The sequence below is a fragment of the Danio rerio genome, chromosome 14, assembly GCF_052040795.2.
Source record: "Danio rerio strain M-AB ecotype USA chromosome 14, GRCz13ab, whole genome shotgun sequence".
Classification (NCBI taxonomy): Eukaryota; Metazoa; Chordata; class Actinopteri; order Cypriniformes; family Danionidae; genus Danio; species Danio rerio.
In genome coordinates this window covers 17,135,142-17,423,499 of record NC_141034.1, presented here as the reverse complement: position 1 = coordinate 17,423,499, position 288,358 = coordinate 17,135,142, and the positions used below count along the sequence as shown (strand labels likewise).

At 35.2% G+C, this 288,358-nt stretch overlaps 9 protein-coding genes and 5 long non-coding RNA genes across 28 annotated transcripts in view; 8 read left to right on the top strand and 6 right to left on the bottom strand.

Moving 5' to 3' along the window:
- The window catches only part of immt (inner membrane protein, mitochondrial (mitofilin)), a 905,839-nt gene extending 824,099 nt beyond the window's left edge, over nucleotides 1–81,740 (bottom strand). Inside the window, exon 1 of the mRNA XM_087280198.1 lies at nucleotides 81,450–81,740. The gene's annotated coding sequence lies outside the window, so the exon portion shown is untranslated. The remainder of the gene's footprint in view (nucleotides 1–81,449) is intronic.
- Nucleotides 14,121–15,952, top strand: LOC147840803 (uncharacterized). The gene is made up of 5 exons (XR_015507316.1): nucleotides 14,121–14,173; nucleotides 14,890–15,006; nucleotides 15,100–15,141; nucleotides 15,462–15,548; nucleotides 15,933–15,952. It is a non-coding gene; the product is annotated as an uncharacterized LOC147840803 (long non-coding RNA).
- LOC147840802 (uncharacterized) lies at nucleotides 18,818–20,656 on the top strand. The gene is made up of 2 exons (XR_015507353.1): nucleotides 18,818–19,579; nucleotides 19,660–20,656. It is a non-coding gene; the product is annotated as an uncharacterized LOC147840802 (long non-coding RNA).
- spink2.3 (serine peptidase inhibitor, Kazal type 2, tandem duplicate 3) lies at nucleotides 21,699–22,442 on the bottom strand. The gene is made up of 4 exons (XM_087281380.1): nucleotides 22,362–22,442; nucleotides 22,168–22,202; nucleotides 21,974–22,083; nucleotides 21,699–21,884 (listed from the first exon to the last, which is right to left on the bottom strand). The coding sequence occupies exons 1-4, from the start codon at nucleotides 22,396–22,398 to the stop codon at nucleotides 21,836–21,838; spliced, it is 231 nt and encodes a 76-aa protein (XP_087137506.1). The 5' UTR covers nucleotides 22,399–22,442; the 3' UTR covers nucleotides 21,699–21,835.
- LOC101882685 (uncharacterized) lies at nucleotides 29,470–33,491 on the top strand. 12 transcript variants are annotated; one of them, XR_015507290.1, is made up of 9 exons: nucleotides 29,470–29,727; nucleotides 30,053–30,112; nucleotides 30,899–31,050; nucleotides 31,464–32,187; nucleotides 32,331–32,515; nucleotides 32,610–32,707; nucleotides 32,784–32,843; nucleotides 32,935–33,109; nucleotides 33,197–33,491. It is a non-coding gene; the product is annotated as an uncharacterized LOC101882685 (long non-coding RNA). The 12 variants fall into 12 exon arrangements; XR_015507293.1 differs by having other exon boundaries at nucleotides 32,600–32,707; nucleotides 32,787–32,843; XR_015507286.1 differs by having other exon boundaries at nucleotides 29,725–29,765; nucleotides 32,600–32,707.
- On the top strand, nucleotides 43,848–46,955 carry LOC147840801 (uncharacterized). Its single transcript, XM_087282147.1, has 2 exons — nucleotides 43,848–45,446; nucleotides 45,982–46,955. The coding sequence occupies exon 2, from the start codon at nucleotides 45,991–45,993 to the stop codon at nucleotides 46,846–46,848; it is 858 nt and encodes a 285-aa protein (XP_087138273.1). The 5' UTR covers nucleotides 43,848–45,446; nucleotides 45,982–45,990; the 3' UTR covers nucleotides 46,849–46,955.
- On the bottom strand, nucleotides 52,483–53,297 carry spink2.7 (serine peptidase inhibitor, Kazal type 2, tandem duplicate 7). Its single transcript, NM_001386620.1, is given in 4 exon segments — nucleotides 52,483–52,738; nucleotides 52,828–52,943; nucleotides 53,027–53,061; nucleotides 53,220–53,297. Coding segments are annotated over 4 exon segments (237 nt in total). The 5' UTR covers nucleotides 53,257–53,297; the 3' UTR covers nucleotides 52,483–52,689.
- A 4,126-nt stretch (nucleotides 81,741–85,866) lies between the features above and the next one.
- Nucleotides 85,867–86,676, top strand: spink2.2 (serine peptidase inhibitor, Kazal type 2, tandem duplicate 2). The gene is given in 4 exon segments (NM_001386507.1): nucleotides 85,867–85,945; nucleotides 86,126–86,160; nucleotides 86,304–86,410; nucleotides 86,494–86,676. Coding segments are annotated over 4 exon segments (228 nt in total). The 5' UTR covers nucleotides 85,867–85,905; the 3' UTR covers nucleotides 86,540–86,676.
- Nucleotides 86,677–100,658: 13,982 nt separating this feature from the next.
- On the bottom strand, nucleotides 100,659–101,702 carry spink2.1 (serine peptidase inhibitor, Kazal type 2, tandem duplicate 1). Its single transcript, NM_001198751.1, is given in 4 exon segments — nucleotides 100,659–100,940; nucleotides 101,029–101,138; nucleotides 101,232–101,272; nucleotides 101,427–101,702. Coding segments are annotated over 4 exon segments (234 nt in total). The 5' UTR covers nucleotides 101,464–101,702; the 3' UTR covers nucleotides 100,659–100,894.
- A 304-nt stretch (nucleotides 101,703–102,006) lies between these two features.
- uvssa (UV-stimulated scaffold protein A) lies at nucleotides 102,007–179,030 on the top strand. 4 transcript variants are annotated; one of them, XM_087280327.1, is made up of 15 exons: nucleotides 102,018–102,137; nucleotides 102,707–102,816; nucleotides 108,593–108,677; nucleotides 121,912–122,242; nucleotides 122,774–122,894; nucleotides 133,082–133,408; nucleotides 133,522–133,631; nucleotides 136,867–136,995; nucleotides 152,186–152,291; nucleotides 162,946–163,147; nucleotides 167,186–167,338; nucleotides 167,760–167,943; nucleotides 168,109–168,220; nucleotides 177,887–178,076; nucleotides 178,605–179,030. In XM_087280327.1, exons 4-15 carry the CDS (start codon nucleotides 121,952–121,954, stop codon nucleotides 178,696–178,698), a joined length of 2,019 nt encoding a protein of 672 aa, XP_087136453.1. In that variant the 5' UTR covers nucleotides 102,018–102,137; nucleotides 102,707–102,816; nucleotides 108,593–108,677; nucleotides 121,912–121,951; the 3' UTR covers nucleotides 178,699–179,030.
- LOC147840800 (uncharacterized) lies at nucleotides 105,449–110,870 on the top strand. Its single transcript, XR_015507329.1, has 3 exons — nucleotides 105,449–106,342; nucleotides 108,301–109,179; nucleotides 110,040–110,870. It is a non-coding gene; the product is annotated as an uncharacterized LOC147840800 (long non-coding RNA).
- On the bottom strand, nucleotides 112,424–113,243 carry LOC147840799 (trypsin inhibitor ClTI-1-like). The gene is made up of 4 exons (XM_087281379.1): nucleotides 113,088–113,243; nucleotides 112,848–112,894; nucleotides 112,668–112,774; nucleotides 112,424–112,580 (listed from the first exon to the last, which is right to left on the bottom strand). The coding sequence occupies exons 1-4, from the start codon at nucleotides 113,122–113,124 to the stop codon at nucleotides 112,535–112,537; spliced, it is 237 nt and encodes a 78-aa protein (XP_087137505.1). The 5' UTR covers nucleotides 113,125–113,243; the 3' UTR covers nucleotides 112,424–112,534.
- A 1,935-nt stretch (nucleotides 179,031–180,965) lies between the features above and the next one.
- Nucleotides 180,966–184,646, bottom strand: nkx1-2b (NK1 homeobox 2b). Its single transcript, NM_213548.1, is given in 2 exon segments — nucleotides 180,966–182,187; nucleotides 184,070–184,646. Coding segments are annotated over 2 exon segments (1,122 nt in total). The 5' UTR covers nucleotides 184,479–184,646; the 3' UTR covers nucleotides 180,966–181,474.
- A 40,920-nt stretch (nucleotides 184,647–225,566) lies between these two features.
- On the top strand, nucleotides 225,567–232,268 carry LOC147840798 (uncharacterized). Its single transcript, XR_015508116.1, has 3 exons — nucleotides 225,567–227,345; nucleotides 228,200–228,377; nucleotides 228,415–232,268. It is a non-coding gene; the product is annotated as an uncharacterized LOC147840798 (long non-coding RNA).
- The last annotated feature ends 56,090 nt before the right edge of the window (nucleotides 232,269–288,358 follow it).

Sequence of the window (288,358 nt, the reverse complement as noted above, 5' to 3'; positions counted from 1 at the left end):
ATCTCGACTCTGTATTGCCTGCCGCCCGCCCTGTGACTAACTACAACTGTGTTTTATGTGAGTTTGCACACGCTTAACATCTGTGTGCTGTTTGTTATTAAACTCTGTTTAATAAATGTACTGCAAATGGAACCCTCTGTGTCAGACCCTCCGTTACAGAAGATTTCGCCCAACATGGATCCTGCAGCCATGAAAATCTTGTCCACAGAACTCACAGCCAAGCCCAGGTACTAGCGACACATCAACAACAGCTTTCCCATCTAACCCAACTGACGGAGGAACTAGTAAGAACATTGCAGGGTTTGAATGTGACTTCCACAGCACAACTCACCGCCAGTTACTCTCCTAGTCAAACTCCGGTAACCATTACACCACATCACTCCAGCCCTCACCTGGTGTTCCCTGACAAGTTTTATGGTAACCCCAGTAGATGTAAAGGTTTCCTCCTACAATTTAAGCTGTTTGTCGCTCAACAACCCCACAGGTTTTCTGATGAGAACAGTAAAATCGCCTTTGTCTGTTCGTTGCTATCTGGAAAAGCCCTGGATTGGGCTACTGCGGTTTGGCCCGAGAGCACGCCCACTTTCCCCACGTTTAAGGATTTTCTTCAGCGTTTCTGCATTGTGTTTGATCACCCAGAAGGAGGATGAAACGCAGGTGAAGAATTGCTTTCTATACAGCAGAACAATCAACCAGCGGTGGAGTTTGCCTTGCACTTTCGCACACTAGCAGCGCAAACTGGCTGGGCTGACGACCCCCTAAAGACCCTCTATCGCAAAGCACTGAACCCCGAATTACAAACTGAGCTAGCGTGTAGAGATGATGGGAAGTCTCTCGATCAGCTCATTGATATATCCATCAGGCTGGATAATCTGCTTTGTTCTCGCAGACCCCCTCATGTTCCTCTCTCTTGTCCCAGTCAAGAATCCTCTCCAGTTACCTCATGCCCTGCCAAGCCTGTGCAACTAGGTCAAGCCCAACTAACCAGTGAAGAGCGAGACAGACGTATAAAAAATAATTTGTGCCTATATTGCGGATTTTGTGGTCATACCAAGGTCAAATGTCCCAATAAGCCAAGCTCCAAGACACTATCAGTGAGTGCAACCTCTATTCTCTCTAAAAACAGTAATGCTCTTATTGTACAAATTTCAGTGTGTTTCGGGAACACCACTATTCACATTGTCGCACTGGTTGACTCAGGAGCTGCTGGTAATTACATGGATATGGCAATTGCCTGTAACAAAGCCGTTCCTCTAACTTCTTGTGATTCCCCTCTAGCAATCACGGCAGTAGACGGACGCCCCCTAGGGAATGGAAATGTCACTTTCCGCACTGACCAACTGTCAGTTCAAACAGGCTCGCCTCATAAGGAGTAGATGTAGCTTCTCATCACCACATCTCCTCAACACGCCATTATCCTTGGTTGGCCCTGGTTACAAACCCACAATCCACTCATCTCCTAGAAAACGGGTGAGATTTATAAATGGAGTGAATCTTGTCTACAGAATTGTCTGTGTTCTGTTGTTCCCATCCAGCTCAATACCATTGTTGCCGGTTCTGAGACTCCCGAAAAATCCCTGATTCCCGATGAATACAAGGATCTTGCTGAGGCATTCAGTAAGAAAAAAGCGCCAATGAATTACTGCCTGGCACCACGCCCCTTCGTAGGAGAATCTTTCCTCTTTCTCAAACAGAAACAAAAGCTATGAACGCTTACATAAAGGAGGAGTTGGAAAAAGGACATCACCGGCTTCTGCAGGCTTCTTCTTTGTGGAGAAAAAAGATGGAAGTTTACGCCCCTGCATTGATAATCGAGGCCTGAACGAGATCAATGTTAAGTACCGTTATCCATTACCTCTGGTCCCAGCCGCTTTGAAACAACTACGTTCTGCCAGGTACTTTACCAAACTTGATCTCCGCAGTGCCTACAACCTTATCCGCATAAAACAGGGTGATGAATGGAAAACCGGGTTCTCTACCACTACTGACCACTATGAATACCGGGTGATGCCCTTTGGCCTGGCAAACAGTCTCTCTGTCTTTCAAACATTCATAAACAAGGTATTTCGAGACATGTTGAACCAGTGGATCATTGTATACAGTGATGATATCCTTGTCTATTCAGATTTCCTAGAGGAACATATTCGCCATGTCAGAGACGTATTCCAGAGACTTTCCCGTTGACAACTTTGGACTGTATCTCGACTATTTATTGCCTGCCGCCTGCCCTGAACTCTAGCCTGCATCTTGACTTTGATCCTCGCCGTCTGCCTTTGAGCTATGCCTGAATACTCACCTTGTGTTTGCCAGCCGCCAGCCCTTCAACTACCTACAACTGTGTTTTATGTGAGTTTTCACACGCTTAACATCTGTGTGCTGTTTGTTATTAAACTCTGTTTACTAAATATACTGCAAATGGATCCCTCTGTGTCAGACCCTCCATTACACATATAACTTAAATACAATGAACAATATAACTGCATTTATTTAATTAGGCAGGGACATTCTCCACATTTCTGCATGGGTTACCTCAGGGGGCTTCGGTTTCCTCCATTGTCCAAAGTTTTGTTAGTTAATGGAGAAATATCTAGGCAAGTGTTTTATTTAAAAAAAAACTATAAATTATATATATATATATATATATATATATATATATATATATATATATATATATATATATATATATATATATATATCTCAAAATTAAGTGAGTTCTTACTTAAAACAAGCAAAATAATCTGTCAGTGCACTAAGTAAAATAATCTTCTTTTTGGTTTGAAATAAATGTTTTACTTTAACTTTGATTGATAAGCTTATCTAAAACTCTAAGTAACAAAAGCTTTTTTTTAGTGTACATATTGGTGCAGATTTAACAGAAAGTACTACTTAAGCAATGTGCTCTTGCTACACACACTCACATAGAGGGCTGAGCTCTGCTAGGATGAAATGGCAAAAATGAGTTGTTTCTACATGATTTTTATCAGAATGGTTTCATAAATTTCAATTGCACTAATCTTTTATCTTCACAAACACAGTTTTTCCTCCTCATAGTGCATTGGAAATAGGAATTTCTGTTCGCTGGTTGCCCAGCATACTCAATAAACTTCAGCTAGTAAAAAATGCAGCTGTAAGAGAATATATGATTATATCACCTCAATTTTATCCTATCTACACTGGTTGCCTGTTAAGTTCCTTATTGATTATAAAATATTCCTTTCTACCTATAAAGCTTTGAATATCCTAGCTTCTGTTTATCTAACCAAACTTCTGTCTTGCTACAATCCAAACCCACTCCTAAGGATCTCAAAACTCAGGGCTTCTGGTAGTACCTATAATTAATAGTATCTGTATGCAGCCTTTATGATGCAAGCTGAGATTAGGGGTGGGGTTAGGTAAGCGCATTAAAAAGCATTAGATGCAGCTTAGATTGCACTGCACCAGGGGCCTCATGTATCAATGCTGCGTTCAGTACGCACAAAAACTTTGTGTACGCCAGATTTAACGCTTGCTTTTGGATTTACTAACGATGAAATGAACGTGAGAATGTGCTTTGGTCCACGCCAACTTCATGCCTGCCGTACGTGCATTTCTTGTATGTGCTTGTTTTATTTCCATTGGCGACTCCTAGAGGCAATTGTGTTAAATTGCACACTACAAAGTATCTTTGAGCCTTGCAATGGCAGCTGTATGAGACGGGTTCATCCACATGTCTAGCAGGTATAAAAGGTTTCTATACCATGCAGTTGACCAGCCAAACATTAAAGCGCAACTTGCAACAATCGCCAGTTTTTCTAATGTAATCGGAGCGAACGACTGCAAACACACATATAAAGGCGCCATCTGAAGATGAATTTGCATAGGCTACGTGAATCTGAAACATTTTCATTCAACATATGTGACACTCAAATGTGCTTAACATAATACACACACTTATTAATGATTCCTACTTGCCTTCCTTGTAATAAAGAGTAGTCAAATCTCATATGTAATGGGGAAAAAAGAAGAATGAGTTAATCAGACGCTGGATTCGAACCGGGTTCATGAATGAATGTGTCAAAACATGTTGCCACGCGCTTTCAGACTACGCCACTCGTGATGCTGATGTCATTTCTCTTTAGTTTTGTTGTCTCTGTCGATCAAACGGGTGGAAATCACTCAACTAGCTCATTCCAACGAGGTGTGCTATTTGCACTTAGCCTAAATAGACACTACAAAATTTTACACCTTTACATCAGACTATTTCTTTTTTAATTCAGTCACAGTGCAGAGTGCAATGTTCAGACCCCACAGTGTTAACCGCATCTGCTAAACTCTCCCGCTCTATTTTTTTCTTGTGGTATTAATTCCGGAGGAAAAACTTGCAAATAACACCTAGCAGGGGCGTAGATTTAGGGTGGACGGTGGGGACGTGTCCCCACCAATATCCACAAACTACCGAAATGTCCCCACCAATAACTTAATTCACTTAAAAACATCGCGCTGTCAGTATAAACCTAGACATGCCGAAAGGGTTAAATCACATTATCTCCCCGAGTCGCACCGCCCCCAAACACATATGAACATTGTGATTGGCTGTGCCTTTCCCTGCTGTCATGTGAGTAGCTGCTTTCAGATCATAGTTTCAGATACAAACAGCGCCAAAACAACTGCGCGCCGTGCGCGGGGGAATTTCCCGATGTGTAAAAACGTGTGTGCCTCGCACAAGTGAGGATGGAGGTAGCAAGAAGAGGTGGACACAAAGAGCTTTTTCCAACGAAAAGTGTAAGTTACATAAACTCAAGTTCGCTACTGAATGAGTCCATCATTATAATGTCCTTATGCTAGTGTTACGTTCAGTCTAACGTTAAAGCAGACTGATATAGTCTGTAAACAATATTCCCTGAAAACTAACTGCAGAATAAACACCTACATGTAAACGTATGACCCTGCCAGGTCTCCTAAAAAATCTCCAATTTTGGTTGAAACAATTTGTCAGAAAAACTACAGCCTGTGCTCCATCTTTTAATAATACTATGAGACATGTTTAATTTGTACGAAAAATGAACGAAAGTCTTTATTAAACTCTCTCTTTATCAGTTAATAAACATTATTTTAACATTACACTTTCAGGCCTGTAGCCAGCTTATTGAAAGGGGTTATTTGTTTTCTGAAAAACTGAACCTTTTTGCAGTTATTCACCTGATTTTCTGTTTAATTGAGGTATAAATACTTATTTTAGTGACATATTAAGAACTAATTTTTTCTGATTAATCTTGTTGGATAGTTATTACAACTAAACTTTTTAATGTACCAAAACTATTTCCTACCATTTTGTCAAATTGCTTAATTTACACATTTAAACTGTAAGTTTTATTACAGTTTTATAAATAATAGAATACTAGAAATTAGGACTTTAAATTCTTAGAATAAAGAAATGAAGTACAGTACAGATGCCAAAACCTAAATGCCATGTAAAATGAGCATTTTTCTCAGCTTCGTATATTTATGTTCAGTTATTTCACTTTAAAGGCAATGAAAAGAACGTATTTGTCACTATAAAAGTAAAATCACTGAGTCCACACACAGGAGAAAAATGCTTATTTTAGAAGAAAATATTAAATGGCATTTAGAGGTTTTTGCATCTAAAAACTCTTCAAATATGTAAATATACTTATTTTTAAAATCCATTTTTTTAATCATAATTTTCTTTGGGAAATCTGTTAAAACTTGATTTAAATTAAAAACTGAAGCCCATAGGCAAATAACCAACTGACCGGCGCAATCAACCTTCCTCAGTGAAAATTTGTCCATTTGAATAATAAGATAAATTCAAACATAATAATAATAATCCAACTTTTGGTCTTTCAAACCTACTGATCCCCCTGTGCTACACGCATGATTATTTATTTTAACTTAATAAATTGTAAGAAGAGAGGATTAATTAATAATACATTTTAATAGCAGTTAAATAATAAATAGCAATATATATATATATATATATATATATATTAGGGATGTGCGGAGCAGCCGATATTTGTATTTGTATTTGTTGAGGGGGGAAAAGTATTTGTATTTGTATTTGTATTCGAGTAAAATTCAAAATGGCGCAAATATATATATTTTTTCTATTACACTTCTAATTTACGTTATAGTGAAAGTATTGTTTAATTATACCCATTATATAAATTATAGATATGCAATATTGGCTGTTGTTTTTGAACATGTGATAAGAAATGTCATTGAAAAGAAAATAACATAGAAGGCATTATCTCATCCATGGTTAAACCAACAACTAATAAAATACCATTGTGAATATTATGAACCCCACCACCACCACCGTTCGTGTTGAAGGATACTGAAAAGACAATAAAAACAAATAATACTTCAAAAAACTGTTCTTTTTCTGAAAGAACTTCTTCCCAATGCACAGAATTCCAAAAACTAATATTAACTAAATAAATCTAAATAAAACCCTGCTCGGGAGATCTGGCAGAACAAAAGTATTCTATATAATACTAAAAGATACAGCCCTGCTATTGTCATCTGCCAGCCACAAAAAAAGACACAAAGTTTTTTTTTTTTTTTTTTTATGTTTGAAACTGACTTGCTGGGGCAGAATGTGGCTGTGTTGATGCTTTTAGGATGCTTTTAGTGCATGTGATAATACATTACATAGAAGGTTGCGCGGTGCTCTGTTCGAGAAGCGCTCTCTATGGCAAGCCTTTTTAGCATTTAAATCTTTGTTCTGACTCCATAAATATATTAGAGATATCTCTAATTATATTTTGTTTAGTCATAATTATAATTCCACTACTCAGAATGACAATTAGACATATCTGCAATTACAATTGTACTAGTACGAAATCAGATGAATTTTGACTAGTAAAAATTGTAATTGATATCTCTGAGTTTTTACTAGTCATAATACATTTAGAGATATCTTTAATTCATCATATTTAGAGATATTTACAAATATAATTAAAGATATCTCTAATTATTTACTAAAAGTCTAATTACAGTTGTAGATATCTTGAATTGGATTTTTGAGTAGTCAAAATTCATTTGGAGATATCTCTAATTACAATTGTGACTAGTCAAAACTTATTTAGAGATATCTGCAAATATTTTTCAATGGAAGTCAATGGAGGAATATGACTAGTCTATCATAATATATTTGCAGATATTTCCAATCTGACTAGTCGAATTATAATTATGACAAGTCAAAATATAATTAAAGATATCTCTAAATATATTTATGGATAGTCTGAACAAGGTTTAAATGCTAAAACGGCTTGCCACACGCTCTCATCCAGTAGCACAGTGGAGAGTTCTCTAGTTATATCCTTTCAGTCGTTTGTTATGCAGTGACATGCAGTCAAATATTTCGCCAAACAGTCCTTAGGGATGCGGTGACACGCAGTCAGATATTTTACCGGACAGATCCGCCACTTTTGGCGCGCATAAACAATCATAAAGCTCTCGTGCTGAAGGAATGAGGAGGTCTGCTGAAGGCGCGCAGCTGACGTGCAGTGAGGAGTTTGCGTCTTTAATAAACTACGGCAGTTTGCGATCACTGAACAGTAAGAATGATTAATAAATCCATATGAAACAGCCCCTTAAAGTCACGTCTCGCTTTCAGTTTCGGGCTTTGGCGCGTTTTGCCTCTCTCTCTCTCTCTCTCTCTCTCTCTCTCTCTCTCTCTCTCTCTCTCTCTCTCACTCACTCTCTCTCTCTCTCTCTCACGCGGGCATGCACTGTGGTCTCATGAGGAAACGCTGCTTTTTGATATAGTGCTTTTCTTGCTCCCGAATACAAATAATTTTTCAAGTATTTGTTCGAATCAAGTATTCGTAAAAACACGCTATTCGTGCCTTTCCGAATACCGTATTCGGGTTCGGCTCCACCCTTAATATATATATATATATATATATATATATATATATAAACAATATTCATTCTTGGCGGGGTGACTCGTCCCCAGTCCCCACCAATGTCAAGCGCAAACCTACGCCCTTGACACCGAGCACCTCCAATTCACATTCTGTGAAGTTTCTCTTCTTGCTTACGTTTGCCATTGCTTTTTCATGTGGTTTTGCCAAAGTAGAGTCATTACCATATTTATTTGGGGGAGGAGGCAGGGAGGGGTTTTGCGTTCATGCACGTGCGCTCAGATTTACGTTAATTTAAATGTACAAAGAGAATATGCGTGGGATTCCACATACGCAGTGTTACATCTGAATTTTTAGTGCGTACGCACATTTACAGCTTTGTGCATACGCAATGTTTTAGTATATATTCAACACAAATCTTCATACATGAGGCCCCAGGTCTGCATCCAGACCCCTCTCAAAGAATCAGCAGTTCTTGGATTTCTACCTTGCTTTAAAACTTTGTTTTCAGTGTGCATGATTAGGCCCTGCTTAACTTTGTATAACAAATTCTTTAATTCTTTATTATTATTTAATATCATTATTATTATTATTAATAATAATAATAATAGTAATAATAATAATAATAATAAATAATATTAATATTATCTTGATATGTGCATCTAATTCTGAGAACATGCATACTAATAAAGCAGTGTAATGCATACATATACAATATGTGTACAATTAGTAAACATAAGACCAAGGTAAATCACTTCATCAGATTTTTAAAAATGTAATACCAGTGAACATTCAAAAAGCCTAATTTTAATACAATTAGACACATTTGAGTTTTATTAGTACATTTTTATATAAGTTAGGATACTGTAGAAGAAACAAATAACAAGCACAGTTTTAAAAACTGAAAAAGTAATAAGTGTTTAATTTGTGAATATTTACATACTCCCCCCATTAGAACATATTTTCACAAGAACTAAATATTACACAATATCGGTCTGTGGGTGGGAAATAAATTGCAATAAAAGAAACCTATCGCATGTGAAAGTGATTAATTACATTGTGTACTTATAACTGTAAAACGAATAACAAAAAAATGATGCTGGCGCAGATTGTTCTTGTGATTTGTTTAGCTTGCAAGTTTAAACTAATTTTGAAAGTCACTGAACATCAAAGTTTGATGTTTCCAGCATGATGTTCATTACTTGAAAGATGTTCATTACTTGAAAGTTGAAACTACAACAATTGTGTAAGAATATACTGCACTTTAACAATTGTTTTTTCACCTATGTTGTTATGAACAGTAATGGCAATACAACCTTAGATTAGCTTTTTTTTCTCTTTTACCAACTATAATGTATTTATTTATTTATATTATTTATTTAGAACATTTTACATGTAATTTGTTCATGTATATAAACTACAATGCATTAAATGTGTTTTGTGTGCTTTTACTTACAGCCAGGTTGCTCTAAGCACCATGTTTTGTGCCCCAAGAACTTGTATGACCCTGTGTGTGGTACTGATGGAAAAACATATAAATCTAAGTGTGTTTTGTACGAAAATTTTGTAAGTACACCTAATTCAAGTGTGTAATGTATAGTTTTTATCTTGTTTGAATATTCTTTTAAACATGTTGCAGTAGGAAAAAGGACATCATATTAATCTCCAAATGGGGTAAATGCTGAGCCAGACCCACTTGTTTTATTGAGGATGGGACATAAAGGCTGGAACCACATTTTGCTCTTTAATGGTTTTAGTCATAAATATATATATATATATATATATATATATATATATATATATATATATATATATATATATATATATATTTTTTTTTTTTTTTTTTTTTTTCCTTTAAATAAAGCATTGATAAACAAGTCAGTTTTAGTAGAAGTAATCTGGCAGTATAAGGCATCTGGCATCTAAGTTTTTATCATGACTCTGGAACTGCTTATGTTTTTAAACCTGTTGGGGAGATAAAAAGGGCCAGTGCACGGTAGAGTTTAGCTCCAACCCTAATCAAACACCCCTGAACCAGCTAATCAAGCTCTTATATAATAGCAAGCAGAGATGTATAGTAACGAAGTAGAACTACTTTACTACTATACTTAAGTACTAAAATTCTGTATTTGTACTCTACTGGAGTTTTTTTTTTTCTCCTACTTCCACTTTTACTTTAGTACATATTTTCGATGAGTTTAATACTTTGACTCTGATAGATTTTTTATGTGCTGCATCGTTACACGTTACTAGGGGTGTCAAAATTATTAATATCTGTTCAGTAATAGATCATAACTGGTTATTACATACTGACGTCATTTATCTCCATGCGTGATGTTGCAGTAGAATACTATGGTGGAGGAGGCGAGGGCAAGTAAATAACTTGTTACTACAATGAAGGTGGCACAGTACACGAGTTGCTATTTTACTACTATGGAGAAATGCGGTTACATTAGCTTATTTGCTATAAATGCTCATGCTTTCTTCTGTGCATGTATTGGAGTTTTGTTGAATGCATTCAAAAAGAGTGTTTTCTTTGAGCAGGTCAAATTAAGGGAACAGTTCATATATCTTACTGCTGTATTAAAGAACAAAATTGTATTACAAATATTATATAAATATACATATATTTATAGATTTTAATAAAAAAAAAGCTTGTGTTGTGAAGAAAAAATCTAATTATGTATGGAAAGCATTGTCAATGCACCGAGATATTGAATTGAACCGAAACGATGGCATGATAATCAGAACCATACAAAACCGTGAGACCAGTGTAGATTCACACTCGTTACAATAAAGACCATTTTCTTGGCTACTGCATGGAGGGTGCCATAGTGACCAGCGTCCTCCTGTAGAATGTTTTGAACTTTCCCTTACAGCGTTTATAACCAGTAATTTGCGATCCAAAAATGGCTTTCAATAGCGTTTTGAGTGGATTACAGAATGTTTTTGTTACACACAACTTTAAAAGGTGTGTGTTAAAGCTGGTATAATCTGTCAGATCTTTGGTTCAAGCTTGAGAGAAAAACAATATTGTAAGCCATGTTTCTTTTCATTCTGCTTAATCACGTGCCCCAAAAAGATATTTAAAATAAACAAAACAATATGATGTCTTTTGACTGCTTTCTTTAATAACTACATTAAACAGTACTTGTACTTTTACTTTCAGTAATTGAGTAGTACATTTTGAAATAAACTACTTGCAATACTTAAGTACAAAAAAATGTAGAATACTTTAGTACTTCCACTTAATTATGGTACTTAAAGAGCAACTTCTACTTCTACTGAAGTCACTTTTTAATAGAGCACATATACTTTTAGTTAGGTCTGGGTCTCTAGTACTTTATACATCTCTGCAGCAAGAAACTTCCTGGCAGGTGTGTGAAAGCAAGTTGAAGCTGAACTTTCCAGGAAGCTGGCCCTCCAGGGTCGAGTTTGGACATCCCTGGTCTAGATAATGTCTTTACCAGTCTCTCATTTTCTTGAGCTGTTGCAAGTATACAACTTGATATGTTTTAAATAATCTGACAAATCTGAAAGGACATATTCTGAAAATGCATTTTTGTGTTTAATTAAATAAATTAACACTTAATAAACATTGGTGGCGTTAATCATAAATTAAGTTATTATTTCTGTTATTATTTTAAGTATACCTGTCTTTAAGATTTTGCTAAAAACAAAAGCATGAAATTAAATCATCACGGCTCACAACATGTATTCTCTTTCTGTGTGTGTGTGTGTGTGTGTGTGTGTGTGTGTGTGTGTGTGTGTGTGTGTGTGTGTGTGTGTGTGTGTGTGCGTGTGTGTGCGTGTGTGTGTGTGTGTGTGTGTGTGAGAGCGTAAGAGAGTGTGTGCATTTGTTTGCACTAGGGAGTTAAGTTGTAAGGTGAGATGGACCTTAATTTTAAGTGAGTTTACAAAAAAATAAATAAATAATAATAATAATTAATAATTACAAAATAATTAACATTGAATTAAGATAAACAACTTACATTTAAATTGCTGAAGTTATGTTCTAATAATTTAAATGACAGGCTGCAGCAGATTTAATAGGAAGTTTTCTTTTTCAATGTGCAGTAATAGTTACTACATTTCTGCCAGACGCCCCTTGTCTTGTCAGATGAAACCACACTAAAATAAGAGACAATGACAAAACAGTCAGTTTAAAGTCATGGTTTCCATTTTCATTTTGTGTATGTTTGGGTAAATTGTGTAGATTGTAATTTTCACGCAATGTTATTCCATTAAAGTGAATCCAATAAAAAACACATACATACATACATACATACATACATACATACATACATACATACATACATACATACATACATACAGTACATACTGTACAAAGGCAATCAGACTATTTTGCCATTATGCCTCATCTTTGTGTGGTTTAGTTTGAGAAGTGAAAGGGGGTCTGGCAAAAATGCATTACACAAAACACATGCATGTACAGTTGAAGTCAGAATTATTAGCCCCCCTGTTTATTTTTTCCCCAAATTCTGTTAAACAGAGCGAAGTTTTTTTTCTTACATTTCTGAATTTTTAATAACTCATTTCTAAAAACTGATTTATTTTTTTCTTTGCTATAATGACAGTGAATAATATTTTACTAGATTTTTTCCAGACACTTCTATATAGCTTAAGGGGACATTTAAAGGCTTAACTAAGTTAATTAGATTAATTAAACAGGTTAGGGTAATCAGGCAAGTTATGTGTATAACGATGTTTTTTTCTGTAAACTATCGAAAAAATGTATAGCTTAAAGGGGCTAATAATTTTTTACCTTTAAATGTTTTTTAAAAAAATAATAAAACAGCTTTTATTCTAGCTGAAATAAAACAAATAAGACTTTTTCTAGAGATGAAAAAATATCAGAAATAATTTGAACATTTACTTACTCTGCTAAATATCATTTGGGAAATAATTAAAAAGAAAAATAAATTCAATGGGAGGCTAATAATTCTGACTTCAACTGTATGTGATATCCAAAGTTATGTTTAACAGACCAAGGATATTTTCACAGAATTTCCTATAATAGTTTTTATTCTGAAGAAAGTCTTATTTATTTTAGTTTGGCTAGAGTAAAAACTGTTAATATAATATAATAAATATGTCATTATAATTAGTCCTTTAATAATCTTAGTCTACAGAACAAACCACGATGGCTTTCTTACGTTTTCTTTAACATAATAACCTAGTTTAGTCTTTAAATTGCACTTTAGGCTGAATATATTATCTTGCTAAATAACTAGTAAAATAATGTGTAAGTGATATAATATAATATAATAAAATACGACCATCATCAAAAGATATCATTATGGCAAAAACTACAGAAAAAAATGTCATTGGAAATTAGATCTTAAAAATATGCTTAAAATTGTGTTGAAAACAAATCTCTGTTAAATAACACTTGAAACTTGAAAACTTTAGAAAGAGGGCTAATTATTTTGACTTCAACTGAATGTCCCTATATAACCTCTCACACCCTCTAAAAAGTCTGAAATGACTATAGAAATGAACTATTATTTCAATAAGATGCCAAATTCCAGAGACATTATAGCAAAAAAACAAAAACAAATCCTTGTTATGATCTGCACTGTTAGACATTTCTGTAAATTACACAGTTATTTACTGTATTTCACCCAGTGTAATACTGCAAATTCCTTTTACGGTAAATAACTGTATTTACCGTTGCATTATGGGAATTTAGTGTGACGTCGAACAACATATACAGCGATGTACTGTATTTGTAAAAATTCGTGTATTATACTGTATTTTCCACAACTGCTTCAACGCCACCTTGCGGCGATTCGACTACTCTGCACCACATTTTGTCTGAGGACCCTGGAGCAATTCTGGAGGACAATTTATTAGTGTGCCTGAAGAACATACTGGATTTAACAAACTTTACTCTGGTAAGCTGAGGCAGTGTTTCATTTTACAGAATGTTTTGTGGACGAGAATAGAACAAAGTAAAGCATAAAGTTGGCTATTATTATTTTCTCTGGCTTGGCGTTATTTCGCCCATTTGAGAAATATATCATCTATTAAGATGTTACCTTTATTTAATTTATTACATTAACACTACTATTACTTTAAATATGACTGTTTATGACTATTAGCCATTGTTCTCGTCATCTTTTTATTTATTTACATAGGAACCGGTGTTGCAGCGGGTTTTGGTTTAGGAGGGAACCAGAGGTATGCAGACAGTTTTGGAGGACAATTAGCACGAGACAACGGTCCGGCAGAGAGTGTTTTCCCCCACAAGAATATGAATGAAAGACCAACAAATAATCCAGGTAAAAGCGCGTCTGTATGTGCTGACAACACTCGACATTGATTTGAGCACCTCTATTAGCATTTGTTTGCTCGGCAACATTGGCTGAAGCGATCTTAAAATGGTAATGTTAACTGTTAGCTAAACTGAGCTAAGTTTATACTGAATTGGACTCAAACTCATTTTAACGTGCAACGTTTAACTTATATTGATTTATACTATATATATTAGATGTTGTGAACTTATTTTTCTCTGGTTTAGAGTAACTTATAACGTTAGCTTGAGAAAATAACATCGCGACGTAACCTATAAGAACGTTAACGTAAATCTATAACGTTACAATATGCATAGAGGTAAAGTTGGTTTTATGTTCGCACATTCGTTCATTTAGAAGACTCTATACTGTTTACCATGTTACTTTGAATATTCGATCAGAATTAGCATGCCAGTATGACTTGAAATCAACATTAACACTGTTTATTTGACCGTGAGCATGTTGTACTTTGATAGTCATTAGCTGCTAAAATGATTTCGCTATTTAGAGTTTGCAAATAATACTTTTATGAAATTAAATTATTCAGGGGGAAGTCTGAATCTGCTAATATAAAACCAATTTTACCTCTATGCATTATGCTAATAACCACCTTTTTGCTATTTATTGTTTGCTAATTATTTTTTATCACAACTCTTGACATTTGGTTTAACATAATTGTTACCATTATATTTTTTTCTGTTTAGATATGGCACTGGCACAGCAGCAGGTTTTGTCTAAAGAAACAAACAGCATTTCAGAGGAACATCTTGATCAGCACAGCCTTATGCTTAAAAAATAAGCAAGACCAGTAAGCAACCAAGGTAAACAAATAAAAAAAAAAGTTGTGTGGAGGTTGTGGATTGTAGCATGGTATTCTTATCTGTATTTTTGGCTTTTTTATGGTCTCAATATAGAATACTGGGAGCCTGCCTGTGCAAACTGGACCTCATACAACAGTAAGTACTGTACATCTATTTGTTTCTCAATATATTAACGTTACTTTTAATACAAAATGTGTCACATGTTTAGTTGCTAGCTAAATAAAAAAATTGTTTTCCCTTTTTTATTAAACCATTTAGTAGGTTTTTTTTCATCTTTGTTTATAATATTTTTGAGCAGATTGAGGTCTGTCATGGGTCAGACATTTCAAAATACAATAATTAGTATTGGGATACATGCATTTGTCTATGTATTAAATGTCTTTTTCCCCATTTCATGTTGCCTAAATATTTTGTAATAAATAAAATAATAAAAATTTTTGTATAAATAATTCCAGAGGATGAAACAAAATGCACAGCAACAACCAGAGTGAGCCAGAAGATAGCAGGAGAAGTAGTGAAGAGAATGACAACCATGAACAACAGTGAGTTATCCTTCTTTCACCAGCTAACTGAGAACTTGGATTAGGTGAGACACTCTCAATAGTTGTATCAGTATTCAGTCAGTTTTAGTTTATTAGGAATACATAAAACAAATAGTCTAATCTGTCCTGCAGTGAATCAACCCATCACAAATGCTACAATGTTTTTGTAAAACCTTGTTAGGGAAAAAAATAAACAGGACATTCTGGTTAGTTCTCTTTTAAACATGGTAGTGAGCAGGTTATGAGCAGGAGCCAGTTGCTCAGTACCAGCTGAAAACTACCCCAACCTAGCTGCCATGCTTCAAAATAATTAACCAGTATATGATTTATTTTTTTTAAACAAGCTTCTTCTATGCTTATGTTAGTCTGTTTGTCCTTATCCAGAGTTCTTCATAATCCTGCACTGTTAGACATTTCAAAGGGTTTTTACAGTAACTTACTGGCAACACTGTTGCCAGTAAGTTACTGTATTTTAGATTTACAGTATACAACTGTAAATCCGTTTACAGCATGTTACCGTAGTGTCTGAAAATGGTTAACTACTGTAAAAACCTAAGTTAACAGTTAGCTACTGTAAACCTTTTAATTTTGTCCTAAATATTTTATAATATAATTTTATTAATATTATTTTAATACTATAGACCTAAAAAAGACACAATTACAAAATATTAACAAAATAAACACTCTTTATTTAAAACATTGGAGATGCTTAAAACAAGCTTAAAAATGTGTAAAAACATTACATTTCAATCATTCAAAATATTCTATTTTAAGAAAAAAAAACATTGAAAACGACAAAGCACATTAACATACATGTACAAAACTAATTTAAGTGTCTGACCTGCATATTGTTGAGAAAAAAAAAAACAATTGTACTAAGTACTACTGACATTAAACCAGACACAATTACAAAATATTCCATTCTTTAAAACATTAATAATGCTTATAGCATTTAAGGAAAATGTGTGAAAATTACATTAAGCAATAAAATCAACACATTAAAAATAAATAAATTACACAAAGCACTAGAACATACATGTACATTAATAATTTAAATGTCTGAATTGCATATTGTTGGAAAAATAAATATTTGTAACTATTAGCCGACTCAGAAACAACCCAACTTTAAAATATTACTAGTTCTGGTGTCAAATGCTCAACAAGGTCTGAATTCACATGTTCAAATGCAATTCATCTTTATTTCTATTGCACTTTTACAATGTAGATCAATGATGTCAAAGCAGCTTAACATAGAAGTTCTTGTAAATTGAAGCTGCTTCAGTCCAGTTTTCAGAATTGAAGCAGTAAATGTCACTGCTGAAAGTCCAAACACTGAAGAGCAAATCCACCGATCCACCAATTGTAGCCAAGTGATCCAGTGGCATGGAACAAACTTCACCAACTGACGAAAGTGTAGAATAAAATCCCTTGAGAGATACCAGGCTCAGTTGGGCACGACCAGTTCTCCTCTAGCCAAACTTGTGCAAGGCCGCAGTCTAGGCACCAGAGGCTTGAAAGTTCACCAGCGGGTGGTCAGGCTGGCCCATTGGATCAATGCGGAAACTCATTGATCACGTGTGTCTTTTAGGATTCACTCCTCCATGACCACCACAGCATCTGGTCAGGATTTGGCCCAGTCCAGGATTATGAAGAACTCTGGATAAGGACAAACAGACTAACATAAGCATAGAAGAAGCTTGTTTAAAAAAAATAAATCATATACTGGTTAATTATTTTGAAGCATGGCAGCTAGGTTGGGGTAGTTTTCAGCTGGTACTGAGCAACTGGCTCCTGCTCATAACCTGCTCACTACCATGTTTAAAAGAGAACTAACCAGAATGTCCTGTTTATTTTTTTCCCTAACAAGGTTTTACAAAAACATTGTAGCATTTGTGATGGGTTGATTCACTGCAGGACAGATTAGACTATTTGTTTTATGTATTCCTAATAAACTAAAACTGACTGAATACTGATAAAACTATTGAGAGTGTCTCACCTAATCCAAGTTCTCAGTTAGCTGGTGAAAGAAGGATAACTCACTGTTGTTCATGGTTGTCATTCTCTTCACTACTTCTCCTGCTATCTTCTGGCTCACTCTGGTTGTTGCTGTGCATTTTGTTTCATCCTCTGGAATTATTTATACAAAAAATTGTATTATTTTATTTATTACAAAATATTTAGGCAACATGAAATGGGGAAAAAGACATTTAATACATAGACAAATGCATGTATCCCAATACTAATTATTGTATTTTGAAATGTCTGACCCATGACAGACCTCAATCTGCTCAAAAATATTATAAACAAAGATGAAAAAAAACCTACTAAATGGTTTAATAAAAAAGGGAAAACAATTTTTTTATTTAGCTAGCAACTAAACATGTGACACATTTTGTATTAAAAGTAACGTTAATATATTGAGAAACAAATAGATGTACAGTACTTACTGTTGTATGAGGTCCAGTTTGCACAGGCAGGCTCCCAGTATTCTATATTGAGACCATAAAAAAGCCAAAAATACAGATAAGAATACCATGCTACAATCCACAACCTCCACACAACTTTTTTTTTTATTTGTTTACCTTGGTTGCTTACTGGTCTTGCTTATTTTTTAAGCATAAGGCTGTGCTGATCAAGATGTTCCTCTGAAATGCTGTTTGTTTCTTTAGACAAAACCTGCTGCTGTGCCAGTGCCATATCTAAACAGAAAAAAATATAATGGTAACAATTATGTTAAACCAAATGTCAAGAGTTGTGATAAAAAAATAATTAGCAAACAATAAATAGCAAAAAGGTGGTTATTAGCATAATGCATAGAGGTAAAATTGGTTTTATATTAGCAGATTCAGACTTCCCCCTGAATAATTTAATTTAATAAAAGTATTATTTGCAAACTCTAAATAGCGAAATCATTTTAGCAGCTAATGACTATCAAAGTACAACATGCTCACGGTCAAATAAACAGTGTTAATGTTGATTTCAAGTCATACTGGCATGCTAATTCTGATCGAATATTCAAAGTAACATGGTAAACAGTATAGAGTCTTCTAAATGAACGAATGTGCGAATATAAAACCAACTTTACCTCTATGCATATTGTAACGTTATAGATTTACGTTAACGTTCTTATAGGTTACGTCGCGATGTTATTTTCTCAAGCTAACGTTATAAGTTACTCTAAACCAGAGAAAAATAAGTTCACAACATCTAATATATATAGTATAAATCAATATAAGTTAAACGTTGCACGTTAAAATGAGTTTGAGTCCAATTCAGTATAAACTTAGCTCAGTTTAGCTAACAGTTAACATTACCATTTTAAGATCGCTTCAGCCAATGTTGCCGAGCAAACAAATGCTAATAGAGGTGCTCAAATCAATGTCGAGTGTTGTCAGCACAGACAGACGCGCTTTTACCTGGATTATTTGTTGGTCTTTCATTCATATTCTTCTGGGGGAAAACACTCTCTGCCGGACCGTTGTCTCGTGCTAAGTGTCCTCCAAAACTGTCTGCATACCTCTGGTTCCCTCCTAAACCAAAACCCGCTGCAACACCGGTTCCTATGTAAATAAATAAAAAGATATGACGAGAACAATGGCTAATAGTCATAAACAGTCTTATTTAAAGTAATAGTAGTGTTAATGTAATAAATTAAATAAAGGTAACATCTTAATAGATGATATATTTCTCAAATGGGTGAAATAACGCCAAGCCAGAGAAAATAATAATAGCCAACTTTATACTTTACTTTGTTCTATTCTCGTCCACAAAACATTCTGTAAAATGAAACACTGCCTCAGCTTACCAGAGTAAAGTTTGTTAAATCCAGTATGTTCTTCAGGCACACTAATAAATTGTCCTCCAGAATTGCTCCAGGGTCCTCAGGCAAAATGTGGTGCAGAGTAGTCGAATCGCCGCAAGGTGGCGTTGAAGCAGTTGTGGAAAATACAGTATAATACACGAATTTTTACAAATACAGTACATCGCTGTATATGTTGTTCGACGTCACACTAAATTCCCATAATGCAACGGTAAATACAGTTATTTACCGTAAAAGGAATTTGCAGTATTACACTGGGTGAAATACAGTAAATAACTGTGTAATTTACAGAAATGTCTAACAGTGTGGACTGGGCCAAATCCTGACCAGATGCTGTGGTGGTCATGGAGGAGTGAATCCTAAAAGACACACGTGATCAATGAGTTTCCGCATTGATCCAATGGGCCAGCCTGACCACCCGCTGGTGAACTTTCAAGCCTCTGGTGCCTAGACTGCGGCCTTGCACAAGTTTGGCTAGAGGAGAACTGGTCGTGCCCAACTGAGCCTGGTATCTCTCAAGGGATTTTATTCTACACTTTCGTCAGTTGGTGAAGTTTGTTCCATGCCACTGTCGCCACTGGATCGCTTGGCTACGATTGGTGGATCGGTGGATTTGCTTTTCAGTGTTTGGACTTTCAGCAGTGACATTTACTGCTTCAATTCTGAAAACTGGACTGAAGCAGCTTCAATTTACAAGAACTTCTATGTTAAGCTGCTTTGATATCATTGATCTACATTGTAAAAGTGCAATAGAAATAAAGATGAATTGCATTTGAACATGTGAATTCAGACCTTGTTGAGCATTTGACACCAGAATTAGTAATATTTTAAAGTTGGGTTGTTTCTGAGTCGGCTAATAGTTACAAATATTTATTTTTCCAACAATATGCAATTCAGACATTTAAATTATTAATGTACATGTATGTTCTAGTGCTTTGTGTAATTTATTTATTTTTAATCTGTTGATTTTAATGCTTAATGTAATTTTCACACATTTTCCTTAAATGCTTTAAGCATTATTAATGTTTTAAAGAATGGCATATTTTGTAATTGTGTCTGGTTTAATGTCAGTAGTACTTAGTACAATTGGGTTTTTTTTTCTCAACAATATGCAGGTCAGACACTTAAATTAGTTTTGTACATGTATGTTAATGTGCTTTGTCATTTTCAATGTTTTTTTTTCTTAAAATAGAATATTTTGAATGATTGAAATGTAATGTTTTTACACATTTTTAAGCTTGTTTTAAGCATCTCCAATGTTTTAAATAAAGAGTGTTTATTTTGTTAATATTTTGTAATTGTGTCTTTTTTAGGTCTATAGTATTAAAATAATATTAATAAAATTATATTATAAAATATTTAGGACAAAATTAAAAGGTTTACAGTAGCTAACTGTTAACTTAGGTTTTTACAGTAGTTAACCATTTTCAGACACTACAGTAACATGCTGTAAACGGATTTACAGTTGTATACTGTAAATCTAAAATACAGTAACTTACTGGCAACAGTGTTGCCAGTAAGTTACTGTAAAAACCCTTTGAAATGTCTAACAGTGTGTGTCACTGAAAAACAACTTGCTATTTAGCTACTTAATTTATAATATACCCTTCTTGCTGTATAAGCTGTTTATTTTAACATTAGTTTAACATTTTACACTGTTGAACATACACATTTATATTTATATCAAATGTTAAAGAAAAATACAGGATTGTTTACTCATAGATGTAATAGACCAAAATTCGTATTTTACTATATTTCTTATATTTCTATATATAGGGATTTATGTTTATATATAAACAAGTAGCTTCTCTCGCATGAATGACGTTCACTCTATTCTTTCAAACAACTTTGTAAAAAAAAGTGAAACTGTTCCACAAACATTTAATTTAACTACACTAAGGGCTTTATAGACATATCCTCTTTATTTGATCAAGACAACATTTTATTGGTAACATTTTACAATAAGGTTTCTTAGATAATGCATTTACTAACATGAACTAATCATGAACAACACATGTACAGCATTATTAATCATAATTTAACCTTTACTAATGCATTATTAACATTCAAGTCCATGCTTGTTGACATTAGTTTATGCACCATGAGTTAACTTGAACTAACAATGAACAACTGTATTTTCATTAACTAATGTTAACTAACATGAACAAATACAGTAGTAAATGTATTGGTTATGGTTTGTTCATGTTAGTAAATGCATTAATTAACATTAACTAATGAACCTTATTGTAAAGTGTGACCATTTTATTAGAACTCATAGTTTAATTTTTCCAGAGGCTCCACTATCAGAATTCAAATAACAAAACACTGACTTGTATATCAAGAGTTTATTTAAAGATTTGAATATTTTAAAAAGGAACAAATTCTTCATTTTGTGACGAACACCCAGTAAAAAGCAACACTTAGTTCCAGCCTTCACGTCATCCCAAATAAGCTGAGTGGATCTGGTTCAACATTCACCCTTTTTGGAGATTAATATGATGTTGAGCTTTTCCTTACTGCAACAAAAATGCCAGTTTAAAGAGAACATTAAAACAAGCAGATAAACCAAACATTGCAAACTTGAATTACATGTAGGTTTCCTTACAAAATATTCCCACACAGCACGCATTCATTTCCATATGTATTCCCATCTGTACCACACACAGGCCTATAATCCATGGTGCAGGCGGGCAGGTGGTATTTACCGCAGTTTGGCTGTAAATAAATGCACATACAAATAGCTGGTTAAAGATGAATAAAAAAAAGATAGAGAGCATAAGGATATATTGCTCAACTTACCACTGAAGGACAATCATCAGCTGCTGTTGCCATGGCTGTTTATAACAACATAGATGCAAAAAAACAAGTATTAAAGTGTTTTCTACACAACTATTAGTAATGACTAAACATAAAAACATTATTTTGATACAAAACATGCTGGAAACATCCAAATTTGATGTTCCTTAATTGTCAAAAATAGTTTCCAAACTCACCAGCCAAAGAAAGTAGAAGAACAATCTGCGCCAGCATAGTTGTTTGTTTACAGCGACGTGTTGACAAACTAATTAATCACTTTCAGAGGTGGTGAGTTCCTTTTATTGAACTTTATTTCCCACCCACTGAGCGGAGTTGTGTAATATTCAGTTCTTGTGAAAAACTGTTCCAATGGGTGGAGTTATGTGAATGTTCACAAATTTGAGAATATAAATATATATATATATATATATATATATATATATATATATATATATATATATATATATATATATATATATATATATATATTTCTTATATTTAAAGGATTTAAATCCTTTAAAATTAGTTGTTGTTTACTTTATCCAAACTTTTACAAAAATGACTGATGTATGAAATGTATCTAATTATGTTCAAATAAATCTTTTTAGATGTTCGCTGGTGTTACAATGCATTTTTTCAGTTTCTGTTTTAACCACTCTTGAACTTAAGTTGAGAACTATTGAATGTTGTGACAGGCCACCGTGAACATTAAGCTAAATAATTTGACATGGTTTTATAAAAGCAAGAATTTAATGTACAAAGGCTTTGTCTTAATGTCTGCCTGCATTGAACAAATGAGCTCCTGTGTATTAAAATCAAAATGGGTGAAACAAGAAAACAACAAGAAGAACAAAAGTACACTTTTGAATTTTCAGACACGGCGAGTGTTTTTTCTCTTAACCATTTGTAAAGTTTATTTATAAACTAATTTCGAGAGGATCACGTGCTTATGATTGCTTGCAGCCGGCCCTGTCATGATACGTTGAAAGACGATACAAAAAGGTTGGATCCAAGTGCATTTAATGAATAAATAATTGTGTAGACAACAGAAAAACAACAGGACATCCAAAAAATCAAAGTATCAAAAAAAAGATACTAACAAAGTATCAAAACAAGAAACTAAGGCAAGGTACGAGAACACAGCACATGAACAACATACCATACAAAAACAAACGACTCTGTAACAACAAACGGGTGCAGGGTGAATAATTTGTCCAAACAATCAATAGGTGACAGGATTCAGCTGCATGTGTGATCAGTGGAAGTGAAACCTGGTGTATGTATAGCGGAATGTAGGGATTTGTAGTTCTTGACTAAATTGTAGTTCACCAGCAGTACTTGATTGTGGTGAACATGACAAGCCCTGCATTATTCAATTAATTATTACACAATAAATGATTACACAATAAATACCCTAAGTTCCATATAACAGCCATCTTCGTTTTGAAGAGTGCCCCCTTCCACCCCTACTCCTCCTTTCCTAGATGGGTGGCATGCTGGCCCTGTGGTTAGCACTGTTGCCTCACAGCAAGAAAATCACTGATTCTAGACCTTAACAAGCCAGCCAACGTTTCTGTGCAGAGTTTACCCATTCTCTCCATGCTCACGTGGGGTTCCCCTGAGTTTCCCGGTTACCTCCCACCATCCAAAAACATACAACTTAGGTTAATTGACTAATTCAAATCGGCACCATAGACATGCTCTCTTAAGAGCAATCACTATCTGTTCATTAACTACTACAGCAGGGGAGTTCTCGAGATCTACCTGAGCTTAAACTCCCCTCTCGCCTTGCAAACGGGAGGGAGCCCTGGGCTCAAGGATCTTATGAGCTCAGGGCTCTCTCCCGGGACAACATGCCAAACAAGCTTTATAATCAATTATCAGCGAAGTGTGAAGTCTTGAAAAAAATGTTTTGATTTAGCTTTGTTTTCTGTTTGTTCATTGTGCATGTACTGTATTGTCAATCTCAATTCAAGTAAAAGAATCAAGATGACACTTATGATATTGGTGAAATTAATGTGTCAGTTTGTCATTCTACAAAACATTCCATTTGTCTTTCCCTACAAATAACAGAAATATTTTACAAATTATTTATATTTCATATTGTGACAAAATGTTACTTGAACAATGACACCTTTTGAGTCATGAATGTGGCAATATTTGTTGTTTAATTACTTTTGTAAAATTTCAAACACCATAAAACTGCTTGTCCCCACACCCATATACTGAAGGAAAGTGCTTTAACTTGAGGGAAACAAAAAAAGAGATTTTTACTGTCATTCAAAATACAACTTATGTATTCATAACAATCATTGTGAATGATATAAAAAGTAATAGTAGTCTCCTGGAGTGCTACCTATTAACAAAAAAATTGATTTAGAAGCATACACTATATATAACAAAGCTTGACATTTTTATTTTCATTTCCTGCTGCTTTTGACATCCCTGGTGTGATCTCCTTTATTGGGAACTGTAAAAATGATAAATGAATATAAATGGATTAATACTTCACTATAAAAGTCTGAAAAATGGTGAAAAACCAGCAGCTGTTGTTGCCAGAACTTAACCATCAAATATCCGCTAACACTAATTTTCTAAATGTTAAGGTAAACTACCGTATTTCTGTAATTTATAGTATTATACATCAGTGTTTTGAAGTATGAAAGTCTACACATCATACATTTATTTATTAAAAAACAATAATGTCAACAAAAACGCATAAAAACAAGTGCCATGCTGGAAATTCTGGGGATGTCAGTTTACAATTATTACCCACACTTATCAGGGAAACATGCTTTACATTTTTTTCTGTAACAGGGTTTTTTACAGTTAAAATTGCAGTCATTTTTATAGTGTATATCATGATCACCAACATGTGGTTTGATACCTCACAGCAGATATTCTGTAAAAAATGCATTTTTTTTTCCTGAAAATTGTCACTAGTGTTATTTTTCTTATGGGTAACCCCACTGAGCGTCATTATGGTGCTTCATTTTGTCACTGGTGTTACTGTGTTTTTAAGTCTTATATGCTGTTAGGAATGTTTTTATACATTATGGAGAGATTTTGAGTTTTAGTTTGGCCATAACATTTTCTGTTTCAGCTAGCAAAATGATTTTTGGTGACATATTTATTAAACATGTTAAACATATTTTTGGGTTAAATGCTTTGAAAAAAGAAACAAATTAAAAAAAAACATATAATTATTATTAAATAATTAAATAATAATAATAATTAATTATATTATTATTTTAAATTCATGAAATTTTGCATTCTTGATGAAACATTATATATATATATATATATATATATATATATATATATATATATATATATATATATATATATATATATATATATATATTATGGTAGGGTAGGTTATCTTTGTTGTCTTGTTTTAATTGATTGATGTTGTTTAAGTTTAAATGTTGGAAAAAGAAAGGGATTGTAGACATTTTGCCATATCAAAAGAGAACATTTATGTAGAATGACTCTTCCATGTGCTGATGAATAACACATAGATAACACTACATATAGCCTATAATAAGCCTATACAATTTTTCATTAAATAAACAGTTTAAAAAAAGGGAATAAACTATCATATATTTGACAACCTTTAAATTACAGATTATCATATACATTACAGCCTTTATTATTTCAAGGTCTTGCCCACTATATGTTAAAAAAAATGACAAGAAAAATCATACCAAGGAGCACTGAAAAAATATCTTTGAACACAATTAGCTATGTTTAATTCTTTTTAAGATACTGCAGAATAAACAGTTTGAGACTGATTCAGCATTCATAAGCAAGAAGTAATGTGCTAATTCCATTGTGCTCGTAGCTGATTAGAAAAACACTGTTCTGAAAATATGTATATACTCTAAACAAATCATTATTTTATGCATGTAATACAAACAATTGCACATCTAAATCAAGTGTATTTTCTCAATGCTTAAATGAACATTTCCTTGCAGTAAAGCAAAATGTTGATTCAGTGATGTTCTTTTAATTAGTTGTCTTGAAACAAACACACATTCACAGACACACACACATATCTACACTTTATAATTATGAATTTAATCAATAACAGCAAACATTAAAAGAGAAACAATCATAATGAATTCAGTTAAACAAAAACAATTAAAACGTCAGATTTACAAATAATGAAATGATATATCCTATGAATAAAATATACAAAAATGTAATAATACATTTCAATAATAACTGCTAATAATTTTAAAATAATAGTAAAAAGTATAAACAAATATAATTTAACTAAATTTAAGTTAACATAACACAACGTATTATAGGGCGATGCAGTGGGTCGCACATTCGCTTCACAGTGAGAAAGTTGCTGGTTCGAGCCTCAGCTGCATCAGTTTGCATTTCCGTGTGGAGTTTGCATGTTCTCCCCATGTTCGTGTGGGTTTCCTCAGGGTGCTCTGGTTTCCTCCACAAGTTCAAAGAAATGTTGTACTGGTGAATTAGGTATGCTAAAATTGACCATAGTGTATGGGTGTGTATGTGAATGAGTGTGTATGTTTTTTTCCCAGTGATGGGTTGCAGCTGGAAGGGCCTCTGCTGCGTAAAACATAAGCTGAAAAAGTTAGCAGTTTACTCCCATGTGGCGACACTTGTTTAATAAAGGGACTAAGCTGACAAGAAAATAAATGAATGAATAATATAATATATGAACAAAATATAATTTCTCTCTTGAAGCAGCACTAACAGCCATGGAATTACCACAGTAGACAAAATGTTTCATAAACACTGGCCAGTATTGTTAACAAAACTCCTGCTGACTTTTCTTACATATTTCAGCTTCTACACTCTGGTATTTGGTTTGCAGTCCCTATATGAAGAAAGAAAATTAGAATACTTTTATATCTGCAGCAGTAGAATAACTAAATAAAAATGGTAATAGATGAGTGAGACCACACTCTCTGCAAGCTATATCAGTTTGTTCCTGGGTGTATGTGTGTGTAGGTTTTTATCATGATTGTCTTGTTTTTAGATTTATACATTTTGTATTTTGGTTGAGTGTTGATGAACATGTGGAATCAATTTTAGTGATAGACTGTTGAATTTCCTCTACTTAACTTATATTTGTAAAATAAATGTATGTTAATTAGGACACCTTGACCTTGAAATAGTGATCTTAAAGGCCAGTCAAAAAAAATAAAAAAAATAAAAAAAGAGGAAGTGCCTTGCCCGTTGTTTTTATCACTGTTGTCAGTTTATCAGTCATGATGATTATCAAAGTTTGTTTCATAATTTGTTGAATTACATTTACACACTATTATGCAAGTGACAACAGTAGACGTTTAGTAATGTTTTGCTCAAGAACATGATGACCTTGTGAGTGGAAAATATATTTAATCCCCTTCTTCTACAACTGCATTTTTGGCCTAAATTTAGAATGGTCATTTGCTATTTTAATTTTAGGTGCCATATGGCATTGATTCAATAAGTTAAATTGTTTTCTGATATCAGGTTAAAAATGACCCAGAAATGGATTTATATCTTATTTATTGCCCCTTAAAGTAGCCATAGAACCAGAAGCTCCTTAATGTCCATATTTGGAATGATTGTGAATATTAATGAGCTCTGCTGATGTACTCTGAAAAAAAAAGTGCAAAATAATCTTCATTTACTTCACTAATATTTTATTTGTCAAAAAAATGTTTTGCATATAAATGTAAAAAATAAATAAATAAAATAAAGTGTTGTAGTGGTTTGTTAAAGAAAGGAGTAAATAAGCCTAATAAAACCACAAGAGAGAATTGCCTATTTTTCTCCAGACAGCAGTGTTTTGAGTAAAAATTCAGGCAAAATTATAATTAAACTCAGTAAAAGATACAGAGATTTATTGTGATCTTTTTGAAGCTGTAATGTAAATGTAAACACTACCAGGAATTAATACCAACCACCTGCATGAACAGGTGACATTTAATAAAATGTGTTTTTTCCATTCTTTCACTTTAGGAAAATTGCAATCAGAGCTCAGTGATAAGTCACAATGCTTAAAAGTGTGTTAAACACAAGACTCAGCAGTATACATATGTTTGTTATAAATATATCTGGCAAATTTCACAATCAATAAACACAAGTTACAATTACACAACCTCACAACTCTTCGGGATGGCGCTGAATAAGTGTATAATCTGTATATCCAACACATTCTCACTCCCAACTCGTCATATACTGACGCTTGGTCAGGAACCCTCGGCGTAAGTTATTGACGCACAGGGTACCCCTTTAGCGTCATATTTAGACGTGCAGGGATTCCCTATAGAATATAGGTGCGTTCGACATGAAGCTCAGCTGCAGCCGGTGATCAACGAGATTAGTCGAGCGCAGGCGGGGGCGGAGTTGAAAACGGAGCGGTCAAGACGGACAGCTGGACACTTCGGGACTCAAAGTTGCTGCAGTCATGATGACCGATCACATGGCGTCATCATATTTTTTTGTTATTTTTATTTATAACAACAAAACATTTACAAATAAAACAGAACACAGTCTCTACAAACTGTAGTTCCTTTTTAAACAATAAGAGAGAATTATGAATTAAATATATAACAAATGCATGAGAGAAATAAGAGGAAATGAGAGGTTAATATAAACATAAAAACGAACAGGTCTATTAAATACAAAACAATAAGCATAAATTCTAGGAGTTAAACATCAATCTTTGGGCTAATACTTCTTGTTTGAATATGCTAAAAAAGGGTTTACATATATGTACATTTATAGATAGAAGACTTATTTAGGTTATTCACTAAAATATACACTAAATATATCATTTAAATCGTTCATGAATGCAGTAAATAGTCTGTATAAAAAGTTAAAATTAAAAATAAACCTGTGCAAACAAGCTAACCTTTATAACCAGACTATTTAACAAAACATGATTACTGCAGTAAAATATTTGTAGTCTTTTAATAAGCAAGATGTGTACAGGATAGAGAGGGTGTGAAAAGTGAATTGTTTGTTTTGAAACTTTTGAATCGGAATTTATCCAATTATAAACCCGAAATACACGTGTTTGTTGTCATGCGGTGAACTCGGCCAATCGTGTAATATCGGTGTCGTCATCAAAGCTCCTGCAGTCGCTCTTCAGAAGCTGCACGGTTTGAGTCTGCCGTCTGATCTCGGAGCGCTGTCGCGGTACTTTGATGCCACATGTGACAGTCACGTGGCATCGGCGCAGCATCAATCCGGACAAGATTTCTAACCAGAATGCACCGCTTTAAGACAGATTTCGATCGATCTGCGCAGCGCTGCATGAAGTCGAACGCACCTTATGTATGTGAGCCTGAGGCGTCATAGGGAGACGCTGGAGGCTCGTATAATTACCAAAAGATGTCAACGCACTTTTTAAAACCTGATTTACGCCTATTATCGCAGTTTTCTTATTTTAAAAATATGTAATTTTTATTTTGTTCATGAAAAGCGTCTGTAAACTGGGTCGAAACTACTGTATGAATAAACTTCGGTCCACGTGACATCCCTTCGCGGTGAGTTTAACGCCGCTCTGCTATTGGTCAAACTGCATCAGCAGTGAGTTCTCAGATGAGTTCAACTGTCAACATGAAATAGTATGTTAATGCTGCATAATGTATTTTTATTGGAGATTAGTTGGTGTTTATAAATATGTTATCATTTACTTTATATTTAATGAGTGAAATTATATTCGGTTGCCCAGTTTAGGATATCTATGCCTAATAAAACTTTGATTCATTCATATTATTTATTGTTTTTTTTACTTTAAAAAATATTACATTTCAAGTAATAAAATGTTTAAAAATGTTTTTGGCTGATCTTTTTCATTTGTAATTATTCATTGAAGTTGGGGTCATTGTATGTGGCGATCTATTTTTTACAGTCTATGCTCGCTATCCCAAGGTTCATTGCGATCCCAAGGTTCACTGCGGTTTTCCACAAGGTAAGTAAAAAGTAAACAAATAAAGACGATTGGTTGATAAAGCATGTACTGTAAACTAGCGACGTTATCTAATTACATCAAGTTCATTTATTAAAAACATATTTTTCTCAAATATAACGTTGGTCATGCATAGCTCAGAACAATATATACATTTTAAGATGAGGAAAAGTGTTACCAGATTGTTGTTTTCCACAATAGAATTCGTGCAAAATCTATATATAATATGCAATATGCAACTCTAATAATACAAATGTATTCGTAATTGTTTCAATATTAAAGAACATCAAGTGTTTCCAAAGGTTTATTGTAAAAACAATTATTTTCCATGCCTTTAAAGGAAAAAAGGCAGAACTTTTGCCCGTCTGAGCACATTTTTAATTTTTAATTTAATTTTATTTTTATTTTAATCTACCACACACACACACACACACACACACACACACACACATATATATATATATATATATATATATATATATATATATATATATATATATATTTATATATATATATATATATATATATATATATATATATATATATATATATATATATATATATATATATATACAGGTGTAAATTATAAGGTGTTCACTGTTCAGATATGAATATTTTTTCTTTGCTCTTTTCAGGTTCTTTAGATTTCTTTAAAAATCCAATTTTGTTTTCTAATAAGCAAAAAGTAAAGTCACTTTACCCATGTCTATATTGTTAAATTGCACTTGTCTCTCTCTCTTTCTCTGTTAACACATTTATATTTGTTTGATTAATTCTTGTGTCTTTCAGCCTGTTTCTGCCTATCACCATGAGTGAGTCCTTGATACTCAGATTTATCATCAAGATCTTAATTATAAGCTTAAGTGTTGATGACAACTTGATGATCTGCAGGAAGCACCACCATGTAAAGAAGGCCAAGACCACTCTGGAATCAGTCAAGGGTTAGTGAAGTTTTTCATTCCATGTATATGAAATATCTACATTGTTTAGGCATATGTGATTGTATGAGATAAAATGCATTTATTCTTTCACTACTATTGTAGTAACAGAAAGAGACATATTAGTTTTACTATTACTATTGTTTATGAAAAACATTAAAAAACTACAGCATAAGCTCACAAAATATTGTGGCATAACTGTTTAAAACTATTTGTTCTGGGTGTTGATAGTGGCCAACCATTTTTTTTTTTCAGAAAGTATTTTGTTTTGTCTGATTTTATGACACCTTATAGGCCATCAACTGTCCACATTGGGGTTTAGGAAATTAGAACTGCTTATGCTGCTTGTCAACTAGTCTTAGGATAAGTTGGAAATGTTATAAATGTACATTTTTTGTTGTTTTTATCTGGTACAGCTCATAGGAACTCCAATCTTCCCAACTGTGAGGGAGCCTTGCTCCAGTGACTGTCAGTGTGTACTTCATTGTTTCCATTAGTCTCTGTATCTGTAGACCTAGGTGACAGTGGACTAGAGTCAAATTTTGTTTTTATTTAAACTAAGGCATACTGATGGCCTTTTTTTCTCTCAGATTTGGTCATGCAAGTATTAATATATCCTAAAATATTTTTATATTCTTTTCATTGGTGGAAAAGATGTTGGTATAATTATTTTTAATGGACTGCTAAGATCTCAGCAGACATTTTTCTGAGATATTCTTCAGTGGGAGTCTGTGCAATACAAGGTGGATAGTATTTGCAAGGAAGAGCCCTTCATCTGTCTTGCTTCCACACTAGATATACTGCCAATTTAAGTAGATATGAACCATAAGCATAACCATTCCAAGAATGCACAAGGTACTTTAAACTGTATGTATTAATTAAACAATGTATAAATTAACAAGAAAACAGCTCTTTGATGTTCACCTAGTAAAATTAGATTAGAAGATATAAACTGTTATGCACTTGTTCTGTACTGTTTCATTCCTTTTTCAAACACTGGCATTTTTGAAGGTTTATTTACAGCTAAGGATTAAGGATTGACAGGAAGATTTGTGGACTACATCAACTAATGACACTACCTCCAAAGAGTTGCAAAAAGCTGTCCAAAGTTTCAGCACCATCTTTAAGCCTATGATTTTAGTATGTTTCATGCCTAAGCACATGAGTTTAAATCTGAGATAGATGAACTATATGATAATCTTAAACTGATCTACAGGTAAATCCCAAAACTTATTGGTTTACTTATTTGTTTGTTTGTTTGTTTTTTTGTATATGTTAACCAGGTGAAATGGAGTGAGGCATACCAGGATATGCCTGGTTTTACTCTTGGGAAGGAGGTTGAACAGTGCAATATTTCTTCTATAGGATTGCAGTGACCAGACATGCTACTGTAACTCTCATGGTCATGTGCTGGAATTAGCAGATATTCAACAATTTGGCCATCTCGCCGACCTATTGATATCAGAAGGTAACGATATCCAGTAGAATTTGTTTTAGTTGTTCTGTAACCTATTTAAATAGTATTGTGATTTTTGATTGCTTATCAATGTAGACCGCAACAGTTCTGCAAAGCAAGTTGCAAAACAGAATCCATGAAACTGGCAGTGACCGGAAACCAATTGGAAGACTTTGGTCTGTGATGTAGAGGAGTGGGCAGAGGGTGAGGAAATTCTTATTAATATTACATGTAGTCATGAAAAATTGTAAGTGTTACTATTACTGTCATTTTTTTTCAGTAGCAGAAGCAAAGACAACAAAAAACAGAAGTGATATGGATGTCTTCGTCATATTGCATGGTATGTACACTTGACTTCTGTCAGTGTTGATTCTTTAAAAGTTGACGTATAATCCTTGTTATACAACTTTCCTTTTATGAATATATTTCAGACTCTGCTGACCCAGCAACAAAGAGGAGGGTGTTCAACATCATCCTGCTAGTCAGGCTTCTTCAGGAGAAGCAGTGGATTCTTGTGGCAGAGATGGCCAACCACTATAAATACCTTTCAACTTATCCTGGTTCCTTCAAAGAACTTTCCTGCTTGTTTGCTTCTGAAATGTACTGGTATGTATTTGGCACAGACATAAGCATAAGGTTACCCAGTCCAAAGGATATTAATATATTTTTATGTTGTTGCGTTCTTATTTTAAGATTCGACATGTGGCCTAAACGAAGAGGGGTTAAAAGGTCTATGGATCATCATTCTCAGAAAGCAACAAAATAACTGAGAAATAAACAACAATACGATGGTGCAAGCTAGAGACCTGCAGGGTACCTGCAAGTTTTGGCTGGAGCAGAGAACATAGATTTTTTAAATGAAGCTCCAGCTGATGAGTATGACATTGACTGTGGATTTTCTTTTACTGTAATCCAGAAGAGGATGACCTTAACCCTGAATCTAAAGCATGTAATAAAATCTGTAAAAAATAAAATAAAATTTTCATCATCTATAACCAAATTGTTGTCTCTTTTTAAAATACATAGATATGTACGGTATGTAAGCATTCCTCTAAAATCAATCAGTGTTGTAAATTAAGAGCATTATTGTATGCCCAACTGCTTACAACATATAACGATTTAAGGAACTCTATATTAAAATAAAATTATTACATTAAATGACATTAAGAGCTTTTAAAATATTAATTTTATGATACATTTTATGATAAATTAAATTTTTGCATATACTTGGCCAAAAAATGTACATTATTATGGTCAACTGCTCAGATACCTCCAGTCAATATGTGGAGTCAGGCAACCAGACTTCTACCACTGGAAAAAATAACCTATGATTTACATCAAAGATCTGATGGATCTATTTGGTCCTCATGGATTTTTCTAAAAAAAAAAAAAAAATTGATCTTTTATTTTTGTCTTTACTTTGAAACATTTGTATTCATTTGTTAGAATGTCTAACAAAAAACTGCTGTACTTGTTGTGAGATAACAGTGCCACTGTTGTTATGCTGAAAATAAAAATTAACTTTGTATAATGTTTTATTGAATGCAAGATAAAAAATAAAATATTTTCCAAGAGATGGATTGCGGCTGGAAGAGCATCTTCTGCATAAAAACATGCTGGAAAAGTTGGCGGTTCATAGAGCTGTGGCGACCCCTGGTTAATAAAGGGACTAAGCCAAAAAGTAAAATAAAATATGTATTTTTTGTAGACATAGAACTTCACAGTAACTTATAAGTACAGCACAGAACTATTTTACTTCAAGTTTAGATAATTTAAAGGTTTGCATTTTTATTTTGTTGGTTAATGGCTATGTATTTTTAATCATTTGGAGGTTTGAACTATTCACAGCATTTAAAAGGATATCTTCGTCATTGTTACCACGTTTCTCACTATTTTCATGATTCTTACAATGCAGCAAATCTTACAATCATTTGATCATAAAGAAAAGATCATCCATTGTCTTCAAAACATACTGTTACACAAACAGTTGAAGATTTAGAAAGTAAAAATAATCAGATAAAGAGTGGTTTTCAAACAAATACATGTCTTTAAAAAGGTTATATTTATAAACATTTACATATTTTAAAAGAGCTTTTATCCAAATTTCAAATAAAGTGAAAACAATTAAACATCACATGATATACATTAATGAAACACACTTACAGAATTACATCCACACATATTATTCTGAACTCATAATATTTGTGATGAACCTAGATCAGTATTGCTAATAACTTGTGATTAAAGAGGATACTACTGTTTAGCTTATTTTTACAGCTTTTTAAAAATTTTTTTTTTTTACCACAACTGTACATGTGACAATACAATTTCTTATCCATGTTGAATATAATACATCTACATAGGTTAACTGCCCTTTTACTCAAAGGGGATGAGTAGAGCCCTGTAGAAAAGGAAAAAGTATTCACATTTCAAACGAGAAATGAGTGAGAGAACATCAGCAAGACTATTACCTATGCTATGTTCAATAAATAATGTTGGATATAATAGTCTGGTATATACTGATCAAGTCAATAAAAGCTGTTTTAAAAAAAAATATTCATTGTAAAATAACAAATTTATGCCTGGCTTTCATATATGTCATAAATATATGCACAATGACCTTATTCAGATAGTCTTTAGTTCATAAAAAATTGTATTTGTTCCATTTTATTACAAAAAGGCTTTAAACTACATTACCCACAATCGCTGTATAGATAAGACGGGAAAGACATGGCGCTACAAATTGTAGTTCATTGAAAGGTGTAGGTAGGGTTAAGTTTAGGGTTACGATCTTGGTTAATCGGTAACTATTTGAAACACAGCGATAACTCATTGATAAAGGACACTGTTAGTAAAGTGTCAAAGTTAGCAATACATAGTTAGCAACACGAAGGATCTTTTAATTTGGCTTTGAAGTTATAGTCCAATCACAACGTCGCAATCTACGTCACACTTTGTCTCTATTTGGTAATCTTCCGGCTGAAGGTAGATTAATATAACCTTATAATATAACCTAAATATCAAAATGTGTATTAATATTACATGTTATTTATTGTCTTATTAAAAATACAAATGTATATTTAACGTGAGATTCCTTTGTGGGGGTAACCTGATGTGCAAAATAATCATAGTAAAACCAGATCATATGCAGTATACTAAATTTGAAACGAATATTAAAATAATAAAAAAGCTTCATGTTTGAAAACATTTCCAGCATTTCCTGTAACTAAACCATGCATCCTGTAGGTATACAAATATAAATATGTCAAACTTAGATGACAAATATAGTGCCCATTAAATAGTATAAATAGTAGTTCATTGTAAATGAGTATGCAAATAAACACAATACATTTTTAATGAAACATTTATCATTTATTTATAATGCCACAAAAAAAAAAAATCACGCAAACATGCAAAAACCAAAAACATATATTTTATAACAGTTTTTAATGCAATAATATATTACCATACATGTATAAATGATTAAAAACAATTATAATTGAAGGAAATGTATATTTTTTATTATTATTATTATATTTATTTTGTGATATTTATTCATGTCATACATCTGGTATGTCAAGCTCAAGTAAAACTGCACTGCAATAAATCTTTTCAAATGATGCCTTTGGAAATGCATTATAATAAACAGCTTTCACAACAACAAGAAGTCAAGTTCATGACAAATGCAAATTATGTTTATAATAACAACTTTCTGAACTTAAACATCAAAAGTAGAATAAGTTCAAAACATATTCAAGTATTTACTGAAGAATAGCAAAAACTATTTTTACAAAACACTGAGAACCAAAGTGTGCTTGGTGAGTCCAGGTGTTTATGCTGACTAGACTGTCATATTGCAATCCGGTTAGCATGAGGAGACTTGGGCGTAAAGTGTCAGGAATTCCTGGAGGGCTCCCATGTGTTATTCCAGGTTTTGCCACTGTAAAGTATTAGAAGTGCACAATATCATTACTGAACAAAGAATTAGTTTTAGGTTTCATTTAGAAAGTTCAGTGATATTTATTTATATATGTAAAGTGTCATTAAACCTGGCACTCTTGAATTAACTGTATAATAGGTTAAACATTTCCAGCATGTTTCCATGTATTCCAAGCAGATCTGTCAGTTCTACAAACTTAGAGATCAGGATAGTGACTGCACTTCTCATTATGAACACCCTTATCCTTCTCATACATTTTTATCACCACTGATGTCCACTGCTGTAGTTTTCATTGAAGGGAATGCTGACACAAATTCCAGCATACTTTTTTAAATAGCAGAATATGGGTATTATTGGGCAAAACCTTAAAAAATATAAGATGCAAGATTTGAATCTTGATAAACATGTTAATTCACTTCTTGCAATTTAAAACACACATCTTATGTTTGACTCATCAATTATATGAAAACTACAACAGCATACTGTGCTCCACCCTAAAAATATATCTAAATTATAACAAGCTTATTGCTTTACAAGGCTAAACATTTATTTTATGCCTGCATGATTCACTGCTATTACTGTAACCCATTACACTCTTAACCCAAACTAGTTGACTTTATTAGAAAACTGCATAGAAACCTGTTGCCTTAAACCCTTTATGTTTTTACACAAGGTGAAACTAAACAGCCCTCTTTAAATTAACCTAGAACCTTTACAATCTTCTTGGACTTACAGTAATATTTTAATTCAAGTATGGCTGTTAAGTTGTTCCCTGTATTAAATGTAAGGGGTTCAAGCCACTGGGTTTCAATACAATTTTCTAGTAAAGTCAACTAGATTGGGTTAAAGGAATAGTTCACTATTTACTCTCCCTCAAGTGGTTGTAAACCTTTTTTAAAAACTTCCAAGTTACTTTGTGTTGAACATGAAGGAAGTTTTTTGAAGAAAGCTGAAAACATTGACATACATAGTAGGAAAAAACTAATACTATGGAAGTTAATGTTTGCAGGTTTTCATCTTTCTTTAAAATATAAATTTTTGTGTTTAACTGAAGAAAGTAACTCAGACATATTTGGAACAAGTGAAGTATGAGTCATTAATGACAGAATTTTTCTTTTTGGGTGAATCTCTTTAAGAGTATACTGAAAGAAATGTCCTACTCAATGAAGCTGAACTTCAGCTGCATGTGTAGCCCCATAAGTACTTATCTAGAAATCAAAACAATGATCACATCAGTCCCATTTTAGGCCTTTTATATCATATTGGCCACAGAATGGACTACTTAGTGTTGCAATAAAATAAAAAAAATAATAAAACTATGACTTACCACACAATACAAGACAAACAGTGAATTTTCAGCTCTGCCTTTGCTGTACACAAGATGAGGTTCCAGCTTCAACACTGATCTGAGTGGGGCAGTTGTGCAGCTCTGTGAGGTTGTGACTGTTCAGATGCAGTGCTGTGAAGAGTTCTTTATTAAAAGAAAGTACATTCTTTTAAAATCTGTACATAATAACAAAGAAAATACAATGATTTTAAATAATGATTAATTCTGAACAAAAACCTTACCCTTAGTCAAGAGGAATTCATGTGTCAAAAGTTTCTGCATCTGAAATAAATAAAAACAGATGTAACATTAGTTAAACCCACTAAACTACTAGATACATCAGTACCGCATTAAGCAGTTGTAAAGTAATATAAGTGTAGTCCAAAATGAGCCTTAATCTCTTTAAGATAATGATTTAAAAAAACGTTGCTTGTGTTAAAAACAATCCAGCCACTTGTAATACATTTGATCAATGGTAAATTTCTGAGAAGGTGCAAGGTAATCCTTGTGTTTTACCATTACCATCATGACTGACATAATATTTGACAAAGAAGACAGCTTGTTGTGCCTCTACCACAATTTAGAGATGATAGATTCTTTCTTTTATTAAATAAATTGGTAAAGGCCAAATTATACTGGTAATAGTGTATGATATTCATTGTGTGACATACATCAGCTTAAGTTATAACTGAGCTTTTGTTATGCTTCAAATGCTTTTACTTGAAATGTGTGAATTTACTACTGAAATAAGGGCATAATCAATAACATGCCCTGCAGTTTTACTTTTCTCAACAGACTTATACCATAATATATAAAAAAAATAAAAATTAATAAAAATATATACAGTATATATATATATATATATATATATATATATATATATATATATATATATATATATATATATATATACAGTATATATATATATATATATATATATATATATATATATATATATATATATATATATATATATATATATATATATATATATATATGTGTGTGTGTGTGTATGTATGTATGTATGTGTGTGTATGTGTGTTTTAAGGCATGGAAAATAATTGTTTTTACAATGTAGCCTTTAAACCTTTGGAAACACTTGATGTTCTTTAATATTGAAACAATTACGAATACATTTGTATTATTAGAGTTGCATATTGCATATTATATATAGATTTTGCACGAATTCTATTGTGGAAAACAACAATCTGGTAACACTTTTCCTCATCTTAAAATGTATATATTGTTCTGAGCTATGCATGACCAACGTTATATTTGAGAAAAATATGTTTTTAATAAATGAACTTGATGTAATTAGATAACGTCGCTAGTTTACAGTACATGCTTTATCAACCAATCGTCTTTATTTGTTTACTTTTTACTTACCTTGTGGAAAACCGCAGTGAACCTTGGGATCGCAATGAACCTTGGGATAGCGAGCATAGACTGTAAAAAATAGATCGCCACATACAATGACCCCAACTTCAATGAATAATTACAAATGAAAAAGATCAGCCAAAAACATTTTTAAACATTTTATTACTTGAAATGTAATATTTTTAAAGTAAAAAAAACAATAAATAATATGAATGAATCAAAGTTTTATTAGGCATAGATATCCTAAACTGGGCAACCGAATATAATTTCACTCATTAAATATAAAGTAAATGATAACATATTTATAAACACCAACTAATCTCCAATAAAAATACATTATGCAGCATTAACATACTATTTCATGTTGACAGTTGAACTCATCTGAGAACTCACCGCTGATGCAGTTTGACCAATAGCAGAGCGGCGTTAAACTCACCGCGAAGGGATGTCACGTGGACAGAAGTTTATTCATACAGTAGTTTCGACCCAGTTTACAGACGCTTTTCATGAACAAAATAAAAATTACATATTTTTAAAATAAGAAAACTGCGATAATAAGCATAAATCAGGTTTTAAAAAGTGCGTTGACATCTGTTGGTAATTATACGAGCCTCCAGCGTCTCCCTATGACGCCTCAGGCTCACATACATATTCTATAGGGAATCCCTGCACGTCTAAATATGACGCTAAAGGGGTACCCTGTGCGTCAATAACTTACGCCGAGGGTTCCTGACCAAGCGTCAGAATATGACGAGTTGGGAGTGAGAATGTGTTGTTATATCCTGCATTTTGCATTCTGACAAGCTTTAAATTGATGGTTGGTCATTGTTGCTTAATAACGCATAGGAAAAGAAAATGCTGTGCTGCCTTTTACATTGGCCCTATTCACACATTGTATTCAGATATTGTTTTCATTGATCTGATCACAACAGGACAATGCTAAGTACAGGTGTGAACTAGGTGTGAAACGTTTTGAGCTTGTCCACTTTGGACCACATCCAGAGGTGGTTGAAAATGTATTCAAATGGATTGCCCTATATAGTAAACACACATGTGGTTGAATCCATTGGAATAGTCCTGAAATACAGCCTTTCTCCATCTATTGAGCTTATTCATACCCAATGGCTAGAGAGGCCGATTTAAACTGCCATTGGTAATCTTAGGTTTTGTATTTGAGGTTTTCTCAACAGTCCCATTATGTTTCATATATTTTTTTTTTGCAAAATAATTAGGATTTTTAAAATATGGCTGTTTCCATTCTTTAAACATGCAGCAGACATCATGCAGTGCACGTAAAGTATTTTTGATGAGGTACATGTTTGTGAAAGTTTTATTTCATGTGTAAAGTTTTTAATGTCCTTTTAATTATTTTAGTCTATTCTAAGCAGCATTCATAAACTAGTTAAAGCCTCCACACCTTAAGATAATGCATGTTTTGGAATATGTTTCTTTTTGCACAATGATTTCCTTTTATTTTTGCATGACGTTTGTTATTCACCTAATTTTCAATGTTCTAAATTATTTAAACAAACATATATATAAATATATAATAATATAATAAAATATATTATATTTTATAGATATTTATTTATATTATTTTTTTTTTTAGCTCAGAATTTAATCTGACTTCAACTTTAAGTGACCGTCAAATTTAGACTGTGTTTCTAATTGTATGAACGTATCACGCTTATCATTTATGACTCAATTTAGAGTTTTGATCTATATCTTTTCCCATACTCTTCAGTTTGGACCAAATGCCAATGAGTTTAATGCCCCAGGTTTGCGTGTCTTCTCACGAACAGTATGTCGACAATGAAGTTAGTCAGAGGATGTAGGGTTAGCTAATACTTAAATTGTCTGGTTGCCAACTGCTCACTCATCCTAAAAAGTAGTAGATTTACAATCCTCCATACAACTTGCTAATTTCAACAATTAGATGATTAAAGATCGTGTCAAAACGGCTCTGTACAGTCAAATGTGTCTTGGAATCAAATCTAATTATGTCAAATCATTAAGGTAGCGCAGACTCCACTTAATCTACTGGATATAAAAGATTTCAGGAGAATTTAGATTGAATCAATTCTTAACATTTTATTTGTCAGGTAAAACTGTATTATGCCAATTACATAATAAAACTATCAGAAAGCCAATTCAGAGATGATCCTGTAAAAATACAACATCCAATTCTCAAAGATGAATCAAAGAGTTAGAAATTAGGGTTGGGTCGATAGACGATGCATCGCCGATGGCCAATAGACAACACGATGCTGAGCCGGCATCGCTGATCCTCCGCCCCGCCCCAATCGCAAACATGCTCGCGAAAAATACTCTCAGGCTCCATCTACACTAATATGTCTTAGTGAAAAAATGTGATTTTAGAACGAAAATGATAAAACACTCACACACCGTGTTTTAACTAGCATTTGTGAAAAGCCCTCCATCCGCTGAAAACACCCATCACGTGACCACACACAGAAACAGCCACACACACACACACACACACAACCACACACTGTCATGCGCTCCTCTGGGCTCCAGAGAGCAGTGCACTTCGGACAGTTTATCAGTTTATCAGTTGATCGCATCTCACTATAGTTGTTAAACGTGATATTCAGACATCCCAAGTCTCCCGGAAGTTCAGGGAGTCTCTATGAATTTGTGGGACTCATAATGTCCACAAACGAATGATAATCGCCCGGAAATCGTGAGTCTTTATCCAAGTTCACAAATAAGTCGCACACCCTTTTCACCCCCAGAGACCTCCTTGCTCTTCAGACACATCGCACGCTCTCTATCGAACCACCCCCGTATTCACGTAATGACCATCGCGATGTTTCACATCAGACATCGTACGATGCCTAATTGGTCAACATCAGCCAACCCAATTAGAGATGCATAACTGACCAGAGAAGTATGTTGCACCGTAAGTCTTAGAGATGCTGCAATGGGCTGTCTTGGCAACAAGATCCAAATGATATTTGTCAACATTTTCTTTAAATACTCAACTTAAAACAAACAGCCATAAATTCAAGACAACAAAGCGTCACCGAGACCAAATCAACATATATTACAGTAAAATTAATATCATTTTACCAATCACAGAGAGACATTTAAAATGTTACCAAACATGAATACAAGGCTACAAGATACACTATATTAAAACCTTGGACATTTTATGTGAAATGTGCTCTGAACTTAAAGGTCAAGAAGGGGGGCTTGAGGTGAAAGGAGAAGGGTGAACTTTCTCACATTTCACCCTGGTGAGGTGTAGCTCTGTGTTTCCAGCCAATTATTGACTGTCTCAGGTTGATTTGAATAGAACAGTTGAACAGCTGATTTCTCAGATCAGAAAGTTTATTGTTTCATTGCAACTCATGAAATTCCATAACAGTTCTCGGTGTCTGATATTATGGTGAGATTTAGTTGTCCACCTTTGAGAAGGGAGGTTAATGAAGCTGAGAGGATACAGTAATTCTTGATAAACCGTCTGTTAAAGTTGGCGAATCCCAGAAACCTCTGCAGCTTCTTTAGGGTATTTGGTTCTTCCTACTAGGACATGGCGTCCACCTTACCTCTCTCCATGCTGACCCCCTCAGCGGTGATCATGTACCCTAGAAAGGAGATCGAGGATTGGTGGAATTAACATCAAACATTAAAGCTGTTGCAAGTGGTTAATATGTGAACAATTGATTGTCTTTTAAGGTGAACATGCAAAGTGATTGTGAATAATAAGTGCTTTTGAAGATTGAAACTTACGGCTCTGGCAATACGATGGAGAACTTTTAGTCACTTAGTGCTTCACATAGAGGCAAACTCAGGGCTTGTACAAGGAAAATGAATGAATTAAGAGCTTTGATGATTCACAGAAGCAATGTTGACAAAGTGAATGAACTTCACATTGAATTTCAAAAGGCTCTAGATCAGGGGTTCTCAACCTTTTTCATTTCGGGGCCCACTTCTTTGTCTGATCAATTTTTGAAGGCCCACCTGTCTGACATTTTCTCTAAAATGTTTGCATGAAATGTTCCTTTAAACCTTTATTTATTAACAAATAAATAATACCTGTATGTAATACTTTATATATAGACAGGGCTTTACATTAACACCCGCCAACCCACCAAATAAGGGTAGATTTGAGCTGTGGCGGGTTAGACAGACACCTCCACTAGTCACTTTGGCTGGTTGAAGATTATTTTAAATGATACTTTTCTTAAAAGCAGGGTTCAACTATAAAGATGGCTCAATATTTGTTCAAAATGTCATCTTAGAATCGAGAAGTAGCACGAGAAACAAAAATAGTATTCGCACAAGCAAAAGAAAGCAGGTAAATACAATATGAGAGGATGATTACTCCTGCGCATAGGTAATTTGATGCGTGCGACTGTTAAAAAAGCATGCGCGCCCCCGTTTTCTGGCACGAAGAAACCGCGAAGCAAGCCTGGAAACGCAACTGCTGCGATCAGTTCTCTTTAAAATAGACTGGACAAAAAGTGATACTCATGCACCCACAATTTTGCTGCTTCCAAAAGCTCCGGATTTTTTTAAAACAAGTCTTTGTATGCAGCAGCAATTGCGGGTTTTGTTTGAACTTTTTTGAACAGAACAGATTATGGGCCTAACGTTACCCGTGTGCACCTGATCATCCTTCCATTATTACACACAATATGTTTTTCTCCTGCTTTTTTTTTTTTTTTTTTTTTGCTTAAGGTTATTTTTGTTAAGATGGTTTAATTATCATTTTTACAACAACATTCCTTTAATATAGGAGATTAACTCCCCATGTATGTGTAGTTAACTGTTGATCTGAGAGACCTTTAGCCTGGACAGAGACTACTGTGCATAGTTGTAGATACATGGCAATAATTAATTTTTTAAATGTATTTTTTTTCAAGAAAGGTTTTGAATAAAAAGAAAATACACATCTATATTTTATATGTTTTGACATATTATTTAACATTTGTGGATAAGAAATAATGTATGTTCCCCTTCGCTTGGGGAACTTCAGTGCTATACAGTGGATTTGATTTGAAAATCCACATATGGGAGGTTTCGGTTCAGAAGCCGCTTGTCTGAAAGAGTATTGAACGGGCCAATGAATGAAATAAATTGGCAGCGTAAGCTTGCACAGCATATAAGCACACCTGGAGCGAGCAAACGCCATCCTTTTCGCTTGAGAGACTTTCTGATCGAGTCGATGAGGGTTCCTCCTGCTGTGATCCAGCGATTCCGGGCGAACAAGAGCATTCTCCCGGTCCAGAGGGTGTACACGCAGCGGCAGACGTTCGAGCTGGGGTTCTCCCTTGCCTGGCGTTCTTCGGGTCCGGTCCTCCAGAGCGGTGCGTATAAAGTTGCAAACTTCACAGAAAGAGCAACAGAGTCGTGCAGCACGTCCTTTTCAGGACGGCGTTCCGACTGTGCGTTTCTGGATGCGGTGGTTTCCTGTCCTCGGATAATGGGCACGGGCACTGCGTTGTATGCCTGGGGGGTCCTGCATGTTAATGCGCTGCGCGCGGGCAGTTCATGTCCTCCCGCTGGACCTCCCGCTCCTCTAAGTGCTCCATCTAAGCTTCGGGCGGGGGAAGCGATCCGTCTAACAGATGGTAGCCCTTACGCCCGATGACACCAGAGAGAGCAGTCTGATGAGTGATGTCTTATCGGCGGTCCGTAAGCCCGCTCCGCCCGCCGTGCCATTCATACCTGCTTCTTGCCGAAGGCGACCACCTACGAGAGCTGCACCGCCCCCGCACACGCCTCTGGCGAAGCGAGCACGTCGAGCACCTCGAAAGCAGGCAGCCTCCCCTGCCCAGAACGCCGCTAAGTCCGGCAACGGTCCCTGGGACAGGCCATCTGGAGAAGAGGGAACTTGCTCTTTCCCCACTAGAGGCAGGGGCCCCAATGCCAACGACACTTTTTACTGCCATGAAAACATCAATAAAAGAGCACTTTTTCCCTTCCCCGGATGTGACAGCACGAACCTTGCCAGTTCGGGACACGCTGCCGCAGGTTCTACGTGCTTCGCCAGTGGCTCACGAGCGCTGGGGGGACGGTCTCCTTTCCCTCAGCCCTCTAGCCCCCTCTCCGGAGTCAGGGTGGGGAGCCAGAGTGAATCGCTCTCCTCCAGCTCTTCCGCGAGACCCTCACGCTTCCCTGATCAGCACACCCACTCCACGCTGCCCCACCGCTGGTACGTCAGCGATTGTAGCGATGACTCCATTAGCTAGGGCTCTGCCTGCCTGGATAGCGCGGGCCAGCCCCTCGCGGTGGCTAATACGCACAATCAGACTCGGTTACGCGATTCAGTTCACGAAGCGGCCCCCCAAGTTCACGGGCGTGTATTTCACCAGGGTCAACTCCCTGTCCGCCCCTGTCTTGTGAGAGGAGATTGCTGCCCCCCTGGCGAAGGGTGCAATCGAGCCAATTCCTCCAGCCGAGATGGAGAGTGGGTTTTTCAGCCCATACTTCATCGTACCCAGAAAGAGCGGTGGGTCACGACCAATCCTTCTGCGCGTTTTGAAACGCTGTCTGCACAAGCTGCCGTTCAGAATGCTCACGCAGAGGCGCATTCTCAAATGCGTTCGTCCTCGGGATTGGTTTGCAGCCATAGACCTGAAGGACGTATATTTCCATGTCTCCATTCTTCCACGCCACTGCAAGTTTCTGCGGTTTGCGTTCGAAGGTCGAGCGTGGCAATACAAGGTCCTCCCCTTCGGGCTTTCCCTGTCTCCACGGGTCTTCACCAAACTCGCGGAGGGTGCCTTAGCGCCCCTTCGGCTTGTGGGCATCCGCAGACTCAATTATCTTGATGACTGGCTGATTTTAGCCCTCTCTTGGGAGCAATTGATTATGCACAGGGACAAGGTGCTTCGGCATCTCCGCCTACTGGGGCTTAAGGTTAACCGAGAAAAGAGCAAACTCGCCCCTGTGCAGAGGATCTCTTTTCTCGGGATGGAGCTGGACTCGGTCACCATGGTAGCGCACCTCTCAGAGGAACGCGCTCGCCTGTTGCTGGGCTGTCTAAGAGAGCTCGACAGCAAACTAGTGGTCCCACTGAAGTTGTTTCAGAGGCTCCTGGGGCATATGGCATCCGCAGCCGCAGTTACACCGCTCGGATTACTCCATATGAGACCACTCCAGCACTGGCTTCACAATCGGGTCCCAAGACGCGCATGGCACGCAGGCACACACCGAGTCTCTGTTACTGCGCTGTGTCGCCGCGCCCTCAGCCCTTGGAATGACCCCTCGTTTCTACAGGACGGTGTGCTTCTAGGACAGGCGTCCAGCCATGTTGTTGTTTCAACAGATGCTTCCAACACGGGTTGGGGGGCCGTGTGTCGCGGGCATGCAGCTGCGGGCCTGTGGAAGGGTGCCCAGTTGCATTGGCATATCAATCGCCTAGAGCTGTTGGCAGTGTTCCTCGCTCTCTGCCGCTTTTTACCGGTGCTGGAGCGGCAACACGTGCTGGTCAGGTCGGACAGTATGGCGGCGGCGGCGTATATCAACTACACGGGGGGTATGCGCTCTCGCCGCATGTCTCAGCTCGCCCGCCGTCTGTTCCTCTGGAGTCACCCGTGGCTGAAATCGCTGCGCGCCATTCACGTCCCAGGCACGCTCAACCGTGCAGCCGATGCACTCTCACGGCAGCTGTTACGCCCCGGAGAATGGAGACTCCACCCCGAGTCTGTCCAGCTGTTATGGGCATGATTTGGGGAGGCCCAGATCGATCTGTTTGCTTCCCCTGAGAACGCTCATTGCCAGTTGTTTTTTTCCCTGACCGAGGGCTCTCTCGGCACGGATGCACTGGCCCACAGCTGGCCTCGGGGCATGCGCAAATATGCGTTTCCCCCAGTGAGCCTGCTCGCGCAGTTTCTGTGCAAGGTCAGGGAGGACGAGGAACAGGCTCTCTGGCCCTACCGGACCTGGATATCAGAGCTCTCCCTCCTCGCGACGGCCCTTCCCTGGCAGATCCCCTTGAGAGAGGACCTACTTTCTCAGGGACAGGGCACCATCTGGCACCCTCGCCCCGATCTTTGGAACCTCCACATGTGGTCCCTAGACTCGAGGAAGACTTAGGTAACATACTGAGTGTGGTGGTTAATACCATCACTCAGGCTAGAGCCCCCTCCACGAGGCGCGACTACACCCTGAAGTGGAGTCTAATCACTGAAAGGTGCGTCTCTCGCAGAGAAGACCCCCGGAACTGCCAGATCAGTATTGTGCTCTCTTTCCTCGAAGAGAAGCTGGACAGCAGGCTGTCGCCCTCCACTCTCAAGGTTTACGTGGCCACCATCTCCGCTTATCATAACGCGGTAGCTGGCGGCACCGTGGGAAAGCACAACCTCATCATCCGGTTCCTCAGGGGTGCTTGGCGAATTAATCCATCCCGCCCACCTCTCATGCCCTCTTGGGATCTTGCCCTCGTTCTCACGAGTTACGGGCAGATCCCTTTGAGCCACTCGATTCAGTATCTTTAAGATTTCTGTCCCTGAAGACAGCTCTGCTGGTCGCGTTGGCCTCCATCAAGAGGGTCGGGGACATGGAGGCAGTTTCGGTCAGTGATTCGTGCCTGGAATTCGGGCCGGACTACTCTCACGTTATCCCAAGACCCCGCCTGTGTTATGTGCCCAAGGTTTCTACCACCCCCTTTAGAGATCAGGTAGTGAATCTGCAATCGCCGCCCCGGGAGGAGGCAGACCCAGCCCTTTCCTTACTTGTCCAGTTCGCGCCCTGCGCATTATGTGGACCGTACTCAGAACTTTAGATCATCTGAGCAGCTCTTGTCTGTTATGGCGGTCGGCAGGGAAGTGCCGTATCAAAACAAAGATTTTCCCACTGGATTGTGGATGCCATTTCACTCGCTTATTCGAGCAGAGGTGCGTGTCCCCCGGGAGTGCGTGCACACTCCACTCGGAGTATTGCATCCTCTTGGGCGCGTGCACGCGGCGCCTCTCTAACAGACATTTGTAGAGCTGCGGGCTGGGCGACACACAACTCATTTGCAAGGTTTTACAATCTGCGAGTGGAGCCGGTTTCCTCAAGGGTATTAGGTAACCCTTGGTGATTGAGGAAACAACTCGGTAGGGTGTTGAAACATGCTTGCTGCGCCATTCTCCCTAACACGGAGGTACGTGCACCTTTTTATCTGTCAGTAAAGTTCCCCGTCAGGTGAGCCCTGCAGATTCCTCTGTGGCCCCCAGCACTGACTCAACGGAGGAGTCACCTGCTGGCCCACTACGTTGTGGGTCTGCTCGATGGTCAGCCCGCGTTTTGGGTATAGGTGCCTGCTATGCGTGATCCCCAAAAGGCGATCCCATATGCTTATTCCGCCACGGATAAGTCCCCCCCGGGTGGACCCGTGTCTTCCCTCTTCGCTAACCACTTTTTCCTATGCGTACTCCCCCTTCTTAGGGCTAGTCCATATATAATTCTGCCGTCTATCCCCCCTTGGGTAGCGGATGGCCTCCGCAGCGTCCTCCCTATCGGGATTGCACGCTTCCCAACGTACTGTCGTATTTTCCTAGAAATATCTAGATGCTCACGACTTCCCAAAAAATATATCTAAATCCGTAAAACGTCTGTTGAAGTAGGATAAATTAGGGCCAGGGACACGTTGGAGGACCGCGCCTCCCATGATGTGGGTGCGTCACGCTTGCTTGACTATCCCCTCATCGGGGGCGTTGGTAAGGTGCAGTCATTTTGGCGCTTTCCATAGTTCTCCCATACATGGATTTTAACATCAAATCCACTGTATAGCACTGAAGTTCCCCAACCGAAGGGGAACGTTCGAGGTTACAGAAGTAACCCTTCGTTCCCAGAGGAGGGGAACGGAAGTGCTATACTCCGTCGCCATAATGACTGTCCCTTAGCTGTTTGAAAGTCTCTTCAGCTTAAAAGGATGGCGTTTGCTCGCTCCATGTGTGCTTATATGCTGGGATAAATGGCAATGAAGCCCACCTGTGCAAGCTTACGCTGCCAAATCATTTCATTTATTGGCCCGTTCAATAATCTTTCAGACAAGCGGCTTCTGAACCGAAACCTCCCATACGTGGATTTTCAAATCGAATCCACTGTATAGCACTTACATTCCCCTCCTCGGAGAACGAAGGGTGACTTCTGTAACCTCGAACGTTCTTATTTTTGGTGTGGTTAGAGATACATTTGGTAAATCCTTCATTTTGAGCCCTGAAAAGTCCTGTGAAATAAAAATGAATTGCAATGCGACACCATGAAACCACAACCCATTTGCTCATGCAAATTAAGCAAGTTCATACACAAAAAAAGTTAAATTATTGAGGTGTGTGGACATAACACAAAGTCTAAATCAAGTAATTTTAGCATGTCAAAGTCATATGTATGTGTATAAAATATATTTTGCCAACAACAAAATTGTGGCTAGTGAAAATGGTTAATAGCTAGTAACGTTGGAAATCTACTAGCCACAGTGGCTGGTGATTAAAAAAGTTAATGTCAAGCCCTATATATATATATATATATTCATTCATTCATTTTCTTGTCGGCTTAGTCCCTTTATTAATCCCACCACAGCAGAATGAACCGCCAATTTATCCAGCACATTTTTACACAGCGGATGCCCTTACAGCCACAACCCATCTCTGGGAAACATCCACACACACTCATTCACACACATACTCATACACTACGGACAATTTAGCCTACCCATTTCATCTGTACCGCATGTCTCTGGACTGTGGGTGAAAACGGAGCACCCGGAGGAAATATTTTGCTAATATATGAATGAAAAATAGATTTATATATATATTTATATATCATATATATATAAATATATATATATATATATATATATATATATATATATATATATATATATATATATATATATATATATATATTTTTTTTTTTTTTAATCACAAAATGCAAAACAATTTAAATGTTTTTTACCTGTATTGAACTTGCTTCGATTTTTTATGTATGCAATTTCCATAATTATTCCCATAATTTTACGTATGCAATAGTTTTATATTAGTTTATATTGAATTCTATGCAATGAAAATGCAAACACTGCAAAATATTTGTTAATATATAAATGGAAAATAGGAAACTCTACTGACTGGCTTTTCCCCCGTAGAATTTCAAAGTATTCACATTGCAGATCTTGATGGTCAATTTCGGATTTTGTGGCATTATCCGATTTTTTTTTTTTTGATGACCTGCTTACATTTATCATATTTTAAAGGTGACTCGTATATGATTGTTCGCATTTACACACGGCAAAAGGCGCAATGGCCAGGAAAAAACAGAGCGGGCGCTGACTAACTGCTAACAAAAGAGCGCTCTTTTCTCCATACCTGTGTTTATTGTGTTCGCATGGTTTAATTTTTTTATTTTCTTTTTTACAAGTTGTTTTCCTATAGTTTATGACAGAAATGCTCTCATTTGGCCATATTCTTTTTATCTAGGCCTTTTTAAGCCAGTAGGCATCTTGATGTAATGGTGGTGAGTGTTGCGCTCTCGTTCTCTCTCGTTAACATACAAAAAATACTTACCAGGTGTATGCAAAGCACTTGATTTGCAGTTCAAATTCAATCCTGCTTCCAATCTTCAATGCTAATTTTACCCTCACGCTCCATCATGCCAACATTTCAATTCACAAGACAACTTTTTACCTCAATGAGAAATCTCGTTGCGTTTTAATCTCGCGAGATCTCGTGACACCCTTAAAATCAAGAGTTAATTTTAAGGTATCTCGCGGCCCACCTGCAGGATTGCTGAGGCCCACTAGTGGGCAGCGGCCCACCGGTTGAAAATCCCTGCACTAGAGTGTTAAGTTGTGAGGTGAGATGGAGCTTAATTTTAAGTGAATTTACAAAAAAAATTATAATAAAGTACAGCAAATTATTATTTTATAATAATTATTAATTAAAAATAATTAAAATTGAATTAAGATAAACAACTTACATTTAAACTGCTGAAGTAATGTTTTAATATTTTTAATGACAGGCTGCAGCAGATTTAATAGGAAGCTTTCATTTTAAATGTGCAGGAATAGTTACTGCATTTCTGCCAGACGCCCTTTATCTTCTCAGATGAAACCACACTAAAATAAGGCACAATGGCAAAACAGTCAATTTAAAGTCCTGTTGGTTTAAATTTTCACTTTGTGTTCGTGAAAATTTTGTAGATTGTAATGTTCATGCAACGTTATTCCATTAAAGTCAATCCGATAAAAGATACATACATACATGGAAACATACTGTACAAAGGCAATCAGACTGTTTTGCCATTATGCCTCATCTATGTGTGGTTTAATTTGAAAAGTGAAAGGGGGTCTGGCAGAAATGATTAAACAAAACACACATATACAGTTGAAGTCAGAATTATTAGCCCCCGTTTATTTTTTCCCCAAATTCTGTTTAACAGAGCGAAGATTTTTTCAACACATTTCTAAACATAATAGTTTTAATAATTCATTTCTATTAACTGATTTATTTAATCTTTGCATGATAAAAGTAAATAATATTTGACTAGATATTTTTCAAGACACTTCTATACAGCTTAAAGTAATATTTAAAGGCTTAACTAAGTTAATTAGATTAATTAAGTTGGTTAGGGTAATCAGGCAAGTTATTGTATAACGATGGTTTGTTCTATAGACAATTGAAAAATAAAATGATTAAAGGGGCTAATAATTTTTACCTTGAGATATTTTTTTTTATTTTTTTTTAATAAAACAGCTTTTATTCTAACTCTCTCTAGAAGAAAAAATATTATCAGAAATAATGTAAAAATTTACTTGCTCTGCTAAACATAATTTAGAAATTATTTAAAAAAAGAAAAAATAATTTAATGGGGGGCTAATAATTCTGACTTTAACTGCATATGTACATGAATTCTAAAGTTATGTTTAAAAGACCAAGGATATTTTCACAGTATTTCCTATAATTGTATTTATTCTGAAGAAAGTCTTCTTTATTTTAGTTTGGCTGGAGTAAAAACAGTTTATATAATATAATATAATAAATATGTCAATATAATTAGTCCTTTAGGAATTTTAGTCTACAGTCTACAGAAGAAACCACGATGGCTTTCCTACGTTTTCTTTAACATAACCTAGCTTAGTCTTTAAATTGCGCTTTAGGCTGAATACTATTATCTTGCTAAATAACTAGTAAAATAATGTGTTAGTGATTTAATATAATATAATATAATATAATATAATATAATATAATATAATATAATATAATATAATATAATATAAAATAATATAATATAATATAATATAATCAAAAGATATCATTATGGCAAAAACTAGAGAAAACATGTCATTGTCATGATCAAAACTAAATACTCAAGACAACATTTTATTAGACCTCATAGTTTAATTATTCCAGAGGTTCCACTATCAGAATTCAAATAACAAAACACTGACTTGTACATCAAGGGTTTATTTAAAGATTTGAATATTTTAAAAAAGAACAAATTCTTCATTTTGAGATGAACACCCAGTAAAAAGCCACACATAGTTCCAGCCTTCACGTCATCCCAAATAAACTGAGTGGATCTGGCTCAGCATTCACCCTTTTTGGAGATTAATATGATGTTGAGCTTTTCCTTACTGCAACAAGATGATCAATTTAAAGAGAACATTAAAACAAGCAGATAAACCAAACATTACAAACTTGAATTACATGTAGGTCTACTTACAAAATAGTCGCACACAGCACGCACTCGTTTGGGTACGTAATTCCATCTGTACCACACACAGGCCTATATTCCCTGTTGCAGATGGGCAGTTGCTGGGGGTATTGACTGCAGTTTGGCTGTAAATAAATGGCCATACAAATAGCTGGTAAAAGATGGATAAAAAAAGATAGAGAGCATAAAGATATATTGCTCAACTTACCACTGAAGGACAATCATCAGCTGCTGTTGCCATGGCTGTTTATAACAACATAGATGCACAAATCAATTATTAAAGTGTTTTCTACACAACTATTAGTAATGAATAAACATAAAAACATTATTTTGATACAAAACATCCTGGAAACATCCAAATTTGATGTTCCTTAATTGTCAAAATTAGTTTCCAAACTCACCAGCCAAAGAAAGTAGAAGAACAATCTGCGCCAGCATAGTTGTTTGTTAACAGCGACGTGTTGACAAAGTAATTAATCACTTTCAGAGGTGGTGAGTTCCTTTTATTGAACTTTATTTCCAACCCACTGAGCGGAGTTGTGTAATATTCAGTTCTTGTGAAAAACTGTTCCAATGGGTGGAGTTATGTGAATGTTCACAAATTTGAGAATACATATATTTTCATATATTTTAATGGATTTTAATCCTTTCAAATTAATTGTTGGTTACTATATCCAAACTTTTACAAAAAATGACTGATGTATAAAATGTATCTAATTATGTTCAAATAAATCTTTTTAGATGTTCGCTGGTGTTACAATGCATTTTTTCAATTTCAGTTTTAATCACTCTTAAACTTTAGTTGAGAACTATTGAATGTTGTAACAGGCCATCGTGAACATTAAGCTGAATATTTTGACATGGTTTTATAAAAGCAAGAATTTAATGTACAAAGGCTTTATCTTACTGTCTGCCTGCATTGAACAAATCAGCTCCTGTGTATTCAATTAAAAATAGGTGAAACAAGAAAACAACAAGAAGAACAAAAGTACACTTTTGAATTTTCAGTCATGATGAGCGTTTTTTCTCTTAACCATTTGTGAAGTTTATTAATAAACTAATTTCGAGAGGATCACGTGCTTATGATTGCTTGCAGCCGGCCCCGGGTTATTCAATTTATGATTCACCAATCAGACGATTCCTAAGCCACATTAAATACCCTAAGTTCCACATAACAGCCATCTTCATTTTGAAGAATCTCCCTTCCACCCCTACTCCTCCTTTCCTAGATGGGTGGGACAGTGGCCCAGTGGTTAGCATTGTTGCCTCACAGCAAGAACGTCCCTTGTTCTAGACCTTACCAAGCCAGCCAACGTTTCTGTGCGGAGTTTACCCGTTCTCTTCATGCTCACATGGGTTCCCCCGGGTTTCCCGGTTACCTCCCTCCATTCAAAAACATGCAACTTAAGTTAATTGACTAATTCAAATTGGCACTATAGACATGCTCTCTTAAGAGCAATCACTATCTGTTCATTAACTACTACAGCAGGGGAGTTCTCGAGATCTACCTGAGCTAAAACTTCCCTCTCGACTTGCAAACGGGAGGGAGCCCTGGGCTCAAGGATCTTATGAGCTCAGGGCTCTCTCCCGGGACAACAAGCCAAACAAGCTTTATAATCAATCATCAGTGAAGTGTGAAGTCTTGAAAAAAATGTTTTGATTTAGCTTTGTTTTCTGTTTGTTCATTGTGCATGTACTGTATTGTCAATCTCAACTTAAGTAAAAGAATCAAGGTGACAATCACATTAATGTATTGGTGAAAATGTGTCAGTTTGTCATTCTACAAAACATTCCATTTGTCTTTCTCTAGACATAACAGAAATATTATCAAATTCTTTATATTTCGAATTGTGACAAGATGTTACTTAAACAATGACACCTTTTGAGTCATGAATGTGGCAATATTTGTTGTTTAATTACTTTTGTAAAATTTCAAACACCATAAAACTGCTTGTCCCCACAGCCATATACTGAAGGAAAGTGCTTTAACTTGAGGGAAACAAAAAAAGAGATTTTTCTGTCATTCAAAATACAACTTATGTATTCATAACAATCATTGTGAATGATATAAAAAGTAATAGTAGTCTCCTGGAGTGCTACCTATTAACAAAAAAATCTATTTTGAAACATACACTACATATGACAAAACTTGACATTTTTCATTCCATTTCCTGCTGCTTTTGACATCCATGGTGTGATCTCCTTTATTGGGAACAGTAAAAAAATGGATATAAATGAACTAATACTTTACTATAAAAAAATCTGTAAAATGGTGAAAAACCAGCTGCTCTTGTTGCCAGAACTTAACCTTTAAATATCCACTAATACTTAAACTAATTTTCTAAATGTTGAGGTAAAATACCGTATTTCTATAATTTATAGTATTATATCAGTGTTTTGAAGTATGAAAGTCTACACATCACACATTTATTTATTAAAAAACATATTAATGTCAACAAAAAGGCATAAAAACAAGTGTCATGCTGGGAATTCTGGGAAAGTCAGTTTACAATTATTACTCGCACTTATCAGGGAAACATGCTTTTAACCAAGTAACAATATTTACTGTAGCATGGTTTTTTTGCAGTTAAAATTGCAGTCATTTTTATAGTGTATATCATGAACGCCAACATGTGGTTTGATACCTTGCAACAGACATTCTGTAAAATTTTTTCTAAAATTGTCACTGGTGTTCCTTTTCCTTATTTTCCTTAGGGGTAACACCACTGAGCATCATTATGTTACTCACTGTTGCTCCATTTTGTCACTGGTGTTACTGTGCTATTAACCCTTTTGTGCTGTTGGGGATGTTTTTTCATCCATTCTGGAGAGATTTTGAGTCTTAGTTTGGCCATAACATTTTCTGTGTTTCAGCTAGCGAAATGATTTTTGGTGACATATTTATTAAACATGTTAAACATATTTTGGGAAAATTCTTTGAAATAAATAAAAAAATAAAACTCAACAAAACACTTTGGACAAATTCACTACCTTTTCGTTATGTTCCAAATGAAAACATGTTGTAAAATGCATCAGATAAATATTTATAACTTGTTTTTGGCATAAATTTGTCAGTCCTGATCAAAACAATATATATTTTTTGAAATGGCAGGATTTTAACTGTTTAATTCATAAATGAGGTCACTGATTTGGTGGTGGTGGGGGGGGGGGGGGGGGGGGACTAACAAAATGACTTATCTTCAATATAAAAAGTATTGTAGACTGAATTGTGCTGCCAACTGATGATCAACAGAAAATGAATGAATGAATGAATCTTGAATAAAAATTACTAATTTTAGGTACAATTTTCAATTTTCATTCAAGATTCATTCATTCATTTTCTTTTTGGCTTAGTTACTTTATTAATCTGGGGTCACCACAGCGGAATCACTCAATTTATCCAGCATATGTTTTATGCAGTGGATGACCCTCCATCTGCAACAAATCACTGGGAAACATCCATACACACCCATTCACACATATACTGTACTCACTGTGCCACCGGGATGCCCTCCTCAAAATAAAAAAAAATAAAAATTGTTTTTTTTTTTATCAAGAGTGCAAAATTTTATGGTGTCATGGTTTTGCAATTAAAAAATGTGGTTATAATGGAAGTCGATTGGGCAAAAACAGCCACAAAAAGTAAATTTGAGATTTTTTTTTTTAATCTTATGTTGCCCAAAAACTAACAATGCATCAAAGGCAATATTGTTACTAATCTTTTACATGTCAAAGACTGTGATAAAAGGTGAAAAAAAATCCAGTCCACAATTACCTTTTACATTGAAAAGTTTTATACTGCATTTTGACATCAGTTTATTTTAGTGGATGTTTTCATCTCAAACACAATGAAAGGGTAGTAAATTTGAACACTCTACAAGGGTTATATATATATATATATATATATATATATATATATATATATATATATATATATATATATATATATATATATATATATATAACGGTAAAATTGCCAGAAAGTAGGGAAGGTTATCTTTGTTCTCTTGTTTTCAGAAGTCAAAGGGTAATTTAATGACGTTGTCTAAATTTAAATGTTGGAAAAATGTTGCCATATCAAACGAGAACCTTTATGTAGAATCACTCTTCCATATGCTGATAGAAGATAATATTACATAAAGCCTATAATATGCCTGCTGGTTCGAGCCTCAGCTGGGTCAGTTGGCATTTCTATGTGGAGTTTGCATGTTCTCCCTGCGTTCGCGTGGGATCCTCTGGGTGCTCCGGTTTCCCCCACAGAACAAATACATGTGGTACAGGTAAATTGGGTAGGCTAAATTGTTCGTAGTGTATGAGTGTGTGTGGATGTTTTCCAGAGATAGGTTGCAGCTGGAAGGGCATCCGCTACGTAAAAACGTGCTGGATAAGTTGAATAAAATGCCTACACAAATTCTCATTAAATAAACAATTTAAAAAAGGGGAATGAACTATCATATATTTGACAATCTTTAAATTACAGATTATCATATACATTACAGCCTTTATTTTTTAAACCAGCAGGCATATTATAGGCTTTATGTAATATTATCTTCTAGGAAAAGCATTTTAGCAAAGAGACCAGCCGTGTGTATTACATTTAGATTTGCTTTCAGTATCTTTGTATGGTTCTAGCTGTATTGTAGCTGTTTTTCAGCTGTTTGTGACAATTTCGCGCTCTCCGAGGACATTTTGACTTGTTTTCAGCTGCTTGTGGATGGTTCTAGCTGTTTGCTAACTGTCCTCAGCTGTTTGGGACTGTTTTGCGCCCCCTGAGGACATTTAGACCTGTTTTCAGTGTTAGTGGGTGGTTCTAGGACACTTAAACTTGTTCTCAGTGTCTGTGTGTACGTGTAGAAAGTTTACCTACTGTTTCCTTGGTTACTGCATTAGCTTGCGTTTCAATCACAGACGGCTTCGTAGCCGCAGTTTCGGGGGTTTTTACTCTCGAGACGTGTAGAGCTGAATTCAATCAGCTAGTGCTCTGAGTGTCCAGCTGAACCCAATCAGCTAGTGCTCTGGGGAGTATATAAGCAGCTAATCTCACCGTGGCAGCGGTCACGGCAGCCTCGTGTGAACACCAACGAGTGTAAAGACCATCGACTCTACCTGTGCGACTTCACCAAGCAAAGATACCGACAAAGCACTTGAGTACTTTACTTTTTTATTTCATTTTACTTTGTCTTTACACTTATTATTGTTTTCATTTTGCACTTTTATTATGTGTTTACTAATTTCTGTTTTTAGTAACACTCGCAAAACACGTGAGGTACGCTCTATGCGTAATCCTCACAACCTTCATTCAGTATCTGCTATTTCACAATTCTCTCTCTTCGTGGGCCTCTGGAATTTTCAATCTGCTGTGAGCAAGGCAGATCTTACTACCTCCATAGCTACACATTCTAACTATAATCTCATGGCTCTAACTGAGACCTGGTTGAGACCGGAGGACACTGCTACACATGCAGCTCTCTCTGCTAATTTCTCTTTTTCCCACACTCCTCGCCAGACAGAGAGAAGGGGTGGGACTGGACTACTAATTTCCAGAGCATGGACATTTACTCAGAGACCGTCCCTGACAAAGATCAGCTCCTTTGAATTCCATGCAGTCACCATTATCCACCCCTTCTACATAAATGTGGTTGTCATCTACCGCCCACCTGGTACATTAGGTCACTTCTTAGATGAACTGAATGTTCTTCTCTCATCTTTTTCTGTTTATGACACTCCCTTGTTGGTGCTAGGTGACTTTAACATCCACATTGAAAGACCAGTAGCTAATGACTTCCTGACTATGCTTGCCTGACCAAACACTAGTAACTCCACTACACAAATCGGATCATTTCCTTCTGTCTCTCAACATCCACATTACTCCTGAGCCGCCACACACTCCAACACTAGTTGCCTTTCGCAGAAACCTACGCTTTCTCTCACCCAATAGACTATCCACCATTGTTTCAGACTCTCTTCCTCCACCTTGCAAAATCTCTACACAGGATACTAACTGTGCAACTGATACACTCTGCTCCACACTAGCATCATGTCTAGACAGACTATGTCCTCTTACATCCAGGCCAGCCCGTGCCAGTTCTCCTGCACCCTGGCTCTCTGATGTTCTCCGTGAGCATCGCTTAAAACTTCGGGCTGCAGAGAGAATTTGGCGGAAAACTAAAAATCCTTTACACCTCATAACATACCAAACTCTTCTGTCTTCTTTCTCAGCTGAGGTTACTTCTGCAAAGCAGACATACTTCCATCAAAAAATCAACAATGCCACCAATCCTCGCCTACTTTTTAAAACATTTTCCTCCCTCCTCTATCCTAAACCTCCACCTGCATCCTCCACTCTAACTACTGATGACTTTGCTACATTCTTTTACACCAAAACGGCAAAAATCAGTGCTCAATTTGCTGCACCTTTAACAAACAGGCAAGATACACCACCATCACCACCCACGCTCACCTCTTTTTCTCAGCTCTCTGAGTCTGAGGTGACTAAACTCATGCAATCCAGCCATGCAACCACCTGTCCGCTTGATCCCATTCCCACGCATTTATTGCAATCCATTTCCCCTGCAGTCATACCAACACTGACTCACATAATCAACACATCTCTTGACTCTGGTTTATTCCCCACTTCATTTAAACAGGCTAGGGTAACCCCACTGCTAAAGAAACCCAACCTGGATCAAACGCTACCGTGGCAGACACTGGTAATGAGTTATGTGAGTACTCAACCCACGAGAGCTGCTGGAAGCCAACACAAAATCCTTTATGTCACGAGCCATAACCGGCCACCAGAATCATTGTTTGATTAGAGACAAGGTGCGACTCACCCCTGAATGACAGGTCAACTTGCAAGAGTGACAATGGATGGCATCAGATCATAATTCCTCTGGCACAAATAAACGACCTGGTGGGCATCCAGGCGGAGGCGTTACCCCTTCTAAGGCCATGCGGACCCTTGACTCGATCACCCAGGTGAGAGCAGAGATAAAAAGTCTGCGTGGCACAATGTCTTCAGGAGATGATGCATGCTCGGACTGATCAGAAATTCGAGACAGAGAGCATCAGGTTTAACATTCTTAGAACCTGGTCGGTACGAGATGGAAAACTCGAAAGATCCAAAAAATAAAGCCCACCGTGCCTGCCTAGAGTTCAATCTTTTGCCGGATTGGATGTACTCCAGATTTTTATGACTATGTGTATTGTTTAGACTATGTGAAAAATACGCGCAGGGATGCATCTTGCCATCCGAGGAAGAGCGCTGGGACAGGATAGCACCGACCCCCACCTCTGATGCATCAACCTTCATCACGAACTGCCGTGATGGATCAGGGGCAATAAGAATGGGTGCTAAAACAAAGCAGCTTTTCATACGGTCAAACGCAACTTGCACTGTATAAGCAGTCAGAGGCACGGCAAGCTGGCTGTAGTTGGGAATGAAACGCTGGTAAAAATTAGCAAAACCAAGAAACCTCTGCAGAGCCTTGCGGTAGTCTGGGATTGGCCAATCTACCACAGCCTGAACTTTCTCTGGATCCATGCGCATCCCCTCGACTGACACAATATGTCCCAGGAAAGAAACAGACATGAAATACACATTTCTCTGCCTAGACCTCATTCTCTTGCAGCAACTGAAGCACTCGACTAACATGTTGAATATGTTCTTGGAGAGAATGGGAAAATATCAGTATGTCATTCAGCTAAACATAAATGAACTGGTCTAGCATATCTCTCAACACATCATTCACAAGTGCTTGGAAGACTGCAGGGGCATTGGACAGACCACCTGAAAGGAAGAACACAATATTCCTTGTTCAAGCTCTTGTTCTCTCCAGACTGGACTATTGCAACTCTCTACTAGCCGGGCTCCCAGCTAACTTTATCAAACCTCTTCAGATGCTTCAGAATGCAGCAGCACGAGTGGTGTCACTCCGCTTGCACTGGCTGCCAGTTGCTGCTCGCATCAAATTCAAAGCTCTGATGTTTGCTTACAAAGCGATTTCTGGCTGCGCCCTCTTCTTATCTGCTCTCACTTCTGCAGATTTATAGGCCCTCCAAAACACTTTCCCGAACGCACGCACTCAATCTGCCCAGTAGCTGGAATGAACTCCCTAACTGCATCAGAACGGCAGAGTCACTCGCTGTCTTCAAAAAGCGACTGAAAACTCAACTATTTAGTCTCCACTTTCCTTACCAATATGCAATTCCCTCTCTGACTCCTCCACTAACTACAAAAAAAAAAAAAAAATTACTAATGTTTTGTTTCTTATACTGTCCTTACACACCTGAAACTTGCCTACAGCACTTATTCATTGTTGCTCTTATAGTTGTGTAAATTGCTTCCTTATCCTTATTTGTAAGTCGCTTTGGATAAAAGCGTCTGCTAAATAACTAAATATAAATATAAATGTAAGGTCTTGCCCACTAAGATGAATAAAAACCAACAAGAAAAATCTTACTAAAAAGCACTGAAAAAAAATATTTGAACACACAATTGCTAAGAATAACTATTTTAAAGATACTGCAGAATAAACAGTTTGAGACTGATTCAGCATTCATAAGCAAGAAGTAATGTGCTAATTCCATTGTGCTCGTAGCTGATTAGAAAAACACTGTTCTGAAAATATGTATATACTCTAAACAAATCATTATTTTATGCATGTAATACAAACAACTGCACATCTATATCAAGTGTATTGTCTCAATGCTTAAATGAACATTTTCTTGCAGTAAAGCAAAACGTTGATTCAGTGATGTTCTTTTAATTAGTTGTCTTGAAACAAACACACACTCATAGACAAACACACATGCACACATAGATAAATCTCCACATTAAACATTAAAAGAGAAACAATCATGATGAAATTCAGTTATACAAAAACAATTGAAAAGTCAGATAACAAATAATGAAATGATACATGGTATAAATAAAATATACAAAAATGTAATGATAAATTTCACAAATTGCTAATAATTTTAAACGAATAAGAAAAAGTATAAACAAAAAAAAAGTTAACTAAATATAAGTTAAATTGGCACAGGGGGTAGGTTCGCCTCACACCAAAAAGGTCACTGGTTCGAGCCTCAGCTGTGTCAGCATGTCTATGTGGAGTTTGCATATACTCCCCGTGTTTGCGTGGGTTTCAAAAGATCAAGTCCAAAAATATGTGGTACAGGTGAATTGGGTGCGCTAAAATTGATCGTAGTGTATGAGTGTGTATGTGAATCAGTGTGTATGGATGTTTCACAGTGATGGGTTGCGGCTGGAAAGGCATCCGCTGCGTAAAACATATGCTAGATAAGTTGGCAGTTTATTCCACTGTGGCGACCCCAGATGGGGAGCTAACAGACACTTAGAATACGTAATATAATACTTTCATATCTGCAGCCGTAGAATTACTAAATAAAATGGTAATAGATGAGAGAGACCACATTCTCTGCTAGCGATGGCAATTTGTTCCTGGATGTATGTGTGTATAGGTTTTCATCATGATTTTGTATTTTGGTTCAGTGTACTGAAGTACATATGGAATCAATTTTAGTGATGGACTGCTGAATTTCCTGTCTGTAAAACTAACTTCTATTTGTAAAATTTATTTATATTAATAAAGACACATTGACTTTAAAATAGTGATCTTATAGTTCAGTCACAGGATAAGGAAGTGCCTTGCCCATTGTTTTTATCAGTGTTGTCAGTTTATCAGTCATGATGATTATCAAAGTCTGTTTCATAATTTGTTGAATTACATTTACACACTATTATGCAAGTGACAGCAGTAGAAGTTTGGTAATATTTTGCTCAAGAACATGATGACCTTGTGAGTGGAAAATATAGGCAAATATATTTAATCCCTTCTTCTTCAACTGCATTTTTGACCTAAATTGAAAATGGTTATTGCCAGTTATTTGCCTTTTCAATTACAAGTGTCATACGGCATTGATTCAATAAGTTAAATTGTTTTCTGATATCAGGTTATAAAATGACCCTGAAATGGATTTATGTGCTCATTTATTGCCTCTTAAAATAGCCATAGAACCAGAAGCTCCCTGTCATGACACTTAGACAGAAAGGATCTAAATACAAGTATTTAATTAACAGATGAAAAAATGTATCAAAGGATACGACTGGGGCGTTACCCCTTCTAAGGCCATGCGGACCCTTGACTCGATCACCTAGGTGACAGCAGAGATAAAAAGTCTGCGTGGCACAATGTCTTCAGGAGATGATGCATGCTCGGAGTGATAAAAAATTCGAGACAGAGAGCATCAGGTTTAACGTTCTTAGAACCTGGTCAATACGAGATGGAAAACTCGAAAAATAAAGCCCACCACGCCTGCCTAGAGTTTAATCTTTTGCCAGATTGGATGTACTCCAGACTTTTATGATCGGTCCAAACGATAAAGGGAACTCCAAAACCCTCTGGCCATTGATGCACTCTTCCAATGCAAGCTTGACAGCCTGCAGTTCTCGATTACCAATATCATAATTTCGTTCTGCATTGTTTAGACTCTGTGAAAAATACGTGCAGGGATGCATCTTGCCATCCGAGGAAGAGCGCTGGGACAGGATAGCACCGACCCCCACATCTGATGCATCAACCTTCACCACGAACTGCCGTGATGGATCAGGGGCAATAAGAATGGGTGCTGAAACAAAGCAGCTTTTCATACTGTCAAACGCAACTTGCGCTGTATTAAACCACCAGAACAGAGTCTTGATGGAGGTTAAGGCAGTCAGAGGCATGGCAAGCTGGCTGTAGTTGGGAATGAAACGCTGGTAAAAATTTGCAAACCCAAGTAACCTTTGCAGAGCCTTGCGGTAGTCTGGGATTGGCCAATCTACCACAGCCTGAACGTTCTCTGGATCCATGCGCATCCCCTCGACTGACACAATATGTCCCAGAAAAGAAACAGACATGAAATACGCATTTCTCCGCTTAGACATAAAGCTCATTCTCTTACAGCCTCTGAAGCACTCGCCTAACATGTTGTATATGTTCTTGGAGAGAATGGGAAAATATCAGTATGTCATCCAGCTAAACATAAATTAACTGGTCTAGCATATCTCTCAACTGATCATTCACGAGTGCTTGGAAGACTGCAGGGGCATTGGACAGACCACCTGAACGGAAGAACACAATATTCAAAGTGCACCCTGGGGGTATTAAAAGCAATCTTCCATTCATTGCCTTCTCAAATGCGAATCAAATGGTAAGGGTTATGGAGGTCTAATTTTGTGAAAAAGGACGCCCCCTGCAGAAGTTCGAAGGCAAAAGACATCAGCGGCAAAGCATAAGTATTCTTTACCATGATAGCGTTCCGCCCTCGGTAGTCTATACAAGGACAGAGGGAGCCATCTTTCTTTTTCATGAAAAAACCCCTACTGGGGATTAAGAAAGACTGATGATCCTAGCTGCTAGAGCATGGGTGGCCAATCCTGTTCCTGGAAAGCCACCTTCCTGCAGATTTCAGTTGCTACCCATATTAAACACACCTGAACCAATTAATTTGGACCTGAACACCACATGATAATTACAGGCAGGTGTGTTTAATGTTGGTACCAGGGGTGATCAGTCTTATAGGACCAGTGGAATGAGTAATGGAAGGAAGAGAAAAACCATTGAATGCATGAATAGATATAGGTTGGGAGAGAGAAATCACAGTAAGTCTAAGTCTTTGATTTAAAGCAGAGTCAATAAAATTTCCCTTCGCACCAGAGTCAATAAGTGCTTGAGTACTAAAATTCCCAGATGATCACTCCAACTTAATATTCAAAAGAGTAGCCGCAAGAGACGATTTGTTCAAAGATACTCCAACCATCAGTAATCTCTTTTCCACTGACAGGCTCTGGCTTGTATCCTGAATCGCAATGTAATCAGCACCACTGCTGTGCAACACCAGGCCCTCACTGTGGCGTCTGCACTTTTCCTCCAGCGACAGCCTAGAGCGGCCCATCTGCATGCTTTCGGGTTCCGAGAGGGGCGTATCCTTCAGCCCCAAAACTACATTGACAGTCGAAAGAGGTGATCTCCTCAGAGCATGCGTGCATTGCGTGTTTATCTCCCTGAGCTGAAGACGAGAAAATCCACATGAATGGTCAGATCAATGAGTTCGTCCAGTGTCTTAGGAAGATCCAGAGCAAATATTTTATCCTTTATGTGGTCTGCCAGCCAGTGGAGAAAGACGTCCCACTGCACCTGCATGTTCCATTTGCTCTCTGCCGCCAGGGTGTGGAACTCAATGGAGTAGTCAGCGACACTCCGATGCCCCTGCTGCAACTCCGTAAGCACCCGAGCCGCCTCTCTGCCCGCCAAGGCTCGATCAAAAACCTTTTTAAGCCCTGTCGAAAGGGTGTCAAACGAACAGCAACATAAGAGTTCCCTCTCAGCAGTTCCCCACTGCGCTAATCTCCCAGTGAGAAGCAGGATGATAAATGCCACTTTCGGTTCCTCCTTGGAAAACCAGGAAGGCTGGAGTAGAATGCTGAAGGTGGAAGACGAGGCTCAGAAAATCTGGCTGTTTGCTCAGGAACCGGTATAAAAGGAGGAATAATGTTAGTTGTAACAGTCTGCTGAAGACCTACAGCATGAAGACATTACAGCCGTGTGGTGATATCAGAGATCTGAGTGACAAGTGCCTGGACAGCGCGATCGATGGTGACCATCTGATCATCATGTCTGTTCATGCGTGTGGTAGCATGTGAAACAGATTCAGCCAGACCGGAGATAATTGCTGGATCCATGTTTGATCAGTCCGTTCAGTCACGACACTTAGATAGAAAGGATCCAAATGCAAGTATTTAATAAACAGATGAAAAAATGTATCAAAGGATACCACTGGACACACGAATGTTCAATACAAAAGATAGCCACAGACCACAACGAAGACATTAAACATACAGCGAAGGATACTGGGGAACAACAGACAGGAACAATGACAAACAAAGGACTGATAACCAGAACATACCACAGGCGGAATATATAGCCAGTCAAATAAGGTTCAGCTGGAGGATGATAAAGTCAGCAGATGACATCAGCTGATTCTATAGCATGCTGTCAACAAAAAAAGGTAAACAAACACACACCCTCACACACAACAACACACATGGCATGACACACAACATACAGGTGGAACACACAGATCCATAAATCGGGCCACTCCCTAACAACCATATTAGGAATGATTGTTAATATTAATGATCTCTGCTTATATACTCTAAAAAAAAGTGGAAAATAATCTTTATTTACTTCAATATAATATTATTTGTCAAAAAATATTTTACATATAAATGTAAAGATAATAATAATAATAATAATAATAATAACTAGATTCTTAAAGTTTGAGAACAAACTTTGAGGCTGGCTTGTGAAAGCCTGACGGTAATAGTTAATTTAGTTTAAACAGTTTTTAAAAGTATGAAAAGATAGATAGATAGATAGATAGATAGATAGATAGATAGATAGATAGATAGATAGATAGATAGATAGATAGATAGATAGATAGATAGATAGATAGATAGATTACCATGGTATTAGCATGATTCTAACGTGAATTAGCATGTTGTTAGCATGATTCTAGCGTGAATTACCATGTTGTTAGCATGTTTTTAGCATGAATTAGCATGTTGTTAGCATGATTCTAGCATAAATTAGCATGTTGCTAGCATAATTCTAGCATGAATTAGCATGTTACTAGCATGATTTTAGCATGAATTAGAATGTTGTTAGCATGATTTTAGCATGAATTAGCATGTTGTTAGCATGATTCTAGCATGAATTGGCATGTTACTAGCATGATTCTAGCATGAATTAGCATGTTACTAGCACGTTTCTAGCATGAATTAGCATGTTGTTAGCACGATTCTAGCATGAATTAGCATGTTGTTAGCACGATTCTAGCATGAATTAGCATGTGACTAGCACGATTCTAGCATGAATTAGCATGTTACTAGCATGATTCTAGCATGATATAGCATGTTGTTAGCACGATTCTAGCATGAATTAGTATGTTACTAGCATGATTCTAGCATGAATTAGCATGTTACTAGCATGATTCTAGCATGAATTAGCATGTTACAAGCATAATTTTAGCATTAATTAGCATGATTCTAGCATGAATTAGCATGTTGTTAGCATGATTCTAGCATGATTTAGCATGTTACTAGCATGATTCTAGCATGAATTAGCATGTTACTAGCATGATTCAAGCATGAATTAGCATGTAACTAGCATGATTCTAGCATAAATTAGCATGGTGTTAGCACGATTCTAGCATGAATTAGCATGTTACTAGCATGATTCTAGCATGAATTAGCATGTTACTAGCACGATTCTATCATGAATTAGCATGTTGTTAGCATGATTCTAGCATGAATTAGCATGTAAATAGCATGATTCTAGCATGAATTAGCATGTTGTTAGCATGATTCTAGCATGAATTAGCATGTGACTAGCATGATTCTAGCATGAATTAGCATGTGACTAGCATGATTCTAGCCTGAATTAGCATGTTGTTAGCATGATTCTAGTATAAATAGCATGTGACTAGCATGATTCTAGCATGAATTAGCATGTGACTAGCATGATTTTAGCATGAATTAGCATGTTACTAGCATGATTCTAGCATAAATTAGCATGTTTTTAGCATGATTCTAGCATGAATTAGCATGCTACTAGCATGATTCTAGCATAAATTAGCATGTTACTAGCATGATTCTAGCACAAATTAGCATGTTACTAGCATGATTCTAGCATGAATTAGCATGTTGTTAGCATGATTCTAGCATGAATTAGCATGTTACTAGCATGATTCTAGCATGAATTAGCATGTTGTTAGCATGATTCTAGCATGAATTAGCATGTTACTAGCATGATTCTAGCATGAATTAGCATGTTGTTAGCATGATTCTAACATCAATTAGCATGTTACTAGCATGATTCTAGCATGAATTAGCATGTGAATAGCATGATTCTAGCATGAATTAGCATGTTGTTAGCATGATTCTAGTATAAATTAGCATGTGACTAGCATGATTCTAGCATGAATTAGCATGTGACTAGCATGATTCTAGCCTGAATTAGCATGTTGTTAGCATGATTCTAGTATAAATTAGCATGTGACTAGCATGATTCTAGCATGAATTAGCATGTGACTAGCATGATTCTAGCATGAATTAGCATGTAACTAGCATGTTTCTAGCATGAATTAGCATATTGTTAGCATGATAGATAGATAGATAGATAGATAGATAGATAGATAGATAGATAGATAGATAGATAGATAGATAGATAGATAGATAGATAGAGACAGACAGACAGACAGACAGACAGACAGACAGATAGATAGATAGATAGAGGTAGATAGATAGATAGATAGATAGATAGATAGATAGATAGATAGATAGATAGATAGATAGATAGATAGATAGAGACAGACAGACAGACAGACAGACAGACAGACAGACAGATAGACAGATAGATAGATAGATGTAGATAGATAGATAGATAGATAGATAGATAGATAGATAGATAGATAGATAGATAGAAAGATGTAGATAGATAGATAGATAGATAGATAGATAGATAGATAGATAGATAGATAGATAGATAGATAGATAGATAGTGTGCGAGCATGAGTCAAACAAGCCAACCCCCGCCTCTCTACGATGTTCTGATGCTGAGATATAGCTGGTGTCATATCGTTGCTAGGTTAGTCTGTTTTGTTGCTATGGAGTTGATTGACAGCTTAGACTGATGATGTATACAAGCTTCTTGCCAGTATGAACAGTTAAAAACAATCCCCATGTCTCTATCACAATGCAGCATGACAATATCAGTCTGAACCTATTTAATGGCAGTCTATGGGACAGTTGCTAGGGTGCAGTATCTGGTTGTTAGGGTGTGGCTAGAAAGTTAAAAGGCCATCAGTGATTGGCTGCTGGCTAGACTGAGTTAAATGAGCCTAGCCATTAGTCTGTAGGACAGTCTGATGCAGAGTTATGAGCTCACAAAGTTTGATCCCATGTAAAGTCAATGAGAGTATTTTGCAATGGAAGTCTATGGGACGGTTTCTAGGGTCCAAAAGTGGTTGCTAGGGCGTGGCCAGAAAGTTTAAAGGTGGTCAGTCATTGGCAGTTTGATAGTCTGAGTTAAATGAGCCCAGTTAGAAGTCTGTGTGACATTCTGATGCGGAGTTATGAGGTCACAAAGTTTGATCCAATGTTACGTCTATGGGATTTTTCCGACGGTCCCGGGACGTTTTTCGGAAAACCGAAAGTCGGATCAGTCGGAAAAGATATAGCAACTCGAGTCAGAATAGTTCGGAGGTCTGACCCGAGTTTGATGGTCATAGCTTGAAAGGCCTAGGACGAGATAGAGTTTAATTTTTAGTCTCAGAAGAAGAATAATAAAATTAACTAGATTCTTAAAGTTTGAGAACAAACTTTGAGGCTGGCTTGTGAAAGCCTGACGGTAATAGTTTATTTAGTTTAAACAGTTTTAAAAAGTATGAAAAGATAGATAGATAGATAGATAGATAGATAGATAGATAGATAGATAGATAGATAGATAGATAGATAGATAGATAGATAGATAGATAGATAGATAGATTAGCATGTTATTAGCATGATTTTAACGTGAAATAGCATGTTGTTAGCATGATTCTAGCATGAATTAGCATGTTACTAGCATGATTTTAGCATGAATTAGCATGTTACTAGCATGATTCTAGCATGAATTAGCATGTTGTTAGCATGATTCTAGCATGAATTAGCATGTTGTTAGCATGATTCTAGCATGAATTAGCATGTTGTTAGCACGATTCTAGCATGAATTAGCATGTTACTAGCATGATTCTAGCATGAATTAGCATGTACCTAGCATGATTTTAACATGAATTAGCATGTTACTAGCATGATTCTAGCATGAATTAGCATGTTGTTAGCATGATTCTAGCATAAATTAGCATGTTGTTAGCATGATTTTAGCATGAATTGGCATGTTACTAGCATGATTTAGCATGTTGTTAGCATGATTCTAACATGAATTAGCATGTTACTAGCATGAATTAACATGTTGTTAGCATGATTCTAGCATGAATTAGCATGTTACTAGCATGATTCTAGCATGAATTAACATGTTGTTAGCATGGTTCTAGCATGAATTAGCATGATTCTAGCATGAATTAGCATGTTGTTAGCATGATTCTAACATGAATTAGCATGTTACTAGCATGATTCTAGCATGAATTAGCATGTTGTTAGCATGATTCTAGCATGAATTAGCATGTGACTAGCATGATTCTAGCATGGATTAGCATGTTGTTAGCATGATTCTAGTATAAATTAGCATGTGACTAGCATGATTCTAGCATGAATTAGCATGTGACTAGCATGATTCTAGCATGAATTAGCATGTAACTAGCATGTTTTAGCATGAATTAGCATATTGGTAGCATGATAGATAGATATATAGATAGATAGATAGATAGATAGATGATAGATAGATAGATGTAGATAGATAGATAGATAGATAGATAGATAGATAGATAGATAGATAGATAGATAGATAGATAGATAGATAGATGTAGATAGATAGATAGAGAGAGAGAGAGAGAGAGAGAGAGAGACAGACAGACAGGTAGATAGATAGATAGATAGATAGATAGATAGATAGATAGATAGATAGATAGATAGATAGATAGATAGATAGATAGATAGATAGATAGATAGATAGATGGTGTGCGAGCATGAGTCAAACAAGCCAACCCCCGCCTCTCTATGATGTTCTGATGCTGAGATATAGCTGCTGTTATATCGTTGCTAGGTTAGTCTGTTTTGTTGCTATGGAGTTGATTGACAGCTTAGACTGATGATGTATCAAAGCTTCTTGCCAGTATGAACAGTTAAAAACAACCCCCATGTCTCTATCACACTGCAGCATGACAATATCAGTCTGAACCTCTTTAATGGCAGTCTATGGGACAGTTGCCAGGGTGCATTATCTGGTTGTTAGGGTGTGGCTAGAAAGTTAAAAGGCCATCAGTGATTGGCTGCTGGCTAGACTGAGTTAAATGAGCTCAGCCATTAGTCTGTAGGACAGTTTGATGCAGAGTTATGAGCTCACAAAGTTTGATCCAATGTAAAGTCAATGAGAGTCTTTTGCAATGGAAGTCTATGGGACGGTTTCTAGGGTCCAAAAGTGGTTGCTAGGGCGTGGCCAGAAAGTTTAAAGGTGATCAGTCATTGGCAGATTGATAGTCTGAGTTAAATGAGCCCAGTTAGAAGTCTGTGTGACATTCTGACGAGGAGTTATGAGGTCGCAAAGTTTGATCCAATGTTACGTCTATGGGATTTTTCCGACAGTCCCGGGACGTTTTTCGGAAAACCGAAAGTCGGATCAGTCGCAAAGGATATAGCAACTCGAGTCAGAATAGTTCGGAGGTCTGACCCGAGTTTGATGGTCATAGCTTGAAAGGCCTAGGAGGAGATAGAGTTTAATTTTTAGTCTCAGAAGAAGAAAATATAACTAGATTCTTAAAGTTTGAGAACAAACTTTGAGGCTGGCTTGTGAAAGCCTGACGGTAATAGTTTATTTAAACAGTTTTAAAAAGTATGAAAAGATAGATAGATAGATAGATAGATAGATAGATAGATAGATAGATAGATAGATAGATAGATAGATAGATAGATAGATAGATAGATAGATAGATAGATAGATGTTGTTAGCATGATTCTAGCATGATTTAGCATGTTGTTAGCATGATTCTAGCATGATTTAGCATGTTACTAGCATGATTCTAGCATGAATTAGCATGTTACTAGCATGATTCTAGCATGAATTAGCATGTTGTTAGCATAATTCTAGCATGAATCAGCATGTTACTAGCATGATTCTAGTATGAATTAGCATGTTACTAGCACGATTCTAGCATGAATTAGCATGTTACTAGCATGATTCTAGCATGAATTAGCATGTACCTAGCATGATATTAACATGAATTAGCATGTTACTAGCATGATTTTAGCATGAATTAACACGATTCTAGCATCAATTAGCATGTTGTTAGCATGATTCTAGCATGAATTAGCATGTTACTAGCATGATTCTAGCATGAATTATCATGTTGTTAGCATGATTCTAGCATGAATTAGTATGTTACTAGCATGAATCTAGCATGTTACTAGCATGATTCTAGCATGAATTAGCATGTTGTTAGCATGATTCTAGCATGAATTAGCATTTGACTAGCATGATTCTAGCATAAATTAGCATGTTGTTAGCATGATTCTAGCATGAATTAGCATGTTACTAGCATGATTCTAGCATGAATTAGCATGTTGTTAGCATGATTCTAACATGAATTAGCATGCTACTAGCATGATTCTAGCACGAATCAGCATGTTGTTAGCATGATTCTAACATGAATTAGCATGTTGCTAGCATGATTCTAGCATGAATTAGCATGTTGTTAGCATGATTCTAGCATGAATTAGCATGTGACTAGCATGATTCTAGCATGAATTAGCATGTTGTTAGCATGATTCTATTATGAATTAGCATGTGACTGGCATGATTCTAGCATAAATTAGCATGTGACTAGCATGATTCTAGCAGGAATTAGCATGTAACTAGCATGATTCTAGCATGAATTAGCATGTGACTAGCATGATTCTAGCATGAATTAGCATGTAACTAGCATGATTCTAGCATGAATTAGCATGTTGTTAGCATGATGGATAGATAGAGGTAGATAGATAGATAGATAGATAGATAGATAGATAGATAGATAGATAGATAGATAGATAGATAGTTAGAGATAGATAGATAGATAGATAGATAGATAGATAGATAGATAGATAGATAGAGATAGATAGATAGATAGATAGATAGATAGAGATAGATAGATAGATAGATAGATAGATAGATAGATAGAGATAGATAGATAGATAGATAGATAGATAGATAGATAGATAGATAGATAGATAGATAGATAGATAGTTAGAGATAGATAGATAGATAGATAGATAGATAGATAGATAGATAGATAGAGATAGATAGATAGATAGATAGATAGATAGATAGATAGATAGATAGATAGATAGATAGTTAGAGATAGATAGATAGATAGATAGATAGATAGATAGATAGATAGTTAGAGATAGATAGATAGATAGATAGATAGATAGATAGATAGATAGATAGATAGATAGATAGATAGATAGATAGATAGATAGATAGATAGATAGAGATAAATAAATATATAGATAGATAGATAGATAGAGATAGATAGATAGATAGATAGATAGATAGATAGATAGATAGATAGATAGATAGATAGATAGATAAATAGTTATAGATATATAGATAGATAGATAGATAGATAGATAGTTATAGATAGATAGATAGATAGATAGATAGATAGATAGATAGATAGATAGATAGATAGATAGATAGATAGATGGTGTGTGAGCCTGATTCAAACAAGCCAACCCCCGTCTCTCTACGATGTTCTGATGCTGAGATATAGCTGCTGTTATATCGTTGCTAGGTTAGTCTGTTTTGTTGCTATGGAGTTGATTGACAGCTTAGACTGATGATGTATCAAAGCTTCTTGCCAGTATGAACAGTTAAAAACAACCCCCATGTCTCTATCACACTGCAGCATGACAATATCAGTCTGAACCTCTTTAATGGCAGTCTATGGGACAGTTGCTAGGGTGCAGTATCTGGTTGTTAGGGTGTGGCTGGAAGGTTAAAAGGCCATCAGTGATTGGCTGCTGGCTAGACTGAGTTAAATGAGCTCAATCATTAGTCTGTAGGACAGTCTGATGCAGAGTTATGAGCTCACAAAGTTTGATCCCATGTAAAGTCAATGAGAGTCTTTTGCAATGGAAGTCTATGGGACGGTTTCTAGGGTCCAAAAGTGGTTGCTAGGGCGTGGCCAGAAAGTTTAAAGGTGGTCAGCCATTGGCAGTTTGATAGTCTGAGTTAAATGAGCCCAGTTAGAAGTCTGTGTGACATTCTGATGCGGAGTTATGAGGTCACAAAGTTTGATCCAATGTTACGTCTATGGGATTTTTCCGACAGTCCCGGGACGTTTTTCGGAAAACCGAAAGTCGGATCAGTCGGAAAGGATATAGCAACTCGAGTCAGAATAGTTCGGAGGTCTGACCCGAGTTTGATGGTCATAGCTTGAAAGGCCTAGGACGAGATAGAGTTTAATTTTTAGTCTCAGAAGAAGAATAATATAGAAAAATAATAATAAGTTTAATAGGATAACAGTAGTCTGGCTTGCTACACAAGCCAGCCTAATAAGTTTAATAGGATAACAGTAGTCTGGCTTGCTACACAAGCCAGCCTAACTAGATTCTTAAAGTTTGAGAACAAACTTTGAGGCTGGCTTGTGAAAGCCTGACAGTAATAGTTTATTTAGTTTAAACAGTTTTAAAAAGTATGAAAAGATAGATAGATAGATAGATAGATAGATAGATAGATAGATAGATAGATAGATAGATTAGCATGTTATTAGCATGATTTTAACGTGAAAAAGCATGTTGTTAGCATGATTCTAGCATGAATTAGCATGTTGTTAGCATGATTTTAGTATGAATTAGCATGTTGTTAGCATGAATTAGCATGTTGTTAGCATGATTCTAGCATGAATTAGCATGTTGTTAGCACGATTCTAGCATGAATTAGCATGTTACTAGCATGATTCTAGCATGAATTAGCATGTACCTAGCATGATTTTAACATGAATTAGCATGTTACTAACATGATTTTAGCATGAATTAACACGATTCTAGCATGAAGTAGCATGTTGTTAGCATGATTTTAGCATGAATTAGCATGTTCTTAGCATGATTCTAGCATGAATTAGCATGTTACTAGCATGATTCTAGCCAGAATTAGCATGTTCCTAGCATGATTCTAGCATGAATTAGCATGTTACTAGCATGATTCTAGGATGAATTAGCATGTTGTTAGCATGATTCTAACATGAATTAGCATGTACCTAGCATGATTTTAACATGAATTAGCATGTTACTAGCATGATTTTAGCATGAATTAACACGATTCTAGCATGAATTAGCATGTTGTTAGCATGATTCTAGCATGAATTAGCATGTTGTTAGCATGATTCTAGCATGAATTAGCATGTTATTAGCATGATTTTAGCATGAATTAACACTATTCTAGCATGAATTAGCATGTTGTTAGCATGATTCTAACAAGAATTAGCATGTTACTAGCATGATTCTAGCATGAATTAGCATGTTGTTAGCATGATTCTAGCATGAATTAGCATGTGACTAGCATGATTCTAGCATAAATTAGCATGTGACTAGCATGATTCTAGCATGAATTAGCATGTTGTTAGCATGATTCTAACATGAATTAGCATGTTACTAGCATGATTCTAGCATGAATTAGCATGTTGTTAGCATGATTCTAGTATGAATTAGCATGTGACTAGCATGATTCTAGCATAAATTAGCATGTGACTAGCATGATTCTAGCTTGAATTAGCATGTAACTAGCATGATTCTAGCATGAATTATAATAGATAGATAGATCGATAGATAGATAGATAGATAGATAGATAGATAGATAGATAGATAGATAGATAGATAGATAGATAGATAGATAGATAGATAGATAGATAGGGGTAGATAGATAGGTAGAGATAGATAGATAGATAGATAGATAGATAGATAGATAGATAGATAGATAGATAGATAGATAGATAGATAGATAGATAGATAGATAGATAGATAGATAGATAGATAGATAGAGACAGACAGACAGACAGACAGACAGACAGACAGACAGATAGATACATAGATAGATAGATAGATAGATAGATAGGTAGAGGTAGATAGATAAAGGTAGATAGATAGATAGATAGATAGATGGATAGATAGATGTAGATAGATAGATAGATAGATAGATAGATAGATAGATAGATAGATAGATAGATAGATAGATAGATAGATAGAGGTAGGTAGATAGATAGATAGATAGATAGATAGATAGATAGATAGATAGATAGATAGATAGATAGATAGATAGATAGATAGATAGATGTAGGTAGATAGATAGATAGATAGATAGATAGATAGATAGATAGATAGATAGATAGATAGATAGATAGATAGATAGATAGATAGATAGATAGATAGATAGATAGATAGATAGATAGATGGATGGTGTTCGAGCATAAGTCAAACAAGCCAACCCTCGCCTCTCTACGATGTTCTGATGCTGAGATATAGCTGGTGCCATATCGTTGCTAGGTTACTCTGTTTTGTTGCTATGGAGTTGATTGACAGCTTAGACTGATGATATATCAAAGCTTCTTGCCAGTATGAACAGTTAAAAACAACCCCCATGTCTCTATCACACTGCAGCATGACAATATCAGTCTGAACCTCTTTAATGGCAGTCTATGGGACAGTTGCTAGGGTGCAGTATCTGGTTGTTAGGGTGTGGCTAAAAAGTTAAAAGGCCATCAGTGATTGGCTGCTGGCTAGACTGAGTTAAATGAGCTCAATCATTAGTCTGTAGGACAGTCTGATGCAGAGTTATGAGCTCACAAAGTTTGATCCCATGTAAAGTCAATGAGAGTCTTTTGCAATGGAAGTCTATGGGACGGTTTCTAGGGTCCAAAAGTGGTTGCTAGGGCGTGGCCAGAAAGTTTAAAGGTGATCAGTCATTGGCAGTTTGATAGTCTGAGTTAAATGAGCCCAGTTAGAAGTCTGTGTGACATTCTGATGCGGAGTTATTAGGTCACAAAGTTTGATCCAATGTTACGTCTATGGGATTTTTCCGACGGTCCCGGGACGTTTTTCGGGAAACCGAAAGTCGGATCAGTCGGAAAGGATATAGCAACTCGAGTCAGAATAGTTCGGAGGTCTGACCCGAGTTTGATGGTCATAGCTTGAAAGGCCTAGGACGAGATAGAGTTTAATTTTTAGTCTCAGAAGAAGAATAACTAGATTCTTAAAGTTTGAGAACAAACTTTGAGGCTGGCTTGTGAAAGCCTGACGGTAAAAGTTTATTTAAACAGTTTTAAAAAGTATGAAAAGATAGATAGATAGATAGATAGATAGATAGATAGATAGATAGATAGATAGATAGATAGATAGATAGATGTTGTAAGCATGATTCTAGCATGAATTAGCATAATGTTAGCATGATTCTAGCATGAATTAGCATGTTGTTAGCATGATTCTAGCATGATTCTAGCATGAATTAGCATGTTGTTAGCATGATTCTAGCATGAATTAGCATGTTACTAGCATGATTCTAGTATGAATTAGCATGTTACTAGCACGATTCTAGCATGAATTAGCATGTTACTAGCATGATTCTAGCATAAATTAGCATGTACCTAGCATGATTTTAACATGAATTAGCATGTTACTAGCATGATTTTAGCATGAATTAGCATGATTCTAGCATGAATTAGCATGTTGTTAGCATGATTCTAGCATGAATTAGCATGTTACTAGCATGATTCTAGCATGAATTATCATGTTGTTAGCATGATTCTAGCATGAATTAGTATGTTACTAGCATGATTCTAGCATGAATTAGCATGTTACTAGCATGATTCTAGCATGAATTAGCATGTTGTTAGCACGATTCTAGCATGAATTAGCATTTGACTTGCATGATTCTAGCATGAATTAGCATGTGACTAGCATGATTCTAGCATGAATTAGCATGTTGTTAGCATGATTCTAGCATGAATTAGCATGTTACTAGCATGATTCTAGCATGAATTAGCATGTTGTTAGCATGATTCTAACATGAATTAGCATGCTACTAGCATGATTCTAGCACGAATTAGCATGTTGTTAGCATGATTCTAACATGAATTAGCATGTTACTTGCATGATTCTAGCATGAATTAGCATGTTGTTAGCATGATTCTAGCATGAATTAGCATGTGACTAGCATGATTCTAGCATAAATTAGCATGTTGTTAGCATGATTCTAGTATGAATTAGCATGTGACTGGCATGATTCTAGCATGAATTAGCATGTGACTAGCATGATTCTAGCATGAATTAGCATGTAACTAGCATGATTCTAGCATGAATTAGCATGTGACTAGCATGATTCTAGCATGAATTAGCATGTAACTAGCATGATTCTAGCATGAATTAGCATGTTGTTAGCATGATGGATAGATAGATAGATAGATAGATAGATAGATAGATTAGCATGTTATTAGCATGATTCTAGCATGAATTAGCATGTTTTTAACATGATTCTAGCATGAATTAGCATGTTACTAGCATGATTTTAGCGTAAATTAGCATGTTACTAGCATGATTTTAGCATGAATTAGCATGATTCTAGCATGAATTAGCATGTTGTTAGCATGATTCTAGCATGAATTAGCATGTTGTTAGCACGATTCTAGCATTAATTAGCATGTTACTAGCATGATTCTAGCATGAATTAGCATGTTGTTAGCATGATTCTAGCATGAATTAGCATGCTACTAGCATGATTCTAGCATGAATTAGCATCTTGTTAGCATGATTCTAGCATGAATTAGCAAGTTGTTAGAATGATTCTAGCATGAATTAGCATGTTACTAGCATGATTTTAGCATGAATTAGCATGTTACTAGCATGATTCTAGCATAAATTAGCATGTTACTAGCATTATTCTAGCATGAATTAGCATGTTACTAGCATGATTCTAGCATGAATTAGCATGTTGTTAGCATGATTCTAGCATGAATTAGCATGTTACTAGCATGATTCTAGCATGAATTAGCATGTTGTTAGCATGATTCTAGCATGAATTAGCATGCTACTAGCATGATTCTAGCATGAATTAGCATGTTGCTAGCATGATTCTAGCATGAATTAGCATGTTACTAGCATGATTTTAGCATGAATTAGCATGTTACTAGCATGATTCTAGCATAAATTAGCATGTTGTTAGCATGATTCTAGCATGAATTAGCATGCTACTAGCATGATTCTAGCATGAATTAGCATGTTGTTAGCATGATTCTAGCATGAATTAGCATGTTACTAGCATGATTTTAGCATGAATTAGCATGTTACTAGCATGATTCTAGCATAAATTAGCATGTTACTAGCATTATTCTAGCATGAATTAGCATGTTACTAGCATGATTCTAGCATGAATTAGCATGTTGTTAGCATGATTCTAGCATGAATTAGCATGTTACTAGCATGATTCTAGCATGAATTAGCATGTTGTTAGCATGATTCTAGCATGAATTAGCATGTTACTAGCATGATTCTAGTATAAATTAGCATGTAACTAGCATGTTTCTAGCATGAATTAGCATATTGTTAGCATGATAGATAGATAGATAGATAGATAGATAGATAGATAGATAGATAGATAGATAGATAGATAGATAGATAGATAGATAGATAGATAGGTAGATAGATAGAAAGAGGTAGATAGATAGAAAGAGGTAGATAGATAGATAGATAGATAGATAGATAGATAGATAGATAGATAGATAGATAGATAGATAGATAGATAGATAGATAGATAGATAGATAGATAGATAAATAGATAGATAGATGGATACAGACAGACAGACAGACAGACAGACAGACAGACAGACAGACAGACAGACAGACAGACAGATAGATAGATAGATAGATAGATAGATAGATAGATAGAAAGATGTAGATAGATAGATAGATAGATAGATAGATAGATAGATAGATAGATAGATAGATAGATAGATAGATAGATAGATAGATGGTGTATGAGCATGAGTCAAACAAGCCAACCCCCGCCTCTCTACGATGTTCTGATGCTGAGATATAGCTAGTGTCATATCGTTGCTAGGTTAGTCTGTTTTGTTGCTATGGAGTTGATTGACAGCTTAGACTGATGATGTATCAAAGCTTCTTGCCAGTATGAACAGTTAAAAACAACCCCCATGTCTCTATCACACTGCAGCATGACAATATCAGTCTGAACCTCTTTAATGGCAGTCTATGGGACAGTTGCTAGGGTGCAGTATCTGGTTGTTAGGGTGTGGCTAGAAAGTTAAAAGGCCATCGGTGATTGGCTGCTGGCTAGACTGAGTTAAATGAGCTCAGCCATTAGTCTGTAGGACAGTTTGATGCAGAGTTATGAGCTCACAAAGTTTGATCCAATGTAAAGTCAATGAGAGTCTTTTGCAATGGAAGTCTATGGGACGGTTTCTAGGGTCCAAAAGTGGTTGCTAGGGCGGGGCCAGAAAGTTTAAAGGTGATCAGTCATTGGCAGATTGATGGTCTGAGTTAAATGAGCCTAGTTAGAAGTCTGTGTGACATTCTGACGCGGAGTTATGAGGTCGCAAAGTTTGATCCAATGTTACGTCTATGGGATTTTTCCGACGGTCCCGGGACGTTTTTCGGAAAACCGAAAGTCGGATCAGTCGGAAAAGATATAGCAACTCGAGTCAGAATAGTTCGGAGGTCTGACCCAAGTTTGATGGTCATAGCTTGAAAGGCCTAGGACGAGATAGAGTTTAATTTTTAGTCTCAGAAGAAGAATAATAATATAGAATAATAATAATAAGTTTAATAGGATAACAGTAGTCTGGCTTGCTACACAAGCCAGCCTAATAAATATAACTAGATTCTTAAAGTTTGAGAACAAACTTTGAGGCTGGCTTGTGAAAGCCTGACGGTAATAGTTTATTTAGCTTAAACAGTTTTAAAAAGTAAGAAAAGATAGATAGATAGATAGATAGATAGATAGATAGATAGATAGATAGATAGATAGATAGATAGATCTAGCGTGTAATAGCATGTTGTTAGCATGATTCTAGCATGAATTAACATGTTACTAGCATGATTTTAGCATGAATTAGCATGTTGTTAGCATGATTTTAGCATGAATTAGCATGTTACTAGCATTATTATAGCATGAGTTAGCATGTTGTTAGCATGATTCTAGCATGATTTAGCACGATTCTATCATGATTTAGCATGTTACTAGCATGATTCTAGCATGAATTAGCATGTAACTAGCATGATTCTAGCATGAATTAGCATGTTGTTAGCATGATTCTAGCATGAATTAGCATGTTTCTAGCATTATTCTAGCATGAATTAGCATGTTGTTAGCTGGATTCTAGCATGAATTAGCATGTTACTAGCACGATTCTAGCATGAATTAGCATGTTGTTAGCACGATTCTAGCATTAATTAGCATGTTACTAGCATGATTCTAGCATGAAATAGCATGTTGTTAGCATGATTCTAGCATGAATTAGCATGTTACTAGCATGATTTTAGCATGAATTAGCATGTTACTAGCTAGATTCTAGCATGAATTAGCATGTTGTTATCATGATTCTAGCATGAATTAGCATGTTACTAGCATGATTCTAGCATAAATTAGCATGTTACTAGCATGATTCTAGCATGAATTAGCACGTTACTAGCATGATTCTAGCATGAATTAGCATGTTGTTAGCATGATTCTAGCATGAATTAGCATGTTACTAGCATGATTCTAGCATGAATTAGCATGTTAGCATGATTCTAGCATGTAACTAGCATGATTCTAGAATGAATTAGCATGTTGTTAGCATGATTCTAACATCAATTAGCATGTTACTAGCATGATTCTAGCATGAATTAGCATGTTGTTAGCATGATTCTAGCATGAATTAGCATGCTACTAGGATAATTCTAGCATGAATTAGCATGTTAGTAGCAGGATTCTTACATGAATTAGCATGTTGTTAGCATGATTCTAGCATGAATTAGCATGTGACTAGCATGATTCTAGCATGAATTAGCATGTAACTAGCATGTTTCTAGCATGAATTAGCATGTGTTTAGCATGATTCTAGTATAAATTAGCATGTGACTAGCATGATTCTAGCATGAATTAGCATGTGACTAGCATGATTCTAGCATAAATTAGCATGTTGTTAGCATGATTCTAGCATGAATTAGCATGCTACTAGCATGATTCTGGCGTAAATTAGCATGTTACTAGCAGGATTCTAGCATGAATTAGCATGTTACTAGCATGATTCTAGCATGAATTAGCATGTTGTTAGCATGATCCTAGCATGAATTAGCATGTTACTAGCATGATTCTAGCATGAATTAGCATGTTGTTAGCATGATTCTAGCATGAATTAGCATGTTACTAGCATGATTTTAGCATGAATTAGCATGTTGTTAGCATGATTCTAACATCAATTAGCATGTTACTAGCATGATTCTAGCATGATTTAGCATGTGAATAGCATGATTCTAGCATGAATTAGCATGTTGTTAGCATGATTCTAGTAAAAATTAGCATGTGACTAGCATGATTCTAGCATGAATTAGCATGTGACTAGCATGATTCTAGCATGAATTAGCATGTAACTAGCATGTTTCTAGCATGAATTAGCATATTGTTAGCATGATGGATAGATAGATAGATAGATAGATAGATAGATAGATAGATAGATAGATAGATAGATAGATAGATAGATAGATAGATAGATAGGAAGAGGTAGATAGATAGATAGATAGATAGATAGATAGATAGATAGATAGATAGATAGATAGATAGATAGATAGAGGTAGATAGATAGATAGATAGATAGATAGATAGATAGATAGATAGATAGATAGATAGATAGATAGATAGATAGATAGATAGTGTGCAAGCATAAGTCAAACAAGCCAACCCTCGCCTCTCTACGATGTTCTGATGCTGAGATATAGCTGGTGTCATATCGTTGCTAGGTTAGCCTGATTTGTTGCTATGGAGTTGATTGACAGCTAAGACTGATGATGTAACAAAGCTTCTTGCCAGTATGAACAGTTGAAAACAATCCCCATGTCTCTATCACACTGCAGCATGACAATATCAGTCTGAACCTCTTTAATGGCAGTCTATGGGACAGTTGCTAGGGTGCAGTATCTGGTTGTTAGGGTGTGGCTAGAAAGTTAAAAGGCCATCAGCTATTGGCTGCTGGCTAGACTGAGTTAAATGAGCTCAGCCATTAGTCTTAAGGAAAGTTTGATGCAGAGTTATGAGCTCACAAAGTTTGATCCCATGTAAAGTCAATGAGAGTCTTTTGCAATGGAAGTCTATGGGACGGTTTCTAGGGTCCAAAAGTGGTTGCTAGGGCGTGGCCAGAAAGTTTAAAGGTGATCAGTCATTGGCAGTTTGATAGTCTGAGTTAAATGAGCCCAGTTAGAAGTCTGTGTGACATTCTGATGCGGAGTTATGAGGTCACAAAGTTTGATCCAATGTTACGTCTATGGGATTTTTCCGACGGTCCCGGGACGTTTTTCGGAAAACCGAAAGTTGGATCAGTCGGAAAGGATATAGCAACTCGAGTCAGAATAGTTCGGAGGTCTGACCCGAGTTTGATGGTCATAGCTTCAAAGGCCTAGGACGAGATAGAGTTTAATTTTTAGTCTCAGAAGAAGAAAATATAATAATAATATTAAGTTTAATAGGATAACAGTAGTCTGGCTTGCTACACAAGCCAGCCTAATAATAATATTAAGTTTAATAGGATAACAGTAGTCTGGCTTGCTACACAAGCCAGCCTAATAATAAGTTTAATAGGATAACAGTAGTCTGGCTTGCTACACAAGCCAGCCTAATAATAATAAATACATAAAATAAAATTGGCATAGTGATTTGTTATAAGACAGAGTAAATGAGCCTAATATCAAAAATTTTTTGGCAAAATTATAATTAAACTTAATAAAAGATACAGACAGAAATGCATTGTGATCTTTTTGAAGCTATAATGTAAATGTAAACCCAACTAGAAATTAATACCAACCACCTGCATGAACAGGTGACATTTAATAAAGTGTTTTTGCTATTCTTTCATTTCAGAAAAATTGCAGTCAGACCTCAGTGATAAGACACAATGCTTAAAAGTGTGTTAAACACAATACTCAGCAGTCTACATATGTTTGTTATAAATATATCTGGCAAATTTCACAATCAATAAACACAAGGTACATTTAAACAACTTTACACCTCTTTGGGATGGCTAAATAAGTGTATAATCTGTATATTCTGCATTCTGACAAGCTTTAAATTGATGGTTGGTCGTTGTTGCTTAGTAAAAAATGGTGTACTGCCTTTTACATTGGCCCTATTAACACATCGCATTCAGATATTTTTTTCATTGATCTGATCACAACTGGACAGCGCTAAGTACAGGTGCAAACTAGGCAGGCACATCACACATTGGGCTAAACCTATGCAGTGCATATGCCCTTTTTAGTCTTGGATAGAAAGTGCCCTTCCAAAATTATCTGAAGTGCCCCAGCGATACCGCCCAACCATCCCAAACTGCCCCCAAGCACCACCACCCCCCACCCAAGTGTCTTGAGTCGATCTGAAAATAAATGATGAGTGTGTTAGAATTAGATTAAATGATAACTCATCACTCAACATTTGTTTAATCCCTGATTTCAGGGGTCGCCGCAGCAGATTGACCTACCAATTATTGTGGCAAATGTTTTATGTGCATAGCAGATGACCTTCAAGCCCCCAGTGCTGGCGAACACCCCCTCTAATTCAGACACACATTCATTCAATATGACCAATTTATTTTACCCAATTCATTTGCACCACATATCCTACTATAGCCTATATGATAAAACTGTAATACAGAACAGGCCTAGGCCTAATAGGAGTTGATTGGAAATAAAACAGCCTGATTCAGTTATCTATAATTTCATTGGTAATATAGCTTTCCAATTATGTATACTCGATTTCCAAACATTGCCCCTTATGACTTGTTTTGTAGTCCAGGGTTACATTTGAATTTTGAATTAAACTGTTCAGTATTAGTTTTTAATTTTACTTTAAATTGGAAGTTACAAATGAGAAATAAGACAGGTCTCTAAAATGTTGGTACAAGGCTGCATATAACTTAAATACAATATAACTGCACTATAACTGCATTTTTTTACATAGGCAGGGATATTGTTTTCCTGGATTTCTCCACGTGTCTGCATGAGTTTTTCAGGGTGCTCCAATTTCCCACCACAGTCTAATGGTTTGTTAGTTAATGGAAAAATGTCAAGACGAGTGTTTTAATAGAGAAATAAAGAATCAAAATTAAGTGAGTTTTTCCTTAAAACAAGCAAACTGCAGTGTGGATGATAAATTAATCTTATCTTTGAAATAAAAGTATTTTACTTTAATTTAGCTTGATAAACGCTCTTAATATGACTTAATATTTATGATTTTTTTTTTACTTATCTAGAAAATGCTTCTTGTTCTAAAGATTTTTTATACATTTTCACTAAAAACAAGACAAAAACTTTTAACAAAAGCAGTAACAAAAGTAACAAAAGCTCTTTGCAGTGCACATGATATATTGGTGCCGATTTAATAGGAAGTACCACTTAGGCAATGGTCTCTTACGACACACTATCATGAGCTGAGCCCCGCTAGGATGAAATGGCAAATAGTTTTTGTTTCCACATGATTTTTATCAGAAAGATTTCATAAATTTCACGTTGCAAAGATCTTTTATCGGCAGAAACACATTTCTTCCTCCTCATACTGCATTGGAAATATGAATGTCTAAACAATGAGAACCACTTTAAGTAGCTTTTCAGGGTTATGCTAAAACGATGGTTTTACATGTGCAAGTCCCAGTTATGAACAGCTGTGAAGTGATGCAGCACATTAGGTTAATAATGGTAATGGTAACATTCAATATTTAAATTTAGTATCTGTCATTTCAGAAATGCAATTAATGCCTAATACATTTTCAGTTCCAGGCACACACATTTGACACTTTTACTTGTCATTTTTTGTAAAAGTTAGGATACTGTAGAATAAACAATTAATAAGAGGCACACTTATAAACACATTTAAAATATAGAAAAAAAACAGAATGAAAAGTAATAAAAATATGTGTTGAATTTATGAACATTTACATAAACTCCTATTAGAACATATTTTCACAAGAATATTTCACAACACCGGTCTGTGGGTGGGAAATAAAGTGCAATAAAAGGAGGCCATCGCATGTGAAAGTGTTAAATTACATTGTCTACTCATCACTGTAAACAAAAAAATGATGCTGGCGCAGATTGTGCTTGTACTTTGTTTGGCTGGTGAGTTTAAACTAATTTTGACAATCAAGGAACATCAAAGGGAACATCAAAGTTTGATGTTTCCAGCATGTTTTGTGGCAATAATAATGATGTTAGTCATTACTTAAAAGTTTAAACTACAATAGTTGTGTAGGAATACACTTAAATAGTTGTTTTTCACTTCTGTGTTGTTGTGAACAGCCATGGCAAGTGCAGCTGATGATTGTCCTACAGTGGTATGTTGAGCAATATGCTCTCTTTCTTTCTTTTTTCCCTTTCACTAACTATAATGTATTTATTTGCATATGTTATTACACATTATTTTAAATGTATATTAACTTTCATACATTTAATGTTTTTTGTATGTTTTTATTTAAAGCCAAATTGCGCTGAATACGAAGTCATGTGCCCCCGGAACTATGACCCTGTGTGTGGTACCGATGGAAAAACATACCCAAATGAGTGCATGCTGTGTATGGGAATTTTGTAAGTAGCCCTAAATCAAGTTTGGTATGTCTAGTCTTTATACTTGTTTAAATGTTCCTTTTAAACTAACCATCTTTTTGCAGAGAGAAAAGAGACATCATATTAATTTCCAAATTGGGCAAATGCTGAGCCAGATCCACTCGTTTTATTCTGGATGGGACATGAAGGCTGGAACCACATGTTGATCTTCAATGGTTTTAGTCACAAACTAAAAAAATGTTCCTTTTTAAAATATTGTGATCTTTAAATAAAGTATTGATATACAAGTGAGTGTTTTGTTATTTAAACTTTGGTAGAGCGTCGGAAAAAATACTATTAAAACAAAAGTCAATTTCCAACTTTGGAATGATAGAAAAGTGAGAAATGTTTTTGACATAAAGTAATATTAGAACACTGAATATAAATAATAATAATCTTTGTCTATTTGGGTTTAAATAATATATAGAAAACAAATGTTGTTAAAAGCACACCTTGTTCAAGACATCTATCTGAAAAGCTCTTTTGATTGACTATATTACAATTTTGTTGTGTTTTCTTTATTATAAAAAATTGATCCACGTGTCATTCGGTGTTAGCACGCTAAAAACAAAAGTATATTTTCAAATCAAGGTTCAAACTAGCGAGCCAGGCAATTGTGGCAAAAGTGAAGCAAAAACTTTTTTGAACAAAATTTCCAAAATAAACAGTTTGCACTCTTCAGCTCTGTTTAAAATTTGTTTTTAAAATTGGATTATTAACAGTCATGTAAAGTTATTTTTATTTTGATGGATTTTTCTCATTACTGAAATGCCTTACACAATTTACAAAAAATAATAATAATAATATAAACTAATATATTTTCAAAATAATGTGACAAACCTGAAAGAACATAAATAGATTCTACAAATGCATTGATTTTTATTTAATGGCCCATTTCCACTGAGTGGTATGGTACGGTACGGTTCAGTAGCGTACCGTACAACTTATTCAGCACCCTTTCGAAAGGGTACCAAACATGAGAAAGGTGGAGCTACACGCACAGCTGCGCGCTAATTGGTTACAAAGATACATTACAAGCTTGTGTGGAGCTAGCCAGAATGAAAACCAAGGAACGGCTATGTTTTAAATACTCACCCGAGACATTACACCAAAATACTATATGCATATAATAACAAGCCATGGATGACCCAAGCTCAAACAAACCTTGTCGTTGTCTTGATGTACAGACACAAAGAAAGAAAGAACTAAAGTTGCCGTGTCCTGACATGTTTTACAAGGCTGTCTAAAAGTGCGAGTGGTGAAGTGTCTTCGTCATCTGATCCTATTAGAAAGAAAAGGACAAACGCGAGAGTGAATCACAAACAAACAAAGGAGAAGCCCACCAAAACACAGGAGCAAATTGTTTTAGCAACCTGAATCATCAACAAGCTGCCATGTTTATCGTCGCCTTTTGGACTATTATGTACTCGGAATGACAGAGTTACTCTCTAAAAAAGTTTACATGCGCTGGTGAAGATTACAGACACAGATGAGGTTTGCACTGACTGTGGGCTATGTTGTTTTGGAACCGAAACCCAGGAAAGATTCAAACCCAGGAAAAATATTAAAAGGTCACACAGATTAGTCTCTTTTCAGTTTAAGGAGCAGACAGGAGACATGAGTAAATACAAAAGTTTATTTACAATTCTTTAAAAAGGTTCACACTAAAATAGGTCCTGATGACCAGCCAGCTATGAAGGGCTTACTAACATAAGGCACTGAAAGTGGTTAACATTCAACCCACACACAGAAAATACTCAATATCATACTCTCCAAATCAATGTTCCCAAATAGAGCCATTCACTCACAGGACTGGGGCTACCCACAGGAGTGATCACCCGTGACAAAGTTATACGCCATACACTTTCACCACAACACACTCCTGTCACACACCCTGATGCATCAGAAGAGTCCCACAACACACACTGGCACAGCAGCACCACCACCAAAAAGGTTCCTTCACCTGTGGGCCCACAGCTCCTGCAAGAAACAGAAAGAAAATAATACCAAGAGCCACCAATGGGAAAAGGGCTTCTCGCAACCAGGTTAAATTTTACACAAAGCACAGACACAAAAGTCAGTCATTCAGAACTCAATACAGAGTAATAATGAGGGTCTTTTGAAATGGATTAATGAACTAGACAGTCACAGGAAAGGAAGATTCACAGAATACCCTTTGGTGCATTTGAACATGGACAAAAGTTTATCACATTGATTACAGATTGTTCAATGTTGACGGCCCCGTATCTGCGAACGCAACTGAACCTTCTATTTTCTTTCAAATACAATAAAAAGAGGTTTTGACAGAGTTCAGTCAGTACTCAGACAGTAGCATCACCTAGAAGATAGCATTAAATGCTTCTGGATTGTAGCATAAATGTTCTTTAACAGCAGCGACAAATGTGGGCACATTTATGATCTGAACGAGAAGGAGAGTCCTATAACAAACAAACACACATCCACACACTGTTACAAATAATTGCATTGGATAACACTCCTACTTACAATCACATGCAAACACTTACCAACCATGAATGAGGTGCTCTTATATCAAATTCACCGGTTGATATAAAAAGTCTTCAACCACACAAACTGACAGTGGGGCAGTCAGTCATCCAATCAGTCAAAACACTGATGGAAACACACATACACCAGGCAGGCTGGAATGCAACACAGGGTCAGCATTAACCCCCAGCCACTAAACAATTAGCAAACCGCTAAGCTAACTGCACCTTACCTGGAAGCCATAGCCCTAGCCATCACTCTCACTCACACACACACACACACACACACACACACACACACACACACACACACACACACAGGGGCGTACTCTGCACTGATTGGTCATTGCAGACGTCAATCACCATCACTTACCTCATGCACCCTGTAACACGTGCATGACTGTCTGGGGAAAATCAAACCTAAAACCAACTTTACCGAGTTGATGTAGCTGTCTTTCAAAGATTTTAGTACTAACAAGTTGTTAACGTCACAAGACCTAATACAGTATAGGCCTACTATACGACTTCATCACAAGGCCTACCGCACTTATGCTGCAGTTTCTCTGCCCACCGAGGAAGCCTGTGTCTCCTGCTGCGGGACGGAAGTTTAACGTTTGGTTCTCCTGTGTCCCCTGTTCCTCTTGCTGTACCAATGCAGCAGCTGCTTCACGTAAAAGCTGACTAACAGATTTTGCCATTTTACTTCTGTTATACTGTATTTATACTAGTAACTCACGCTGTCCCATCCATCAAAACAGTGCTTCTGCCCTCAGGCTCTGTGTGTGAAAGCACTCGACGTCACTTGAATACACCCCTCCCACTGATTAGCATAGGCTTTGCATACAGCTTGAAGTTAAAAATGAAATCGACAATGAAAACTGAAATGAAAAAAAAAAGTGTCAATAAAAGGAATGCTTAAATTTACATTTTAATTTGAATTGTGTCACTATTATAGCGTGAACATTAATAACACGCTTTTTAAAAATGGTGTTTGCAATTTATTTTTCAGTTTGGCTTTTTATTTTAATATTGGCAGTCTTGACCTGGAATTGCAGTGAAAATTAAATGTTAAATTGGCAACTTTATTTTAATTATCAATTTGACAGGGACAATGTGTTGTCAAAGAGAAAATAAAAATTAAATAATTTCATTTCGTTTTCAATTTTGGCAGATATTTTGCGAACAATGTTTTAAAATGAAATTGTTAATCTGATTTTTATTTTCAATTTTTATTTGATTTATTTAAAATTGGCAGGATTTACCTTCCATAGTACTTTACCAGTCAGTGAAAAAGGGCCATAATAAATGGATTAAAGTGCACCTATGGTGAAAATCAACTTTTGTAAGCTGTTTGGACAGAACTGTCTGTATAGTGTGTCCACTGTCATATGTGAGTTATAGAAATCCCACAGATATTGAGGCTCACCCCAATGATACATACAAGTGCGGTTTTCTCTGCCCATCGAATTAATTGCCTGGGAAATGTTTCTATAATAACATGTATACACGTCCACAGAAGATTGTCTTTGCAAATAAACTGGGATTCAAATATTTGCTCCATCTCTCTGTGATTTTTATAAGTTTTATAGTTTTAAAACTTTTTTAAAAACAGCATGTTTGTAATAAAGAGTAAAATCACTGTGTATTTCTTAACCGCTATAATCACCAGGGCCTCATAGTGTCAGTAAATGTTAATGTGTGTGTCGCGAACGGTATTTTTGTAAAGCTACGTTCACACTGTGAGGCTTAGGGCTCTATTTTGACGGTCCATGCGCAAAGCGCAAAACGCAGGGAGCAAATGCTTTCGGGGCGTGTCAGGACGCGTTTTTGCTAATTTAAGGACGGGAAATCTGCCTTGCGCTTCAGCGCATGGTCTAAAAGGGTTGAGTTTATTTTCTTAATGTGTTATAGGTGTGTTTTGAGAATAAACCAATTAGAGTCTCATCTCCCATTCCCTTTAAGAGTCAGCTGCGTCACACCAAGAGCGCATTCGCTATTTACAGGGCGCAAAGTAAGTCTAAGGGCTCTATTTTGATGGTCCATGCGCAGAGCGCAAAACGCAGGGCGCAAGCTTTCAGGGCGTGTCAGGACGCGTCTTTGCTAATTTAAGGACGGGAAATCTGCCTTGCGCCGCGGCGCATGTTCTAAAAGGGTTGAGTTTATTTTCTTAATGAGTTATAGGTGTGTTTTGAGAATAAACCAATTAGAATTTTATTTCCCATTACCTTTAAGACCCAGCTGCGTCGCGCCAAGAGCGCATTCGCCATTTACAGGATGCAAAGTAAGTCTAAGTGGAAAAAATGAGCATTTTACAAGCAAACCGTTAACAGTTTTTTAACAGAAAACTGTTAAACAGAGCATCTACTGCGTGAGAATGAGAGATAATGGATCACTTTCACTTTCGCTCTTGGATAGGGAAACCTTTACGCACAGACATCAATTAGTCTATAAATAAATACTTTTGTTTGTTAAGCGCAAATATTAGTTTCAAAACTATTTCTAAATTCAGTTCTAATTTCCAGCAAACGAATAAATGAATAATAATAGCAAAATGTGCTCTAAAACCTGAGTTATATCCTAAAACACATGCTGCGCCCCATATGGTCTAAAACCTGACAGGTGGGCAAATCTAAGCTTGTTTTTAATAAAACAAATATAAATATGGATATAATAAATAATACTGCTAATAATATTAACATTATACAAAAGCAAATTGTTATGAATGAACTGAAAAAGCCTCCCGAGATGAAGAAGATATAAAAGCAGTGGTTTTTCATATTTCTGTAGGCTAGAAAATAATATGTTTTGTAATATTTTAATCCTTTATATTTATATTCTATATCCATTCTTATTATATACTATATATATCCTTAATATTTAAATTTTTTCATATGTAAAGATATTTGCCTATTGCTCTCTTGTGCATATTAAGCAGTGCGTAAGCGAGGCACAACTTTGCACCAGAGTTTACACCGGGTTAGGTTTGGTCTAATGAAAAATCTATTATAGATTCTCAAAATAGCAACGCGCCACCGGTCCGCCTCAGAACGCCTTCCTTTTTAGACCAGAACGCCTATGAACGCAAAAATTAGCGCTAATGCATTTGCTATTTAAAGAGCGTAGCGCAACGCCTCAAAACGACTCCTGTGCCAAGCTGAAACTACCAAAAGACTACTGCTCCACGCCTTGCGCCACTCTGCGCCGGGTGTATGATAGGGCCCTAAGTGGAAAAAATAAGCATTTCACAAGCAAACAGTTTACAGTTAAAAGTTTTTTTAACAGAAAACTGTTAAACAGAGCATCTACTGCGTGAGAATGAGAGATAATGGATCACTTTCACTTTTGCTCTTGGATAGGGAAACCTTACACACAGACATCAATTAGTCTATAAATAAATACTTATGTTTCTTAAGCGCAAATATTCATTTCAAAACTATTTCTAAATTCAGTTCAAATTGCCAGCAAACGAATAAATGAATAATAATAGCAAAATGTGCTCAAAAACCTGAGTTATATCCTAAAACACATGCTTTGCCCCATATGGTCTAAAACCTGACAGGTGGGCAAATCTAAGCTTGTTTTTTAATAAAACAAATATATATATGGATATAATAAACATTACTGCTAATAATAATAACATTATACAAAAGCAAATTGTTATGAATGAACTGAAAAAGCCTCCCAAGATGAAGAAGACATAAAAGCAGTGGTTTTTCATATTTGTAGGCTAGAAAATAATATGTTTTGTAAAATTTTAATCCTTTATATTTTCCTTTATATCCTATATCTATTCTTATTATATCCTATATGTATTCTTAATATTAAAATTTTTTCTTATGTAAAGATATTTGCCTATTGCTCTCTTGTGCGTATTAAGCAGTGTGTAAGCGAGGCGTAACTCTGCGCCGGAGTTTAGATTGGGTTAGTTTTGGTCTAATGAAAAATCTATTATAGTTTCTCAAAATAGCAACGCGCCAGCGGTCCGCCTCAGAACGCCTTCCTTTTTAGACCAGAACGCCTATGGGCGCAAAAATGAGCGCTAATGCATTTGCTATTTAAACAGCGTAGCGCAACGCCTCAAAACGACTCTTGCACCAAGCTTAAACTTCCAAAAGACTACTGCGTCACGCCTTGTGCCACTCTGCGCCAGGTGTATGATAGGGCCCATTATGTTTAACAGACCAAGAACATTTTCACACTGTTTCATATAATAGTTTTTATTCTGGAGAAAGTCTTATTCATTTTACTTTGCAGTTTATATAACAAATGTATTAATATTATTTGCCCCCTTTGTGGAAAACTGGTTTATTATGTTAACCAATCATATTGTACCTGTTTGGTGCAACCCACCCCATGGGGGTCAAAGGGGTTAACCCGGAAAGGGAATTAGAGAGTTCATAGGAAGTGCGTTGTTCATGTGTGTCTGTTTAATAAAAGTAATCTGTGAAACGAATGAAGAGTTTCCTCTCATGACATGGTGTCAGAATCGTACGTTATACCCACGAGCAAGCTCGCACAGTTTAGGAACTGACAATGTCTCAACCCACCAGAAGCCTTTGATTTCGCTCAGCCTGCAACCTGGCCCGCGTAGATCCAGCGGTTCTCCTGGTTCCGCATCGTGACGAAACTGAACAAGGAAGATGGTGAAGTACAAGTTAACTTTCTGTTGTATATGTAATGGGCAGGGATGCCGAACAATATTCGAATCCTTCACATCTGCCGAAGCTTCAGCAAAAATAATTACGAGACTGTAGTCGTCAAATTTGATGAATACTTTGTGCCAAGGAGGAATGTTATTCATGAGAGAGCCTGTTTTTATCAGTGCACACAGAGATCGGGAGAGACTGTTGAAGCTTTTGTCAGGTGTCTTTATGAACTGGCTAATTACTGTTGTCATAGGAATTGCAGATCGTGACGTTTCTCAGAAGTTACAAATGGAACCCAAACTAACGTTGGATAAAGCGGTCCAGATCGCCAGGCAGTCGGAGCTTATTAAGACGCAAAATGCGAGCGGTGGAGTAGCCGCTAATGTGAGCGCTGTACAACACGGACGTTATAAAAGCTCAAAGCATTTTTCGGGGCCACCGAAAAAGGAAAAAGGTGGAGAGAGAAAACAGATTGTGGACTGCACACGTTGTAATCACACACACAATGACAATAATTGCCCTGCACGAAACAATAGGTGCAGAAGATGCAATAAGCTGGGACATTTTGCAATTGCATGTAAAACTAAAAATGTTAGCGACGCAGTGGCGGAGTGGATAGCACGTTCGCTCACAGCAAGAAGGTCGCTGGGTCACTGGTTCGAGCCTCGGCTCAGTTGGCGTTTCTGTGTGGACTTTCCATGTTCTCCCTGCGTTCATGTGGGTTTCCTCCAGGTGCTCTGGTTTCCCCCACAGTGCAAAGACTTGCGGTACAGGTGAATTGAGTAGGCTTAATTGTCCATAGTGTACGAGTGTGTGTGTGAATGTCTCCCAGAGATGGGTTGTGGCTGGAAGGGCATCTGCTGTGTAAAAACTTGTTGGCAGTTCATTCCGCTGTGGTGACCCCGGATTAATAAAGGGACTAAGCCAACAAGAATGAATGAAATGAATGAAAGAATGAATGAATGAACTAAAAATGTCAAAGAGATTGTAATGTGTGATAGTGAAATTGACAATTAATTTTTCCTGGGCTCTGTAATGAATGAGTCAGCTGCAGAAGACAGGTGGTGTGCCTATCTGCGTATTCAAGGAGCCGACATCAGCATCATGTCACGCTCAGTGTTTGAAAGTTTACGAGAGTGCCCCCCGCTGGTTAAAACAAGTATAAATGTTAGAAGCCCAGGGGGAAAAGTGAATTGCATGGGGAAATTTCTGGCAAACACTGAAAGAAAAGGGAAAATTTTTGAATTTTGGGTTTTTGTAATTGATGGGCCATGTGCCAACAATTTGCTAGCACTGCCTGTAAGATGGATCTAGTACAGAGAGTGGATAAAATTACAAATCACAGTGATGTCTATGGAGACATTGGCTTGCTTAATTGTGAACCAGTAATAATTCAGCTAAAGTCAGATGTTACTCCCTATAGTCTGTCCACCCCTCGAAGAATTCCCTTTCCTCTATTGCCTAAAATGGAAAAAGAGCTCGAACGGATGCAGTCCTAGTGGATAATTTTGAATGGTGTGCCCCAATGGTGCCCGTAGTGAAAAAGAATGGTTCAGTTAGGATTTGTGTAGACCTGAAACGGCTCAATCAGGCTGTAAATCGTTAGTGTTACATTCTCCCAACGTTGGAGGATATAGCCCCCAAGCTCTCAGACGCGTGTGTCTTTTCCACACTCCTAAGGCAAATTTTAGGAATGATCAATTATTTAGGCAAATTTGTGCCAGGGCTTTCAACAGTGCTGCAACCAGTTACAGCTCTGCTGAAGAAAGATGCAGTCTGGATTTGGTCCGAGGTCCAGGAGCAGGCTCTGAGTAAAGTTAAAACCATGTTGGCCACAGCTACTACTCTGGCATATTATGACCCTGAGGAACTCACAATGGTTACTGCTGATGCGAGCAGTTTTGATGCAAGTTCATGGTAACGTGACACGAGCAGTCGCATTCTGCTCTAGAACTTTGACTGAAGCAGAGCGCAGGTACTCACAAATTGAAAAGGAGTGCTTGGCAGGAGTGTGGGCCTGCAAGCGATTGCTCGTTACCTTCAAAAATTGGAAGAATTTTGCCTGCAGACAGATCATAAACCGCTAGTGATTGTGTTCTGTTAAGATGTCAGTGTTTGCTAATGCGACTAATGCACTTCAATGCAAAGGCAGTCCATTTTCCAGGTAAATGTTTGGTGGTGGCGGACACGTTTTCTCGGAAACCTTTGAGTGAACACTTCCACTCAGAGATGGAAGATAAGGTGAAGGCATATGTTAAAGCGGTTGTTGCATCTAAAGAGGTGTCACAATCCAAGCTCGATTCCATTAGGAAGGCTACAGAGTTAGATGCAGATCTCCAGGCAGTGATAGGTTTTCTCATCATGGGTTGGCTGAAGCACATACCCTTCCCCTTGAGTCATTATCATACAGCCAGGGCTTCATTGTCTTTTGCCAATGGGTTAGTCTTGTATGAGGACAGAATAGTCATTCCTGTGTCGATGAGGGAGGAAGTGTTAAGCCTAATTAATGAAGGACATCAAGGGCTCGCAAAGTGTCGTCAGAGGGCAAAGATGTCAGTTTGTTGGCCAGGACTTGGCAATGACATCAACAGGATTGTTTCAGGGTGCACATTTTGTAGGGCTCATAAACCCACACAAATAAAAGAACCCCTGATCACTACACCCCTGCCTACTAGTCCCTGGTGTAAGATTGCTGCAGAGTTATGCAGGTTAAATGGGAAAAATTACTTAGTAGTTGTAGACTATCACTCACGTGACATTGAAATAGCTCACCTGCAAACACCATCCAGCTTCAATGTTATCAGCAGACTGAAGTGCATGTTTGTGAGATGGGGTATTCCCAGGGAGCTTGTATCTGACAATGGCCCACAGTTTGCCTCAGCTGAATTTAGACAGTTTTGTACAGATTATGATTTCCATCATACAACTTTAAGTCCTCATTTTCCCCAAGCCAATGGGGCTGCAGAGAGAGCAGTTCAAACTGCAAAACGGATTCTCTGCCAACCTGATCCTCACCTGGCATTGATGTGTTACCGTGCGACTCCGGTCGTTGCAACTGGACTTAGCCCTGCACATTTAATGACTGGACGGCAGATTAGAACCAAACTGCCAATGCTTGAGGAAAAATATCAACCTCAACCCAATGATCTTAAAGCAGTGGAGAAGAAGGATAAAGCAACAAACCAAACTTGTCTTTAAATTGCACTTTAGGTTGAATACTATTCTTTCCCTAATTTAGTTAATTTAATTTAAGACTTAGTCCTTTATTTACCAGGGGTCGCCAACTATTCCAGCATATGTTTCACACAGCTGATGCCTTTTTAGCCATAACCCAGTACTGGGAAACACTTATACACTCTCACAGTTACACACACTCATACACTACTACTGTTACACCCCATCTAGGGGTAAGGAATACATAAAAGGGAAGACCACACACACATAACACTGCTTAAAAAAATATGGAGACTTCATTTGCATAATGATTTTTCAAACAAAATTTATCCTCCAACTTCAAGAGCTGACTAGGGGCCTGTTTCAGTAAGGAGTTTACTGAAACCAACCAGGAGTTTAAACTTGAACTCTGAGTTGACATACTGAAAGATTAAAAAGCAATCGGGTGCTCTCTGTTTACGCAACGTTAGCTCTGTTAGCGTGGTAATTTAGACAATAGACTGTTGACAGAGTAACGTTAACGTTCGTTTATGAAGGTTAAAACGATGCTTGTGCAGTTGTGTCGAATAGTATGCACTTATGGGAGTTATATGGTACGTCTACATTACTGTCTTTTGCAGACAGCAAGATATATGCTATAGGCTAGTTAACCTTAGCATAGCTTCCCGTCACTTTTATTAACTTAATACTCCTCAAATACATTTGGGCACCCAGAAAAAGAGTGAAAAAGAGTGAGACTGCTGCTGAGCCATTTCTTGGTCCTCCACCAGTCAAAAAAAAAACAAAAAAAAAACTTCATGTTCTTTGTGGAAGAATTTTACAGTCAGTGGTGCTGCAGATAAAACAAACTGATACTGTATAATGTTTACAAATGTGAAATCAGCAGAGGCAGAGATATTAAACATCTGTCAACATCTTCTATCCATAATCATTCATTCATTTCTTTTCGGCTAAATCCCTTTATCAATCTGGGGTTGCCACAGTGGAATGAACCACCAATTTATCCAGCATATGTTTTACGAAGTGGCTGCCCTTCCAGCTGCTACCCAGCACTGGGAAACATCCATACACTCTCTTTCACACACATACAATAGGGACAATTCAGCTTACCCAATTCACCTGTATTGCATGTGTTTGGACTGTGGGGGAAACCGGAGCACCCGGAGGAAACCCACACCAACATGGGGAGAACCCAGTCGGGGCTCGAACCAACAACATTCTTGCTGTGAGGCGACAGTGCTACTCACTGTGCCACCGCGCAACCTTCTATGTAATGTATTATCACATGCACTAAAAGCATCCTCTCCTGATACTGTCTGTGAACCCCCCACAAGCATCAATCCCCTCAATCAGCACAGCTATGTTCTGCTAAATCCTCCACAAGCACCAAACCATCAACACAGCCACATTCTGCCCCAGCAAGTCAGTTTAAAACATAAAAAAAAAAAAAAACAACTTTGTGTCTGTTTTGTGGCAGGCAGATGACAATAGCAGGGCTGTATCTTTTAGTATTATATAGAATACTTTTGTTCTGCCTAATCTCCCAGGCAGGGTTTTATTTAGGCAGGGTTTTATTTAGCTAATTTTAGTGTTTGGAATTCTGTGCATTGGAAAGAAGTTCTTTCAGAAGAAGAACAGTTTTTTGAAGTATTATTTGTTTTTATTCTGTCTATTCAGTGTCCTTGAACAAGACCGGTGGTGGTGGGGTTCATAATATTCACAATGGTATTTTATTAGTTGTTGATTTAACCATGGATGAGAAAATGGCTTCTATGTTATTTTCTTTTCAATGACATTTCTTGTCACATGTTCAAAAACAACAACCAATATTGCATGTCTATAATTTATATAATGGGTATAATTAAACAATACTTTCACTATAACTTAAATTAGAAGTGTCATAGAAAAAATATATATTTTTGCGCCATTTTGAATTTTACTCGAATACAAATACAAATACTTTTCCCCCCTCAACAAATACAGATACAAATACCGGCTGCTCCGCACATCCCTAATATATATATATTATATATATATATATATATATATATATATATATATATATATATATATATATATATATATATATATATATATGAAATTTATGGCAATATTATAGGGCCTATTGAACCATACTATAACGAGTATTTAAATTCTGTAGATGCTATTGTATAACAAGTAGAAAAATATAACATAATACTTAAAAAATATGTTCAAAAACAATATAATATTTACTATAAATTACTATAAGCTAATATTTTGTGGTCAGTTGTTTGCGATAAAAAAAAAAAAAAAACACAAATGCCATCTCTGTCATTTGCTGACATTTGCCCTCCTCTTACTGCCGGTACCTATCTAATTTACATTGCAGGCAAGGTGAGGACCATCTCAAACGAACCCAATATGACAGTTGAGATCTTATAGCAGGGGTGTCAAACTCTGGAGGGCGCATCCCTGCAGTTTATTTCAGCTTATTTTCAACCCTGCTCCTATAGACTTACCTGTAGGTTTCAAACAAACCTAAAGGACAATTAATTTGATCAGGTAGCCTATGTTTAATTAGGGTTAAAGCGAAACCCTCCAGAAACTGAGTTTGACACCTGTGTCTTATAGTGTATCATGGCTTGTGCAGTCTGACATGCTACAATCATTCAGGATTAATAAAAATGCCACGTTGTGAGTCGGCCTTAATGTCTTCCTGCATTGAGCAAGTGTATTTCTAAGCATTTAAATAAAAAAAGAGAAACTTGTGAAAAGACATTAATTAGTCAAATAGCTGAAGCTCTGCAGCCATCTAGTGGTTAAAGTTATATATTCATTCATTCATTTTCTTGTCAGTTTAGTCTCTTTTTTTAAACTGATGTCACCACAGCAGAATGAACCGCCAATTTATCCAGCATATGTTTTTACCCAGCGGATGCCATTCTGATTTTGGGGCAAATCGGTGGTGCAGTGGGTAGCACAATCGCCTCACAGCAAGGTCGCTGGATCGAGCCTAGGCTGGGTCAGTTGTCATTTCTGTATGGAGTTTGCATATTCTCCCCATGCTTGCGTGGGTTTCCGGTTTTCTCCACAAGTCCAAAGACATGCAGTATAGGTGAATTGGGTAAGCTAAGTTGTCCATAGTGTATGTTTGTGAATGGGTGTGTATGGATGTTTCCCAGAGATGGGTTGCAGCTGATAGGGCATCTGCTGCGTAAAAAATATTCTGGATAAATTAATGATCCACTCTGCTGTGGCAACCCCAGATTAATAAAGGGACTAAGCTCAAAAAAAATAATCAATGAATGAATCTTTACATATAACATCCAAATGATTTTCGATAGAATGGGAAAAAATCTATAATTTTGACTCATACAATGTATTTTTGGCTATTGCCACAAATAAACATAAGCAACTTAAAACTGGTTTTGTGGTCCAGGGCATTTTATTATTATTTATTTTTAAATGGACACTTAATTTTTTATTGTAAAAATATGTACAGAAAATTTGAAATTGAGAATACACTGTGTGGACAGCCAAATTGACTATGGTCATTTTTTTCAACTTGCTTTTCTTCATCATATCTTGCTCTGCTCAGAGATATTAAACCACTATAAAAGAAAATGACTGGTCCAGAAAATAATTAATATCATGTTTGACAAATATAAATCTGGATTATTGACAATGTAGTCTATTTTAAGAGTATCATGATGTTTTTTTGTTTTGTTTTTTTTGGAGTTGAAAAACACTTTTCAGAATTCAATTGTTATTCATGTCTAAATCAGTACCATAGCTTCTTTAGTAATTTTAGATTCACATAAAAGCATTTTCTGTCACGTGACTGATTTCATCCCTTTTTAACAAAACTTTCCTTGGTCTTAGAGAGTGAAGGCTTTACATACACCGTTTACCTCTGATTATATTCCTATTTTTATCAATAGCCCAACAGGTAGGAGCCATCAAAAGGTGCTACAATCATGGAGAAGGGAAAAACTGGAAAAAAAATCCCACACATAGACTTGTATCAAAGTTTTATTTAAAGATTAGAATATATAAAAAATATAGAACAAAATCTTCATTCTAAAACTAAAAAAAAATTAAAAAGCAACACGTGGTTCCAGCCTTCATGTCACAGTCCAAATAAAACGAGTGGATCTGGCTCAGCATGTATCCATTTTGGAGATTAATAGGTTGACATTTGTCTCACTGCAACAAAATGGTCAGATTAAAAAGATCATTTAAACAAGTGGATGAGGACTAAAAATATCAAACTTAAGTTAGGCCTACTACTTACAAAATTTCCATACACAGCATGCACTCATTGGAGTATGTTATTCCATCTGTGCCACACACAGGGCTATAATCCCGTTGACATATAGGCAAGGAGTATTGAGAGCAGTTTGGCTGTAAATAAAAAAAGCACACAAAAACACATTAAATAGATAAAGTAAAGTTAGATCAATAAAAGCACATGCAGGGCTATATTGCTCAACTTACTACTATCGAGCCATCAGGGATAGCAGCCGCTCTTACCAAGGCTGTTCAGGGAAGTGAAAAACAATTATTAAAGTGTTTCTTGCTCAAATAAAGGACTTTCTTGTAATGACTAAACATAAAAACAACTTTATATTTTTACAACATACTAGAAACATTAAACTGATATTCAAAGTCAAAATTAGTTTAAAAACTCACCTGCCAAACAAAGTACAAGAACAAACCGGGCTAGCATAGTTGTTTGTTTACAGCGACGTGTTGATAATGTAATTAATCACTCGCAGGTGCAGTGTGTTCCTTTTATCGCACTTTTTTCCCACCCACGGACCGTTCACAAACATGCAAAGTGCGTCACTCGAATTCTACTAGGCCAAAGGCTTGTAATTGAATATTCATTTATGTGCTGCACGAGAAGAAATTATACTTCACCGATTGGCTGACAACCAGTCATATGTGCGTGGGCGGTTGTCAGCCTGGCGAATGAAAAAAAAGGTAGCTAATGAATATTGATCATGTTAACTTACGTTCCAACGCTTACTAATCAACGTCAGCAGCGTGTAATTGTGAGCTTGTCAGAATTGCAACATACGTACAACATAAAAGTTAATTCAACCGATCTGTAAAGAGAACAGTGGTAAATACGCACAGATTCATCGAACATAAAGTTGTAATAACGATTGTGTTTCGGTTGAAGTTAACGTTGTACATTTTTTGCAGACTTTTACACTAGCGACTCTTATTTTGAAAATTACTGATTCTCCACTAGATTTCCTTATTGTTTCTTTGTTTACATTCACTATTGGGTCACACTAAAGGCGATGAGTGGTCTTCATTACAATAGGAAAACATATTTTTTGTATTCTTGCAGTGATTAATAAAACATTTTTGTTACAACAAGTGGACAAGGAGGTACGTGTTGTGTCATATTCAAAGACAAATAAATCTTAGACAGTCAAAACAGATGTAAGTTAGTCAGTCAGTCAGCAGAAAGAATAACGCTAAGTTATCTATCTATCTATCTATCTATCTATCTATCTATCTATCTATCTATCTATCTATCTATCTATCTATCTATCTATCTATCTATGTTGAACAAATTTATTTGATGTGGAGGTGGTAAGTTACATACTTGAAACAAACACATGTAACGTTTGCATTTTCTTCTAATCTTATCAAGTAAAACAGTATCTTACTTAAAGAGACTAACATTATAATGTAATTAATTACATGACCAGTGCTTAAGCCTAATTTGAGGGTCTGAGAGTATGACAGCCAGCCTGACTTTTGTCAAAGTTGTATGTAAAAATTTGATGGAGGTGACCACCTTATAATTATCTATAACGTTACAGGAAAAAAAAACTGTAAAACTGAGAATTCCAAATCTTTTTTAGTAATAAATTTGTTTACCCATAATTTTATTCTTTACGTATAGTTATATTATGTATAAAATGTATATTCTGTTTTAGTCTTATATCAAGATGGACCAAACAATGCGAGATAAGCTATCTCAACTGGTTGAGGAATTAACTACCTCTGGAGAACCACAGCTGAATCAAGACAAAATGAAAGAAGTGAAGAAAATTTGCAGGTATGTTTGGGAGTTTTTTTTTTTTTGGGGGGGGGGGGAGATAAAATTGTTGCTTTGTTCATTTATCAGATAAAATGAATATGTGACAGAGTCATTTCACAATTCATCAAAGTATGTGCCAATGTTCTGAAAAATTCAACTTTATCTTGGCTGATATTGCAACATTTTGCCCCACCGTGGGTTCCACATTAGTTAAAAAGCCTTTATGTGGCATCAATCTTGAAGTGAAGTAAAAACATGATTCAGTGATGTTCTTTTAGTTGTCATGAAGCACACACACTGAAACATTGAAGGAGAAAAGATAATAATGAGTCCTGCTATGTAAAAACAATAGAAACATCAATCAAATAACACAATTATATTAGAGTAAGGGTGTAGCCCCAGTGTCTTGGCTAAATTTCCTTCATCGGCCCTTAACCATTATGGCCTCCCAGTCATCCCCATCCATCGAATTAGCTGTATCACTGTCTCTCCACTTTACCTATAGCTGTTGTGCGGTGAGCGTACTGGCGCCGTAATACGTAATACAATAAATGCACTATATAAAAAAGAATATATATAGAGGGTGACACAGTGGTGCTGTAGGTAGTGCTGTCGCCTCACAGCAAGAAGGTTGCTGGTTCGAGCCTCGGCTGGGTCAGTTGGCCCATGTTAGTGTATGATTGTGTATGGATGTATCCTAGAGTTGGGTTACAGCTGGAAGGGCATCCTCTGCGTAAAACATATGCTGGATAAGTTGGCGGTTCATTCCGCTAAGGTGACCCCAGACTAATAAAGGGACTAAGCCGAAAATGAATGAATGAATATATATATATATATATATATATAGAATATACATTACTTACTTATTCTTGTGCTCCTAATAAGTATATTGTTAAACCATTATTTTATTAAAAGGCTAATAATAATGTAAATGTAATGTAATTAAAAAGATGACTAGTGCTTGAACATCACTTCTGTTGGTAGTCATGATTGTGGCCACCTCATAATTCTTCATGCAGGAAAACCCTGCACACACAAACAGCCATGACATTATCAGTAGATAAAATTCACAATAACTGGCCTTGTCCAATGTTTTTTATTATTGCTGTATGTTTATCAAATGTATGAAGCTTATCACAGGGATATCTTAAGCTTATCAGGTTTTATGATTTGTCAAATGATTAGGGGTGTAATGTAAACAGAAGTCATTTTTCGTTACGTACCTTGGCTTTGGGGTTTTTTATACGAGTTTGGTTCAACAAGAATAATCAACAAATCCCCAGTGCTTGCTTTTTTCTGTTTCTTTCAAACAGGCAGAAGTGTTTTGTTACAATCAGCTACAGTACTAACTGGGCATCCCACATTTCCTTCGGAGTTTCATGTAATTTCAGGTGTTTCATTTGTAATTTGTCGATTTCAACTGCAGTTTGACACCTTCACTTTCATTCAGGAACATTTTCATCCATGGCCCCAAGATATTAGATGCGAGTATGAACTGCTGAAAGAGTGTTATTTTAGTGGAATTTGATACCACACGTTGTAGGGGGGAAAAATATGTGTATTTCGTGATGCAGGTGGCTGTGGTCCTTCACTGACTGGGTAGGTGCAGAGAATAGTGACAAAGATCTCTGTGTGTGTGTAGACTATCCTGTTGCAAATTACAGCGAAAATCCTACACGACGGTAATAGTTTGAGTATGGTGTTTACATGTCTGTACTGCACTTTAATAATGCAACTAAAATCGGCATACTCCATATGTCTTAATTTGATTTCTGTTTAGTTAGATTATGACATTAGTCAGATTAAATTAATCAAAAATCGCTGTTTACATGGAAGACTCTTAATCCTAGTATTGTCTTAATAATATTAAAATCGAATTATGGGTGTCCATGTAAAATCTCATTGACTATGTTTACATGGATATCAGTAATCAAATTATTTGTCTTAATCTGAATAAGACTATATGATCAAGGTGTTTACATGAGTTGCGTTTTAAATGTTCCTTTCCTGATCCCATTTTACATGTTATGTTGATTAACGAAATTGTGTCACAACGCTATACAACGTTTTCTTTGGATTTTCATGTAATTTCGTATGTTTCTTTCTTTTTTTTTTTTTTGCACTTTAACTGCAGTTTGACCTCCTATTCAGGAGCATTTCATTCATGCCCCTGTGACAAACTGAGATATTGGATCAGAGAATGAAGTAAGGACTGGGTGGAAGAGTGTTGTTTTTATGCAATTTGATACCACATATCGAATGGAAAGAAAAAAATCTCCACATTTTGCAATGCGGGTGTCCTTTACTAACTCGGTAGGTGCAGAAAATAGTGTCAAACAGCCATTTGTGTATGGAATATAAGTCACAAAATGCGGTGAAAAGTCCTACATGATGGTAATAGTTTGATTAAAGAGTTTACTTGTCCATACTGCACTTCAAGAATCTGATTACAATAGGAAGACTCCAGGTATTTAATTTGATTTCTGTTTAGTTTGATTATGACTTTATTCGGATTAAGGTCATCGAAAATCGCTGTTTACATGGTAGACTTTTAATCGTAATAAAATCAGAGTATTGATATCCATGTAAATGTAACATGCTTAATAAACACTGGTTAGACTAACAGTGTTGATCATCAAAGCTCCTGCCGGCTCTTCTTACAGTCTGTTTAGCAAATAGCGATCTCATTGTCCAGTCACAGGATGAGGAACTGGCCTTGCCTAATGTTTTTATCAGCATTGTCATAATATCAAAGTCATAAAGCTTATCAAAGTTCATATCATAATTTGTCAAATTATATTGACACAGTGTTTCCACATTATTATGGAAGTGTCATAGCAGTAGGAATTTTGTAATATTCTGCTCAAGAAAGTCATGAACTTTGAGTCTTGTACAACTGCATTTTTGGCCTATATTCAGCAGGGTTAATTGTGGTTTTAAATTATTTATTTTATTATTATTTTATTTTGATTATTGTCTTTATATGTTAATTTCAATGTATTATAATTTCTACTTACAGTGTTACAGAATTATTTGAAAAATAGAAATGAACACTTAAGCAGATCAGTAAATTTCTCCAAATTCACATCAGAGTCCAAAAACATGCATTAGTTTTGCTTTTCTTTTGCATGTCCTGATGACACACTACGTTATTTTGAACTTTCACTTTTAATTGAAATATGCTTTTCAATGCCATTTTCATTTCCAAGGCTGATAAATGACAAACTTTTTATAGGCCAATTTACACTGCACTGCTGAATGGGAACAAACTTGTTTGTTGGGTCAGTGTGTTACCCCTGCAACTGTTGCCGATGGTCAGAGTTTGCTTTCACGTGACTGAACATGTTCAAGCTACATTTTGTTGGATAGTGGAATGTTTAAGCAGTGTGCAATGATATCTGATCAGGGCAAGACAGACTTCACATTGTTTTTATTTCTGAGTTGACAGAGACTATTACCTGAATGTCATAATAGATTCATTAAACAACTACATACCCTTTTGAGTATTAAGTAAACTTAATATTAAATGAAGTATTACTTTAGAGCAATGACTGTAAAAAATATGGACGACGCGACAGCCCTTTTTCCCATTGAACGCCTTGAGGGCAAAACGCCTGCTTGACGGGCACAAACTGTCGCAAAAGACTGCTGAAATTGGAGCCAGACATGCGCAGAAGGATTGTCTGATGGAGCCAGAGGAGGAGCCGCGAAAATGAGCAGAGTCGAGCTTCCAATCAAACGCTTTATGTAAAATCAACTACGCCCCCCGAACTTCTCAGCATGCGTTTGCTGTCATATCAACACAAATGGATGTAATAACGTTAACAAATATGAGGGTTTTATATATTCAATCGCGCCAGCTCCAGGCCGCAGCGCATAACTTACTCGCGGCGTCGCGGGCTGATTCCGGCTCGCATGCGGCAGCGCCTGCTCGCTCGGCCGCCGCATCTGGCTCGATTGACTCGGGCTGGAATTGGGTAGTGAGTCCAGGCATCCGAAGTAGGTCCAGCAGAGGTAACATTAGTCAGTCTGAGCTCTAAGAGATAAGTCTCCGGCAGGCGAGAATCTAGCCGGAACTGTGTTTTGCTATCTGGGTGGCTAGGCGTGTATCAGCAAACTAATAAAGCCCGAAAAAAGCCCTGAACTTAGCGAATAAACAGTGTTCCACCAGAATCATGTATGTCAGAAACTATAGTTTACTGCTGAACTCATTTTGTCATGGTAAAATAACACAGAAATCGAATAATAACATTTCAGTCTACTTCAGTCTCCTGCCGAAGCGCAGACGCCGCGCTTTGAGAAACTGTCAATCACAGCTGTCAATCACGATGACACGCCCAGCATTAAATTACTGCTAAAAACAAACTGTTTACAAAAATGAAGATCTGCACCTATTTCAGCACAATAACCAGTGCCTTAATCGACCAGGGCTGCGTTTCCCGATAACGATTGATCTTAGCACTTAAGAGCGTTTTCTACGAGTCATTTTGCGAACGTTCGTTATTGTTTCACGTGCGTTTCCCAAAAATGCACTTAACACAATTGCACGTAGCCCAGCTTTAAGTGCAACTTAGGAGTCGCTATCCGTTTGTTAAGTGCTGAAATGTCACGCTATAGAATGGCTCGTTATTGTTGCACATGTTATAGCAATCCATATAATTCTTCTTCTACTTGTGTGAATGTATATTCAACTCGAATAACATTAAAAAAAAAATATTTTTGAGCCAGTTTAAAAACATAAATTAACTGGAAATGTCGTACTGTAAAAACACTGTCTTGCTCCAATCTCGCATAAAACTAATTCTAACAGTCCTTGCCGGAAATGACATCAGCATCATTTTCGATATTTATATGAAACCTTAATTAAGTAGAATTATTTATCAATTTCTTTATCAAAAATTGCTTATCTCACATCAAAATAAATAAATAAGTAAATAAATAAATAAATAAATAAGCTCTTACATTTATTTTTGAAAAGTTTAGCCTAATTATTAATTATTATTATTTGTATATTGAATTGTGTAATGTGTAGAAAATATAAATGAATAGAGATATACGTACAAATAAAATGAATAATGACTTTGAAGAGAAGTAAATTGTAGGTGCAATTTGCCGGTTGTCCAGCAGGTGCCCTCATAACTCTGTCTCCTTACGATGCACTTAAGGCTTTACGATTACTCCAGAGCACTCGTAGATCCACGAAGATTTTCAAGTGCTACTTAAGTTACGATGCTTTTGGGAAACAGACCGTAATATTAAGATCAGTCGTACGATCATTTCTACGAACTTCTTAGGCTTACGATGCTTTTGGGAAACGCAGCCCAGAACTATCTTTCGGGACATTTTATTGCAAGTGTAATATTTTTTTTTATTTGGGCTCAAGTCTCCTTCATTAACACGGAGGAGGCGGGCTTAATGACTTGTACTGCAGCCAGCCCCCAGGGGGCGATCTAACGGCCGAGACCTTCACTCAAACATAGGCTTGCGGCACACTTGCTTTAGAGCAATAAAAATGTGTGAAAAATTAAGCAGTGTGCGTTTGAGACCTTTAATTTAGTATTTCTAAGCCATATAAAATGCACTAGTTTAACTGGCTTTTAAATGAGGCAACCATATGTGGAAATGTGGGGTGAAAAATTAAATGTTTAATATTTCTGTAGGTATTACATTAATATGTCATAAATGAGCTGTAAAAAATTAATAATAACAACTACTACAACAACAATAATAAACATTCTAGACCATCGTAACACAATTCAGCACTTGTAATCTTTGTTTTATCATATTGTTTCAGCCCCAATTCGAAGGCAAACTGCTTCTTGCAGCTGCATATTATTGTGGTGGTTCATGACCTGATCACATTAAAGCCACTGTTTGAGGTGAGAGGCATATTTTTAAAGTCATTTTGGGAGCTGTTTATGTGCCCTGGGTGCCTCACGTTTTTGCAGGAGCACTGAATGCCTGCAGTTCAAAGTATGTGTGAATTCAAAATTTTGAATGTTTTTTTTTTTTATCAACAGTAAATCCTCCTTTTATTCAAATTCACAATTCATTTCTGCAGTGTGTGGTCAAAAAACTGAGTTACTGTATATCCAAACACACGTCCTATACTTATGCCCCATATGTCATGCATACATCTAAAATCTAAACTAGTTTTTATTTAAACAAATATAAATATGCAGATAATAATTAATAATCATAATAATAACAATAACATTATACAAATACAAATTGTCATGAATAAACTGAAAAAGCCCCCCAGGATGAGACATGGAAGTAGTGGTTTTTATATTTATGTAGAAAATAATCATTTTTGTATAATTTTAATCCTTTAATTTTTTCATATGTCAAGATATTTGTGTAATGCTATACATCCTGTGTGTATTAAGTAGGGGTGTCAAAATTAATTGTTTCTTCGGTGCACCGCGATGCAGACGCGGACAATTCGGTATCGATTCAGTAATAACCATAACCGGTTATTATGTTGTGACGTCATTTATCTCCTATGCGCTCTGTCGCGAGGGAGGTGAACGCAGGTATTTACAACACTCAGCCAACTCAGGGCCGGCCCGTGGCATAGGCACCATAGGCAAATGGTTAGGGCGCTGTATATCCATTGGGGCGCCAGAAATGAGCGCGGTTCAGTTGGTTTTGTTTTCGATATTCCTGACACACATTCAGTTATAGACGGCAATAACTCAAAAAACGCTTACCCTAAAAAGATCTAAAGTGTGTTTCCTACAGAAAGACAAAGCTGGTTATGTTTCACAGCTGTCTTTCTTTTTTTCGCTCGACATTACGAGCACTGCTCCGTTTAAGCCCTCGCAGTCTGCGTTTACTTTAGCCAGCAGAGCTCGCGCTGAGAGGAGCTCTCTGTAAGGGACCGTCGGAAAAGTGCTTATTTTCTTCGTTTTTTTCGTTTTTCTGCTCCGCTCAGCACGAGTTCTACCTGTTGCAAGGGCTTAAGTGTGTTTGTTTGTGTGTGTGTGTGCGTGTGTGTGTTTGTTTGTTTGATGCTGTCTATGTTTGTGAATGTGTTTCAATGAGAGACAGTGTGTTGCTGTGTGTCTGTGTGTTTATACAGACAGCATGTTATAGCCTCCCCCCTAAAATATAACACTATATATGAAAAGCATCGTCAATGCACCGTGATGCACCGAGATATCGAATTGAACCGAATCAATGGCATGATAATCGTAACCGAACCGAACCGTGAGACCAGTATAGGTTCACACCTCTAGTATTAAGCAATGTGTAAGCATTTGAATCCACATGGCACGTAACTAATGCACTCTGTGCTGGCCTTTAGACCTGCTTTCAGTTGGTCAATGGTGTGGTCTATTTCAGTTCTTCAAAATAGCAATGCATCAACAATGCGCCTTAACACACCTCTATTTTAGACCAACACGCCCATGAGTCCACAAAATCGCACAAATGGATTTGCTATGCAAACAACATGGTGCAAAAGCATAAAAATTAGGGTTGTGCTGGTCTGAAATTGCAACAAATTGCACCAAACTCGTCTTGCACCTTATATGATGTAGGGTGTATGATAGGGCCCATAACGTTAGTTCATCCAAAACTGAAAATTTGCTTTAAAACCACTTGCTCTCAGTCCATCAAAGATGTACAGTAGGTGACACATGGAGATCTTTAGCTGAAACTGTTGTATTTGCTGTTAATTTTTAAGTTATTTTTAAGTTAACAGCTATACCATTACTTTTAGAGTGCAAAAAACATAAGCTGAAGAACCCTAAAGGTGTGTTACTTGTCATTTCATTCTTTATTTTTATATTTAAACAGATATACACTGTAAAAAATGCAGAGTTCCACACAATTTATTCATGGTGTCTCAGCACAAATTGATTAAGTTAACCTAACACTTTCAACAAATTAATGTGGATTGAACATAAAAAATTAGGTTGTCCCAATGAAATCTCAAGAAATGTGTTCTTCCAGCTCATTTTAAGTTTAAACGAGCAAAAAAAAACCCAAAACAAAACATTTTTTTTGAGTGTACAAATTACAGGTGACAAAACAAATAAAAAAAAACAATTTTATATTTACCAAAACAATGAATTCACATATTATTTCTTTACATTTGACATTTCTTGATGCAACTGTGAAATTTGCAAGTGGAACTTGTTCTTACACCAACTTCCAGTAAATTTGATTAAACTAATAAAAACAATCAATAATGTTGTCACCATGAACTAAATTCTGTAAAGTGTAGCAGATTTGCACAAAAAAACTTGGAATTGTTTGTATTGATTGACAAAGACTGTCTGAGGTCTCTTTTGCTATGTTCAAACCATTTTGCCCTATTTTAACCTATTATGATAAAATGAACACTAATGCAAACATTTTTCATTCCTGACACTTGCTTTCCTTTATCATATCTTGCATTAGCACTCATTTTTGCGCCTATAGGCATTCTGGTCTAAAAAGGAAGGCGTTCTGAGGCGGACCGCTGGCGCGTTGCTATTTTGAGAAACTATAATAGATTTTTCATTAGACCAAAACTAACCCGGTCTAAACTCCGGCGCAGTTGCGCCTCGCTTACGCACTGCTTAATACGCACAAGAGAGCAATAGGCAAATATCTTTACATATGAAAAAATGTAAATATTAAGGATATATATAGGATATAATTTGAATAGATATAGAATATAAATATAAAGGATTAAAATATTACAAAACATATTATTTTCTAGCCTACATAAATATGAAAAACCACTGCTTTTATGTCTTCTTCATCTCGCGAGGCTTTTTCAGTTCATTCATAACAATTTGCTTTTGTATAATGTTATTATTATTAGCAGTATTATTTATTATATCCATATTTATATTTGTTTTATTAAAAACAAGCTTAGATTTGCCCACCTGTCAGGTTTTAGACCATATGGGGCAAAGCATGTGTTTTAGGATATAACTCAGGTTTTTGAGCACATTTTGCTATTATTATTCATTTATTCGTTTGCTGGCAATTAGAACTGAATTTAGAAATAGTTTTGAAATGAATATTTGCGCTTAAGAAACATAAGTATTTATTTATAGACTAATTGATGTCTGTGCGTAAAGGTTTCCCTATCCAAGAGCGAAAGTGAAAGTGATCCATTATCTCTCATTCTCACGCAGTAGATGCTCTGTTTAACAGTTTTCTGTTAAAAAAACTGTTAACGGTTTGCTTGTGAAATGCTCATTTTTTCCACTTAGACTTACTTTGCGTCCTGTAAATAGCGAATTCGCTCTTGGCGCGATGCAGCTGACTCTTAAAGAGAATGGGAGATGAGACTCTAATTGGTTTATTTTTAAAACACACCTATTAACTCATTACGAAAATAAACTCAACCCTTTTAGAACATTCGCCACTGCACAAGGCAGATTTCACGTCCTTAAATTAGCAAAAACGCGTCCTGACACGCCCTGAAAGCATTTGCGCCCTGCGTTTTGCGCTCTGCGCATGGACCGTCAAAATAGAGCCCATTGTGTTTAACAAGTGTAAATCTGACTTACTGACAATGTGCTCTATTTTAAGAGCATTGGTTTTAATTTGACTTTAATTATCTCTTAGTTTCAATTTTCCACAGGCTCTAATATCAGAATGCAAATAACAAAACACTGACTTGCATATTTATGTTTTATTTAAAGATTAGAATGCTTTAAAAAAGACCACATTTAAAGCATTACGTTTCCAGCCTTCATGTCAGATCCCAAATAAAATGAGTGGATCTGGCTCAGCATTCACCCATTTTGGAAATTGATATGTTGGTCTTGTCCTCCCTGCAACAAGACGAACAGTTTAAAAAGAACCTTTCAACAAGTCGATAAAGACTTAACAATAAAAAATCTTGAGTAAGGGCTACTTACTTATTTTTCAAACACAGCATGCACTCATTTCCGTATGTGACTCCATCTGTACCACACACAGGCTCATAGTTCCGGGGACACATTACATTGTATTTAAAGCATTGTGGCTGTAAAAAAACACACAAACCACATTAAATACATACAGTTGGTAAAAATGTATGGTAATATTGCTCAACTTACATTTATATTGTTGAAAACAAAAGGGAAAGCAGCCGATCTTGCCAAGGCTGTTCACAACAATGTAAAAACAAAATACAATTATTAAAATCTTTCCTACACAAATATTGTAGTTTAAACCTTAAAGGAATATCTAAACATAAAAACAATGATAAAATGAAAACATAATAAAAGCAATAATTTGATATACAATGTGCTAAAATCTTTAAACTTTGTTGTTTCTTAATTTGTTTTAAAACTCACCTGCCAAACAAAGTACAAGAACAATCCGTGCCAGCATAGTTGTTTGTTTACAGCAATGTGTTGAAAATGTAATTAATCACTTTCATGTGTGGTGAGCTCCTTTTATTGCACTTTATTTCCCACCCACAGACAAATTTACAAAGTGACTACAACGAAGTCTTGTATTTGAATATTCATTAAGGTGCTGAACATTTGGAAAGTATACTTCACTGATTGGCTGACAAATAAATATGTGTGCGAGGGCAGTCAGAGAATTAAAATGAAGGGAGTAACAGCTGATAAATATTGATCATGTTATGTACCAATGCTCACTAATCAACATCAGCAGCATTTATTTAATAATCATAAGCTAGTCAGAATTGAAATGACTTTGAGTATTGCTTTGTAATAGGTAGAGAAGGTCAAATCTGAGAGAGTGATAATTGCATCAGACTGAAGTTATAAAATCTTGCAATTCCAGGCATATAGTGGACTTTTGTTTGAAATACTGCAATCATTGTTCAGAATTGACCAAATGAAGTTGTCTTTTAGGTTTGTTTGGGTCCCTGGACATGTTGAAATTGATGGAAATTAAAATCAAGACAAAATGACGGAAGTGAAGAAAATTAGCAACCATGTTGTGAGTTTTTGAGAAAACTTGTGATTTTGTTTATATGGACAGATAAAGCAGGTAATGCAGTTAGCAGATAATATTTGTGACTCTAAAGCTAAGGGCTCTATTTTATTGATCTAGGCACAAAGTCTAAAGCGCGTGGCGCAAAAACATTAAGGGCATGTCCCAATACACTTTTTTTATTTTGAGGATGAAAAAATATGATTTGGTGCCAACACACGGTCTAACAGGGTTGTGCTTATTCTCTTAAAGAATTATAGGTTTGTTTTGAGAATAACATGCATTAAACCAATCAGAGTCTCATCTCCCATTCCCTTTAAAAGTCAGTTGCTGATGTACGTGGTGGACTTTGTAACTAGAAAAACTGAAACTGATCCGTTCATTAGCGAGGAAAAAGTTAAACAGACCATCTGCAGCGGAGGATAAAGAATGAGTCTCCTCCATTCTGCCTCTTTACTTTCTTTTTTTTTACTCTTTACTCCTTTTGTGGATAAGGAAACAGGAGTTATACGCACTCCACTGAAGACATCCATTAGCCTACTTATTTAATTTTATTTGATAAGCGCAAACATTTGTTTTAAAACTGTTTCTAATTTCCAGCAAACTAATAAATTAACAAAAATAATGAAGTATGGTCAAAAATCTAAGTAATATCCAAACACAAGTCCCATGCCCCATATGGTCTAAACCCTGACAGGTGGAGAAATCTAAACTTTTTTTTATTAAAACAAATAGAAATATGCAAATAATAAATAATGCTACTACTAATAATAGCATTATACAAAAGCAAATTGTCATGAATAAACTGAAAAAAGTCCCCCAAGATGATGAAGGCATAGAGGTAGTGGTTATTATAATAATGTAGAAAATAATATTTTTGTAAAATTTTATTCCTTTAATTATTTTTCATTTGTAAAGATATTTGCATATTGCTGTACAGCCTGTGTGTATTATGCAATGTGTACATGTTTTTTGCGCACAATAACGCGTTCTGTGCTGGACTTTAGACCAGCTTTCTTTTCTTTTTTTGCACTGGGTGGATGATAGGGCCCTAGATCTAGATTCAAAGACTTGCACAATAGTTTAATGGCTATTACTATGGCCATCAGCTGAACTTTTCAGTCACAGGATGAGGAACTGGCCTTGCCCAATGTTTTTATTAGTGTTGTCAGTTTATCAAAGTCATGAAGCTTATCAAGTCCATATCATGGCAGTTAGTTACTTCTGAACCATAAAAAGTTTTTTAAAAAAATGTAAGCCCAAGTTCCCTTACCTCTGCCCTGTTCACAAGATCTACCTATAAAATATTGACAGAAAAATAAAGCAAACCTATAATTTAGCATTTCTAAACTATGTAAAATGCACTAGTTTAATTCACTTGTAAATGATGCAACCATCTGTTGCAACGCAACATTAACCTGCTTGTAAGCTACTAGACTAGCATTTTATAAATGAACTGTAATATAAATCTGCAAATAATAATAATAATATTTATAACTACGTCAGCGATAATAAAACTAAACATGCATAAACATTTTAATACAATTGAGCATTTGTGCCATATTTTCCATCATCAATTCACAATGTTAAAAGAAGGCAAACTGCTGCTTGTTGCTGGATTTTATTGTGGGAGCTTAGAGCCCAATCACACTGAATCGCATGGGTACGTTTACATGGACAACAATGATTCAGTTTTAAAATGACTAAGACAATACTCTAATTAAGAGTCTTCAATGTAAACAGGGACTTTTGATTTCCTTAATCTTACTAAATTCATGATCGAACTAAGCAGAAATTGAGTTAAACGTGGAGTTTGCCTATTTTAGTCGCATTATTGAAGTGCAGTACAAACATGCATACACCTTAATCAAACTATTACCATTATGTAGGACTTTTCACAGCCTTTTGCGACAGGATATTCCATACACACAATGAAAATAAAATAGCAGTTGGATCAAGAAAAATAATGATTAATCATGATGCATTTTTTGCACTTGTTTTTCTGTCATGTTCGGGATCGGCGAATTTATATAAGTGTGTGTGTGTGTTTGTGTGTGTGTGTGTGTGTGTGTGTGTGTGTGTGTGTGTGTGTGTGTGTGTGTGTGTGTGTGTGTGCATATATATATATATATATATATATATATATATATATATATATATATATATATATATTATCTTAGATAATTAAATGCTGCATCACTTCACTGATGTTCATAAATTCCCTGGGGCCTCATGGAATGTGCACTTTAAGACAAAATAATAGATTTTTAAAATTCTTTCTTATTATTGGTCCTTGTATGAGTACTGTGAATTTTGGCTGCTTATTTTTTCACATTCTGTTTTTTGTCTGTGTATTTCTGTCTGTGCTAAATCAAGCTTCCTGTGTATTGTCCCACAGCATAGCAAATGTTTTCTGTTATCTCTATAGTTGTTGACTACAATTGAATATTTTATTGTATACAGTAAAATGTATATTATATTAGAAACAAATTAGCGTAATAGGTTTAGCAAGAACCCAAAAAGCTACTCAAAGAATTTCATCATTTAGCAATTCACATTTTCTATGCAGTATGAGAAGGAAGAAAGGTGTTTCTGAAGATAAAAGAACAGTGCAATGGGAAATAGTGACAATTCAAAAGTTATGAAATTGTTCTGATAAAAAATAACAAGAACTAATATGTGCAGCCTCATTCTAGCGGGGTTCAGACCTCTGTGTGAGAGTGTGTTGCAAAAGAGCATTGCTTCATGGTCCCTCTTTTTACATCCAAAATACATATTTTTACATCCAAAAATATATCCTTACTATAGTATAAACTTACAGATCTGAGCATATATAAGTACACCCCACACAAATCTATCTTTTAAATGAATATTTTTTATAGGATGCTTTACAATATTATATTTGTGCATATACATTAGATAAGTAAGTATACTGAAGCCAAATCTGGAGCTTATATGTTAGAGATAAATATAAAATACAAATTTATAATGAGAAAAAAAATCAAGAGAAGCAAAACATTTGAAAAATGTTGTTAAAATTTAGTGGGTTTTATATATATACCCATACAACATACCCATCAAACATATTTAAAAATATTAGGATAATATGATTAAATTCAAGCAAAATATTGTACTATATATATATATATATATATATATAGCACAATATTTTGCTTGAATTTAATCATATTATCTTTCAATTTTTAAATATGTTTGATGACTAAAATATTATTTTAATAAATATACCTGTTTAATCTGTTTTGTTTAAATGGACCAAAATACATTGCCTATATTCACTGAGAAATGGATACAAATATTTATTTTCAAAATGGGGTGTACTCAATTATGCTAAGCACTGTATATACTTATAGTACACCAAAACAGCATGCCAGGTACCAAATCAATACAAAGTTAATACAAAAATAAAGCTATAAACAAGTATTACAAATTGCATAATTCTGAATCAGGGCTTAATAACATGGATTTTTACTTACTGTATGGCCTGATCAGATTAGATTTTTATTTGCCTGCCAAGCATTCACTGGCCCTGCCTAATTAACTAAATAAATGTCGTTATAGCTTTCATTGTAACTGACTTATCTAGCCTTATAATACCAACATTTTAGATACATGTCTATTTTCACAATTGTCAATTCTAATTTAGTAACTTAAAACAAAACATCAAAAAAGAACATGACAACATATAAGCACACGGCCAATACAAGAGCAAAAGTTTTGTGCAACACAAGCAAGACAAAACAAAAGTCCACAATAATTAATGCTCATCCTTAGATTTTTTTTTCTTTTCCTATAAATATGGATTTAAAACCTCAATGGCGTGACCTCTGTGTCTTCCTTTTTTTTGTTGAACCTCATCACTGAACAAAATGATCCATAATCCAAAATGAGCCACAGAGGGACAACACAATAAACCAGTGTCAGGCCTCTGACAAAACTAAGGGCCCTATCATACACCCGGCACAATGTGGTGCAAGGCGCGGCGCAATAGTCGTTTGCTAGTTTCAGCTTGGCGCAAGAGTCATTTTGAGGCGTTTAAATAGCAAATGCATTACCGCTCATATGTGCGTCCATAGGCGTTCTGGTCTAAAAAGGAAGGCGTTCTGTGGTTCACTGCTGGCGCGTTGCTATTTTGAGAATCTAAAATAGATTTTTCACGAGACCAAAACAAACCCGGTCTAAACTCCAGCACAGAGTTGCACCTCGCTTACACACTGCTTAATACGCACAAGAGAGCAATACGCAAATATCTTCACATATGAAAAAATTTAAATATTAAGGATATATATAGGATATAATAAGAATAGATATAGGATATAAATATAAAAAATTTAAATATTACAAAAACATATTATTTTCTAGTCTACAAAAATATGAAAAACCACAGCTTTTATGTCTTCTTAATCTCGGGAGGCTTTTTCAGTTCATTCATAACAATTTGCTTTTGTATAATGTTATTAATATTAGCAGTATTATTTATTATATCCATATATATATATATATATATTTGTTTTTATTAAAAACAAGCTTAGATTTGCCCACCTGCAGGTTTTAGACCATATGGGGCACAGCATGTGTTTTAGGATATAACTCAGGTTTTTGAGCACACTTCGTTAATATTGTTCATTTATTCGTTTGCTGGAAATTAGAACTAAATCTAGAAATAGTTTTGAAATGAATATTTGTGCTTAACAAACGCAATTAATTATTTATAGACTAATTGATGTCTGTGCGTAAAGGTTTCCCTATCCAAGAGAGAAAGTGAAAGTAGATCCATGATCTCTCATTCTCACACAGTAGATGCTCTGTTTAACAGTTTTCTGTTTAAAAAAAAAAAAAAAAACTCTTAACTGTTTGCTAGTGAAATGCTCAGTTTTTCCACTTAGACTTACTTTACGTCCTGTAAATAGCAAATGCGCCATAAACTCAACCCTTTTAGACCGTGCGCCACGGCGCAAAGCGGATTTTCCCGTCCTTAAATTAGCAAAAATGCATTCTGACATGCCCTAAAAGGGTTTGCGCCCTGCACTTTGCGCTCTGCGTATAGACCGTCAAAATAGAGCCCTAAGAATACTCAAGTGGCAGAACCATGCCAATAACAAAAGGTTTACAGTTACGATCTGCATATAACTTGCAGACCTTCATATAGCCCAGATCATCACGTCATCGCTTCTTCTAATTGACAATGTTGTTGGATCAAAGGTTAATTTAATAAATGAAAACTAAAACCAAGACTGAAACTATTGGTCAAAAAAACTTAGTTATCTGAAATAAAATAAGTTAACAAAAAATTAAAAACTAAAACGGACACTAATAACAGTCAATAAAAAAGTGACTGAAGTAAAATAATCATTATTAAAAATAATAGTGGTTTTCAGAATTATTAAGCACTGGTTCTGTGGAGAATCTAACCTGCTGCTTTTAGGAGAAGCACTTTTACAGACAAACACATTTTCTTCATTAGTCAAAAAAAAAAAAAGTTAACTAGGTATGTTTAGCTGCATATATCGTCACCTTAGAATTTTAAGGCTCTATCTGACATTTTTGTCAAAATTGAGTTATTCACATATTCTTATAAAAAAAAGACAGCTTATTTACGTTATGGGATGTGTTTTTATAAATCATTTACATTTTAAGACTTTCTGGATAAAACCATTTTGTTTTGTTTTTTTTAAATAAAAAGTCGAAGTCTGGCTTGGCTCTATAAGGTTCTTTCTGTGTACCAATCAGCATTTCAAATGCACACACAAGGATCAATCAGAAACAGCTTTCTTTGTTATTTCACTAGACTGCTCTTTTGACAGCAGGAGAGACCAGATAGAAACACAAAATGAGACTTGACTAAACAATGCCGCACCACACAAAATTGAGAAGAAACCTGAAACTGCAAATAAGTGTGTAAATGTGATGATTTAGAATAATTTATTGACATTGAGATGAAATGTTACATTTTACAATGTTGGGAAAAAAAACTGTTATTGAAAAAATTTATATATTTAATGTGACATTTTTTATCGGTGTATATATTTTCAGTGGAACATTTTCAGTATTTAGTCAACTCATTTGCTCATTGTTTGTTTTCTTTTAAAGTTTTTCTCTTTCTTTTAAAGTTTTGAAGGGCAAATCATTTAATTGATGGGGCATATAATTCAATAAATATAATTCAATAATTCATATAAAGCATATAATTCAATAAATATTACCATATTAGTTACATAAAATAACATCTGCACTGGACCAAATATTTAGCACAGCCTTGTATGCTTAATTTGAGCAAGAAAAAAAAATTTATTCATTAAATAAATATTATAGAAAGCAAAAATGTAACTTTCTTGAACATCAACATATTGTTACAACATACAATTTTTTTATTTAATTAATAAGCAAACTGTATTTCCTGAAAAGTAATGCTTCAATTAATGATCTGCCAGATAAAACCTTATAATTGCAAGCGGAAAATTACTTTTTTCGAAGCAGAAGGTTTTATCTGCATTTGACCTGTTTTGTTTTTTTTTTATACTCCAATTTGCACATTTAGGAGAATTTGAATAATTTACATTTTGAGTACATTTAGAGTCTCCGTTACACACGTATTGTATTCTATATGGAATGCAAAAGCTTAATATCTCAAAATCATTTAGGTCACAAAATGATGAAGTTTATCTTAAATTTATTCATTTAAGTTGCATTTGTGTGGCTTTTGGTTCAGTGTCAAACTATTATTCTACTTTTATTACTAATAGGTTTGCACAAGAGTTAAGATAATCTGTGCAAACCCAGCATTTTGCTTTGATTGACATAGGACGTGTCGATCAACAATTAATCCCTCACTGTTTACTCCCCCTTAAGTGGTTGAGAGTTTTTTTTTCTTTTAACACTAACAATATTTTGAGGAAAACTGAAAACCTGTAACCACTGACTTCCATAGTAGCAATAACAAACAGAATAGAATAAAATGCCTTATATTGTCACTGTACACATATACAATGTACATTATATACATGTGCGATGAGATCTCACTACTCAATGGAAACATGTAAATATATCCTTTCAATACAATCACACTAAATAACTAGTTACATTAGAAATAGCTGTAGGCGATAAACAGTAATGCAAAAATAGGAGATGAGATGGGGGCAGGGTGAGGTGGAGTAAACAGTTCTGAGGTGAAACAATATCTATCTCTCTCTCTCTCTCTCTCTCTCTCTCTCTCTCTCTCTCTCTCTCTCTCTCTCTATATATATATATATATATATATATATATATATATATATATATATATATATATATATATATATATAAGCTGTACTATGGAAATGTAAGATGATGATAATAATCGTGCAAAATGGGGTATGTGAGGTAGGGTGAAGTGAGTAAACAATTCTGAGGTAGATCAGGAGGCATATACCATATGTAAATATAGGATGATAATAATAGTGCAAAAATAGGGGGTGGGGGTAACAGTTCTGAGGCTGAACGAGAGATACTGTATATACAAGATGACGTATATAATTAGATGTGTTTTGCATAAAGTGCAGTCCATGTGTGGGATCAGTGTATGTGTGAGCTCAGGATGGTAATGGCTTTTGAGAAAAAGCTGTTTTCAGTCTGGTTGTCCTTGTTCTGATGCACCTCTAGCATCTTCTTGAGGGCAACAGGTCGAACAGTTCAGAAGCTAGATGAGAGCTGTCCTTGATGTTCTCAGCTATTCTCAAATACTATGGAAGTCAATGGTTACAAGTTTCAAGCTTTCTCCACAATATCCCCTTTGTGTTCAACAAAAACTAACACCATTAACTAAACAAATTACAACTAAAGTGCACATTTTAAAGTAGTAAATAAGAATTAATTGCTAATCTACTGTATAATAACCTTGGTTGGAACAGGGTGGCTGTTCTGTAAGCATCCAGAACTCCACCTGTTTTGACTATCCATTGTAGCACAGTATCTGTCAGTGAGCAACAATTAATCAATGTGTTTATGTACCGTATACACCCACTGTAAATGTTTCCCATTGTGAGCTGTGGCTAGGAGTGACCAAAATGCAGCTTTAAACGCTAGCCTGAATATTAAAAGAGAGATATGTGTTTATAAAGTGTTGTATTGTTTTTTTTTTTTTTTTTTTTTTGTGGCCAGAGATCAGCACTAGACATACATGCTCCTTAATAAATCATTCTTTTCTTTTCTGTCTAGAGTTTCCGATAGCTACATTGATCACTTCTATCACTTAATCATGACCCAGCTGAACCAGGAACATGCCGAGATCCGTCTTTCTGCCTTTCAGATGGTCAATGAGGTTTTCAGCCGGTCGCATCACTTCAGAGTTCTTCTCATCACAAACTTTCAGGAGTTTCTGGAGCTTACAGTAGAAACTGATGCTGAGCAGCCTTTGCCTCCACCCAAAGAGGTGGCAAGAAAACTCAGGACACTTGCCATTCAGACTGTGCAGTCATGGCACGCCACGTATGGAGAGGCGTATAAGAAACTGTCTCTGGGATATCACTTTCTTAAGCAGATTAAAAAGGTATTTATCAGGCTGTACCTGTTCTGTTATTAAAGTGTTTAAGTGACATCGGTTTGCACCCTGTGACGCACCTTTGTTGTTATGTAATATGTAATTAAAAGGATCATTAAAAAAAATAAAATCACCCAAAAATAAAATTTACTCACCATTTACTCATCCTTTGTTTCCTTTTACTGTTGAACACAAAAGACAATTTTTAAAGAATGTTAGAAACTTGTAACAACTGACTTGCATAATAGGAAAAACAAGTACTAGTACTATGGAAGTCAATGGTTACAGGTCTCCAACATTTTTCAAAAGATCATAGGTGTAAAAGCTCTAATAGGTTTTTGACAGGTTTAGAAAATGGTAACAGAATTTTAATTTTGGGTATATGCTAAAAATAAAATAAAAATACTATTATTTTAAAGAAGCATAGTTTGGTAAACAGCTAAAATAATAATGTCTTAATTGCACCGTATTCCTTCATTAAAGTGTAGTGAAATGTTTATTCTAAAATATTAGTGAAAATTGCATTGCATTTTTTTCCAGGTGGATTTTCAGGATGTTGAAGCTAGAACACTGGCTGAGAGAAAGAGACAAGAGGAGAAACAGAAGAGATTGGAAAGAATTTACAAAGAGAAGCTTGACAAGGCCAAACAAGAGATGGAAGGTAAACTGTTATGTTCACAAATAGCAGCTTTCTTGAAAATAGTGGTTCAAAAAGTTGCAGCTAAAGTTCCCTAAAATGTTCACAAAAATGGTATCATTTTGTGAGCCCTACATAGACTACCTGTCCACTTCCGGATTGAGTTATAATTTTATTATTAGTGTTGAAATGTTTACATAATCAGACATGCCTTCTATTTAATAAAAGTAGATCAAGTATTGTAGGATTGTTTCATTTTCGCACATTGTCACACATTGTCCTATTCTGAATCTGAATTCTGAATGTGTCTCATTTATTTCACCCCTATAACCTTCCTAGAAGTTTACGATATCAAAATCTTAATTTATTGATTATTACTTTGAGACTGAAATGCAGAGGGAAGTGGGGACCAAGCCTTTTTTGTTTGTGTCCTCAATGGGCTATATGCACAGCTAGTGTTTTTCAGCCAATGATGAACTTCATGTAAAAGCTTTATGTGAAGCTCATTTCGGTTTATTTTGCTAACTGACAACGGCAGATTATTAATCGAATATTAATGGTCAACTGGTCAGATTAATATTAAATTATTATTGAATAAAAAATGACGTGTCTATTTTGCATCTGACACATTAAATATTGCATTTTAAAATACTGATTTATTTTAACATGCAAAAACATATAAATAACAGAACATAACAACAGAACATCTTCACGCAACTGTAGAGTTTTTAACAGCATAGAAAAACAGAACAAACTAAATAAAATAAATAGGCCTGCCATAAAAATAAATTCATTTAAATGATTACTTAGGATTACATAACGAAAACACTGATTGAATCCTTTTTAAGAACGGGCATAGGCCTATTTTTTTGTTCAATCATATGTTTTTGTTGTTCATCAAATAAAGATACCAGACTACCTCAAATCGCTCGCTCCACGGAAAATATGCATTTATTTAATGCCCCGCTGTTATTATTATATCACAAAACCTTTTTACATTTTTAATAGAAATCATTATTTTAAAGATTATGTCTTGATATACGGTTTCCTCTGTCACTCACGGTTCAAGTGCGCATTTTGTGTTATGAGAAAACAAAGACAACGCACGCATATGTTTACTTTTTGTAAACAGTTTTGTTGTTTAAATATGATATTGCATTAATTTGCGTACATGCTTTATATTTCAATTCAATTAACCTTTATTTGTAAAGCACTTTTACAATGTAGATTGTTTTAAAGCAGCTTCACATAAGAGGTCAATTGTAAATTGGTAAATTGGAACAGTGTAGTTCAGTTTTTTAGTGTTTAAGTTCAGTTCAGTTTAGCTCAGTTCAGTGTGGTTTAAAATCACTACTTAGAGTCCATACACTGAAGAGCAAATCCATCGGTGCATAGCTCTACCAATCCCAAACCATGCAAGCTAGTGGTGACAGCGGAGAGGGGAAAAAACTTCACCAATTGGCGAAAGTGAAGAAAAAAAACCTTGAGAGAAATCAGACTCAGTTGAGCACGATCATTTTAATTTCTCCGCTGGAAAAACGTCTTGTGCAGAGCTGCAGTCTCAGCGGCGGAGGCTGGAAGCTGTCCTCAACGAAGACTTGTCTGTCCCTGGGGTGTCACAGGAATCAGTCTCATGTTCTCTACTCCTCCATGACCACCACAGCAGCTGCTCAGGATACGGCCTGATCTAGGATATGGAAACCTTAGGATCATCTCTTCGCTGGTCTTGTATAGAATCAGTGGCACTGCATGGTCTAAGGATCTCGGGATGAGTATCCCCAGATGGAAATAGAGCATAAAGAGAATAATTAGCATAGCTGCTGTTCATAGTGTATATAAACAGGATGCAGAAACCTGCTAAGTGATGCACTGAGTGTATGCTTTACTAAACAGATAGGTCTTAATCTAGTTTTAAATTGGGAGAGTGTGTCTGAGCCTCGGACGTTATAAGGAAGGCTATTCCAGAGTTTAGGAGCCATAAATGAGAAGGCTTGACCTCCTTTACTAGACTTTGCTATTCTAGATACTACCAGAAGCACTGCGTTTTGAGATCTTAAAGAGAGAGTTGGATTGTAGCGAGACAGAAGGTTGGTTAGATAAACAGGAGCTAAATTATTTAAAGCTTTATATGTAAGAAGCAGTATCTTAAGTTCAATATGAAACTTAACAGGCAGCCAGTGTAAGGATGATAAAATTGGGGTGATGTGATTATATTTTCTAGACCTGGTAAGAACTCTGGCAGCTGCATTTTGTACTAATTGAAGTTTGTTAATAGAGGATGCTGGGCAGCCAGCAAACAGAGCTTTACAGTAATCCAGCCTTGAAGTCATAAAAGCATGGACTAGCTTTTCTGTATCTGAGATGAATAGCATACTTTGTAACTTAGCGATATTTCTCAGATGAAAGAAGGCAGTTTTTGTGACATGGGATATATGATTTTCAAATTGCTGTCTAATATGACACAGATCTTTTATAGTAGAGCTAACGCTAACTTTGTATCCCTTTAATTGTTGATTGAGTTGCAAGATCTACTGTTTACAGGATTTAGGCCCAATAAGTAATAATTATGTTTTGTCTGAGTTTAAGAGAAGAAAATTGTTGGTCGTCCAGTCTTTAACATCTTTTATACACTCAGTTAGCTTAGACCATTCAGACATCTCATCAGGTTTAGTTGAAATATATAAGATGTAAAATGAAAGCTAAAGCCTATTTGTTGCATTTATGACGCAGATCCAGAAGGCGATCAGCATCAGCGCTGGTTTGGCATCAACTCGTCTGTATTAAACAGCAATATTCTTCTTCCATTTTGCTTCTTTGGCAAATATGTCTGTAGGCATGTGTGGTTACACGTTACCGTGCCGTTAGTTAACAAATATGTTTTGCAGTTGCACATTAAGGGGCCGATAACAGCAAACGTGCTTTTCCGTTCCAAAAACGTGAGGTGCACCACATTTTCTTTTTTATTGAATAGGAAAAAAGAAGCGCGGTACTCTTTTTTTTTTTTATGTCACTAGAAAACGACTGAATCAGCTGGGTATTGATTGTGCAAGAATGTTGCTGTCTATGTTGTTACAATTGTAATAATTAATAATATTGAGATATTCAAGATTTGTAAATTCATACAGCTCTAGATAGCTTAAAACAGCGAACACTATTCTCTCCTCTGTCTTTAAATGTTTTTTTTAGTTGTCTTGATAACACAAACACTGCTGCTCTGGGACAAAGAGCTTAGAATGAACTAGAGGCGACACTCAATAGAACGTCCAATTGCAACAGCAGCGCTCAGCAACAGCCCTGGATTCTGCCATTTTGGAGTAAAAGTGATCGGCCATCCATTAGATCTCATTACTGTCGCGATGGCAAGCAGCTGCTTTTTTTTTTTTTTTTTTTTTTTTTTTTTTAAAGCACAATAAAGCTGAGATACAACCTCAAAGACGACAAAACAACACTTATTATCACAATCATCAGCACTTTTAATAGTTTATTTTACAGACTTAAAATATGCTGTTGTTCTACTGGAGTTTTCATTCCAAAATGGCCGCCGCAAATTACACTAGAGTGTTGCCTGTTGGTCATTCTAAGCTCTTTGTCTGGGATGAGCCATGCACAAAACATTTGTGGCCGTTAGTAAACCATTCAAAAGATGCACCTCTTAATGCAAAAAAGCGCATTCGATCGGCCTCTTGTGCAGCCACACTCTAAAAATATTTAAAATAAATATTTTAATCATTTAACTGATACCATTAATCGGTTACAAACGCACCCTTTCGGTTAAAGGTTAATCGATTATTTTGAGCACCCCTAGACTGTTTTAAATTTTTATAAGGTTCTTTTTACAGCATCGATGTTGTATTGTAATTCAAATTTCAATTGTTTAATTAACTTAAGCATCCATTTGCTTGTTAAAGCATAAAAAGAAATGATGTTTAAATGCAGGCGCGTCATAAGCAACAGGTGAGCGCAAAAACTCCATTGAAAATACTGGGGTACAATTAAATTCCATATTTTAAAGACATTGCATGTAAAAACAGAATTTAATGCAGTGATTCTTCTTTGATCTGATACCCACTTTATATCGTATCTCAGCCATGCAGTTAAGATCGCTGTTTTTAAAGGAATCAGATTTTAAAGGGCACCTAGGTTACCCATTTTTCAGATTTAGTCTTTTGTGTACCCAGAATTTGTCTTTAAAGTTTCAGCTCAAAACACCCATCAGTTTATTTATTATAGCTGTCTGAAATGTCTGTATTATAGCTGGTAAAACCTGGTTGCGTTTTTTTTGTTCTGGGCCTTTAAGGCTAGTCCTTCCCGCCCACCGTTCCCACATGCCTGTCAGCAACATGCCTCAATCTCCGCCCTTGGCTGCCTCAGGAACATTTGTGAGAAATACTACAGTAAGAACTTTACCAATCAGTATTTGATGCATTTTTTTGTGGAGTTGCAACAATGAGTCACACACAATATCATTACAAAGTTCACACACACACATAGCGCAGACACACGCATATAGTGCAGACACACACACACATAGCGCAGAGATACACACACAGAGAGAGACAGCTGGCGTTTAGCTTTGCACTCTTTTTGCATGCATATGTGATAGGATACAGGTTAATATACACTGCTGTATGGATATCTGTTATATTAATGTACAAAATAAACCTAATTTAATGTCCACAAACCGGGATTGAAGCATCTTCATTTATAATTGTTCTGACACGCTACTGTGCTGATTAAATGATTCGCTGTAATTCATTACACACATGCACTGTTTTAAAACATTTTAAACTTGTAAAACTCATTCTTGATCACGTTTGATGATGATTGATGATCCCAGCAAACTGAACAGACCTTTTATTTCCGGTTGCTTTGTGCATGTCCTGTCATGTTGATATGATTATATGCGTTACTACGGAGACATGTTAATGCGCGCAGCTGTCAATCAATATTGGTGGGCGGGGGGAACGCACTCCTACATTAAGTTGTGGTCGATCTGAAAACTGCTCCAATTGATCCACCGTTTTTATGTTGTTAAATTTGAAAAAAAAAAAAGGACTAGTTGTGTTTATATCACCCCTATATGGCAGTATATACACTGTACCTACACATGTTTGTCCAAACAGCTTTAAAAGTTGATTTTTTTTTTACTTTTTACTAGGGATGTAACGGTATCAGAATTTCACGGTACGGTAATACCTCGGTATGAATGTCACGGTACGGTATTTATTGAATCATTTACAGGAAAAAAAAAACTTTTGAAAATACTCCAAAAAAGTGCCAAAAGTGTCAATGACATACAAATTAGCCATCTATCTGTTAGCTTTGAAACAGGAACTTCAATTTTAATAACAAAAAAATTATTAAACCATGTAAAAAAATAAAGTTTCAATTTAGTATTGTTGAAAACTCATCACATTTAACATTTAATCACTCACTTAGATAGAGATGGGTTTAAAGAAAAATTATCATATAATTATAATCTGGTAAAAGCTGGTATCTCTGGGTATTTACAATGTCCCCTGCAACAGAAAAAACCCCTCTCATTTGGGACTGAGGTTTCTGGGACAAGAGAGATATGACTTGGCCCATGTTGACAGCAGTGGGGTAACGTTGTGCATTGTCTTTCCCCCACTTGAGAAGACAAACCATGAGTGAGATAGAGGTCTCTTTGCGGTACAAGTCAATGTCTGCATCAATCTGAACAGTGTGCTGTGTTTCTGCAGTCCCCATGACTGTTATTAGTCGTATTCCCCAACTTGCAGGCACGTGCACACATAGGGCTCAACCTGTGCAGTGCACATGCCCTTTTTAGTCTTGGATAGAAAATGCCCTTCCAAAACGATCAAAAGTGCCCCCGCGACGCGACACAACCTCCGTCCAGTCCAGCCCTTCAGTAGGCGCGCGACAACACCTCTCTTGAGTATGCGCGCTCAACCCCCCCTCGGCGCTTTACAATACGCGCGCCACAACACAGCTGATCAGAACGTGCGCGGCGACAACACTGCTTTAGGTTCGATCATTTCCATCTTTTTTTCATCTCCGCTACTAGCAGCACACTCCATTTCCGCATTACTGGATCTGTAGCGACAACAGACCGCAAAGGATTATGGCCACGCCGGGGCTGATGGGAAATGAAGTTTCAGCTACCTCCCGTTCGCTTCATTCGCCTGAGCAAATTTTCTCTGAAGACCTATAGTTTTACCGAGTCATGCGACTTCGGTAATATCGAAAAAATTTAATATTGCGGTATGACGGTATTTACAATACCGTTACATCCCTACTTTTTACCATAGGTGCCCTTTAAATGCTGCAATTTTGTATTGGATGACAATTCATTGGAAGCCTTTTGGATGGCTGACTAAAATTAAAAGTTTAATACTTTGCTTTTAACGACTGTTAATTTGTTGGTTTTCATATGTCCACCAATGATATTTTGAACAGTCTATTTTAATTTAGGATTTTATATTGATCTTAATTTTTAACACTTTTGTCAGCCCTTCAGCTGTTTTGAAAGTGATTTAAATATTAAAAGTAAACTAAACTTAAACAGAACCTATTTAGTTTAGTGGCTGCATTGTTTAAAAAAATATTTTCATGCCAGCAGTAGGATAGGAGTACTAGTTGTGTGATAAGAGAACATACAGTTCACTTAACAGTCTATAGAGGACGTGCAGTACTTCTGATAAGCGGCCCAGAGTGTTTGTTTCAGTATTATGAAGTCTGTGAAATGAAAGAAAAACGATTTTTAAAAACAGTTGACATTGCTGGATTCATTTTGAAAATTAAATAAATTAATAAAATAAACAAAAAAAATCACAATTTATAAATGAACAATGAATATGCTAACAAGTAAAACAAATAGAGAAATTGCCTACACTAATGTATAGTAATGTATTGTTCATCGTTTGTTTATGTTGTAAATACAATAAATAACATTAACTCATTGAACCTGATTGTGAAGTCTTATCTTACTTTGATTAGTAATTAATTTGATTAAAAATGAAACAATTTCAATATATTACCAATGTTATTTTATTGCTTTTATTTAACTTCTGTTCTAAAATGTTAAGGCTTACAACACTGGCAAGTAAACCAGCAATTCCACATCACAGTGCACAGTTTGAAGCATCTTTACAGTCACAGAGCCAATCCGTGCAAGTGCACTTTTGAATTGTCCAAAATTATGATGCACTTTGTAATTAATTTCAGATTACTGGAAGTGGTTCTATTGTGTTAATAGGAATTAATCTGCTTATTTGACAAAAATGCCCAAAAAAAAAAAAAAAATGCCTGTTTGTTTTTTTCGTCCATTTGTTTCGTTTATTATTTTTATTAAATTATTTTAAAGTCGGTTCTCCTCCTCATTGTTTCTGGTGGCCAGGTAGCCATTAACTTTATTACAATGTCAACAGTAGCAATCATTTAGTTTTGGTCCTGAAAAGGAAAACACACAATGTCCTCAGTTAGCCTTTGATGACCTCTTGTGGTTGGTTGGTCTTACTAGCATGCTAATGCTAACGTGTTGTATATTTTTACTTTCTGTGGTTTACACTTCCACACCAATTCTCAGCTGCTCAGCTTCTGTGATTAAAATGCATAGACATAAGATATTAAAATAATGCTGAAGTAAACCTTATGTAGCTTTAAATATCTGTGAATGTGGGGATACAATAATGTATTTCAGTTTTATGCCACGTGCTTCCACAGCTCCACCAAGAATCAATATTTCCTGTTAAGCTGTGTTAAACAAATCATTTTTATGATGGTTAAACATCAAGGGACAGTTCAAAGGACACATTGTTAAATGAATGAACAATATCCTGAAAAGATAATCTCAAAAATAATATTGTAAAAAAATTTACCTAAATATTTACCTTAATAAATCAGTACCTTTAACTAATAACTATTTGACTACAATGGCCTTGTCAGAAGTGTTTAATAATTACAAAAGGAGCTCAAAATATTATTACATCTTGGGCAAAGTAAAATGTATAGGCAAATGCTATATAGACTGTGTTTAACACTTTATATCACTTTATTTAAAGAAATGCGTAGGGTCAGACAGAATCTGCAGACACTTTTTTTTTTTTTTACTTTTATTTGATGTTTACAATGCAAATCCGATTAGATCCACTTTTTTGGTAAACAAAGCAAGTCTCTCATATAACAATCTCTACTAAAAGACAAAGCATTTTACTTTACAAACTGTATTGTAAATAAATTATATGACATTTTTTTATATTATTATTATTATATCACAATAATATTAGTGCAGTTAATTAAACTGAAAAAATATAAATTTACACACATTTACACAAGTAAATACATAGGGCTCTATTTTGACGGGCGCAAACGCTTTCAGGGCGTGTCAGGACGCGTTTTTGCTAATTTAAGGACAGGAAATCTGCCTTGCGCAGTGGCGCATGGTCTAAAAGGGCTGAGTTTATTTTCTTAATGTGTTATAGGTGTGTTTTGAGAATAAACCAATTAGAGTCTCATCTCTCATTCCCTTTAAGACCCAGCTGCGTCGTGCCAAGAGCGCATTCGCTATTTATAGGACGTAAAGTAAGTCTAAGTGGGAAAAAATGAGCATTTCACAAGCAAACAGTTAACAGTTTTTTAACAGAAAACTGTTAAACAGAGCATCTACTGCGTGAGAATGAGACATAATGGAACTACTTTCACATTCGCTCTTGGATAGGGAAACCTTTACGCACAGACATCAATTAGTCTATAAATAAATAATTTTGTTTGTTAAGCGCAAATATTCATTTTAAAACTATTTCTAAATTCAGTTCTAATTTCTAGCAAACGAATAAATGAACAATAATGACCAAGTGTGGTCAAAATACTGAGTTATTTCCAAATACACCTGCCATGCCCCATATGGTCTAAAACCTGACAGGTGGGCAAATCTAAGCTTGTTTTTAATAAAACAAATATAAATATGGATATAATAAATAATACTGCTAATAATATTAACATTATAAAAAAGCAAAAAGCAGTGGTTTTTCATATTTATGTAGGCTAGAAAATAATATGTTTTGTAATATTTTAATCCTTTATATTTATATTCTATATCTATTCTTATTATATCCTATATATATCCTTAATATTACATTTTTTTCATATATAAAGATATTTGCCTATTGCTCTCTTGTGGGTATTAAGCAGTGCGTAAGCGAGGCGCAACTCTGTGCCGGAGTCTAGACCGGGTTAATTTTGGTCTAATGAAAAATCTATTATAGTTTCTCAAAATAGCGACGCGCAAGTGGTCCGCCTCAGAACGGCTTCCTTTTTAGACCAGAACGCCTATGGCCGCACAAATGAGCGCTAATGCATTTGCTATTTAAACAGTGTAGCGCAACGCCTCAAAACGACTCTTGCGCCAAGCTGAAATTAACAAAAGACTATTGCGCTGCGTCTTGCGCCACACTGCACCGGGTGTATGATAGGGCCCATATGACTCAATGATGGGCTAAAAATCTGCGCAGAGATTCCGTGTGGACCTTAGTACCTTCTCACTGGCCTGATACTAACTATACCACTTACTGTATGAACTATGATTTTATTTCACATCCCCAATCTTACTTAATACTGTACAGTAAACCTAAATACTACCTTACTAACTATTAATAGGCCACTAATTAGTAGTTTATTGACTCCATACTATACTTGAATCCACCAGGAATTTTTTTTAATTTAATTAATTTAATTTAATTATTTTAATCATGTATTAAAATAAAGGATAGAACTTTTAGTGAAAAGAAGTCTTAATTTTTTTTTTTGTAATTTTACATAATAATATTTCTAATATGATTTAAAAAAGCATACAAATCAAACAGTAAAAACTAATGTTATTTATTAATAAATCATTTCAATCTGTTTGTCTGTAAGTGCAAGGTGTCTTGAAATAAATTTTTTTGATATGAAGATATGACTACACACACATTGAATGGCCTGTTACATTTTTCTTGTTGTGTATGTAGAGTTTTGAAAATATTACCTAAAATATTTTGAAATAAGTGAAAAAGCGATTATTGAGAGGCAAACACAAGGAGCTTTTAAAAATAAAAACAATGAGAATCAAGTTTAAAACACTTATCCTAAGTATAAAATGACCTTAGTCAGTATAAAAAAAAATATTGTGTCATTATTAACAATAATTCAAGGTTAGCTAAAATGTTTGCTTTGATTTCTCTTTCATTAAGAAATGACATCTGGGATTGAGGAGACCTTGACTGAGATGAACAACTGCATAAGACTGCTGGCAACCGATGACTTTAACCTGTTTGATGAAGACTCGGCAGTCGCCAGTATCTCCACCACAGCCGAAGACCAATCTGACCAGCCCTGCTGCAGTAAAGACCTGAGTAATGAGCACAATGGAAAGATGATGGAGAAGAAAACTGACAAAGAACAAACAGATGAGTCTAGTGATGAGAGTGACATGGAGGAAGTTCCTGATGAGGATGCATTTCTCCGCAGCACCGGCCTGATGTCTTACAGATATCAGCTAGAGTTGGATGTGTCCGCAGGTGCATCTGTTCATAGCCGTTTTCATGACATGTGTTCTCCATCAGTTTAAAGCACACAGAGCTGGAGTTCAGAATGGGAATTGTGTGAATAACCATTTAAATTTTGTCTGCAGATTTAAAAGTGAGAGAGACAGAAGAGAATGAGGCATTAGTAAACACGGTGAGGGATCTTCATAGACTCGTCACAACCAGACATCTGCCTTTGGTGCAGTCCTGGGTCCAGGTAACTCCTAAAAGAATAGTTCATTCCCAAATGAAAAATCTGTGATTGATTCAGAGGGAGATGTTTAGCTTAATTCCCAGATATTCTTTTCCTCAACTTTTTGGTGCATGTTCAATATATCGTCAATGCAAAAAAATGTTTGTTGATGATCTTTAAAAGGAGAAATTTCTGCTAAATTTCTGTAATTTAATGTCTGTTTTTTACAGTAAATTTCTGTTATTTAATTGCTGTTATATTACCAGGGTTTTTTTCCCAGAAACCAAAAACAGATTTTTTTTTTAAAAGTGTGGATATCATTAGACACAAACAGTTACTTCATCAGTATGCAATATTGCTGATGAATGAGAAGGCTAAAATGTAGTCAGGAAGATAAAAATCAAACTACATTAATTTTAGCTAAATTAACACTGATACATGATTTGAATCTAATATTTTGCTATTGATCTTAAATTATTTATCTTTTCTGAAGAAGTGTTAAGCTGTGTGGGAAAGGGAATCCATTTGCATAAGATGAAAGAAAATCATCATGAAATAAGATCTAATAATTCATATTTTTATGTAATATTGCAGTATCTAGTTTATTTTTTATTTTTTTATTGATTCATTTCTGATTACATGTTTATCAGTGTTAGGGCAAGGGAATCTATCATTAACCAAATATAACCACCCTAATGTAAAAATTGTGCATTGATCGTACTTTATTCGTAAAGTTGAAAATGAAAGGTTGAAATAAGCACAGTCTCTGATGGAGTTTATTCTGCCTAATACATTCTGGCCAGTGACTATTTTCGGATTGCAAACATGTTTTAAGAAAAGTGTGTTTCACCCCAAAATAAAAATTTTAAACATGTTTAATTTTTGTTTGTTTTTTTAACAAAAAAGCTCACCAAGGCTGCATTTATTTCATCAAAAATCCAGTAAAAAATGTTTAATTAATAACTGATTAATACAATTAATTAATAATAAAAATAACTGTTCAAAAGAATTTAATTTAATAATTTATTCCTGTGATTCCAAGTCTTCAGAGTCACAGGATCCTTCAGAAATCACTCTAATATTAATTATTATTATTATTATTATTATCATTATTATTATTATTATTATTATTGATAATAATAATAATAATAATAATAATAATAATAATAATAATGGTAATAGTAATAAAAGCAATAATGACTGGAGTTTTTTTCATTTGAAACTACATACAAGAAGTAATTAATAAATATTTAATAAATAAGTATTTAATGATTTAAACACTTTAAATTAATTTTTTTAACATTTAATAAATGCCACCTTGATGAACAAAATAATTGTATTCAAATTATTAAATAAAATATATAATAAAAAAAAACTTTTGACCGGTAGTGTATTGACCTGCTTACGGATAAATGATGGAAAAAAAACTTACATAGTAACTTTAGTAACTTTATATAGTTTTTTTTTTCAAAGTCTAAATAATAATGTATTTATAGAACAGTAAATGCTTATCAAAGTGCTGTACATAAAACAATGAGCTAAGGTTTACTCAGCAGCATAAAACCAGACAAATAAAACTAAACTGAAAAACAGCTTTGAATAGGCCTCAAAAGCAAGACTAAAAATATGTTTTAAACTTGATTTCAAAACAGCAAGAGACTGAGCTTGTCTGATGCACAGAAACAGCTGACTGTTCTAAAGCATTGGGGGCCAAACAATTAAAAAAACATCAGTGCTAGGCAAAGATTAGTCACATCCAAAATAAAAAATAAAAATCTTTGACATAAGATATGTGTGTGTTACGTTATGTTGTATATTTATTTATTATGTGTATGAAATAGACACCCATACCTGTACAGAAAAAAACAACAACAGATATGACATAGATAGGGGAGAGCGGGGCACAAAGTAACACAAAGGTTTCTGTGCAGTATTGCGAAGAGTGCCAGGAGTAAAAATGTTACTATTTACCCCACCTGCAGGGCAAGTTGTAACAGACAGGGGGTTAGTTGTAACATGCATATAAAGGCAGATTTCACACAATTAATTTAAATTCAGTTTACTTTAAATAGTAGCTATATTTCCTCAGTAATTGGCTCGTTTCTTTTTTTATTCTACATAGCACATTATGTTTATTCATATATTTATTTATTGGACAAACACATTTGAATCTATTTGCATTATTATCCATTTAACCATTATTATACAATGCATGTATTTGTATTATTAGCAATAATATATATATATATATATATATATATATATATATATATATATATATATATATATATATTTTCCATTGAAACAATATTTTCTATTAAAAAAAAACTTTTTTTATTTAAAAAGTTCACAACATTACACTTAAAATTCAAACAATTATTTTGTTTGTATAATTGGTGTCAAACAGTTTGTGGCCTTTATTGTAACACCCTGTTACAATAAACCCCACTGTGTCATGTTTTCCTCAAAACTGGCTAGCAGTGACTGTGTGTTTCTTACATGTTTCAAAATGGTTTCATCTTTTAGCCTAGAAAACGATAATCACAACATATAACATTTTACGTTCATACTTTCAATGATTTTTTTAAAATTAAAAAATATTGAGTATAATGACAAATACTTTTAAACTGCAAAAATGGTTTCTCCTGTGTTTCTCATCCAAATTTCACCATTTTTTTTAAATAATGGGCAGGAAGACATCTGCTCACACTGTGGTGAAAACCTTGGAAGCATGACATAATCGTTAACCTTGAGCAAATACCTTAAAATTCTGTGTTAAATTTAACCCCGCGTTACTTTGTGCCCCTCGCTCCCCTATTTTAATATATATATATAATTTATATCAAATACATGGATTTTTTTTTTTCCATTTTAAAGTCAAAAAAACATGACACCTATTCTTTAAATTAGGTCTCACCTAAGAGTTTAATTCACAAAAAAATTAAGTCTATTGACTCAGGTGAACAACTTGGGGTGAATAGTTAAACTTATGTTTTCCTTTCATTAAATTTAAGGAAATCCAATGTCAAACACATCTGAACCAATTATTTAGGAACTGAACAGCACTTGCTAATTGCAGGCAGGTGTGTTTGATATGGGTTGCAACTGAAATCTGCAGGAAGGTAGATCTCCAGGAACAGGGTAGGAAACCCCTGCAATAGGATTACAAATAGGGGGAATGTAGGTTCAAATATGCTGTAGCCTTTGCATTTTATTTATTTTATTATGTGATTTTTCATTTTCAATGTGTTATTACCAGGTCTTTACAAAGGTTGGTGTTGAAGAAGAACTCATGAGGAGAGCCACGGAGTTAAAGAAATCACTGGAACACGTCTTAAGAAAACATGAATATCTTCATATAGATTACAAGGACAGAGAGAGATTAGTGGTGAGTATGTTTTGTCAAACCTTTTATATGAAAACTGATTAAAATTACATGTATAATTACAAATGTTTGCTTAAGTAAATAAATGGATTGACTAATGTGTTTAAAAAAATCTGTGAAAATCTGCAGATTTCAGTAAGCACAGATTCCATGTGGGCACAATAATAACTTAGGGTAATATCAATATATTATAATAATCATGATAGAATACGTTCATTATATAATATATGACTGTATGATTACTGAAATAAAACTTTGAATCTGAAAACATTTTGATTAAAAAAAATTGTGTGCTATTTACTTTTAAAAAATAGTGGTAACATTATTATTATTAGTGATGTGTTTTTATATAAGCATATCAATAAGGAATAAGCAAATCAACAACAATTTTCTCATATTTGTTTTAAAAAATGAATCTTTCATAAAAATTTTAATATGTAATTTATAATTAAATGAATACACAATGCATTGTTTGCCTAACATCATTTTATTACAAGTTACACTGATAATTAAATGGAACATACAATTTGTTAGACAATTCTTTATAATATTTACAGCAGTTTAAATCTCTGAAAAAGTTATGTAAAATTTATTCATGTCATGGAAAAGCTTTTCTGTTATTTGTACTCGCATATTAACTCTTGACTGAATTTGTGTAATGCATAGCATATAACCAGTATACTTATTAAAGCTGTATCATAATGTACCATTCTGAACACTGTTGAAAATAGCAAATAATAACTGTATTGTCTTCAGTAATGTGTTATAACCAGAGGAGGGCGCCCATCCCTCACATATTACACACCGACTTAATGTGTACTGTTTAGGAAAAGTAAAGGAGCCCTGTATGTACCACAAGCACAGTTGAGAATATTTATCTAGTTACACTATTTATGGTATTTGGTGAAACCCTGCATCCACACTGAGGGATTTACTTCAGTGTGGTGAAGCTCTGATCACATGCTATGGATTTGCTCACTGTTGGGTGGAATGGGACACAGCGAGCACTTAAGAGACACATCATTATGACACATGTCATCCGTTTTTTAACTGGGCAAAAAGAGCAGACAGGGTAGCAAGAAAGGAGGGGCGTGACATTGACAAAGCACTTGACTGCACGCCAGAGAGGTTTATCACTCTCAGTGACGATTTTCAATGCAAAAAGTCAGTGCTTTGTGATAAAGCAACAACTAAAAGGGCTTTATCATAATTAGGTTTTCCTTTTTTCCCTTAAAAGCATTCCATTACCTTATTTCCTGTATCATTGCTCTGACATGGGTGGAATTGCTTTCAGCTCTTTAAACTCCTGCTTATTGAGGAACATGAAATCATTTTAATATATATTTTTTACTTTTAGTCGTGCCTTTATCACATTAAAAATTAAATTTTAAAAATGATAAACATTTAAAATGTCTAAATTAAATACAAAATCACAAGAATTCTATTTAATCTATACATACCAAAATATCTGCAACCAATTATCAAAAACATCAAATTATTTGCATAAATAGACCCCATATTCTTCTTCTTCTTCTTCTTCTTCTTCTTCTTCTTCTTCTTCTTATTATTATTATTATTATTATTCATAATAATAAAAATGTGTAAGCCAAAAATTAGATATAAAACCTTAAGAACTAAAGAATGCAAATATTTTTAAAATATATATTTGTATTTACTGCTTTATTGTTTGTAAACATACAAAAATATCAAGCTATTAGATTTTTTTTTCAAACTTAAAATGACTAAACAAACTATATAAATTGGTAACTTTGGTGCTTACTCCACTTAAAAATTCTTGTGAACTGTGTGTCAACTTTTTAAAAGATAAGTTAATTTAGAAAACCTACACTTACATTTGTTTTGACTTTGGTAAATCAAATGCAAAGCAAGGGTCATTAGCTCACAATGTGAACTGCAGTTCAGTCTCCCTGTGTGTTTTAGTCAAAATAATGACTCCGATAAATCCTAAGATAAACTCAGGATCTCATATTCACGACCACGTGGACTTCTCTGGGTGACAGACAGTTTAGAGTTAGGGCCCTATCATTCACCTGTCGCTATAAGGCGCAAAATGTGTTTGGTGCAATTCATTGCTATTTTCAGACCATCGCAAGCCTAATTTTCATGTTTTGTGCCACATTGTTTAAATAGCAAATCTATTTGCACCACTTTGTGGACTCATGGGTGTGTTGGTCTAGAAAGGAGGTGTGTTAAGGCGCATTGTTGGCACATTGCTATTTTGAGAATTTACCTCAACAATAAAAAACACTACCTCCATACCTTCGTCATCTCAGGAGGCTTATTTCAGTTTATTCATGACAAATTGAAATTGTATAATGTGATTATTATTATTAGCAGTGTTGTTTATTATATGCATATTTGTATTGTTTTAATAAAAACAAGTTTAGATTTGTCCACCTGTCGGGATTTGGAGACAAATACATCACCAATATGGAGCATAAGAATATGATGTGTCTTTGGATATAACTCAGTTTTTTGACCACACTTCGTTATTAATGTTTATGTGTTTGTTTGCTGGAAATTTGAACTGAATTTAGAGATAGTTTTGAAACAAATCTTTGTGCTTGACAAACAAAATTAAGTGTGCAGGCTAATGTATGTCTTTAGTGGAGTGTACAACATCGTTTCCTTATCCGCGAAAGTAAAGGAGTAAAGTAAGGAGTAAAAGTAAAGAGAAAGTAAAGAGGCCAAATGGAGGAAGCTCATTCTTCATTCTTGTGCAGATTGTTTGTTTAACTGTTTTCTAGCAAGTGAAGCATTCAGTTTTTCCATTCAGTTTTTCCACTTACAAAGTGCGCCGTGTAAATAGCAAATGTGCCATGGCTTGACACAACTGACTCTTAAAAGGAATGTGAGATGAAACTCTGATTGGTTTAATGAATGTTGTTTAAAACACTCATTGAGAGAATAAGCACAAACCTGTTAGACCATGCGCCAGGGCGTAGAATGTATTTTTATGTCCTTAAAATAGCAAAAGTGGATTAGGACATGCCCTTAATGCTTTTGCGCCATACGCTTTAGACTTTGCACTTAGTTTTTTCTTTTGTTACTCGTGATCATAGTTAATTGCTTTTATCCCACAGTCTGTTGAAGATTTTGATTCTGATTGGTTGAAAGGTGTACAAAAAATAATAATTTAATGCATAATTTAAAGTAGTAGCTGGTCAGTTTTGATCACAGTTGTAAATGAATGTGCTTCCTTCAAACATTTATAGTAACCATAGTAACTCAGTAACAGTTGCCAGAGCTTTCATAATCATGAGGACATGCAGGAGCTGATAGGAATTAACCAACCAATTTAACCAGAAAAAAGCAGGGTAAAAACACTGCTTTTTTAGGTTATATGATCTTATTGTTCCCATATAGTTATTATATTTTTCCAAGAAATGTTCCAAATGTATACAACAATAATGTTTTTTCAAAATGAAAAAAATAAATTAGTTAATTAAAAGAAACCATGTGCATTTTATATTTATATACAGTTAAAGTCAGAATTATAAGCACCCCTGAATTATTAGTGCTCTGTTTATTATTATTTATTAACTAATTTCTAATAACTGATTTATTTTATCTTTGCCATGATGACAGTAAATAATATTTTACTAGATATTTTTCAAGACACTTTTATACAGCTTAAAGTGACATTTAAAGGCTTAGCTAGGTTAATTAGGTTAACTAGGCAGATTAGGGTATTTAGGCAAGTTATTTTATAATGATGGTTTGTTCTGTAGACTATCGAAAAAAAAAATATTTGGCTCAAAGGGGCTAATAATTTTGTTTTTAAAAAATTAAAAAGCTGCTTTTATTCTAGCCAAAATAAAACAAATAAAACTTTCTTCAGAAGACAAAATATTATCAGACACACTGTGAAAATGTCCTTGCTCTGTTAAACATCATCTGGTAAGTATTTAAAAAAGAAAAAAAAATTAAAGGGGGGGGGGGGCTAATAATATTGACTTCAATATTGTATATTGTTTGATTATCTAGCCAATCCCATGCATGTTCAATTAAATAGGTCAAGAGAGGCTTTTCTTCAATGTCAAACACATAAGTATTTTATTACTCATGCAATACAAGAATAACATTCAGGAGGTGTGCAACAATTTTAATTTCCTGACTCCAACTTTTATAGGCAGCTGATATTAACAGATGGAGTTTAGTGAAATTTATCACTTGTCAATAATTCTCCAGTCCTCCATTGGCCGCACCCATACATATGTTCTCTTTTTCTATGAATTCTCTGCACAACATTTAAAGCATAAGATTTCTCATCTTCACATATTCTGTGTTCAGTTTTAACCCATGTCTGCTCACAGGAAGTTTAGTTCATTTTAGACAATCATTCTATCAGCTTCGTCTACTTCTGCAAAAAAGCTTCATTAGTTTGCAAGGCATATCACATTTAAGAGTAGAAGTTTAGTTAATATATCACCTTTAAGCAATACAAATACAATTGTTTAATGAAAAGAAAAAAGAGATATATAATATTTTCTTCTAATTATTGTGGTCTGAAAACTTTGAATAATTTATATAGGCCTATTGTCTTTTTCTGCCAACAAATGCCTGCATACAATAAAGTTCAAAATAAAAAGGAAGATAAAAGCCACTTCTTTACTGCTTTATATTATATTATATTATATTATATTATATTATATTATATTATATTATATTATATTATATTATATTATATTATATTACATTACATTACATTATATTACATTACATTACATTATATTATATTATATTATATTATATTATATTTCCATTCAGTTATTATATTAAATCCCAGAAATGTTCTAAGAATATACAAGAATGTGCTTCCAATGCATGCCATTGTGTTTTCAAAATGAGATATGATGGTAAAACTTCAGGACAGTCTCACTCTAGGCTGTCTAGAAGGTGTCCTCGTGACAAAGCGATTTTCATAGCGTTCTGCGGTCAGCAAAGCCTGCTATAGTCCATACACCTGAGTTATTGGTTTGCCGTAATAATTTGCAAGACCTTCCGCGTAAGAGAGGAGATTAGCATATAAATAGCAGATGCACGGAGGACCATCACAGCTGAGTACATTTAATTTTTGGTTTATAAGATTGAATGGGTTTTTAAACGCATAGCCATCAAACTTGGCCAAAGACAAATGAAGTGTAGGGCTCAGTTGTCCGAGGCTCATTTTTTAAAAGGATAACAGACTTGCTTAAGGAGTGAGCCTGGCCGTCGCTTCCCTGGGCACAAAGTAATTGAGATTGCTTACTGAGTTAATTAGACCGTACAAAATATATTGGAGGGCGCGAGGAGCACTTTAGCCCTGCTGGAATGTGTTTTTCCCTGTAAGTGGGGGACATTTAACCGGAAACTCATTATCTGGACTTTGGCTCACAGGGTAGAGGCTGGAGGACACCGGCTGATCAATAGAATTGAGTGTGAACGTCTGACACGACAGTTCATTTACTCAATACACCGTCTAAATATTCAACATTATTACAATATGCTGTATGTGAGAGACCAAACAGAGAGGTTACAGACTAATATTTTTGATTAATATTATGAATATATTTTTCTTTTTCCACTTTTCATTTTACAAATTGAAAGAAGTTAGTCATTTGTAAAACTATTTTATTAATATTTTACATTAGATTGAATTTATGATTTTAATACTAAATGACTCTAACTGTAATAATCCTGGATAGAGGGTTAACATATTAGCATTTACAGTACATTTCTAACATTTCAGTGCTTTGAGGTTGCTGATAGCATATTTAGACTTGGACAAAAAAAAATCATAGTAGTAAAATACAGTATACAAAGATTTGTTTAAATAGTAATTGTGTTAATTTACAATGAACATCATTATTTTATTTTAATATGTTTTATTTTGTTTTTATCTTGTCTTGTGTTGTAATTTGTTTTACTTTTGTTTTGTTTGTGCTCCTTTCTTAGTTTCTTTTTTGTTTTGTTTTGTTTTCCAAAAAGAATATTTTTATATTGACCTATGGTCAACTAAACGTTACATTTTTAAAAAAATTATTTCTATCTTATTTTCAATATTTCTATTTATAGAAATTTATTTATTTATATATTGGTCAATATTTATAGTTTGCTCAGAAATTATATTTATTTATTATAATTTTTTTTTACATTAGGGTGAGATTTAGTGCATCAGTTAACTAAATGACTTGAACTTTAATAATCATGGATAATTAAGGTTAATATGTTAGCATTTACAGTACATTTCTAACATTTCAGTGCTTTTTAGGTTGTTAATAATATATTTAGATTTAGACAAAAAAAATGTAAATTCATTGTAGTAAAATAAATTACATAAAGATTTGTTCAAACCGTAATTGTGTTGATTTATGAACATCGTTTTATTTTAATTTTCTTTTGTTTTGAAATAAAATATTATTTTTATATTGACCTATTGTCATTTTTTTGCAAATAAATTTCAACTAAACTTTACCTTTTTAAAATTTTAAACAGAATGTTGGTCAATATTTATAGTTTGCACAGTAATTATAATTATTTATTTGTTTCTTTTTATATCTATTATGTGTTATTTTAGTTAAAAACTATTTTAGTCATCAGATTTTATTTTGTTAGCTTTAATGTCAGAAGTTATAGAGACACTTGTGCAATAGTGCTTATAATTTTATTTTACAAATTGAAAGACTTTAGTCATTTGTCAAACTATTTAATTAATACTTTTTTAACATTCGGATGAAATTCTTTAGTGCATCAAGTTAAACTAAATGACTTTAACTTTAATAATCCTGGAATATAATTTAATATATTAGCATTTACAGTACATTTCTAACATTTCAATGCTTTTTAGGTTGTTGATAACATATTTAGACTGGGATAAAAAACACTTACAATTATAGTAAAATACAGCATACAAAGATTTGTTTAAATTGTAATTAATGTGTTAATATACAATTGACATTATTATTTTATTTAAATTTTGTTTGTTTTGTTTCATTCCTTTTCATTTCTTTTTGTTTTTGAAACTTTGGTAGCTGGAATCTTTTTATATTGATCTATTGTTTTTTTTTTTTTTGCAAATAAATTTCAAATGAACTTTACATTTTTAAAATTCTTACTAGAATGTTGGGCAATATTTATAGTTTGCGCAGAAATTATTTTTCTATCAATTATGTGTTATTTTAGTTAAAGCTGTTTTAGTTATCTGACTTTATTTTGTTAACTTTTATGTCACAGGTTAGAAACAGAGTAGTGCAGTATTTCTAATAATTTAGTGATTGTAGTTGTTGATTACACATTTAGTAATCTAATAAACACTATAAAAGACAGCAGCACAAAAGAGCTTAATTTTTTATTATATTAACTAGTATTCATTTTGTTCAAAACAACCCACTAAAAGAAAATTTAAATAACTTAGTTTTCCCCAAGTTTTCCCAAAACTGTATAATACTTGATATGTATTATCTATTGTTTTTAATAATATGAGGGTAATAATCATCTTGAATTGGGAGCTGTGAACCCTGATTCAGAGTCTTTTGTTGCATTCCCTGCAAACTTCCCTGGGTTTCTTTACCTTGTTGTCAAAGGGTTTTGTTTTCCTTGCACACAAATCATGATGGAAGCCAAGAGAGTGAGTGTTTTAAATGCAAAGGAGACAGTTGGAGGTGGGCTTCATATGTCAGCTACACCTGTGTCAGCAAAAAAGCCTCCTAACACTCCAGTACAAGAATTATAATACTGCCTTTGCAAGTTGACAGAGCTGATTTTATCACAACAGAATTAAAGTGATTTAAACATAACAGCTACAATCTCCATTGTGCAAGTATTTTTTTAAACTGTACTTTAATCTGTCAAGGAAGTTACTGCATTGGGTTAAATAAAGACAAGGTGAGTAAACAATCTGCTAGCAAGAAGGCATAAAAAAGTCTAGCTGAGATTGAAATGATCTTTAAAGTTTGTAATTAGCTGCAGATTCAGAATGACAGATCATGTTTCAATTTAAGTAGGATGTTACCTTGCTTTTTCAAAGTGGTGATAGAGTTTTCTGTTAATCTCTTTTCCCCAGTGGACCCTATCAGCTATTAGCAGTGTTGTTTACATGTGTTAAATACTATGAAAAATGTGGAAGTATCTAATTAAATTCAAGTGCTAACACTGCTGTGTGCTGAAATAAAACTATATTTACATGAAAAATAATTAACCTGATAACTAGGGCCAGACAGAATCTGTGAAATTTTTTTGGTTTGCTGTTTCTGTGCAAAATTTTGTACTAAATTTGTGGATTTATGTGGAATGATTTTGGGACTACAGTAACTCAAAACTTAAAACATGAAATGACAAAGAATAACTTTTGTTTAAGGTTTACAATGCAAATTTTATTAGATCCACTTGTTTGGTAAACAAAAGTAAGTCTCTCATATTGCTTTATACCTACTAAAAGACAGAAAATTGCTTTACATACTGTATTGTAAATAAATCATATAATATGTTTGCGTGTTAGGTAATAATATTACTGAAGTTAACACAAAAACTAAATAGATATATACACTATTGGTCAAAAGTTTGGGGTCTGTTTTTATTTTTATTTTTTAAGAAAATTATTCTGTTCAGCATTTATTAAATGTAAAAAAAAAAAGTAAAATTGTTAAATATTTAATAACAATTTTAATAATTGCTTTCTTATTGTATGTTTCAAATTAAATTATTACTCCACTCTTTATTGCTTTTAATACTATTACCATTAATAATAATAATAATTATCATCATCATTATCGTCATTAATATTAGCTTGATTTCTGAAGGATCATGTGATTACTGTGTAATGAAGCTGAAAATTCTTCATTAAAATCACTGGAATATATTACTAAATTAAGTTATAATTTAGTTTTGAACAGTCATTTTATAGTCCGATAACATTTCTCAATTTTACAATTTTTACAGTATTTTTTATTAAATTAATGCAGTTTTGGTGAGAATAAGCTTATTTTAAAACATTTTAAAATCCTATACAACCCCAAACATTTTACCTGTAGTGTGTTTACACAAGTAAATGAATAGATTCAATGACAAAACAATCTGAAGATTACTGCGCACAGATTTTGTGTGGTCCTACTGATTACTATAGAAACACACACAGACCAAATGCACAGTCACTGATAATAACACAGGAGAATATTTCAGTATGTACAGTTGTATGTTTTTTATGTTGTTGTTCAATGCTTGTGCATATACAGTGCTCAGTACAATGGAGTAAACCCCATTTTGAAAATGAATATTTTTATCCGTTTCTCAGTGAATATAGGCAATGTATTTTGCTGCATTTAAACAAAACAGATTTATTACACAGATCTATTCATTAAAATAATATTTTAGATGCCAAACATATTTAGAAATGGAAAGATAATACAATTAAATTCAAGTAAAATTTTAGCAATTTTACCAAATGTTTTTCAATTTTTTTTGCTTCTCTTGATTTTTCCTCTTTTTTTTTTTTTTTTTTTAAATTTGTATTTAATATTTTTCTATAGCATAAATTTGTGTGTTCTAGTTTTTGGTTAGATAAGCTTTGGTTAGATGAGCTCTGAACTTAAAATATTTAAGTTACTAATACTCTAAGGGCTCTATTTTGACAATCCATGCACAAAGTGCAAAGCACAGGACGCAAAAGCAGTAAGGGCATGTCAGAATCCACTTTTGCTATTTTAGGGACCGAAAAATCTGCTTTGCTTTTCTTTTTCATATGTAAAGATATTTGCGTATTGCTGTACATCCTGTCTGTATTAAGCAATGTGTAAGCAAGGCGCACAACTAACGAGCTCTGCGCTGGACTTTAGACCGGCTTTGTTCTGGTCTATTGAACAATCTATTATAGTTTCTCAAAATTGCTATGCGCCAGCAATGCGCCTCAACACGCCTCCTTTTTTAGACCAGAACACCTATGGAAGCACATATGAGCACAAATGCATTTGCTATTCAAACAGTGTGGCACAAAATGTCAAAACGACTCTTGCGCCAAGCTGAAACTAGCAAACAAAAATTGCGTCGCGCCTTGCACCGCATTGCGCTGGGTGTATGATAGGGCCCTAAAAGTTTGACAACACAAATTATGTTTATGACTCTATATTTAGCCATAGTCATATAGTTTACAAACTCAAACCATATTGTTTCCAAACTTATTGTAATTTGTCTGCCGCAATCGGTTTCCTCAAACAGTTTGAGTTAACTTTACTTATCGGGTTTTACAGTGTGGCTGTTAACTAAGTTATGGAAATTTACTGTAGCATTATTAGTTTTTATACCAATGAAATCATGGCCATTTTTCACAGTGTAGCAATTAACGTGCATAAAGGAAATAAACAAGATTATTTTTGATGTCATAAAAGCTTAAATTAATTCATTGCATTGCGTTTTTTTTTAGATCACAAACTTTATAAATAAGTGTAGTGTTGGGGCTGTTATATGGCCACAGAAAATGTGCAGCCACAGTTGTGTTCTATAGAGGACAGGCTCATTTCTGAACCATTGCCACTGGCACACATAATTGAGACTTCATGCAAAGACAGTTTATACCTCAATCTGCAATTGTCAACACAACCCTGCCTGCAATAATGAAAAAGAAAATAAAAACGAAAGCAAACCAGGCCAGAATCTTTAGCGCTTTATATTGAGGTAATCACAGAGACAATTAGACAGAATAAATGGAAAAGGCACACTAGAGCCGTACGCTTTAGCAATGCCCTCAAAAAGGAAGGGCACACAGATTATATATGCCATTTTATACCAACGACCCCCATATTTAAAAACCTGGCATTCTGTTATGCATTGTAGCGCACGGGTCGCTTAAGCACCTTTTGAGTAAATTAAAAGGCATAAATTCTGTTTAGCACTAATGCAGACATCGTCTCCCTAGACCTGCGAGTTTGAACACCCTCGCCTAAGGAGGGGGGTAAAATAGCCTTGAGTTGCTTTTCACCTTTCATAAATTCCAGCCTGGGGATTTCTGTACCTTAAAAAAAAGAAAAGAAAATCATTTGCAGCCCGGTGGCTCATTGCTATTCTGTGTAGATTGATGGTGGTCATTTATCCGGCAGTGGAAGTTAAGTGCTGCTGTCAGTCTTGAAGAGCATAATTGGGAGGTTCCACAGGTCAGTGGCGGTGACAGTTTTCTCTTTTGATTAGTGTTAGAGTGATAACAAAACTTACAGCGCTAGTGATGGATGAGCAGGTGCAGACGCTCAGAGGGAGAGGAGAATCAAGCTCACCTGCCTCCTCAAACCGCGAGCCGCTCGCCATTCGTCTTCGCCACTTAAAAAACCTGCAGGATTGTTAGAATTCTCTATTTTAAAAAAAATATGTAATAATAATTCCTTGCATTTATATAGCGCTTTTCTGGACACTCAAAGCACTTCACACATTTTTAGGGAATCTCCTCATCCACCACCATTGTGCAGCATCCACCTGGATTACGTGACGGCAGCCATATTGCCCCAGACTGCACACCACACACCAGCTGATTGGTGGAAAGGAAGCCAATTATCATATGGGGATAGTTAGGAGTCCAGTGGGCAAATTTGGCCAGGATGCTGGGGTTAAACCCCTGCTCTCTGGGATTTTTACCTCAGTTTAACATCTCATCCAAACGACAGCGCTCACTGAGGAGTATAGAGTCTTTTTTACTATACTGGGCCGTCAGGACCCACTGACCGCAGGTTAAGCACCCCCTGCTGTTCTCATTAACATTACTTCCGGCAGCAACCTAGCTTTCCCACATGGTCTCCCATCCAGGTACTGACCAGGTACAGCCTTGCTTAGCTTCGGTGGGTGACAATGTGAGTGTTGCAGAGAGCTAGCTGCTGTCAATAAATAGTTTTGCTTGCATCACTTTTATGATTAAAGTCAATATTTTTATAATTAAAAGTACTTAATTTAACCCTAAGTGTTGTTATGTTTCCTTCAATTTACTTGTGGATTGATTTATTTTTATTTTTTATTTTTTTGATAGAATTTTGGATGATGATGACCAATAAAATGTTAACTATGACATAACTATGTTCTTACAGAGATAATCAGTATATAACAATCTTTAAATATCTTTTTGTTTGTTTGTTTGTTTGTTCCTAGGATGTCTGAGAAAGTCTGTAGACTCATTTTTTATGTGAAGAGCGTTTGTGTTTGCCTGAAAATCTAATGGATATTATATAAACATGTCTTGAGAACATTTTTGCTATATGACACACAAAATGTTCAGGATAATGTCGAAAGAGCTATCCTGTTATGTCAGTATATGTTATGTCAGTGTCATTACAAAAAGGGGATTACCTAAAATGATATTTAGAAAAACCCTTTTCAAACCTTTTTGTTTATTTATGAGCTTATTAAAAAATATTTTTGAATATATTTTCAGTTTATTATTTCATATTTTTCAACCATCATCATCAAATTGCGTAATAATGTTAATTGTTTTGTAAAAGTCATAATTTTTATTGTTTTATTATTATTATTATTATTAGATACAAAGATTTGTTCTTGTATGAAACATTTGTTAATTAAATCTACCTTACTAAACATTTTTGTTGTATTGTCCTTAAGGGTACATGTTAGTAAAGTGTGAGAAAACTTTTGTATTCTTATTTCTGAGAAATATTGAAATATATTTGTAATATCAAATCAGTCATATAAATGTTAAAACTATCAAATGTGGCACTTTAAGATAACATTTACCAGACATTAAAAACGCAAGCATTTGCTGTTGATACTTCCCTCAAATCTTGAGACTTACTAAAGATTTTCAGCTTACCTTGACCACAGATACACATAAGATCTGAGAAACCTTGATTTTTCTTCTAGTCAAGGCTCATAAAGCCCAAATCTGGTTTGGGTTGCCTTTAAGATGGCTTTATCTGGTGCCTGGTGTTGACTTGATCTCCTTAAAGTGATTGCATGATGTGAACACAGAACTTAAGAGTAAGACTCGTATCACCTTGTTCGCCCCTCTCTTTTGTAGAACAGCCCGCACAGAGATGTAATCAGTAACAACTCAACCTCACTATCTCTAGCCCAGACTAAGACTCCCAATATTAAGCCTGAATCCAACACTAGCTTATTTCAGACCGTCAGCAGTTCCACGTTGCCCCACCTTTAGAAATATTCCAGATTGTCTGCTTTGCACGCTGTCAGAAATTAGGGTAAAAAAAAAGATTCAACATAGCAAGCAATATTTTATACAGTCACAGTTAGCTGGGACAATACTACCACTAGAAAAAAAAATTGGATGTGGTCAACTGGAAATTCTATTAGGGCCTTGAATTAAAATGTTAAGATGTCTCACGTTACTGCCGAGTTTGCCATTCAGAGTGCTGTAAATCTCAGGAATATCCTGAGGCCACAGTGAACATCCCATCTGAGTGTTAATCAGCAGAATGAGAATTACACACATCCTTTGTAAACTGTCAGCTAACGCGCATCGTTTCAAGTTTGGCAAAAATAGGAAGTGTTTTGCAAGAGTAGTTTTTATGGCATTTTCAAAGTGCTGAAAAATGCTAATAAAATACATTTCTATCTCAATTGAATCATTTAGCAGACGCTTTTATCCAAAGCGACTTACAAGCGAAGATAAAAGAAACACTTCAAACCATCAGAGAGCAGCAATATAAAAATGATTTGACAAGTCTAAGAGATCAGCCACACAGAGTGTTTTTCTATTCCGATGCACTACTTTTCTATTGTTTTTCTTGGTAAGCATGATGGATGTGCATTACCGTTATAAATATAAATATGCATTCAGTGAAAATGACTGTCATATAAATATGTACACAATGCCTTAACATTTCTGTTGTCTTTTATGTTTAAATTGTTAATATCAAAATTAAAAGAGCCAGTGCTTTATATTATGTTTTAATTTTATTGTTAAAGTGAGCTAGTTTACCCTCTTTACAAGATGTAAGATAAGCTGTTGCTGTCTCCAAAATTTGTCTGTACAGTTTCAGCTCAAAATACCCATCAAATTATTTTTTATAGCCTCCCGAATGTGCCCATTTGGGTGTCTGAGTATATTGTAGCTGTTTTTGTAGCCTGTGGCTTTAAATGCAAATAAGCTGTTTTTCCATTCCCACCATTCTCATGGGAGTTGGTAAAAGCTGAAATACAGCTCGTTAGTCAAAAATATTATGTTTATTTCATGTATTTGTGGTGGATTTTATTCAAGCCTTTCTAAAATGATGAGTCTTACACAAATGACGTTTGCAACACACACACACACACACACACACACACACACACACACACACACACATGTGCATGTTTACTGATACCATACGGCCATGGTGATTATAGCGGTTAAGAATTACATAGCAATTTTACTGTGTTTATTACAAAAATGCACTATTTTAAAAAAGTGCAAATTTAAACTTGAAAAAAAAACTGAGACAGTTGTAACAAGTCTTTTATTCAGTTTATTTGCTAAACAAACATTCAGTGGCATGTGTATACATGTTATTACAGAAACATGTCATCTCTCAGTCAATTTGGTGGGCGGGGAAAAACGCACTCCTACGTTATGTTGCAGTGGGCCTCAAAATCACTGGCATTTGGGTTCTATTTTAACGCCTGGAAATTGTGTAAAAAAAATAAATAAATAAAAAAGACACTTGTTGGGTTTATATCACTCCAATATGACAGTGGACACACTGTACATACACACAGTTCTGTCCAAACAGCTTACAAAAGTTGATTTTCATCATAGGTGCCTTTAAGGTAGTAAAACAATGTAGCCAGGGCCATGTGAATGACCCATGACAATTTTATGTGAAGATTTACTCGTCCTCAAGAGTAGTTGACACAATTCTTGAGATTTTTTTGGTGACAACCTAATTGTTTTATGTTCAATCCACTTTAATTTGTGAAGTGTTAACTTAGTGGATTTATGTTGGGACATGATTGAATTTTGTGGAACCCAGCGTTTTTTTTTACAGAGAGTGTGTGTCCTACAGCTGGTCTGTCATGCCTATTCTGCTGTATGGTTTTCCAAAAAACATGGATTGCTTATAAGAAAATGTCTTCAAATCAATGAGTGCTGTATTAAATCTGTATCTGTATTAAATAAAAATAATATATTCATACTTCTTAAACTCCTTCAAATTACCATTTTTCTTTAAGTGTTGTTTATTATTACAACTCTCTTTTTTTTCTGAGGTAGATGAGAGCTCCTGAGGATGGAGAGGATGACGATGATGATTTTGTGGATGTGCCGGAAAAGGAAGGATATGAACCTCATATTCCTGAACATCTGCGGGCAGAGTATGGTGAGTTTGTTCAGGTGCACATGTTAATGCAATAAGACAAACCCGTTTTGTGGTTAGTGGGACTAGCTTTCTCTAGACCTTGCTTAATCTAAATAATCTCTCAAAGGATATCACCACGCACTTATAGTGGCTGCTTCAAAGCAGAAATGAGCTGGAAAGTCCTCTGGGGAAGCCTGTTTGTTTGTATATGTGGACTTAAAAGCAGCAGGGGATATTTAAATGTGGTATTAAGAGCACAATGGGGAAACGGTTGGCTGAAAAGCCTCAAAGGACAAAGCAGTTTGTTTGTAGAGTTGAGGTGTGAAGTGTGAAACGTCTGTGCTTAGTGTAATGTAGGAATTGTGGTAGCCTTTAAAAAGGAACTTTAGAAATACATAATAGATATACATAATGTTTTTTATTTACCTCAGAAATAGTAAATAATAAATAAAGTATATAAAGTTGTAAATAAAAATACATATTGTTATATATAAAAAAAAGAAATAGAATGAAATAATTAACACATATACACAGCTATGGGGGAAAACTAAGAACTTTGGACTACTGATGACATTTCCTAAAATAAAAAGGTAATTTTGAACACTTATGTTTGATAAAATAACAAAAAATTAGCTTTTTTTGCAGACATTAACTTCAAAATAGTTAAGGAATCTGTATTTGGTGGAACAACTGGGGGGCTAATAAATCCAGATAAAAGGTCTCTTTTTTTTACCTTTGCTAAAATATAATGACATTTTTTATACACCACAGGAACATACACTAAGTGCAGGAGACAATGTCGGTCTCAGGAACCTATACTGGCACATTTTGGCAATGTCCAGTAATAAAACAATTTTAGGCAGAAGTACATGGAATAATAGAAAACATACTTAATATTACACTACCCTTTCGATTCATGGTTATTTATTTTGGAAGCTCTGATATCCAATTAAGTAAATCTGAAAAATACTTGATATTTAAATAATCGCAGCCAAAAAAGCAATTACAAGACACTGGTTACTTTCTGAATCCCAAACAACCCAAGAATGGCAAGAAATAGTATCTAAAATTTATATGATAGAAAAAAATACATTCTCTCTCCAACTCCAAATTAATGCAATTAGAAATATCTGGTTCAAGTGGACTTAATACTTTAAATTACTCTATCCAATCTTCATAGAAATATAAAAATATTACTATCTTAACTTCCATCCACAGAACAAACAATTTTTAATTTACAACCCATTGCACTCGCCCCCTTAATCCTCTCTTTATACAGTTGAAGTCAGAATTATTAGCTCCCCTGAATTATTAGCCCCCTAGTTATTTTTTTTCACCAATTTCTGTTTAACAGAGGGAAGATTTTTTTTCAACACATTTCTAAGCGTAATAGTTTAATAGCTAATTTCTAACAACTGATTAATTTTATCTTTGCCATGATGACAGTAAATAATATTTAACTAGATATTTTTCAACACACTTTTATACAGCTTAAAGTCACATTTAAAGGCTTAACAAGGTTAATAAGGTTAACTAGGCAGGATATTGTAATTAGATAAGTTATTGTATAACGATGGTTTGTTCTGTAGACTATTGAAAAAAAATTTGCTTTAAGGGACTAATATTTTTGACCTTTAAATGGTTAATACAAAATAAAACAAATAAGACTTTCTCCAGAAGAAAAAAATATTATCAAACATACTGTGAAAATTTGCTCTGCTAAACATCATTTGGGAAATATTTAAAAAAGGAAAAACAATCAAAGGGGGGCTAAAAATTCTGACTTCAACTGTATTAGAAATTTACAGTTGATAATAATTAAACTAAAGTTGAGTGAATAAATAAAGATTTGACCCTCTCTGACCTATGTAGATTTATTGATTTATTAGTTATTGATATTATTTATTTTACCATTTTTTGGTACTATTATTTTCATATATTTTATTTTATGAAACTTTTGTTTTTTTTATTGTGCTCTGTTACTTGTTCTGTTAAAATTTAGCAATGGTAAATGTACACTTTCTTAAGTGAAATCATTTACTGTATTTATTGCTACTATAAATAAAAAAATAAAAGAATTTGAGGAGAAATGTATGATCAAAATAACACACCATCAGTGTGAAAGCATCTGCACATCTAATAAACCTGAATATCTTCTTGAACGGTTATAAATTGCTTTAAGCCTGGTTTAAATCAATTATAACCTGGGGCTGCCAAGAGAAATCTGTTTTGACAGCTGACTATTTGTACATGCAAAAGATTCTTGTCCATCCGGGCAAGGACAGCTCTATTGACAAGAAGCCACAGGCAAAAGACAGAGGTCAAGCAATAGGTCAGACACAAGCTAGATTATATTTGACCTCAAATCCTGTCCCATTCTAAATTTACTGTCATGACAGCCATCGATTATAGTAGCTAATAGGATTCATACACTTCTGGAATGCCATACATTTACTGTAGTAGTTTCCAGATGTATGACAAACTAATGTAATGCCTGAACTCATTATGAGATTAAGGATATGATTTCACTGCCCTCTCCTGTTCTCTTTCTTCATTTGTTTCCTCTCAGCATCTCTAAGCAGGCACTAACTGAAGATTCATTAGGATATAATTTCTACAACTTCCCAGAGCCAAACCGCTTTCTGCTGTAAAGTATGTAATGATCAGTGCACTGGCCATGCCAAATTAACAAAGCAATGGTGTTAATGAGCTCCCATTAGCTTAGAGCCGTAATTTACAATGCTCACCTCACCTGCCTCTTTGCTGAACTGTTCAACAGCCAAACCAAGTGCTAGTCTGAGACAGGATTATTATTAACTTAATGCAAGTACTGTTTAATATTATTAACTATTTAATATTATTTTGTTATGATATTGCTATGTGGTTGTCATTATTATCAAAAGTGCTTTCTGCATGAAATGAAATGAAAATTTACTTTTATTTTTATATGGATATAGTAGTGCTTGTTACAAATGCACTTCATTACTTTGTAAAAATGAATTTACCCTCACAATCTTTAATGAAATATCATAACTTTCCCTCCCACCTTGAAATGACTTTTCTTCACTGTTGGTCACATAGAATGCCCTTAGGGCGGGGATATCAGTGCATGTTTTCAATTTGAATAGTTTCAGTTCCTTCACGGTAGCTAGTGGTTTGAATAAATTTGGTGCGATTGCGTTTGTATAAATTAGCCATTCCTTCTCGTCATCATCAGGATTTCTAAATATCCTGCACAATACTGTGTCAATGGTGATTCCTCTGTAGTGGACAGTAATCACCAACAGCTGTGAAAACTTGCATTCAAATCCTTGACCTGCCTCCATTTTGTTAGCAACATCCATCTTTTTCAATTTCAGAAACTGTTTTAATTGGATGTACATCACAATTGGTGCAAAATGGGGAGTCTTAAGGCTTATTTATAGTTCTGCGTGATGTGCACACATATGTTCTGACACAGCCTTTGTGTGGTCAGATAGCCCTCGCCGTGGCTGATGCTAATGCGCACCTCTCAAAAAATATAACTACATTTTGTCTGTGATTTGATCTGTGATTGGTCGGCTTAGTAGCGCTGACGGTTGTGGGTGGGACCGAGAGCCATTAGAACCCATTAGAACGAGTGTTTACAAATGTCGAGTCCCGTGACGAAGCTCCAGGTGGAAACTTTTGTTTTGTGTTTACCTCATGATTAAAGTTATTGCACATCTGCCTGTTCCCGCCTCAGAATTACGAAAAAACAAAACACCCGTGAACATACACAGGGGAACATAAAAACCTAACTGCCAGCTAGCATTTGGAAGTGTTATTGCAGAGCAACACAAACAGCATGCAGAAGTATAAAGGCATAGCAACGCGCAAGGCATGCACCTTGGGACACGCCGATCACTCAGGTCAGAAGTATAAACCAACCTCTAACTTCCACATCATTACTCTAATAGTAATCTTAAATTATATTAGAGTTGCTACAGTAAGTCCAAGTAAATTTTTCAGCTCAGTGATAACTCAAAAGCCACCCAAAAGTTTTTACTTGTCCCTTTAGAGTCAATTGCTGGATTTTCATAAAGGGAAAGTAAAAAGTGTTATGGCTTATATTCTCTTTTTCTTTATTGACATTAAGCTATTTTGAAACATTACATCTACATTGTAGCAAGCGCTTAAGAAATAAAGGTGAATTAAATTGAAGGTTTACCATATCTTCTTTGATATTTTTTGATACATTCACTTATAGATAAAGTGTACGTGTTAAAGTACCGACTGACTTTCCACATACCAAACAAGTGTGATCCTCTCCTGTGTGATCCACTCATTTAAAACATGATGTATCATCTGGCAGTTTAATCTGGCACTCTAGATATTTTTGGGTTGCCATTTATGTATTTCAGGACCAATATCCATTAAAGGAACAGTCCACTTTGGAAAAAAGGCTCCTTTTACATGATATGGGGGGAAAGTTGATTATTACATCGAATTGAGAGTGTAATTCCCAGCCAAATCAGCCTAGAAAATAGTCACTTAATTTTCCGTCAGTCTTCATTCACAATTTACAGAAAAGTCAAACTTTAAATAGAAATTTATCAAAATGCTTTGGTCATTTTGTTAGCAATATGCTAATGGTGTTATATGATTGAATGGTCTAAGCTAAGCTTAATTAAAAGTGCTCCTGCCAGAGCTCTAGATCTGATTTTTTTTTTTATAAACCCAAATGTCATACTCTTAGGAAGTTATAAAATAAGCCTATTTTGTTCCTTTAAGAAACAATTCCGTTTTGCATTTGCATGTTGTCATTCACACAAGCCTAACGTTTAATGCTTATAGTTAGAGATAGGCCTATATTTGAATCTTAACCCCCAAATATGATCTGTAGTCATTCTGATGCATTCCTTAGCCAATCTTTTACCACAGTCAGTCAAACCTGAGGCTGATTTGAGCCACGTGAATGTCATTTCTTTTCTATTGGATTAAATGTGAAAAGCAGTTTTTTGGTGTACTCCACATGCAGAGGAATGTAGATTGAAAATGGAAATTGCGCATTAAGAGAGCAACCACTCGCAGTATAATTTAAACACTCCTAAAACAGGACGCGGAAAATATCATTCTGATTTACTGCCAACTTAACTCCATCATTTCAAATTTATCAATCAGTGCAAGTTAGCATCAGCAGTTTCATTTAATATTACATCAACCTGTCACGGGACTCCAGCTCATCTGTGGCTAATCTTTTCCCTTTCTTTTTTCAAAATGACATCGGCTCTCTCATCCGAAGAGAAACACTTTCATTTGAAAAGCATTTTGTCTGTTCCTCTTCTCCTTTCTCTCTCTCTCCTTCTTTCTCGCCATTCCTTTCACAACAGAGCTTTTATCTCTCCCTTTATCCCGGCGTTCCTGTCAGGACGTTATCTCTCTCAAAATTTACATTTTAATTACAAGGCCTGCTGAACTCAGGAAAATCAATAACGCCACCATTGGCAGCTCAACTCTATGTCTACTGCTGGGCCTCTCTATTTCCTCTTATTGATTTATCTCTTTAGCACCTGCAACTTTATTGCTTCAGACAAATAGCTACCATTTTGGTCAATTTGAACAGAAAAAGAGAGGATTTGGTCGTATTTCATGATTCTGCACACCCGAGCATTGCTATGATGCCGTAAGTCATTGAGGTAGCGGGTGAAGCTGGATTAACTGTAGGATCAAGATGGGGATTGTGAGAATTCGACCATACGTTTCTCACTGTTGTAGGACTGTCGTTTATTTCCTTTAGTTTATGTCTGTTGAATTAGACGACATTGTGTTTACTAAGACATCACTGTTACTAGATTGTTTATGTTTAGGGTTAGTGATTTGTTGAAGTAATCAGAACATAACATTTGTTATCAGACTTAAATCTGAAGGAGGAACTTGATGATATCTATCCAGAGGCTAGAAAAGACTTTAGTGAGCAAATATCTAGCTTTGCAAGTGCAGATGAACATAGATGGGCATGTATAAAAGCAAATGTATTAAAAATAAAGTAAATACTTCACTTATCAATTAAAAAAAATATCAAAATGCAAAATAAAGAATACATGAAACACATGAAAATTAGCAACTGAGGGATGAATTAATTTATTTTACAAACAAAGTTTTGCTTCAAGTTTTGTTTTATTTCACCTATTGCAGACACACACACACACACACACACACACACACATACAAACATAGATATGCAATGCGCAACATATATAAGTACATCCCTTACAAATCTATCTTTTAATTTCATATTTTTAATAGGAAGCTTTACAATATTATATTTGTGCATATACATTAGATTAGTCAGTACTGAAACCAAATCTGGATCTTATCTACCAAAATAACTTATGAAAACGGTCCAAAAACTAGTACAATCACATGTATATGTTATAGAAAAATATAATGCAAATTGTAAAAAAAGGACAAATCTAAAGCAGCAAAGAAATGTCAAAATGTAGTTGAAATTTCGTAGGTTGTATATTTTTTTCAATATTTTGCTTAAATTTAATTGTGCTATTTTTTTCAATTTTTAAAAATGTTTTGTGGCTAAAATATCATTTTAATAAATATATCTGTTTAATAAATCTGTTTAGTTTAAATGCACCTAAATACATAGTCTATATTCACTGTTAAATGGATAAAAAATTTTGTTTTCAAAATGGGGTGTACTCAATTATGCAGAGCACTGTATATATTTAGTATCCTTTATAGACATAATGTATTTTATACTGTAAATACTGCTTATTATATGGCCTTACCCTTACCTCTACCCCTAAACTCAACCCTCGAAGGAAACCTTTGGCAAATTCTAAATGTTAAAAGTTAAGTTTGATTTTGAAGCAATTTGAATTACAAGGACACAAGGCTTGTCTTTGTAAACCACCTTGCCATAGAGTACCATACAGCTATAGGTCATATTCATGTCATTACAAAAAAAACATACACACATTGGCTAGCTGAGAAAACCAAACAATTGAAATTGACTTGATTCCAGTCATTCTGTTCATTTTGAATATTTAGATCTCTTACTGAAAAAATAAGTTGTATGAGACAGATATACTAAAACTGACAAGGAAAAAATTTAATAAAGGCATAATTTATTGTGCTAAATTTAACGGTACTGAATGAAATTTAGAATCAAAATCAGAATCGGTTTTATTGCCGATATCGGATCATTTCCTTCTGTCTCTCAACATCCACATTACTCCTGAGCCACCACACACTCCAACACTGGTTACCTTTCGCAGAAACCTACGATCTCTCTCACCCAATAGACTATCCACCATTGTTTCAGACTCTCTTCCTCCATCTTGCAAACTCTCTGCACTTGATTAGAACAGTGCCACTGATACACTCTGCTCCACGCTAGCATCATGTCTAGACCGATTATGTCCACTTGCATCCAGGCCAGCCCGTGCCAGTCCTCCTGCAACCCTGGCTCTCGGATACTCTCCGTGAGCATCGCTCAAAACTTCGGGCTGCAGAGAGAATTTGGCGGAAAACTAAAAATTCTGCACAGCTCTTAACATACCAAACTCTTCTGTCCTCTTTCTCAGCTGAGGTTACTTCTGCAAAGCAGACATGTTACCGTCTGAAAATCAACAATGCCACTAATCCTCGCCTACTTTTTAAAACATTTTCCTCCCTCCTCTATCCTCCTCCTCCACCCGCATCCTCCACACTTACTACTGATGACTTTGCTACATTCTTTTGCACCAAAACTGCAAAAATCAGTGCTCAATTTGCTGCACCTACAACAAACACGCAAGGTACACCACCAACACCACACACACTCACCTCTTTTTCTCAGCTCTCTGAGTCTGAGGTTCCAAACTCGTGCTATCTAGCCATGCAACCACCTGTCCACTTGATCCCATTCCCTCTCATCTCTTGCAAGCCATCTCTCCTGCAGTCATACCAACACTGACTCACATAATTAACACATCTCTTGACTCTGGTTTATTCCACACTTCATTTAAGCAGGCTAGGGTAACCCCACTGCTAAAGAAACCCAACCTGGACCATACGCTACTTGAAAACTACAGACCAGTATCCCTGCTTCCATTCATGGCCAAGATTCTGGAGAAAGTAGTGTTTAATCAAGTCCTGGACTTTCTTACTCAAAACAATCTCATGGACAACAAGCAATCCGGCTTTAAGAAAGGCCACTCAACTGAGACTGCCCTGCTCTCGGTCGTGGAGGATCTCAGACTGGCTAAAGCAGACTCTAAATCATCAGTCCTCATTTTGCTGGACTTGTCAGCTGCTTTTGACACTGTCAACCACCAGATCCTGCTATCTACGCTCGAGTCACTGGGCGTTGCGGGCACTGTTATACAATGGTTCAGATCTTACCTCACTGACAGGTCATTCAGGGTGTCTTGGAGGGAAGAGGTGTCCAACCTACAGCATCTAAACACTGGGGTACCTCAAGGCTCTGTTCTTGGGCCACTTCTCTTCTCCATCTACACATCATCTCTAGGACCAGTCATCCAGAGACATGGATTCTCCTACCACTGCTATGCTGATGATACCCAGCTATACCTCTCTTTTCATCCTGATGATCCCTCGGTTCCAGCTCGCATCTCAGCCTGCCTGTTGGATATTTCACACTGGATGAAAGATCATCATCTCCAGCTGAACCTCGCAAAAACAGAAATGCTTGTAGTTTCTGCCAACTCGACTCTACACCATAGCTTTTCAATCCAGATGGATGGGGTAACCATTACTGCATCCAAAATGGTGAAAAGCCTGGGAGTAACGATTGATGACCAACTAAACTTCTCTGACCACATTTCTAGAACTGCTCGATCGTGCAGATTCGCACTCTATAACATCAGAAAGATCCGACCCTTCTTATCTGAACATGCAGCTCAACTCCTTGATCAAGCTCTTGTTCTCTCCAAACTGGATTACTGCAACTCTCTACTAGCTGGGCTTCCAGCTAACTCTATCAAGCCTCTTCAACTGCTCCAGAACGCAGCAGCACGAGTGGTCTTCAATGAACCTAAACGAGCACATGTCACTCCGCTGCTAGTCCGTTTGCACTGGCTGCCAGTTGCTGCTCGCATCAAATTCAAAGCTCTGATGTTTGCCTACAAAGTGACTTCTGGCCTTGCTCCTTCTTATCTGCTCTCACTTCTGCAGATCTATGTGCCCTCCAGAAACTTGCGTTCTGTGAATGAACGTCGCCTCGTGGTTCCCTCCCAAAGAGGGAAGAAATCACTTTCGCTCACGCTCACGCTCAATCAGCCCAGTTGGTGGAATGAACTCCCTAACTGCATCAGAACAGCAGAGTCACTCGCTACTTTCAAGAAACGCCTAAAAACTCAACTATTTACTCTCCACTACACTTCCTAATCTGCAATTGCCTCTCTGAATATCACACTAACTGTACAAAAAAAAAAAAAAATACTAATACTACTAATACTTCCCTTCTTAGACTTTACAGACCTGAAACTTGCCTACTTATTCATTGTTGCTCTTAGTTGTGAAAATTGCTTCCTTGTCCTCATTTGTAAGTCGCTTTGGATAAAAGCGTCTGCTAAATGACTAAATGTAAATGTAAATGTAATGCCAAGTGTGCTTTACACGCACAAGGAATTTGTTTTTGGCCAAAGAAGCCTCCAGTGTACATAAAATAAATATGTGAAAGACATTAGACAGAGATGCAAGAGATAGACAAAAGAGCTGTGGATGATGAATTGTATGTACAGATTTAAAAAAGAAATTAACAAGTTATAAGGTGCTGTGTACAAATGCATATGAGAAAGTATTTTATTATATATTTTTATAAGGTGCTATGTACAGGTGTGTATGAAAAAGTATTGCACATGCTTATTGCACAGTATGGCAATATTTAACTGTTCATGATGTAGATAACCTGAGGAAAGAATCTTTTCCTATATTATATTATATTATATTATATTATATTATATTATATTATATTATATTATATTATATTATATTATATTATATCATATTATATTATATATTTAGTATTATATGAAATTGAATAAAAATAATGTATATATATATATATATATATATATATATATATATATATATATATATATATATATATATATATATATATATATATATATTGCTGTAGACTATATTTAAATAACTATATTTAAAAAAAATAATATTTGAATTAATAATAATATTATTATTAGTAGTAGTACTAGTAGTAGTGGTAGTGGTTGTGGTGGGGTAGTAGTGGTACTAATACTACTACAAATAGTAGTAATATTTCATTTGACCATTTTAAATTATCCTTGTCATTGTCTTTGGCAGTTATTTGAAACTACCGCTCATTAAATAAAAACAGACTAGGATCTCCTTATATGCCCACCCACATGACTGTTTGTCCATGTCAGGTGTCTCTAAATTAGTCTTAAGAGGACTTCATGGTACTTTAATGTTTTTTTTTGATCTCCGTCTGGAAGTAGAGCAGGTTTAGGGTGACTCTCAGATCTCTGTGTCCTGCTTAAGACAACCTTAAGCCCCTGCACGCTCCTGTTAAAACCCCATCAGTGCATTAGACTATAAGAAGATGAATAGGGTTTTACATGTAGAAGCAATCCTTAATAAAGCAGGTTGAAGTTTGTGTTCACAATATTTGACTGCTAAACATTTATAAAGTTTCTTCTTTTGTTTCTTATAGGACTTGATGAAACTCCTTCGACATCAACCTCTGGGACGAAAGCAAAACCTTCGAGACCAGTGGTCAAATGTGCTGTTCCTCCGGTGTCCTCCAGTCTCTCTCGGCTGAAGAGGAGGATGTGTGATGAAGAGCAGGATCCCACCTGTGCTGCTGCAACCCTGCGTGTGTTAAAACAGAAGCTTCACCCAGCCCCGTCCACAAGGTAATTTCTACATCCACCCTGTTTGATCAATATGACGTAGACAAGAAAAACAGTAGGAAAATGACTGCTAGCAGTGATGGACTAAAATTTTTGAAAGTTATTATTCTCAAAACGGTATTTCATAAAATATTGTGTAAATATATAGGGCTCTATTTTGACGGTCCATGCGCAGAGCGCAAAACGCAGGGCGCAAACGCTATTAGGGTGAGTCAGAACGCATTTTTGCTAATTTAAGGACGGGAAAATCCGCTTTGCACCGTGGCGCATGGTCTAAAAGGGTTGAGTTTTTTTTTTTTTTTTTTTATGAGTTATAGGTGTGTTTTGAGAATAAACCAATCAGAATCTTATCTTCCATTTCCCTTTAAGAGCCAGCTGCGTCGCGCCATAAGCGCATTTGCTATTTACAGGATGTAAAGTAAGTCTAAGTGAAAAAACTGAGCATTTCACTAGCAAACAGTTAACAGTTCTTTTAACAGAAAACTGTTAAAGAGAGCATCTACTGTGTGAGAATGAGAGATAATTGATCTACTTTCACTTTCACTCTTGGATACGGAAACATTTATGCACAGACATCAATTAGCCTATAAATAATTAAATATAAGTTTGTTAAACGCAAATATTTGTTTCAAAACTATTTCTAAATTCAGTTCTAATTTCCAGCAAACGAATAAATGAACAATAATAACGAAGTGTGTTCAAAAACCTGAGTTATATCCTAAAACACATGCTGTGGTCTAATATGGTCTAAAACCTGACAGGTGGGCAAATCTAAGCTTGCTTTTAATAAAACAAATATAAATATGGATATAATAAATAATGCTGCTAATAATAATACCATTATACAAAAACAAATTGTTATGAATGAACTGAAAAAGCCTCCTGAGATGAAGAAGATATAAAAGCAGTGATTTTTCATATTTATGTAGGCTAGAAAATAATATGTTTTGTAATATTTTAATCCTTTATATTTATATCCTATATCTATTCTTATTATATCCTCTATATATCCTTAATATTTAAATTTTTCATATGTAAAGATATTTGCCTATTGCTCTCTTGTGCGTATTAAGCAGTGTGTAAGCGAGGCGCGACTCTGCGCTGGAGTTTACACCGGGTTAGTTTTGGTCTAATGAAAAATCTATTATAGTTTCTCAAATTAGCAACGCACCAGCAATGCGCCTCAGAAAGCCTTACTTTTTAGACCAGAATGCCTATGGGCGCACATATGAGCGCTAATGCATTTGCTATTTAAACAGCGTAGCGCAACGCCTCAAAACGACTCTTGCGCCAAGCTGAAACTAGCAAAAGACTATTGCACCGCGCCTTGCGCCACATTGCGCTGGGTGTATGATAAGGCCTATATTATTTAAAGCCTTATTTTATGAGGAAACATAACTATTTATGTATTGTCAGAAAAGTTACTTAAATATATTTATATTTATATAATAAATAAGATTTTTTAATCTAGACATTAACCCTCATTGGGGGAAGAGCATATCATACTAAAATGTATGAATGAGACTGTAAAAATTTATACAAATTAGGGTAACACTTTATAATTACACACTATGAATTTTTTTTAAGCATTAGTTAATAGTTCTGTTATCTGTTAAGCATTAACTCTACATTAATATATGTTAGTAAACGATTTTTAACTGCAGATACAAATGCTATATTCTTGACTTATAAACTCATATATAATGAGCTTAATGATTTTTTTTATCATTATATGAAGTATTGCATCTTTTACAAACCAGTTAATCGAGAGAAGTTGCTGGTTTTTAGAGATTATTCAGAATATGCAAGTTAATTATTAATAAACTATAAACTATAAAATATAAAAATTATCATTTATATATCTTATTATTCAGGCATATATTGATAGTTAATTTATATGTTAACAATGCTTTATTAATTCAACTTTATCCAGTTTTGTGACCTAATCTAAAATGAGGGCTATTTATTCTTTATAAATTAATAATATGATATGCTTGCAATTAATAATTTAGATAAATATTGATTTGAATAGTTTATTAATCATTTAACTCATTCTTAAGGATCTGAAAAAAAACAACTAATCTTGAATACAAATGATTTGCAAATAATACAATACTTAATTTAGTAATGAAAAATTAAAGAGTAACAAAGTATAAAATTACAATTATTAAACCCATATTAAATGTACTTAAAAGTCAAGAATAAAGCATTTATATATGCAGTTGTAAACTATTTACTAACATCTAATAATGTAGAGTTAATGCTTAACAGATAATGATTTAACTATTTGCTAATGCTTAATAGGTGATTCATAGTGTTTACAGTAGTTATTATTACCCAAATTAGCCCTGGCATCATAAAGTTTTAAATTGCCATGAGCTTATTATTATATATTATTGGCTTTGAGTTATGCAATGAGTTGCTGTAATTAAATCACTTGACTGAAATCTAAAGAAAGGGATTACTTACCTATTCATTTGTAGATCATTTAATTACCTATAACATACTTTCCTTAAATACTGTTTGTAAATTCAACAGTTCTGTAAAAATCAGTTCAAATTTTATTTTGCAAATGTTTTTTTTTTTTTTTTTTGCAGAATAATTCTATTTCAACTAATGAAACTTATATTTGTAAGACAATTGCGAATTTTTAGGAAACATTAAACAGTGTAAAAAGCGATTAGTTACTTTGCTTAAAAAATAGTGAATAATCTTGTTGTCTTAAAAATGACAGATTGACTTAAAAATAGTGAGTTTTTACTTGGAACTGTAAAGTTAACTTAACTAGGCATGGAATGATAACTGATTTTAAGGTTTACAGCAGTTTGTAAAAGTTAAGGTTTTAAAACCGCTAAATATTTTGTTATTCCTAAGGTATTAGGAAGAGGTTTTTTATGTTTTGTAAAGAAATCTGTTTTTGAAACTAATGAAAAAAGCAAAAGTCAATGATTTATTTTAACTTTTTTGGCTAACATTTTTACTGCTAAATATTATAAATGTTTCCTAAAATAATATATATTGTGTTCAATGGGGAAAAAAATGTTTTGTTTTACCCAGACATTTAAAAATAACTTGTAGAGCAGCAATCATAATGGACCCTTTTAACAAGGCTGTTATGACGCATTTAACAGCCATCATAGTCTTAAATCCTTGAAATGTTTTAATATTTAGATTTTAGAGTTTATGAATGTATTATATCCTATTTGCGACAAATTACAAAAAAAAAAAATTACCCCTAATGCAAGGTGTTTTTAATGCAGCCTCTATGCGCCTGAGAATAAATTTTATGTTATTCTCTCCTCTGGATGCCATTATCAGCCTTAAACAATTTTTTCCTTTTTCTGAAAGTCTTCATAACACCATCGTGGACTTTTTTTAGTATTTTAGCAAATGTGATTGTACAAAAATTATTTATTGTACTCGCTGATTCACTGCGCTTTGAGTTTACCCAACTATGGCGCTTTCCGATTCGGAGAAACCCGGAAATGTGAAAAGGCTTTATATACCGTGATACGGTGGTATTTTTTTATCCAAGGTTATCCTACCGTCAGAAACTTATACCAGTCCATGCCTAAACTTTACTAGTTTGTGCACTTGTGCAAAAATTTCATGAACTTAATTTTTAGGCAATGGTTTTACTCACTATAGTTGGAAAAATCATTTAAATACAATTTTAATGGTGTACTTATTAATTATTTACTTTTTTAAAGTGACTTTCACCATAAACATTCAAGTGCTTTCAAATAAACAGGTTCATAATTATTTGTACACTTTTTTGTATTTTATTATATTTGTGACCCTGGACCACAAAACCAGTCAATAAGTTTTTTAAACTGAGATTTATACATGAAAAGCTGAATAATTTATTTTAAAGCTTTACCCTATTTTATTAATATTTATTTAGTTTAGTTATCTTAGTTAATAAAATACAGTTGTGTTATTTTATGTAAGTTCAGGTCCATTGCATATTATATTATAAATAAATATATGTACAGCATTATGTTTTTAATTTAAAGAATCTAATCTAATCTTTTGTTTCAGTGTGCCTGATGGCTCTTCTGAGTCTGCAGTGAGCAGCAGTGACCAGAGCAACATGACTAAAAACAAAGCCTCATTCAAGGCCCCCGTCGTCCCATTTGGAATGGATCTTTACTATTGGGGTAAAGAGCAGCCCACCGCTGGCAAAATAATCAAGTACGCTCTCTGCGAATGTTTCAAATGTGCATTCATCAGTCTCTTTTTGAAGTGTGAATGGATTGCGTGAATGGCCACTAGAGAGCACTATTGTATGACCACTGACTTCAGATCAATTCCTATTCACCTAAATGAAGTGCTGAAAACATTGATCTGAACCCTGATACAAGATTTATGCTCATAGTTTAAAACTCTCCTATGGTAATGGAAAACCTGGAAATATTTGAGAATAGTAATTTTAAGGCTTGTCTTAGAGATCGATAAAAATCTTGAACCTTTCTATGGTGAAATCACATTTATGCACACACTAAAATGCATATTGTGAAGTCATTTCTGTATGAGGATTGTTTTTAAATTTTCTGAAAAATCATACAGTTCATGCCGTTCCTTCTATAAAAACCCTGTCCTGACTGGTTTTCAGGCAAACCTCACAACATCAATTCTGGGTTCCTCATGAGGTGGAGGAAGAAGTGGAGAACAAGGAACTTTCTGCACAGATGAAGTCTAGATGTATCACTTATGCTGGGAAATTCAAACCCGTGGAACACAAATGCAAAGCACCAATGCCCAATGGATCTTTGTGTGAGCGTCAAGATAGAGTAAAGGTCAGAAAAACAACTGTACCAATGTCCTAATAAAAAATAACTATAATAATAATGAATGATTTGACCATATTATGGCTTTTATTGTTACTGCATGGTGTGAATAAATAGATATGTGCAAGACGCTGATCGAATAAAGTGCTGAATTGAAATGGGATGTGATTTCAGTGCCCGTTCCATGGACACATTATCCCTCGGGATGAGCTGGGCAGGCCTGTTAACCCTGAAGATGCACTACGATTGGAGAGGGAGAAGAGGAAACTTGAGGAGGAGCAGCCAGGTTAGACAATTGATGCAACCTGTTTAACAATAATCTTTTGAATTCTTTGATGGAACACAATTTTTCAGTATGACAACAGCATAAACATACAAACAAAACTATTATGAAACTCTTTATTTCACTCCAAAATTTTAATTGACTCCTAATATTTTGACCATCTTTTAAATATAAAAAAGAAAATTCTAAAATTGTTTAATTATTTTATTCCAATTTTGTATATAGATTTAATGTATGTGAAACGGTAAGATAAAAATTCTTCAAAACTGATGACAAAATCTGGACAACAGCTTTTTTTTTATGTTTGCGAAATCTTTTCAGCTGAATGATTACTTATTCACTATCATTTGGCTTAGTACCTGATTTTCATTATCAGGGCTTTCCACTGTGGAATGAACCACCGAGTGCTGAATAATTGGCGCAATGGGTAGCACGTTCGCCTCACAGCTAGAAGGTTGCTGGTTCGAGCCTTGGCTGGGTCAGTTGTGGTTTCTGTGTAGAGTTTGCATGTTCTCCCTGTGTTTGCGTGGTTTTCCGGATATATGCTAGATAAGTTGGCGGTTCATTCCGCTGGGGCAACCCCAAATTAATAAAGGGATTAAGCCAAAAAGAAAATGAAAGAATATATACTTAAAAATATTTTAAGAATATGTTTTAATAGTTTAATGATAGATTTGCATGTTCATGTTTCTATGACTCGGGTTAATGGCCATATGTTGGGCTAGACAGAATATGCAGATTTCATTTTGCTATTGCTCTGCCAAACTTTGGAAAAAAATCTGTGAATTTATGCAGAAAGATTTTAAGAGTATAGAAGCTGACCTCAAAACATAAAGTATATAGCTTTTATACTTTTTTTTAAGGTTTTCAATGCAAATCCATTTACAGTATAACTATTTAGTTGGTAAACAAAGCTACAGTATTGCAGGTCTCTGATATAATTCATCCACTTAAGGAGTTAAGACAATAGAAATGATTACTTTACAAATTGTACTGTACATTAATCAGCTTAACATTTGTATATTATACCTTAATAGTACTGAAATGATATAAGAGCTGAATAAATATATATTTAGACACATTTACAAGTAAATACAGCAGGGAAAATATGTATTAAACATGTCACCTTTATGTTAATTTCACTTTAAAATTCTAAACAACCAAATATATCCATATATGCAAAGAAAACAAGTCTAAATAGTTTACAAATTAAGTTATGCTTATTAAAATGGCATTATTGAACACATGAAAAAAGGGAAGTAAAGACAGGCAGTGAAAACCCAGACAGCAGCTAAAATTTCTCAGTAGTTCTTTAGCAACCCTCTGCCCTTCATCTTTGTAAATTAATGAGCTGCCTCAGTCCAACATCTACATTATCAGTAGATTATCCAATAAAAATACAAACAGTATCATATTTGATAGACAAGACCCACTGAAGCATCAAGATTTTGTATGTTGAAGTCCTGAGAAATTCATGTGACTTTATTCTCCATATGAGATGTGTCTTTCAGCTGCTGCCACCATAAAAGCCCATTTTATAAAGTATTAAACAGGTTTCAATAGTTCTGTATTTTCTCCTTGTGTCGTTTCATTGTTATTACACATACATTTTTTCAGATATTTTTTGTGTTTTATTTAATTTCTTCATGTTTGTATCATTTTGGGTTTTACCAAAATCTGGTTCAGTTCCATGTCAACAGCTCCTTTAAACATATTATTCGCATGAAATAACATGACCTGTTCAATACTTATTTTCCCCGCTGTGAATAGATTGAATGATGAGCTCAAAAAATCTGTGAAAATCTGTGGAGTTTTTTGCTGATTTCTGTGGGTGCAGATTCCATTTGGGTTGTGCAATTAAATATGAAATATTTCTAATTGTTCAGCTTTTCATTTTTATTGTTTTTACTTTAAAATAAGATATAAACCTATTATAAAGTTAAAATCTAAATAAAATAATGCTGCAAATTAAAGTTCTAAAAAGTCATACTTGTAATCATTATCACAGGATAAAATGTTTTCTAAATGTAACTTTAAATGGTATAAACTTCTATCTGCAGTAATGTTTTGTTGAAAATTGTAAAAATATGTAAAGTAAGCAGCATTTAGCTGTTAATGCTTTTTTTTAAGTAAAAAGCTTTTGTCGCATTACCAAAATATGTATTAATCTAACGTTTTTTCATAAGGATATTCATATACTGTGAACCAAACTTTTTATTTATCCTAATATATGAATAAATAATTATCTTTTCATCAACTCACAAACACTCTGCTGGTCCTTCATGAACCAGAAAACCATGCAGCCTTACCAAATTGACTTCAAATCTGAAAGCTTGATAATCTCCTTTCATTTTCCTTCATTTTTACAAAAACCCAAGTCCTCTTACACTGTCAAAAGCCCTTTAGTAACCTGCATTCAGGCCAAATCCTAGACATCCATTACCACAGTGCCTTCTTCTAACACGCCGAGTGGACAACAGGCCAATCAGGTGGCTGCGTGACTCCAGGAAGAGATGAACTGATGGAATCCCATCCAAGTCATCATCAATACTAGGATAATAGGACAGGCTGCATCTCACTCTGCCGCTCCGCTTTTCACTTTTCTCTTTCTCTCTCTGGCTTCTTTTCTTTTGGAGTCAGGTGCTAAAAGCCAATTAAGTTGCGTCTCCGTGCTGTCACTGGAGCGTCGGATGTGCTTTCTTTGGCCACAGTTTACTTGTTAACAAACAGTTATCTGAGGCAACTGACTTCAGGGGCCCGCTGACCACTGGCTTGTGAAATAGCATCTTTTGTAACTAAGTAAGCTATCGATCCACTTGACTCCATCACGCCCTCTGCCCGTCGACATGCCGGTTGTCAAGGTAACCGCAGGACACCCCACCCTGGTGATGCCCATCAGTTCCCTGACTGAACACTTGCTCCCCTGCTGCGCCATTGATTTCTGCTTCAGCCTTCCCCAAATACTTCAGCTGCTCTTCATTCTAAACAATGTATTTGTTTTGCTTCGTCTAACGTCACATTTTTTTGTGTGTGAATGTCATTTAATGGTTTGAGGTTTAAATTTGAGTTTAAAAAGCAGTACTCTACAGTAAGTGTGGCCTAAAATCGAGCATCTGTGCTGTTAGATTTCAATCTAGTGGAATTTGAAATTTGCTCAAGCATGTAAAAAAATTACAATAGGTATTTTCACTCTGCTCTTTTACAGTCTTTATATTTGCTCTCAGAATTGTCATAAATACAAGTTTCAGTTCTTGTCAGAAATCAGACACTTGACATTGAACTAAACTGAGAATTATAACTCTCTAATAAGACAAACAACATAAAAATAAGTCTTACAGTGGCAATACCTACAATTGGCTGTTTCAAATGCCAGTAGCTGATCTGCAGGTGCACTGTATAGTTAATTTAATTAATGAAGATGAAAGATGTCTGCATAAAGATGTCAAAATGTCACAATATTTAAATATTTAATAATACTCTAGTCTATACAGACTGGTCAAAAACCTCTGTTACATGGCAGCAACAGGATATATATAAAGAGTTTATTTACAAAAACATTTTTTATTTTATTTTTTTAAATCATATTTTTATGTTGTGGAGTTTTTAGTAGTTTAAAAAAAACACGTTTTTACATTGAATATAGAAAAAACTGATTTATAAAATATTCTGTGAACAAAAAATTTAAATGAACTCTTCAAATAGGCCTGTCATCCTTAGAAGAGTGTTAAGAGGTTAAATAATCATTGAACAGAGATTATGGCAATCGTACTGGCCACGCAATTGGTGGAAGCATATTCTACAGATATAGTACTATTTTCTGACTGATTATCTGCATTAAATTGTTAATATAAATACATATACAATGCATCTGGAAAGAATTCATAGCGCTTCAGTTTTTCAACATTTTTTATGTTACAGTCTTATTCAAAATGCTTCAATTCATTTATTTTTCTTAAAATTCTACACACAGTACCCCATAATGACAATGTAAAAAAAACATTTTTTTTAAATGTTTCAAATTTATGAGAAATAAAAAACTTGAAAAACATGCATAAGTATTCACAGCCTTTGCTAAATACTTCGTTGATGGCAGCAATTACAGCCTCAAGTCTTTTTGAATATAATGCCACAAGTCTTTGGGAATTTTTGCTCATTCCTCTTTGCAGTGCCTCTCATGCTCTATCAGGTTGGATGGGAAGTGACGTGTACAACCATTTCAGATCTCTCCAGAAATGTTTAATAGGATTTAAGTCTGGGCTCTGGCTGGGCCACTCAAGGACATTCACAGAGTTGTTGTGAAGCCACTCCAATGATATTTCCTAGTCTGAGGCCAAGAGCACTCTGAAGCAGGTTTTCATTCAGGGTGTCTCTGTACATTGCTGCATTCATCTTTCCCTCTATCCGGACTAGTCTTCCAGTTCCTGCTGCTGAAAAACATCCCCACAGCATGATGCTGCCACCACCATGCTTCACTGTTGGAAATGTATTAGTTTGGGTATGAGCAGTGCTTAGTTTTCTCCAAACGTAACACCTGGAATTCACTTTAAAGAATGTCTTAGTGGACATTTTCGTAATATAGGCATCAAACTCAAGCTTAGTCTACAGTGACACCTAGATATTTAAATTCACTCACTTCCTTGATTTCCTTTTGGTCAATTTGGATTTTAAATACACCCAGTGCTTTCATTCATTCATTCATTTTCTTTTCGCCTTAGTTCCTTTATAAATCAGGGGCAACCACAGCAGAATAAACCGCCAACTTAGCACGTTGTACGCAGCGGATGTTCTTCCAACCACAACTCATCACTGGGAAACAGCCATTCACTTTCATTCACACACATACACTACGGACAATTTAGGGTACCCAATTCACCTGTACTGAATGTCTTTGAACTGTGGGGGAAACAGGAGCACCTGGAGGAAACCCATGCTAACCCTAACCAGCCAAGGCTTGAACCAGTGACCTTCTTGCTGTGAGGCAACAATGCTGGCTACTGCGTCACCCTTTAAGTAAATAATTTATATACAAACAGAAAAGCAATGGTCCCAGTATTGAGCCTTGTGTTTTGCAATTTTCAAGTGTTGACTTCACACTGTTAGTTTTAACACGTTGCTGTCTACGATCCAGTTATGATTTAAACCAGTTTAGAGCTTGATGTGAAAAGTTAATTTGTTTCAATTTATTTATGAGAACTTCATGATTCACAGTATTGAAAGCCTTTTTAAAGTGTAAAAACACTGCTCCAACAACCTTTTCTTGATCCAAACTGGTTTTTATCATATCTATAAAATTACATGTTGCCATTTCTGTTGATAATTTTGGTCAAAATCAAAATTGTTTTGGGTTCTGCAATTTGTTTTTTCCCCAAATGCTTCATTAAATGTTCAGTCAATAACTTTTCTAAAGCTTTGGAAATTACTGGTACAATTGAGACGGGCCTACTCATCCAAATATCCAGACTTAAAAACAGGGGTCACCACTGCTGTTTTAAAATGTTGTGGAAACTTGCCATATTTATCAAATAAGCTATTAGCTATTAGCCTTGGCAACACTGAACTGTGTTTTTTTTTTTTTTTTTTAAAAAGCATCTTATCCAAATATATCTTTAGCTGTTGAACTATTTATTTGTTTAATACTTTTGCATCAACTTGTGAAACATAAAAAGATGATTAGCTTCTTACTACTTGATATACACACAGAATTAAAATTTGTTTCGAGTTCTTCTACTGATTTAATAAAAACTATTAAACTTTCATTAGAAATTTCCTAAGTAGCATTAATAACCCATTTATATTCATTTTTGATATACCTTGACGTTGACTACATTTCTGATGGTGAGTTTATGTATGAATGAACTGTTATTTGGAAGTTTTTAATCACACTAGCTACAGTACATCACCTTGTGTTGTCAAAGTCATAAAGTAATGTGTATTTACTTATATATATATATATATATATATATATATATATATATATATATATATATATATATATATATATATATATATATAACAACTTGAATATCTTCAGTACATATCGACTTTAAGCCAATGCACCTTTGTTTGTTGTTAATACACACCCTCTAGTGGTAAAAAAGTATTTAATGTGCCTTTGAAATACTGTTTCAAAGTACAGCCAGATGTGAAAGAAACAAATGTTAGTTTGCTGTTAGATTTCAATGTGGGGAATCTTAAAACTTCTAAAAAAAATCCTTTGATACACAGTTGGGCTTTTCACTCTGCTCTTGTACTGTCTTTATATTTGCTGTCAGAATTATTATAAATACAGGTTTCATTTCTTGTCAGAAATTGAACATCAGTGGACTCTTGTGTTGTATATGTGCTATTGGTAAACTCCAAGATCAATTTAACACCCTAGTTTCAGTCACACCAGCTACATCACTTTCATAAATTCATAAAGGTAATGTACATCTATACATGATGATATGCTATTATATCTTTAGTACATTTTGACTTTGATAAGTCACTATGCCTTTGTTTGTTGTGAATACACGCCCTCTAGTGGTTATCTATACACTGTGCCTTAAAAATACTCACTGTTTCAAAGCACAGGCAACACTTGTAAATGAAACACGTTAATAAAAAAAGTCAAATTTTTCAACCTCGATACCATGAAAACTAAACGACTAAAAATATTAAGAACAGCTTTGCAGTTAAACTAACACACATTTTAACAAAATTCATGCACTGTAAATACATCTAAAAATGAAAATAAAATGGCACATTTCTACTGCTGTACATGTGCAGACCTCAGTAGCATCCTCATGGCATTTTTTGTGTTTAAATGTATTTTCTATAGATAATGAAATAGCCGTCTGCAGCTGCTGTCTGTGATGCGCATGTCTTATGCAGATGCGAGCTGTTGACAGAGTAGTGAGCCCTTCTGCACAGCTTAAGTCAAACACAGGGCCCCCCATCATCCTCAAAGTAAAAACCGGCCCCTGAAGCCCCTCGTGTAACGCAGGCCTTTCACGTCCATAAATCCTTATAGGGACGAGCAGCTCCTACATATTCATCTGAAAGGCAGTTGAAAAAGCTGTTTGTTGCTTCCATGCGCTTCACTACAGACTGATGAACCGCAGTGCTCTGTGGCAATTAAACACTTGGGAGATTGTAAATACTTTAACGGCCCCCATTTCATCATTGCAAGATATGCATGTATCAACAGTAGGGGACATGCTTAATGAAAAGTTGATGCTTTTAAGACTGGAAATCGCACAAGAAAGATTTACGAAGCGTGTGCTTGGAAAAACCTGAAACTCTTAATAGACGTAATGTAAACATGATAATTTTAACAACTATTGGTGTTTTCATTCAAAGTATGATTTCTATATCTTGCTGTTTGTCTAGCCCAACGTAACTATTTTACATATCGTCAGCAAAGTGACTCATTCGTACAAATTTATACGATTTCATTCACATGAAAAAAGAGGCATGACCCCAAGCTGCACCTCTGAACCTACCCCTCAATAGTGGATGAGCAAATCATAATAAAATTTACTAATGAAGTCATGCAAATTGATAAGGTTAATAATTAGCCACTTAATTAAAATGTTATGGCTTGGTGTTTGAGAAGTCATTGGTCTTTTCAAAGTTTATGTTCAGTAAAACATTACTTCATTACCTTAACCTTTTCTATTCTACCTTCTATTCTATGACAAAATGTCTGTATACAGTTGAAGTTATTAGCCTTGTTTATTTTCACCCCAATATCTGCTTAACATAGAGATTTTTCACATTTCTAGACATAATAATTTTAATAACTCATTTATTATCTTTGCTATAATGACAGTAAATAATATTTTACTGGGTATTTTTCAAATTAAAAAAATATCTATATATGTATATATATATATATATTTCTTATTTAAAAATATCAGAAATACTGTGAAAATGTCCTTGCTCTGTTACATTTCATTTGGGAAATACTTAAAAGTAATAAAAATTCAAGGGGGGCTTATAATTCTGACTTCAAGTGTGTGTGTGTGTGTGTGTGTGTGTGTGTGTGTGTGTGTGTGTGTGTGTGTGTGTGTGTGTGTGTGTGTGTGTGTGTGTGTGTGTGTGTGTGTGTGTGTGTGTGTGTGTGTTTGTATTATGTGTACATATATATATATATATATATATATATATATATATATATATATATATATATATATATATATATATATATATATATATATATATATATATATATATATATATATATATATATATATATATATTTCACAGCAGTAATACCATTGCAGGTTATCACCATGGTAACAATGTACTAAATTTGTTGCTACCTTCAATTTTTACGTTGAATCAAATTAACTTTACAAGTTGTTTCACTTTATATAAATTAAACACATTTAAAAAAAAGTAAAAAAAATAGATGACAAACAATTACATTGAAACTTAATATAATTTAAAGTAACATTAACATTATATAATTTTGATTAACGGTGATGCAGTGGCGCAGTAGGTAGTGCTGTCGCCTCACAGCAAGAAGGTCGTTGGTTCGAGTCTCAGCTGGCTCAGTTGGCGTTTCTGTGTGGAGTTGACTGTGTGGAGTCATGTTCTCCCTGCATTTGCGTGGGTTTCCTCCGGGTGCTCCGGTTTCCCCCACAGTCCAAAGACATGACAATTGTATAGGCTAAATTGTCCGTAGTGTATGAGGGTGAATGAGTGTGTGTGTGGATGTTTCCCAAAGATGGGTTGCGGCTGGAAGGGCATCCGCTGCATAAAAATGTGCTGGATAAGTTGGTGGTTCATAACGCTGTGGCGACCCTAGATTAATAAAGGGACTAAGCCGAAAATAAAATAAATGATTGAATGAATGAATTTCGATTAACATATCATCATTATCGTATCATTACATCAACGTATAATTTTTTTTTATTGACAATAATAATGTATATTTTTTATACAATGACATTTACAATGTTTTTATACAGTTAATGTTAATGCATTTACTAATTTGGATAAACAATTAAACAATACATTTAATGCAGCATTTATTCATATTTGTTAGCGGTACACTGGAAAAAAGATTTCATTCATCTTATTTTTAAAAAATTTGGGTAATGGTTCACATAAAATTTTATCACTTGACCCAACGAAAAATAAATAATTTGCCTTAAACAATAATTTCTATTGTGAGAACAATTTTATATAACCTGTTACAAAGAATACATGTCTTGTTGAAAAAAGTCAATTAATTTACATTTTCTTTTGTTATAAGCAAGAAGATATTGCTTTAATCAAAACAACATTTCCCATAAAATGTACATTCATCCAATTAAAAAGATTTACGGTTATGTTTTCACATCTAAATTTTATCACTTGAGCCAATGATAAATAAATAATTTGCCTTAAACAATATTTTTTAAGTCCATTAAAGCACAACTGAGCTTCTGTTTAATACGCATGTACAGACCTGTGTAAGTAATCTTTACATTTTACATTGGTCAGAACAAATATATCTTAGTTGTGAACTTAAACTATATTACTTGAACTTTCAGTATAGTTAATGAAAATAAAGTTTAACAAAAAACATTTAAACATAAATAATGCATATAAAGTTAGATCTGTTTTAAGTAATGAAGTATGGCAGAAGTGTGTGGTGCATTGTTGAAATTTCACAGAATCTTTCTCCCATTGGTTCAGACTGGCGAGACCCAGAGCTGATGAGGGAGATTGAAGCCGCCACTGGAGAAGATCTGGGCTCCTCTAAGACATACGGGAAGGGGAAGAAGGGCAACAAAGGAAAGTCAAAGAAAAAATACCCAAACCTTACAGACCTAAAGCAAAAAGCCAATACCTCTCGCTCCAGATTAGAGAAGAAAGTCTTTAACAAGTAAGTAACAAACTTTAAAAAGTCCATTAGCTACTTGAATACGCTTGAAAATTCTGTCATCATTTACTCACCCTTCACTTCTTCAAAACTTATTTGAGTTTCTTTTTTCCGTTGAACACAAAAAAAAAAAAACTTTTTGAAAAAGGCTGGTTGCTGAGACCCGTGGTCTTTATTAGTTATCAATTTGTATTTTGTTCATAATATGGAAATCAATGGGTCCCAGCAGCCCTGCTTGCATTCTTCAGAATATCTTTTTCATTTTTAGGTGATCTATACCTTTAAAAAAGTGAGTAAACCCATTGTCTTAAAAGCGAGAAGTTGACTTTACTTTAAAAAATTAGTAAACTTGGAACTGTTACTGCACAGTGGCTTAACTTAATTTTAAGGCAACAGGTTTACTCAGGTTTACTAATCACTTTTTCAGAAGTGTCAAATATAAAATCACTGAGTTTGTTGAACTATGTCAATAAATGCATGTAAGTGATGAGTAAACAAAGAATTTTAATCTCATTCATGGTTTTCTTGTAGGAGCTCCATGAGACGAGTTACCGAAGTCATGAACAAGATGGACAAGAGGAAGCATGAGAAGTTTGCAAATCAGTTCAACTACGCACTGAATTAAAGGATAAAGCAGCACTGCCACATGCAAATGCATGGATTATTCCACAGAAAATAAACTGAAGCTCACCTCAACATGTAGGCTAACTGCCTCAAATGAAGTACTGTACTTTTTTAAATCATTTTAATGCTTTTTTATTTATTTATGAATTGCTTTGTATGTACAAGGTGTATAACGATTTAAATTTTGAATTTGAATAATTTTTTTTTTTTACTTTTTGTATTTAATGAATTCTAATTTTGAATATGAATGTAGGTTTTGTCAATGTATCTGTGTCAACTGTAATGCCTGCATATTAATGGAGTAAATTTTCTACTTGCTTTATTAAGACATAACTTTGGTCCTTTTCATTTTGACATGAAGATCAAAAACATTTGACAAATAATTAAAGGAAAAGGTAAGTCATGATTTCCTTAAATTGATTAACTTTCAATGTTTGATGTTTGAATGTTCTTTAATAGTTCCACTTTAAACGTGCAATTTCCCCAAGTAGTTACTTTACACATTTTTATTGATAGAAATTGTCATTAATATGGTAAAAGTTTACAATACATTTTCATTTGCTAACATTATTTAACTAAATGAGTAAATGTTTAATAACAATGAGCAGTATTTTCATCAACAATTTTGTATGTAAATGTATTTAGGCTACTAATGATAAGGAGTGACATATTGTTATAAGTGCTACCATTATTATATTTCATCTATAAATTATGTTTATAGGTGTTACGCTGTTTACTCTTTAAAGCAGTTAATTAAAATAGGATGAAAAATGTACTGATGTATATATGTTTTTATTATTATTTGTTTATTTAATTGTCTATTTGTTTTTAATTAAGAAGAATTATAAGGATACTTGTAGAAAACAGCACTGCCGATGATAAAATGGTTCAAATACATTCTGTTAGCCGGTAAAAAGGAACGTGACTATTGCATCAAGTATAAAAAAAGTGGAAAATGATTTTTCCTTGTAAAAAGAAGAAACCCCATAATCAGCTAATATGAATTCCTCGCGTTGGTAAAACGCTTTAAAACTGGAGACCGCATTTATTCTGCTGTTTAAGGGACATTCAGGAAACCGAAATTCCTAGAAATAGTAAACTGTCGGTCGGAGAAGAATACCTTGACAAAAATGTTCATGTATTTAAAATGATTGCTATTGATAGGCGATAGTTATTTCGTGTCTTGGCAAAATATTGTCATATAGCTTAAAACGTGAAATTAATGGTCCTTTCAAAAGCAAATCACAGGAAAAAACGTCGACTATTATGAGTACAGAAATATTAGAAACAGTTCTTCATAAATTCTAACTGTGATAAAAATTACAAAACGTAATTAAAATGATATAAGCTTTCAAATTCGTAGAATTTGTAAGACATACATTTGCAATCACTAACATGTTTCCTGATGAATATCTTGTATTAAATAAATGTAAGGTGTGAATGTCATAGTTCATGTAATTACAATACTAAGGAAGCGAAATATAAAAAATATTTATTGAAAATTTCCTCATAGGAAAGGCTGGAATTCAAGCAAATGTGGCCCCAAACTCCACATTTTAGTCTTAAGAATCATGCGCTAATCGACGTATTATTTTTAACCGATTTAACTCCGTGTTAAAACATTTAGTCTTGATGACTTTCACTAACACACAAATTGCAAATACATTAGATAAATATATTACAGCTTTGTTCAAAATTTTTAACGAACAATGACATGAAAAATGCAATCCAGATATTTTCGTACTTTTTAGTGCTTTTAAAATGCCTTTCTGAAGTTCTTGTTATTGATAGTTAACTATAAAATCAATAAATCGATTGAAAGAGGAAATTGTGTCTCATTAGCGCTCCAGATCTCTACACCTAACTACAATTACAGCGGCTAGTTTATCGAAAATACTTTTAAAAACGAAAAAGAATTAATAATTATTAAAACAACAACAGGGATAAATGTAGGCTATAATTTTTTACAGGATATCCAGCGGATATATGTATATTTTTACTTTTTACTGAATTAACCATGAGCTACTATTTGTCATTTCACCAGACTTTACATATGAGAGTATCAAATTAGTAAAAAAAAAAACTTTCTACTACACAGAAACGACCAAAACACCTGTTCGCGATTCCTTAAAACGAAATTTAACGAATAAAATTCAGATTTAATACTAGGCTATATTTGGTGCAAGGTCAAGTACATCAGCCTTATACTGTTCACTGAATTTCTGTCATAAAGCCTGGCCAACGGAACTGATGACAACTGATCTTTGTTACCTGTCATTTTATTTCAACCCTTTAATTGTGAGACAAACAATTAAATAAAAGCATAGTCTATGCAACTTTAGAAATAAATATATGGCCCACAGTAAAAAAAATCAAGATAAACTTTTCTTTAGGCCTATATGTTTGTACACGAAATTAGTCCAATAATTTTCTCATTCATTGCTTCAATACATACCATTTTATTCCCTACTACATTTGCATTCAAAGTTAATGTCTAAACACTTCATAATAACTGAATATTTACAGTTTGACCAAGAGAAATATTCACATTTTATCAAATCGAAATCAAATCTAATTATTAGCACGTATTGCCGAATGATTCGTAAACTTAATTCTGGGTTTGCCACAGTGCAGCAAGGTTGAAATACATTTCGCTTTTCCAGAGACAAACCTATCAAATGTCTTTGCAGGTGTGTGTCGACGTAGTGCTTCAAGTTAAAAATGTTTCTGTCCCGGGTTTGACCAGACACTTCTCCACCCTGCCCGTAGTTCTGTTCTTATAAGTGCGGCGCGTAAAATGTGGGCGCCCCGTAAGTCTGTGAGCCCAGCATGAAGGGTGACAGTACCGCGTGACCCGGCAGAAATGGTAACTGCGTGGTGCAGACAAGTCCACCGGGCGTGTGACCCGGATAGCTGGTGTGCATGGACAGATGGCCGCTCATAGGAGGAGAAGGGCTCAGGGGACTCAGCCCGCCGAGCCCGTTGCTCGGTCCGTTCCCGCCTCCACCTCCGCTGGTCGGCGCGCTCGTGTCCGCGCCCGGGTTCTGTTTCTTCCACTTGGTCCGGCGGTTCTGAAACCATATTTTCACCTGAGTCTCCGTCAAGCTCAAGGACAGCGCCAAGTTGAGACGTTCGCACACGGACAGGTACCGCGTCGACTTGAACTTGTTCTCCAAAGCCACCAGCTGCTCGTACGTGAACGCAGTCCGGGCTCTTCTGGGTTTGCCAGACTTTGAGTCTGACCCGGAGCGCTTCCGTTTGGGTTTCACCTGGTGATTCTGTCCGTTTGACGAGGACTGCTGTGTCTGCTGTCCGTCTGGACTTTTGCTTATCGAGTCGTCATCCTCGTGTTGTCCGAACTCGGCGTCGTTGTTTCCAGTCAGGGCGCTGCTCTCTTCGCTGCATAGGTCCTCCTGGAGTTCACTGTCCGATTGATTCCCTCGGGTGAAATCAGACTCACATTCATCTGACCGGAACACGAACCCATCCTCTGTAGAAACACAATAGACCGCCGTCAACAAATGACTCTTAAGCACAGGTGAATTAATACCACACACTTATATTTGTTTACTGTCACCAACAGGTTTTAAACAGATTTAATGAAAAGGGAAAAGAGGGGAAAATATTTCAGCAAATTTCGTTTCTTGTTATCATACATTCGTTTTGTTCTAGTTCCATTTCTAATCATTATTGTTTTTTATAACTATTATTTTGAATTAAAAGAAAACCATAGATTTGTTGATTGGTTATCACAGAAATAATTTAGGCTGTTCACATTTAACAGATAGCCTATAGCTACAGATGCTTAAACAGCTTTAGTTTTATTCGCTTAATATGTTGAAGTATTTTTATATATAGGTCTAAAAAAAGTTTAAATCTAAAAAAATATATCCACACACGACAACATTTTTACACATTAAATTGAAGTAATATTTCTGTTCTGTCCGCTCTTTTCCCTCTCTTTATGAAGTGACGACTGAATAGATGACACTTCCTTTGGCGTGTCAATTCGTCTTGACATCTTAAATCACAGCATGGCCGTCTAATCGATAACTCTCAATTTACTCATCCATTTAAAGCGGCTGTTAAAAACAGCACAAACCTTATCAAATTATTGCAGCCTACAATTACTGTTTATTGAAAATTGCTTTCGCGCTCAGCCTCCAATCAATCATAGGGGTTGACACATATTTGTCCTTGCAAATACAGGCACAATAGATAAGATGATGCCCACGAAGTCAGTGCTTGCTATTTTCACCATTTAGACTCGAGACAGAGCTCTAACATATCTAAAGAAAAAACAATTAAAGGCAATTCGATTGCGCTTAATTTAACGCAAGTTGCTGCGTAAAGACGCTGATAATGTGGAGGATCTGCTCCAGACTGGTCGATATCCTATTATAGAAATGAGTATATCTCTTTCAGGCAGCTTGCAAACTCTCCTTCTTCAACATCTAAATTATAGGGACAAAAATCGGATAATTACAAGATTAAAACCTATTATATTTATTTAGAGAAATATCGATCATTACTCAAAAAATAAATTAATTAATAAACAAAAATGGTGCCCGGAACACAACTTGAAACTCTAAACAAAATCTTAAGATTTGTTATAATGCAGTTTACATGAAAATCATTCACACATAAAATTTAAAAGTTTTTTTAAATTACATTTAAAAAAGAAAAAAGTGTTTTTTTTTTTTTTTTTATATAGGCCTAATCTTAACGAATTACAGCTTTTTTTCAAGCATCGACTTAGTCAAAACAGACTTAAAATGTGTATTACATGGATTTGAATGATTAATTTCGTTCCTTCTAAAAATAATCTTGGTTGAAATCTTTCTTTATAGCTCTTTAAAGTTAAAATGGACTGCCCAGGCCCATTTGTGTTAATTTAAAATACAGAAACAATGTAGTTCTGAAAACTTTTATTCTATTACAAAAAACATTTACCAAACAGGTCTGAAAATGCTCATTTGATATGATGTTTCAAGCAGTATTATACAATAGACTGGTTATAAGCTACTTTTTAAATATCTTATGATTATAGGCCAACATTACACATATATAAACAAATTTTTTAGGCCTGCTTAATTTTACTTGACATTGATTCGAGCAAAAAGTGAGATACAAAGGTATTTTATTTTTATTTATTTATTTATTTTTTTTGCATTTAGTCAGTCAAGTATGCAAGAACATTTTAATTTAAAAATGTAACTCTTTCAAAATGTAACTATTAACTAAATTTTCAAACATTTTAAAACGTAGGTCTTTACAAAATAATGTTCGTTTCATTTATTGATGTGATGTTAACGATAATTTTGAACATAATATAGGCTTGATACAAGTCAGAAGATAGCGAGGTTACTTACTTAAAATCCCTGATGTTTTTTTACAGTCATAGTCCTCTTGATAAGACTTGTGCTCGATCGTGTGATTTGAGTCATCACTTCTATTTTCTGCACCAAACGCGAATTCACAACCTGTCCTGTTAGGCGTTTGCCTCTTACTAGTAAATTTATTGGGGTCCAAAATGTCCAGAACCGAGAATGAGGTGGTCCGGTGGACGGTAGGCGGCGCGCCCGCGGGAACCGGCTCGTGTCTCGGTGAGGTTTCTCGGCTTTCCGCCGGTAAAGCGTCTCTCCCTCCTACACAGTTAAACACCGGCAGTTCTCCAGCAGCGAGGCGCTTGTCGTCCATGCCGTCCTGCGGGGCGACCACTATCACACCGGCCCCGGCAGGCGCGACGGAGTCGCCGACCTGCACCTTCTCCCGGTTCATAGCTCTCCAGAGGGTCAGATTTCTGCTTTCTCTCGCCGTTTTTTACTCAACAGGAGACATGCTGAAGAAAGGATATCAAATAAGTGCGGTCTACTGCTACTCGGAGGTTGTTCAGGAGTTGATCCAGCCGGTCTCTGGACAGTGATGCTGATGTCCTCCTGCTCAGGTCCTTTTTGGGTTTGAACCGTCCCCCTCAGGACACCCCGGTGTTTATGTTACACGCACACACACGCGCGCGCGCCCGGCCGGCTCTCCTCCCCTTCACACTGCTCCGATCTGCTCCAAAACTTAGACACAAGCCCTGGCTTATTTATGCATTCATATTCCACTGTGAGTGGTAATTGGCTACAAATTAATCCCATGCCTCTAATAGCCTATTATCTCTGTCTGCGGGTGTGAGGAGCTCCAGAGGAGAGTGAGCGATGATGTGGCCCCTGATATACACAGCTGTCAACGGCAGACCACTGGACTGGAAACACACTAAATAGCCTTATTTTTCCTTACTTTCTCCCGCCCGTCTCAGCTCTAGCTTAAGGTTAGGATAATCATTGTTTCCAGAGAAATTAATGAGAAAATGGCCCACTTCAAAGCAGCCTTGGGGTGTTTAGAACATAAATACAAACTAATTGTTAATATAAAAAAAAATTATCCAGAATCACTTAAATATCAAATCTCACAATTAATAGTGGCTTATTACCTGCCTATTATTAAGATATAGCTGTTTTTAGTACTATATGATCATATTCCTTAATCCTACCTTAACCTAACTGCTAATTACTATCAATAAACAGAACATTAAGAGTTTGTTAATAGCAAGAATTGTAACTTAAAATAAAGTTTGAAAAACATTCAAATCCCAGTTTACAATTATCACCCCAAGAATAAATGAAACCTCGGATACCGTGTTAAACCAAAATGGCATTACAATTATTAACTAAACAACTTTGAGTGCAAAAACCTAGAGGTGAAAATCTCCACAGGAGTGTGGAAAAACATTTTTTTTTTTTCTTTTTTCTTTTGTATGACACAAACAAGGTCAGTTCTTCACAATTACCAAAAGCAATGATCCTTTAGAAGCAAGAAATAAAAAGTTGCACAAAATAATGTCTAAAACAATCAGCTAAGGATAAACATGATTATCACATCATGAGGAGACCCATGGGAGTCCCGATATTAGCCTCAACAAAGAGCCTACAGTATCACAGGCCATGACATTCAACTTTTAATCTGATCTATCGAGGGCCAAATAATAGATTTATAATAGGCTTTCCCATGAGTGTTTCTCATGTGTAGCCTAAATTTGCACATTCTCCTTTAAAGAGGATCATCCAGTTTTACCAAGCTGATTAAATAATGTACTGTTTACAACAGACTTTGATTATGTTCTAAGATTTGTCTGTCCATGAAACACAATTCATCAGTCAGGCTGTTTTGTCAGCTGATTATGAAAATTGCTGTTGTAATTAGAAAATCCTCCCAGCATAGCCCTCTGGATGATTTTGGCAATTTAATCATATTATGCAGATCATTTGCATGTAAATTGTCCTATTCACAGACACCCTCGGTCTGCAACATACAAACCGACTTCCTCGCAGCTTCACTACATCATGTGAGAAAATCATTGACAATAACATATTCATTATTGACAAGTTAATAACAACAGCCTCTCAAGGCTTTCTGCATTAACATACACTTTTGTGACTAGTTAAGCATGAATCAGTTACATTCCAGATCAAGTGACCAAGCTAAAAAAAAACACAAACAAAATATTTTATTGCATAAACAATAAAAGAAAAAATAGACCTAATAATAATAATAATAATAGAATAATAACCATAATGTTCAATCACAGATCCTGAGTTGAGAAATCTAGAACTGTTGAGAGCTTGATTGTTTATCTAACACAATATAGTTCTTATTTACAGTTGAAGCCCATTTAATTTTTTCTTTCTTTTAAGTATTTCCCAAATGATGTTTAACAGAGCAAGGAATTTTTCACAGTATGTCTGAAAATATTTTTTTTCTTCTGGAGAAAGTCTTATTTGTTTTATTTCGGTTAGAATAAAAGCAGTTTTTAATTTAAAACAAAAACATTTTAAGGTCAAAATATTAGCCCCTTTAAGCTATATATTTTTTGATAGTGTACAGAACAAACCATTGTTATACAATAACTTGCCTAATTACCCTAACCTGCCTAGTTAACCTAATTAACCCAGTTAAGCCTTTAAAAGTTTAACTTTAAGCTGTATAGAAGTGTCTTAAAATGTATCTAGTAAAATATTATTTTACTGTCATCATGGCAAAAATAAAACAAATCAGTTATTAGTGGTGACTTAAAACTATTATGTTTAGAAATGTGTTCTAAATGTCCTCTTCGTTAAACAGAAATTGGGGAAAGAAATAAACAATAAATAAACAATAATTCTGACTTCTATATGCTTTATGTTGTCAATTAACATATATTGACATACAGTGAAATACACTGAAAAAAAATTTCTGCAAAATTTTTGCAAACAATTTGTGTTGAATTTAAACAAACAAATTCAATTTAGTAATGTTTAACTTAATTTGTTTGTTCAAATTCAGGCCAAATAAATGGCTTACAGCCACTTAACTTAAAAAAAAATCCAAGTAATCATTTTTGAATAATTTATTTCAGTGTAGTTATTTGCACTATTTCAATACCCTCATCCATACATAAAGCAAAATTATTAACCTATTAATTATTAAATTATCAAAAAAATATATATTTATTTTAGTTAGTTGGCTAAAATTAAAGCAGTTTTTACTTTTAGTAAATATAAATTGTTAGGGTAAATATTATTAGCCCCCTTAAGATGTTATTGTTTTCAATTAGCTACAAAACAAACCACTGTTGTCCAATAACGTGCTTAATTACCTATCTAGCCTAGTTAACCTATGTAGGTATAACAATAATAATATAGCATCTTGCAAAATACCTAGTAAAATATTATTTACCATCATCATGGCAAAGACAAACGAAAGTAGTTATAAAAAATTAGTTATTAAATCTAAAATGTGTTTAAAATAGATTGAAAAAAAAAAACATTACTTGGGAAATATGAAGAAAAAAACATTCACTGGATGGCCAATCTAATCTAATTTTGAATCCAAAGATATACATACCATCTCAGTTATTCTTTATTTTGACTATATGGCAGAGACACACACACAAAAACATACATTTCTGCTGGGACAACCCAACTGCAAATTCATTGTCAGTTGTGCAGTATAAAATATAGTGTAGTTGTAGTGTTCTGGGAGCAAAGACGGCTTTAGTCAAAGCGTCAGAAGCAATCTAATGATTTTAAATGAGCACAGAGCAGTAAAAGCTTGACAATTCTCCATCACAACAGCAGATGATGGTTAAAACGACTAGAAATCAATATTCTGACCGGGTGTCTCCCACTGATAAGAGCTGCCAAGACAATGTTGACTATTAAAGTCGACAGCTTGAGATATTACACTATTACTTATGCTATTTTTAATAATCTATAATATTTGGGCTATAATTAATTAATTCTATGGATCAGATATTATCTCCGGCTGGGATGAGGTCGAAGGGGTCTATTAAGACTGGTAATGAGAAAGGAGAATTCCAATCTTAGCGCCGAGAGCTTGTGAACGAACAAATATACAGCAGGCAGTTTCAAACACACTGAGGAGATGAAGAGAGAAGGAGCAAATAACAACTGAGATTAAATGCCTTATGAATCCTAGGAATTATGCTGCATTTATGCGGGGAAGGAAACTGCAGAAATGTTCTGGGATATAAAAAAAAAACTGAATTAAATCACATAATTATATTAAAGTTGAAGACTTGTTCTTGAAATTGAGTGCACAATCTAATTTTATATGCACAGTTTTAAATATTATTGTGAAAAAGTATAATGCTGATGTAAAACTGCTTTGGTGGGTGGTTATAGTTCTCAGAAATATCCCTAGAAATGATTTCTACATTTCCTTTTTCCTCTAAAAAACATGATGTTAATTAACTCAGCAGATAGAGCTGCCATTTAAAGCCATTTAAAACAAACTGCCCAGAGGGGGGCGCAATTCTCTTCAGTCTCACAACTCACTGTCGGAATGCACAGAAGACAATTTATGATGAGTAATAATAATAATAATAATAAAAATAATAAAATGAATACAAGTAAACTGTCTCCACAGTAAATATAGAAATTTGAATGTGAAGCTTAAAATTATTTTAACAAAATATATTATTCATCACATAATTAAATATTGAATAATATTTTCCATCTATAATGTGACCTGTTTTTGAAGTGAAAGCGATTATTAAGCATTATTGCACAGTTAACTGTAAAACTATATGAAAACAATATAGATTATTCATAACATACAAGCTCTTGGTCTATTAGGATATAAACAATGGCCATGTACTCATCAGATGATATTAAATACATTGTAAATCATAATACTGTAAAATAATGTACATTAAGGAACTTTTTAAAAATGTAATCAATTTTTCTGTTACACTAGTTTACTGTGTCAAATAAACATCGGGGGAAATTTAGATAAGAAGATAGTTTTTATCTGATAATATATGCAGTAAAACAATAATATTGAGAAAAATTATAATTTGACAGAAATGTTTATTTTTTAATATAGTTTCAAATGTAATTTTTTCCAGGTTACTTTAGTTTTCTGTCAAATTAACTTTCAGGGAAAATATGCAGATTTTTGCTTAAGAAATATTTCTTGTTATTAGCAGTGTTGGAAACTATTATGCTGCTTAATATTCTTTGTGGATAATAGATTCATCCTTGATCAATAAAAATTTCAGAACAATTTTAAAAAAAATTTGCTGCCTGTTTAATATGTCTTTGCTAAACGTTCAGTTTCAGGACAAATAATGGTTTATATTTCAACTGACAATTCATACAGGGTGAAATTACAGGGAATTTTGTTTAACCCTAATCAAAACTATATTTTTTGCGATATTTAGATTTTGAATTTTTAAATTTAATTGTATTATCTTTTAATTTCTAAATATGTTTAGTGACTAAAATATTATTTTAATAAATATATCTGTTCAATAAATCTGTTTTGTTTAAATGCACCAAAATACATTGCCTATTTATTCACTGAGAAATGGATAAAAATATTCATTTTCAAAAGGAGGTGTGCTCAATTATGCTAAGCCCTGTACATTCTAAATTATAATATTGTAAAATATTATAGGCTGCACGATGGCGCAAGGGTTTCCTCCGGGCACTCCGGTTTCCCAGACAAGTCCAAAAACATGTGGTATAGGTGAATTGGGTAAGCTAAACTGTCCGTAGAGTATGTGTGTGAATGAGTGTGGGTTGATGTTTCCCAGTGATGGGTTGTGGCTGGAAGGGCATCCGCTGCATAAAACATATGCTGGATAAGCTGACGGTTCATTCCACTGTGGCGACCCCAGATAAATAAAGGGACTAAGCTGGAAAGAAAATGAATGAAGGAATGTTATAAATTGAAGGAACTTTTAAATGTAATCTATTTTTCAGTTACTTTAATGTCAAATAAATTTTAGGGAAAATTTAAATATGCAGATTTACGCTCAAATGTCATCACATGCTCTTATCTGATAAAAAATACAGCAAAACTATAATATTGTAAAATATTGTAATTTTATAGAAATGTTTTTTTTTTTCAATATAGTTTAAATGTATTTTATTTTTCAGTTTCTCTGGTTTTCTGTCAAAATACCTTTCTGGAAAAAATATGCAAGTTTTTGCTTAAGAAATATTTCTTATTATTAACATTGTTAATATTCTTTGTGGAAACTAACAGATAAATCTTTGATCAATAGAAATATCAAAAGAGAATTTTTTTTTCAATTAAAAGTAAAAAAAAAAAAACAACTACAAAAAAAGTTGATATTATATTATATTATATTATATTATATTATATTATATTATATTATATTATATTATATTATATTATATTATAATAATTTGGATTAAGATGGAATGAAATTACGGTGAATTTTGTTTTGAACTCTGATAAAAACAATCCCTCAATGCAAAAAATTCTCCAAATAAATCGTTGGAATTATTCATAAAATATGCTTTATTTACATTATATAAACTATATATGAGCCCCAAATCACTTATCATTCTTCTTCTGTATCCAACAGATGCATTTGCTGACGTCTCCCTTGAGGCCAGAAAAAGGACAGCTAGTGCGAAAAAACAACAACCCAGGAGCTATAAACAAAGAGCTGTTTGAAGCCAAGAGAAAAACGCACGGCGAGGGCAATTGTTTCAGGTTAGAGACCTCTGCTATTGTGCCACGCTGAGGTTATGCTGCTTCAGTCAATATGCAATACGGCCGTTTGGCTCACTGATAAACATTCCCTGGTGAGTGAGGCAAGGGGACATATTGATGACAGTCGGAATTTTTCTTACCTTTGCCGGCCTCTTATTTGTCGACATGCTGAAAGACTGTTTGTGGGATTTATGCAGAGCTGCTCGAGTATCTCCTGCTGCACTTGCAGATGGAGCTCTAAATTGTGCATCACAGCAGACAGAAGCTGTTTAAATGCATTGAAACCAGGATTCCTATAGACTAAATTAACACAGAGAATGCGGCCTGTAAATCCACTTTATGTAAACACTAACACCGAAGAGAGAATGGCATTCTGGGGCCTCACTTTATCACTTCATCAGTCAGTCAGTATTCATTTGATCACAGAGAAAGCACCGTTCAAACAATGCCAAATGTCAAACATTTGTACAAATGAAGCTTGTTTTTATAGTAAACATAGAAAGTGATCGACCAATGGAGCCATAAACTGTACAAATACAAATTATTAGCTCTCCGGTGAAATTTTAATTCTTATTCAAATATTTCCCAAGTGCTGTTTAACAAAATTTTCTTTTCAAAATATAACAGTTTCAATTGCTAATTTCTTATAAAAACTAGTTTACATTCTTATATGAACTATAAACTCTATAACTATTTTTGTCTTTGCTAAGAATACAGTACACATTATATTATTAGATATTTTGCAAGATTCTAGCACAACTTTAAAGCTTATTTTTTTATTTAAAAATATGAATCCCTTGCTCTGTTAAACATCACTTGGAAAATATTTTTTCATGTGTAAATTTCCCTTGCATGAGTAAATTTATGCAAGGGCTAATAATTTTGTCTTCAAATGTAGCTTATTAATGCAGTAAGTTAAATGTGATGCATCTTCAGGGTTTGTGTGCATTGATTTAACACAACTTTTGTGCAGGTATAAATGCATAAAAGATGCTTTGATTTGAAAAATGATTTATTGCACTAAAAGAAAAAAGTAGATACCAGATATGGTAAAGGGTCACAAAACACCAAACCACATTTTTTGAGATGTTGACAGTCATATATGTCCCACATTGCTAAAAACTCTATTAGGACACATATATTTCAATAAAAAGTAAAAGTTGGTTGTTGTTGCGTTATTTCGAGCAAATTCATTCTTACGGTTTGATTTTTTTTTTTTTTTGAAGCTATACATCACGGCCATGAGATAATTGTGTAGATTCCAGCGTGGAGACTGGATGTCTGTACCGGCCAGTACAATGTGATGTCTTTGAGTTTTTAGCATTAATTCATTATAAAAACTTGGTTCAATCCAATCAGCATGCTCGATTGTGTATGAGGTGCAACTTTATTATTATTATAATAATATGGCTTCAAAGACTTTTTTCACCTGTTGTAGTGTTCAGAGAGACGCCACATTGTGTTGCTAACTGTAATTAAAGCAAGGAGAAGAAAAGAAATTGTTCAGAGTAGAGATCTGTGCGGGACAAAATTTTGAATATATTCAGCATTTTCCTGCTGCCTGACCAGCCGCGTTTTCTACACGCCGCGCACGTTCCCACTAACGAGCGGGAGGTAAACAAAACCGAAAACCACCCAGCTATACAGAGTCCAGACAGCCTATAACAAGCTGTCTGTAGAAATACACACACACACAAACACACACACACACACATAAGCACCAAGTAAGTGACACACACACACATATAGGCATCACGCTCTCACTCTCATTTACACACACACACACACACACACACACACACACACACACACACACACACACACACACACACACACACACACACACACGCACAGACACACACACAGACACACACGCATCAGCATCAAAGTGGCAAAATATTTGACTGCATGTCACACACAATATAACTAGAGAAATCTCCACTGTGCTGAGTGAGAGCGCTTACTAAACAGCGCATCATGGATGACGTAAGCGTGCCCAGGCCCAAATGCAATGTGAGTACGGGCCGTTGGGGGAGACGGGAGAGGAGACAAGCATGCTTCAGCCCAGTTCAAGGCAACTGTACATAGTGTGAGTACACCCTAAGTGTAGTTAGTTAGTATCGTCAGCAGTACTCTTTCGGTTTTTAAAGTCATACCTTAGTCAAAAGCATTTAGTTACTAAGTTTACAGTAATATCACTACATTATTATGGACAAATTAAAAATATGCAAACTCCTTAATCAAACTATTACCGTGGTGCATCACCTGCATCGTTAAATACGGAGTGTTTTTCTCTCATTCGGCATACGATATCAAATTCCATTAAATCTAGACACCCAGCATTTCTTCGCATCCTATATCTCGTTTGTCATGGGGGGCATGCATGAAATGTTCCTGAATGAAAGTGAAAGTTACAAGCTGCAGTTAAAGTCGACAAATTAAGAATGAATCACCCGAAATTACATTGGAAATTATGTGGATAGCATTGTGACGCAATGATGTTAATCAAATTATGTGCTACAACATGTGAAGCAGGATCATGAAAGGAACATCCCAAAAGCAACTCATGTAAACACCTGAATCATATTATTGTCTTTTTCAGATAAGGGCAAATAATTTGATTACTGATGTCCATATAAACGTAGTCACTGTCTGTCTCCCCTGCATCTGCATTTGTGTTGCCTCTGTAAAAATCAGCTTTAGTGCTCGTAATGAAACTCCCCTTTTCATGCAAACCCTTTCCTCTTTTGCTGCTGGATACTCTCACCTAAACAAAGTTGGACTCATCCACTTTCCTGACTTTTTTCAAACTGGTGTGAAAACACCCTGCTGAGACATGGGGTTTGCATTGCTCTTTAAATTTGGATATCAAAACAATCAAAGCATTTACTTCAAAAAAAATTTTTGGTAATTCATTTTTTTTTTTTTTTTTGCTTTTTATTTTGTTATCACCGATACACTATAGACTAGCTTTTTATTTATCTATTTTTATGCTTTGATTTCATAGATTAGATTAACAAATCTACTGTACATCAAACAGTAGATTCTGTTCAATTCAATTAATCTTTATTTCTATAGCACGTTTACAATGTAGATTGTGTCAGAGCAGCTTAGCATAGAAGTTGTGGTAAATTGAAACTGTGTCAATCTAGTTTTTAGAGTTTAAGTTCAGTTTAGTTCAGTGTAATGTAAATGTCACTGCTGAAAGCCCAAACACTGAAGAGCAAATCCATCGATGCGCAGCTCCACAAGTCCCAAACCAATCAAGCCAGTGGCGAGGAACAAACTTCACCAATTGACCAAAGTGAAGTTAAAGAAAAACTTTGCAAAGCTGCAGGAAAGCCTGTGGGTTTCCTCAGGGAAGGTCTCCTTTTATTTTAAATATATAGCTTGTAGAAAGAAAAAACTGTTCTAACCAAACGGATGAAGGCAGCCCAGTCTGATATAATGAGGAAACATAACTATTTCTTGTATTTTCAAATTAGTAAGTGATTTGACCAGTCATACTAAAATGTGTGATTTTTAAAAGGTCAGCAGGTGCTCCTCATCATTTATTGGATTAAGGGTCCTGCAAACAGATTTAAAAACATACAGAAAAACAACAGCTGACCAAAGTCCAGAATATGCACACAAATGCACAAGTCCTGATAGTCCTCCAAAAGCAAACAACGCATACTTTATGAGTTTTATCACTACATACTCTGATGCATCTACAACTTGCTCCAACTAGAAATAGAAACATTCAGGCTAATGCTAAGGAGTTGCTCTGATCAGACACAAAAAGTCATCCACTCGACCTTAGCCACACAGGATTCAGCTACTAATAACCTGAAAAACGTCCATTGTTTTTCCTTGTTTCAACATTACCCTCGATAATGCTGCTTTTTTAATTCATTTTAATTTAGGATAATGAAACATTTTTGCTTTAACACACATTAAACTTTACAGCAACAGGATAGTTCAATGCAGCACCAATACCACACTGAAAGAAATGCTGTCTGCAAAGTTGTTGCAAACAATTTATTTGTGTTGAATTTAAACAAACAAATTAAATTTAGTAATGTTCAACTTAATTTGTTTGTTTAAAATCAGCCCAAATAAATAGTTTACAACCCCTTAACTTAAAAAAAGAGTAAATCCAAGGAATCATCCTTGAATACTTTTTTTCAGTGCATGTTTACACTGCAAAAAATGCTTTTCTTACTTAGATTTTTTGTCATGTTTCTATTCCAAATATCTAAAAATTTCCAAATCAAGAAGAATTTTCTAAACAAGCAAAACATATTGCCTTGTTTTGAGGAATAATGTGCCAATATTAAGTGAGTTTTTCCTTAAAACAAGCAAAATAATCTGCCAATGGGGTAAGCAAAATAATCTTACCTCAAAAGAAAAAACAAGATTATTTTGCTTACCCTATTGGCAGATTATTTTGCTTGTTTTAAGGAAAAACTCACTTAATATTGGCATATTATTTCTCAAAACAAGGGAATATGTTTTGCTTGTCTAAAAAATGCTTCTTGATATAATAAATTATAGATATTTAGACTAGAAACAAGACAAAAAATCTAAGCAAGAAAAGCATTTTTTGCAGTGTAATTACCACCTTTTTGAACTCCATAGCAGTCAAGTCCACTAACAAAATTACTTTTCCTTCAAACAATGACTTAATAGTGGTGACGCAACATATTCCTGTGTATCATAAATAGGAAGTGTGCAAGCACCCTTGGCTTGGCTACAATGAGCCAACTGCACCTTCACAGTTAACAAACTAGTATCAAATCCACTCTTTGGAAGCTGGACTAAATGAATAAACACTGCTATTACACTCCTGACATTGAGCCAGACCCTTAGTCACCTTAAAGAGACTAGATATAGATATAACTTGTTACCTAAAGACCAATTAAGATATATTGGTTTTACAAAACTATTAAATTGAATTCATTTTTATGCAAGAAGAAAGATTGTAAATCCATTTCTTTTGTTCCCACTTTTTATGGGTTCAACAGAGGCATAACACCAAACCCCACCCAGAAACTCAACTGTTATTGAGAGATGAGCAAGTTCTACTAAAATACGAATTAAATCACACAAAAGTTATGAATTGCTGTGTGATAGCGTTGAATAATCTACTTATTATTTTATTCAGTCAAAAGATGGAGCCAAACAGTCAAGAATAGCAAAGTGACAGATAAGTGTGTATTGTATATAAATAATTCCACAAATTGTCAAGGTGATTTGTGGTACCCACATGAGCCTGTGCCGTCTGTTATTAGGGAATAACATGCATTAGAATGTCATGATTAAGAGCTAGTAACCATTGACTTCCATATTAGAAATAACAAATAATATGCAAGTCAATGGTAACCAGTTTTAAGCTTACTTAAGAATATCTCATTTCAGAAGAAAGAAACACAAACAGGTTTGAAACCAGTAAAGTGTAAGTAAATAATTTTCAATTTGAGGTTAACTATCCTTTTAAAAATCCATTCGCGTGAGGAACCACTTCATTAAATTGTCCTCAAATTTAACTTAATTCTACAGATTACTTCTACTATACAAATTTATTTATTTATTTTTATTTCAATTTTACTTTATTTACTAATTATTATAGGTGGGCACAAATATTTTTTTTTAAAAATCTAGATTAATCTCACTGTAATCTTGAAATTAATCTAGTTTAATCTAGATTAAAATGGCTCATTTGAATTCTGCCGAAGGTGTTCAGAGTATGTGTGCTACCCAAATAATTACTAAAAGTAAGTCTTTGAGAATGGGTTTCTCAAGCCAGGTGACGCATTAGATCAGGGGCTCATCTCCTGTTTCCAAAATGCATCACAAACTGCTTGAGAAACTGTTCTTCTTGGTGATGAAAATAAATTATGTTCAATAAAATGTACTTGTAAGTGACGCAGTGGCGCAGTAGGTAGTGCTGTCGCCTCACAGCAAGAAGGTCGCTGGTTCGAGCCTCGGCTGGGTTAGTTGGTATTTCTGTGTGAAGTTTGCATGTTTTCATTGCATTTGCGAGGGTTTCCTCTGGGTGCTCCGATTTCCTCCTCAGTCCAAAGACATGCCGTATAGGTGAATTGGGTGGGCTAAATTGTTCATAGTGTATATGTGTGAATACGTTTGTGTGGATGTTTCCCAGAGCTGGGTTGAGGCTGGAAGAGCATCTGCTGCTTAAAAAATGTGCTGGATAAGTTGGTGGTTCATTCCGCTGTGGCAACCCCGAATTAATAAAGAGACTAAGCCGAAGAAAGTAAATGAATGAATGAAGATGTACTTGTTTTTACTAACTGTTTATTCAGCTTTCCTGCTGATTTGATTCAGAAGGGCACTTTTTTGTGAGATGGCTCTTCGGTCAGGTATACATCCATACTAAAATATCAACATGAGAGTCATCATAGCTTGCGTAGAATAGACCCATCTTTGAGAATAGATTAACGGCGATATTTTTTTTATCGCACGATAAGAGTCTCGAGTTAATGCAGGACGTTAACACCTATAACGACCCACCACTAATAATATTTTATATTAAATGCTATAGAGACTTTCTGAACAGTGTCTGTGGTAAGGCTGCCACTCACAGCTCCAAAATCATCCAAACGCATTTTTAAACAGGTGTTATTCCTATAAATAATCTGTATATTTTAAGTTTTAACAACAACATTCTCATAAAAAAAATAAATTAACGATATTTACCCTGAACTGGGCAAATATAAAACCTTTGACACTCATGAAGAAACGCATGAGATTACTGGGATCCTTTTCTTAGGAGAAATATCAGGAAAACTGGAAATTAAATGAAATTTAAGTAGTTTTCTAACAATTATCGTTTCTTTCTTTTCTATTTTCCAACAAGGTACATTAATATTATAAATTTAAATGTATACATATTTAGTACATACTCAAATAGTTCATATTCTCTTCAGATTTTGACGTTTCATACTAATAAATGAGGTATATTATCATTATATCCAATACTGAAGATATCTATTATCAAATATATAAGATAGAGCCAAAAAGATGCCTTTTTTGTCAGCAGATAAAATCTGGACTACGACAAAAGAAAACAGGCAACAAAAATAAGTTGTCTTCACAGCTACACTGGTTTCAAATAATTGGTTTCCCCTTTTATTGTCCCTCCCAGCTGAAACTGCCATTAATCCCATTTTATTTGGCTACAGTGTTACAACCTGTAAACCATCACTTTACTGTTGTCAGCAAAAGGACATTTGGTGTGCTTTATTTTAAAACTGGTGAACGAGATGTGTAACTTATGGTATAAGGAAAGACTGGTAAATAAAATGGGTGTGCAAGAATACAGACCTGAACAATAGGTTCCTTGACACTTCACAACACATACAGATGATGAGCAGTTAAAACCAGAGTATGGAAATTAATATTTTGAATGGTCATTAGCATTGCGCTGTTGTAATCTCTTTTCACAAATTCTTCCCCTGTTCATGTCAAATTCAATCAAGCCTCTGAAAAGCTCTATCCGTGGCTTCAGTGTGGATAATTAAGACAAGATGTTCCACTCTGGAGCAATTGTATAATATTCTCAACTTGTACATGAGCTCTTAGTCAGTCAATAGTGTCTGATGTGGCTAATGACTGTTCATCTGGATGAGCTGATTGAATATTGCTGAACAGCTGGCAATGGGGATTATAAAAGCTAACAAGCTTACAATGTGAAAGGATGGTGTTGGAACAATAACAGATGTTTTGCTTTATTAAATGATGCAGCTAACGGTGCCATAGAATGCAAATCTGGATATACCTAGGCATAGCTGAATGATACAGTTCAGCACATTAAAAGGACACACCGTGAGCCTCAAACAACATTCTTTCCCATGATTCCTTGTACATACAGCAAAAGTATAATGATGAAAAACAGATCAATCAAATCCAAACGAGATCATTTATTTGATTGGCCAGATTTCCAAATGAAATTATTTTATTCCTACCATGCATGTAAGACACTTATTTTGAAAACAAGTCCAGCGTTATAAAACAGGTAAAGCAACCAGTAATTTATATATATATATATATATATATATATATATATATATATATATATATATATATATATATATATATATATATATATATCATCACCACAGCTTGTTGTTGGAACACAAAATGTGGGATATTTCTTCTTTATTTTCGGCTTAGTCCCTTAATAAACCTGGGTTCGCCACAGCAGAATGAACTGCCAACTTATCCAGCATACAGTATGTTTTAAGCAGGGGATGCTCTTCCAGCTACAACCCATCACTGGGAAACACACACACACACACACACACACACACACACACACACACACACACACACACACATACATTCACATACATACACTACAGACAATTTAGCTTACCCAATTCATGTATCGCATGTCTTTGGACTTTTGGGGAAAACCGGAGCACCCTAAGGAAGCCCATACTAATGAGGGGAGAACATGCAAACCCCACACAGAAATGCCAACTGACCCAGCTGAGGCTCAAACGAGTGACCTTTTTGCTGTGAGAGGTGACAGCACTATCTACTGTGCCACCGCATCACTTAAATGTGGGATATACGGATTATAAATGAAGGTCTGTTTAACTTTATCATTTGTTTGTTTAATGTGTATATTGTGAAATTTGCCACGTATGTTTGTAATAATTCACCAAACACATGTGAACTGCTGAATATACAGATATTAAACAATAAAACTGAAACACTGGCCAATTTAGAGTTGGAGGTTTCATGGCTAAATTTTACCAGTCTGGTGACCAATTTTCATTGATTTCACCTTCCACGAGTAAGAGCAGTGTGAAGGATTTTATTAGCAGAGTAATAGCAGTTTTGTTAAACATGTTGCAATGCACACAATATGGGTGACATTTCAAAGTCAGCATACCACCAAGAAGGACAATCTATATTCAACAGGAGTAACTGTGGATGCAAGAGGAAGCTGTCTGAAGGGGAAGCCTGGGTGCTAAGCCAGATTGTGTCCAAAAAAACAAAACCACAGCTGCCCAACTCACTGCAGAATTAAATGTGCACCTCAATTCTGCTCTTCCATTTTCACCGGAAGCTCCACTGGGTCAATATACATGGCCCGGCTGCATGGCCATTTTCTAGGCTTGTGTTAAGGACTACTGTACCATTCTGAAGGACCATGTGCACCCAATGCCCAACCTTTTAACATCTCCTATGGCCTACACAGTCATCAGAGTTTTGAATGATCGAGTAAGAAAACATTTTCCTCCATCAGCATCACGTAGAGACCTAGCCTCTATTCTGGAAGAAGAATGTCTCAGATTCCCTCCACTGTGCAGGACTTCTGTCTGTCATTCCCATAATGAATTGATGCTACACCATACTAATAAATTATTGTGGTCTAACATATACACTAAGATTAGGATTCAGTTTCAGTCCAACCCCTCAAAGTGTTTAATGCATTATATGTATTGTGTCATATCACTCAGCATTTACTGTTACTTTTCTAGAGTGAAATGATGCCAAAAAACGTATATTGTATTATATATACTTATAACAATATATTAATTTCTGTCTCTGTTTTTATATGTTTGTACCACAAAAAATACAACTCACATCTCCATTGATCCCTTTAATAAAGTTTTATTTTTCATTATTGTTTGTTTTGTACTTTAACATTACAAGAAGCTTTTCAGATATGTAATTGATTGAGACAAAACACTGCCCGTTCAAAATAAACAAAAAAAAGCAAGGGTGTTGCTTATTGTTGTTGTACCATACCCATACCAAACTGTGAAGTTAAACCGTCTCAGCAGGTTGTTTTCACACCTCTAGTTTGAAAAAAGTCAGGAGAATGGGTCTCACTGCAGCAACACAAACACAGACGCAGGGGAGATACAAGGTGATTCGGAGAGCAGCATTTACAGTGGATCTGAGAGCTGTGTGGAAGTGCAGGATTTTCAGTCCATAATATAGTAGTGATGTCACTGTAAACTTAGCAACTAAATCATTTTGACTAAGATATGTTTTTAAAAACTGAAAAAATACTGCTGACTATATTAACTAACTTTTCCATCTGAATAAACATAAACACAGTATTGATTACACCAAATACATAGAGACAGAACAATCAACACAGATTGCATCTTTTTTTTAAATAAGACAAGCTAATTTGCTCTAAACAACACAAAAACAAACAATTTTCCCTTTTTAGTAAAATATATGTGTCCTAATAGTGTTTTTAGCAATGAGGGACATATATATTAGGGGTGTAACGGTTCACAAAAATCACGGTTCGGTTCGATACAACAGTGGTGTCATAGTTCGGTATGTTTTTGATACAGCAAAAAAAGAAAAAAGCCAGATGATTTCTCTAATTTTAATTTACTGGCGCTATTATTAGTTAACAATGATAACTGTGCTGTGTTCACACCAGTGGTGTCTGATATTGCACAGATGATATTGACATATAACTTATTATTTGCAAACGTCTTAATAGCAGTAAGGGTCTTTTCATAAGCTGCAATATTAGTTTCATCTCAGTGAATGCATGCTCTTTCGCAATGGTGAAAGCGGTATCAGTCAAACGGTTGACAGCATCGTGACGATTAAATGGATTAAATAACGTTAGAACATCTCGAGCTTAAAATGTGCAGACTCAGTGGCAAACAATGTTACCTAAAAACTCTGTCCCACCGGCTTTAAGGGTGAATGCTTTAGTCATTTTCATAGCGGACTTTAAACACTGGAAGTCTTTTATCCACTCTTCAAAAAGTGTAAATGCTGGATTGACATTCATTAAATGATCACTAATCAGATGTGCCATTATTTGTAACTTTAGGTGGTTTCTAAAACTAAATTTGTTTACATTCTCTCGTATCCAGACCTTTACGTTTTCACGGCTGTAGCTCCCTGTAATTGGAACTGAGTGATTGACAGCTGATATTAATCAATCTATTCGCGTTCTGTTCTAGCACAGTGAGCCAATAAGAAGAGCTTAAAGGTGGTGCAAGCACGGTGTTGCCAGATTGGGCGGTTTCCTTTTGGGTGATTTTGAATTTATTTTTGCAGGTAAAATATGACATAGGTGGGTAGTGTAAAATTGGGTTGTTGTATTGTAATTGTTTTGTAACGGCGTGCCAGTCAGCCCCGGTCTTCACTTATAAACCTGTTATGATCCCCCCAAAGAGGTGCCATAGCCCCTGTTCTTCACATATAAAAGCTTACAACAGTTTTGATCTGGGCTGGAAGCAGTCCAGTATTGCAGGCTTTGTTTACTGCAAGTTGACATGTCAACTGTTGTAAACTATTCCTGGTGAAAACTGGTCGCACGACATCAATTTTATGCACTTCCAAATATATTTTGATGTCGCGTAGATAAAATTTCGGGCGCATATGCGACCAAAACGGTCACAGTTTCGAGCCCTGTCTCATATCAACAGCTATAAATGTACCAAAACCAAAGTGTTTCCAAACACCAGACCCGCTGTTTGTTATAGGAGGATTACATTAACCTTATAGCCATTTTGCGAGCTAGTGCAGCATTTGCCTGACTGGAGTAGTGTTTGGTGGTGGGCGGGGAAGGCAGCATGTTGCCTGTCACGTCATTTGTGACGCATTGTTGGGCGTTGTTGCACTGAAAACATTATATTTTGTACACTTATTCTCTTATATCTTTTTAGATATTAGTCTGAATCATTTGGTTTGTAATGCGAACCGAACCGAAATTATCGTACCAAACAGTTCAATACAAATACGTGTATCGTTACACCCTTAATATATATGACTGTTAACATCTCCCTTTAAAAGTGCCCTGTAAATGAGTATAGGCATAGTTAAATGACAAGAGTTCAATACATGGAAATAACCATACCATGAGCCTCAAACACCATTGTTTCCTTAATCTCATGTAAATGATGTGATTGTGACACCCCAATGAAAAAACAATCAGCCAATCAGAATACACTGTTGAGTTGCTCACAGAGGTATTTGTTAGCATGCCCTCAAGATTTGCATGTACTTTAGGTCACTTTCTACGTCATCTGAACCTAACTAGTAGTTGCGTCATCAGGAGATCAGCAGCCAAAACACAGACTGATAGTTTGCACAAGGATCATTATATGCATGCCCCACACTGATTATATTAAACTTGTATCATGTACAAGGTGAAGTTTTTTTCCTTGCAGCTGTCACCAATGGTTTGCATGGTTCGGGACCTGTGGAGCAGCGCACCGATGGATTTGCTCTTCATTGTTTGAACTTCTGTGCTCAGCTCGAGTATTCTCGGGTTGAGAACTTATTTTAAGTCATTGTATTCATCTTTGTATTCGTCGGGCCGTGCACGCTCCTGGGTGTTGTGTTTGGCACATGGTTTATGTTTACATATGCCACGTGCTTTAGTGTTGTGTTTTATGTGAACATATGCTTAATGAGCTCTCATTGGCTGCGTGTTCTGGTCTTGTTTTATGTGAGCACATGGCTTGTTTATTGTCTTGTCTCACCCACCTTGTTATCCTGATGGTTATCAATATGTTCACCTGCCCTCTTGTCAGTTTATTGGTTTGATTTCCCGATTTAAGCTGCTGTCACACTTGGCTTTTTCGCCCATAGACTTTCATTCTTACACACGTGAAGGTGTCAGACCAGAAATGCAGGGTCATGCGTCAAGTTTTGCAGGTTGCTGCGGTGCAAAGTTCAAGCTTGGTGAACTCTGACTGGCAAAATCACATCACTTGACTGCCTGAGACCAACCGAGGATCAAAACATGACCTCTCTGGACAGAAATTTGAAACAGAGCTATCGCTCGCTTTTTTAATGCCTAACATTCTTGTTTATTCCCGCCCCTTTTCGCAGCACCGCACAACAGAATTTCGCATGCTCAAACTCTAGTGTGACCGCAGCTTTAATCTCCCAGTGTGCTCTGTCCTGTGAAAGTATGTCGTTGATTATTGCCTTGTCCTGTTTTGTCCAGCCCTTAGACTTCATTTGACCCACACAATCCAGTGCAGACGTTCTCTTATATCTTACTCCTAAAAACCAATTAATGATAAGATTATACAATATGGAAATAAATAAAATAATAAGTACAATTTATATAACATATAAATATAAAATAAAAGCAAAAAAAAAGAACAAATAATGAAATATAAAGTTAATAATCCAATAAATAAAATAGGCAATTAGAATTATTAGAAATGGGGCATCACAGTGACATAATGGGTAGCACGATCACCTCACAGCAAGAAGGTCGCTGAATCAAGCCTCGGCTGGGTCAGTTGGGATTTCTTTGTGGTGTTTGCATGCTTTCCCGGTGCTTGCGTGGGTTTCCTCCTGGTTTCCCCACAAGTCCAAAGACATGCGCTATAGGTGAATTAGGTAAGCTAAATTGTCCGCAGTTTATGTGTGCGAATGAGAATGTATGGGTGTTTCACAGTGATGGGTTGCAGTTGGAAGAGCATCCGATGTGTAAACCATATGCTGGATAAGTTGGCAACACATTCCGCTGACCTATGACCCCTTATTAATAAAAGAACTAAGCTGAAAAGAAAATGAATGAATGAATGAATTATTAGAAATGAGCATATTATTAATTTTAAAAAATACATTTTAAAAAATAAATATACATTTTAAAAAATTATTAATTATTTTAAACAGTCAGATAATCACCATTTAAAAATGCTAATTAAAGTTTCCATTCTTTTAAATGAAATAATTGACAGTTAAAATCTAATTAGGCGACGCAGTGGCGAAGTAGGTAGTGCTGTCGCCTTACAGCAAGAAGATCACTGGTTCGAGCCTCGGCTGGGTCAGTTGGCATTTCTGTGTGGAGTTTGCATGTTCTCCCTGCGTTCACGCGGGTTTCCTCCGGGTGCTCTGGTTTCACCCACAGTCCAAAGACATGCAGTACAGGTGAATTGGGTAAGCTAAATTGTCTGTAGTGTATGAGTGTGAATAGTGTGTGTGGATGTTTCCCAAAGATGGGTTGCGGCTGGAAGGGCATCTGCTGGATAAGTTGGCGGTTCATTCTGCTGTGGCGACCCTGGATTAATAAAGGGACTAAGCCGAAAAAAAAAATGAATGAAAGAATAAACTCTAATTAACCAATAAAGATAAATCACATTTCAGATGTAACTCTGAAATACAGTTACTCACATATGTAATATTAAAAACTACATGTTATTCCCCAAGCCTGGTTGTACTTACAGCATGGCATCAGCAAAGAGTTCCACACTTAATGGTCTGCTGAAGATAACTATGCTGTTAAAGATACCCAACTAAACTGTTGTTCTCTAGCTCAATTAACCACAATGGAGCTCTAAAATATATTGTGGAAAATTTGCATCTGTATCATCAAACCTCTTTAAAGCATGAATTGCTTTACTGGATGAGAAAAATATGGGTTATTCATTGACCCTGCCGAGTATTTCAGAAAGGAATCTCAAAATATGTCAAATAATATTGGCCTAATAAAGTTTTATATGTATTTTTCATGATGATTTTGAAATTCTTTGAATCATGAAGTCAATCAATCAGAAAATGCTTACTAAAAACCAGCCCTGGCTATTAAATAGACAGACAAATTATGACCAAAAATGAAAATGAACTGTAACAGAAGCAGTAAAATCCCAATATATCTGTGTTAATCACCAGAGGCTGGCAATTACTGGACTCATTTATGGTTCTACCACTCTGCACATATTTTCACAGCCATTGTTAATTAAGACAATGCTCATTGAGAGCCTAATTAACAATTAGCATAAACATAATTAGCAAGTGGTGACATTTCACTCGTTACATTGTTTAAATCATTTTTAGAAATTGCCCTCAGAGAAAAACTGTCACGCTTGCATAATGGCTGCACTTTGTCAAAGTGCGCAAGTGACTGCCATGGCTGTGTTCTCCCTGTCACTTTCTAACTGGGACGCTTTATTTTAAGATGCCCAGTGCTGGCATTTAACTTAACACCAAGCAAAAAATCCGTCCGGCCTTTAATATGAAGCCATGGGTTGCAATTTGTAAAACACACAAATATCATATTCAAAGCATCTGACAATAATAAATCACTTATAAATGTTGAATCTGTCATTTACTCACATTTAAATTGTGAAAATGTAACTTTTTTTCTATGGACCACGTAGTAATCATGCATATGAACTTTCAGCACCAGTTCAAAGTGACCACATGTATAAAAAAAGGTGAAAATTAAAATACTTTGCTTACTTTATAAATAATAAAATACTTAATTTCCTTTGAAAATATAATAGATAACCCAATTTAATAGATTTTATAACCCTTTGTAATAGATTACCTTATACAGTACTGAAAACAGATCTGTTAAGCTGCCTTTGCCGAATGAGCACTGTGCTATGTCCGACAGATCGCACTATTATGTCTTTCTTTTCTTTTTTATTCTTTTATAACCTGTTTTAACACATTTTAATCTGTTTTTATCCGTTTGAATCATTTTAAATTCTTTTAATCATTTTTATTTTCTTGTTTCTTTAGTTATTGTTTATGTAAAACACTTTGAATTACCTTTGTGTATTAAATGTGCTATATAAATAAACTAGCCTTGCCTATTTAAAATGTAAAAGGTAGTATAACTATTTCAGTTACATTAACAAAGTAACTGATTACTTTTCTAAATCTCTAATTGATCTTTTTAACTGTGTTTCATTTTCAATTCAATTTATCTTTTTTCTATAGCACTTTTACAATGTAGATTGCGTCAAAGCAGCTTAAAATAGAGGATTATAGTAAGTTGAAACAGTGTCAGTTCAGTTTTCAGTGTTGAAGTTCAGTTTAGTTTTGCAAACATTCAAACCAGGGAGGGTTAACCAGACTGTATTTAACTATGATTATTGTCGGACTTTCAAAATCCCTGAATGATCATTCATTTTTCTTTGGCTTACTCTCTGATAAACTATTCCAGCATATGTTTTACACAGCGAATGCTTTTCCACACGCAACCCGGGAAACACCCATTTCATTCACACACAGTCATATACTACGACCAATTTATTTCATTAAGTTTACCTATACACCACGTGCCTTTGGACTGTGGGGGAAACTGGGGAACCCAGAGGAAACCCACAAAAACATGGGGAGAACATACAAACACCACACAGAAATGCCAACTGGGCCAGCCAGGACTTGAACCAGCATCCTTTCTGCTGTGAGGCGACTGGGCCTCTGTGCCACCCCATATTTGAATTTTTCTTCAAAAATTAAAAATATTTTAATAATTAAACTTAAAAGCACAGCTATACCACAAGATTAGAATTTATCACCTTGTTTATCTGTGATATCTTTTACATATATTATTAAGCATTTTTTTTTATCCAAAAGGACTTACTGTCCAAGTGAATATATTTAAAAAAGCACTTAAAACAACCAGAGAGCAGCAATTTATCGATGCCATAACAAGCCTAAATTAAATTAGCAGGATTTTTGTATTTTTATTAATGTTCATTGTAACAGGGTATTTATAAGAGTGTGTCTAGTGCATGCAGAGAGGAAAGAGTGAGTGTCCTACAGGTGGTTTGTCCAGCCCACTTACCTGTGTAAAGCACACATTTGGTTAAATATATAGTTTAAATCTATGACAGTAACAATTATAAAAACTATGATACTATTTAGTTTTTTAATCAATGAAAGCAAATACTTGCCCTCTTAAAAAACTGAATTTATTGTGCACAACAAAAGCAGGCAAAGAAACACATTTATATATAAAAATCTATATTACAACGTAATATAAATATTACATGCATTCATTCATTCGTTTTCTTGTCGGCTTAATCTCTTTATTAATCCGGGGTCGCCACAACGGAATGAACAGTTATCCAGCACATTTTTACGCAGCGGATGCCCTTCCAGCTGCAACCCATCTCTGGGAAACATCCAGACACACATTCACACACACTACGGACAATTTAGCCTACTCAATTCACCTGTACCGCATGTCTTTGGACTGTGGGGGAAACCGGAGCACCCGGAGGAAACCCAGGCGAACGCAGGGAGAATATGCAAACTCCACACAGAAACACCAACTGAGCTGAGGATCGAACCAGCGACCTTCTTGCTGTGAGGCGACAGCACTACCTACTGCATCCCTGCATCGCCCATAAATATTACATTTATATATACTGTAAATGTCCTAGTTCTATCCTTAAAAAATATTTAGATATAAGCAGCTTGCAATCATTAACATTCGTATAAAAACTAATTTAATGACACTTGTTCTTCTACATTTACATTTTAAATTCATTATGTAATGCATTATCTAAAGAGTCAAATTTGAGACTTTTAAGATCTTTTTAAGAATATAATGATTGAAATTTAAGACTTACATAAGGTTAAGTCTGAAATTTCATTCATAATGGTCTTAAAAAGGTCTTTAAAAATCTATTTTTTTCTAAAAATGGGGCCTAAAAATTGGGCCCTCAAAAGTTTTTCTGAGGCCCCAGCTACAACATTAAAAAAACATTCAAAACAAATGTTATTGTAAGGTAGATAATTAAACCATATTGGTAAATAATTAAAGTATTGGTAAAAAAATAAAAAATAAAAATAAATAAATAAATAAATAAATATATATATATATATATATATATATATATATATATATATATATATATATATATATATATATATATATAGTTAAAACTAAATTTTATTGTTAAATTGTTTTTGAGATGGAATGTGTAGATGGGTGTAGCTTTTATAAGGATATTCACCTTATTCTTTGCGTACGTGAGGGAGCAGCAATTTGAATATTTTTGGCTCGAGACTTCCGGTCTCATTCACTTCCATTTATTTTTAGATGTTAAAAGCAGCTCATTATGCTGCTTGATGTTGCAAACTAACTTTTTCTAATATAATTCTGCTTTGTTTGTATAATCATGCAAACACTTGCTTGCAGAGCAAGTCGTTTGACAATTTTCTGCCGTTTATTATTTCTAGTCATTTCTCCCATAGTGAGCTGAATCAAAAGTTCAAAAACAATAGCAAAAACAAGCACACTTCCGCAATGAAGAATAAGGTCAATAGGAAAATAATGACCTGTTTCAAATTATTTTCAATACAATATTTCAGTGAATTTAATGTTTTTTAGGTCTAAACTTTATTCATTCATTTTCTTGTCGGGTTAGTCCCTTTTATTAATCCGGGGTCGCCACAGCGGAATGAACCGCCAACTTATCCAGCAAGTTTTTATGCAGCGGATGCCCTTCCAGCCGCAACCCATCCCTGGGAAACATCCACACACTCACTCATACACTAAGGACAATTTAGCCTATACCCAATTCACCTGTACCACATGTCTTTGGACTGTGGGGGAAACCGGAGCACCCGGAGGAAACCTACGCGAATCCAGGGAGAACATGCAAACTCCACACAGAAACGCCAACTGAGCCGAGCCGAGGTTCCAACCAGCGACCCAGCGACCTTCTTGCTGTGAGGCGACAGCACTACCTACTGCGCCACTGCATCGCCATAGGTCTAAAATTTAGATTTTAAAATTTAAAACATTTCAAGACTTTTTAAGACCCTGTGGATGCCCTGGTAACATACTGAAAAGTAATGGAACTAAATGCATCGAACCATGTAATCTCCAAACAAAAGTAACTGTACTTCACTATAATTACATTTTAAATAGGTTACAATCAAATTATAGGTATAAGTAAAATATTTTTTAGGTTACCAAAGTGATTACTTTGAATTTAATGTAATTTCTTTCTTCTTCTCAGTTAAAAACCTACATGCGTTATGTTAATTTAGCAACTCATGTTAATTTAGCTCCTCATCACGGCCCAATGCAGAAAATCATTCACCAAATGCGTTTCTCTCATGCCAATACAAAGATAATTTACTTATAAATCTGAAAAAAGCATTTACTTTAATCTGCATCAAAGGATTCAAGGTAAAATTCCAAATATGTTCTAATAATTTTAATACATTTTCAATATTTCTCTTTTGATAAAAATAACACCAAATTCTCAAAGAATACACTTTGATCATTTAACAGATTTATATGAATCATAGATGAAATCAAAGTTTATGCAGGCAATAGCTTTGTGTCTTTGGCCTAGGGTTAGAATCCATGATCTGATGTGCTGTGAAGAGATGATTCTTTTGAGTCAATTTTAAATGAATCATTTCTTTTGTTTAAAGAAACCAGTGTGAATGATTCACAAACTGGATAGATCTGGGGTGTGTTTTCCTAAAGCATCATTAGCGAACCATTCAAGTTAAATTATATTGGACTTTTGACTCAGCGATTCTTTTGTGCCATTTGCTTCTCCACAGAGCAGTAATTACTTAAAGTTTGTTCCATTATTTGTTCCATTTTTTGTTCCTACTATGAATTCCTGGTTTGCTTTATTCTTTAGTATATCTTCTTTTGTGTTCAACATTTTAGGAAGCGAAGGATGAAAGAACTTTCATTTTTGGGTGAACTATCCATTTAACATGTTTCTTGAGGATTTTTCGTTCAGTGTTTTTATATTTTAGTTCATAAAGATTAATTAATAAATGGTTAAAAAATTTTTTTGGATGAACTATTCCTTTAACATTGGTCATAATTATGTACCAAAACAATGTATCCACTAAATATGTGATTTATTTTTGAAATATGTGATCACTGGACCAAAATACATTAAATTACCACAAGAAGATAATTTTATAAGTCAAATCAGGTAGAAATAACAGCTTGCCACTTTTTTATGATGTAGAAATGTCATTCGGAGCTTAAGGGTGTTTGGCAAATGACTTTTTACTTATCTGTTGTAGCCATCAGTTTGGAGGTGTTTATGGACAGACATGCAGAAATCTGTTGTTGGGAAGTCTGTTCTCTACCAACAGCCGGAGCAGATTAGCTGACAGTCAACATTCAAGCACTGACAAAATCTGTATCTGCCAGAGGTAAACTGTTTGTCTTGGAGGTATAAGACACTTAGACAAGACAAATTTGCTTTAAGAAGACAAAGTACAACAGGAAAGTTCTGTGGTCTGAGAGGAAACCTCATTGTCACACGAGATAAGTGAGTACAAGTGGATTAGAGCTCCGAGGAACAGATCTGTTAGTCTCTCGCAGCAGGGTTTCATTCTGTCCGTCTGATTCATTCTTCAGCTGCATTTCGCTCTACCCCACTATGAAAAGACAATTCAGAGCCATTCAGACTTGTGTAAATAAGACACCAGGGCCAGATTTATTTATTTTTTTTTTCATTAAAGAATTATATTTATAGCTGAAATTGATTTCACATGGGCCCTTATTTTATGAAATCAATGGCATCCTTTTCTTATTATTTGTATCTGTGTTATCTATTATGACAAAAAATAAATAAACGTAACCAATTACTTTATCACATTATTACGAACTGTTGAAAATAACATTGCTATTTTTTAATTGTATGTAAACAACACATTTTAATAAAGACGTGTAAAAAGCAATAAAATACAATGTCTGCCAAAAGAAATGTTATGCTGCAAATGGATGCTCATTTTGACATTTTAGTTTAACTGTGAAAGTTTTTTATTATACAGAATATTTTTGCCACCTTATCTTGAATTTGTGACATTTAAGTTCAATTTCTTCATTAATTTCCAGCCCAGCAGCCCTGGAGGATTTGTCATAGCTTTTTCCTTAAATTTGGCATGAAATAAAAAATGTCAATATGAATAAATGACTGTTCCCCCTATAATATACACTCAGATGACAGTCACACTATGAAAAAACAATATTAAACAGATATTGTGAAACGCAATGACATTTCGTGGCTGAACTGCCAACAATTTACATTTGCAATTAGGCATGGGTAGGTATAAGATTCTGAGGGTATGATAATTATGGATAAAAATATTAAAATAGTTTCACGATGATTACTGCTCTACAACATGTTCTTTTTAAATGTAAAACACTAAAACTTTTCCCCTCTTTAAACACAGTATATTTTTTATATAGAGAAACATTAAAATATTTTGGGACAGTAAACATGGCATGTTAAATAATTCAGACAAATCATTGATTTCTGCTGTGTTTTAAAAACAATTTTCTTTACAATTCAAAACAGTATCTTTGGATATGTTTCCTGCTGGAGATACGATTGTCCTAAAGAGCTAAAAAATAAAAAAAAGGTAAATAAAAAAATCTTATACATACCTTAGGAATGGTATAGCAAAAAGTGTTGCTGGTTTTAAAACCTTTATTTTCATTAAACAATTGCATTTGTATTGCTTAAAGGTGATATATTAACTGAACTTATTATGTTGAGTGTGATAAGCCCTGCATACTAATGCATACTAAGCATTTTTGCAGAAGTAGATGAAGCTCATAGAAATGCAAAGGGCTGATTGAATAAAATTAACTTGTACTCTGCAGCTAAACTTTCTGTGAGATGGAGGCACAAGTGACAGCTAAGAACTGAATCTTTTAGCATGTAGGCTACCATATCTGGTGTTTTATTAGAGTAAGCTGTCTAAAGGCAGCTCACCCTATATGCGAGTGCTATTTAAGTTCATGTGTGCAGAGAAACTTTGCAAAAAAGAGGAAGTATGTATGGGTGCAGCAAATAGAGGACTGGAGAATGATTAGCAAATGACGAATTTCACTAAACTCCACTTGTTAATATCAGCTGACTATAAAAGTTGAAGTCAGGAAATTAAAACTTTTTTGCGCACCTCCTGAATGTAATTCTTGCACTGCATTGAGAACACTGGAGTTCTGTGAATCAAATTATTCATTTGTTGATTCATTCGTTCATTCATTTTCTTTTCGGCTTAGTCCCTTTATTAATCCAACTTATTCAGCACGTTTTTACGTAGCGGATGCCCTTCCAGCCGCAACCCATCTCTGGGAAATATCCACACACACTCATACACTGTGGACAATTTTAGCCTACTTAATTCACCTGTACTGCATGTCTTTATGCTGTGGGGGAAACCAGAGCACCCGGAGGAAACCCATGCAACGCAGGGAGAACATGCAAACTCCATACAGAAATGCCAACTGACTTAGCCGAGGTTCGAACCAGCGCGGTGAAGTGACAGCACTACCTACTGTGCCACTGCGTTGCCCATTATTAATTTGTATCCAATAAATTATTACGATTTTTGACATTGAAGAAGAACCTCTCATGACCTTTTTTATTGAACATGCATGGAATTGATTAAATATTCCAACACTTAAAAAAGGTTATCGTCCCATACCTATTTTCAATAACAATAATAATGACTTATTTCTTATTTCTTTTTTTTTCTGTTGCTGAAGAGACAAAAATATTGGAACTCTTTTTTTATCTAAATTTATCTTTTACAGAGAAAATATGTTTTACATCTCCTAAATTTTTCTTATAATAATAATAATAATAATAATAAATAAGTTATACACATACATACACCCAATTTAAAATTAAGATTTACAAAGATTTCTTTTATACATATACTGTATCTTTACATCTAGTTTAAACAAGCAGCTAAAAGCACAAAATAAAATTCTTTATGCAAATATGTCATTTTAAAAATGGATCCAACTACAATTAAATATCACCAGGTCTCGTCTCTCCAAATGAGAGTTCATTGCAGGTGACAGGATGCTCTGATGCTCTGAGTCAGTGTGAATGACTAAACTGCTCTCGCCCTATTGCATCTGCTTATCAAACATTACCTCAGCCTCAAATGACAATCTCATATGCTTAGAGAATTTGATTGCTGTAATAAGGAAGGTGCAAACTAGACGAGAGGCCATCATAACCTGACGTTTGATTGACAAACTCTGATATGCGTTGTGACAAAGAGATCATTGTGTGTAAACACTATACTGAGCGTACCAGCGAGATGATGGAAATGTTTTAGTATGATCCAATACAGCCAACAAAAGCGATCCGAGTGTCCTGGGGAGAGAAATTTCACCTCTTCCGAAGTAGATTCAGGAGAAAGAAATGTCATTCGAATGGTGTGTTTCCAAGAGCTATGAAGCCATTTGGTGCAGCACAGTTCTTGTAGGTGGTCTGAAAGTGTTTGCAGAGGTAGGAAAACTCAGTCCCATCTTAAGCCCACTGGCAAATTTCTAATTTCCGTTTGGTGGGCGAGCTGTCTAATTGCTATTTAGCTTCGCCAGTCAAGTAATTCGGGCCAATGTCTTAAAAGCAGCCACTTGTAGTTAAGCCTCCATGCCAAAGGCTCGGCTGAACAATAGTGACATCTCATCAGGGCCCCAGGCTCCTGGACAGGAGTGCGAATCAGGTCCCTCTCCTCTTGAATGGGCAAGCAATCTTCAGAAAATTAAGTCTGAAAAGCCAGGGAAGAGCTGTGCGATTCATCACAACAGACTCTGTCAGGCAGAGGGCTATTAGAGGATCTGCCGCTGCTCGGGTGCCATGTTGTCATCTGTGCAACAACTGCATCAGCGGACTGATGTGCATAGCAGGAACAGGAAGGACGGCTCGCGTTGAGCTTCATACAACCCATAATGTCTCATTTGTCAAGCGGGGAATCCTTTCCCCGAAATCACTCGCTATAGCGTTTCTGCTAACTGATGGCAAATGATTGTCTAAAGACATCTGATGAAATGTGCGGCTCACAAAACCCGCTTATTCAGGTTAACAATATGTCTCAGTGACGTGTTTATAGCTAAATTTTGTGTAATCTGTATTAAATTGCTGTTTCTTTAGAATTATATGCGTATTAATCTGTAACTGTAATTGGTAAAAGTAAAAATTGTAATGTCTGTGAGAAATTAAAATGTATTATGTTTATTTTACTAGTGCACATTGTTATTCTTTTAATAAAGAGCTAATCTACAAAAAATGTTTGTTTAGGTTTTCTTCGATCAAAGTCCTTGTTGAAGTCAGCTTGATAGCTTCTGCCATACCATTCTTAACCACGTCCCTCTTACCATTAGTTTGCAATAAGAGATTGATGCACAAAAATAAAGACCCGACCCTACTCAATAGGCCTTTTCAGTTGGAAGCATACCAAAGTCTCAGCAACTTCCATTTCACCCATACTTTAATGTTCACAGCAATTAATGATTCTCCAACTTACAAATAAAAAGGTGCAAAGACTTGAGGGGAAATTTGAAATTTGAAAGCGCAATTTCACATAAAATCAAGACAGGTCATCAATATTTTATAAACAATTTTGATTGTTAAAACAGCTCTACAGAAATATAAAAAGACAAACAAAGTACAACCCCAAATCAGAAAAAGTTTTCAAAGTATAACAAAATGTAAAAAAATAAATAAATAAATAAAAAGTACTGATTTCCAAATTTACTTTGATTTGTATTTTATTACAGACATTCTCGTGGTCAACTTAATTTCAATTGCAAATATACTTCCTTCCCTGCCATTTAGCCCTGCAACACATTCCAAAAACAGCCATGACAGAAGCAATTTAGGGTGAGTGATCAGATAAACGATGCAATTTGAAACAGGTGATGTTAAGAAGTGATTGTAATTATGATTTGATACAAAAGCAGCATTCCAAAAAAGGTCTAGTCCTTTAGGAGCAATGATAGGCTGAGGTACACCAGTTTGCCAGCAAATACGTGAGAACTATTTAAAAACAATGTTTCTTAAAGAAGGATTTAGAAAGATTTATGGGGGGAAGAGATGTGCTCAGTGTGCTCAGGACCAAGGAAGAAAAGGATCATCAAGACTGTTACCAGTCAAGTCCAAAAGCCAGGGTTTGTCATGGTATTGGGTTGGGTCAGTGCCCTTGGCAAGGGTAACTTGCACTTCTGTCATGGAACTATCAATACTGTAATGTACATGGAGATTTTGGAGCACAATAAGTTGCCTTCTTTTCCAGGGACATATTTTCCATGCATATTTAAACAAGACAATGCAAAACCACATTTTGCACACTGCGGAGGAAAAGAACACAGGTACTTAAATAGCCTGCCTGTCTGCAGTCCTGACCTGTCTCCAATAGAGAATGTGTGGTGCATTTTAAAGCGCAAAATATGTCAATAAAGACCCTGCACTGTTGCCCTCCTTAAGACATGTTTGCAGGAAGAATGGGTCAAAATTACAGCTGAAACACTACTTGGTGTCTTCAGTCCCTAAATATCTTTTAAGTGTTGTGAAATGGAATGGCAACATTACAAAGTGGTAAATGCTTTACTGTTATAACTTTTTTGAAATGTGTTGCCAAAATTGGAATACGTGTTTTAATAACAAACAAACAAGTTTTGTCAAAATAAAATTACAAATCACTACTTTTTTTTTCATTTGTGTTATCCACACTGTCCCGACTTTTGTCATTTTGGAGTTGTAGATTTTCAGTTTAGTGCTAAAGAGGTATAAAGCATGTTTTTTTTTTTTTTTTTTTCTCGAAAATACGTCAGTTCAGTATTGATTCAGTTCAGCAATGAAGGATATAATACAAATGTAGGGAGCTTTACAGACCCCAACTAAGCCAAAAATAAATGTTGAATTATTTTTCTACATGCACATATAGCCTGGATTATAATGAAAAATTACATTTTATTTTTACATTCAATCTTGTCTAATATGCAAAAGCATTTAATGTACAGTTCTGCTCTAAAAATCACAAAAACTGGCAATTAAGTGACACTTCAAATCATCAACAAAATTTATCATGAACTGTCTCACACATTACGTTTCTTACAAAATTCATTGTTAAAAAAAAAAAGCAAATTTTCTAAAATCTGCAACAACTAATGTGCTTTTTAATATGAAAGGCATGGCTTTTATTTCACCATACTGCGATGCTTTGCAATAATATATCCAGATGCATTTGGGTTGAATAATAGGAATAATTAAACAGAAAATCAGGATTCAGTGTTTGTCTTACCAACATAATATAGAAAAGTTTACAGCAAATCCTTGAATAGGTGGCGAGTCTCAGTCAAGGTCAACTAACCTTGGCCATCTTTACCGGGGTAAATGAGTCCTGATTGTTGATAAAGCCATCTCACTTATCCCTAATGATGCCTAGTGTGGCTAGACAGCAATATTCTCATTTTAATACATCAATTTAACATAATGGAAGCGTGAACATGAGAAAGCTCTATGTTACGATGCGAGAACTGAATGAGAACTGCTTAACAATAAAAGAACCTTGGCTTAGCTGGGTGGGTTAAAGAGGCCCTGGGAGGAAGAACCTATTGATTTTAATTACACTGAACAGCCCTTGGGGACACAAGGACTTTGGCTGTTTATTTAGCCATTGCCTCTCACTGTGATTGTACAGGCTGAGATAAAATCAGCCTCCTAATTATTACCATAATAAGCTTGCGAAAGGCTCCAGGCCTTGTCTTTTCTATTTAAAGAGAAATCACTGGGAGGAAGAAGAGAATAAAGCCATCAACCAGCTCTTACCAAACAGTTTGTTATAGACAATGCATTATTATTCTGTTTTTAAAGCCTATAAAAATTTGTATGATACTTTTTACTACACATAAGACAACATACTGCAGCTACTACAGCATTTACACACATACGCACACTCAGAACACAGAACAGTGCAGACAACAGGCAAAAAGTGCTAAACTGTACAGATGTAAAGTTAGCAGCTGGAGACCCCGTGTCATGGACGACTCTTGTGGAGTATATCAAGATTTCTGTGCCCTGTGACTGGACAAGGTTTATTCCATGAAGGTTCAATTAGATCCAGATCTGATAATAGTCTGGACCAAGGTTAGATGGCAGTTGAGATTGGACTTTGGAGAAGACTGCGCAAGATTAGTTGAATTTGGACAAAGCTCATGTTTGTCCTTCTCACTCGCAACACCTGCCGAAACTGAAAGGAATTTGATGGGGCATCATAAACGGCATGGCGGACTCGTTTAGAGGGTGAAAGTAAAGAATGATAGTTTTTGAATTTACCATGGATAAAATGATGGGAATGGTGTTCAACATTTTTATATTTTAATGTAAAAATAAATCTTTTCAGCTTAGTCCCTTTAGGGGTCGCCACAGCGGAATGAACTGCCAATTTATCCAGCATGTTTTACTCAGCGGATGCTCTTCCATCAACCCATCACAATGTGTTTTAAGAAAAATGTATATATGCAGAAAATTATACAGATATGGGCGACATGGTGGCTCAGTGGTTAGCACTTTTGCCTCACAGCAAGAAGGTCACTAGTTCAAGTCCAAATTGGTATTTATGTGTGGAGTTTGCATGATCTCCCTGTGTTCGCATGGGTTTCCTCCGGGTGTTCTGGTTTCTCAGCTAGAAGGCATTGGCTGTGTAAAACATATGCTGGGTAAGTTGGCGGTTCATTCCGCTGTGGCTGTTGTGGAAAAAAGATTCTGATCTGCCAAATATTTTCAAAGTTTCTAAGTCAAAGTTTTCAAAAAATAAAAAGTTTCAGTCTAAGATCTCCGAAGTCTTTAGGCAAAGCAGTTTATTGTTACAGCATCAATACCAATAGAGACAGGTCGTTAATCCCAGGCGCTCACAACCCATGGCCAGTTGAATAATTTCTTTACAACCAATAGAATCTCAGGTTTTTTATAGGGAACCCAAAAAACCCATGACCAGTTAAGGTTTTTTCATTCTTAGATTAAATGTGGCAATTCAGCAAAAACAATGCTCAATAATATTTCTTGTTCACTGTACATTGAGCTGTCAACTTTAAGTTCAGCTGAAGTTCACATGGGTAGTTTTAGGGATTTTGGAAATCATTGCAACTGAGTGTGGGTGCATGTTTGAGTATACAGGTGTGCACAAGCATGATTCGCATATGAAACAGAATGCAAGTGCACTTATGAACTTACTTACATAAATCTGTTTCCATTACGTTACTTACACTTCCTGCTCTTTAAATTATTTTCATGTTCCTGGCTGTGTTTGCACAGTTTCTTTGCATTCTTCCTAGGTTAAACATAGGGATCATAATAATAATGCAACATACATATGATAATGAGATAATGACATAAAATAACCATGAAAAAAGAATAGGGCGACAGTAGCACAGTAGGTAGTGCTGTCACCTCACAGCTAGAAGGTCGCTGTTTCAAGCCTCAGCTGGGTCAGTTGGCATTTCGATGTGGAGTTTGCATGTTCTCCCTGCGTTCGTTTGGGTTCCCCCGGTTGCTCTATAGACACAGTCCAAAGACATACGGTACAGGTGAATCAGGTATAGGCTAAACATCAGTGGATGTTCCCCAGACATGGGTTGCAGCTGGAAGGGCATCTGCTGTGTAAAACATACAGTATGCTGGATAAGTTGGCGGTTCATTCCGCTTTGGCGACCCCAGATTAATAAAGGGACTAAGCCGAAAAGAAAATGAATGAATGAATAAACATAAAGAATAATAATGAAGTCGTCCAAATAAGCATACAATTGAAAGTAATTTCATCATCAGAATGAAATTAGTGCTGTAAACTTCATTACACAGGGTATATACAGAAACCAGAGATTGAAATCCAATACATTTCAAGACTTTTTTCATCCATACAATATTGATTTTAAGCAACTAATATTAAACCAAAACATTACTCATATGCTGAATAAAAATGCTAACCCAGCATGTGGCAAATACAACAGCAGAAATAGCAGTGTTTCCATGGTTACTGTAGTAAACAAAACAGCTGACCGTGGCCACAGCAAAGACAAATGTCAGTGGATCGCGAAGTCACAAATGCATTTAAATCCGTAAACACAGCAGCACGTGTTTTCAAAGTGGCTTTAGATGCCATATGAGTAAAAGAGTTCAACAGATACAGTACAAGCTGGGTGGATGTTTACAAGTAACAAAACACAATTAAACATAATATGCAAGCTTGAGAAAACAAGGGGGCAACCATTTTAATCGCACTTAAGTTACCTTTAAAATGGAGGAAGGAACTGAATCATGAACTGTGAACTTTAAATTTCCTGTCAAGCTCTGACAAAGTCCCATACATCAATAGTCTTTTCTGATCCTTCCTTTAACAAACGGCAGACGAATCCCCTGTTGTAAGCGTGTAGATTGCTGAAGCACTTGTCCAAAAATTACGAGAACACAGCACAAGGCTGGGGCTATAATGCTGAGGTATTTTTGCAAAAATAAACTTTAACTGACTCTTCACAGCCTCATCTTTAAGTAGGGAAAATAACACTAACTTTCTTTCACACTTCAGAGCACAGTGTCTTGGCGACATGATTCAACCAGGATCTGCTGCAGTGTTTGTCTTCTTCTTTTTCTATCTACAGTGTTTGTGGGCGGGGCCGGGGGTTTAAATTTTCCCAGGTCTGCGCACACAACAACTGGGCGGGGCTTAAGTTCCATATCAACGTCACGCTGACATGGCTAAAGATTCGTTACCCCCATGATTTATTTAAACCACCTTGAATCGACTCTTTTATAGATGAATCAATAGTCTTAAACACGGAGCACTTTCAGATTTAAGCCTTAGTTGGACATTTCACTTCACTTAGAGCAGTGTTACACACTGCATGGAAGGTAATTAAAAAAATAAAACATAATAGGTGTCTTTAAGTGATTTAGAACATTCAAAATCATTTGGGCATGAATGACGTAAAACAGTGACAATAATGAATTATCCCGATGTGCATGATACTGGAGTGCATGAAGAGAAACATTTTATACTCAATACAAAATTCAAAATTATGATTTCAGCTTACAATACATAATTAAATAAATAAAATAAATTAAACAAATGTAACTTTTCTCTTGCACTCTATATTTAAATAAAATCCAATTTACTGATTTAATACAAAGTAGCTGTATTGGCTTTCACAGGTGTAAAATACTTCCAAATTATTCACTGCATTTTGTTTTGGGGTTAAAATAAATGCTTGTAAAAAAACTTTGCAATTTGTTTTCTAGATTTATTACAATTGCACATTACAAAACTAATACTGAGCAAATTATTCCACAAAAAAGTAACAGTTAACATACATTTACTACTTTTAGCTATCCCTAATTTTCATATATATTTTCACCCCTCTCCATCTTATTCAGTTATCAGTTTAATACCCATAAAAGCAGTAATGTAAGACTGGTGCTGTGGCTTTTGGTTGTGATGGATGGCGTGGAATAGCATATTTCAGGACGGCAGCACGTAACCTTTAAATTCGGCAGCAGCAATAGCATTCCCCTGACAGGCTGGAAACGCTGTCCCTCGCTTCTCCTCAGCCACCATGCCTAACAGAGTGAAATTGACCTGTATTAAAGTCCTCTCACTCTGGCTAAATTATTTGATCATAGTCCCTGACAGTTGTTTGGGTCAGTAATTGCTTGTTTATAGGGGGAAAAGGGAGCTGGTCAATGGTGGGCTGTGGGACAGGTGTGGTGGGCTGGCAGACAGGTCCCAGACCAGTGCTGGTCGTCGCAGATAAGACATTCAGCCAGGTTGGTGGCTCTATCTCACCGCAATGAGGCTGGTAATCTGACGCTTTTTTGCCATCGGCATCCTAATATACCCCACACATACACACACACAGCGGCCATATTACTGCCTGTACACCTGAATGTACCTTGCAAAATTGTATTATTTTCCCCTTGTCCGTTATTCTTAAATGTCAATTTCATGGCAGTCTGTTGGGGAGATTGTGATTACATGGAAGCAGAGAGATGGAGCGTCCATGTATTTTTTGCCTCTAAGCAAGAATGGTTACATAGTTAGACATTTTAAAACAATGACACCAATAGTGCGATCCCTCAAGTGGAAAATTCCTCCTTTTTATCTTTTAGACAGATATGTGATCATCATAAAGGTGCTTGATGATGATGACATGCACACAAAATGGCATTTATTATTTTACTCTAGTATTAGTTCTGCCAATGAACAAGCTGCGTTGCCATAGGTTAAACAGGTTATCATACACAGTAGGGAGTTTGTATTTTATTAGCATAAAGCTTATTTTTGCCATAATTGTGTTATGTTAGGCCTATAAAACTGCCTCTCATCAAAACTGTCCAAAGCTTTCTGAGTCAATCCTGCAGGAAAAGCACCTTGTGAACAGAATGGTCCAGGTAGGCTGGTATGGTGAGGTTTGGCTCATGAGTAGGGGCCTACAAGAAATCAAGCAGAATTCAGCAGATTCACACCAACTTTATCCCATCATTGAGTCTATGTATTTACGTGTGTAAATGTTTGAAAAAATAAATTTATACAGTTTTTAAATTTATTTTACTTATACTATTGGAATATAATAATAATACTATAAAAATGTTCATGCAATTTATTTACAATACAGTTTGTAAAGTAATATGTTCTGTCTTTTAATAGAGATATTATATGAGAGATGTGCTTTGTTTACCAATAAGTGGATCTAATCGGATTTGCATTGTAAACATAAAAAATGTTAAAAATATATTATTTGTTCATTTCATATATTAAGTTTTTAGTTATGATACTCCTGAAATTATTTTGCATAAATTTGCAGATTTGTTTTTACAAAATTCTTCACAGAAAAAGCAAAAAATGTCAGCAGATTCTGCATGGGGGAAGTTCTACATGCTAGATTTGGTCAGCCAGTGTGATCTTACTGCTGAAAATGGTTGATCAAGAACCTCTTGGTGCTATGTTCAACAAATAAATAAGAGCTGGCTATATTTTACATTTCCCATTATGTCAATCCAATTTAAATGGTTCTGTTTCTCTGTGAAACATAAAAGAAAATAATTTGTGGAATGTTTTAGCTGTTGTCCATTTTATGAAATTCAATGTTGTCCAGAATTTGATGTTGCCAAAAAGAATTGATATATTTATCAATGAATTTCCTCACAAACGTATGGCCTAATTAAGACTTTTTAATGGCACACTGCACAATAGTATGCATTAAATATGTATTTAAAATATAGGAGAAAATGTTTCAACAGTGTCATTGGTTACAAAGCTAGCATATTTAACTACATATGTACTTTACATTACTTACATTATGACTTTAGTTTTATGAAGTAACCGATTACATGCCTTTCAATGTAAGGTTAAATACTACAGTGTAGCTAGATATTATTAAAATAATAATACAAAATTAACTAGTACCATATATTAAGTCTTCTGAAGAGACATAATCAGTATATCTTAGCCTTTATTCACTCTAAAAGCTCACATCTCCATTTTTATATGGCTTTTACGCATCATATTGAATGGAAAAACATATAAGGGAGCACAGGAATGAAACATCATGTACATTTTCAGTATGTTAATAACACTTTACTACATGGGCCATCATGTAGTTAATGTATTTGCTAAAGTCTACAAACAACGAACAGTACATTTTTTTTATATAAACTTTATTTATTAAACACAAGTGAATAGCATTTGTTGTAAACAAATGTACAATTTCTCCTTTTTTCCTTTTTGAACACTTTTGTAAACATTTAACCCCAAAACCCCCCACCCATCCCACCCATACATACACATCGCCACTTTTCTTGTAAAACATAACAGAAGACGGAGTAATAAGATAAAAATAAGATATTAACAATAAAACAAAAAATATATATATATAATAGTACAATTTGAGATAAATATATAAATAATTTCAAATAAATAAATAAATAAAATAAAATAAATACATTAGCTAGTTATATCAACAATAATGTGCTCCCCACTTCTTGGTTATTATGGTTTTAGTTGTGCTGAGGTTGGACCAATGCGTCTAGTTTAGGACATGACAGCTCCGGAGAAAAAATGCTAGTCTAAAAACAAATAATAATAATAATAATTCCGACCATAAAATGATTTCTTAAATAATCACTTCCAGAGGTGTTAAATCATCAAAATAATTTAGTAGTGGCCTCCAATGAGTATAAAACTTGTGAGACGAACTTAATCTTCTCCAATTTCAAAAGACTTATGATTTCATGTAACCAAACTTTGATTGAGGGTGGTTGGTGCAATTTCCACATTAAAAGAATTATTTTGCGAGCAACAGGGTAGGAAAAGGTGATGATATTATTTTGAATGTTTGTAACAAAAATCATCTGGGGGTTTTCCAAAAATAGCGATGTGAGGGTTTGGGTTTAGATTAATGTCCAAGATATCTGAGATTGCCTTGAAAAATAACCGCCAGAATTCAGACAATTTGGGGCACGATCAGAACATGTGAGTGAGGTTGCATGTGGTCTGTGAACACCTATTACATTTATTATCTAATTTGTCTGGATAGAGCTTTGAGAGTTTCTCTGTGCTAGTCTGTGGAGGACCTTAAATTGTATAAGTGATAATCTGGCGAAACTAGAAGATGAATTTTACAGCATTTAAGGCCTCCTCCCAGAAATCTTTTGAGAGATTTAATTGAATTTCTGATTCCCAATCCAACTTAATCTTATTCAGGATAGATTCGTTAGTTGGAGAGAGTAAATTATATAAATATGAAATATGGCCTCTTGTCAAGGTTTTGGCTTTAATGATCAAGTCTATCCCGCTAGGTGTTGGGATATGTGGGAATGAAGTTGTGTGTGATCTTGCGAAGTCGCGTAGTTGAAAGTATCGAAAAAAGTCTGATCTGTTTAAACTAAATCTAGAAACCAGCTGGTTGAAGCTTGCAAATAAATCTTCAATATACAAGTCTCCTGACTCTCGTGTTTCCTTATTCTCTAAGCTGATAAAATTTGAGTCACTTTTAGCTGGTATAAACAAATGATTGTTGCGATCAGGAGTTACTTGCGCCTAAATTTTTAAAGTTCCAATGACCACAGGGTTGGTGGTAGAGCTTCCTGTGGAAAAGAGTAAGGTATAACAGGCCAAAGCTCTCAATAAAGAGGAACAAGAGGCTGACTCCATTTGACTCCAACCAGTTTGGGGAGAGTTGAACCAAGATATTATTTTATCAACATTAGCTGACCAATAGTAACTTATAAAGTTGGGTTGACCTAGTCCACCTGCCTGTCTGCTTCTGCATAACGACATTCTGTTTGTTCGTGGTCTTTTACCAGCCCAGATAAATGATGAAATAATTTCATTGATAGATCTTAAAAAAGAGTTAGGAAGGAATATGGGCAGGCACTGAAATACATATAAATACCTTGGTAACACATTCATTTTGATAATTTGTATTCTGACTGCTAAAGACAGTGGTAAGTGACTCCATCTTTGTAAATCTAATTTAACTTTTGCTGTTAATGAATCAAGATTTTGTTCTCGCATTGTTTGTGTTGACTTGGTGATTGCAATACCAAGGTATTTAATCTATGTATTAGACATTTTAAAAGGTATAAGAGACGATGGTATATTTACAGCCAACTCATTGATAGGGAAATATTCACTTTTGGTGATATTTAATTTTTACCCAGATAGTTTACTAAACAAGTTTATTTGGGTTAGGATATTTGGAATACTTACTAATGGATCTCTTATGTATAAAAGCAAGTCATCAGCATACAGAGAAACTCTGTGCTTCACTCCCCATCTCGCAATTCTCTTGAAAACTTTTTTTTTTTTAAAAGCAGCTGATAATGGTTCAATTGCGAGCGCAAATAGTAATAGGGAAAGTGGGCACCCCTGTCGCGTACCCCGAAAAAGTGGGAATGGTGTAGAACGTTGATTATTTGTGCATACTGAAGATTTAATTTAATGAACAGTACATTTATGCAAGTATTTAATCGTCTTTGTTAACATTACCTAATGAAAACACTGTTGTTCACTGCTACTGTAGTTGATGTTAACTCATGGTGTGTTAACTAATGGTACCAAGCACAGTGGTGGATTTTAATAATGCAATAGTAAATGGTGAATTATAAATTATAAATGCTGTACAAGAGCCATTCATTGTTTGTTTGTGTCAGTTAATGCATTATCTACTGTATGTGTCTCAAATTGAAAAGTGTTACCTTTATTTTAATACAAAAACTGCACCATACGTTGATCTATTCTCAGCACATCAGCGGCAGGTATAGCTGCACGAGAGATCTCTAATCCTGAACAAACCATCGCTTGGCTAGATTGACATATACACTCTTCATGCGTTTGCTGGAGCGTGAAGCAGGCCGGCCACCCATGATCTCACCGCTGGAACTCTGGGATCATTCAAAGCCAAGAATACCCTTAGCCTGTGCTCTCCAAATCTCCAAGCAATTGGAGCAATACACAGGCTTTGGCGGAACTTCCACACTAGTGTCGACCTCGGACAAGAAAGCCAAGAATCCAGCGTGCACCTCTAAAGCGTAAGAATGCACCTACCCCATCATTCACAAGCACAGCATTGTATGCAACACATGCAGATAGCGCTGACTTTTGGCTCGCTGACATCAATAACAGCAGGTTATCAGTTTGGTGGTCTTGACGGCCTCAGCAGGGTCCCTGTAAACAGCCAGCTCATATCCACGTGTTCTGGTTAACAGAGACCCTCCCTACCCCTCCTCTGTTCCACTGCACTTATAGTAGCACTGCGGGCAATTTATCTAAATCTCCCCTCTCCTTAAACAGTTTTATCAAAACTGGCGGTCGGGCGGCTGGCGTATGGTGGTGGCCTCAATCCTAAATGCAGCAGCGCGGGTTTTAATTTTGGAAAGATTAATGTCCTTTCCCGTCCTAATGCTGCAGGTCTCAGTTATCTGCCTTGATGTCTATCAGCTAATTTCTACAGTTGGGTTGGAAACGACCCACATTTGTCTGCACTCGAGGGTGGAAAACACAAACCGCAACAAGATGCTTCAGGCTGAGCAGGGTAAAAAACGAATCTGGCCAGTTTACCAAATTTCCTCTAAATTAGAAAGTGTCTGGCCCACTTGGACCATACACTTAAAAATCTGAGCAGGAACCTTTTTCATTACTGAGGCACACATCCCGAGGGGATCTGAGGAAAACAGGTATTCGCCATTGAGGAAAACACAACAACAACAAGAAAAAAGATATATGGTGGATTTCAAAGGCAATGGGATTGTTTAAACCCTGCAAAGCTTGATATTTAATAGTAGTTCAGACTATGTCGTTTTTCAAAATAAAATATTTTTGTTTTGAAAACAAAAATCTCTGCACATGTGGGGATAGTTCTGGGTTTTAAGGCACATAGGGTAAACTGCAGATATGCCAGAAAGCTTTTTTGTTGTTTAAAAGAAGTCTAATAGACGTCCAAACATAAACATAGGGCTAACAGTGAAAGTTTCTAAATGTCTAATAATAATCCAAAAATATACTAGTAATCAATAGACAAGAATCAAATGACAACATGCCACAGACATATCACCCTGCAGCCCAAGACCGGTTACTCACTACTCACAACCGGGGTCCTAAAAAAGTCCCATGGCACTTCTCGTAAAAGAGTTGGGGTATAACCTCAGTGTCCTGGTCAAATTCCCTCTTTCGCCCCTTCATGATCATGATCATGGCCTCCCAATCATCCGCATCCATCGAATTGGCTTTATGACTGTCTCTCCACTTCACCTATAGCTGTTGTGTGGTGATAGCACTGGCGATGTTGTCCTGTGGCTGCCGTCGCATCATCCAAGAGGATGCTGCAACCTGGTGGTGGTATATGGCCCGTTTCCACTGACTGGTACAGTATGGTACAGGTCGATATGGGTCAACTTTATCACATATCATATGAGAAGCACTTCTCACAAAACAGATGCTTTATACACAAACACTTGTGTATAAATGTTCATTAGTAACCTTTCTATAAACAGGATTTGATTATAACTGCAAATCAATTATAGTGTGTTAGTGAAGGTTCAATTTCTGCATTATACAAGATGCTGGTGTCAGCATCAAAGAAATCTTCAAATTGTAGATTGGAAGCTTGGAGATTAGATCTTGAGGAGGATATTTCTACAGAGGACTGGATGAAGATGTGCAAGGAAGCTCAATCACTTGCAATGAACACTCGTCTAAAACTGTTACAATATAAATGTTTGATGAGGATTTATATAACTCCAGTTTTATTGCATAAATATAATGAAAATATTCCAGATACTTGCTTGAGGTGTAGGGACCAAAAAGGAACGTTGTATCACTGTATATGGGAATGTAAAGGAATACAGAACTTTTGGAAATGTATGAAAGAAATTATAGAAAATATTCTTGAGGTTTCTATACCAATGTCTCCTTTAATTTTTTTATTTCATTTATATCCCAAGGAGATCAAGTTAAAGAAGATGGAGCAAATGTTTTTGAATATATGTATTCTACAAGCGAAACAGCTTATTTCTTTAAATTGTAAAAAGTATATGTGCACCAACTATAGGTTGTTGGCTGAAAGAGATGGTGACAAACATGAAAATGGAAAAAATAACTTATATGATAAGAAATAGATATATAATTTTTGATAGAGTTTGGGGACCTTTTACGCTGTTTTTAAAAGGTGGTGGATTTGGAAATGTTTTACTAGAAGATAGAGGTGATATTGTATTTTGATGTAAAATACTGAGAAGCTTTTTGTTTTGTTTTTGGTTTGTTTGTTCATTTGTTTGTTTGTTGGTTTGTGTTGGATTTGACACATGGAAATGCGTATGTACATGTTACTTAAAATATAATAAAAAGGAATTAGAAAAAAAAAAGTACTGGAATTATAGTGTAAAATAGCATACTATAATGTCTGCAATTACATTAAATAAATAAATAATATAAATGCAACAAATGAACACATACAGACCCTTACAGTCTCCGATGTTATCAATTACAGAAAAACAACACACAGCATATATTTAGTCCTTATTTGAGGTTCAAAAACAACACGACATATAGCCCACAGTCAGTGCAAACCTCATATATGTCTCTTTATCTTTAGCAGCCTCTTGTTAGAAAGTCATTCCGTCATTCCAACGCAATCTCATGGCAATTCGTAACTTTTTGATTTAGTGGTTAATTTGTATGATATTGTACAATCTAATACATTCAATTTAGTAAGATTTGACCACCCAATGATGGTTGGGGTTTAGGGTGGGGTTGGGTGCCACGCCTCCTTTTTAAAAATCGAACATTTTCGTACGACTAAAACTGACAAAATGTAAAATACTTACATTTTCTCGTCATACAGAGTCCAAAAGGAGATCGTAATAGTTAAACATGGCAGTTTGTTCATGTTTTAGGTTGCAGAAGCATCATTTGCTGCTGTTTTTTTCGGCTTCTCCTTTTGTATATATATATTATTATTACGGTGTAATGTCTCGGCTGTTTTTTTTAAAATGCCGCTTCCTTTGTTTTCATTGTCCTGCTTCTGCGAGTGACATATCTCTGTAAACCAATAGCATTCAGCTGCATGTCTAGCTTCATCTTATGGTTCTCTTTGGGCTTTTTGGTACTCTTTGCAAAGGGTGACAAAAAAGGGGTAGAACAGAGTGGTACCACTCAGTGGAAACGGGCTAATAGAAAGACCCCCCATCATGATTGTGAAGCGCTTTGGGTGTATGAGCGTACACAATAAATGTGCTATATAAATACACGTTACATTACATTTCTACACATGTGATGTCTGTCTATATATCTGTCTATTTGATATATTTTTGAACTATTGTTTGACATCTATAGATTTTCATTAATATGCCAAATTTAGCCTTAATTGTTTTATTTAAAAAAGTCTATGATTAGACTTTGATTAGACTATGATTAGATAGGAGACAAAAAGCATTTGCATAAATCAATATACTTGGAGAGGCTACATGCAATATTTGTACATATAAAAATCGCTTGTAATTGAAAGATGAATCAGATGCGGTGATAAAAATATTCCACTTTACTACATATGTACATTATAACTAAAGTCTTATTTTTAACTCCCCACTTCCAGCTCACCTCACATAGGATCATAGGCTTTTAGTTTCTTAATAGTTAACTTATGGTTCAAGTTCAAGCCTGGCTGAATCATACAGGTACAGCATATGCAATCCATTTTAATTATTATACACTGTTAGTTGCACAGTCAAGAGTAAAATTAAAATGGCAATCACAATTAGAAAATTGCGGAGTCAATTACAACACATTAGCCAGAGCTAGCAAGTGGGAGAAAAAAAACGTTTTGGTTTTTCTTAATTAAAAAAAGGCACCAAGCGCGAATTATATACCTGCATAAGATATGCTACAATTATCACAACTGCATTCTTCCTTGATGTTCAATTTAGCTCAGCAGGAATATAGAATGACAAAGTGTGCGTTCTCAACATGCCGGTAGCGCTCACTCCGTCGAGCGTTTCCCTCAGAGCACCTTGCTGTGTGAAGGTTAATAATATGTCTGTGATGTATAAGTGTTGGCATGCACTCTTGCTCCTTTTCTTTGTTTCTGTAAAGCGCTTTATGTTCACTGAGCCCGCCTGGGTGCATTATGCTGACTGCAGACTGTACCCTGGAGAATCAGCACCCTGATTGCGATTGTTCTCTATTATCATAGGATGGACTTTGCATTTTCGCTGTCTGAAATGAATTTGTAGTGGCGCGGGAGTGTTTTGTGATGGTGCTAGCATACAGCGTCTTGGGGAGGTGGGGGTCAACGCCATTCTTTTATCTGCCACATAATAAAATTACCACGCTTACACACCGGCCTCTGCATTCTAAGATATGTTTAATTCCCTAAACATGAAGAATTAATTACATATCTGCATTTAAAAGGATTTCTTCACCACGGCGAGAACTTAAAGGCCTACAGCGAGCATGTCGCATTGATATTACCAACAAAAGAAGAGCCGTGTAATAGCTTTTCTTTTTTTCAGAGACTCGAAACTTTAATCTCGCAGCAAATTTACTTGGATATGGCTGTAAAAGAGCATGCTTGGCTGCTTTCTTTTAGTTCGGCTTCTGAACTGGAAAGTGCAACACGAAAGAAATCTGATAGTTTCTCAGGAGTGATGTGGTCAGTGCTCAGAGGAGGACCCTGTGTCCTGTTGATGGCCTAAAATGACCTCTGTCTCTTGGGCTGAACAAACCATGCTGCTAGACCCTCAGAGACACACACATCAGCACAGAAACAACATGATGCTCAATGCCAAAGTGCAGCTGAAGGTCATGAACCTTTAAAGACGGAAGCACTTGCATGAAAGAACATAAAATATCATGTTTGCAGGGACAAGAACAACCACTATTATGGAAGAATAACCACTACTTTTGGTCTTGTGTATAGACAGTGATTTAAACTATCAACTGAATGAATGAATGAATGAATGAATGAATGAATGAATGAATGAATGAATGAATGAATGAATGAATGATCAATCAATCCAAATACAGGCTTCATGCCTATATTAATGTAAAACCCCTAAAACATATGATAGTATGGAACAGCTTTTGTCAACCCAGGCTCATTGGAAATATGTGCCCAGGGCTACATTTATGAGAACCAAAAAATAGAGACCAGCAAGTACAGTTGTGATAGTCTCAAAAACAATAATGGGGGTACATTTTTCTCATACATGCCATTATTCGTAAATCCACCAGAGGCCACTGTGTACGTTTCTGGCCATCTCTCAACGTCCTTCTGGCAGTCGTCCATGAGAGAGGTCGGTTGGCTTGTTGTCATGCATAATAAATCAGCTTGATATTGACTGACTCAACTGATACTGTTTTCAAAAGCTAACAGGAAGTGTAAAGCCATAGCAGCCTCATGCTTTTACCACTGCTTAACACTGCGCTTTGTTTTGGGTATTGTTTTACCTGGTTTCTGTCCTTCGCCCGACTCAAACTCCGCTCCACTCTGTTTCCCAACTCTGGCACCATTCATGGTGACCTACCAAGCTAACAAGTCACCCGGGTACCAGCACCAGTATCGCTCTGTAGCATTCATTTTACACACACAATTCAACCATTATGTACCCATAATTCTTGGTTCTTATTAATGATATTTACAGGGACATATTATAGCAGAATAAAGGATCAGTTTGTCCAGGTATTTGCACAACTTCAAATTAGGGATGCAACAATTAACCGGTTTCACTGTTAACCGCGCTTTAATTTGTCACGGTTAATTAATCTTAAAGGTTTCTCAACAACGTGCTCCTGCACAGGACAAAACTGCAGCAACTAAACAAAGTTATGTCAACTGTGCGCTAGTTAGTACACCGAGACTAATAACCACGCACATTGGATTAACTATGACTGACGCTGTTAACAAATGTAAGCTCATGCAAGTTCCAATGGAGTGGCATGCACAATGCAACACGCTCACGCTTTTAAGGCACACCTAATTGAGATCACAGGGGGCTTTTGTGACCACGGGAACAGCAAACAGCTGAAGTTTGAGGAAGAAACAATGGAAAGTAAACAAGATTTGCAAACCCACTTAAAGTTACAAATAATGGCGTCAATGAGAGCGTTCATGCTGTGAATGAGCCAAGATCAATCAAGTGACTTCAGAGAGAGTGCTGAAAGAGTTGGAGTGGATCAGCTGTTTAATGGCCCAAATCTTGATGCGTTGCATTCACTGCAGGTTCAGCGCAAATGGACACTAAATGTAAAATCTAACACTATGTACATCTTCGCCAAAGAAGCTCATGTTTACTAAGTTTAAACTGAAACTGCGGCTCATGACAAAGAACGGTATTGCGCAGATGGTCTGATCCTGCTTTTCCACAAACACAGAAAAATGTAAATCGGCAAAATAACAAGACTAAGCATTTAAAATGACCCCAAAAAAAAAAAAAAAAAAAAAACCCAAAACATTTATAGTGTGGTAGAAGTGAGGCTTTTTTGTCCAATCTTTCTGCTTATTAAATTGACATGCGTATAAAACAAAAATGCAAAATGTATATTTCTTATTGCAATGCTTCATTAATGTTTCATGCAAACCATTGATTTATTTGTCATAACGTAACAGTAGGACTTTTTATAGCAGATAGCTCACATTCAAGAACATTCAATGCAGCATAATAATGAGAAATCTTATTTATTGTTAGCATTATTATCATTATTAATATTTTATTAATATTAGACATTCATTTTAGAATTATTGCACAAATTTTAAATCATAACAAAATTAGTTAGTTGTTTCGGGTTTTTGTTTGTCCTAATTGATAAGGTTTTCAAATACAATAAATCTTTTAATATACAATTTACAGTGGTGTTCATTCATTTTCAATGGTGCTCCTCAATGTTTGAAGTTGGGAGCACTGGTGTTACCAAGTAAAAAAGTTATTTTCAAGCCCTGCATTAGACAAACACTACTTTTATTTATTTATTTATTTATTTATTTATTCTTATTTTTATCTATTTATTCATTGTTCTGTTATTTATTTACAGTGTAAAATTAGTTATGTTTAAATGTCAAAAATTTCACTTATTTTTAAGCACAAAGAAAGAAATGGACTTTTATTTGGTTTTAATATTATTTTGTGCTGTATTATTTGGTTACTGAGCAGCAATAAATAACACTTTGAATATAAAGAGTTTTCATGTGATTTTCTAAACTAGTGGTGTTTTGAATATAATGAATGCATAATAATGGTGATAATCGTGAAACCGTAATAATTTCTCTGACTTACAGATCGTACAACCAAAATTTATAATCGTTGCATCCCTATACATTCTTCAACACAACCTTACAGTGTCTGTGATTTGTAATCTAATATGTTTGCCTCACATGTCTATCTCCAAATGAACTTTTATGGTTTGCTCGGTAGCTCACTTTCCACTGTGATCACAGTAGGCATGGACTGGTATAAGATTTGGACGGTATGATAACCTTGGATAAAAATATCATGGTTTACAGTATTGTGTTTACTGCTCTAAAATATGTTCTTTTAATATGTCTGGTAAAAAAAAAAAAAAAAAAGTTTTCCCTTTTGGAACACAATATAATTTATTTTGAGAAACATTTCAAATATTTTGGAGCAGTAAACATGTCAGGCTAAATAATTCAAATTGATCATTGAATTCTGCTGTCTTCACTATTTAAAAAAAAAAACAGATTCCTTTATCATTTAAAAAAGCATTTTTCGATGTCTTTTTTTTCAGGAGATACTGTTGTCCTAAAAAAACATAAATAAAAAATCTTACACATACAGTACCATAGGAACAGTATAGCAAAATATTTTTGCCGGTTTTAAAACCTTGACTTTAAAACTTTTTGACTTTAAAACCTTGACTTATACCTTGAAGATGGTTATTAAGAGACATACCCAGAGCAACACATTTTACAAAAATGTAAGCAGAGGCATGAATTAACAATAAATCAATTTGTGCTATTCATTTTCATTAAAGGTGGCACAGTGGCTAAGTGGTTTGCACTGTCGCCTCACAGCAAGAAGTCCCAGCTGGACCAGTTGACATTTCTGTGTGGAGTTTGCATGTTCTCCCTATGTTTGCGTGGATGGGTGCTCCGGTTTTCCTCACAGTCCAAAAACAAACGTGACACTATAGGTGAATTGAATAAACAAAATTGGTCGTAGTGTATGAGATTGTGTGAATGAATGTGTATGGGTGTTTTCCAGTATTGGGTTGCAGCTGGAAGGATATTTACTGCGTAAAACATATGATGGATTAGTTGGTGGTTCATTCTACTGTAGCGAGCCCCAATAAATAAATAACTAAGCCAAAAGAAAAATGAATGAATGAATGATTTTCATCAAAACATTATAAAATCCATCCCAAAAATATTAAGCATAACAACTGTTTTCAATATTACATGATAATAAATATTACAATGGAAATTCAATCATTTTCGTTAGCAGAATAATTAACATTCACTTAGAAAACACTTAAAATGATTGTAATAATATTTCATAATATTGCTTTATATAAATATATGCATCCTAAGTGAGAATAAAATATTGATCTAAAAAAACATTACCAAACAAATGTTTAAATAACAGTATATTTGGTATAATTATAGCATTTATATATACTGTAACAAATAGCATAGTAATGCTCTATTCGATTATGTTGTTCCAAGCCTGAGTTTTGTTTAATAAAAGTATTTTATTTATATAATCAATATTATTTTAAATGTTTTTTTCCAAATAGTGACGCATGTGTTTTTAAAATTATCAGTAATTTTTCATTGAAAATTATGTTCAATGACAAAGTTTAAGAAGTGATTCCTGAATACAGCATATACGGGGTGAAGTATTCCTTTTTAAGTGTTACAGTTGTTGGGTGATTTGGTAAAGTGCAGGTTAAAATGCATTCAGGGCTTTAACAAAGCTTTGGGTAATAGACTAAATCTGCCATTATCCATTCAGCAAAAGTAATAAATTACTCGGCCAAAGCGTCTTATATGCCACCAAACCAAGATAACAGCTCAGTGGAGGAAATGAACTTCAGCTTTTGTTGAAACATTATGATTTATGTATTGCTAATATAGCTGTGTGCTGTTTGTGTGTGCATCTATCTTTGTGTTTGAGTAAATGTTCATCTTTGTGCGTGTAAAGCAGTGGTCTTCAGCACATTATGAAGCAGAAATATTGTGGTGTTTCAGTAAAAATACAAAATGAATATTTATGCAGTAAATCATCTATTTCAGTTATACAAACTAATTAACAATGATAATAGTATTTGTAATCATCTAGTATATTATACTATAAGGAAACGAGAAACAGATTTCAAAATAAAATAAAATATTTTTTTCTATTTCAATTATCACATTTTCAAATGCACTGAAAGTTATTATACATTATTAAATATAAATCTGTTTATTTGTGAAAAAAAGACTGAAAAAGACATTTCTTCAGTTCAGAGATGAAGCTAGCTGTGACACTAGCTGTAGAATAAGCAAAATGCATATATATACTATAAATACAGTTGAAGTCAGAATTATTAGCCCCCTTAAATTATTAGACCCCCTGTTTATTTTTTCCCCCTCAATTTCTGTTTAACAGAGAGAAGTTTTCTTTAACATATTTCTAAACATAATAGTTTTAAAAAATCATTTCTACAAACTGATTTGTTTTATCTTTGCTATGATGACAGTAAATAATATTTTACTAGATATTTTTCCAGACACTTCTTTACAGCTTAAAGTGACTTTTAAAGGCTTAACTGGGTTAGGATATCTGCAGGTTAGGGTAATTAGGTTAGTTATTTTATAATGGTGGTTTGTTCTGTAGACTGTCGAAAAAAATAGCTTAAAGGGGCTAATAATTTTGTCCTTAAAATGGTATTTAAAGAAATAACTGCTTTTATTCTAGCCAAAATAAAACAAATAAGACTTTCTCCAGAAGAAAAAAGATTGTAAGACATACTGTGAAAATATCTTTGCTCTGTTAAACATCATTTGGGAAATATTTAAAAAAGCAAAAAAAGTTAAAAGGGGGCTAATGATTCTGACTTCAACTGTATATATATATATATATATATATATATATATATATACAGTCCCTTCATTAATCCGGGGTCGCCACAACGGAATTAGCTTACCCAATTCACCTGTACGGCATGTCTTTGGACTGTGGGGGAAACTGGAGCACCCGGAAGAAACCCACGCGAATGCAGAGAGAACATGCAAACTCCACACAGAATCGCCAACTAAGCCGAGGATCGAACCAGCGACCTTCTTGCTAAATATATATATATATATATATATATATATATATATATATATATATATATATATATATATATATATATATATGCAAATAACAGCACTTGTACTGCCTCTTCCCCCTTCACCCTTGTGTATTACTCCGCCCACATACAGCAACAAGCAGGGAACATACTACAGTTTGACAAATATTGCTGCTGTTGGACAACATAATGTACTTTTGAGGCTTTTTTGGTCGAGATTGTAGTTTACATTGCAACTATGCAGTTTATTAATAAGGATAGTTCCTGTAACTGACTAAGAGTTTTAAAATATGTGTAATTTCAGAGCATCAGATTCAGTGCATCGGCCGCCTTCAGCCTGTCTGAGCAGACCAAAGAAAGAGACGGTTGTTGTTGTACCACAAGTTGGCAACAAAGACAGCATAATAAGTCCTTAGGGGAAAAAAACAGCATCTTCTCAGCGCGAGTTTCAAACTACAGCTGAACAAATCATTATAAATCAGGTAAGACATTCAGAGTCGATCTTTCTCTTTTGTATGTTGCAGTGCTGTATTTATACCACAGAAACTGGAAGTGTTTGCTTTGCTCTGGCTTTTACTTTTTTAAAATGTGAGCAAAAATGACCTGTTATGTCATCACTGTAGACATTACACTGGAGAATTATTGAAATAATAGCTCTAAAGTGGCGTTTGTGAACAAGCAAAGGTTTCTGCTGTTCTAACCATCAGCTGCAGATGTGAATGTGGTGAAAGAAAGTAGTGCTTTGTACAAAATGGTTTTTGAGACTCTGTGTTTGATTTTTTTTTTTATACACACGATTATGGCGTCAAACTTTTGTATAAACTCAGTATCACTCGCGTAGCATTGTAATATGGCTGTATATCAGCACTGGTGGGAGTGCTTTAGTGACACCCACCAGTGCCGATATACAGCCATATCACACTGCTACGAGCGTGATATTGCTATATATATATATATATATATATATATATATATATATATATATATATATATATATATATATATATATATATATATATATATATATATGTATATATATATATATATATATATATATATATATATATATATATATATATATATATACATACATACATACATACACACACACACACACACACACACACACACACACACACACACACACACACACACACACACACACACATATACACACATTTATATATATTTTATATATTTTTATACATTTTTTCAACGCATTTCTAAACATAATAGATTAAATCATCAATTTCTAATAACTGATTTATTTTATCTTTGTCATGATGACAGTAAATAATATTTTACAAGATATTTTTCAAGATACTTCTATACATCCTAAAGTGAGATTTAAAGGCTTAACTAGGTTAATTAGGTTAACTATACAGGTTAGGGTAATTAGGCAAGTTATTGTATAACGATGATTTGTTTTGTATATTTTCGAGAAAAAATATAGCTTAAAGTGGCTAATAATTTTGTGCCTAAAATGGTGTTAAAAAATTTAAAAATGCTTTTATTCTCGCCGAAATAAAACAAAAAAAGTCTTTTTCCAGAAGAAAAAATATTATCAGACATACTGTGAAAATTTCCTTGCTCTGTTAAACATCGTTTGGAAAATATTTTAAAAAAGAAGAAAAAAATTCAAAGGGAGCTAATAATTCTGACTTCAACTGTGTGTATATATATATATATATATATATATATATATATATATATATATATATATATATATATATATATATATATATATATATATATATATATATAACATACAAACAGTAAATAAATAAATGTAAATGTGTATGTTTCATATCTTGCATGAATAAAGAAAGATCTATCTATCTAAAAAAAACAAAACAGGGGGGCTAATAATTCTGTCTTCAACTGTATTTTTCATGCAAGACAATATACACATACCTTTACATTTCTTTATTTACTGTTTGTAAATAATAGTGGCATCTACTAGGATGGAATTTTATGTTTGATTTAAATTTAAATATATAAATATTTAATACACATCAAATTTAAGACCTAAATGTTTATTGTACAAATTAACACCAGTTATTTTTTTAGCATTGTAAACTAATGTTTTTCAATAAATAAATAAACAAACAAGGAAAATACAGAATAAGAGAACTTTTTCACTATTTAGCATCATTACTTTTAAACACACAGCAAAAAAACAAGTGAATGAATCAAACTCTATATTAAACTAAAACCAAATGTACATTTTTCAAAAATAAATGCTATATCCAAAAATGGCAATATCATAATAACAATTCTGGAGTAATCTTTAAAACTATAGTATGTTAAACATACAGAATCAAAAACTGTAATAACGCTGCTTTTTCAAAACATAATTAACATATCATTTGTATACTGTCAACTATAAACAAAAGAAAAGGATACTGACCCCTGTGTTAAATTATTGCATCCAATTGTGATTCTAAAGAGAAAGACATAAGAAAAATCCATACAGGAGAAAAGAACAGCTGACTCAACCTTCAGGCCCAAACCCAACCTGCTTAGTCTGGTAATAAATTGACTCTAAAAGAGGAGCTCTCATAGCAAACAAATTTTAGGGTCTTCATATCACATTAAGAATGAGTCCAGCTAAATCTCATCAAAGCGGCGGGTCCTGCTGCCAGGGGACTCCAGCTAATGGCTGGAAGTTAGAAGAGCTGCAGTCAATTGACCCGGGGCCAAATCACTTGACCTCAAGTCCTCCACGCTCGCTGTCATGTAAGAGACCTCTCAAATGGTGCCGTGCTCATGCAATACATTTATATAGACTCACACACTGTAACGTGGTACATGCGGAATAAACAGAGACATGAGAAAATGCCCAAAAGCGAAAAGAGACATGCATTAAAGTAGGAGAGGACTAGGACTAACTAAAACTCAGCAAATCATGAAAACATCAGTTTATTTACGTAGCAGTTTTTAAAGTCAATTACAAACTTGAAAACAGAAATTTAGATATATTACAACAGATTGTTCACTTTCTAAGATTTGTTTTTCAAATTAAAATAATCAGGTAACACTTTATTTAAAGGTGTCCTTTTTTTGTATTACAAGTGATTTAAGATACTGGTCACACTTTATTTGAATGTACAATTCATGCTATTAACAAACCATTCACAAGGCAAGACTTTTAGCTCAATAATTAGCTGCTTTTTAATAGCTAGTATAGTAGTAGTAGTTGGGTTTAAGTATTAGGCATGTCAAATAAGATCATATATAAGTGCTCATAAACAGTTATTAACTTAAGGTAATAAGCCAGTTGCGATTGATGTGAATTGATACATAAAAAGAAGTGTTAACAATATACTGTAGTAATAACAATTAATTATGCACAATTACATGCAACTAACTCTAGACCTAACCCGAGTACTGACCCTAACATAGGTATGTGGTATTTAATTTAATGTAGGTATGTGTAATTTATTCATATTACTCAGTAATGAAATGAGAAGTTACGCTGTAACAAGGACACCTTGAAATAAAGCAAACATTGGCCATAGTGCATATGTGTCAGTGTTTCTCAACTACATTGCTGAAGGACAACCAGCACAGCATATTTTCCATCTTCTTAACCAAACACACCTGATTTAGATCAACAGCTCATTAGCAAAGACTGAAAGATCTGGAATGGGTGTGACAGACAAAGTAGACATCCAAATCATGCAGTGCTGGTGGTCATCCAGAGACATGGTTGAGAAACCCTGCTTTAAAGGGATAGTTCACACAAAAAATGATCATCATTCACTGACCCTTCAATTGTTTGAAAGATAATTAAATTTCTTTCTACTAATGAACATGAGTAATATTTTGGTAAACTAGTAACTATTTTGACATATATATATATATATATATATATATATATATATATATATATATATATATATATATTTCGAATGGTTTCCAATATTTTGCAAAAAAAAAAAAATCTTCTTTTATGTTCAGATCAACATAAAGAAGAGTAAGTTGTAAGTAAATTTTATTTTTTTTCGGGGCACTCTCTTTTTAAAACTTGACAGATGACCTCCTTGTTTAACATTTTCATTTTATACAGCAGGCAAATATTCAGCCTCATTATGTTCAGTCTTACATTTTCAGTAAAAATGGCATGTCAAAATAGCTGTTAAGAAAACCACATCCTTTGATTTGATTGGTCATTTCAAACATTAAGTTAGTGAGTCTGAGGATGATGGGTTCATTTCTTTATGTCTTCAGGATAAACAGAAATACAAATAAATGTTATATATATTTTGCTGCTATCTGATGTTTTTTTTTTCATGCAAAAACTGCAAGTGCAGGTCACATGGTACCATAGGCAGTGGAATTAATACTATTTAACAAATTTCATATTGAAGCAATAAAGCATATAATCAGTATAGATTTTAGTTCATCATTATCATCAACAAAATGGAGCAGCTTGTCTTTTACATTAACAAACATAACTTTTGCAAATTTTTGGTTAAAACATGGTCCAATATTAACTAATGGAGACAATCTGGAAAGTGTTACTATATTTTTTTCATTTTGTGGGAAAACATGAAAAAACATTTTAAATATTGAACAAAGCTAAAGTCATTTTCAAAATACTATATGACTCAGAGATTTACAGTTCAAGATTACAGTACAGTCTGCTGCCCTCTAGTGGAACATGTCAATGTCAAAACTGACTGATACTCTGACTGCTTAAGAATTTCCTTGTGAAACTTTGCAGATTTATTCCAAGCCTTTATTAAGTTAAATATTTTCAGATTTCCTTCCCAACACCAACAGAACATCAGAAAAGTTCACACAGTGGAGCTGTCTGAAATTCTTTTCTAAAACTACTCTTTTACTCTACTCTTTTCTTGTGTGTAGGTTCAACAATTTCACTTTTATAGAAAACAATAGGCTCTTTCTATTTCCTTCAAAGGTTAAATAACTGAACATAAACATGGGATGTTGAGAAAAATGCTCATTTTAAAAAAGAATTTCAGATGGCACTTAGAAGTTTTTGCATCCGAAGTCTTCACTTGTTAGCAATGGTAGAGAAATGCAGACAAACCCAGAGCTGTAAAGTTGTAAATGTTGCATAATGCTATTAATATTACATTAAACCTACTGTAGATGGCATAACTACAGACTTATGAATAATCACTAGTGTTTAATTAACATAATGTAAAGAAGAATAAAGACTTTCACAACCTTAACTATATCAGCATACAATGCTTCTATCAACTGCCCAGACTTAAGCCTGATTTATACTTCTGCGTCAGGTGACCGGCGTAACCAACGGCGCATGCAACGCGCGTGGCTGTGCATTTATACTTCTGCGCACTGTCTCTGTTGGTCTGCATTAACACTTCCGAAACGCTAGTTGGCAGTGAGGTATAAATTTTCCTCTGTGTCGAGTTTCTTTGCTACTTTTTTGCTTTTCCTGAACACTTCCGGGATGTACAAGTGGCTCAAACTCGCTCATTTTGAGGCAGGAACCAGCGGACGTGCAACAACTTTAACTATGAGGTAAACACAAAACAAAACTTTCCATCCGGAGCTCCTTCACGGTACTCCACACTTGTAAACAATCGCTCGCGCGGCTCTCGGTCCCGCCCAGACTCGTCAGCGCTACCAAGCCGACCAATCACAGAGCTTACGCTACGCGTCGTTTCGACGTGTAGTTACATTTTTTAAGAGGTGCACGTCAGTGACGGCGATGGCCACAGCGAAGGGCTATGCGTCAGCGCTGTAGCATACGCCGGTGTTTGACGCAGAAGTATAAATCAGCCTTTAGGGCATACTCGCACTATGCTATCTGAACCGTGCTCAGGCCTGTTTCCCGGATCGTTTGAAAAGTGTGAGTGCTCTGAATCAGGCTCAGGCGCGGTTCACTTGGCTGGCCCTGGGCCAGTTGGAAGAGGTGTGCCAGAGCGTGGTTTACTTGGGCTTTGGAGCAGTTCGCTTGTAGTGTGAGTGGAAAGCGTGCCAGAGCCCGAAACTGAAGACTAGACGTGACTTTTATGGGACACTTTCATATGGATTTATTAATCATTTTTGCTGTTAAATGAACACAAACTGTTGTTTCACAAACCCTCATTCACATATGTAAATAACTGAAAGAATCTGCTTGTAAGAATTTTCATGCGTTAATTGCAATGTATGAACATCTCAAAGCAAAACTTTAATGGTGAGGCCTTTCCAGATATCCCAAATCGTTTGTGAAAACCTGTTGACTGAACCAATAATGATGAAAGATCTGTTATAGATAACTGTAGTGTACTTATCAAGCAAAGAAAAGGAATTAAATTGAACTATTTTACATGACAAGGTCTATTATTTATACTCCCAAATACTTTATAATGGAGTAATTCATGTCAAAAGGATGCCAGTGAACTGCAAAGTATCAACATTTTCATATTGTTATGATCAGGTCCTTTCTTTACTGCACTAAATAAAGTGAAACCACTGTGTCTTTTATTCCGAGCATTTTTATTTTAGAGTACGTAAAAAAAAAAAAAGTTTCTGGTTTTAATCTGTTTTATTTAATCAAAAGGATAAATATTCCATTTCATAATAATAATCTACAAAATGTTTACTTTGTGTGAATGTCTTTTTTTTCTTAACTACAATAATAATTTTTAATATAGATCAAATGAAAAATTTTAAGTTAAAGTTAAATTATATTTTGAGAAAAAAAATAAACCTTTAGTGACATTTCGGCTTAAGGCATACTTTTTGAATGGGCTGTCATCTCGTTGTTATGCTTTGTTTTGTTGACTTTTTTTACTAAATATTTACATATTCATATAAACGTTGCTCTCAGTAGCATGAATACATAACCAGTATATTGCTGAAAGGCATTTCTAACTTCATTTAGCAACTAATCAAAGAACGATAAAGAACTCAATAATGAACACACACACACATGTGAACAGGAGAGGTACAGTAAGACTTTCCAGTTGACTTGATGGGTCACTTAAAAAAAAGCTTTCTCAGTTTTGTATACATATGAATTTCAAATCTTATATTATTTTAAAGGGTCTCGATTTTCTTCAGGTGGTGTCCTACAATACATTTACATGGATCCATGGTCAAAACAAAACTTAGTAAAGTATACATAGTACCCTAATATACATTATAGCATCATGTCTTTCCTACAGTGTCTGAAATTGTTCCTCTGTAAGTGCATCCAAAGGAGATTTGCTTCTCAGCACAGAAGAAAGTGTTGTCTTGAATCTCGCCAGCAAAAATCAAACTCTTCCTTTCCTCAGTTAGAATGCAGTCAGCACTGTTTCAAGAAAGGTCAAAGTATACCTGTTGTTTGTCCATGAGGAGGCCCACACGGAATCTGTGCGTGCAGAATTCCGCAGATTTTCGCTGATTTTTAGCCTATCATTAATTCTGTTTATTTACTTGAGAAAAATTTGTGTAAATCTATATTTATTCAGTTTTTAAATTACAGTAACATTATTGACTTATATGAAAATGATCATTTGATTTATGTAAAATGCAGTTTGTACAGTAAAATTTTTTGTCTTTAAGTAGATCTATTATATGTGAGATTTGCATTGTCTTTCAAATCAAATGAATCTAATTGGATTTGCATTTTAAACATTAAATAAAAGTTTAAAAGATATATTTTTTTATTTCACATATTAAGATTTTAGTTATGATATCCCCAAAATAATTCCAAAGAAATCCGCAGATTTTTACCAAAAAGCAAAAAACGTCCGCAGATTCCGTCTGGCCCTATTCATAAGGCACATTTTTGCTACATAGTTTCCAATTCAAAAACTACATACTTTTTCCAGGCTTAAATTTCCTATAGATATTTTTGACCACAGTTTACTTCTGATAAACAGTTTTAAAATTCAACAGGTCTAGTTTAGTCCAAAACATCTCAAGAAACATTGTCTAGACAAGCAAAACATATTGCCTTGTTTGCAGCAATAAGTCAAATTAAGCTTTTGCTTACTATTTCCTATTGATTATTTTTTAACCCTTTAGACAGATTATTGGACTAAGCAAAAACTCTTATTATTTCTGAAAACTAAACAATAATTTTTGCTTGTCTAAAAGATTGCACTTAAAAAAACTGAATCAAAATAAAATTTATCATGAACTGTTTGTAAGAATTTAATTTTATTCAATTTGTCATTTTTTTTAAATAAACTGTATGTCGTTAGATTTCTTAGAATCAATCTAAATTTATATTATAGATCTAGAATCAGTTAAAAGATTTTAATTTGGCATAAATATATATAGCTGTTGAAAAAGCCATCCAATTGGAAAAATTATATGAGATTGATTTACTTAATTATCAGGGGGAACATTGATGCAGCTCCATACTTCACACAATAGATGGATAAATAAGAAACATTTAAAACACATTCGATTTATTGATATTATTACATACATTTTGTTCATATTTGTTTCATTTATGTTTAACTAACACTAATCAATCACAATGTTTAGCAGGATGGATCCATGCTTTCATGTTGTTGATGCCAAATTTTGACCCTACTATCCGAATGTCACAACAGAAATCGAGACTCATCAGACCAGAAAACATTTGTCCAAACTTCTGTTGTCCAATTTTGGTAAGCCTGTGCCAATTGTAGCCTCAGTTTCCTGTTCTTAGCTGACAGGAGTGGCAGCTGTATGGTGTGGTCTTCTGCTGCTGCACGTGTTGTGCATTTAGAGATGCTCTTCTGCATACCTTTCTTGTAATGAGTGCTATTTGAGTTAATGTTGCCTTTCTATCAGTTTGAACCAGTCTGGTCATTCTCCTCTGACCTTTGGCATCAACCAGGCATTTGTGCCCACAGAACTGCCGCTCACAAGATATTTTCTCTTTTTTTTTCGGACCACTCTCTGTAAACGCTAGAGATGGCTGTGTGTGAAAATCCCAGCAGTTCAGCAGATTCTGAAATACTCAGACCAGTTTGTCTGGCACCAACAACCATGCCATGCTCAAAGTCACTTAAATCCCCTTTCTCCATTCTGATCCTCGGTTTGCACTGCAGCAGATCGTCTTGACCATGTCTACGTGCCTAAATGCATTTTCTTGCTGCCATGTGATTGGCTGATTAGAAATTTGCGATAACGAGAAGTTGGACAGGTGTACCTAATAAAGTGTTCAGTGAAGACCCCCTATTGCACTAAATATATACACTCAAACTAAAACCTATAGTAAATGACTTTGATTGGTTGAGTGGTTCACATGCCTGTCAAATGTTCTCCTGTTGTCAAAGCTAAGCTGATAGCTGACACTCCATGTAAAATCCATATAAATAAAATCTTGACAAGCATTTTAATATTCAACAAAATCTGCTGCTGATTAGAATTACTTCACGATCGGTAGTAATTGAAAATAAAATCCTGTTGCCTATTGTAAGGTCGATGGCAGGCTTCGTCATGCCTGGTAATCCTAACAGTCGTTAGTGTGCCGTAATCAGAGCTAATCATGCAATAATGATGCCTGCCCAGAACAGAGGGGATTCCTATCAATTAGGCGACCCACCGGGGCCCCTGCTGCATCGTGATGGGCCACGCTAACGCAGACTCATTAGCTGATTGTCACAGTAGAGAGATTCACAAATTCGCACTCATCGCACTGGGATCTGTCCATATCACTGTATTTCACTGACCAGACTGAAACAACATACTGTAGCACGAGGGTAAACATGTTTAGAAAAGGAGTAAAATGTATCATCCTATACTATTGTGGCAGAACCCTTACATGGAACATGGGAATGCTTATAAGTTGCATTTATTGGAGTCTTTAAAAGCATCGCATTAAAAAACACAAATAAGATATTTATTCTGTTTAATTTATTGTTAATGTGACAGACAATGATAAAATGTTTGGAACACTTTATTTTGATGGTCCATTTAACGCATTATGTTGAATTTTAGATACATTGCATCTACATGCCAACTAATTCTCAATAGATTATAAGTAGACTGTTAGGTTGGGGTTAGGGTTATGGTTAGTGTAAGTTGACGTACTTGCAAAGTTTCTTTTAGTCAGTTAAATGTCTGTTGAAAGAGCAATATCAACAGAGATTAAGCAGACAGTCTACTAATACTCAAATGAGAATCAATTAGCATGTATTGCAATGCAACTTTTAGTCATCAAAATGTGCAATAGGGACCATCAAAATAAAGTGTAACCAAATGTTTTTGCTCATTATGTCACTTGTACTTACTATAATATTTGATTAAAAATACAATAAAAATTTGTAATGAAGATTTTTGTTTTCTAACTGAATTTATTTTTTGAAAATGTTATTTATAAAGCTGAGTTTCGAACATTACTCCAGGATCTCCTGAGGTCACATGATCCTTTTGAAAGCATTCAAATATGCTTATTGCTGCTCAAGAAACATTTCAGTAACACTTTAGTTTAACAATTCACACTATTTCCTAGTGGTTTATTACCTGCCTACTATTAAGATATTAACTGATTATTAGCACTTATAAAGTATAATCTTATTTTAGATCCCTAATCCTACCCAATACCTAAACCAAATTTCCATCTTACTAATTATTAATAAGTAACTAATTAGTAGTTTATTGAGAGAATAGTCTTAGTTAATAGTGTGATTTGTATATTAAAATAAAGTGACCAACATTTTTTGTTATTAGTGCTGAAAATGATTGTGCTGCTTAAATGTTATATTATTTTTCTTTTTTTATATAAAGTACATCTAATTTTTCAGAAATGTCATATTTCTATATAGAGTGTTTGGTTAAAAGTTTACATTTTAAAGTATTCTTGTTACAGTGTAACTTCATTTAACTAACATTAAATTATTACATGTACTTACATGGTTATAGTTAGAATGTGCACTGTTAAAAAACATTAATTTACAGGTAGTTGTCTGTATTTTTTATACAGAATTTTCTGTAATAAAAACTTCTAATGGGCGAAGCAGTGGCGCAGTAGGTAGTGCTGTCGCCTCACAGCAAGAAGGTCGCTGAGTCGCTGGTTCGAGCCTCGGCTCAGTTGACGTTTCTGTGTGGAGTTTGCATAATCTGTATAATCACATTAATTAATGTGTATAATTACAGCAATAACCTGTATACTTACAGTAATAATCTTTAAAATCACATTAATTAATCAGTATTATTTCAATAATAAATTATATATTTACAGTAATAATTTGCAAAATGACAATAATAATCTGTATAACTGCAGAAATATGGCAGTAATTACCAGTTTTTTGTTGTTGTTGTTTTCACAGTTTTAATGCAAATTATCAACAGAAATAAACTGTAATTTAATGGATTTTGACTGTAAAGTATGTTCTGTATTTTTACAGTTTTTGCTTGTAATTCTGTGAAATTATTATTTTCTCTAATTTAATAAAATATCTCTGGAAGCCCTGCGGCCAGTCTTTTGACCGTTTTTTACAGATTTTATTTATTTATTTATTTATTTTACAGTGTGTGTTAGGATTTGTTGCACACAATTATGCATAATTAATTGTAATTACTATAGTGAGCACACAGAACATGCTACCCAAATCTCATGTTGGGATCTCTTGAATGCAGAATCTAAATACAGTGTATAAATCATTTCAGCTCTTCTGTGAAATTAGAAGACTTGCCTATAATTATTGTAGAAGCATCTGATATTCAGGAGACTGGAACAAAAGTGATGATTTGCTTTCATTAAATGATTAAAAAAAAAACACCTAAAAATTTGTTTGTGATTTCCTATTCTTTTATATATCTTGAGATTTATCTTTATTAAACTGCTGGAAAGAAACACACACATAAGTGCCAAATAAGCAGCGAAAGCACACAAAGAGACATCCGGCGTGGCCATCTCCAGCATGTGCAATCCCTCACGCAGCTCAAGCTTGTGCGATAGCTCTTTCGTGAATCACTGATCCCGTGTGTTCCAGTGGCCCGGCACCGCTGGTCCCCCTGCCAGTAGATACAGGCTATTTAAATGCTCCATTGGAGAGAGATTAAAGTTTATGCAAGGTCACTGGGGATGTGATAATTATAATCACAGGTTTTTGGCTCTGCAATGACAGCCATTTGTTATTTTCACTTGAGTAATTCCCGCAGCCCAAGGATGTTGACAAGCGTGCACTGATTTAGTGGCCTGCAGTCCCCTCTTCCCTCCGGAGCCCCCCTATACACGCCGCCCACCCCTCCGAAAGCAGCCCGAGCTCAACCAGACCAAAGCCAGAGACTGACACTCCCTGTGGGACCGAGGCGGCGTTCAGCCCCCCTGCCCCACGCTGGAACAGTACAAGGGTACAATTGTTTCACTGGAGACTATGGGGTGGAGAAGACCTTTTGTAGGATACGATGTGTGGACATTTTTTTTTTTTCTTTTGAGTTTGTTGGCGATAGAAGCACAAGCAACACCAATACTTCCACTTGTTTTAAAAGATTCATTCTTAAGTAATTCTTTTCAATGTAAAATAAGATATTTATGTTTGTTGAGGCAATAATCATTTTTTATTATTTATTGACATTTGTGTGCGTGTGCATGTATGATTTGACTAGAGCCCTATCTAAATATCACCAATCTTGCATTTTAGTGTGTGCATCAAATCAAATCAAGGGTTTAGGCAATTAAAATATACCTTTCTAAAAAAAACCCCAAAAAATTTTCGACTTTTTTTTTTTTTTTTTTTTAAAGCCAAGTCACATTTACTTTGTACCTGAAAGCTCCATATTTTTTGTACCTGAAAAGTATATAATAGTACCTAAAAAATTTAAGAGGAACACTTTTGTACTTTTTAGGTACTAATTTGTACCCTTGAGGTATTAATATGGACAAGGAGGTACAAACCTTTCAAAAAGGTACCACCAAAGCGACAGAAAGCGTTTTATTTCTGAGAGTGTAGGAATAGCCAAAAAACACTATATAAGTTAAAATTATCAACTTTTGTTTTATGGCAAGAACTATTTGAATATGAAGTAAAGTTCATACTCCATGAAGAGATTTTTGTAAATTTCATAATCATATCAAAACTTAGATTTAGGGTGCTTTCACACCTGTGAATCGATTCAGTTGTTCCGAAACAGAGATTACAATTGTTACTCTTTAATTACTATAATTGTTGCTCTTTGCTCTTGGAGCGGTTCGCTTTCACACTGCAAAGTTTCTAATCGGACCAAAAGAGCTAAAACAAGTCACGTGCGAGTAAACTCTCCTTACATTGGTCAGAGTGTCAGGGTTTATTTTGCAGTGTCCCACTCAGCTGTCAGGAGAGGTGGTGGTTTGGTGGTGATTGACAGGGTGCGCGTGCGCGACGTGTCTGAGGAGAGATGCGGTGGGGAGGGTAGAGAAGGGTGCGCGACGATGCCTATTTGAGTACCGGGAGGGAGACGCGAGATTACCGGGAGATCATCACTCGTTTGCGGGCATCCGGAGACTCGCGAAACTTCCCGCCCTACTCAAAATTCTCTATTCATATAGCTGTAAGCCTATTACATATCTATAAAACACATATAACCGCGCTCGGATCGGATCGCTTTCTCACTGCAATCAAACCACTCCAGGGTTCGTTTCAATCGAGCCGAGACCACCTCCTTCAAGCGATCTCGGAGCGATTACTTTGGCGCGGAACAGAGCGTGATTGCCCTGTTCACATATGCCAAACAAACCGCGCTAACTGGGCAAATGAGATACGTTCCGAAACAAAAGTGTAGGTGTGAAAGCACCCTTAGATTGGTAATATGCCCCAGTATATTGCTGGGGACTTTATACTGCTCAGTGAGTGCCGTCTTTCAGATGAGACGTTAAACTGAGGTCCTGACTCTCTGTGGCCATTAAAATTCCCAAAATTTGCCCAATGGCCCCTGTTCATCATGGCCTCCTAACCATCCCCATATGATAATTGTCTTCATTACTCTGTCTCCTCTTCACCAATCAGCTGGTGTGTGGAGTGCATTCTGGCGCAATATGACTACTGTCAAGTCATCCAGCTGGATGCTGCACACTGGTGGTGGATAAGGAAATTCCCCCACAAAATGTGTAAAGCGCTTTGAGTGTCCAGAAAAGTGCTATATAAAAGTAAGGAGTTATTATTAATAATATAATTAGACATGATTCATAATACTCAGATTCCGTAGATTCACTTTTTTAATTTGATCTTTAATACTGGTTTTGTGGTCAATAGTTACATATACAGTAGCACTTTGTACAACTGAACATGTTTCATAGTAGGCATGGGACGATAACCATTTTGAAGGTATACCACGGTTTGGACAAGTCAAAGTTTTAAAACCGCCAAAATAACATTATACCATTCCAATGGTATGTGTAAGATTTTTTTTTTTTTTCATTTTATGACAAACGTATCTAAAGCAGTAAAGATATCCAAAGATGCAGTTTTAATATGTTTACTGTTCAAAAATACTTTAGATGTTTCCCCCAAAAAATTCAAAAGGGAAAAGGTTTTAGTTTTTTACCCAGACATTTAAAAAGACCATATTTTAAAGCAGTAATCACAATACGGTTGTAATACACAAGGTTATTGTACCATCAGAATCTTATAGTGGCCCATATCTATTTCATTGCAGATTCACTGTATTCAATAAATCATTTGATGCAATCTTTATAGCATATGACATAAATTCAAATTCTGTAGTAAAGCAGCACTAAAAAGACAACAAGGTGTTATTTAATGTTGATCCAATTCAGTTCAATAACTGCTAAAACTGTATCATAATCCAATTTAATTTAGTGTGTTTTTTTCTAGTTTCAGTAGTCAAATCCATCCTTCTATTGAGAATTCGGTATTTTAAATTCATTTATTCATTTATTCATTCATTTTCTTTTCGGCTTAGTCTCTTTATTAATCAGGGTCGCCGCAGCGGAATGAACCGCCAACTTATCCAGCACATGTTTTACGCAGCAGATGCCCTTCCAGCTGCAACCCATCTCTGGGAAACATTCATACACACTCATGCACTACAAACAATTTAGCTAACCCAATTCACCTGTGCCGCATGTCTTTGGACTGTGGGGGAAACCGGAGCACCAGAAGGAAACCCATGCAAACGCGGGGAGAACATGCAAACTTCTCATAGAAAGGCTCGAACCAGCTACCTTCTTGCTAGGAGGTTACAGCACTACCTAATGCGCCACCGCTTCACCGCATTTTAAATTAACTAACATACTAAAAACACAAGCTTTCATATACTGTAGCCACATCTAATTACCCAGATAATAATGCCATCCATGGGGCCTATTACAAAACTATGCTCACTTTAAAAATCATATGCTATCTGTCTGGCAACTATGGTAAGTTCAGGCATTATATTTGTTAATGATCAAAAATGTAGAACCAAGGTGGTTAATTATACACTCTTGGAGGACCTTGAGGATGTGTTAGATTATTTTATATTTTTACTAATTTGGACATCGCAGACACGTTTTTAGCAATTCTTGTCCACTCCTTCTCTTGGTCATCATGAGTATGTGAAGGTCAGAACTTACCAAGTATCAACTTTGCAACCCAGGCTCATTTTGAAAACCGCTATATACATTTCTTAAGAGCGTCAAATACATCCCAGGAGGTGCTTTTTTTTTGCAATTTTTGTTTTCACGATTCCAACAGAGGCCGCTGTGTATGCTTTTTGAGATCTTAATTTTTTCTTGCGCTTTCTTTTCTTACATGAATCCACCAGAGGCCACTGTCGACTGACTGACTGACTGACTGACTGACTGACTGAATGAATGCCTGACTGACTGACCCACCTCCTCCTTCCCTAAACCCAACTAATAGTGTTTTAAAAAGCAATTCAAAAAAAGAAAAACCCTCGTCTGATTTTTACTATGTTTTCAGATTTTTATCACATTCTTACCCTGTTATTTACTTGTTTTGTTTATTTTTTGGCTTCTGTTTATTACCTTATCCGCTTTCTGGATCCGTTCTTCGCCAGACTCAAACTCCATCGTCCTGGTCAACTCCTCTCTACGCCTCAACCTCATTGACATACATGGTGAGCTAACTGGACAAACTAGTAAAAGCGAAAAAGCTGTCCATATGGAGGTAGGTGGCCAGCTGGTGAGCGCAAAAAGGAATGTCATTAAACTGCTCCGTAGTGTTGGTTTTAAAGATGAAATGCAGTCATTTATACATCTGGCTACATAATTTGCATTCTCCAGAAACATATATAGGGCTGCGTTTTCAGAATCAGCCTATGTTGCAACTTTGGCTTTTCCACCAAAGTGATCGACATTTTAATTTACATAAAGCTTGTCGGTTTTGTTCATCCATTTTGTTTACCTGATTGGCAGTTTGAGCAGTGTTTGTTGTTTGGTAACAGACCTGAGAGTGGAATGTTAAACTCTGACACAATTTAAGATTTCCAAACTAATGATAAGACATGATTTTCTAAGATCTCAAACCAAGTTAAAATTTGCTGCTATTACACAAATTTGTGTTATTTTAAATTAAAGACACAATTGATATGATTTTTCATATCCAAAAAAGACTAGACAGCGTTATATAATTTATATGTATTAAAAGTATACAATTTTATTTTATTTCTTTTATTTTTTATATATTTCATTATTTTTTGCTTCAGTGGTTTGACCTCGCTTCAACCATTTCAGCCTTACTTGGTTTCATAAGAATACTTTAGCTTATCCTTAAACATGATTTTTTGCAGGAGTCCAGTAGGATGTTATAAAGTTGACAACTCCCATGATTTCCCACTCAATCATGGCGCCATCAAACTGTGCCTTTGTTTGTAGTGAATACTCGCTACTAGTGATGTAAATTGCATATTGTGTTCTTAAAACTGTAATACGCCTCCAGCATCCTTCCCAACTAGCATACGTGAAACAGTAAGGCCGGACAAACAAAGTACACCACACTGGAAAAATAATGGCCTGTTTCAAGGTCTACAACTTATTCTCAGTCTAACTGCAGAGTCACTGTAGAAAATTTCCCAGTCAACAAATGGAGGACAACCTATTTGCCATCCAGCAGAAAGAAAAAGCATGAGAGAGTGTAAGAAAAAAGAAGAAAAAAAAAAACACTCATTAAGCATTCCGCTCCAATGGCCTTAATCCCAATTGGATTTGTGAGAAATCTGAAGGCAATGCAATTGTGCAATTTGCACACAAAGTGGTCTGAATTGATCTAAAATAAACCCTCAACTTTAAATGTGCAAAAAAGACTAGCAGATAATTACATCATTTAGGAAATTGATCGGCCAGGAGTCAATGCACGAGCTTTCGGAAACTGAAGATAAATGGCAACAGTGGCTGTTTTAAGGGAGCCATTGACGTTGACGATGACCAAAAAGAGATTAAATATTTCAAACGGCACAAGAAAGGTGAGGACGAAAATCAAAGCGCTTCAGGGGGACAATGGAAGACAGAATTAGGGCCAACAAAAGATTTCATTAAGCCAAACAAGGCTTAACTACAAAATCAATATGTCATAATTAAAGCCAGGGCCATGCCTTTAGAGCAAAGAAAAAGAAGACTTAAAAGGGACTTATTTGGCCTAAATGATGGTCAGGGTTATTAAGATCAGACGATAAAAGTATTTCCTGCACAAAAGACACTACTTAATACATACTATATATTTTCTTTCCAGCTCCTTTGAGGCTGGGCCTTTCTTTCAGAGTATCTCAAAGAAATTGCAGCAGATATATCAGCAAGAGCCAACCAAGCAAAGGATTAAAACAAGCCCCTCGTATTTGAGACAATATAGCAATCCAAAGATTTTAATTAGTCCTCAATAACCAATATGCTCTGTTATGAGAGTGCAAATCCAAATGTTTTCATTTGTTCAAATGTTTCCTTCCAGCTGCAACTCATTTCTGGGAAACATCCATACACACTCATAGATTACGGACAATTTACCCTACCCAATTCACCTGTACCATATGTCTTTGGACTGTGGGGGAAACCGGAGCACCGGGAAGAAACCCACACGAATGCAGGGAGAACATGCAAACTCCACATAGGCCATTTGACCCATCCGAGGTTCAAACCAGCAACCTTCTTTGCTTTGAGGCGACAGCACTACCTACAGTACTGCGCCACTGCGTCACCCAGCTCTTAATATAATAATGATAAATGGTTGTTAAACAGCAAAGCATTGAATTAGAATGGTTTTTAAAGGACTATATAAAACTAAAGTAAGGGCTGACAAAATTGCTTTAACATCACTGGAATAAATGAATTTAATATTATACACTTACCGGCCACTTTGTTAGGTAAACTTTATTAGTACTGGGTTGGACTCCCTTTTGCCTTCAGAATTTGGTCCATGCAGTTGCTGCAGATTTGTCAGCTGCACATCCATGATGTGAATTCCACCACATCCCAAAGGTGCTCTATCGGATTGAGACCTGGTGACTGTGGAGGCCATTTGAGTACAGTGAACTCATTGTCATGTTTAGGAAACCAGTCTGAGATCATTTGCACTTTATGACATGGCACCTTATCTTGCTGAAAGTAGCCATCAGAAGATGGGTACATTGTGGTCATAAAGGGTTTGACATGGTCAACAACATTTCTCAGGTAGGCGTTGGTGTTGACACAATGCTATTTTAGTACTAATTGTCCCAAAGTGTACCAAGAAAATATCCCCCACACCTTTACACCACCAGTAGCCTGAACTGTTGATACAAGGCAGGATGGATCCATGCTTTCATGTACATATCGCCAAATTCTGACCCTACTATCCAAATGTCGCAGCAGAAATCAAGACTCATCAGACCAGGCAACAATTTTGCAATCATCTATTGTCTAATTTTGGTGAGTCTCACTTTCCTGTTCTTAGTTGACAGAAGTGGCACCCGGTGTGGTCTTCTGCTGCTGTAGCCCATCTGCCTCAAGGTTTGACATCTTGTGGGTTCTGTAACGAGTGTTTATTTGAGTTGCTGTTGCCTTTCTATCAGCTCGAACCAGTCTGGCCATTCTCCTCTCATCTCAGGTAACAAAGCATTTTTCACTTTTTTGGACCATTCTCTGTCAGAGATGGTTGTGCATAACAATTCCAGTAGATCAGCAATTTCTGAAATACTCAGACCAGCCCATCTGGCACCAACAACCATGCTGCGTTCAAAGTCATTTAAATCACCCATTCTCAATTAATTCCCTATTCTGATGCTCGGTTTGAACAGCAGCAGATCATCTTGACCGTAGGTGCATCCCAAATTGCACACTTATGCACTATTCTACGCCATTTTGTAGTATAAATAGTGTAAGTAGTCACAAAATGTATGATTTATTTACAGTATAGTTTGTAAAGTAATATTGTGTGTCTTTTAGTAGATACATTATATCTATAAGACTTTCTTTGCTTGCCAAACAAATAATTGAATTTGCATTGTAAAACTTGAATAAAGGTGTCATGGTGGTGAAGTGGGTAGCACAATCACCTCACAGCAAGAAGGTCGCTGGTTCGAGCCCTGGCTGTGTCAGCTGGCGTTTCTGCATGCTCTCCCTGTGTTCGTGTGGGTTTTTTCCGGAGCTCCGGTTTCCCCCACAGTTCAAAGACATGCGGTCCAGGTAAATTGGGTAAGTTGTAAGATTGTCAGTAGTGTGTGTCTGTGAATGCAAGAGTGTATGGGTGTTTCCCAGTGTTGGGTTGCAGCTGGAAGGGCATACATTGCATAAAACATATGCTGGATATGTTGGCGGTTCATTTCACTGTGGCGACCCCAGGGACTATGCTAAAAAGTAAATGAATGAATGAATGAAACTAAAAGTTTTTAGTTACTGGACTCCCAAAATAATTTAGCGTAAATCTGCAGATTATTTTTTAGAAAATCCAGTTTACTCTCAATAAAATAAAGACTCCAACTGGGGGTTTTAAAGTCCTACTGTAGAAAAGCCATTGTGGGTTCCATTTTAATCATCTAAATAATAATCTCTTTTACACTCTAAAGAATCTTCTATGCAGATTTTAAAGGTTCGGCACACTGTACATGATTTTACACCAGTTTTTCAAATGTCGGGAAAAATCCCATGAAAATAAAAGCTCACCTTTTCCCAACAAGCCACATGCTTCATAAAATCATGTATGCCTGTGACTCTCTGGCTGTTTGACTGATAACAGCGCAGGATAAATTACACACTTAAACTTCAAATTAAATTCAGGAGATTGTTCAATTCACTACCCCTAAACATGAGCAAAAGTAATAGCGATGCTTGCCTTAGCGATAACTAAACACTCATATCATCATCTCTGATAGTCTGGATTCAATTTCAATTGCATTCTGGGTAACATCCACAGCGCTAAAGGCAGGGCTGAACAGAACACCATCACTTTAAGCAGCTTTCAAAGAAACCCACACGTTCTGTCACTCTGAAGTCATTAGCCGCAAATGGCGTTTCACAAGCACAGCCCTGATCAGTCTCCGTGATGACTGCTTTTTAGGGCTCATCTGTGTAGAAAAAGGTCATAATTTGAGTGGATCCATTCGAGGTGCGCTGTGCTGTGCTCAAGGGGGGTTTAATACATTACACTTGAATGGGAGTACAGAATACCTGCGCACACATCTGACAAATGAACATTTGTTCTGCTTCATCTGAATTTTATGAATACGGCTCCACGATCCATCAGAAAGCCTTTGTTAGTCTCTTCCCAGTTCTCATCTTTTGGTCTGTTCATTAATCTATATTTGTGGGAGTATAGCAGGTTGTACAGTTTCCCCTGGAATGACCCGTTTCACACCGTTATTAAATGTGTTTCCCATAGGGATGTGCGGAGGAGATACTGCCAGCCTGTATGGATATTTCAGATGGCTTTAACGTTTGACAAGGTTGTCATTCGGGTCGCTGTGAGGTCACATGAAAAGCCCTGAGGCTACAGGAATGGTCAATACGTTAGTCTGTCTATACAATCAGTCTTTTATCTTTCCATTTCCATTAATTAGCTGTTATCAATTAATAGACTTGTAAATCTGAAAAACCTTTAACAAAAAAATCAATTTTTAGAGTTTGACCTAAAGCTATTGTGTCTGTTTCTTTTGTTTTCAGAAAGCGTCTCTAAAAAAATCAATACAATTAATAGTGGAACTAAGGCTGAAGGATTTCACACTTCATAATTTCATATCATAGAATATTTGTGATGGGTTCAGCTTGAAGGTGGGTAATCTGAAAGTAATAAAATAAGTGGGACAAATTTCAGTGATGATTAGTTTTGATTAAAAAATGTATATCAGTTTTTATCTACCCAATACAGTGTATGATGAATATAAGGTCACACTTTGCTTTAAGGTACTATACTTGCTATTAACAAACCCTTAACTATGACTTTTTGCCAGACATGAACAAAAATACATTGCAATTCAATTTAATATAAAATACCAAATACATCAGTTTCACGTATATATCAAAATAAACCACAAAATACAGCAGCCACGACAGTATCAAAATAAAATACTTTGTGTGGCCAGTGAAACTGCAACAATCTCTTTACATCTTATATTTTAAAAGGGTGATATATGTATATATCACCTGCAGCACAGAGACTGAGAATGATTATGTTATGAAGAGTCCACATCCTGCTTTTAAGGACTAATATATTATTCCATATCATTTCTTATGCAAAGACGCTAATGTCAAATTGTACACTATACTACAGTTATATATTACTGGTATTAGCATTGTCCAGTATACTCGGGCTGGCTCCAGAAGCTTGACCCACCCTGGCTCCATGAGCTTCAAAAAACAAGTTTTGGCAAGCCAGGCTCATTTACAATCTTGATTAAAGAATTCTATTTTAAAAAATTTTAAACTATTCAGGCTGCAAAAGATGAAAGAGAAACTAATTTAGCATAGAGCGCAGGTTTCTGTGCGCATCAAGCGTGCATTACCAAACATACTTCCCTTTTATTTCATGCTGTCATAGCTCAAATAATAAAAAGTCTTAAAGAACACAAACTTTAAGCACTGAGTGGGATAATCAGGAGATGCATTGGGCCATTATCGCAAACATTATAGCATTTTTCCCAGAGAAAAAGCAAATATTAAGTTCACTTTCTGTTAATGACGCACAGAAACAGACAAATCAAAGGCAGTTTCAGAAGTGAAGTTTGTGCAAAGTGCAACATACAAAATTCAAACTGGAGTGCAAAGCACTTTGTTGCAGTTTGTGTCAAAAATATCAATATTTTGACACGTCCACACATAATCTTGAATTGTCTTTGCTCTCTCTAAACGCGCTCTCCTCTGCTGATGCATGCTGCTGTGGTCCCTCATCTGTATAAACAATATCGAGAAGTTAGTAACTGAACTCATTTCAATATCACTGACTCTGTTAATTAAATACGAAAGCTGTGTAATGTGCTGTCGATTGACATGTTGGACTTTTTTCCCTTTAAATATCTCAAATTATCATATGTGATTTCCTCTGTTATTGGACTTTTTAACTAAGGTAAAACATCAAAAACATACACAAAATATCTTAAAACTGTGACTGTACACTGTTGTGCTTAACAGTAGTGTAATGCAATATTGAAAATTCAGTATTTATTAATAAATAGAATAAATATTGATAATTCAAGATGTTTCAGGGAGCAGGTTGATGCTCACACAGAGCGTTATGATAAAGCATGCGAAACGGCATATGTGTGTCGATTAAAACATGTTATATGCGAAATAAACGCTGATTTTTTTTTTTTGATATGATATAAATGGCAATGTATTAACTATTTATAAAAAGTAGTGCTATTTAAAAATTTGTTTATGTTTATGCATTAAATAATAATAATAATAATAATAATAATAATAATAATAATAATAATAATAATAATAATAAGACTTTTTAAAAATCACAAAATATAGAAAATGCTCTCAAATGTTGGGATTGATTATATTGCATGCATTTTTTTTACATTTCAAAAAGTTAGGGAATAAAACAGCTGTTTAAAACAGCAACTATTTCCAGTATCTTCTAGAAAGCATATTTAGTTTTTATAAATCAGCTTTTGCCAATCATGAATTATTAAATGTTTTAATTTTAGGAAATAAAAAGTTTTTTTATATTGTTTGTTAACTCTATATAATTTTTATTAACTCTGTATTAGTATTAATACAGTATTAACTCAGGATAATTTTAGTAGCATGTAGAAATAACAATAAATCATGACAAGAAAAATCCTAATGGGTAGTTAATAAATTGGAACAAAATTGAAAGTAACAATTTAAAGTTTTACAACTTTTTAGCATTAAACATTCTGCTCGCTATAACTGCAATGATTACGATACTAACGAAATCAGGATTAAAATATTTTTAAATTATCCAATATGTGATTAATAAAATATTCAGTTTTCCTTAAGTAATTGTGGTAACAGTATTGACAGTTTAAGCATATTAAATTAAAATATTGGTGAATTTATTTAAAGAAAAGCAAAATAAAATATTTTTGATTGCACAATGATACATGATGGGAAAATATGCTGACTAATCCGGACATCAAAAAAATCATGATTTTTGGTAATATGAACACATTTTTATAAGTAATCAAAAATGTAACAATGTAACATGTAACAATTTTTTAAAAGATGGCTTTAGTCACTAAACTCTAGATTCTCCCATATAGTTAATGGAGAACAACATGTTTTTCTGGAGTTTTCTTGCAAAACTTGATAAACATCATTTAAGCAAGCAAAGACTGAGATAAATATAGTCTGCAGTACAAATAGTTTTAAAATAAAAATTCATTTGCTTTTATTAAAATGACAGAGAACATTAAAAAAGATCAATACATTTAAAATGCAAGATTTTTTTTTTATTTCCCTTAAAATAATTGTCTTTGTATATAAACAGTTGAAGTCAGAATTATTAGCCCCCTGAATTATTAGAACCCCTGTTTATTTTTTTCCCCTATTTCTGTTCAACAGAGAGTAGATTTCTTTAACACATTTCTAAACATTATAGTTTTAATAACTCATCTCTAATAACTGATTTGTTTTATCTTTGCCATGATGACAGTAAATAATATTTTACTATATATATTTTTTAAGACACTTCTATGCAGCTTAAAGTGACTTTTAAAGGCTTAACTGGGTTAATTAGGTTAACTAGGCAGGTTAGGGTTATTATTCAAGTTATTGTATAAAGATGGTTTGTTCTGTAGACTATCAAAAAAAAAAAAAAGTTAGCTTAAAGGGGCTAATAATTTTGTCCTAAAAATTGTGTTTCAAAAATTAAAAACTGCTTTTATTCTAGCCGAAATAAAACAAATAAGACTTTCTCCAGAAGAAAAAAACATTATCAGACAAGCTGTGAAAATTTCCTTGCTCTGTTAAATAAAATATGGGAAATATTTAAAAAAAGCAACAAAAATTCAAATAGAGGCTAATAATTCTGACTTCAATTGTGTATATATATATATATATATATATATATATATATATATATATATATATATATATATATATATATATATATATATATATATATATTTTTTTTGGCCCACTCTAAAGTTCCAAGCTGGAACATAAATTTGAATGTGGCAAGAAACATAAAAATCTTACAGAAAAAAAAATCTTTGTAGGTTTTTAACTAATTTAAAAGCATTTAAAAAAAGGACCGTGAAACTGAAACGTTCATGTGCCACAGTACATTATCTCTAAACTATATTCCTATAACAAATTTAGATTTGTTTTTATAAAAATTATAATAAATTAAAATCAAACATTGCTTCAAATAGCCACTGAAACGTTAATACTTTTGGACAATGTGTTTCGCTCTCTGTTATGAGTTTATGATTGAGTACATTTTTAAGCTTGAATATTTCCTGTAGGTGTATCTCTAATGAACACGCAACAACTTAGGATTCAATTATGGAATTATACATGTATTCGATGTAAAGTGGTGAATTAATCTGTAGTGGTTCAGGAAAAAGAGCTTTCATTAGCGCTGTGGCTGATGGCAGCTGAGAGGACGTATGAGGGGGTATATCTGCCCATAAATAACAAACCAGCCCACTCTGCTGATAAGAGGAGCTGGTCGCCGGCTGCATGATGATAGTGGACCTCCACTGCATCTATCTAATTTTCAGGGGTCAGCTTTCCCTAGCTGCCCACACGCCGCAGAAAAGCAAAAATTAATAGTACTCCTACCACCCTGTCATTACTGCCACTGATCTCCACTCGCTCCTTAAGACGCACGACCGAATATTGTGCTTTTTAAAAATGATTACTGAAAAAATCCATAGTGATTCTTGTATGCAAATGAAAAGAAAATACTGTTAGAGGTGGAAAATGAAGTTCCCATCTTGTTTCTTAAGTTAAGTGCCTTCTAGCTGATGTAAAAAACAAATGTGTTGAGTGTGCATTAAAAAGCAGGTTTGTTTAATTTCGAATTTTCCAATTTACACATTTGGTAGACACTTTAGACAATGACTTACGGCCTATTCAAGTTATTAATTCATTAATGTATTTTTTTCTAAGGATAAAACTTATAATTGTTGCCACCTACAAAATTACATTTACCATGTGTTCAAACTACTTATGTAAAATAGGCTGAAACAACACAATTCTTGAGCTTTTTTGGGGATAACTTAATTGTTTCATGTTTTATCCACTTAACTGTGTAAAAACGAATCAGTTAACTTAATTTTCTCATGTTGTTTCAACATAAATTGATTGTGTGGAACCCAACATTTTTTTACAAGCTACAATAATATTGAATTTTTAAGTTGATGAAAGAGCACGATGCATTAAGTCATGTCAATAAAAGTTGCATTAGTGTTATTATTATTATTTTGGTCACACTTTATTTTGATGGTCTGTTTATTGAATTTAAGTTACTTTGCATCTACATGCAAACTAATTCTCATTGGATTATAAGTGAACTGTAAGATTGGGGTTAGGGTAGGGGCTAGGGTCAGTGTAAGTTGACATGTACTTGCAAAGTTTCTTATAGTCAGGTAAATGGCTGTTGAAGGGGAGGTATTAAAAGATATTAAGCAGTCTACTAAAACTCAACTGGACTATCGAATTAAAGTGGTAACATAATTATTATTATTATATATATAGGGCTCGAAATAAACCTTTTTGCTTGGTAGCACAGGTGCTCCCAATTTCAAAAGTTTAGGAGCACCAGCCAAAATAGTTTTAACGTAATATTAACAGATTTACTGCATTTGAAATCAATACTAAACAATCTAACAAACAAACAAAACAACATCTGCATGCGCCCACCGGCCCTGCATGCCCTGCTTGACCTAAATGAAAATTAGTTACCAATAATACCATTGCTGTTCTTACGGGTGCTGTCTAACATTGCACAGATAATACTGACGTAATAGCTTATTAATTGCATACATCATCTTAATAGGCAATACCGTTTTTTTCATGAGCTGCAATATGTTTACTTTTAGTGAATGCAAACCTTTTTTCAATGGTGTATGTGGTGTAACATATTACATATAGCTGCCACCTGCACAGCTGACAACATCCTGACAATTAAATGAAGGATTAAAAAGAAACTCTAGCGCTTAAAGTGTAGATTTAGCAAACGCTGTTTCCTGTAAAATCCACCACACAAGCTTTATGGTGAATGCTTTAGTCATTTACAAAGTGGACTTTAAACACTGGAAGTCTTTTATCCACTCTTGGAAAAGTGTAAACATTCACCACATGATCACTAATCAGATGTGTCATTATTTGTAACTTTTGGTGGTTTCTAAAACTAAATCTTTCTGTTTTGTTGTTATTCTCTCATCTTCAGTGCTCTACATGTTCGCGGTTGTAGCTCCCTGTCATCTGAAGAAAGGCATCGACTGAGTGATTGACAGCTGGTATTATCCAATCCGTTTTTGGAATTCAGAAGAGCTTGAAGGCTTGAAGGGCTTTGTTTCCTGCAGCAAGTTGAAATGTCAACTGTTTAAACTGTTTTTCTGAGCACTGCGTTTGGCGTCTCAGGTGCTAAGATTCATTCTGCATGAATGCCTCCTAATTCCGCGGATGTGGTGAACACGGTCACTGGTCACACGGCACCAATTTTATGCACTCGCACAAATGCTCCCAAACATATTTTGACTATTATGCTTTTCAAATATCTAAAGCTTATGTACAGTAAGAATTCAGTCTACTTAATGGTGTTTGATTCTCTGTTTAGTTAAAAACTAGTAATACAGCAAAATCAGATAGGTTACTAATTGACCAATAAGAGTGCTCTCTTGTGCCGAAGGGTAAGGCCAATCAAAAACTGAAGTAGCCAAGTAAACGACGTAAGTCAAAAAGTTACACACAAATGCCAATAATGTAATTTAAATGCATTTCTCAAGCATTTGTCAACAACATGGATTATTAGATTATCAGAAATATTGCACAAGCAAATCCCTCTGTGGTGAGTAGCAACTACTGCGGTAATTGTAGTAGATGCTGCTTTGTCTTTGTACATTCTGGTTTCCATTTTTGAAATGAGAAAAAGGTGCAGATTCTCTAAAGGAGGTGCACTCTTGTTTCAGTTTGCTGCCATCTGTTTGGTGTGTTTATGCGCAGCTTTTTGGTCCAGACGAGAGACGACACAAGCAGACAACACAGTAGGTTTTCATCAGCTTGGTGTGTCCTTGCGCTTAAACACCACTTAGGAAATATTTTTAAAAATATACCAATTTCCCCTGAAGACTAATAATTTTGTCTTCGAGTTTCCCCTTATGATACATGAAGGTCACAAACAAAGAAATTTGATAGACTTTTACTAATTTTTTGGTTCAAATGACAAATATCATATTGATTTCCACATTGTTAGAGGACAAAGGGTATTTTACAAGAGTGTATTTGCTAAATAAAGAAAATATATATATTTATTTTTTATGTCTGTTTGCACATTCTGCCTTAAAACATTCAGGTTAGCCATCCTGCCAAAAAGCTTTGATTTACTGGCCTTTTCTGAGTGAGTGAGCGAGCGAGAGAAGCTAATGTCATTATCTCACACCAAGATGGAGCTGGGATTAGCAGCCAATGTAAATGAGATATGAGAAGGGTCCGGCATTAGCAGCAGCCTTTCTTCAGCGGAATAGCTTCAGCAAATAGAGGGAGATAAGGAAATCCCTGTAATTACATGGAGACACATTGGTCAATTCAGCGCTGTAAGTACCTGAGCTCTGTAGCCTCTAAGTGGGAGGGGAAAGGCCGAGCGGGAAGTGTTATCCTTGGCAATATTAAGTGATTCTGCAGGATCAATAGAAGTACACCGAGCCAAATGTAAAGATGAGCACTGGCTGCGTTGCCTCTTTGTGCCCTGCTATCGCTCCATCATTTTTTGGTAATATAATTTCTGAATTAAATTTTATGGCTCATTACTTTCCAGTGCGGGCTGTCTATAATGGAATCTCAAACAGGCGAGCGAAGTCTTTGTGCCTAGGGTCGCCGTTGTTAAGATGTTATTTATTTCTAATTGTTGGAATATAAAACGGTAGCTTATCATTTTGGCTATTTACATGCCGAAAGTCAATCCCCACTCCCTCCAAACATCACTTACAAACACTCGAGATCGAATAGGACCCACGCTTCAGTGATCCACGGCAAAAGGTTCGACCTTGATATTGCAGCCTCGGTATTGTGAACGTCATGACTACATGACTCTTTTCACATCTGCGCCAAAGAGAAGCAGCGTTTTTGGTCCGCTTTGGCTGAGCAATACAGATAAAGGCTCCCAGTTTTTGTGGCATAGTAAATAATGGCTGTTGTAGCGGCTGAGCACCAAACAGGCCAAACTAAATCAGTTGTTACAGTGTAAAATAGCTTTAGCTTTACAGTTCCCTTGCACAGTGATTTTGGCTTTAGACGAGTCGCTCTGCAGCAGCATCACTTACTGGATCACGCTGGTCAGTCATCCAGAAAGTGCACTGAGTCCCAAAGTTGCTTTCTCTCTTCAGAGATGACTTTGTGAACAAGAGAGCTGAGCGAATCCCTTAAGATTCATTTTCTCCCAAGTCTGTCTTATGGAGTTAAAATTGAACCTATTCTGTGGGCAAGATAACCTTTTCTAGATCCAGCCCGGCTCAACTGAGTGAAATGAATGGTTGTAAAGGAACTCTATTAGGATGACAATTCATGTTTTAGGTCTGCAGCAGAGGGTTTCGAATTAAGGTGAGCGTAGAGACAATATGAAAAAAGAAAAAATCCAAAATTACATTTAATATATATCTGAAGACACTGAAGCAGATATTAAAAATTACTCTATAATGAAAAATATTAATATGAACTTTTAATCTTGTTTTTAGAACACCATATTATATTTAAGCATTTAATAAAATAACCTAATAATTACTAATACATTATGAAATCAAATTGATTACTATTTAATTGACCCTTTCAGTGTAAGTACATTTAAGTTCTAAATAATATTAATTACCTAGCATACTTTAAGTTTAGGGTTGGAATGAGTGTTAGGGTTCATTTCATGATGTTTTGCATAATGTATTGGTATTATAAGTACTTTCAATATGTTTAGCGAGGACACAAAAATATTTATCCCTTAATTTAACAAGTTCATTAAACTTAATGGACCCAAACGGTCATGTTTATATTAATCAACATTAATAACAATACGTAATAAGAATTTTTTTGCAAGAAATAACTATTATTCAGGAAATATGCAAGCTATTTTGCAAACTCCAGACAGTAAACTGGTAACCAACCTCAGTGTCACTAAATAAGAAACACTTTAAGTAGCAATTCTCACTATATCAACCAGTGGTTGGTTGGTTGGTTGGTTGGTTGGTTGGTTGGTTGGTTGGTTGGTTGACTTTATTTATTTTATATTTCATTTGCAGCATACACTCACAGAGACATCTGACATTTCACATTTGGCATTTATATAAATAAATCATTTAAAAACATGGTTCATCTAAATAAATAATCCAGTCCACTAGCCATCAACTACTACTGAGAGATGAGTAATCTAAAAGCTTGATTGTTTGAGGTGTAAATGATAATTTTATCCTATTTGTTACGTATCTGGGAACACAATATCAATGACCTATATTAACAAATAGAAGGATGTCACTCATAATTCTCTTATATTTCATTTCTTGTCGGCTTAGTCCCTTTATTAATGCCCTTCCAGCTGCAACCCATCTCTGGGAAACATCCACACACACACGCATAAACTACGGACAATTTAGCCTACCCAATTCACCTGTACCGCATGTGTTTGGACTGTGGGGGAAACCGGAGCACCCGGAGGAAACCCACGCGAAGGCAGGGAGAACATGCAAATTCCACACAAAAACGGCAACTGAGCCGTGGTTCGAACCAGCGACCCAGCGACCTTCTTGCTGTGAGGCAACAGTACTACCTACTGCGCCACTGCCTCGCCTCTCTTATATTTCATTCAATCATATATTATCTGCCTATTAATAGGGAATTTGCTATCTATTAGTATGTAAAAAGTACATATTCTGTATGATCTTATTTTACATCCCTAATCCTACCTAATACTGCAACCATAATAACAATTAATAAGAGTTTATTGAGCTAAAAATCATAGTCAGTAGTTTTTTAGCAGTAAAAATTATACCCTAAAATAACATGTGGCTATAAAATTTTAGGAAATTTTGTTTGCATCATAATCTGCCTCAGAATGGACTGCCAAAATAATTCTTTTTTAATAATCATTGATTATATGCACAGATAGTCCAGCCCTGCACTCACACCATCAAAATGAGTCAGTGTTGTTGTGTTGGGATTGTCAGGAGAGAAAAACAACTCAAGCAATGTTTTGGCATCACAGAGAATAATTTATAAGGGAGTTAATGTTTAGATTATTACTTGTTTTTGGATATTTACTGGGACACATTGTAATCTCTTTAAAAATCATACAATAATTCTTCAAAATCTTGAAGTTTGCAAGAAAAATGTGGTTAGCTGTCATAAAAATGTTATTATAATTTCTAAAATATGAATAGTTTCTTGTTCTTAAAATTATAATTGTTGTATATTGTTCTTAAATGTATCCTAGACATGCTGACAAGGATTTGCTCGTAGCTTTATAATATTATTAATGCTACCACATGAAAAAGATATTTTATTTACAAATGTATTTGAAAATACTTCATGAAAAAAAGCTGTCCTGTAATACGTCCACCCCCACTCCCCACTTTCCTGTGGACTTTCAGGTCCTTGCTTGTCACAAGGTCACTGGGAAGGTTTTAATTGCTGTGGGCTGTTATGTGCTTTCATGGGCTTTGCCATGATAAATTACTCATTGGTTGAAAAGCAAGTCTATATAAACAAGCTTATCTCGCCTCCTCTGTAATGAAAAATGAGTTGTGAGTATCATTGTTAATCACAGTAATTGTTAATGTTAAGAGGCCTGGATTTCCAAGTCTCCTCATTATTGATCAAATTTCCTTTTACATTAAAAGTCTGCTGATTCCCCGACACATCCTACTTCCCAGTAATTCCTCTAATTAGTTATTTTTAGCCCCCGCGCCTCTCATACCAGCCACAAGAGATAAAGCGAATTACTTGTCGGAAGGCTCACACTTCACTGTGTTGATGTGCTGTAGTTGTATGGGGCATAAATTTACCCCGACTGCCGAATGAATGGACGGTCTCACCTCTCGCTTGCCGCTAGATTACCACCTACGGCCTCTATCTGCAGGCTGGGACAATGGCAAAGGCTAATTAACTTTGGCCGGTTAATATCTGCAGCAGATTACATAGTTCAGCAGGGCCTTATAATGCAAACTGGGATGTAAACAAAGCATGTGTTTAAACTTTAAAACGACCACTAGAATTGTCTGTTCTTTCGCAAACCACAAATGAGCAATCAAACATACAGCTGTTACAAAGTAAAGCTAATATTTCACCATTTCATGCCACAAGAATCACAATTACGCTGTTAATTAATTATCTGCATAACGATTAAAAGAAGCTCTGGGGTGTAGCACAGTCGCTGCTCTGATGTTACGCAATGGCAACTAATTAACCTTTCCTTTGCAATTGGATTTGCTACAAGATCATCACTGTGTTGATGAAATAATTAATATAAATTCCATCTCTGGATTCTGTTGACATTGTTAATTACTTGTCAGTAATCAGCCACCGTTGATCGCGCTCCCCTGAAGCGCGTGGCGGGATGAGTCGACTCCTGGGAAACTCGGGCAGCTCGTCTACGGTGCACTTCACGTGACAATGGCACCCGCACTCATAATTAATTATCTTCTCACCAAAGATTTGCTCCAGATCACAAACTCTCCCCATCTAATGAGATGGCTTCTCCAATTATCCTGAGCGGGGAGCCAATGCCCACTTGTCAATAAATCAGGGAAAGCGATGGAAGCTCATTGAGGCTAAATTTCAGAAATTATCCTATTTGCAGACATGCCAATAAGTCACATTACTGCACTGAACACTCTTAAACACATTTTGCCATGTTTCCCCTTAGTGGTAATTGCTTTAAAAGGTTCAAGAGCAATTTTCGAGAGTAGAGGGGGATATGATGACAGTTGCTTGGGCCAGGTGGCTTTTATAAAGCGATGAAAATAGTAGATAATGGTGTAAATACTGGCAGCAATGTGATTTATCCATTTTTCCGCAGTTAGCTCCAAATTTCAGTTTTTAAGTGCAGAACGTACATTTTTGTTGAGGTACTTTTTTACTTATTACAAGTTGTGTTTCTCTTTTCATGCATTACAGTAAAGAACAATCTATAGGTTATTTAGTGCAATCGCACATCCTTAAGTTTGCAATGTCTGAGTTTTTCAGAGTAAAAGTAAATCAGGTTTAAATGGTTTAAAAGTTCTTCTGGGGAGGAAAGTAACACTGTTATTTATGTTCCGCTGCTAATATTCTTATTTTAATTATTACTTCCACATTAGAGCTTTCAGTGTTTGGATTCAAATTAATGCATAATGCCAATATTAACAGATCTCCATAGATTAATGCATAATGCCAATAATAATAAGAAATAGGGCTGTGTGATTAATCAAAATCAAATTGCAATTGCAATTTGAAAAGTTGCGATTAGTTAATCGCAAGATTAGTCAATCGCAGCCAAACTATGTGGAACACCCACAATAAGAAAAAAAGAAAACAAACAGAAAATCGTGGACAAGTGGGATGATGGCATCTGCTGCTTCAGAAACATTAACAGAGGAATTAATATCAAAGAAAAACAGCATTGGTAATATGGGAATATTTTGGTATATTTAAAGTCACAGACACCAAACAAAAACAGGTCATTTTTAAGAACTGTCACAGAATTGTTGCCACGGCTTAATGATTATTGAGCTGAAATTTGACTACAAAATTAAATTGCAATTGCAATATCTGCCAAAAACATCTCAATTAGATATTTTCCCCAAATCGCACAACCCTAATAAGAAACTATTCAACAATTGTAGAAAATGTTAACATTTTGCAGTGCTGGATTGCTTTTGAAACATTTGATGAAACTGAAATTTAAAATGAAAATGCTGTTTAATATTTTTGGCAAAAATAAAGGACAAAATTACTTTGCATTAAACAGGGTCATAGTCAGATATATTTAAAATAAACAAGATAAATCCAGTAAATCTAGCAAATATCGTTGTGTTACCCAGTCATGTGTTACAAGTGAGGTTATATTGGAGTTGTTCTAAATTGGTACAAAATAACTCCTAGTTTTGATAAACCCCTCTCATGAGTTAGTTACCACAGCAAAAAAAAATTCTGCCTAAAAACATTTTTAAGAAAAATGGTTTCTATGACAAATGGTACTTTCGTTCCTGCTTTCCCCTAGAATAAATAAAATAAAATAATTAAATAAATTGCACCTGTTTGTGGCACTTACACTAGCCATATCGGGGTTGGCAAATGAAACTATGAAACTGTAATGATGAGGGCATGACAATGAACATGTAGTTTTACGTGCAGATTTATTTTAAGTGAATGGTCAGGCAGGCAGGGGCTAAAACAGGAGCAAAACATTAATGGCAAGGGCAATTCAAAGAGTAGTCCAAAAGACAGGCAAAATTCGGGGCAGGCAAAAAAACAATTACAATCCAAAAACAGTCCAAAACTAGGCAGACAGGGTAAAACATAAAAAACCAGGAAAAAAAGAACCGGCCAACATGAAACTATGCTGAGCAATAAATAAGTGTGAATATGTTGCTAATGTAGTGTGTGTATTCAGCAGCTGTGTCAGTGTAATAAGAGGCCAGTTTAAATGAATCAAGTGAGATGCTAAGTCCAAGAGAGTAAATGATGTGAGAAGTAGAGTACCCTTGAGTGTGTGTGGTGGACACTCTACCGACAACAGAAACATATGCTATTTACCATCAAAATTTACCCCTACGAAGTGGGGTGATGGGACAGCACTACAACACCTGCACATGTCGTCATATGTCTTTGCGACCTTTTACTTCATATGAGATTGGAGATGGCGACTGCTGTAGTTATTCTAGTTGCATTATTTTTTGGTATTTATCTTTAGGAAATCACTGAAGTCATCAATATCATGTTATTATATTGATGTAATGTGGCAATAAGATCATAACTATTCTGTGCATTTACACTGTCGCCATAATTATCTAAACTCACGAAAACAACATCAATATTAACGATATCCCAGGCACTGTTAAGACTGTTAACACTGTTTTGCAGCCACTAGACTTTTCTGAGAGGGTATTCAAGTGTCATCAATTGACTACTCTACAAAATGTATTGATATGGATTATTAATAGCAAAATTTTGTGTTTTTTAAGGCATGAAAGTCTCTGTTTCAAGGGCTATCTAGTCCTTCCCCTTAGCCCTACACCTTCAAGCTAAGAAAATAAGGACACCCCTACCTCTGCATTTGTTGGTTTCTCAAATTTAATTTTCTTCCAAAGTCTGCCTTGTGGGTTTGAAAGTTATGACAACAATTATTGTTATTTTACTTAAATTAATTAATTAAAATGAACAAATTAATTAGGTGTCATGTTCACTAGCGAACAACCACCAGATGTCGCTGGTAAACATTCACACACAAACATTCACACTCATTGAACTACATATCTACCATGTTATTGACTACAACACCCAGTCATGCCACACACACACACACAACCGGTTTCAGATCCACACTGATTGCACTCACAGCTGAAGCCACTCACACAATGATTATTTGGACTATTTATACCCCTTTGTTACACACACATGTTGCCGAGTCTTGTTTACTGATAGTGACATTACAACACGTTTCCTTTGCCTGCCTTTGCCGTGTTTTGATCCTTGCCTTGTTTATTTATTTAATTCTGTTTGCTGCCTGCCTCTGACCATCTGCCTGTTATTTTGACTTCGACTCTGGATTGCCCTCATACATCTGTTAGCCCCTGTATTGACCATTGCTTGCCTGACTCTGAATAAACCTGCATTTGGATCCAACTTCTGTTGTTAGTGTCACTCCCCGTCGTTACAGAAGATTCGGCCACACAATGGATCCAGCAGGTATCAAGATCATGTGTTTATGTCAGGAAGCACGGTCCATTGAGGAGTACGTGGAGGATTTCATCAATCTGACACATTTAACCACATTGAGTGAGTTATGCCTCATGATCTTTTTTCATGGAGGACTGTCTGAGCCATTGTACTCGACAATGAGATTGCACGAACCCAATGAGACACTAGAACATTATATTGATTTGGCCTCAAGAATATCTGGTTACCCCTTCACCGTGGGCAAGGTGGAGGAGACCCCTAAATGTTTTTTGGGGGGGGCAATAGACAGCAAGACCCGCTGGCAACGGGGCTTGCTGCCCAACCCAGTAACACCATAATGCTAACATCACCTCTACTCCTGTCTCCAGTTTATCAATCTTCCAGTCCTCCAGCTCACAAAATGGCCGCCACCAGTCCTCCAGCTTACAAGATGGCTGCTCCTCCAGCTCACAAAATGGCTGACTCCAGTCCTCCAGCTCACAAGATGGCCGCCTCCAGTCCTGCAGCTTAAAAGATGGCTGCCCCTCCAGCTCACAAGATGGCCGCCTCCAGTCCTCCAGCTTACAAGATGGCTGCTCCTCCAGCTCACAAAATGGCTGCATCCGGCCCTCCAGCTCAGAATTTGGTAAGAGCCAATCTGCCACTAGCTCACAAGATGGCTTCTTGTTCCGAGTCTGTTCCTGCCATAGTTCCTGTTCTAGTTCCTGAAATGCCATCAACTGAGCCCCCAGAATGGCCACCTCCACCTGAGTTGCCAGAGCTGATGCCACCACCAGAGCTGTTACTGCCAGAGCTGCCACCACCACCTCCAGAGCTGTCAGATCCTCAGTCACTGCCAGAGCTGCCAGATCCTCCAGAGCTGCCAGAGTTGCCGCCGCCAGAACTGCCAGAGCCGCTGCGAGAGTCGCCGCTACCTGAACTTCCTGAATGGCCGCCGCCGCTACCTGAACTCCCTGAATGGCCGCCGCCGCCACTTGAACTCCCTGAATGGCCGCAGCTGCCACCTGAACTTCCTGAATGGCCGCCCCCACCTGAGCTTCCTGAATGGCCGCCGCCACCTGAGCTTCCTGAATGGCCGCCGCCGCCTGAGCTTCCTGAATGGCCGCCGCCTGAGCTTCCTGAATGGCCGCCGCCTGAGCTTCCTGAATGGCCACTGCCTGAGCTTACTGAATGGCCGCCACCTGAGCCTCCTGAATGGCCGCCTCCACTGCCTGAGCTTCCTGAATGGTCGCAGCCTCATGATCCAGGGCCACTGCAACTCCACGCTCCAGGCCCTCCGCAGCTCCACGCTCCAGGACTTCCGCAACTCCACGCTCCAGGCACTCCGCAGCTCCACTCTCCAGGCCCGCCTCAGCTCCATGCCCCAGGTACGCCCCAGCTGCATGGTCCTGGCCCTCCATCCCTCCCCCTGTTCCGCCTCCGCTCCACCTCCTGCCTGAACAGTATTAGGAGTGTCTGGAAGCCACTCCTTAGAGGGGGGCTCTGTCATGTTCACCAGCGAACAATCACCAGATGTCGCTGGTAAACATTCACACACAACAAACATTCACACTCATTGAACTACATATCTACCATGTTATTGACTACAACACCCAGTCATGCCATACACACACAACCAGTTCCAGATCCACACTGATTGGACTCTCACAGCTGAAGCCACTCACACAATGATTATTTGGACTATTTATATCACTTTGTTCCACACACATGTTGCCGAGTCTTGTTTACTGATAGTGACATTACAACACGTTTCCTTTGTCTGCCTTTGCCGTGTTTTGATCCTTGCCTTGTTTATTTATTTAATTCTGTTTGCTGTTTGTTGTTATATTGACTTCGACTCTGGATTGCCCTCATACATCTGTTTGCCCCTGTATTGACCATTGCTTGCCTGACTCTGAATAAACCTGCATTTGGATCCAACTTCTGTTGTTAGTGTCACTCCCCGTCGTTACATTAAGTAATCAGGTTTCAACTTTTTTGTAATATAAAGTTTAACTTTTTAGTCAGTTTTACTGATGTAATTCAACTACAACATTTTAGGTAGCAATAATTTTCTTTTCAGAGCAAGATGATGCAGTAAAACAATATTGTTCTGTTTGTTAATATTCGTTAACTACAGTACATTACCATAAACTTACAATGGAAAACACTCAAAAATGTTATGTTCATTTAGAAATGTTCTAATGCTAAATTGTACTTGAAAGATAATAATATAGGTTTACATTTTAGCACAATTTTTAAGGTTTACTTCATATTTGTAATGTATTCTGTACCAATCAATAAATAAATGCCAATAGGAATTCATTTATAGGCATCCACGGGAAAACTGTTAGTCGCATGACATTATTTTAATTAACCCCTATGTTTAATTGAATAAAAGGTGGACTGGAAGTTCAAAATAATCTGAATGAACCTGACTCTAGTCTCACCGAAGTCTCAGATTTACTGAGATGTTGGTCAAAACTAAGTGATATATTTTTGAAACAAGTTTAATGGTATTTCTACAGCATGTCCTGTTTCACAAGTCACATGATTCACATACCGGAAGGACATTAAACCTGTAAACCCTTGGCTTTGCAACTCTTCAAACCCACTAGAACCTTCAGAATAGGACTTAAGGTCTCATTTCGTGATTTTAATTAAAGATAAGTTCCTCTTTGTCTAAGTCTATGCTTAGGTTACTAATCTGAATTCAATACATCCATATGTTGCTGGTGAGAGGCTAATGTGCGAACAGGGAAAATATTGAAACCCACTGCATTTAATTTGGTTCTGATCAATTCAGATTGACCGCACTTAACATGCAAATGCTTCTCAGGTCAAATTTACCCTCCTCTTATTTGGCCGTGATTCAGGAAGTCTTAAAGCAGAGATATGCTCTACCTGTCTTTTAGGATACACATGCTGACACTAATAAAATAAGACTCCCAATAATCACTAGCCAGCTGTTAAGCCAACTTGTCAGCACCAGTAAATGCATCCATTGCTATATTAGGCCAGACATCTTTATAGGCTGAAAACATTTATCAAGGAAAAACAATGGCTCTTTTCCAAATAGTCGACAAATGCACATAATGGGCTGAAATCTTAAAAGAGAGAAGCCTTCCATGATGTTACATATAAGCATTACATTGTCAGGCTAAATGTTAATGCTGTACCAAAAGCAACCGTGAGATTAGGATTTGGAGTTGGTTATGTGATTCAAAAATAAAATGCAGTAGTTCACAAATCATGCACAGTAGTGTTTGAAGGTCACTGCATTATAAAGAACTATGGTAAAGTATTCATTTTCGCGTTCATATTTTGTCTGTAAAAAAATATCCATGATTTCAACTCTAAAAAATGCACAGTAAAAATGTATAACATGCTTAACAGTATGTTTTCTTAATACATACTGTACAGTACACTTTAAAAAAAAAAATAAAACCAGTACAACAACAAAATAAAAAACTTTCGCTTTTTCTTGTTCACTAAACTTTTAAAAACATTAGCTGCACTGACCTAAAATTATTTGTCAGTGATAGAAAAACATTTAGTTGGGTAAAAAATTTAGTAATTTTTTCTTGTTTAGTCATTTTTTGAAGTTGCACTGACTGAAAATGTCTGAAATTGAGTGAACAAAAAAAACTATTTTGGAAATTGGTACCAAGAAATAATACATTGAAAAAAATTATTATTGAAAAAAAAAAAAACCTAAGAAACAGAGAAAAATGTTAACAAAATATTTATTAGACACATAATTAAAAACAGAACAGAAGGCAAAACAACAGTAACAGTAAACAAGACGATGATCAAAACATGGCAGGACAAACAAGGAAAAATGCTTTGTAAGGCTTTACAGGGAAAACGAGACTCAGCAAAGAGTCTGTGTGAATGAGGTGTCTTTATAGTTCTAAATATCAGTCCATCATGAGCTGTGTGAAATCAGGAAGAACCAGAAACTGGTTTTAATTATTACAAGTTATTGGAGTTGTTAATGAAAATAAAATATCAAATAAATTTGATTTCTCATTTAAGAATTCATTTTGATTTATTGTTTGATTATTTGAGCATTTGATCTATCATTTGGGTAGTTGTTTTAAAAGTTCGATTTATTTGAACTTTTTAGGCATTTGAATTTCCATTTTAGTTTTGTTAGAAAAAAAGTACATATTTATACATAACAGTTAAATACAAATGAACAGTCTACATGCGCTAAGCTTTACTTTTTGTAAAGCGAACTAGGTAAATGTGAGATGAAAAATCACATTAAAAGTCTTGCTGCAGCTGTCAGATCACTTCCAAGTAAATGATAATATTAGCATTATTGCAGTAGTATTTTGTTGTTTTTAATATTAATGACAATGTTATTTTTGATGTTACTATTATTTTTGTTGTTGGGATTAGAAATACTGCAACCTTTTTTTTTCAAGTGAGGAGGTCTGAGATTAACTCAACTTAAAGTAACAAGTTGGCAGAAGCTTTTTTTGTTTAAACTTACTAAGTTTATCTCTCAAAATGATTCTTTTAATTTAATGAAGAAAATTGTGATTTAGGTGAAGTAAACTTGTTGGATTTAGTTTTACAAACATTTATACAAATTTTTGCCAAACCAAAAAAAAAAAAAAAAACTAAAAAAAAAACAAGTAATTACAACTTTTTTTCAAGTTGAATTTTTTACAGTGTATGGTGAATATGCTATATATGCATTTGCTACATATATATACATATGGTGTGGACTTTCTCATCCACAAATGCTTATGGTTGAGTTTTTTATCCTGCATATGTGTCAAAGGATATGATATGTAGATGTTAGTACTTCAAAACACTAAAATATATAGTAAGGTCAATAACCCTAAATTGACTTTCCCAGAATTCCCTTCATGACGCTTTTTGTGGACAATACTATGGCTCTCTTTAATTGTTTTTTGGTTTATGAGATGACATTCTCATCCACACCTGCTTATAGTTGTGTTTTTTGTATGTAACAAACCCCTCCTCCCCTTTTTAATTTTTTTCTTTTTTAAAATTTCACAGTATGTCTGATAATATTTCTTCTTCTAGAGAAAGTCTTATACGTTTTATTTTGACTAGAATAAAAGCAGTTTTACATTTTTTAAAACCATTTTAAGGTCAAAATGATTAGCCCCTTTAAGCTTTTTTTTTTTTGATTGTCTACAGAACAAACTAATGACTTGCCTAATTACCCTAAACTGCCTAGTTAACCTAATTAACATAGTTAAGACTTTAAATGTTTCTAAGCTGAATACTAGTGTCTTGAAAAATGTCTAGTCAAACATTATGTCCTGTCATCATGGCAAAGATAAAAGAATTCAGTTATTAGAAATGAGTTATTAAAACTATTATGTTTGGAAATGTTTCCGTTAAACAGAAATTGGGAAAAAATAAACAGGGGGCTAATAATTCTGACTGTATATATTCATTAAATTTAATGCTGTTCTGGCTTTATACTATAGATGTGATTAATTAAAAACAAGATTTATTTAAGGCAACAATGTTGTAAATAAAGTAAAATGTATGATCAGGTATTATTATGGAAAATGAAAGATGGTATTAACTCTGTTTTGCCTGCATATGTTTCTGACATTCAAAGTGTTGACAGCTGTTGACTTGCTTATTATGATGAATAATTGTGACTTTTAGTAATTCAAAATAATCAATTTTCATTTTTGGAAAACAAAACAACAAATGTAAGTTGAAATATTTGGCAGCATAACTCAATGTTATTTTCTCTAAAACATAAATTGTTTAATTTCCAATACAGAGTAAACATTGTATAATTATTATAGAACACTTTTGTATTTGTCATCTTGGAACTTGTAGGAATGCAATATTTCTTGTTGTTTGTCTCCATAGATATCAGATATCAGAAGCATGTGTCAATGATGCCCTAAAGTTCAGCTCACTTATTATCAGAATAAGGTGAAGCTCACAGGTATCCAATCATTTCTTTATTCATTTGCATTTCTTTGCAAAAGTTGATTAAAAACCCATTTAAAAGAACAAGCGGCAAAAGAGGACTGTTAATGATATGAGCTCAAGGCCTTGGGCAGAACGCAAAGAGAGGTTCCAAAAATCAATAAAAATGTTACATCCATGTCGACTCCTTGATATTTTTCCAATTACGCATTTCCACACTGCTGCTCTGTAAACCTGTTTGTTAGAGCTCTAATAGATGAACACTCAGCACTGCCTGATCAGGAGTGACTGGAACAATCGCACTGTTTTACAAGGTAAGCGTTTTCAAATTGATTTGTTAAACAGCATTTTTAAAGACACTCCATACAGGCATTTTTTACACTGACAGAAGCATGAGACTGAGACGGCCACAATTACAGGCTGCATCTGTGAATAATTTCATAACGCACCGACCCGTTTTGACATTGGTAAGAGGCGGCAACACTCTCTGTTTCCCACTGAGACGCATCAAGGAAACTTCACATCTTTAATTCACAAATTAGTGCCTCCTTGGGAAAGTGGGAGTGTGTATAGCGCTAAAAACAAGTAATGGAAAGATAATGTAGCCCATCACTCTCCAAATGACTAATAATATATCACGCGGGGAGATTGCACGCTTTCGTTTCAGTAACAAACACTAGTTAAATCCCATTTAATGACTTTAACTATGAATTCTCCCCAGAATACATTTTTAGAAATGTGGATATTGCATTAAAAGCGTGCATGTGTTTGTAGTGTAAATAGAAAAAAAATCTCTGTTAACTATTAACCAGGAGTGAAAAGAGAGTTTTTAAAATTAATTAAGATTAATAAATGCATCAAAAGGTATGTCTCAATTCTATAATAAATGATAACAAATGGAATTTAAAAAATGTAAAGTGTTACAGTTTTTTTTCCTGGTGTAATTGAATCAAATGCAAACATGCGTGTTAACAGTAGTTGCTTTTTTATGTACTAGTCATGTTGTTGTTGCTGTTGTTTCAAAAACACTGTATACGATTGCGCCATCCACTACTTAATACAAAATATCAGCATTACCTGCGCTCACCGATATGGAGAGAAATGCTGTTATTCAGTCAAATATCATGGTTGGAGCTAAATAAAGAGCAGCGGAGATGAATAAAGATCAAAAGGGCATAAACAAGCCCAGAAGCGACAGAAAAGAAGATGGCAAAACAAAGCGACTTGCCTCTTCCCTGATCCGGGAAGGTAAGGCGTCCCTGTTTTTATGGGGGGAAAGGGGATGGTTTAAAGGATGAAATTGAACGGATTAGCATGAGCCGCTCTAGCTTTGATTGCCTCTGACTGAAAATATTTGAAAGCCACCAGGGGCCCCTCAGATGTTATGATATGGTCAATTCAGAGCCCTGTGTGTTTTGCTACAGGCTCGGGTTATAGAAATTGAATTGATATTTTGTAAACTTCATTTGCGGATAATATGATCTGACAGGGACAAATGCACAGGCGAATTGTTTTCAAACCGACTCCAAATGAAACTTATTACGGGGGTAAATGTGTATTTCTTTGTCTTCCCTCCGCTCTCTCGGGCTCTCTCTCTTAGACCCTGAATATGTATCCATTTTCAGGGTAATTGAATTGATACTGTCATGTGTGGGGGCCAACAGATTCACGCAGCAGGGCGGATGGCCCCGGTGATTGAATCGAAAACAGGGAGAAAAAAAAATTTCCTTGGCCACGAGCCCGGCTAGGTCACAGTGCCATCATAAGATAGACACACCTCACTGTTTTCTGATTACACCGACGGCCCCAATTGTCTTTCCAATAATCTGCCCCTCTGATATAATGCAGACTTTTCCAATTCCGCCCGCTCTGGCCAGACCTCAGATGTGTTACATATTAATTTCCTTCCCCGTAAAATTTGCTCAGCTTTAGCTCAAATTCAGTTAGCCGGATTGATGAAAGTGGCAAAAGGATACGACGTTTACTGATTCTCCCTTTTCACCTTTGATTAGCTCCACTTGTGAATTATTCCTTTGCTGTCAGTCTGCTATTTAGCAGCTGGGTGGGCCGCTCTCCAAACCGAGAGAAAATAAGGTAGCTCACAATCTCTTGGAGCTTTTGGAAAATGGTAGCTTTGGTTTTTTGTTTAGTTTTTACTATGTCCTTATATATATACACACACATACACATGCACACATAGAGTAAAAGTCACAATTATTAGCCCCCCTGAATTAGTAGCCCCCAGTTTAATTTGTCCCCAGAGAGATTTTTTTTCCAACACATTTCTAAACATAAGTTTTTTTATTTATTTATTTTTATTTTTTAATTTTTATAATTTACTTTTATCTTTGCCATGATGACTAAATAATATTTACTACATATTTTCAAGACACTTTTATACAGCTTAAAGTGACATTTAAAGGCTTAACTAGGTTAATTAGGTTAACTAGGCAGGAATGAACCGCCAACTTATCCAGCATATGTTTTACGCAGCGGATGCCCTTCCAACTGCAATCCATCACTGGGAAACACACATACAAATTCATTCACACACATATAAACTATGGACAATTTAGCTTACCTAATTCACCTGTACCACATGTCTTTGGACTTGTGAGGGAAACTGGAGCACCCAAAGGAAACCCACGCAAACATGGGGAGAACATGCAAACCAAGGGTATATAATATATATATATTTTAAATTTTTATAAACCATTTTAAGGTCAACATTATTAGACCCTTTATTCAATTTTTTTTTCAATTTTGTTTCAAATATTATTTACAATCATCAATGCAAAGATAAAGTAAATCGGTTATTAGAGATTATAAAACAGTTAGTTATTAAAACTATTATGTTAGGATATGTGTTGGAAACTCTCTCTCCAAAAACATAAACAGACGGCCTAATGATTCAGACTTCAACTATATATATATATATATATATATATATATATATATATATATATATATATATATATATATATATATATAGAGAGAGAGAGAGAGAGAGAGAGAGAGAGAGAGAGAGAGAGAGAGAGAGAACATTCTACTAGAAACGTACACTAGCTGTCCCTATAATAAAAATGTAAAAGCATTTTTGTTTTTAATTGTCATTGTCCTTGTCCCTAGCCCAATTGAACCTACAGTTTTAATAGTTTTGTTATGCTAGAACATTTAAACTTGTTATTTAAAAGAAATACTTCAGAAATTGTTCATTTAAGTTGTTTTCATTCACAGCAATTGATTAAAAACATGAAATTATAAATAAATTCTACAAATAAATACAAAACATAATATATATATTTATTATTGGAAATCGGAGCAAGAACATTTTTCACAGTATTACCGATTATATTTTATCTTCTGAAGATATCAGAAGTTAGTTTGGCTGGAATGAAAGCAGAGTTTAATTCAATTGAAGTCATTTTTAAATACTTTTAGCCCCCTTAAAGGATATTTTTTATTGATTGGCTACAGAACAATCCACTGTTGTTCAATGATTTGCCTAATTAACCTGTTTAAACCAAATAGGCTACCTTGCAAAATAACCACTAAAATATTATGTACTGCCATCATTCATTCATTCATTCATTTTCTTTTCAGCTAAGTCGCTTTATTAATCTGGGGTCGCCACAGTGGAATGAACCGTCCACTTATCCAACATGGATGCCCTTGCAGCTGCAATCCATCACTGGGAAATATTGCCATCATAGCAAAGACAAAATAAATGAGATATTATCATAGTTAAATATGTGTTGAAAAAAGCATTCTCTTTACTAAACTCAGCACTGAAAAAGAAAACTTTTAAACACTTTTCCTTCAAATATACATCAGAAGCTTTCTGTACTTGTCAATGCTGATTTGTTCATTTTAATCTTTGCTGACAGTCTTAGTTCAAACCAGCAGCAATCACAACCACACAGGAAAGGCCTGTGTGAAAGTAGCTCTGGTAAAACACATGCTGTTGTGCTTTTAGCATTCATTCTTGAGCCTCTTTTGTTAGTGAGTAAACATCAGCCTAATTGCCTATCTCATGTTAAATTATTTTTTATGGACATTTAGAGGGCATGTAATTGCCATGGTAATAAACATTGACTTCTGTCTCCCAGACATGACTTGAATCCTCTCTATAAAAATCATCTGCGATGGCAACCTGCCAACCTCCCATGATGTTGGTGAGCAGTTTGTCATAAAATGCTAATTGCTTATTGACCGAGACCCTATATGGAGATAAGAAGGCAGGGTACACAGCAAGCATAAAGCTGCAGATATCACGGATCATTTGAAGACGTGATGGGCTGAAAGGACCGCTTGAAAGTGCGGAATTCAGCTCGTAGCTCATTTCAACATTTCTATCAAATTGGCGGGTCCCATAGATCTTAAGGCTGGGAGACTGAAAAGCCACGATTTCAACTAAACAATAAAAGAGATATTGTTCTGCAAAAATCAACATTCTGTCATTTATTCACTCTTGTGCTGTTCCTTTAACACAAGAGTCTTTATAAGAAATAACAGGATATACAATGACAAAAAAATAGATAAATGTTGTCTTTCTTGGTATATGATGTGTGTCGTTTGTATCTTCAAAACATAATTTGCGTTCTACGGGTAAAAAAACATGCAAATTCTGAATTATGGTTAACTTTCTCCCATGTCCTTATCAAATCTCTTTAATGTTGTGATATGTACAGCACTGTGGTCATTCCCAGAGGTATGGTAGATATGCAAAAGCTATATAAACACAAATGGGTTTGAGCAATATCACATCCAGTACTATAGAGTAGCTATGACTATCAGCACAGCTTTACTTTGGCTGAATAATTTGGCTTTATTAGTCGTAAATCACATATTAATGCCTTATTCTGCGTGACCATATTCTATATCCTTTTATTTTAACCTATACCTTAACATAACAACTGTTTACAATCTGTCACTTCACAGCAAGAAGGTTGCTGATTCGAGTACTAGCTGGGCCAGTTGGCATTTCTCTGTGGAGTTTGCATGTTCTCCCTGTGTGGGTTTTCTCTGGGTGCTCTTGTTTACCCCGCAAACAAAGACATGGTATAGGTGAATTGGGCAAATAAAAGTTGGCCGTAATGTGAGAGTTTGGGTGTTTCCCAGTACTGGGTTGTGGCTAGAAGGGCATCTGCTGCATAAAACATATGCCTTGTTGTTGGTTCATTACACTGTGGTGACCCCTGACAAATAAGGAATTAAGTTGAAGGAAAATGACTGAATGAATAAGCAATAAAATAGCTGAGGGAAAAGCAGGGGTTAATGAATATGTGCACTCCACACTAAAGTGTTCAATTTTATTTTATCTATGCAATATGTGATTTCTGTAGTCTTTAATACATTTTCCCTAATGAGAGACTAAAGAGCTGTTAATGATAATGCAGTCGCATTTCCACAGTGGTTTAGAAAGTGAAAATATCAAAGTACTGTAAGTGAGACTAATAAGCCAAGTGAATTTATAAGATTTTATACTCAAAGAACTGTAAGGTGAAAGTATTTCTGATAAGTAGCTTCAGTGAAATTATTGATTTTACTTAAATATTGGCTAAAAAAAAAAAATCTAACAATGCATCAAAGCCAATGTTGATACTAATCGTTCACATGTCCAAAACTGTGATTAAAGGTGAACAAAAATCCAGTGCACAATTATATTTTATATTGAAAATCAGTCGTTTTGTGTGTTTTTTCACCAAATTAGTGTCATCATTTATGAATTTGCCAATTAAAGAGTTAAAATTCTGTAATTTTCAAAACAATTCAGTAGTTTGGATCAGGACTGAGTTTGATTAATAGATTTATGCAAAAAAACTTTGAAAAGTATATTTATCTAATGCCTTACAGCAGTTTAATTTAGTGGATGTTTCATCCATAAATTAACAAATGGGTAGTAGTAAATTTGTCCAAAGTGTTTCTTTTTTTTAAAATTCAAAGCATTTTCCCAAAATATGTGTCAAAATAAGATTTGTCACAAAAATCATTCCACTAACTGAAACGCAGAAAAAGCTATGGCCAAATTAAGTATCAAAATCAACCTAGAGTGGATGAAAACATCCTCAACAGGGTTAAAGTTTCTGTAATTAAACTTGGATAGAAATCAGATTAAGTGACTTAATCTTAGAAATAGAGAATTAAAATAGCTCTTCAGACTAGGCCTAAATGGTTGATCTAGATTTGACTTTTCACACATTGTGTGAGATACTAAACAGTTCTATTAACAGTTAAGGTGTGATTGTGGCATCTAAGTCTTCCTCTGCTGATTCTGCATTTATCTTATGGTGTGTGGATTTTTATCTAAGTGCTCTGAAATTGCAGCCACCCCTCTTAAAACATTTGATCAATGAATCAATTTCGAACCTTTGCTCTTTTTATGAAAGCACTAAAGCTGCTCACTGCTGGAGAATAGTGCCCTCTGGCAGATCTTCTCCTGTTTAATGTTATGTGAATATTCCACCAGAAGGCAGGATTCACTTCTGCACCGGACTCAATAATGCCCTTCTCAACAGCATTCCACAGCACAGAAACACTTGGACAGAATACGACTGCTACACACAGAGCATTGTTATACACACATGAGTAGCATCATCCAAACAAATAGAAAAATAAAACCTTCACCAGGGATGTTTTAGACAAAAAACTAACTTAAAAAAGCAAATCATGTTTGAAGTAAGAATATAGGGAACAAACTGGGGTAGGATACAAATCAAGTCAAACCAAATAAACTAAGCCACATTTAATATGATTTAAAATTATGTTTACATGGTTTACTTTAAAAAATACTTTAATAAGTTAAAGTAATTAACAGGCAGGCAACGCAGTGGCACAGTAGGTAGTGCTGTCACCTCACAGCAAGAAGGTCGCTGGGTCGCTGGTTCAAGCCTCGTCTCAGTTGCCGTTTCTGTGTTTAGTTTGCATGTTTTCCCTGCGTTCGCGTTGGTTTCCTCCGGGTGCTCTGGTTTAATCCACAGTCCAAAGACATGTTGTACAGGTGAATTGGGTAGGCTAAATTGTCCATAGTGTATGAGTGTGTGTGTGAATGAGTGTGGATGTTTCCCACAGATGGGTTGTGGCTGGAAGGGTATCCGCTGCGTAAAAATGTGCTGGATAAGTTGGCTTATGTTGTGCTGATGTAATACATTTTATATGTAGAAAAAAAGTTATAAAGATGAACTATAAATTTTTTCATAGTTATTTTTTTGTTCTACTTTAATAGTTTTTAAAATTAAAATAACTATAGTTCACTAAAGCAAGAAACATTATTTTTAGTTTTTATACATACACAAAACATTTAACTACATTTATTTTTAACAAATAAAATACTTTAGTTTACCATTTAGAACCTGTTAACTAGTGGCTTAGTAATAGAGCCAGAGACCATCTGTGGACATATTTTGATATTTCTGCAGAGAAGTTTGTAAAAATTCAGCAGATTTATACAGAATTATTTTGGGAGTTTCATAACTAAAAACTTAATATATGAAATAAAAAATTATACATTTTTTACTTTTATTTAATGCAAATCCATCTAGATCCACGTATTTGGTAAACAAAGCAAGTCAATCATATAATAGATCTACTAAAAGACTATTACTGTACAAAAAAAAATTAAATGAACATTTCATATTAGTCAATATTATTACTAAAATTAAAAACTGAATAAACATAAATTTACACACATTTACACAAGTAAATAAATAGACTCAACGATGGGCTAAGAAATATGCAGACAGATTTCATGAGGTCTACTTTTTACCTGCCTATTAGGATTTTGGCTGTTTAATAGTACTTATAAAGTACACATATTCTGCATGATCTTATTCTACATGCCTAATCTTACCCAATATGTAAACCTAACTAGCTTATTAATTATAAATAGAATATCAGGACTTCATTGATTTAAACTTCACAGTTAATGTTTTACTTATTGCTATAATTGTACCCCAGCATAAAGTGTGACAAAGACAACTTTTTTGTAATTTGCACTACAAATAATTAGCTTAAACAGTAATACATAAGATGACCCACTGCCATGCCCTTTTGTTGTTGTTCATTTGTCTTAAGTTCAATTGTACATATGGTTCCAACCAGAGTGATCTATCTGCCATGACCAGAGCATGCAAACAGTGCTGTGGACAGTAGATTAATAGCAAACTTTCTTTACACTCTGGCTGAAGATCAAGAGGCGTCGAGCACTTACAGGAGGAGATAACGTTAAAACCACACCGAGATATAGAACCTCAGCAGCTATGAAGGCCATTATTTCTGCTTCATAACTCCAGAATTATTTTGCTCAAAAGAGCCAGGCTTCACAGATAATTAAAAAAAAATTCACAGCGCAGATCCAATTTGAGATTATTCTTCATGAAGAATATCAGTGAGAAGATGAAAAAAGAAAAGAAATTATCTATGTGTTTGTGTGTAAGAATGCAGTATCTTTTGTACACTCTTGCAATCCACAGTGACTTCATATTCGTGTATTTACTAACTTACACTTGATGGGCTAGTTGTTGTAGCTGATGACCATTAAATGTGCAGAGATTAAAGGCACATCACTGCATTGAAAATTTCCAGTTTATAGGCTCTGACCTACATTGTTGTAATATGTGAACATGAAAGAACAACTGAATAACTGATGGGCAGTATAATAGGCTCCTTAAAATTTATTTAGTTGGAATTAGTGTGGAGTTTGCATGTACTCTCCGTGTTGGCGAGGGTTTCCTTTGGTTTCACCGGCAGTTCAAAGACATGCGGTATAGGTGAATTGGGCCTCAATGTATGAGTGTTTGTGTGTGTTTGTCTGTGTGTGTGTGAATGTGAGAGTGTATGGGTGTTTCCCAGTGCTAGATTGCAGCTGGAAAGGCATCCACTGCATGCCCACCTGTTGTATCCCTATGGACCAATGGGAATTTGTTTATCAGTTGGACAAATCTTTTCCAAAAAGTTTGTTTTTACTGGTTGTTTTAAAAGTGCCAGAGAATAGGCATAGTGTAATAATAAGAGCTCAGATAGTAAATGAAAACATGTGAGCCTAAAACACCATTGTTTAATCATTATCATGTACAGCCTGTGAAAAAGAGGTCAATAAGATCAAAGCAAAGACTCTGACAATCCACATGGATCATTATTATGCACCAGGCAGCATTTGATTCGCCACATTTCCTAATGAGATTACAACAATGCGATATTTAAGCATGATTATATTTAAGTTTGTAATATACTTGAGTATGTGGGACTCTTATTTTGAAAGCTTTTTAAAGCAATTCATTTGTTTGCAGTGCATCAGAACTTAAAATGTGGGATAAAAAGCCTGTTTAAATGTCTCTTTTATTAGTTTAATGTGTATATTGGGAAATTTGTAGATTTGTTATGAGGCAAAAAAACATGTATATGTGTTAAATTAGTGTTTATTGCATTTTTATACATCATGTCATATCACTCAGCTCTTACTGTGGTTTTTCAAACTGTCAATAAACCTTTGCAGAGGTTAACTGTTTTTCAGTTACGAATAAAGTTCATCCAGGAGGTTGTTATCATGCAACAAAGCCAGACAGGTTTATCCAGCGAAGTTAGATTTTTGTCCGGCGAAGAACAGCACCAGGGGCCTGTTTCAGAAAGGAAGTTAAGTGAAAACTCAGAGTATTTTAACCCTGAAATGAGAGAAACTCTGGGTTTTCGGTTTCAAAATGGCAGGTTTGTTAAACTCAAGAAATCAGGGTAAGTCAACCCTGTTTCTGAAAGAAAGGTAACTTTAACTCAGAGTCAGTTACTGTGGTAACTTACTCTGTGAATCTAACCTGGTCCGGAGCAGGTTTTATTCTCTAAACTCAGAGTTTCTGTCAGTCTCCTCCCCTTTTTTAAAGTTGAAGCGTATTTCTCGCATTAGTCTTACATTTCCACACACCTATTTTAGAGCTCATTTTGGAGATGCCCATAAAAACGATTGATGGAAACGTCATGATTCACATAACTTTTGAAAATATTCATAATAAAACATTTGCATAACTGAGTAGGTTAAACTTTTATTTGATAAGAAAAGATGCGCATAAACTACAAAGTGCACTTAACAAATTACAGTATGTACATTAAAAAAAGTTTGTTAGAGATGATGATGAAAATGTGTGTAAATGGACAAACCAGCAGACTGAGCACACTGCAGAACATCTTAAATGTTGTTTTAGTCATTCTAAAATGCCTTTACTGTTTCAGTATTAGTGTATATTATTAATTACCTCCGAGCGTCTGGAGCGCGTCAAGATCGGCCGCGTCTGGCTTCAAACGCCCCCATGTGTTCATTGTGTCTTCTGAGGCGCAAGTATTAAATAAAAAATCATTAACGCAGCTTGTTCTACCGCAGTAAATTCTGTTTTTACTGTTGATATTTGGCGCAAGTTAATCAGGAAGTGACGATTGTGTTCTCTTTGACTCGTTGGATGAAAATGCTGCTTTATTCGCATCTTTTAGGCATTATTCCAGTTTTGCACAAATTTATGTAAGCCTGTATTTTGATGGAAACACAGCTATTGCCTACATTTGTCACACACAGAACAAAGTCAAGTACGAGGCTTGTCCTTTTTTCCATAAATATTTAGCTTAACCTTCGACATGTACTGTTACTAGATTAATGGGATTATTATTCTGTCTAAAAATTATTTTTAGCACTGCTTAGGTTCTTAATGTTATATCAACCTCTATGACTTGATTAATAAAAAGGCAGACACACAAGTGCACTGTTAAATCTATTAAAACTGATAAACGTGTATAAAAGTTTAGAAAAAAGTATAAACGTCACACATTATATTACTTATTTTATTATACTTAAATGTTTAAATAATTTAAATAAAAAATTACGCATTAACTTGAGCAGCAGTTTTCCCAGGCTAACTGTCTCTGTTTCACTGATGGTTGCTTCTTTTTAAGTATATACACTCATATTTGCTAAAACTTTGCA

Bases quoted from the DNA above. Each gene is read 5' to 3' on its own strand.
- spink2.3 (XM_087281380.1), bottom strand. From the start codon at position 22,398: ATGCTGGCGCAGATTGTTCTTCTACTTTCTTTGGCTG. The intron at 22,203-22,361 runs GTGAGTTTGGAA...TGTTATAAACAG, and splicing joins TCTTCTACTTTCTTTGGCTG to CCATGGCAACAGCAGCTGAT. The intron at 21,885-21,973 runs GTAAGGAAACCT...TTTTTGTTGCAG, and splicing joins GTGCTGTGTGGGAATATTTT to TAAGGAAAAGCTCAACATCA.
- LOC147840799 (XM_087281379.1), bottom strand. From the start codon at position 113,124: ATGCTGGCACGGATTGTTCTTGTACTTTGTTTGGCAG. The intron at 112,895-113,087 runs GTGAGTTTTAAA...TGTTGTGAACAG, and splicing joins TCTTGTACTTTGTTTGGCAG to CCTTGGCAAGATCGGCTGCT. The intron at 112,775-112,847 runs GTAAGTTGAGCA...GTTTTTTTACAG, and splicing joins TTGTTTTCAACAATATAAAT to CCACAATGCTTTAAATACAA.
- LOC147840801 (XM_087282147.1), top strand. From the start codon at position 45,991: ATGCACAGGGACAAGGTGCTTCGGCATCTCCGCCTACTGGGGCTTAAG.
- uvssa (XM_087280325.1), top strand. From the start codon at position 102,707: ATGGACCAAACAATGCGAGATAAGCTATCTCAACTGGTTGAGGAATTA. The intron at 102,817-121,911 runs GTATGTTTGGGA...TTTTCTGTCTAG, and splicing joins GAAGTGAAGAAAATTTGCAG to AGTTTCCGATAGCTACATTG. The intron at 122,243-122,773 runs GTATTTATCAGG...ATTTTTTTCCAG, and splicing joins TTCTTAAGCAGATTAAAAAG to GTGGATTTTCAGGATGTTGA.